Genomic DNA, 278,334 nt, shown 5'->3' on the forward strand with positions numbered 1-278,334 from the left:
ACTGGTCCACTGGTTCATAGATTTTTTAATATGTTGAAAACACAGTCTGGTACACTAATTAAATTATGACTAAAGGTGTATCAGATCATGTTTTTCGCACGCTGAAAAATTTTCCCACTGATTATCTGCTAAAGTTGAATGATTTTAAATGATCAATTTGAATTTCTACTAATGAGTTGATCAAAAGGAAGATACATGGTCGGGATCACAGGGCCATCCAATAACAAAGTGGTCGGGATTGTAGGGCCGTCCAATAAGAAAGTCGTCACGAGTGAAGCTGAATTAACCAATTTGTAAGAGAGAGGAGGGGCCACAGGAGGAAGCATGTTTCTGCGATACACGAGCTAATTCCACTTGTAGACAAATCGTTATTGGATATGTGTATGCATATCTCTTTTGGCGTTTTTAATAAGCTATGTATGTGTTAGACTGTGATTTGCTGATAAACCGTGTTCGAATTGAAATATGAACATGTACAACATAGAGGTCTGTGATCCTAAGATGACTAAAACAGCACGACATTTTATGTTGATATTTTTCATGTATGAATGCACTGCAATAGAGAAACCTACTCCAAGCTATGTATATATCTACAAGAAGGCAACAAAGAATCATGAGGATCAGAACTCAGAAGTAATCCATTGGGAGGTCCCAATCATCATTGGTCTTGCTTTTCCTGGAATCGAACTTCTGGTTACCAAAATTTCTTCTTCTTGTATGCTTATCCGATCTTACGGGTCTTTCAAAGTCGGAATATTCATCGAGATCATCTATGGAGGTTGCAACATTTCGGCCGTCCAAGAAACCCTATGGTCACATAATCCAAATGTCAGTTTCCGTTATTCTACATGTAAACAATCTGACTGGACTAGATCCATTCATGATTTGATAGAAGCCTCAATTACTGACATATTAGAGCCGTGGAATGGGCCGAACGGCACAGTTATGGAACAGAAGTAAAAGGGAACCAAAGTGCAGTAAGAAACCAATTTCTGTGGTTAAACATGTATGTGCCCAAGAAATGGATTAAAATGTCTAGCATGAACAATGGCCACAATTCCTTTTCGATTTACCATACTTGAAACGACAGCGAGTAATACTTAAAAGGTAAACTATGATGGCAGGTAAACTTTCATTTGCAGGCATAACACTAAGTTGCAAATAAAGCAAACTACAAATCAAGACTAGTGGTTTTATTGCACAGATAAGAAGCACCTTGGTCAGCCTGTGTATGCGGGAAGCTGCAGCTTCGTGCACAATGACGGCATCAGAGACAACTTCCAGCACGTCCTCAACAAACAACGCATAGGTACTCACCTAAAATTAGCTGGAATTAAGCTTTGCAAGTAGAATGTTTTCAAAAAAATCCCTAGACAAGCCAATTCTAGTAGCACTAATGCGTAAAATTTCCATTTCACGTACCAAACTTGATGGGATATAGGAAATTCCAAATGAATCAAATTCAAGGGATTCTACAGCCCCTGAATTGACGTTAAAACTGTACCCCCGCACCTAGAAATGGTGCATGAAACAAGTTAGATGATCGAGGAATAGGGAAATAAGTATGAAGACATTAGAGCAATATAGAGACACACCTTTCCAATCGTTCGTCGGCCTGGTGTTATAACTTGGTATCCTACCTAGCAAAATCACAACTTAAGAACTCAAATAGTAAACATTGATACTAAAAGATATTGAACAAGGCACATGGTACACCCAACACCTACATGCAGCAATCGAATTAGCATTTAACAAAATAAGCTATCCCTGAACACATTTACTTAAGCTTTACTGATGCAGAAATCTAAGCTAACCATGCAGAAAACAAACACAGAATACACTCCCATTTGGAAAGAAAGAGACACGAGTGGACGCTCTTATCAAGCATATACACATATGTCACAGGGAGACAGAACATACCAACGTTTCCAGTCCAGCAATCTTAAATTCGTCTTCAATCACACTCTCGTCCTTGACAAGCACGACATCACCAACCTGCAAAGAACAACAAATTGAACACCTTGTCCATAAGAGAATAATGTTCATAGAGTACAAGCATGAAATACATACATGTTCCAAGCAAAATCTACCTGGGTAATATCATCGAGAAGAAAACGTTCGAAATCCCCCGAAAGCAGGTTTCGCCTCACTTCTACAAACATTACCATCCACTGCAGAAAAAAGGAAAGATTTCTAAGTTTAACTTACTAAAGCAAGCAATTTTTTTTTTCTTTTCACAAACGGCAGCAAATTAATCAAGCTAGCAACTTTTACCACAGAATACAGAATTTGAAAGTTTGATACTTACAGAGTTGGTATTGACCCAAAGCTGCGAGACAAATCCCAAGCTGAGCGCACTTCGGATACTGATAACTTGCTTCGCAAGAATATTGGACCTCCTCATCACCTGCCTCCCTTTTCTCAGCCCAACTTTTTCATCAATATGCTTCAAATTCTCCTCCTTCTCCAACCCATCACCATCCGTACCCTCAATTCGAACCCGATTCTCCTCTTTTACGCTCTCGTTGCTCTTCCGATTTCGCTTATCCTCCCCCGAACCGCCCTCCGATTCCAATAAATTTTCTGAACCCAATGAAGCATTGGATTCTTCCCTGGGATCAATCCCATTTCGCGTTACTGACTCAATTGATTCTGTTGCGAGGTCGAAGAGGTTTTCACCTTTCTCCCTAAACCCTAATTCGGCCGGAATCCCAAAATCAGCTTTCGGATTATCGCTGGCCCTTCTGCTGAGGAACAAAGACCTCCCATTTCTGGAATTTGTGATTTCTGAATTCGCGAAATTCGATAGCTTCGAACAATTTGGGGTGTAAAAGTTGGGGTGCGGTTGGATTTGGGAGCTCCAATTGGTTCTGGTAAACCCTAATTTTGGAGATTTTGTGAGCGGAAAAGATAGGGGGCTGGAGGGAAGACGCTCGCACATGGTCAACTCAAACTGTCGACTGCAACGGAATCAGTTGGGATTAAGGTGTGACTGAAGACGAAGTCGTTTTGTAGGCGAAGGAAACGCCAAGTCGCATTTTTTAATTTTTTAATTTTTAGCATATCGATATTTTTATACTAAGGGAGGGGAGTTCGGTTAACACAAAATAGACAACTTAATTTGGTATCGAATTCCCTTGAGATTCAAACCTAACACTTCTTATTTTTAAATGAAAATGAATATTTTTATACTAAGGGAGTGACCAAGTCGTTTGTTACGTTCTTCACCTCCATTTTTTATCTTCATAGACTAAAACACTTCAATTTTGGGATTGTTTGATAAACAATTCATATTTTAGTTAAAAAAAGAAGATGAAAATCAAAATAGAATACTAAAAATTGTTGGTTTTCAAATTTTGACTTCGTTTTATTAAGTTTTTCAATCTTTCAAAAAACATGAAAACAAAATTTAAAATATTGAAAATGAAATGATTATCAAATGGTTTTAGTATCTCATCTTCGGTTAATGTGTTTTTGTTTCTCAAAAATTGCTTGATTCAAAATGAAAGAAGCAATATGAGATTATATGACGAAAAGCGATTCACATGTAACATATATATTGAACAATAAGACAAAAACGTTTTTACATGCGCTACATGAATATTTTCAACAAACATACAAAACAAAATTAGAAGAACAAATGTGTATGCATCTTCAAGTTGCTATCTCAAATCAGTCATATTTTTACAACATTCTCCAAGTAAGTACAAATGAAAGTACAAAAAACAACACTGATCAAACGCTAAATCAGATTTATACAAAACAACAATTGATTGTTTCAAAGGAAGATTAAATTTGTAACAAAGAAAACAAATTAACATAAGATAACCAAAAAGGGTAGCTATATGTGGTAGTATAGTAGTTTAGTAACTGGTGTTGGCCACAAAGGGATGGCAACTAGTTTTGAACTTTTCGTTAGTTTTCCTTAAAAAAAACCCTAAAAACTTCCAACAAGAAAAATTAAAAGTTCAAGTCTGTACAACTAAATAAACCTAATAATTTAAATTATTGATTAAAGTCATCCAAAACCGACCAAATTGGTTGAGTTGATCTCTTGTCCAACCTTATCTCACTTCGTATTTGTTTAGGTTTACAAAGAAGTTGGAGAAGGCACTTTTGGAATGGAATAATGCTAATGAGACTGAGGTATTCAATTAAGAATTTGAGGGATTTTAATTTTTTTCAATGAATCTAGGGTATTCAATTTAGATTTTTTAAGTGATTATCTAAGATTCAACATGTATTCAATCAAGATTTTAAGATAGTTTATTACAATCATTAGAAATATGGATGTATTCCTTAGAAATATGAATGTATTCAATTAGAATTTCAAAGAAGTTTATTGCATTTCAGGTGTATTCAACCAGGAATTTATTTTAAAGAATCTTAAAAAATTGAGAAATTTGAGAGTTGGAGAGATTTTGTAGTGCAGTTTAAGCATTCACAACTCTCACATTTCCCTCTTAGCTTTATAAGGAATTGAATCAAAATTTTTTATGGAGTATCTCCAAATCAATTAAACTCAATAAATTTATAAATTCATTAAAATATCTCAAATTCTCAATCGAAAATAAACACGATAATTGACATTTTAATTAATATTTAATCATCAATAATCACCCCATTTACAAAATTAATTTTCCCGAATGATTATGTCAATAATCTCCCTAAAAATATTAATTTTATCCGAAGCAACCAAAACCCAATCGTAGACGCCTTCGTACCCAGCAACCAATCAGAGAAAAGCATATTCCCACGAGGTTCAAAGCACCTTCATAAAACCCGAATCAGGTGCAACTTGGCAGCTCGTCCGCCAACCAATCCCCTCCCGCCACGTCGCCATCGTCAAAATTCGGAGAAGCAAAATAATTTCGTGGCTGGAAAATATAAGCGGCGACGCGTCCCCTACGCTCCAGGATTCGTGAAAACAGACGTTTACAGAAACCTCCATTCTTTCCCTCCTCTCTCTCACCTGCTCTGTCCCTCCCTCTCCTGCTCCGTCTGCATCCTTCCCAAGGTAAGCAAATCAATCTCTCTCTCTCTCTCTCTCTCTCTCTCTCTCTAATCCTTCTGGTTTGGGTTTCCGTTTTCTGTTTGGTTTCCGAGAAACGGTAGGAAAGTAACAGAAAGTTTGAGGCTTTTAACCTGAAACAACCACCTTTTTTTAGATCTAAAGTTTCGTTTTTTCGGTTATATTAAATAATTGTGCGGTTGTTTTGGGATCTGGTAATTGTTGGGGTGAATTGCTTTTGTTTTGTCGTTAGAATGGCGGATTACGCAATCTTAGCTTGAAATCTGAAAACTTGGATTCCTTCGTTCAATTTCGATTTCCCAGTCTGGAATTTCTGCGGTTTCGAATTCTGGGTTGCTTTTATCGTAATGCGTTTTGATTCACGCATTAATTTTGGTTCGTATTATGTATTCTTTTCGATTTAGTTTTGTATGTTTTTATGCACCGAATGGCATATGGGATGATTCGAATTCTCGCTAAACATTTTGGGAAACAAGTTAAGTGTTGGGGATTCCTCGATGTGTTTCTGAGTCGAAATTTGATATTGGAGGGAAATAAATTTTGGAGGCAACAAATAGTTAATGATGTTGTTAGGATAATGTGGGAAAATTTCAATAAGTTTTTGGAGAGATTAGACTTCACCATGAAGGCTATTAACTAAACTTTTGACATAAAAACTGGAGTAGGGGTTTTGTTTGATGTGATTTATGTTATAAAGCAGGTTAAAGTCTAAAGTCATATTTGACTTTCAGATTCTTCTATTTGAATTTTGCTATTTATTTTGTTGTGAAGATCAAGTTATCATGTTAGAGGCGCCTGTTTGTTTTCGAGTTGTTTTTGGTCTCACGGTACAAAGTTACTAACGAACTTTTTTTTTCCTTGTGTGTGGTGTTGAACTCAGATTTGACAGCCTGCTCTTCATGAATTCAAGAACTGCTGAAGCATCCGTGTTTTCCTGTAAATCGGGAAACAAGAATAACCTCTTCTTCGTCTGGATTTTGTTCTGTTTATTGCCAAAGTTCCTAGGAACCCCTTTTGCAATTGTGAACTTGGCAATTGACAGGTGTCCGTCTGGAGCACTGGCCGTTGAGACTTTTGGATAGGTAAATTGATAGCAGAGATCAATTCAGGGGTGTTTCACTGAAGTTTGCATCCCTGCTCTACTCTATACTTGAAAACATGGTTTCCTCTCAGCTACCTGGTTTAACCAAGGCCCACATGTGCAAACCAATTCAGCCCCAGTTGCTTTTTTCCATGGGAACAGTGGATGCTGCAGTTTCTGATCACCTCGAGCTTGATTTTGATGATGTATTTGGCCCTCTACCAGTTCAGGCTTCAGTAGAAGTGAACATGGCTAATTCTGCCTCGATTGAAGATGCAACTGATTTTATTTATGACGATCCAGTGGTTATTCACAACCGATCACATTCTTTGGTTGGCCCCTCATCGTTTGTAAACCAATCATTGAAGCTCAGCAAACTGACCATAAATGACACAGAAGATTCAGTGGAACTGGTAGAGTGTGTCAATGGAGACACCATCAAAGAATTTCAGGAACCTTTTATTGGTGTCATTGAAAAGCCTCTTGAAGTTATTGACGAAAACCCCATGAAGATAGAGAGTGTAGGCATTGAAGATTTTGAGGTTTTGAAAGTTGTTGGGCAGGGTGCATTTGCAAAAGTATATCAGGTGAGGAAGAAGGGGACATCAGAAATATATGCAATGAAGGTCATGCGAAAGGACAGGATCATGGAGAAGAATCATGCCGAATACATGAAAGCTGAGAGGGATATTTTAACAAAAATTGATCACCCATTCATTATCCAACTTAGATACTCATTTCAGGTATTTCCTGCCCAGCTCTGGAAGTATTTGTTCCTATTTACCTTTTTCTGATCTGCGTTTCTAAACTTTCTATATGAGACTTACAAGAACCCATGTTGGTAAAAAAAATGTATCTTTCAAAAGATACTATCAATTGATATATTTCAACTCAATGTGCTGATTTGGTGACTTTCTTAATGATGACTAGACTACTAACTTAGTTTAACTTGTTATGCAGACCAAATATAGACTATATCTTGTGCTGGATTTTGTTAATGGTGGTCACCTCTTCTTTCAGCTCTATCACCATGGCCTTTTTAGGTACCTTTTATTTCGACCTCCAATATTTTGTTTATTTATAAGCTCAAATATGCAGACACTTAATACTAGTTTTTCTTATTTTCAGAGAGGAGCTGGGACGAATATATGCTGCTGAGATTGTTTCTGCAGTTGCTCACCTCCATGCAAATGGAATAATGCATAGGGATCTTAAACCTGAAAATATCCTTTTGGATGCAGATGGCCATGTATGCATCTCTCTCCACCTCCCTCTCTCCATGTTATTGTTCTGATTAATTGCTCCCTATGAAGTCTAACTGACGTCATGATCGCTGGTTTATTAAACAGGCCATGTTGACTGATTTTGGTCTTGCAAAACAACTTGAAGAGAACACAAGATCTAATTCTATGTGTGGAACTGTAGAATACATGCCACCTGAAATAGTTCTTGGAAAGGGACATGATAAGGCTGCGGACTGGTGGAGTGTGGGAGTCCTATTGTTTGAGATGCTTACTGGAAAGGTTTGCATTTTATTCATTTTCTTCTTATAGATCATGATGATATAGAAAGAATTTCTTCATGGTCAGGTGGAAATTCTGTCTAAATTTCAATTCAACAATCATTATATACTTGTAGATATGACAAAAATTATTATAATGGAAGGCCATTGTTTGTTAAATTTGTTTTTATTAGGTGGGGATCCATGTTTGTTTCTTATGCTAATTGTCATATTGTCTGTATGTACTGTTTATGTTGGACATCTCATCCACGATGAATAAACTTCTGCGAAAAATGAAGATGAAGAAAAGTATTTTGTTCGTTAATTGGGTAACCCACGCACAGAAATGCACTTTAGGAATTATGTCCTTATTTTTTATGTCAATATGGATAGTTGGAACATTTGTTCTATGGCTAATAGCATCTAACATGAATTAATTTATCATTGCTCTTGGTTTTGCAGCCTCCTTTTACTGGGAACAGGGAGAAAATTCAGCAGAAGATAGTTAAGGATAAGATCAAGTTGCCTTCCTTTTTGTCAAGTGAAGCACATTCACTGTTGAAAGCGGTATATATTCATTTACCCTGATCAACCTTTTTTCTGGATAGTTTCAGCTTTTGTATGAGATTACTTACTGCAACAATATGACGGAGCATCCTTTGTATGGATTACTTACTGCTTCTATATGACGGGGTTTCCTTCTATGTTAATCTAAGTATTGAATCTAGAATATTATGAGCCATCACTTTAAGTAGACCCCAATGGTTTGAAAATGAAGGATGATGGCTACTTTGGATATGAAAAGATCAATGGCTTTTGTTTTTGTTTAGTCAGTGGTTGGGAATGTCAATGCTGATCCTCGAGTCTTTCTTTTGAGCCTTTCTCAATTGATGTTTAACTATGAGAGAACTGACTTTGCCTGGTTATTTTTTCAGCTGCTACAAAAGGATCCAAGCAAGCGCCTCGGTAGTGGGCCTTTGGGGAGTGAGGACATCAAGCGCCACAAATGGTTCAAGCCAATAAACTGGAAAAAACTGGAGGCTCGGCAAATCCAACCAAGCTTTTGCCCAGATGTTGCTGGGAAGCACTGCATCGCCAATTTTGATAAGTGCTGGACCGACATGTCAGTTGTGGATTCCCCAGCCGCTAGCCCGAATGCTGCTGGAAACCCCTTCACAGGCTTCAGTTATGTTAGGCCGGTCTCCTCTTTTCTCCAGAAGTAGACGTCATTCGCTAGCATGCGTTGTCCCAAGATGCAAGTTTTTCGACCTTTCTTATCCTTTCCCTTGTAGAATCTTCTTAACTATGAACTTATGTAAGTTGCTTGAAAGCAGCATCCGGGAGAGAGATTTCTTTAAGCAGTCCTCTCTTGAGATTAGACAAATATGAAATCTTTGCAGACACTTTTCATTTGCTGAATTCTGAATGTTAGCATTTTACTTTTTATTTTATTTTGTGAGATATTATGGTAATATAGTAAAATAACATATAAAGAGAATTATTATGAGCGTTCCAAAATAATCATCTAACTCTACAGACGACTACCAATCATCATCGAGAGCCAATTTTCTTGAAGCTATGTTCTTTTCTCATGTTTTCAAAATTTTTTGTGCATTTTGGGATCCAAATTTCACATGTGGATAAATCAGAGTACACATGTCAAAATGTCAGCCTTTGCTGACACTTCTACTAGTTCTCCAACAAAACAAAAAAGTTCACACTTCACAATCTTTGCTGACACTTCTGCAAGCATGGCCTATCTGCACTCTCCAAGTCTAACCACACTTAAACACAACCCTAAGCCTGCATGCTTCCCTCCTTCAAAACCCTCTTCACTTCACAATCTCTGCTGCTTCACAACCCAACTCAGAAGCTCCCCTCACAGATGCAATGCATTGTTTGGTGAAATCCCCGAAAATCTTCTGGAAACTACCCTCCATTTGGACCAATTTCCTCCTCTGCAACATGGTTTCATGCAGTTTGAGAGAATTACAGAGGAGTTGTCAGAAACACAGAAATGGGGTTTCCTTGTTTTTGCCGGGATTACTTGGATATACTTGACCGTGAGGCCGGGGATTCTCATTAGCGCCATTGATGCATACCTTCTTGCTCCTCTGAAGTTGGGGTTGGATAGTTTGACTGGGAGGAGGAGGTTGAAGAGGACGGGTTTTGTGATCAGGGAAAAATTGGGAGAAGGGTCTTTTGGTGTGGTTTATTCCGGGGCAGTTGCTCCGAAGAATGTGAATGTCGAGGAGAATCTGCAGAGGAGAGGAAGGGGGAGGGCTCCACAGTTGGATGAGAGGTTTAAGGAGAAGGTCATCCTCAAGAAGGTAAGTAGGTAATTCCGTGATTTATCATAGTATGATTATACTACTTACGGTTTTGGGAAATATGCACAAATAGAACCGCCTGCAGACTTTTAGTCAAAATCTAACCGGTTTTATTTGTGCATAGTTTCTAAGGTACTACAATTTTGTTAATCGTTTTCTTTTATTGGTGGCTTTGTAGACGTTGAATCCGTGACAGGGAAACCAAAACCTTGATGATTACATGAAAGATAGGAAATTCCCTTTTAACTTAGAGTCTGTCATGTTTGGACGTGTCCTGCAAGATGTAGACTCCGTCAAACGCAGTGCATTGATCATCAAGCAAATAATGCGTCAAATTATTACTTCGCTCAAGAAAATCCATGACACGGGCATTGTTCATCGGGATGTAAAGCCAGCAAACTTAGTAGTGACGAAGAAGGGACAGATCAAGCTCATAGATTTCGGGGCAGCCACTGACCTCCGGATTGGAAAGAATTATATACCAGACCGCACCCTGCTAGACCCTGACTTTTGTCCTCCTGAACTATATGTGCTCCCAGAGGAAACACCGAATCCTCCTCCTGAGCCTATTGCTGCATTACTTTCTCCGATTCTTTGGCAGGTACTACACTTTCAACCCTTTATTTGTGATGCCAAACATATCAAAAGCTATGCTGCTTTGCAGGAGGTATTTGGATCAGAAAAAAGCTTGAATTCTCGTTTTAAAGCGTAGCAATGAATCAGACGTTGTGATTATTGTTGCAGCTCAACAGTCCTGATCTCATTGATATATATTCTGCTGGAATTATACTATTGCAAATGGCAATACCTATAGAATTGATATGTTTTGTTGGTTTGCATTCTGATAAGCTAAGTTGTTTTATATACATCTTACACACACACACACACAATAAACTAATGTTGTAAAGGTGGCGTGCTTGCTGTCCATGCTGCAACACATCAGAGCACATGAGTTGTACCATGTGGTAATCTGCTGTCAGGGAATGTTGCAGTGCTTGCTGTCCAGGTTGTATTCCACTTGTGCAGTTGATGGAGCAGATTGTGTTGTTGATGAACTGATCTCCTTTGATGTAGGAGATTCCTTAACACGCCCCCGCAAGACGGTGGCACCATCGGAGACACCGATCTTGGAACGAAGGAGATGGAAACGTGGACGTGACAAGGATTTGGTCAGAGCGTCTGCAAGCTGATCAGTAGTGGAGACATGAGAGACTTGAAGAAGACCACGAGTGACGCGATCCCGTACAAACTGAAAATCAATATCGATATGCTTCATACGGGAATGGAGAACAAGATTAGCACAATAGAACATGGCTCCAATGTTATCACAAGAAACAGCCGGTGTTGTGGGGAGAGAAATGCCAAGTTCACGCAGTAAGGACTGAATCCCTATGAGTTCAGCAGTGGTGGCAGCAATGGCCCGATATTCGGCTTCGGTAGAGGAGCGAGAGACAGAGCGCTGCTTTCGGGAGCTCCAAGAGATGAGATTGCCACCGAGATAGACAACATAGCCAGTCGTAGATTTGCGATCATCACGATCACCAGCCCAATCTGTTGGAAATGTGCCCTAAAACCAATCATATGATGATACTTTATGGACATTTCACATGTTAAACTAATCTAGTTTAATATTAAGGGCAAACATTATTGTTTGAGCCGTCTCATATAAATGTTATATGCTTAAACGATAAAGTCCAAGGAATATGTGATTGGGAGAATGCGATCTAAAGAAGTTAGATTCATGAGACCATTCTTTTGTAGACACATCCTAAACGTTCCTGATCATAGGATTGCCAATTGGGCATTGACAGTCCGTTAAGATCAGTACGTGCTGTGTCTTCTCTCAGGGAGAGTGACTAGTCTCGAGTCATTGGTGTGAGTGACACCAAGACAAGCATGTAGGTGCTCAATAGAGAATGAGTTCACTGAACACGATCAACGAGGAGTTCTCATATTTATGTCACATGAGAACTCATGGTTGGGATAATGCAAAGTAGTCCTTTGACCTGAGGCATCACAGCTGTCTTGTGGTTAGGTACTTGATCTTTGATTATGTCAAAGTCACTCTATCAGGGTGTCCACGGCATCGTCGGGGTTAAGCCACTTAGCCATGGAGGCAAGTGAATGCGCAACAAGGGATCTCTAACCTTCAAACTGTTTGAGGGAGAATACTCTATGATATGATTTAGAATCTCTGGCCAGAGTATGAATGAGATGTTGGAATGCGTTCCAGATCACATTCAAGGTAATCATATAAGTACAAGATTCACATTGGATAGTAGACATGAATAAACTATCAAACCAAACAATGTGGTCAAGAGTATTGTATTAGAGAAAGACCGTATTGCATTTGTAATCCTAAAACTGAATAGGTTCTCCACCTCTTCTGATTAGCTTGAGTAACCATGACATGCTGCTAGGCGTCAACCATGGTTTGTGGAAGCCCTAAAAGTGTATTATCACTAACGGGAGAATTGAAAGTAAGTTTCAATTCACAATCAATTTGAAAGAGTTTGAATCGCCCACTGCCTCGCTAAAAAGAACCTAATGGATCGTACACCGTGTAAGGTAGAGATTGAAGATTCAACGGAGATGAGTAAGAATAATTAAATGGTTTAATTATTTATGGCAATGATTAATTAATATGATTATTAATCAAACGAATAAGTTCGTTAAAAGACCTCGGGATAGTTTTGGACCTTAAGGCCCAATGAGCTTCGAACGTCAAGTCCATTGACTTAAGTTGTGTGACAACTTAATGAATAATGATTCACAAAGACCCAAATAGCCCAATGAATACCCTAAGGCCGGCCATTTAGAGAAAGAGTGAGTTTTGGACTTATTTACAAGTTTGCCACTCAAATGAATTAAGGTATAAGTGTGACTTAATAGCCAAAATTCATTAAGGGTTGTTTTTGGGGAAATAGGAAAAACAAAAACTCTCCTTTCTCTCTAGAAATGGCCGGCCACCCTTGAGGAAAACATCTAGCAATCTTACTTCCTCAAGGTCACTCATTTCTTCTCCAATCTTACCTTGGTGTGGAGACTTAGAGGTTCTCAATTTTGGGAACTTGGAGAAACCTTTTCATCCATACAAATCCATGGATCTAAGATGCAAGGAATGAAGGCCCTCTCTTTGGGTGATTAGCCTTTGCTTATGCAAAGAGGAATCTACAAAGGTATTGATTTCTCAACTCACTTTGTTTTCAGTTGAGTCTTGGTTCACCTATCTACTAGGCTTTGAAGTTCATGGGTTAAGTTTTGTTTTTGAGTGCATATAAAAACATGATTCTGCCTTTTAATTGTTAATTGCATGTTGTTGATGTTGCTCAAATGAACTTGTTTTTCACAAATTTTCCTTCAAGTGGTATCAAGAGCCTAAGTCTAGTAGTTGGTGAATCCTTTTGGGTTTTATAGTTCATAGTTTGTGATTTGAATGTTGTAATTGTTACAAGCTTTATTCTTGCTTCTTTGAATGTAAATTTTGTTAGAAAATTTGCCATCTCAAATGTTGTAGATGTAGTTCATATGAGCATGAATTTTGGAGCTAAAATTTGGTGCCATGTTTTTGGGGAAATTCGGCCAAATCCAAAGGGTGGATTTTTGGGTTCTTGTTTGACTTGTTAAAAGTGTTTTAAAATGACTTTTGGAACCCCTATGTACCCTAGTATGGTTGTATGTTATTTCCCTTAAGTTTGAGTGGTTTTGGTATGTTTTTGGGTGAAGAATGTTCATGGAGCTCTTATGGGTTTTCATGAATGTTCTTCATTGTTCTTGATATGTTCTTGCCAAGAACAAAAGGTTTGGTGTTTTGATTCAAAGTTTTGATTTATTTCATAAAGTTTTTGTTTTGAAATATTTCTTATGTTTAAATATATTAGATATTTATTTTGAAAAATTAAAGAAATTTTAGTGGGTAGGTGTGTAATGATTTATTCCATTTCACACACCCCACTTACAAAAACTTTGAAATTTTTTTTAATACTTTGCTTCAATGGCCGGCCACCCTACTCAATTAGGGTCCTAGTGGGGCTTTTATGCAATTACATAAAGTTTTGATACTTTTGTGTATTTGTACTTTGACCCAAAAGTTTACGTTTTTACGTAAAGGTCCAAAATCACTAAAAGGACATTGTTTTGCTCATTTAATGAAGTTTTAGCTTTTGTGGAAATTTTTGGGTTCTAGTTGTAATTACATGAAGTAGTGGACTTTTGTGTTTTTACAAAGTGACCCCAAAAGTTTAAGTTTTACAAAATGGCCCAAAAAGTTGAGGTCATAGCATTTTGGCCCAAATTAATTAGGTAGAGAACAAAATTGTTTTGTCTCTTTAAATGAGAATTGGATTTTCATTTCATTTAGCTCCATTTAAATCAATTCTATGGATACAAAAACCAAATGAAAATGTTGCATTCAAGTTTAATTAGTTAAAGCGTTAATTAATTAAAGAAAGGGTGATTATGAACCTTAGCCTACGATAATTGAGATATGTGAATGGCCGTTTCAAATTTGTTTGAACCATGGGAATGAGTAGATTAAATTTTGGTTGTAATATGATATGATCAATTGTTGTAAAAGAGCATAAGCTCTTCTTTACTTTAAAGTAATTTGATTTGATCAATTGTTGTAAAAGAGCATAAGCTCTTATTTACTTTGAAGTACTCCTTTCTTGTTTTATTCGATATGCATAAAATTGGAGTAGTTGGGTCCAACGCCCAATAAGACAACACGCCTTAATGTGATTAAACGCGTAACTAAAATCAATCACCATCCCTAGACCGAGATTCAACACTAGGCTCGTGTTGAATCGAATCAAAGGTTCATAGTCATCCTAAGGCCCTAAGGCAACTATATAGTCCATCAATGAATGCAAACCTTATGTTAGTAGTATCATATACTCTTACTTTAAAAACCGTTTTAAAAGCTTAGTGGGAGTATTATATACAACTAAATCAATCAAATGGACCAATAGTTGTAATAGGACCAAAATGTTTTAATTGGATTAAAATGTATGTTTATATGTGATGAGACCTAAAACCCTCAACAAACCATTATTAAGTTGATAAGCGAGAGATGCTTTGAATATCTCTTCGTAGGCCTTCCACCGTGGTGGGCTCCAATCGTTTGTGACTCATGCACCGGCTTCACCCTATAATGGGGAAGTACAAAGTATGTGCTTACATCCAGGAGGAGTCCATAAACATATGATGAGGTGAGTGTAGACAACGAGTATGACCAACATGATATAATTCTGAGGTTGTGCTTGAACCTCTACATAAACTAAGCATGGTGGGAATAACTTAACTAAGTGCAATGGTGCCAACATGATATAATTCTGAGGCATTCATTCTCTAGAGGCCAAACAAGATGGGTAATTACAAGAGTTGTAAATGACTAAAGTGTTATTCTCTCATCATTATTTTTGCTAACCAAAATTATATAATTCTGAGGTGGGCTTGGTAATGGTGAGTCTCCCATACCCTGCTAAGAGTTCAACAAAACTCTCGAATTCCGATGAGGGATATGGAATTTGCCAAAAATAGTGGGTTGTGCTATTTGATTTAAAGACCCGAATCAAATGGCTTAAAATCAATCAATTTATATTCGTTATGTATTTGTTTACCAATATATTTGCAAACGCTATCCAAAACTTGACAAAGAAAAGCCGAATGCTTTAATTTCCGGACTTAGTTCTACAATCCCATAGATTGTCTTTAATGGTTTGTAGATGTAACTAAGTAGTCTCATCCTCACAATCTTCCTATTGATAATGTATCATTGGAAGAATATGTTAGATAAGTCTAACATGAGAAAGACAACACTTTTAATGTCAGAATTCTTCAAATACAAATTGTTGTATGAAGAAATAAGAGTTGCTTTGAACAACCCTTAATCAACACAAACTTTAGTGCTTGTCTCTTTGTTACACGAACAAGGAACTTGAGAAGTAAGCACAAGGGCATGGACACTTTATGTGCCATGATTCTTCACTTACAAAATGTTGTATGAAGAAATGAGAGTTGCCTTGAACAACTCTTGAAAGTTTGTTATTATGTTTAGAACATAATGGTTGGTTGACAAAAATAGTCCATTTATATGGACTTATGATGATTTTGAATCATTGAGTGTTGAAGTGTTAAACCACTTAACGAGACGGAAACTAGGCAAGGACTTCACCTTTGTGTCCCTATTCTAATGGTTCACTAAGTTTATTGTAAACTATATAGTGAACAATAACCGCACGCTCTCCAAATCGTTTGATGTGTATAACACATTTGAAATAAGTTTCAAGAGAGATAGTGGGAGTTTAGGGACCATGACTATTGTAGTCAAAAGGGAAGTCAAATGAAGAAGACAAAATAACTCCAAAGGAACAAACTTTCTTTATGAAAGGATGGACATTGGAAGGGGTATTTGCAAGAAATGTCTTGCAAGTGTCAAGAACACACCTTTTGAAGGTGTTGTAAAATGTTCTTGAAAAGTTCATAACAGTTGGTTCTTCTACTTGAATGCATGATTCTGTATTAGTAACTATGTTTTACAATTGTTGTAAAAGTGTGCTAATAAGAAGTAGAAGATTAATGAGAGAAGAGAAAGTACTTCACATTCCAAACGTGAATCGAATATAGATCTCTGCGAAAGCGGATTGTACTTACTTCCTCATATGAACTACCAAAGAAATTGGAAAAACCAAAGATTGTCTTTACGTCCCAATTTTAAAGGAACATAATTCCGTCACAGTTGTAGAGATGGATGAATGTTTTGTTTGACAAAACATTGTTCTTTATTAATGAATGATTAGATTATGGTAATCTAATTAATTGTCTCTATAGTAGAGATGATGTGGTAGTGTTAACTGTTTAAGAATATAACGATGCTTAAAACCCAAAAGGTTGCAAGGTAGTGACTAATCCCAACTGAGTTGTGATACCTCTAAAACATAAGTTACGAGTTGGTCATAGATGGATGCTTTGGATCGTTAGATCCGGATCCAATACCTTCTTGTTAAAATTGTATAGAGGCGAAATGTTTGAATCTTTATTCTTTTGGAAAGAAGAAAGAATCACAAAGTTGTTGAGGTTAATTCACTAAGATGTTAGTGGCACTTGTCCACAACATAATACTACTCATGTTGTATGACATTCACCGAAGATCACTCTCGGTTGGACTATAGTTTATTTTGAATAAACACAAGTCCGAATACTTTGCAAAAGGTTTCAAAGAATTCAAGAAATGTAAGTAGATGAGTAAGACGTCTAAAGTATTTACCTCCTTAGATTTGATCCAAGGTAAAAGTAACACTTTAGATTAATTTCCTTGAAAAATATCAAGGAAAGTAGCATTGTAAGATAATGAATTTCTCCCTTAGGAGAAGAATGAACATGAATAAGATTTAGTTCGTTGGACATTATCAATTACCCATATATATATGATATATACTTCTAAGACAACCTAGTTCCTATACCACAAGCTCCAAGGTAGTCCAGAAGGATTTATAAACCGTCTCAGTTGAATGGTTTGGACATAATATGGGTTTCCGAAACCATTATTAAGATAGTCTTGATAATATATGTCTAAAACTATAAATCACAAGACAGGTTAGTTGTAGAGATCCATCCATCATGGATCTTAGCAAGCTAGTGGGAGCTATAAGCGTCTTATGAGAAAAGATCAATTGTTTGATTTCTCATAAAGATGTAAATGAATCTTTTGTTTACTAGGTTTACAAAAGATTAGTAGGAGTTGATCATATTCCTAAATTTGAATATATATACATGATATATATTAATTTTGAAAATGAAAGAAATTCTTCATCGTTAAAGTTATGACTTTAAACATTCTATAATGATAGAATGTATATGGGAGACATAGTCTATATACATGGGATGGAAATCTATAATGATAGATTTCAAGATATAATCCAATTATATCAATCCCTAAAATAGACAAGAGATGATAGGAAGTTTCTCATATGATGATAAACTTCAATTAGAATGATTATTCTAGTGAGACTAGGAAGTTGTTCTTCTCAAAGGGAATGTACCCTTTGACTCCCAAAGAAATAATGCGTAAATAGAATCCTTTATGCATACGCAGAAAGGTGATTTATGTATTTCATATTATATGAAAACATTGATATAAGTTGTACCTAGAATGGTACAAGATGATATCAGTGCAAGCCCAGGATCAGAACCATGACAACTGTCAAGTGAATCCTTAGGTATTTAAGAAATACTAAGGATGGATTCCTCAAGAATGAGGAAGAATTAGAGTAACGTAATGGAAGCGTAAATGTATTAGATTATGAATCTAATCCATCATAGAATATCTCTTCATTATGAATGAAGTGATAATGAGATATCTCTTTATTATGACTAAAGAGATATTTGGGTGGAAACGTTAAAAGTAAATGACTTTAATGTGTTCCATCATGTATGCAAAATATATTGCCATATAGAAGCTTACAACATTGTTGTTTGGATGGGAAAGTTCATTCATGAACTCTCCATTCGGTTCCAACCAGAAAGTGTATGACACTAATGGGGCGATAGCTCAAGCCAGGGAATCAAGGTCTCATCAAGGTCCGAACTCAAATGAGAGACTGAACCACATGATTGAGAATCATGTATAATGGTGACGTCGTTATTCTCAAGGTTGCTTTTATGGATAACATATAGATATTCATTGTCTATGCCTACTACTCAGCCATTTATGAAATGACTACAGAAGAGGTATCATCACTGATGACTAAGCTGATTGGCTCTAGTGCAAGTGGGAGATTGTTGGAAATGTGCCCTAAAACCAATCATATGATGATACTTTATGGACATTTCACATGTTAAACTAATCTAGTTTAATATTAAGGGCAAACATTATTGTTTGAGCCGTCTCATATAAATGTTATATGCTTAAACGATAAAGTCCAAGGAATATGTGATTGGGAGAATGCGATCTAAAGAAGTTAGATTCATGAGACCATTCTTTCGTAGACACATCCTAAACGTTTCTGATCATAGGATTGCCAATTGGGCATTGACAGTCCGTTAAGATCAGTACGTGCTGTGTCTTCTCTCAGGGAGAGTGACTAGTCTCGAGTCATTGGTGTGAGTGACACCAAGACAAGCATGTAGGTGCTCAATAGAGAATGAGTTCACTGAACACGATCAACGAGGAGTTCTCATATTCATGTCACATGAGAACTCATGGTTGGGATAATGCAAAGTAGTCCTTTGACCTGAGGCATCACAGATGTCTTGTGGTTAGGTACTTGATCTTTGATTATGTCAAAGTCACTCTATCAGGGTGTCCACGGCATCGTCGGGGTTAAGCCACTTAGCCATGGAGGCAAGTGAATGCGCAACAAGGGATCTCTAACCTTCAAACTGTTTGAGGGAGAATACTCTATGATATGATTTAGAATCTCTGGCCAAAGTATGAATGAGATGTTGGAATGCGTTCCAGATCACATTCAAGGTAATCATATAAGTACAAGATTCACATTGGATAGTAGACATGAATAAACTATCAAACCAAACAATGTGGTCAAGAGTATTGTATTAGAGAAAGACCGTATTGCATTTGTAATCCTAAAACTGAATAGGTTCTCCACCTCTTCTGATTAGCTTGGGTAACCATGACATGCTGCTAGGCGTCAACCATGGTTTGTGGAAGCCCTAAAAGTGTATTATCACTAACGGGAGAATTGAAAGTAAGTTTCAATTCACAATCAATTTGAAAGAGTTTGAATCGCCCACTGCCTCGCTAAAAGGAACCTAATGGATCGTACACCGTGTAAGGTAGAGATTGAAGATTCAACGGAGATGAGTAAGAATAATTAAATGGTTTAATTATTTATGGCAAGGATTAATTAATATGATTATTAATCAAACGAATAAGTTCGTTAAAAGACCTCGGGATAGTTTTGGACCTTAAGGCCCAATGGGCTTCGAACGTCAAGTCCATTGACTTAAGTTGTGTGACAACTTAATGAATAATGATTCACAAAGACCCAAATAGCCCAATGAATACCCTAAGGCCGGCCATTTAGAGAAAGAGTGAGTTTTGGACTTATTTACAAGTTTGCCACTCAAATGAATTAAGGTATAAGTGTGACTTAATAGCCAAAATTCATTAAGGGTTGTTTTTGGGGAAATAGGAAAAACAAAAACTCTCCTTTCTCTCTAGAAATGGCCGGCCACCCTTGAGGAAAACATCTAGCAATCTTACTTCCTCAAGGTCACTCATTTCTTCTCCAATCTTACCTTGGTGTGGAGACTTAGAGGTTCTCAATTTTGGGAACTTGGAGAAACCTTTTCATCCATACAAATCCATGGATCTAAGATGCAAGGAATGAAGGCCCTCTCTTTGGGTGATTAGCCTTTGCTTATGCAAAGAGGAATCTACAAAGGTATTGATTTCTCAACTCACTTTGTTTTAAGTTGAGTCTTGGTTCACCTATCTACTAGGCTTTGAAGTTCATGGGTTAAGTTTTGTTTTTGAGTGCATATAAAAACATGATTCCGCCTTTTAATTGTTAATTGCATGTTGTTGATGTTGCTCAAATGAACTTGTTTTTCACAAATTTTCCTTCACAGTCAGCATCGGAAAAGGCATAGAGACGATGAGAGGGGCGACGACAAAGATGAAGGCCAAAGGAAAGGGTACCCTTCAAGTAGCGGAGAAGACGCTTGAGCGCCTGCCGGTGAGTCTCGGAAGGAGAATGCATGAATTGAGAGAGCTTATTGACTGTGAAGGAGATGTCAGGGCGTGTAAGGCTGTGGTATTGAAGTCCACCAACAAGATAACGGTAGGGAGTGGGATCCGTTGGGGAGGAGCCATCATGGAGCATGAGTGAGTGAGTGGTGGAGAGAGGCGTACTGACAGCCTTTGCACCATCCATCTTGGCATTGACAAGAAGATCATGAATGTACTTGTGCTGAGAGAGAAATAGGCCAGTGGCTGTGGGAAGGACTTCAACACCAAGAAAGTAATGTAGGGAGCCCAGGTCTTTGACGGAGAACCGAGTTACCAACAGGTGAATGAACTTTGCTACAAGTGAGGAATCGTGTCCTGTAATAAGAAGATCATCAACATAAACCAAAAAATAAATTACAGCAGTCCCATTTTTCAAGAGAAAGAGTGAGGCATCAGAGATGGCATTGACAAAGCCATAGGAGAGCAGAAATGAGTGTAATTCCTTGTACCATGCCCGGGGAGCCTGTTTGAGGCCATAGAGGGCTTTCCTCAATTTACACACATGAGATGGATGATTAGAGTCAACAAAACCAGGTGGTTGGACCATATAGACATTTTCACGGAGTGTGCCATGAAGGAAAGCATTGTTGACGTCCAACTGACGAATTGGCCACTCATTAGTCACGGCAAGATGCAAAACAATGCGTATGGTAGTAGGTTTGATCACCGAACTGAAAGTATCTGAAAAATCAACACCAGGACGTTGGTGAAAACCCTTGGCAACTAAGCGTGCCTTGTACCTGTCAATAGTGCCATCAGGATGCCGTTTGATGCGAAACACCCACTTACAACCAATAAGATTTTGAGAGGGAAGGGAAGGAACGAGCTCTCATGTACCATTGCGAATTAACGCATTGAACTCATTGAACATTGCTTGTCGCCAAAGGGGATCCTTGACAGCCTGAGAGACACATGTCGGTTCAACTGAGGAGAGAATGGGATGTTTAGTAGCAGTCATAGCATACCGAGGATTGGGTTTGTGGATACCGGCTTTGGCACGGGTGATCATGGAATGATCGGGGAGCACATGAGGTACGGGGGGGGGGGTTGGGGGAGGTTGGGTTAGAGGATGGAAAGGTGACAACAGTCCTATGAGGGTTTCTAGTGTATGTACGAATGGGGTTGTTGGGAGGAGGTTGCTGAACGTGATCAGTTTGGGTTGAAGAATGTGGTACGGTGAATATAGGTGCGGTAGAGGTAGGGACCAATGCTTGGCGATTGGGTGACGGTTCTGAGACAGGGACAGATTCTAATGATGATGATGTTGTGACGTGTGATGGCAGTGAAGAAGAAACAACCGACTCAACAGGCCTAGTGGGTAAGTGGACAGGAACATGAGTAACTGGAGAAAGAGAAGAGACCCAAGTGTGAGAGTTATCAACCGTGACATGGGGAGTGGAGGAAGGAAGGTTAGCAAGAGGAAAAGTGGACTCATCGAATTGAACATGCCGAGAGATAAAAAGTTTGTGGGAGGAAAGATCAAGACAATGAAACGCACTTTGATTGGATGAGTAACCAAGGAAGAGACATGGGCGGGAACGAGGGAGTAATTTATTGGAATTGTAAGGACGTAACCAAGGAAAACACAAGCACCCAAATGTACGAAGACGGGAGTAGTTAGGTTGTTCATCAAAGAGTTGAGTGAATGGGGAGAGATTATTAAGAATCGGAGTGGGCATACGGTTGATAAGATAGGTAGCTGTTTTAAAGGCATAAGACCAATAGGTGAGAGGTAAAGAAGCTTGATGAAGAAGTGTGAGACCAGTTTCAACAATATGACGATGTCGTCGTTCGGCGACTCCATTGTGTTGAGGAGTGTGAGGTGGTGTAAGGAGATGGGTGATGCCATTGGATGAGAGAAAATGTTGGAGTTTGATAAATTCGCCCCCACCATCAGTGTATAACCTAGTGATTTTTCTTTTGAAGTAATTTTCAACAAGTGCTTTGAAGGTGACAAAAGTGGAAAACACATCAGATTTCTTTTTGAGAGGGTAGAGCCATATATATTTTGTAAAATGATCAACAAAGATAACATAGTAAGAAAAACCATCAATTGAAGAGTATGGAGCAGGGCCCCAAACATCACTATAAATGAGGTCTAATGCACCATGACTGGTGAGAGACGAAGTACCAAACGGGAGACGATGGCTTTTATTACATAGACATGAATGACAAACAGACTTGAACAACTTGGAAGACACATTAATGGAAGACATACGAAGGACTTGTTGGAGAGTTTGATGGCTGGGGTGACCAAGAGGACGATGCCAGAGGTTGGGAGAGACCACCACACCCACCATGGCTTGTGGTTGATGAAATGATTTACGAGACCACTCGTACACATCATCCTTATTCGGGCCTCGAAGAAGAACCGCCCCCGTGCTCAGATCTTTGACATGGAAGAAATCAGGAAAAAGTTCAATAGAGGTATTATTTTGTTTATTAAATTTAGAGATAGAAATAATGTCTTTTTTTCATAGAAGGAACACATAGAACGTTTGATAAGCTGAAAGATTGGGAGGATGAGGAGGGTAAAGTGGTTGAACCGACATGTGTGATACCCAAACCTGAACCATTACCAATAATTATTTCATCAGGACCATCATATATGGCTGTACCAGAGAGAGTGTTAACATTGGAGGTAACATGGTGAGAGGCACCAGAATCAAGCAACCATGTTGGAGAAGAGGTGGACCGGCCATGGGTGGTAGGATTGGCCACGAGCGGACTGGAAGGTCCAGATTGGAGTTGAGGGCAGCGTTTGGCACTATGACCTTGAGTGCCACACCATTGACAGAAACCACGATAACCTGTGTTGTTCATGTTGGTAGAGCGGCGACCATTGTCGGTGAAGGATTGTTGGATGGGCTTGTAGGAACCACGAGAATTGGTAGCAATGGAAGATGTGTGGGGGTGCTCAAAGGAACTACGAGAAGGATTGCGAGAGAGAAAGGACCCACGGTTGGAGTTGGAGTGGTGAGAGCGGAAGCCACGATTTGAGGTGTGGAAGCGAGATGTCTAAGTGACATTGGCAGTGATCACTGGGGGTACAACAATGGTATCATCACGCTTGAGAGCAGCTTCATGTTCAACCAGTTTGTCATGCAGGTTTTCAAAAGAGATTGAGGTGTCGCGGGAACGAACTACCGCAGCAATTTCCTTGAAGTCCGAGCCAACACCATTAAGAATGTAGAGGAGGAGATCATCATCAGAGAGGGGGACATCAATGATGGCAAGCTCGTCTGCAATAATGCGGACTTCTTGTAGATACTCAGAGACAGGCTTGTTCTCACGACGCAGGAGAGTAAGGCGTTCTTTGAGACCAAGAACGCGGGCACGGGCTTTGCTAGCAAAGAGATGAAGAAGCTTGTCCCAAGCCTCCTTGGATGTCTTGGCAGAGGCAATAAGGGAGATGACCTGCGGGGAGACGGAAGCAAGAATCGCATGAAGGAAGAGTTGATCTTGCCGAATCCAAAAGGTGCGAAGCACGGTTTGAGTGGTTGATGGGCAGAGATGAGAACCATCCACATAACCCATGAGGTCGTAACCATAAAAAAGGGCGTTGAACTGAGCACGCCAGGATGGGTAATTGGTGGGTGTGAGTTTCACAGGTAATTGGGCTGTAGCATTTATGGTGATCAAGGTGGGAGTAGTGGAGTTGAGGTCTGGTAGAAGGTTGGTTGTAGTGGCGTCAGTGGCCATGGATGAAGACAGGAAAGAGAGGGATCAGAAAAAAAAATAAATTGCTCGTTGGAGTTTTTGGGCTCGTGATACCATATAGAATTGATATGTTTTGTTGGTTTGCATTCTGATAAGCTAAGTTGTTTTATATACATCTTACACACACACACACAATAAACTAATGTTGTAAAGGTGGCGTGCTTGCTGTCCATGCTGCAACACATCAGAGCACATGAGCTGTACCATATGGTAATCTGCTGTCAGGGAATGTTGCAGTGCTTGCTGTCCAGGTTGTATTCCACTTGTGCAGTTGATGGAGCAGATTGTGTTGTTGATGAACTGATCTCCTTTGATGTAGGAGATTCCTTAACAATACCATCCTTAAGGTCTTCAGCAGGCTTAAAGAATTTCAATTCAGAGATAAAAACGGTTAAATATGACTTGAATAAATGGAAGGACTACACTCGGTTGAGACCTGACCTGTCACTTCTTGATCTCGATTCGGGTAGAGGCTGGGATCTGGCCACAAAACTTGTTTCCGAGAGAGGTTCTCTTCGAATGAGGCGTTTATCAGCGGCCGCTGCTCTGAGGCATCCTTATTTCTTGTTAGCTGGTGACCAGGCAGCTGCAGTTCTTTCAAAACTAAGTTTGACCAAATAGTGAACTACTTCCAAGATCTAAGTACATGAATTTGCCTCAGTAATTGTAGTTAGTTTATTACTTCTCGAGACGTGGCAATATCTGATTTTCTTTCCCTCTCCTTTTGCTACAACAACTCAAGAATGGAGAGGGTCACAGATATGCAAGGGGTTGCCTGCTCAGTATATGAATGCTGTCATTTTTGCAACGAGTGAGCTAAGCTCTTCGCTTCCAGTTTACCATGCCATCGAATGCAAATTAGAGTTCTATAAATGTTTTCCGTCACCGATGATACTATAGCAGAGGAGGTTTACACACATATCCCCCAAACCCCACTTTGTTAATCCACTTGAAATTTATTACTACTCTCCCTATGAAAGAGCTCATTTAGTCCATGAACAAATAAATAACAATAAATTGTTCATGATCAACTCAAAAATTACAGCTTGTAAGTCCTTTCCATGTGATCATGAAGAGCTTAAAACATGTTATACTAACTTCTTGACACAACGAAAACATAAACGAATGCAGCTAGACAAACACATGAACATCTTCCAAGGAATCATAAGTGCAGCAAGTGACCCCAGAACGGCTAGTCCCTTGCACCAGTAGCGCATTGCTGATGGAGAAGATCCGAGCAGCCATTGTGGTTCCTGTGGTATAAGCACACCAGTTGCCGGGAAGACGTCACCTTGAATCCCAATTTTAAGGTGGAAGCTGAAAAACATTAGCCATACCTGCAAGCGGTACCAAAGGCAGGCTTGTGAAAAGTGAAACGTTATTGCACAACCTGCGATGAGAGCTATTTCGTAAAGCTTCCCTTTCAGAGACCTTGCCATGATCCACCAGGTCAAGAAAACTCAAGAATATACTCGTTATCTGATAAGAGATTTGGCCGCAGAGAATACCGACAAGAGAAGAACATCGGATGTCGGTACCAGGTGAACAAACCTAGTCCGGCACGATTGATTGATATGACTGATGGCATAAGTAAACAACAACAACAACAAAGCCTTATCCCACTAAGTGGGATCGGCTATATAAATTCTAGAATGCCACTGCATTCGGTTTTGTGTCATGTCGTCCGTTAGATCCAAATAATCCAAGTTTTTTCTTAGAGTCTATTTCCAAGTCTTTCTAGGTCTTCCTCTATCCATTTGGCCATCAGCCTCTGTCTGATAATCACATTTTCTAACTAGAGCGTCTGTAGGTGTTCGTTTCACATGTCCAAACCACCTTAACCGATTTTCTCTTATCTTATCTTTAATTTCGGCTACTCCTAATTTACCTCGGAAATCCTCGTCCCTAATCTTGTCCTTTCTCGTAACCCACATATCCAATAAAACATTCTCATCTCCGCTACACTCATTTTGTGTAAGTGTTGATGCTTCACCGTCCAACATTCCGTGCCAAAAAGCATTGTTGGCCTTATTGTCGTCTTATAAAATTTTACCTTGAGCTTTGGTGGTGTACGACGGTCGCACAACACACCCAATGCAGTCTTCCACTCCATCCATCGAGCTTGTACTCTATGATTGAGGTCTCCATCCAATTCTCCGTTCTTTTGCAAGATATATCAAGGCGTGTAAATAATGCTTTTGACTAGCCTTAACATGGGCCTTGTAGTAGCTTTTGAGCGTTGGATGGGTGAAGAACTCATGGCATTTAAGTAAACAACTACATTTAATACATCATATGGTTAATGGACGGCAGCAAATTATAAGTTGTCAAGTTAGTTAGCTACTAATTTAGTTTACTTCGTTAGTTTTCAATTGGTAGATTGCATCGAAAAGGTGCCAATTTCCGGTCAGTCATGTAGATTGCATAGAAATGTTGATTTTCTTCATCCATGAACAAGGTGTTAAGATTTGACGAACAAATCATATCGATAACATAATTTTCATTTATTTAATTCAGCGAGTCAATCTTCGTTGTTTTCGTACACAAAAGATCACAGAATACATGTCAACGAAGAAATGACAATTCAAAGCATATAGCATTTACAGTTCATCATAACGTAGTAAGAATCCCTCTATTGGATGCTTCTTCTTACAGCCCCACCGGCATTTCCAAGAACATCGAGAGTTGAATAGGGCAAGTCTTGTGGAGTGAAGGGTTATGATGTTTGCTGTTGAAGGAGATTTTGACAGAACAATCGCATAACCGTCGTCCATGTAGTCGGTTCCATCTGGGAAGAGCTGCCACAAAAGACTCCCACCTCCACTCCCTCCTTTCCTAGTAGAATTCAGGATGGTCTTGTACACTGTGCTGAGAAGGGTGTCTCTAAATGATGAATTGTAGCCGGGGTCGTTCGAAGATATGCCAAACTCTGAAAACATCACCGGCATTCCAAGATACTTTTCTGCATCCTCAATGTGGGCTTCCATCCATGACTTGGTAAATTGGAGATGCACGTCAGAGATTGATTGTGATATCCTTCGTCGATGAATTTATAAAACTTCAATCAGAAATTGAATACTCGAATTATTGTTAGGAACTTAGACAATTTAGTTTCGAAAGTTACCAAGAGTCTGCATAAATGTGAACAGAAGCAAAATCGACACCCAAAGCCTGGTGGTTCCTTATGAAATCAGTTCCAACTTGTTGAGCATATGTATTTGGATTGAACTGAACTCGAGCAGGTGCTGAGGGACCGTAAAATCCTTCCAGTCCAATCTCTACCAAGTGTTTTGGATCAACGCTCTTAACATAAACTGCCATTTCTTGTATCCAATCCTAGAAGACAAAACATTCCTTCAACTACAAGAAAATGATATATTCCGATAAAACAAAGATACACGGTCATATTTGTTGAAGAGCATAAACCTGCAGTTTATTGCCCGAAGGATCTGAGGTGCATCGAGGCTCGTTCATTAGTTCCCAAGCGAAAACTGTGGGATCGTCCTTGTAAGTTCTGTTTGTGAGTGTATTAACTCTATTAAGCACCGTCTACAACAACAAAGTATAACAACGAATACGCATCAAGGAAATATCCAAAATATATAATCACAACAAACTTAATTAACAGGTAAATTAAGCACAATACCGACGATTGTAAGATGATCAAGGCTTGTAAATAATGCTTTTCGACTTGCCTTAACATGGGCCTTGTAGTAGCTTTTGAGTGTTGGATGAGTGAAGAAGTCATCATCAGAAGTCAAATTCAGACCAGCTGCTTTTCCCCATTTAACGTATTGTGCTTTTCCACCATACGCATCCCAGTTGTTGGTTAAAGATAATATGAGTCTGATCTTGTATTTCCTTGCCTCACTTAGCACAAAATCCAAAGCCTGCAACTCATCGTACAAAATTCACTTAGAATTCGGAGAGTAACTCGAAGCATTGAACAAACAAGTGGTTAGGGACTTTGCCTTGAAAACTTCTTCATCATAAACTGATGGCGATTTCTGAAGAGCTCGCCACTGGCCATCGTTGAAAGCCCAAGTCCTGCAAACAGTTAGTCCTACCAAAGATGCCTGTTTGAACAAATCAGTGACTTTTCCCCTTGTGGATTGATCAGCAGAAAACACCATCAACCAGTAAGTGTTGAATCCATTCACATAGAAAGGTTGATCATTCACCACAAATTGGTTCCCTTTCTTCTGCACCAACTGCCACGCATCATCTTCCGTTCCATCATTTAGCTCTTCAACCCTACACAATTAGGAACATGTATACTTAAGCATTATGCACATAAAATAAAACTGAAAGTAAAAAATAAAAAAGATACTCAATCTTACGGGGACCAATCATTTGTGCTTGGATATGCTAAATGATCTTCGACGTTCTCCACCACTGTTTCCAATTGCTCAAATCCACTGGCATCAAAGAAAGTAGAGCTACAATGGCTGATGAAAATGATAAAAATGGTCACCAAAACAATGTTCTGTGTCGTCATTTTTCTTTTGGGGCCACCCATGACATGGATTTGAACTTGCAAGACAATGCATGTTCTTTCAGGCAACGTATTTATACATATGGATCAGATGATGTCTACACATGATCACATTTCAAACTTTGAAGGGAAGGCAAAACAAACTGCTTCTTGACTCCACAATGTATACTGTTTCAAGTGTAGGAGTAAAGTTGCAGCTAGGCAGTATCAATCCCGAAAGCACTTTCAGTTGGGTCCTACGACAAGGTGGGATGAGCAGTAACAAAATTAACATAGTTATAAAAACTGAAAATTTGAGATGACAAGATTAATGCGTCTGATGAGCGAAAAACAGACCTTTTAGAAGATAATGTTAAACCGATAATCCGATGTTTTTATGTGAAGTTAGATAGTGTGTTGCTTTCAGTTTCAGCTCAGATGTCTTGATCATCATTACATCTGATGGAGTAGAGTGCATCTGATCATCTAGAGAAACCCTAGAAAGCTAGAACTAGATTGGTTCTATATATGCATAAAAAACAAAGTTCAGAGAGAAAGAAAAAAGGAAAGATGGCTGATTTACCTTTTTTTCTGCAAAACCTGGTTATTTTCTTACCAGCTCATGAAGGAATGCATGTATTTGTGTCGGTTGCAGTGCATCGTGAAGGTAATTAGCTTTTCTTTTCCCTTTTCTTTTTTCCTTTAGAAACTCTGTGACTGCACGTATTAATATTCAGTACCACAAGGATTGCGGAGTGCTGTTGGAGTGTCTTGGCCACAAGACCGCTGTTTGGTCTAGCTCTAGGGTTAAGTTTTTCTTTTCGTGTTGTGGTTGCATGGGTTTTGTGCCCCATTTTCTAACCCAAAGAAAAATGCAGATAGTCCTACTTGTGTATTTTAACACTTTTATGCCCACGAAGTGGTTATTACCCAAACAACCAAAGGGTCATCGGAGACACTATCAATAACTTTTCCGGCCGCCACTGTTCAACTGACCACCTTGGCCCATGGTAGATCCGCCATTCCAGACCACGGGTCGAATCTACGTTTGTAACTTTGTTTTTTTGGTCTAATTGTATATTGTCTTAATTCTCTCTCCTACAATTACAAAAGTAGGTCGGTCTTGATCATGGTCAGTCCGACGTTAAAAGATCAAAAAGATCACCAAAACCAGCTTGCGTTGATTCATGAATATCAATGACCTTCCCCAGCTTGTGTTGGTTGAAATTCTTTGTCGACTTCCTTTTAAATCCGCTTTTCAATGCATGTGTGTGTCCAAACGTTGGTCTACTCTCATCTCCAGTCCGTATTATGTCCGTCGCCGACGCGACGTACTATAATCATTTCGAATGATACAGACTACAGATAGAAGGAGGGAGTTTTTTTTTCAATGGTCAAGCATTTTTAGTTGGGAGAGTTTGGGTCACCATGCCGGTGTTCATCACAATATGATGTTGTGTTTGTGACGGAAAACGTGCTTTACCACTGCTGATCCCTTCGTGGCCATCCCTTTTTGGTCTCGATTAATTTGTTTTCTTTGGTACAAACACTTTCATTATATCGTTCATTGAATCATTGGTCGTTTGTTCGATAAATTTTATATTTTTTTTTGTCAATCCCAACATCACTTCTACTCTTATCATATTTTTTATATCACATTTGTTTCATTTTTATAATAAAAGTGATGTCTACCAATATATAAAGGTCTCATCTCTATTATAAATGCAGTACAAATGTATGAAAAATATAATAGAAGTAGCATTTTTGTTATTATTTATCGTTTATGTGTGTGTATGTGTTTTTGAAAATTTCCTTGTCCTTTCACTTGTTAGTGCTTGCCATGCATGCGTCTCATGAGAGTGGGGAAGGTCTTCGTTGAAGGCATACGTGGTTCGCAGTGCACTCACAAGTGAGTGACATCTTTAGCATTTGGGTCTCATCCAAAATTTTAGAGAGATAAGACTATAGCGCGACACATGAGGGGAGAGATTGTCACCAAAAAAAAAAAATTAGTTGTAATTTTAATGTTATTATGATCGTATCTCAAATTAATTACACAGTCGTGTGAAAATTTTAAAACGCATTTCATTGCATAATTATCTAAAAATATCACCACAATCTATAAGTGTTTTTCTACATTGGGCAGAGAACGCGAAAACAAGACTTGAATGCAACACACGAAGAGACTGGAATAATTCATTGCATTTGGTATCAACCTATGTGAGTGTGTTCCCACATAAAGTAGTTTCGTTCAAACCAAGAGAGAAGCACATGATTTATCCACTCATTTTTATTTTTAATACACTTTTTAATTTTCGGCCGTTTGATTAGATGAATTGAAGAAGATTAAATGATAGAAATTAACAACGGGTGTGTGGATAACACATCCCTCTTTTTATACTTAAAATTTTGCAATCACATATTAATTAGGGAAATTTCTATTCATGAATTTCATATATCCATTTTTATTTCCTACATACTTTTGTTAATTTTTTTTTTCATTGATCGTTTTCAATTTTTTTGATCTGATGACCGAATTGAAAGACGTGTGTGAAAAACAAAGTGTGTCTGGATAGCACTACTCCTGATCATTTGTAGTAATCCCAACCAACGGTCCTGATACAGAAGCCACCCACTAAGCTATGGATGAATAATGAATCCAAATCCCAAAGCTATAAGCCTAAAGGGCCCCACTTAAAACGCGTATCCCTCCTGTAACCACTCCCTTACTGATCTGTCCTCCAGTAACCAATCAAAAGCACTTTCTACCGCCACTGACTCTGAGCTGGGGATGGCATCGCTTTGTAAATACCCAGCAACCTAATGGGCCATTGCAAACCAAAGCTCGGCACCCTGCAAGTCAAACAGCTAGTAGTAAATAGCAAGTGAGCCATTATTACCAGCTTCTGTGAGTTAGGTTTCTGCTCCTTTCCCAAATCGCCGATCCACGGAGCTCTCCCGAAACCCGAGGCTTTCTCCGGCGTTTTTTCTCCGGCAAGGTAAACCAAAACTCTCACCTTCTTCCAGCTGTTTTGTTTGCTGAAAAGCTTAAGATGTTCAGTCCAATTCCGTCACTTTGATAAATTTCAGCTCGATTTCTGAATTTTCAGTGGATTTCCCGATCTCGGTTATCGGAAAAGCATAGATCTTGATCTGTTTCAGTAGTTTTCTTCTGCTGGGTACACTTTTTTGTGCTGGGTATATTCAAATCCGAAGAGGGTATGATTATGAACACTGCTGGGTTTATAGCTGTGTTCATCTTTGTATTTCTTTCAATCCATCTTGTTTTTGCTGCTAATTATGTCCCATCTGATAAAATCTTCCTAAATTGCGGCGGTCCTGCCGAAACGACGGATTCCAATGGCGTGAAATGGACATCGGATGTGGGATCTAAGTTCGCATCCGGTGGAAATTCCTCCACCACTTCCCCCGCCGCCACTCAGGATCCTGCAGTCCCTGAAGTTCCCTTCATGACTGCGAGGGTCTTCCGCTCCCAATTCACCTACAAATTCCCAGTTGCATCCGGTCGAAAATTCATCCGTCTTTACTTTTACCCTGCTTCCTATGCCGGGCTTAATGCCTCCAATGCTGTTTTTACTGTCACTGCTCAGTCCTATACTATTCTGAAGAACTTCAGTGTTGCTCAGACAACTGAGGCTCTGGATTATGTTTTTATTACTAAGGAGTTTATTGTCAATGTCGAGGGTGAGACGTTGGCCGTTTCGTTTACACCCTCTTCCAGGGTTGCGAATGCATTTGCATTTGTGAATGGGATTGAGATTGTGTCAATGCCTGATATTTACAGTGCCACTGATGGTACTACCATGATTGTCGGTCAATCGACTCCTTTCTACATTGATAATAGCACTGCTCTTGAGAATGTTTATCGGATAAATGTGGGTGGGAATGATATCTCGCCGCCAGATGATACGGGTCTGTTTAGGTCCTGGTACGATGACACTCAGTATCTCTTAGGGGCAGCATATGGGGTTCCTGAAACTGCTGATCCAAACATGACGATTAGTTACCCTCCAGGCATGCCTACATATATTGCACCAGAGGATGTCTATTCCACTGCCAGATCAATGGGGCCAAATCAAAGAATCAACCTCAATTACAATTTGACTTGGATTTTCTCAATCGACTCTGGATTCTCGTACCTGGTTAGGCTACATTTCTGTGAGGTTGCCCAAAATATAACCAAGGTTAATCAACGAGTGTTTGATATCTTTCTCAACAATCAAACTGCTATGGCTGGAGCTGATGTTGTTGCCTGGGCCCAAGGCAATGGAATTCCAGTGTACAAGGATTATGTGGTGTTTGTTCCGAATGGGACTCCACAGGTGGATCTTTGGCTTCAACTGCATCCAGACACTTCTGATTTGCCAAATTACTATGATTCGATTCTCAATGGAATTGAGATATTCAAGATTAATGATACAACCGGTAACCTTGGAGGGCCTAATCCTCTTCCTCTTCCTAAGCAGGATACCATTGATCCAACCAAAGCTAGACCATCATTAGGTCATGGCAAGCGAAAGAGTGGTCAAACAGCAATTATTGCTGGGGGAGTTGGTGGTGGAATTGCCTTAGCCCTCGTCCTTGGTTTCTTGGCTATTTGTGTGTCACACCACCGCAGACAAGGGAAGGACGCAAGTTCAAGTGATGGTCCATCTGGCTGGCTTCCTCTTTCTTTATATGGAAATTCACACTCAGCAGGTTCTGCAAAGACAAACACAACAGGAAGTTACACTTCCTCCCTTCCTTCAAACCTTTGTCGACATTTCTCGTTTGCTGAGATCAAATCTGCCACCAACAACTTTGATGAGGCTCTACTCCTCGGGGTTGGAGGTTTTGGAAAGGTTTACAAGGGTGAAATTGATGGTGGAACAACCCAAGTAGCAATCAAGCGTGGAAGCGCACTCTCTGACCAAGGTGTGCATGAATTCCAAACTGAGATTGAAATGCTTTCGAAACTTCGCCATCGTCATCTTGTTTCTCTGATTGGCTACTGTGAAGAGAACTGTGAAATGATCCTTGTTTATGATTACATGGCTTATGGAACCCTGCGTGAGCATCTGTACAAGACTCAAAAGCCCCCTCTACCCTGGAAGCAAAGGCTTGAGATTTGTATTGGAGCTGCTCGCGGTTTGCACTATCTTCACACTGGTGCCAAGCACACAATCATTCACCGAGATGTGAAGACAACCAATATTCTTTTAGACGAGAAGTGGGTTGCAAAGGTTTCAGATTTTGGGCTGTCAAAAACAGGTCCTACATTGGACAACACGCATGTCAGCACTGTCGTGAAAGGTAGCTTTGGATATTTGGATCCAGAGTACTTCAGGCGGCAACAACTGACCGAAAAATCTGATGTCTACTCTTTTGGGGTTGTTCTCTTCGAAATCTTATGTGCTCGCCCAGCCTTGAACCCAACGCTTCCAAAGGAGCAAGTGAGCTTAGCAGAGTGGGCTGCACATTGCCACAAGAAAGGCATTCTTGAGCACATCCTTGACCCTCATCTCAAGGGCAAGATAACACCAGAATGCTTCAAGAAGTTTGCTGAGACAGCAATGAAATGCGTGTCGGACCAAAGCATCGACAGGCCATCAATGGGAGATGTGCTCTGGAACCTCGAGTTCGCCTTGCAGCTACAGGAGAGTGCAGAAGAGAGTGGCGAGGGTATCGGCGGAGGAATGGACATCGGAGAAGAGCCTTTCATGGACAATAAAGGGAAGAAGGAACGCGAAGCAATGCCCCGCTACGATGGTAATGTAACAGACTCAAGGAGCACTGGAATGAGCATGAGCATAGGCGGCCGGAGCCTGGCCAGCGACGACTCCGACGGATTGACGCCAAGTGCCGTGTTCTCACAAATCATGAACCCTAAAGGACGTTAGGGTCGAAAACACGGCTCATCTCTCAATCAAATCAGGCAATGAAGTTTGCTGTTTTACTTTGTTCCACTTTCCATTCATTAAGTTAATGTTCTTCTCTAATATTATTTTGAAGTCATCTGATATGATTTGATCGTGTTTAGTTGTAATTTTGTATCTATAATTACATGAAGAGTTTGAGAATATGTTTTATTACTTCATATTTCTTTTGTCCGTTTCGACCAACTAGCCTAATTCACATTTCCGCTGCCATGCACTTCGGATCGCGTTATAAAATCAGATCAATTCATGATTCATGTATGTCTGCCGTTGTCGAGGACCATAGCATGTGAGTGGGGGACCATGTTTGGATTTAATGCAAGACAGACGACATTTAATTTGTTTAGTTAGGCCCTGTACATAAAGGGATTCTTAGTTTTTGGGGAAAAAAGAAAATAAAGAATTGGTGTGGGGCTCACTTCACATCGAATTTCAATGATCTTAATTGTTTATTATTTTGTTAGTATCGATTCATAAATTATCGTTGCAAAAATTCAATTCAATTCGAAACAATTTGCTTATTTAATTATCGAGATCAAATTTCATTGTTTCTTATATAACAAAGTATTCGTTTATTTCTTTGAACCCAATTAGATGTCTTAAATACTTTTTGATTTGATTAATATTTTGCAAGAATAATCTATGAGGTACAACTTAAAAAATAAACGATTCGAATCATTAAAGTTTGATGCATGAACCTCAGAACTAATTCATATTTGTATAGCCTTTTCTTAAAGGCTTCCTTTAGTTAGGTATGAATAGGTAGACTTATAGGAGAAACTCGAATATTTTGAGCTGGCTAGCCTGCCTTATTAGGATTGTGACTTTTTCCACGCGCTCCTTTTGGGTTGTGACAGAAAATCATCAATAGATTTTAAAAGTCGTTGTCTTTCTTAACCTAACTTAATTATGTATAATCTAGTCACGACAGATTGTGCTGGGGTACGTTTCGGTATACAAGGGCGGACACATTATGCAACCAAGGCGGTTTCAAGATCATCCAGAGCCCCAAACAAGCATATAAAGGTCTTTGGAGACTTTTTGAATGTTGTGTATGAGGATCTTTTGTGACCACTATGTGTTTTGATGCAATGCATGTAGCATATCTCGTAGTACTCAGCAAGTTGTATCGACACACTTGACAAAGTTCTCGATAACGTTCATCAGATTACTTCGGTAAATGTCGAACGCCAAGTGAGACGGCGCCATCTTGTCCAACGCAACGATATGACCCTCTATTATCTTATGTGCAACATGGTTCAAGTTCGTTTGACAACAAGAAGCCCACCAAGTGATCGATGAAATGTAATAAACTGAAATTTGTTTGCGCGTTTCACATTATGTTTTTAATCATAAAACTTAGACTTTTAACATTGGGACCCCCAGAGTTTAAATCCTTAATCCGCCATTGTCGGTATACCAAGTGTAATAATATAATTGGTTGCAAAATTGAAAAACAAAAATGAAAAATTCAATCAATTGTATTATGACACTTGGTACTGAACCGTGTCCCCGGCACATTGAAATTTCTTCTTTCTACCTCTCGAGATATTCTTTGGTATGACCCATGCGATTTATACGCTAAGACTAAATTCATCCCATTTTATATCACATGAATTAGTGGCACTGTAAATTTTCATTTTTAGGTCTACGACATTATTATGTTGAGTGGAGAGAAAATGTTTGAGATACTAAAGAATTAAGATTCAGAAATGTTTGCCTACAGGAATTTGTTGATGATGTCTGTTGGTGTTCGATGTTTGTATTGAGAAATTCTTCAGTGTAATTGTAAAATCATCATAATGCAACAATGTTACATTACACTTACATAATCACTAGCCTTCATGCATGCGTTCATGTGCATGCAGAAGACATTTTTTGAATCACGGCATGCTACGCATGATTTACACGTTTTAAATGTATTTATATGCGTAAATTGACAAAAGGAAAGTCAAATATTTGAAGTAAATGAATAATCTTAGGGTATGTTTACATATCCGTAATCGAAATGAAAATGTGGAATTGAATTCTGATTACGGAGTACTCCGGTATTTACTAAACATAGAGGAATCAAAAAAGCAATAGGGCCCACACAAATTTTGGAATTCAATTCCTTGTATTGGTGGAATTGGATTCACTAGATATATGTGGTAATCCAATTCCTGCTTGTTTGGACAATCGGAATGATACTTTTGTTCCCTTTATGCCTTCACTTACTTTTTTTATTTCCAAGACTATTCTTTATAAACCCTTTAAAGAATATAAAATATTTGATTTGGGACAAGAGCATTTTAGTAATCATACTGGTTTATATTCCGATTATGTTGAATTAGTAAACAGCTTTTATGGAATTCTATTCTGATTCCAGAATATTTACGTAAACAGCTTCAACAGGAATCCGATTCTAACTTCTCATTATTCCAACTCCTCCTCAATTCAATTCCTTCTATTTTCATTACCGTTACGTAAACACGTCATTATATTATGCTAGAAGAAACCCCTCATAAACTAATTAAAGCAGCTGAATTCATATAATAAAATCAGTCTCTGTAGAATTTACATTAAAAATAGAGAAAATCATATTTAATCAACAATTAATTGAATCACATTATTAATAACTCATTGTGAGGGTAAGCCTAGCTTCTCCCCCTTAGTGTAGATAATATCGTTTGTTAAAAGAAAAAAAAAATCATTGGACAACTAATTTAATCATATAATTATATGTGCACAAACTATTTTTTTTATAACCAGCATTACACGTATTTTGAGATGTTTTGAACGTGATTAAAATAGAGAAAATAATATTTAATAAACATCTGATTGAATCATATTATTGTTAGTCTATTGCAAGGTTAAGCCTACCTCATCCCCTTAGCGTAGATAATATAGTTTGTTAAAAAAAACCATTTGATAATTAATTTAATCACATTATTATCCGTATGCGAAACATCTTTTTTATATCCTGCATTATACGTCTATTAAGATATACTGTTCGTGTATTTTGATGATATGACCGTTCATACTGAATTACTCCTAACTCTGTAAGATTGCCCACCTACTTGTTCAACGACAAAATTATTAAAAAGTAAATTTACAAAATTACCTTTGCATTATTTTATGCATTCTTCTTTGCTGCTTTTGATTTTTTTGGCTGAAGGGCATTCTGGTCCTAATCATTTTTGTCGAAGCCGTGACCCCAAATTGGGGCTCTGGCTTTATATATGAAGGATATTATGACACGTGTTTCATTATTAATGCTAACTTTATATCGGGCCATATTATAGCACATGCCTCTGTGACATGACAATGATTTCCGTCTAAGTTAACGATCGGCACACGGAGTTAAAGAGAAAACATATGGGTCCATACAAATTTGTGGAGAGGAGATTATACCACTTGGACTATTTTGAAACTTCATGGCTGTTGGACCTATTATTGCATTGCACTTTCAGCATAACACAATCACGAAAATTTTGCTCAAAAAGTAACAACAAAACATTTTCCTACCAGATAGAGTCAGCTATATGAATCTTAGAACGTCATTGTAATCGGTTCTATATCACGTTTTTCGTTTGATTCAAGTACCCTAAGTCTTTTCTTAGAGTCTCTTCCAAAGTCTTCTTAGGTCTTCCTCTATCCCTTCGTCCTTGAGCCTTTGAAAATTTTGCTCAAAAGAATAAACTGAAAAATTTTAAATCGAAAATTGTTCATACGATTGTTCGTATTTACAATCCAAAACCAGCTTACAAAAAAAAAAAAAAAAAACAATTTCACGCCAAACATATCCACCAACTCGCGAGATGTAAAAGGAGGTATTGAACAATCTTGCAAAACATAGAAACCACTATCGTAGTTATTTTTCACACACTGGAATTGAATCTACAACAGCAACTATCTTCTTCTGCAACTCTGGCTTGTTGGCGCCAACTAGCTTGTCGATTTGTTGCCCATCCCGAAGGAAGAAGAAAGTGGGAGTGGCTTTGATGTCCCATGAAGTGCTGAAGTCCTGCACCATACAAAACCCAAGTGTAAACGAGCATCAATCCACTGGAAACATCACTTATTGTTTTGCATAATTATAATGTTATGGCGGAACCCCGAGTACATTAATGAGTAATTTGATTAACAAGAAGAGGATAACTTGCATGCAATAGCACTAATACGATTACACTAACATAACTAGTTGCAACTTACAGTCAACTCATCAACGTCAACCAAAAGGAACATCAGAGAAGGGTATTGCTCGGATAACTCGCGGTAGAGTGGTGCAATCATTTTGCAAGGACCACACCATGTTGCACTGAAGTTTGCAATCACCTGTTGGACGTACCAATTTCAATTAGATAAAGAGCTAGAAAAGAAAGCTAACAAGTCATTCAACATAAAACTTGCCTACTAAGCACATAATATACTTCTAAACGAGGATCCAAGACAATGAATGTGGAAACAACATCCAACGCAACCTGAATTCCGAGCAATAGTAACCATATTGCATAACAATGTCAATGACCTATGATGAATGTCTATTTGGAGACAAGCTGCAGAGAGAACTTGTTTGCTGATGCATTTATATCGACACATTCTTAACAAATGATCTATTACTACTAGAGACAAGTACAACCTCACAAACTGGGAATACATAGTCTCATACACAACGCAATCTTCTAAAATTCTTTAAAGCCTGTTATAAAGGAGCCAGGATTAATGCAACAGATTGTGCTCCAGGTCAAATTATGATGAAACAAGTTCCTGTATACTAGCATCTTTTCATCAGGGGAAGACGTCATTGGGAGGTTTTCTGAATCAAAACTTCAAAGAAAATGATCTCTTACTATCAATTAGAAGAACTACTCTTTTGCTATTCCACCCATTGTGTTGGTTTAAATTCTTTGCTATTTTTCCTTGGTCGCCAAAGCTTAAATTTGACAGCCTGAATAGGACACTCAATGTTTCAGTAGATAAGAGAATCTATAGAGATTTGATAAGCATACTGTTCTTCCCAATTTTATATCTCAAAACGTGCAGCTTTGCGTAGGATCCCACCCAAGGTCATGGGACTTGTATCTTTTTTCATGAGTCCCGGTTTAGGTTTTATCACTAACCACAAAAGTCTTAATGATTACCAGATTTTAAATGTAGTAACTCGTTACCAATAGAAAACTACTGAATTAGGTTCAGCCGAAGTATATTAAATATTTGACAATGAAGTATCAGATATGATTCAACATAGTATATTTCTCTTGAAAAGAAAGAGTGATTAAACTTACAATTTTGCCGTCCCTTTTTGCTTCTTCCATCTTTTGATCCCAAATTTCCGTAGTGGTGATGAGGTGCACATTGGCACCAGCAAACTCAAGTTTATCTTCAGAATCGTCTTCTTTAGTTTTAGGCTACAAGTATCATGAAAGTTATAACTTGCAGATTACAGAAGAAAACACACAACAAATAAACACTAAAGTGGAATACAAGAAAGCTCAACATTATCAACGAAACACCCAATTAATGAGAACATCAATCATACAGTGATAATTTCTTCTTGGCAGGCTGCAGACATAAAACATTAAAGGCTAAACGCAGAAGGAAGAATATAGACTTCTACTGCATGAATCGAACCAGTTATCTATCAACTTCGTAAGCTTGAACAGGTGATACAGACTTGTCCTAATCCGGCTAGGAAGATATTCTATTACCACATTCAATACCAAGCCATTCTTAGGAAGATAAATAATTAAAGGGAACCTTAATGAAAAGCTTCTGATACTGTTCACTTTAACAAAAAAAAAAAAAAACTACATATTTTACACTAAAAAATCAATCCTAGTACTATTCACTTTACCCTTTATTTTGCTCTTATCGTTAAAACTCAAAGTTTTCAAGCTATTTTCAATAGTTTTCCTATAATTTAAAACGAAAGAAACTGCCAACCTTACTCCCGCAAGCTCCCATCTTGATGTCCAACACCAAACTAATTACAGAGCAGCTCGCTGAAAGCCTAAACATCCACCAATTTCATTAGGACAAATGCAAATGCTTGCCATAATATTCGTCGGCAAAGAAGAACATCGAAAGATAACACATGACAGATCGATTGATCGAAATAATCAATCTCATTAGCACAAAAGGTGTACTACTTCCGCTAATTCAATTAGTCCGAAAGCATCGAAAAAAAAAACATTTTAATCACTTTAACAAGCATTATCCAAGTGATTATGCTCAAGTCATCATTTGAACTAGCATTATCCAAGTGATTATGCCCAGTAAATACAGCTGAAATATCAAGAGATAAGGCAAGTATCAAAATTTAAACACCCAAAATATAAAAAACCAAAATTGGAACATTTTATCAGTATAAATTCATACCCAGAATCCAATATTTTGAAATTCGAAGGGAAAACATATATTAAAAACAAATTAAATTTGCAATCCATATAAAGAAAAAATAATCAATTTCATCGCTAATAAACATTGGCTTGCAAGAATTTACACATTTCTAAATTGAGAAATTCCAATAATAAATTGATATACATAAATACATATATACATAAATACATATATACACACATATGCGCGACAATATAATCAGAAATTACCTTCAGAAGATCGAATTGCTGAAATTGTAATACGAATCGAGTCGGCTGTAATTTGACAGAGAGATTGTGACAGAGATAAAGAGGGTAAGGATACAAACCAAAACGCGCGTTTTAGAATACAAACAATTTTTCAGGGAGAAATATGGTATGAACTTTTCTAGAAGAAGAAGGTAATCAATCAATCTAACAGCGTTAACAGTAAACTGAGGAGCATCGTGTTTTTTTTTTTAACTTTTCCGTCGGTGCAAGTTAATTTGTTAATTCCATTTTTATGGAATTTAGACCCCTTTAATTAAGGAGTTTTAACTTTATTTGTTTGTTTTCAAATTATTTATTATCCTACTTACCATCAATATATTTTTTAATTCAATTCTCATCATTTTTGGCAATTTATTTGTTTGTAGTTAGGACATAAGTTTTTTAATAACCTTTGATCTTTTTTTTAATGATAAGAAAATTATATGATGATATAAACAAAGCAGATACATATCACTTGCTAATACACTAATATGATGATATAAAATATAGTTTTCCTGCTTTTTGTCCTATTTATTTGTATTTATTCAATTTATTATTTATTTTTATCTTGAGCTCTTGTACTTTGTGAGAATTATAAAGTTATTATTGGTGCAAAATTTGAATATACCCGACTCTATGGCGTATTTTTAAAATAATTTTAATATTTTAATTTTAGTATAAGACTATATTATGGCATCATATGCCTTTATTAGTTCCATATTAGTTCTCATAATTACCCTCAATTCCCTCCCCCAACTTGGTTAATTCCATGATGACCAAAAAAAGAGTTAAAAGATGATTTGGCTACCACTTATGGTACAATGGTATTCTATTTTACTTGTAGTGAGAGGTTTTAGATTCAATTTTCGTTAAAAACTAATTTAAACCACATTATTATTAGCTCACTGCATTTCTTCGCTCCCTTAGTATAAATAATATCGTTTACTAAAAAAAATGATTTGACTAGGTCAACTTCATCAAATCTCCATCTTGCACGTTGATCATACGCCACCATATTTAGATTCATTTTCCTGTGACATGTTTCTAATGCTCAAATTCAAATGTGGACGAAATTTGGAAGGTAAAAGGTTGGAATGTACGTGGGGCTTTGCTTGGTTCCATCTCATTAATCAATGATTTTTTTTTTTTTTTTTTTTTTTGTGGTATGAAATGTCGAAGGTAAAAAGTTGGAATGTATGTGGGGCTTTGCTTGGTTCCATCTCATTGATCAATGATTTTTTTTTTATGGTATGAAATTTTACGTGTTATAATAATAGTTCACAATAATACTGCTATGTTGTACTTATGAAATAAATTAATAAAAAATAAATAGTTTTTTATATTAGCACCACACATAATGTTAAATGATTTCCACATCAAAATTTAATATTAAATGATTTATGTATGCTACTATACAAAGATATTTTTGACCTTATTAGGTTAAAAAAAAAAAATCCAAATACACCCCAAATCACTTTTATTTCTTCAACTATTAAAACATCTCTCACCCTCCATTGTTGAACAAAACTCTAACTGATGAAACTACAAATACGTTAATTGAGAAAAATTATTTTTGACAAAAGAAACAAGAAATTGATGTTCGAAAGCTTCATAGGATGTAAGACTTTATATTTTTTATTGTTCTAGTGATTTCAACGACATCGGCATTTATTTAAGCCTATTTTTGCTGTGCGTGAACTGATCCTTCCCTTTCTCTTTCTGGATCTCGCCTGTTCATTATCCAACACACCCCACCTTTGAAACCCTTCACTGAACCTTCGTATACGCCATCCCTCCTTTTCCAATCCCTTTGCCCTTTTCAATGTTATACTTCATAGAAGTATTATAATTATCAGTTTGATGGACATTAAATGATTTTGAGATGTATGATTTTGCCACGACTGCTACTAATCAACAACTTTAATTTTTTTTATATTTTGAGTTGTTATAAGATTTGAAAATTGTGGGGTGTATGTAGAAAATGTAAGGCGTATGTTGAGAATGTGAGGTGTGAGAGTATTATGGAGAAGTATGTGAGGTGTATTAAGACAATTTTTAATTGAAAAAGCAAATGTATGGTGTATTAAGTACGTGGAGTTTATTCAACAATATGTGGGGTGTTAATATTATAAGCAAATGAAAGTATTATGGGAAAGTATGTGAGATGTACTAAGAGTATGCAATTACTCATTTTATAATAAAAGAAAACGACATTGTTAAATAGTCTAATTTTTGTAATATATTAATTAAGAACAAGTCCATATGTTATAACTTGTCTTAAAAATAACGCAAAATCGTATCTTGAATACTCTAAAAATTTGTTGGTTAATTACCCTCAATTCCCTCCATCAGCTTGGTTAATTCCATCTTTGACTAAACAAACATTTATGCTTGGTCAACTGCATCAAATCTAAATCGTGCACGTTAATGATATTTAAATAAATTAGAATATAATGTTCGTATTTGACCGTTACCAAGTAAAAAGTAGCTTATGATAATGTTTAATGATGCGAATAAAAAAAAAAGAAGATAGAATGTTTAATGTATACTTTATTCTGAATGATTATAGGACTAATCATTGGGCCGGGCCGGACCGGACCTATCGGCTCAGCGGGTCCAAGTGGGCTTTTCAATTTTTGGGTCGGGCCTTGTAGTTTTATATTGAAATGTGTGTGTGTGTTTTTCTTTCCACATCCTACATTTGTAAGATAAACTATAGGTAAGGGGAGTACATCACTATACGATACATCCCGACTAGGTTGGGAAGTTATCAATCTAAACCCTTTTCGAATAATTGAGCTAAAGCAAGATGAGAGAGAGAGAGAGAGAGAGAGAGAGAGAGAGAGAGAGAGAGAGAGAGAGTGAAGAATGATCTAAAAGGTGGAGCAATCAGAAGCTTACCTACTTTCATGGTGTTTCAGATATTCTTCACCGCTTTAAATTTGGTTATTCAAGGCGGAGCAACCGAATGGATCTAAGAGTGTTGTTAGGTGTTGTTAGGATGTTGCTACATTTTTTGTGGTTTATGATCAATGAAGGGCATGGTGATCAATTAAAAAATCAATTAAGTTTAGTATAGACTTTTCACATGCAAAATTGATCAAAAGAGTAATTTTAAAAGGGTGGTGCTACTGCCACTCAATACTACGATCTGATTATATTTCTCTTCACTTGGAAGTGAGAGGTCTTAGATTCGTATCTTATAGATGACGAATTCGATATCAAATTAGACTGCCCATTATGTGGCTTAGCTGAACTCCCTCTCCCCTTAAGTGTAAAAATATCAATGTACTCAAAAAAAAAAAAAAAAAAAAGGTGTACCGCCCAATCAAATTCGTCGTAACATTCATAATGATCAACTTGAGAAGATCCCATTGTATTCCAGAAGCTCGCAACATTGGTCCCGATAAACCCCAATTTATTACTTCCTCAATATTGATGTACTCTAAAAAAAACAAAAAAAAAACAAAGGTGGTTCAAGATGAAGCAATCGGCAATTTAATTAATAAATCAAGGCTGCATTACAAGAACAATTTATTGGATGAGTAAACAGTAAACATAAGAGTTCATTGGATTTCTATATATCTCAATCTTTCAAGATACAACAAGAAATGGTAGATGAAAAATCAACACCGATTCCTTAGTCGATGGAATTAAAACGAACATTTTAAGTTTCTGTCTAGAAATCCGGAAGGAACAACATCAAACAAGAAATTAAAGTTGTGGTAAAACCAGAATTACATCGCATTCATACCCTTCTTTTATATGATTAAGGAAAGGAAGAACAACGATCTGTTCTTCCTCAATTGAAACGCCCCGAACCTGTCCCCCTCCCCCCAAATACAAACTCTACACCTGGATGAAAAAACATCTTCAACCCATTGCATATTTCTGAGTCCAGCTACGTGCAGTGGATTCGTACTTGGCTCGATCAGTTTTGTACATGTGGGCGATCTCCGGCACGAGAGGGTCATCAGGATTTGGGTCAGTCAGCAATGAGCAGATTGAGAGCAATACCTGGTTTTACATGCAAAATGGGCTTGGTAAATACAATCCTAACCATCTCAGGCAAATAATAAGAAGCATAAAGGAAAAATAGGAAGTCGTGGCTGATACCGAAAACTATGAATTGGAAAAACCAAAAATGAGATATTGTCCTCAATCATCGCATGCAACATTTTTAAGTACCTTCTCAACTCCTTACAAGGAGCATGATGAACTATTAATGACCTTTTAGCATAAGCAATGCAGAGAGTAATGGAGAACTCTTGCCTAGCTTAAAAACTAGGCGATAATTTTGGAAACACCTGATAACTCTGTGATGCATCAAGGCATCGTATGTATACCAATTCCAGATTAAACGAGAGTACAAAGACAAACCAATGTTATGCGGGATTCAAGGAAATATTACAAGAAAATGAAGTCAAACAAACATAAACTTAGTCCGAAATAAAAGACAAACCTTAGAGATAGTAAGTGCTGGGCTCCATTGCTCTTTTAGGATGTCAAGACAAATGCTTCCGTTGCTATTGATATTCGGGTGGAAGACCTTAGTCCTAAATGCAACCTGAGAAACAAACTACCATTATTCTTCTAGAACAAACAATCGCCACACAGACATCACGACAAAGCAGGACCGAATTTTGAACATAAGATTGTACAATTTACCTTAGGGGGCTTAAAAGGATAATCCGGAGGGAAATGAATGGTGACCAGGAAAACACCTCCTGCATATGGGCTATCAGGGGGTCCCATAATTGTTGCTTGCCAATGAAACATGTCCTCAGCCACAGGACCTTATACAAAATTAACAAAAATTTACTTATCCAATTGGGGAACCTATAATTCACAGTAATATCAAACCATTCACACACAAATCATTGAAATTGACACGCACCGACACCCACATCTCTATACAAAAACAACAATTTATCATGACAAACTAACAGAGATTTGAACTTTGAGTATAAAATCATAACAAAGTTTCGGTAATTAGAAAATTTTAAATATAAATTTCGCGCCGACGACCACATCTCTATACAAATCATCAATTTACCATAACAAACTAACAAATCTTTCAAGTTTTAAGTGTAAAATCATCAAATTACAACTCAAAACTCAATTAAAAGTACCTGCGCTGCAAGAAGTTGGAGGATCCTTCTGCAAATCCTTGAGCTCTTTCAAGATGCGCTTCGACGCCATGACAAAACCGAATCGCTCACAAATCACAACTCAAAACTCGCAACCCAGGACCGGAAAATCTGTAAAATCAAAGAAATTCAAATCCAACCCAATTATCTTTACACCCAAATCATCAAATCCCAAAAGCAATTTTGCTATTCGAAAACAAACCATCATCCAATCAAATCAAATCAAATCAAACAATTTCCAATGTTCCATCAATCAAATACCTGAGAGATCGGACGGAAATAGCGGCAGCAGAGGGAAACGGGTATGTAGCAGATCCGGAGCTCCGCCTCCCAAAGCTTCCGCTACCACCAATCGCTCGTTTCGATCGAGACCCCCCGATATTTTCCCGAACAAAAACTCAAGAGACTTTGTGGATTTCCCTTTCAATAGTTTATATACACCGTCCATGAATCTCTTCTCCTTCTTTCTTATCCGTTACTTTTTCCTTCTTTTTTTTTTTAAATTCTTTTATATTTGTAATCGTTATTTACGGCGGCTTTCTAATTTTAAAATTTTAATTTTGGTTTGAAAACTAGGGGGCGTCGGCGGGTGTGGACTCCGGCTTACCTAATTTGGATCGACTTATCCAATTGGGATATTTTTGGGCGAACTGGATCCTCTCCTCTGCTTAGGATGGGATCCGCCTGAGCTTCGGATGTGAATCTTCTGAGCAGTTTATTCGGGCAGTTGAATTTTAATTTAATGGCTCTAAATAGGGGTTCATTCTAAAAGCTATAATTACAGCCGTTGGATTAAATTTGAACAACTTTGATGGGCTGCTCATGAGGATCCTCATCCTGAGCTCAGGAGAGGATCCAATTCCTTTTTAGGTGACCCAATCATTAATGTGAGCTTTAATGAAAAGGGTTTGTCAAAACTTTTAATTAACAAAAAATCATATACTAACTTTATTTAATAAAAATGGCTTAAACTTTGATAACAATGGTTCAAATTTTAATGAAAATGACAAAAATTTTACATAATAACCAAAAAAAAAAAAACCAACAAATATTGACACGCGGGATCACGCATCACATCACACACATACACACTTTCTCCCTCACTTAACCGTTCAACATCTTTCTCTCTCTCCCTATTTCATATATTCCCATCCATTTTTCTCTTTTTCACGTCACTCATTCACATCAACTTTTATTTTTTTCACCTCTCCTCGCTCTTCTCTCTCCTTTCACCTCACTCCATAAACAATTTTTTTTTATTATTTGTTTATTTGACTACTCTTTCAATTTTTTTTAGAATAAATTAAGTAATAATATTACAATATCAAAAATAAAGAAAATTTTCATTATTCAGTTTTATGAACACTAATCTGTCATTATTTCTTAAACAGAATATTGACTACTACTTAAATTTGAACACTATTTCATAAACTGAATATTGACTACTTTTTACACCGAACACTATTTCTTAAATTAAACATTGACTACTTTTTAAACTAAACAATATTTCTTAAACTGAACACTGACTATTTTGTAAATTGAACACTAACTATTTCTTCAACTGAACGCTAGTACTATTACTATTTCATAAACTAAACACTGACTATTTCTTAAACCAGACACCTTGTAAACTAAACACCGATTATTTCTTAAATTTAACACTAGTACTATCACTATTTCGTAAACTAAATAGACTATTTATTAAACCAAGTAATAGTACTATCACTATTTCGTAAACTAAGCACTAATTATTTCTTAAACCAAACACTATTATTATCACTATTTTGTAAACTAGTACTATCACTATTTCGTAAACAAAACAATGACTATTTCTTAAACCAAAAACTAACTATTTCATAAATTAAACACTGACTATTTTTTAAAATCAAACACTAGCACTATCATTGTTTTTTAAACTGAACACCGACTATTTTATAAACTAAACACTAAAAGGTTCAAACTTTGAAGCTCTCTTCTCATTATCGTATGAATCACTGACAATAATATTTATATTCTTATAGAGTTAGAATAATGATTTTCACATTTCTATTTGTTCTTTGACATTTCTTCGAACAATTTATTTGACTTTCCTTTAATTTATTCAATACAAAATTAACAACAAAAGCATAAATGAAAGATCAGAAAAGCTAATGTTGTTACATCCCACATCGTCCAAGGGAGTGGATCATGTAAGTCTTATATGTATATTCTCATCTCTACCTAGCACAAGGCTTTTTGGGAGCTCACTGGCTTCGAGTTCCATTGGAACTCTGAAGTTAAGCGAGTAGAGCGCGCAAGCAATCCCATGATGGGTGACTCATTGAGAAATTCTCATGTGAGTTCCTAGAAACAAAATCGTGAGAGCGTGGCTGGGACCCAAAATAGGACAATATCGTGCTACGATGAAGTTGAGCCCGGAATGTGATGGGGACCTGGGGCGGGATGTGACAATTTAGTATCAGAGCCAATCCCTGGCCGGGAATGTGCCGACAAGGACGTTAGGCCCCTAAGGGGGGTGAATATCACCTAGTGGAGTGGATCTTGTAAGCCTTATATGTATATTCTCATCTCTACTTAGCACAAGGTATTTTGAGAGCTCACTAGTTTCGGATTCCATTGGAACTCCGAAGTTAAGCGAGTAGAGCGCGAAAGCAATCCCATGTTAGGTGACCCACTAGGAAGTTCTCTTGTGAGTTCTCAGAAATAAAACCGTGAGGGCATGGTCGGGGCCCAAAGCGGGCAATATCGTGCTACGGTGGAGTTGAGCCCGGGATGTGACAATTGTGCTTTCATTGAGGATCATAATCTAATATTTTTTATTTTAATGTTTTAGCTGGTTACGATTAAAATTAATAAAGAATTCCATAATTTGAACATGGGGTGATGATGAGATGCTACCCCACGTGTAGCTAAGCAAATTTCTCTCTCTCTCTCTAAATTTTTTTGGGGTTTATTAATGTCAGTTTGAATGGATTTGGTTGGCATTCTCTTCTCTCTACCCTCACAGTCTCTCTCTCTCTAAACCTTTTCCTTCCTGATGAAATATTTAAAAAGTAATTTGTGTGTTGCTTTTGCATTGTTGGTTTTCTGTTGAATTGGTAGATGCTTGCTTTCGCACTACTTGCGTGCACACACGCTTTGGGTTGAATAAGTTTTTGTTTTTGTCTTTGTTTTTTTTTTTTTTTTTTTTTTTTTTTATCTCGTCCTTATCATTAAATAAAAATTATTAGGTGACTTTTGGTTAAAACTCAAAGTTTTGAAGCCATTTTCATTAGTTTTCTTATAATTAATTGGGTTAAATTTGGGTTGTTCCAACCATCTAGACAGACGGAAATTGTCATTTAGTATTATATTTTAGTGGTATTTTTCTCAGTTGTAAATGAGAGGTAGATTTTCGCCAAATGCAAATTGGAACCAAATTATTGTTAGGAGGCTTAGTATACTCCCCTACCCTCTAATATAGATAATATCTTTTACTATTAAAAAAAAGGGAAAAAAAAAAAGTTAGTCACTTCATCACTATAGACCAACTTTTCGAGACTTGAAAAAACTCACAAAGACATTTTAACCTCATTTTGACCACTATCGTTTGATTTACATGCATCAAAAATTAAACTCAAAATATACTATATATAATGCGGGTCTAAAATTCGTTCGCAACTAGTTTAGCTTTGCGTTTGATGGATTGCTTTTTCGACGGAGCGGGGTCGATAATCACGTGGCTCCCATATGCTTTGTATCGTGCCTCTTTGGTGGTCCCAAGTTAACGTAAAAGTTGCTGTTGCTTTATTTTGCCGGAATTGGTAACGCCGTAAGTTCGCAACGAACTGACCTCCTTCCGTTATTTCATTTAACGCAAAAGTTAGAATGCTAACGTATGATGATTCACACTACAGATCCCTTAACCGCCCAATCATAGGCTACCAAGTCAGCACGTTGTAAAGGAAATACTCTAGTGCTCCCGGGTCCATCAAAGTCTTGATAAACGGGTATGATCCCAAAGTTATACCGTAGTCCTCCTATTTTTACTTGATTTTCAATTGGATCTCTATAACGTTTTGTTATATTTTGTTTTCATTTTAATTACAGTTGGTTGTATTCTTGCCTACTTATAAATCCGAACCTTTAAATTCAACTTTTTTTTTTTTTTAAATAAAAAACGAATTTTCTCAGTACAATTGATATACACTAATCACATTAAAAAGAGAGAAATAGTTTAAACCAAATACAGTAAATTAAGAAGGAAAACTCTAATAAATATGATGATACGTCGCTTGCAATGACGAGCTTGATACAATATAAATATCTTTATTATGTAATTGAGCCCAAATTCTTCCAATTTTATTGTCACATAAAAAATAAAAATTTGTCAACTGAGAAAATTGTTTATTATTTCGTACACATCTCTCATTTTTTTATTGAATAAGATTCTTGATTAGACATCATAGAATAATACATAAGATAGAAAAATTGGAATTTCTTTCCCGTACTTCCAAATATTTCTTAAAGTGCAAAATTTGTTATTGGGTGTTCTTTTAGTAATTTCAGTACCTGTGAGATTATTAACAATAATTTTTTTGGAGAATGTTGATAAATTCCAAAATCCATTCCATCGTCCTGTAGTGACAACCGTCTTTTTTATTGGTACTGTAGTAGGCCTTGGTTGGGTATTGGAGCAACACTGCCTATTGATAAGTCCTTAACTTTAGGTCTTTTTTAAATTGACTCAACTATGAAATAGAAAACTATATACTATGATGTGTGTTCAAGGAATAGTCGCTTCAAAGTGAATTTTCTCTAGATATCCAAACATAAATATTAGAAACCAAAAATGCGTCTTAATTAAAAAACATGCTTAATATCATAGAATTTAAACAAAATATTTTATTAATACCAGCAAACTAATTACAAAATACAAATCTTCCCAAAAAAAAAAAAAAAGAATCAAACTAGAAGAAGTACGCTAGGATGATACACATCTCTCATTTAAAAATTCAAATTAAAAATAGTTTTGGCCTAATTAATCGGACTTATGGCCACTAAGTACTACAGTCTAATGATATTCTCTTCACTAGTAAGTGAAAGGTTTTAAATTTGATTCTCGTCAAAAAGATGAATTTGAACCACATCGCTAGCCTATTGTAAGGTTTGAGTCAATCCCCTCCTCTTAGTTTAAATAATATCAATCATTGAAAAAAAAAAAAAAAAAAATACACTAATTGGACTGGCGATACTAACGAAAACGAGTTTAGGAACCAAAGTGAAAATCTCAAAAAACTAAACGGACCATGATTCAATTTCGTCAAAATAATAAGAAAACGCGAAAAAACAAATTAGAAAAATAACGCAAGAAAGCACTTCCTGGCATCCTCCCTACAGACGAAACAAAATCCGATCGAGACAAATCTCAGTGAAGTAAAAATCCAACGGCAGCAAGTCGGATCCGGGTTCGGGTCTGTCGGTACGATTCGATTTCATTTTCGGGTGGGGCAGGGAAAGAGGCGGAGCATTTTGTGAGCCTAACAATGGAGGACGATAAGAAGAAGAAGAAGAGGAACAAGAAGAAGAAGAACAAGCAGGGCGAGGCCACCGACGATGTTCCTGTTGCCGGAAACGGACAAGCTTCCCAGGCCGCAGGAGATGTTCATACCGATGATGCCCCCGCCGTCGGCGGTGACCAAGTTTCAGAGGCCGGTGGCGGTGCTCGTTCCGATGCTGAGCGAGATGGAGACGGAGATGTGAATGGGAAGAGGCATGAGAGCAATGGCACGGAATCTGTAAGCTTCAGTTTCATTAATTTACTAATCAGGATTAGCGATTGATAGTTATCTATTACGCATTCGAATTTGAATTGGATCAATCACCAGCTACATTGTGGTTTGTGAATTTATGTTATTTGAATTAGTTTTTATTTTGTGCAGAGATTATTAGCTGAATCTAAGAAAAATTGGCTCAAAAAGAGGTTAGTGTGAGCATTGATTACCTCACAACAGAATTTATATTCAATTGTGATGCGAAAGTTTTTGTCTTGAACAGAAACTAACCCTAGTTTTTACAGGCTGCATTAGAAGAAACAATCAAACAATTGCAAATCGAAAAGGACGTATACATACAGAAAGAGGTAATATAATGTGAATTTCAACTTTGAGAATAATATTGGACCAAATATTAGGGAACATTTATTGTAATTTACAGGATTTAAAGTTTAAACTTTTGATGTTATTTCATACTTTAGGCTACATTAGAGGATACTATTAAACGATTACGGAATGAGAAGGATTTGCGTATACAGAAAGAGGTACTAGATTATCTTTTGATTTTAGATGTTGTACTTGAGAGAGCAGGTTGAAACCTTTTCTTGTCCGGTATGGATCTTTTTGACCATTCCTTTTGGCTTTGTGTATGGTTTATTCAGCAAACGTTAGAAGATACAATAAAGCAATTGCGGGATGAAAAGGATTCACATATACAGAAAGAGGTAATGTCACCTAAATTTACTTGAGGTAAGTAGCTGACAAAGAGTTAATCCGTATATGTTTTCACACTTCGTAGTGCAATTGTTTACTTATTCTGCATGTATTTTCAAGACTGTGTGCTTAATCGGATGATATACAGGCTGGTCTACAGATGGAAAATGATCAATTACAGAGCGAAAAAGTTTTGTGGCTTCAGAAAGAGGTGATTTGAGTTGCATGATAGGGCTCTTTTAAACTTTGTTCATCATTCAATGCAAGTGCACCTCTACGTTTTTACTTCCCCAGAATGCACATAATCATGATTTTTTAGTGTTTGGTACAACATTATTATAAACAAGATTGCAAACTAGAGGAATTGGTTGGTAATGCTGTGTTTGTTGCAGGTTGGATTAGAGGAGAGAATTGGTCGGTTAGTAGATGAAAACGGCACTTTGCATTCGGAAAAGGTTAGAGCTGCTCTTGTGTATTGTAACCCCATAGCTAATAATCAGTTGTCCTCCCTTGATTGCCTTCACTCCTGTTTTGCAAGTGTAAAACTTACCCTACATTGTTCCGCAGGCAAGCTTACAGGAAAAGATTAAACATTTAGACGGAGATAGAGACACTTGGATTCTAAAGGAGGTACTCAAATACTCTAATAACTCTTAAGTGTAAATTGTAGATGAGGAATATTGGGCAATTCTTAGAATTTTGTGCTGAATTCATTGTTATTTGCACCTGAAAAATACATCATTGTAGTTTCATCTTCTGAAACTCTTTTGTTACTTAATCATTATTTTATCATTTTATGTCAGAGACTTAGTTTGGTCCTTATCATGTGGCTCTTACAGGATTCGTTTAAAGAAACAATAGCAACTCTGAATGATGATATTGCTAGATTACGAGCACAGGTATGTAGCTTAATTGACCCATGCCAATCTGCTTGATGGATTCAATTAACTTGTTTTTTGATCTACAAGTTGTCCACATGCATAACTACTTGATTGAGTATGGAGGAGTTTGACTATTGCTTTGCTTTCTTAGATCCTGTATGATAGGTTTGAATCAAGTCAGACTGTCTTCCTTGTTGCATTGCTCATCCTAATTCATGTTCACAAGTAGTTTACATAACATCTTTATATTTTCTTCTGATATGGAAATTAAAACCAAAGCTGGGCAGGTATCAGAATTGGAGCAATCCAGGAATAATCTTGTACAAGAAAATCAACAGCTGATGGAAAACGTTTCTAGTTTGCAGTTGCAAATTAAGAATCTTGAGAGTGTCTCCTCTACTCCATCATCAGACGACCTTGCAAAGGTTTGCTTCCATTTGCTTACCTGATGACGGAATTTTATGGGTAGCTTTATGTACAATTAGGGTACTAAGTTTGTAGGAGTGTTTTATGTTTCCCGGAGAATGAATTCTTACAATGGTGTTTGGAACTTTTATTAACTACTACAAGTGATAAATCTATCAGTTTTACTGAGAATTTTTTTTTTAAAAATAAAAAATCTGACAAACGTCTCTTTTTCTATTATTGATATCTTGACATACTATTTGTCAAAGGATGAAAATATATCTGACTCTGTGTTAATGTAGCATGCTTCGAAACGTGAGGAGTTGAACTCTCAGGTTGAAGCAGCATGTTCACTGGTTGAGAAATTAGTTGCAGAAAATGCAGAGCTTGTTGAGAAGGTGAAAGGCTGCTCCCCTCCCGTGGTTTTCTATAGGAACAACGTGTACAGTCGTGTTATACATCGAGACACCTGTGATTAAGTTTTAGCTATTACTATAAGATTTAGCTGGGCTGACTATTTGTCTGATATATCTATTACTCTATCCTAGGTGAATGAGTTGTATGGTGAACTTGACCGACGGAGCCCAACAGTTGAACTCACTTCAACAGCTTCAACAGAAGAATCTAATACAACAGTTGTTCCTCCTGAAACTGTCAGTGTCATCGATCCCAGATCCAATGAGGATATGTCAACATCAGACCAGAAGCTTGATTCTCCAAAAGATGTTCCAATCAAACAGGAGATGCATAGTAATGGTAATGTGGATTCTGAACATGCTGCTTTAGTTCCAGAGTTGCCAGTATCTGATGAAATTAGTGAAATTGTGCAAATTCCGTTGGATGAGAATGAAGTCGGGAACCCAGAGGTGTCTCTCGAGGATGACAAAAATGCTGCTGTGCCACTTATAGAAGCTCCCCTGATCGGTGCTCCTTTCCGGTTAATGTCATATGTTGCTAGATATGTTAGCGGTGCTGACTTGGTTAACAAGGGTTCTACTTGACTCTAGTTATTAGCTTTCTACCTGTTCATGAGCAGCGGCATAACTTCCTGATATGTTTGTCGACGTTACTATTCTTTTAGAGGTCGGGCCTTTGTTTTGGCCATTTACATTGTTAAAGTATCAAAAAATGTAACTTCTGTTGAAGAAATACTTGTAAGCTGTGGGATTTCAGGGCTTCGCTCCTCTTTTTATGGATCTTTACCCTGTTTGTCGCAGCAGGTCTGCACGTTTTTGGCAATAGAATTCTCATTGCAGTTGCAGGAATTTCGTTGTTTAATCGCTTGCCATGATGATCCACGCCGTAGATGATTTATGAACAAACGGCAAATTTCAGAAACAAACCATTATGGGTCGTCTTCCTGAACGAACAATTTTCAGAACAAGCAAATCATGTTTACAATTAATAAGTACATCCCTTAATCGTTTGGAACAATGTTAAAAAAGGCTAAGCTTTTACAAAGGAACACTACAAAGAATCACACAATTGCTGATATATGACATTTAGAGAAGGATTAATGTATTTGCTCATTCGGGCGGGTGCTGATTTTCTGATGATTACGGCAAGGCTGGCCCTTCTGGGGTGATTGGGGTCTGGACGTTTGAGTCCTTGGACTTGTTGTCATCTGATGATGGCCGGTTCTCAGAATCTGGTGGCCGGATTTCCTCAATCATCCTAACAACTTCCTCCATAGTAGGTCTCATGTCCGGCACCCTTGCCACGCAAGTCATTGCTATTTGAAGCATTTGTACCAACTCTTCTTCGATATTTTGGTACTTCATTAGCTCCACGTCAAACACCTCAGCTGTCCATTCCTCTCGAACAACAGACTGGACCCACCTTGGAAGATCAACGACATCATCATGCCCTGGTGTTTGTACTGGTGCTTTGCCTGTCAGCATCTCAAGGAGCATAACACCAAAACTATACACGTCCGATTTTTGAAAGGACTTCTTAGTTTCGATCACCTCAGGAGCTCGGTAGCCCACACTTCTGGAAGGGATAGTTGTGAGGTTCATGAGAGGAGCTAGGCCGAAATCTGACATGCTGCCATTGAGGTCCTGGGTGAGGAGGACATTGGAGGATTTGATGTTGCCATGGATGAATTTCCCTCCACTTGCAGAATGGATGTGGGCAAGGCCCTTGGCACATCCGAGGGAGATCTTTAATCTGGTTTCCCAGTCTGGTAGATGCTGTCCACTTTCCCTGTTTCCTGCAATATTGGATAAGCGAGAGAATTCATTTCTGAGGGAAAATTCATACATTTATCTGCAAGGCGTATTATTATTACAGTTCCGAGAACAATTACAGCAATACTTCATGGTATGAGAAGTAAGTTGCTAGTCTAAATGCAAAAGCTTTACAATAAACGTTGCATGTCCTCCATCAAAGTTTATTGTAAAGCTTCATTTGAGGATATTATACAAGTTTGCTTCGGAGATTAGTATCATACGAGAGACGTAAAAAGAGAAAGAGAAAGTGAATGGGGGCATACCATGTAATAATGCTGAGAAGCTACCAGCTGGAATGTAGTCATAAACCAGAAGTTTCTCATCTTTGGAGTAATAATAAGCTCGAAGAGGAACAACGTTTGGGTGCTGACTAATCCTCCCTGCATTCTCCATTTGCTGTTCGAACTCTTTTTTCCCGACCACCACTTCTTTAATCCTTTTCACCACCACTGTCGTTCCCTCCTCCAAGATGGCCTTATAAGTAGTCCCATAACTCCCCTTTCCGAGAACCTCAGCTGAAGCTCTTAGTAAATCCTCAAGATCGAAATTGTAAGAACAGCCTTCGAAGAAAACCAGCTTGTTCTTCTCTGCCTCTTGTACCCCACTTCCAAAGTCCTCCTTTGGCTGCTCATTCCTTCCACCTTTTGTTTTCACTACAGCACTGCCTTCGCTGTCTTTTTTCTTCAAACAGCATAGCACGATCACCAGAACTGAGAGAAACAACACAGCAAAACCACCACTTGCAATGGCAATGATAGCTCCGATACTAAGTTTCTTCTTTGATCCAGTTTTTGGTTTGAAGGGGACTGTTGGAGGAAGATTGGGGGATGGAGACGGCGAGGGAGTGATCGAAGTACAACGGTTTAGTGGGGGCCCGCATAACTTCAAGTTTCCTTCAAAGGAAGATGTCGGGAATTTTTGGAGGGTGGGAGGAATCGAACCATTTAGTTGGTTGTGGCTCAAATTCAAATGCATAAGCATTGTTGTGTTGATATCAGGTATAGATCCCGTGAAGGAATTGCTTTGGAGGTACAGTCCATTAAGACGTGTTAAATTTTGGACTGTGGCTGGAATGTTGCCGGTGAAGGAGTTGGACGACAAATCAAGAAATGTGAGATTGGGAGGCAGGGAAGAGGGAATATTACCTGTAAGATTATTGTTTTGAAGGTATATGTAGTGTAAGGAAGGAAGGGAGAAAATATCAGATGGCACATTCCCACTGAGGCGGTTAGACCGAAGGCTAAGGATCATGAGGGCATCGAGCTTGCCAAGAGTGTTTGCTGGAATTGGACCATACAGTCCGGCACCTGGGAGTCGGACGGTGAGCACGCGGGTGCCATCCAAGGTACAAGTGATGCCTGCCCAAGACTTGCAGACCGGGTTAGCAGGATCCCAGTTAACTTTTCGGCCATGAGGAACAGCAGAAATAAAGTCGAGAAGGGCTTGTTTGTCTGAATTGATGTCAGCTATAGTTCGGCAAAGGAAAAGGAAGAGAATTACTGCACCACAAAATAAATGTGGCTTCATCTAGTATTGTTTGCTCAGAAATCCGTTAGCGAGTCAGACTATGAGAGCACACTCAGCAATCTTTCTTCTTCCCCTGAAAAATACACAAAGGTTTCAGAATGGTGCTCGTAATGATTTCTACAGCTTGCAACTAGTGAATGATTGTGGCTGAATGTATAGAGAGAGTATTCTCTTAAAAAAAAATCCAAGAAATCAACTTCCAAATCTTTCGATCAGTGCGAGCATATAGGAAATGGAAAAGACATATAATTTGTTTATACAGAGTTGTCATCGGGAGGGTCACATTTTCGGCCTACCACTCCTCCGAATATTTGTGTAAAACGTGTAAGTTCAAGACATGCAGTGCATCAAGAAAGCATTCAACTCAACATCATTTCAAAGACAAACTTATCAGTAAGAAATTTAACAAAAGAATAGAAAACAAAAAGCGAAAGCATAAATCTTTTCTCGCTAAAGAGAAAGCAAAAGGCTTAAAGCATGCCTCTCAGAATCCTGAAAGAATACCTTTTCAGCTTTTATAATTTTTGCTTAATGGATATAGGATTTCAAGTTCAACAGCGAAGTTCTTGATGAGAAATACGTACAAAAAGAAACTGTGCAAAGGTCTAATTAAACTAGTGTCATAACAATGAAACGAAAAGTTTCACATGCCGAAACTGAAACACACACAACACTGCTACAACTTAGAAATTAAAATGCCAATTATCTAAAGCTTGTCAATTCTACTTCACATGGCATTGGACAATAACACAGATTTTTCCGACTAATGACAAGTCCGCTTGTTAATCCTTTGTTTTTTCAGCCTGGTACAAATTCGACAAAATATTTACAAAGCCAGTTTATTTCTTGAGAAGTATGGTATCGGATTCCTGAAGCCAGTGCTTAATTTCATGGTGAAGTTTAACATAAGTGCATCAATGTCACTACTTAGGCATAGATTAGCAGAGTAAAATACATGAGCTTAACGCTTAATTGAGCAGAACGAGTAGTACTTAAATCAAATTTCTTCCAACATTAATTCATTCTCGAAATCAAATTTAGCCTCCTAAATTTTCTCACCAACCAAACAGAAAGAGCTGGAAAAAGTAAATCTGTGAAATTCTCGCCAATGGAGCTCAAATTGTCCTAATTTTCCACAATACTAACTTCCCGATCCTAAATTTGATTCTAGACGAACCCCTCGATTCCAAAACCCCAGCTTGACCAGAAAGACACCAAATTTACCACTAAATTCTCCAAAAAAAGGATAAAAATCAGCAACGGCAGCAGAAAGAGCTAAACAAATTAAAAAGAAAACCCCAGAAAAATTAAAGACTGGGAAAACAAGACTCACCATTGGAGCCGCAGCTGGAAATGTGGAGGCTTGGAGAAGTGAGAGAGAGAGAGAGAGAGAGAGTGTTCAATGTTCTTGGTGGGTGAGCTTTAACGGCATTCCTTCAAGAAGACGCAGGGAAAAAAGATTAAAAGATCGAAGGAGTGAAAAACAAAGAAGGTGCGTTCTGACTTCTGAGATTCGCCAGCAATGTGTTTGTGTGTAGAGTGAAGAGCGTTCCTCCTCAGCTGGAACTGGCAAGTATGAAGGCCTTAACTGTCAAGCCTCAAGCGGTCACCCAATAAATGCACATTTCTCATTTCTTTGAATTAGTTGCGTTTCACCCCTTATATTTACTAGAAAATTAATTAAAAAAACCACTCACAAAACTTTTTTTTATTCAAAAACTTTTAAACAATTTTCTTTATCATTAAGGTCACTTTATTTTATTATTAAACATATTTTTTTAGTTCAAAACCATCATGAAATTGATCCGTGTTTAAAATTTCTTCGATGCAGTCAATATTTTCAGTAGAAATACCCAAAAAGTTATAAAAAACATATGGAAATGGAGGTTAAGTCTAAACTTCACCTCGTACCGGAGAAAATCTTAAGTTTAGACTATAATCGATAAATATAGTCGATATTTCTGACATATCTGTTAAATATCGGATAAACTCTTATATTTCATCTAAATTCATGTTTGACAATCTTTAAAGTTTTGTTTTAAATTTTCATCCAAAGCAACTAATATCGATATCGATATTTCTACAAATTTACATATCAATATTTAAAAAATTGAATTTGACTTTGATTTTTGTCCTTATAATATAAAAAAGTCCTTCATAATAATAAAGTTGTCTAAGTTTTTTTTAATTAAAAAAATTATTTTGAGAGGGACTTTTTATTAGTTCTTTCTTTAACTGAAAGTGATATACGTACTACGAGTGTATTGAAATCTTTAGAACTCGTTTGCAAGGGGTTTAAAGCATTTTCCTAACAATTGAAAGTGTTTTTAAATATATTTGATAGAAAAAAATTAAAGGTGTTTAAGGATTGTAGAAGTGGTTTATAGAGAAGAAAGGATTTTCAAGTGCATTTCTAGAAAGAACTTGGAATCTTAATAAAAAGTTTGATGTATTTTTAACAAGAGCGTTTGTAACCCGAAATATTTGCTGCGTAAATTGTACAAAAAGGATACCAATAATTTTGAAGTGCTTCTTGAAGAATCTCTAACACTTTTTAAGCGCTTTTAACAACTTATAAACACTCCTAATTGTTTTAATATACTTCCAAACATGACCCAAGTTAAGGCTTTTTTTTTTTTTAATTTTCTACAATTTTACTGTTCAATTCCAAAATGGGATTGAGAATGGAACAGTGAATAGTGAAATTTACTTTTGACTATTGTTGACAAAAATCCGAAAATTACGTTACCCCTGTCATGCAAAAGCAAAAGATATGTCAACTATATTATTTTTTACTGGAATTCACGTGATGCAGCTCCTTCCAAATTCTAAAATGGATCCAAGGATTGATGGTCCGCGGCGAGTTTAAATCTTCTGTATTTATTTTGTGTGTGATATTTTTATAGCTTTTATCATTGATTGATACGTGTTATAAATTTAATCCTTATTAAAATTAAACGTGTCAATTAATAATAAACGACACACATAAAATAGATGCAGAAGATTTGAAGTCAGGTACAATAAGCCATACCTTATTGATTTTCTTTGTTGGCGATTTGCATGCACAACAGCAAACTCTACCCATAAATTTATGAAATTCAGAAGGAAAAAATAGAATTATAAAGAGTGAATTTCACCCTGATGAAGAAGAAGAAGAAGAAGAAAGGTGAATGGTCATTGGCTAAAAGCAATAATTTGGTCAGCGACTTTACTGAAAGCGATATACTTACTACGAGTGTATTGAAATCTTTAAAACTCATTTGCAAAGGGTTTAAAGCGTTTTTTAACAATTAAAATGTTTTTAATCACGTTTGACAGAAAAAATTAAAAGTATTTAAGAATTGTAGAAGTGGTTTTTGGAGAAGCAAGGACTTTCAAGTGCTCTTGTAGAAAGAACTTCAAATCTTAATGAAAGTTGTGATGTATTTCTAATAAAAATATTTTTAACAAGAGCGTTTATAATAAAAAATATTTGCTACAAACCATTCACAAATATTTTGAAGTGCTTCTTAAAGAATTTCTACTACTTTTTAAGTGCTTTTAACCACTCCAAATTGTTTTAATACATTTATTTACAATTTTACTGTTCAACTCTAAAATATAGGATTGAGAGTGGGGGACAGTGGATAGTGAAATTTACAATTGACTATTTATCACAAAGTCCAAAATTTACGTTACCCCTGTCATGAAAAAGCTAAAGAAATGTCAACTATTTTATTTTTATACAGGAATTCACGTGGTGCAGCTCCATCCAAATTCTAAAAAAGAAAAAAAGATCCGAGGACGGACGGGTCTGGTAGCGAGTTCAAATTTTCTGTATTTATTTTGTGTTTATGATTTTTATATAGTCTTTATTATTGATTGAACCCTTTTAATTCTGTTGGTCATAAACTTAACACGTCTCAATCAATAATAAACGACACAAAAATTTGAAGTACGTACAATAAGCCATACCTTATTAATTTTCTTTGTTGACCATTTGCATGCACAACATCAAAATCTACCCACAAATTCATTAAATTCAGAAGGAAAGAAAAAAAGTGGAAATATAAAGAGTGAATTGCACAGTAACTGGATCACTAGTTTTATTGCTAAAAAATAGTTGGGGAAGTTCTCCATACTGAGCTTTGGGCTTTGTTTTATGGGTTCAAAATAGTTAAAGCTGCTAATTTCTCTCATCTTAATGTGGAGGCTGATTCTGCTTTGGTGGTCTTTTTGATTCATGGTTTGCCTAGCCTTAATAATCATCCTCTATATGGTTTTGTCTTGAAGTGCGAAAGTTTGATCATAGAGAACTGGAGTTGTAATGTGCAACACGTTCATAGAGAGCGTAATTTTGTAGCTAACGGGTTAGCCAAATTGGGTTTAAACAGCGAGATGAAGTTTCCAGAGCTTGCAGAGCCTTCTTCTTGTTTAGTTCAAACTTTTTCGGATGACTGTTCTAGAGTCGCTGCAGCTAAATTTGTGGTTCCTTAATGTTTCCTTTTCTTCTGCCATGTTATCGAGAAAAAAAAAATGAAGAAGAAGAAAGGTGAATGGTCATTGGCTGAAAGCAACAATTTGGACAGCGACTTTTGCCAAAGCCCATGTTGTAGCATGTGTTCTTTACGTTTGTTTATGATCACCGGAAGAGCTGCTGTAATTGGATAGTTGTTCGCGCGTGAGCGAACGTATCTCAAACGTCAATGCATATTCACGATGTATTAACGGTTGATAATCGCTTTCTCGTCACCAACATTTAAATCCCATATATGAAAACATCCACCATAGCGTTGACTAATGGATATAAGTAGAAAATTAGAAAATATAATATTTTGGCGTCGGTAAAGGTGGTTGTATGCGATATTATTATACACCAAACATATACAAATCATAGGTCCATATGTATTAAAAGACACCAAACATGTTATTAAATTCTGGGTCATAAGCCACCAACCCAAAATACACTATAGCTTGAAAAGAGTTCAAATCTTCTACGCTTATTTTATTTGTTACATTTCTATGGCAATTATCATTAATTGATGCGTGTTCGTAAACTTAATTCTCCTTAACTTATTGTCTATAAATTTAATACGTATCAATTAAATATAAAATCAAAATGCCACACACAAAATGAATGTAGAAGATTTGAACTCGCTTAAGAACGAATGAGAAAATGCAATGATTCATCCACAAATATAACTTACGGGAACATGCACGTTATTATGAATCCAAAAATATCAAATAAAATCGAGTAATGCTATTCTTACCATATTTTTATACCACCTTAGGTGGCATCTGATGTGTACAGCCATATCATTTAAATTAATCAGCATTTAATTTCAATTAAAAATTATTTTAAAAAATTAATAATTATTTTAAAAAATTGGTTAATTAAATGATGATTGTAGTATACGAGGAGCCTCCTTCTTCCTTTCCTTTCAATTCTGCTTCTTCCTTCCCTTTTTTTCTTGACGCCTGTTTTTTCATTGATTTCTATTGATTTCCATGATTATGATCAAGCTTGATCTCCAAACTCTTGTTGATCCCCGTAGCCCCAATCTCCCCCCTCATTCTCCAATCTTCACTGCTCCTCCATGGCTTCTTTGCTCGTGATTTTTTTTTTTTTCTTTTCAAATTTTATTTTGTGGTTTAGTAGAAGGATTTCATCTGATTATTTCATTAAATAATGTCTTAGCTTTCATGAGACTTAGGAGTCAAAATCAACTTTGTCTGGCGGATTAGGGTTCATACCCAGTTAAGTTATTAGTGCAAGAGAGAGACTTGAAGTCTGCAATTTTCTTATTGAAGTGTTTTAATTAATAAAAAAATTGAAATTGAAATCAAACGATGTGGTTTGTCCAACTCATCTACTACCTAAAATGGTAAAGAAACGTGGTATAAAATTATGATAAGAATAACATTACTTAATAAAATTATATGCATGCTATTAATTACAAATTGACAAATGCGGGTTGAATGCCAAGGACATGTGATATTCACAAAATTGGACCGACCCTGGTTCATGATTATTCTAAAATCTATTTAATACTGTTACAGTGACACTTTTCGATTTCAAAAGAAAATAAATACAAACAACTCAGAGGCATATACCGATACATAGTTATCGTGAGTTGGACTAGTCACTCAGTGTGCATGCTTTCTCGGATTCAAGTTTGAATCGTCCTACTTATAAATTAGGGAGAAAATATTAATTCAACGGCATATTCGATGCATTTTTTTGAATCTTGAAGTTTCTTTCAAGAAATAAATGACACGAAGAAAAGTCCTTTGCTTTGCTCTTGATTTCAGATCTGGTGGTGTATGAATATATGTTGGTAAATTCAAAAACAAATAGTTGCTTTCATATTATTTAGAAAAATCTGGAAAAAGAAAGGAGGTCCCCTCCTTTCCTTGGTACCGTGGCCTGTTTCAGTGGTCCTCATCAGCTGCTGCATCATACCTTCCCCCTTCCCTCTCTGGTTCTCGTTTGAGAGACGTACATCGAAGCGAAATACATTAAATTCTAATAAACAAGAAATTCTTACGTATAATCAGGTTAACGCATGTTCTGGACGGTTTCAATTGCGCTTTCTAGAGACCTGTTCAGTGCTAACTCCAAGTATTTTTTTTTTTGAAGCACTACTTTTAATAAAAATTTCAACATGCTTCTAATTGAAATTTGAAACATGTATACTAAACCGCTTACGAACAAAAGTACTTCTATAAAGGCAGTCGCTAAGCATCCCTTGACTTATTTTTTAATTGTTTTGGCCCATAGACCCAAATGGGCCTCTAAACAAACCCACAATTCTGAATCTTCTTGGGCTTTTAATTCAACCCAAAATTCGAGTCTCCATTTCTTGGCCCACTTAAGTTACTAGCAATGGCTACAGACGTGGATTAAGCGAATTGGCTTAGGACAGTGTGCCGTCTCCCTTCACCAAGTTCGAATCCCCTCACCGTAACTAGGGTAGGATAAAAATAAAAAAATAAAAAATAAAAAAGTTACAACAATGGCATCGTCGATTAACAATGGTGCCGGAAAGACTTTCAATTCTCAAAGCTCTTTCGACAGACAGGTAAATGATGCATCACAATTCAAAGAATTCGAGAAATTAAATTTTTTGGTTTAGGAGGCTAATTGCAAATACAGAACACCAACACTAATAAAATGCATTGATTTCACTGCAAAAATACAAGTACTTGGCTCTTCATTCTTCTGTTTTAAAGCGGATTCATCCCATATTAAGAAACCAGATAACTTAAAACAAGAAGAAAAAAACAATAACATCACTTGCTCACCAGGTGTTATAAGAGCCCGAAAGGTTCAGGCAGATGCTCGAATCCGTTATCGAAGATGGGTCCTTGATCAAGTTTATCATCCAAACTGTGCAGCCAGTTCGTGTTCTTCATGTCTTCTTTCAGCAATATCGCATCATAACGCGAGCTCTCGTAGATGTCCACTTCACTCAGTTTTGCAGAGTATCGTCTGCTGTCTGCCTCATTTCCGTTTTCTACATGCCTATTCATAATGTGTCCATTCTCTGAGAAAAATCCGTTACTGTTGGTTTGGTGGCTTCCGTTAATGTGGGCGGATGCTGGCGTGCTCAATGCGCGTACAGACTGGGCCTTGGGAGCGGAAGTGGATGATCGAATGCTCTGAGGAAAGAGGGTGCTGCCTGAAAGTTGGCGAGCATTTGCTGATCCATTTCTTATATCCTGCATCAGATAGTAGATCAAGCATTAGAATCTATTAACTTGTTCCAAAATTTGTCTTACGAATTTGAAAAAAATTATTAAATCTTTGGCTACAATTAGTACAAACAGACTGGACAAATTACTGTTCTTTTTCTCACATGGTGTACGGCAGACTAAAGTTGTCATCTACGTTCATACCGGGATAGCAACCATTATACGAATTTAATACAATGATATGCATCACAAGACAATACGAAGAGTAAATTCACAATCTGAAACTTCATTTATATGATGCCAAGGAAAGAGATTTATACCATATGTCGGATAGCCATGTCAAGGGATTTCTTCGAGATAGACCTCCCAAATCCGGTGCTGTCTGCGGGTGGTGTTGAAGACTTCACAGGTTTCCGCATACCCATATCAGGGATATTGGTAGACTTCCGAGGAGGCTCGTGAACATCAGGAACGTGACCATTGGAATGTACACGTCCCCTGGAAGGGGTCTCTGTGAGTCTTCCCCTTGAGACAATGGGTGATGACTGTCTTCTTGGCACAATTGTGGGAGCTGGGGGTTCTGGCTTCCCCTTCATTGTGGAAGCAGTGCCAGGACGGGATCTACCAGCAGAAATTGGCCTGTCTGGTAATGTTGTTCTAAGGTTTGGCGGTGTGTCAAGAGGAAAATCAGGAGGTACAATTGGTTGTGGTGGGGGACGGACACGTGGACTAGGGGAGCTTGGTCGCGATGAGGGTGCTGAACTGCGTCCATTTGACAGAACACCGCGACCAACTGATGGTGAAGGACTCGATGCTGGAGACAAAGAAGGCAATGAACTCCGACGAGTGGGAGTAGATGGACGAGAGTTTGGTCGAGAACCATGTGAAGAATTCAAGTTTGCAGGAATTTGTGGCCTGGAACTACTAGGAGTTGAGGGCCTTGATGAGCCTTGCACTGGCCGAGGTTTCTCGATGGAAGAGGTGGTTGAAACTGTACGGGCTCTAGAAGGAGTTGTGGACCGTGACAGCGTTGGGCGAGAGGTTGGAGTGGAAGGCCTTGCCGTAGATGGAGAGCGGGTAATGGGGGATGAAGGTCTAGGGTAAGAAGAAACCGAAGCTGAACTGGTGTTAAGGATGTTCGAGGATCTGTTGGAGGAATAGTTGTTGTATAGTGAGGCAGAGGTCGAAGAGCGAGTCACTGAACTGCTTCTAGCAGGTCTTGATGAATGGTTACTCTCGGATTGCGAAACTGAAAGCTGCAAGAGAAATAAAAATTAAGAAAATAATGAAAGTATAACACTTCCTAACGGAAATTCACGATTGACACGGATGAATTCAACTGGCAAAGACATACCCTTGAAGGCTTAGCTGCAGAACTCGGTCTGCTTAAACTTCTTCTTGGAGGAGCTAAGGACGGTTGAGATTCACTTCCATCCGATGAAGGAAAAAGCGGAGTTTCAGGAGGAGTGAGAAGCCTGATGACACAAAAATGTAATAAAATAGATACGTAATTTAATTACCATCAAATTTCATGAGGTAACAATTTAACAATTTAAACCAACAATATTTGACATCATACAGGTAACATTATACAAAACATTCAATCCAACTATTTCGCATCGATACGTATCCCCAGTTCCCCACTACTATATCTATCGTTTCCCCGGCGTGTCATCAAGGAATTATTCTGAGTGTTGATTCTGAAACCGACATCTCGCCGCGAAAAAATGATCGAATGTGAATTAAAATTAAATCTAACAGACATATAAATCAGAAAAGGTTTGGTTCAACGCGAAAAGATGATCGAATGTGTACATCTCTTCCACTGCATCACGATCGAATGTGAAAAAATGATCGTGATGCAGTGGAAGAGATGTACACAAACATATAAATCAGAAAAGGTTTGGTTCAACGCGAAAACAAGTAAAGATATCTTCTTTTATTCAAGCGATATTCTAATCTAATCTAGCGGTTTTAGACTTACCAGTCGTAATCGTGCTTTCCGCCATCTGTAGACGACAACAGATCATCAATGCCAGTTCTTCCCACCTTGGCCGATCCGACTGACAGCCTCCCCAATTTCACAGAAACTGTTTGAGCAAAAAATCAAATCAATTAAAAGAAATTCAAAATTCAACTAAATTATCAAAATTAAATCTTCCAATCAAAACGCTGCCGTTTAATTGATTAACTACCAACGGCGCCGTTGAGCGGTTAGTCGTGAACAAAATCGAGAATCTATATCCTCATGGACAGGATGCCGCCAAATCCTATTGGTTCGTTGTCGGTTCAGGCAGTTATGATTCGCTTAAATGACCGAACTGCCCTCCCCATCAACGACCAATTGTACACCCAAACTGATGAAACACGGAAGGACATTTCTGTCCAAGATGAAAACGGAAATAACCAGCACGATGAAACGTACCGTCGGAAGACTCGTCGGAGGAAGTTACAGAGAGAGTCCGGCGGCTCTTCGAGAAGAGATCCAAGCCACCATCGTCGGAGTCCTTTGGTGCCAAGTTCAAGCTCTGACCTCGCCGGTGCTGCGACCCCATCGGAAAGTTCCTCCCTCCGGCCAGAGATTCCCTCACATTCCTGTTCATCATCGCTCCCCAATTCCTCTATGCCCCTCACACCATATCTCTCTGTTTCTTCAGCAAATTGTATGCAGTGGAGGAGCGAGAGAGAGTAAGAGAGAGAGAGTGAGATCTGATGGTGCAAAGAGAGAGTGTCGTAGATGCAAAGAGAGACAGCATATCGAGCTTCTCTTTCGTTATCACGTTTACGTCATGTGAGAGAGAGAGAGAGAGAGAGGGAGAGAGAGAGAGAGCGGATGCTGGAGCGTTCAGATCTGTCGAATTGCAACTGGAATTGCAACAGTGCAGTTAAATATCCGAGCTTTACTCTGAATTTTTTATTTTGGGGGTCATTGGAGCATTGGGTAATGGGAAGATGCTTCTTCTTCTACTACTTTATGGTGTTGTTACGAGTGAATTAACGGTTAGTTGTAAGATTCTACTAAACGTTGCAGTTACATTGTTATAGCACTTGATATACTAAATCATATTGCTAGCACACTGAGAAATTTTTTCATTCCAATTATTTTTTTTATAACACTTGATATACTGAATCGTATTGCTAACACACTGAGGAATTTCTCAATTTTATTTATATTTTTATAATACTTCATATACTGAATCGTATTTCTAGCATGCTAATAAATTTTTCTCGAGAACATCAGTGGAATAATAATACACAAAGTGTGGCCAATAGGTGTTCATTCCCATTCATGGTGGTGTGTCAGGGACTGACAAACAAATTGCAAGAAGAAGGTCAGTCACTTCCATTCCCTTCTCACTCCTCCTATTACCATCTCATTATCTCATATATATATATATATTTTTTTTTATTTTATTTTCAATACATAAAATTCAAAATAAGATGTAGATGTGGCGTAATTGTAATCGTTTAAATATGAGAGGATGGAAGGGAGGATGAATTAGGAGAGAAGAAAATGTGATGTAATTGTAACCATTTAAATATGAGAGGATGGAAGGAAGAATGAATTAGGAAGGAAGAGAATCTTACTCTTTTCACAATTGGTATGGGTCCCAATCTAACGTTCAGGGCATGTGAGTGGACCAAAGGCAAAAGCCATCAAACAACCATAAACCTCATATGTCATTCACACAACAGGAACACACCAAACAACAACAAAACTAGCCACATGATTTTACTCCATTGGTCATCAATCATCATCATGTTCACTGGAGTTGGAGCAAATTTATATCCGTATTCTACACGATTCTTTTGGAATTTAATTTATAGCACCGATAGATCATCCGATGTAATAAAAAAAAAAAACCTAAAATATCTTTGTAAATCTTCTAAACTCCTAAAAAATGTATTAAACGTGCCTTCGCCATCAGCTGGTCTCTTAAACAAAAAAAAAAAAAAAAAAAAACCTTTGTCATGATTTTTGTGGGAAAAAAGGCCTTTTTGCTAATTATTTTGTTAATTACTTAATTATATTTTGCTTTACCCTATAATATAATAATCTTGTTTATGGAAATCTTTTGAAAGGACTTTGAGAATTGATTTATCTAATTGGAAGCTATATTATGATTATGATTAAATATCTATTTGATTGATATGATCCCTACTCATATCATCAAATCATTGGACCCACCTCAATAGACTTTCTTGGTAATTGTATATCTTTCAAGAAAGATTAAGGGCCAACCCCCCAACCTAACAATTGATGACTTGGATTATTTAGGCTATATTTATTTGAGTAGGTAGTTGCTAACTTTCTATTTTTCCATTTTAGCATTTTGCAACCTATTATTAAACAAAGAAGTGACATATGCTAACTTGCAACGTAGGGTTTCCATTTTGGTATTTTGCAAGAGTTGTTTACCTATATGTGTGCAACTTAATCATCGTTACACACAGACTTCATTTGTAGATCTCACATACATTGACAACTGACAATCATATGTAGGTGTTATCTTATTTGCTTCGTGTAAAATGAGATTAAGTTCATCCTCTTCATTCTAACGTAGATAATATCATTTATTAAAAAAAATATGTATTATTTGACTCATCTTATATTCCATAAAACGAATGACTATGTTTCTTGTCACTTATTTATGAAGCTTTCGATGGGAATATAATAACGTATTATCCTCTTTGCATGGAAAAATCCTAGCTACCTTTATGCTCACGTGTTTCGCATGCATCTTAATTTTTACACACACTTTGTGGTGGTTGATTAACTTTAGCTCATAAAAGGGACTCCCACGTTTAATCCATGCATGATCAAAATATATGTTCACCTTTTAATCAAACGCCTCTCAAATATTGAATTAATTTTTTTATGATCGAAATATTTCATGTTTTTTCATTCAACTACCATACAACTTAAGCTTTTTCGTCAAAATGGTCATTAAGATTTGTATAATTTCTCACTTTGGTCCCTAAGATTTGAAATCAATAGAATTGGTTCCTGAGTTTGTTCACCATCAATCAATTTGGTCATTTTGTGAAAAATCTCCATTAAATAAGAATAAAATGACCAAAATACCTTTACTTTTTGTCAAATCATTTGGCCCATTATTTATTAAATTGAGAGTATATTTATCATTTTGGTTATTATTTAACAGAAATTTGCACGGAATGACTAAAATGATTGATGATGGACAATTTCAAGGACCACTTCTATTGATTTCAAATTTCAGGAACCAAAGTGATGTGTTTATGCAAATCCAGTGATCATTTTAGCTAAAAAAAACCTAATAGTGAAATCGTTAAAGCTTTTTATATTTAGAGATCAAGATTTAATGACCGCAAATCTTGGCGTATAGAATAGACATGAGCGTACTAAAGTTTTCGGTCTGTTTAAATAGAAATGTAACGTGACACCTTATTTAATTACTTTATTTATTTAGAAAAGGGACGTGACACAATATTTTCTAGGAGGTACCAACCATGGTACTATATCATAATCATAGTTATATATTTTTGTCAAATATATCGTAATCATTAAATACAATGCAATCCGAAATCGCGAATGGGCAGCAGTGGCCCATGGCATCCAAGCTTCTCCAATGAAATAGTCCCGGGACTGACTTACCCATCAGGTAATCAGAAGCTCCCAATAGTGCTGGACCATGTGAGAAAACGAAGGGTGCGGCGTTTACGGGCCAACATACGAAGCCCAGCATGACTTAGCCACGTGATGCTTCCTCATGCAGAAGCACTGGAGACGAATAATCCGACAAAAAACAACCACTACAGAACGTGATAAGCCGACATATTTGACTCTACTGGGGTTTGCAACTTGAAGATTTCTCCATTTAATTTTTTTTAGGAGCAACGTTTGAATACCGAAAGATGAGTAGAAGTTCTATTCAAAATTTCGTGTCTGATGCATTAAAATTAAGGTCATTCAGTTGATCAACTGTAGAAAATAGATAGAAAATTCATTATGCTTTTACCATCCGTTTAGTGTTTTTATACAATTTGATGACCTTGCTTTTACTATCCATCCAATGTTTTTACACAATTCAATGATCTTAGTTTTAATTGATTTTTCTCAAACATGACATTTATAGATTGATTTATAACATAAACACTTTGGATCATAAACTCGACAGTCTGAATTCCAATCACACTAAAAAATCTCTCGAAATGAAGGACTTGACATGCAGTTGGTTAATGACAAGCGTTGGCTAACTATCTTCTTATGTACATGTGCACAACCAAGATGGGTCACACGGCTTGATGGCAAATCACCATCTTAATCCCAAGAAGACTTAGAGCTAGTTTTGTATTGTTGTGTTTTGAAAAAAAACTGCTCCTACTGTGCTGTGGGAACAAGCTCATTTTTGCTGTTCACTGTTTTTAGCTTTTTTTCACACAAAACTGTGAAAATAAGCTAGTCTTTAAGTGTTTACCAAACATCTTTTTTAGATCAACTTTTTTTGATACCCACTTTTTATAAAAGCACATCTAAGTACCAAACCAGTACTTAAACAATAATGGAAGAACACTTAATTAACAATACTAGCTAAATTTTTGTAATTATAGTTAGCCAATTGACTCAAATTAATTTGGCTGGTTACTGGACATTATTAGCTATTTTAGCTTAAGTTAAAATATAGTGAGATTATTTTTTCATAATCTTAACAACCCATTTCTTCTCATGAAGCCCATAAACAATGCAATAATGTTTGGTAAAAATTTAACTCTCTTTCTTCTTACCTAAATTTAATCACTGTTTGCAAAGTTAAAATAGCTAGTCATTTAATTAGCTAACATGTTGGAGCTTGTTTTTTCTATTTTTTTTGGTTTTTTGTTTTGAACAAACGATATTATCTACGTTAAAGGGAAGGGGGTGTGCTTAGCCTCACAATGAACTAACAATAATGTGCCTTTGGCGAGAATCGAACCTAAGTCCTCTCACTTACAAGTGAAGAAAAACACCACTAGACCGTAGTACTAAGTCAAAAAGCCTCATTTAGGTAAAAAGCCAAAAAGCCTCATTTTAGCTAGGTTATTGGAAATGCTCTAAAATCACACATCACCACTTAAAAGATCCTTTCAGTATGTGTTATCAATTCATGTAGAGTGAAATATCGATTTAGTCCTTGAAATATTATAAATTTTAAAAATATTATTTTCGAAAAATCTGTCAACTACATCCATAATACTAGACTAAATTACTAGACCAATGAAAATTTGTGTATAAGTAAGGAGTTCGATTTCCTCCAATGTAATAAGAAAAATAAAACTATTGTGAACTTTCAGTTTCTTTAAATTTAAATTGTTAACGCTAAATTGCTACATGAACTTTATGGTATCCGTCTCAAATTCCCAAACCAAGCTTAATTATGAACTCATATAAATAATTTAAAATACACATTAATTTTGGGGCAAATACGTAAAATTCATCACAAAAGTCATTATGAATATATGCACTGACATGATTTGGACTGTAGGACTTAGGAAGTTACAATTGATTTACTTTTTAATCCATGATGCTTCTTAGTGTTATACATTAAATATAGTTAGCACTACCAAGGTTTTTCTGGTGGATTAAATTTGGTGAGATCGGAGTTTTGCTTTGAAGCAAAGCTATATCATCATAATATAAAGTAAAATCTGTCGGTGGTATTCGAGTTGAAGCATGTGAGGTTGGGTAGGAATCGTGCCCCAAAAGTAAAGGATACATGACTATAAATTGGCAAACAACACGTAATACTATTTCATCTTCAAAGAACTTGTCAACGTACCTTCTTCACATGCATGAATCTCTCTGACGCTTCTTTCTCTAAGGCTGTAACAATATGATAAAATCAATAAGAAAGCAACGTTAGTTTGGACAAACACCAGAGCCACGTGTCATGCTAATATAATGGTTCATTGTTTGGGGGGGCCTAACCCTAAACTAGCTAGGATATGCCTTAATGCAGATCCAGTTTGCTCCAATCATAGTGGGCTTGCTACAAGGGATGGGACATTACTAGGGAAAACGTCCCTTCGGACAACATGCCATTGTCGCAAATGCTAACAAGGTTGCGACAACGAGATTACCCGATGCCGTTGTTGTAACGACTCAATGCTTTTGACACGGCATAAGTTCTGTTTCGAAAGGTCATTCTTTTGAGACGGCCAAAATTATCCGTCACAAAGTTTATGCCATAAAAAATGTTTTCCTTAACTTCATTATCTTGTGAGTGTGATGTTGTATATAGTGGCCGTACCCAAGAGTTTCTCGCGTAGGATATCCTTCACTGAAGAACTTCCACAATCTCCCACCAATCTCTCATTTAGATCCCCTTTTGACCTTCATTTCCAATGGCCTTTGATTTTTTTGATCCATAACCTCGAATTGGTGTGTGCTCCACGAGTATAGCTATGACCTTTTCTAACCTGTCCCACTGGCCCATTGATGCCTTGTACACGAGGTAAGTTGAAGATTCTTAATTATGCTCCATAAGTAGTGCTTTGAAAATGTGCTTAATTGCAGCATGCGTTACGTTAGTTTCCACAACCACAATTCATTTTCATGTATTTTTAATGCTTTTTCTTGTATTATGAGGAGTTATGTTTATATCCTCCCTCACTAAGTGTACCCTTTTTTTTTTTCTATCAATAAAACTCCCCTCGTACTGTCGAGATTTCCTAAAAAAAAAAAAAAGAGTTTTTACAACCACAAAGTATACACCAAAAATATATCTGTCTGCCTCATATTAGATTGCAATGGAACACCAATTTGCTCAATTCTAATGTAATACATCAAGATAATATCGTTCATTAAAAAAATGCAATACATCAAATATATATAATTATAGTTTGTCTAGAAGAAATAATTGATTCATTTCAAGAACGAAGAAGTGAAGTATTTTCTGTTGCAAATGGACCTAAAAAAAAATATAAATCGTTTTCTAACTTGCACTGTGCATGTGCATTCTTCTACATGTTGGCCACACCGACTTTTGGTTGGTCGGTGCATTGTGGAAGTGGCAAAAACATACCAATTGAAACTGTCTGATATAATTTGTCCCAACACAGAGAAATGCAATAGGTGTGTACTATGGTGCAGTATATTTGTGTTTGTGCATAGTAGTCTGACGGCAGATCCACTACTTCTGTAAGGACATGTGGGCTGTGACTATATTCCCACTTTTGCTCTTAACCCTTCCCCACAAACCTCCAGGGTTGATCTCAGTATATTAGACCATACATGCCATTCTTACACGTATCTCTCCACCATCGCAATTGTTCATGGTTTATGACGCCGTCCCACCCAACATTTTTGCTACTTAAGGATCTACAAGGGTTCAGTTCTTTCATTCCTTGTCTAAATCTATCATGATTCTTGATGTCATTTATCACCTTCAAATTCTTACCTGCTTAGCAGTAGTTTACTAGTTTGTGGGCAGCTGAAGATCAGCTATATATTGGCTATTGCAGTAGTAGTTAAAGAGTAGGAAGCTAGCAGCTTCTGAAGGAGAAGCTCCAAATTGCAATTTTTACAACATTGATTGTGTTTTATTAAAACCATGGTAATCTTTTGTTACAATTACATGACATACATTTGAGTCTTATGTATATATTTTCCATTTTTTTATTCTCAATGCATGTAGGTTACATTCTTTCTCATTAATTATCACATGTTATGAGCTTTAATTTTTAATTGTCTATCGTTGCCTTTTGTGAGATTGATCACAACCTTTTCATCTATTATCTATATATTAGTTGTCCTTAACAATTAATACATGTTTACTTACAGGGAATATGAATTAGAACCATTTTGATTCTTGAGTTTTATGTGTTTACTAAAGTATGGGAATTATTTCACTTCTCAACTGTTTCTATGTATTTATTAACACAGATAAACATATAAAAAGTTTGAATTTCTCCTTAAATTTGTAATCAAAATTTAAAAATCAGGAATCAAATCAATTAGGAGGATCTGGTTGCTCCAGATTCCATTTCCTTCATCTTCCCTATTTCTATGTTTTTCGGTTACTTCCACGTATTTGTCCTTAAAATTTGTAATCAAAATTTAAATAACCTTGTTTTTTTATAAGTGATATAGAATAATCTACACTTAACCATTTAAACTCCGGAAAGGGAGATTCAAACACGAAATCTCGAATGAATAAACGAATGTTCTTAACCAATTGAATTACAAATCACTTACAAATAAACTTGTATTAAAAGTAATTAAATGTGGATTAATAGATTGCGTACACTTTGAGCCGCTCTAATTAGTGGAAACGTATTGTACTTCTACAAATCAACCGTAATCAAATTTTGAACCAATGACAATTGTTGGTCATTACGTAGTCTTTCATACGTATACACAAATGATGCCATATCTGCAACACGAGTCCTTTTTTTTTCTTTTCTTTTTTAAAATTTATTACTGTACTTTGGCAAGAAAATATTTCAATTCCTATATAAAATGATTTACGTATAGTTCAAGTTCCTTCCTTTGAAATCACAACAGCAGAGACCTAATTAAAGTCAGATTTTTTGTGCTGATGAAGTTTCCACGATGTCTCTCTTACTCCAATATTTTTTAATAGTTTTTTAAGTATAACTTCTCTTCAACCCTCAAATCCTATTTTTGGTGATTCGATCAAAACATTTGTTCCCTCCTTGCTTAACAATGTGGGGATGAATATATTCCTTCAAAAATTTATAATTTGGATAATTTACCTGGAAATTTCCAGGTTGTTCAGCCATACAACTTATATAAGTCTTCGGTCTTTGTCGATTTTTAGTTCATGAGTTGACTTGGCTCATTTCACCAGTTGAGCTGCTGTATTTTACAAGTTGAAACAAAATATTTAAATTGCCCAAAACACACTTTCCTTGTTAAAGCCACGAAAATGACATGCAAAAGTCCCAAAAGATTTCGTCAACCCTAACCTCTTTCTTAAGCTCTTTTGATTGTAATTTCTCCAAAACCATTTGGGTTGATTTGGGAAACTTACTTTGTTATTTCCTCCGGCCGGCAACCACACACTTTCTTGTCGCCGTCTTCGGGAGAAGGTTTTCCTGTATATGTGTTTCCCATTTAAAACCAGAAATTTTCATATTTATTTATTAATTTGTTATATGTTTCCCATTTTATTTGCTTCTCTTTGTAGATAAAACTAAGCACACATGAATATTAGAGCAATGATGAAGCGGACCCATGAGGCGTTTGTTCTTCTGTTTCTGGCCTTACTCTCCAAGGCAACTAGTGTGAAGCCTTGCCATAGGCCAAGCCTGCCGCAGTCCGACAGCAGCTTCTGTTTGAGTTGGAGACTGGCGGTGGAGACCAACACTATGCGTGGGTGGCGCACGGTGCCAATTCAGTGCTTTCGCTATGTCGAAAGTTACATGATCGGAGGTCAGTATGAACGGGACATTGATTTTATCGTTGGCCAAGTTCTTAGCTATGCGATTGGAATAGCTTTATCTGATGATGGCATGGATGCTTGGATTTTGGACGTGGATGACACTTGCATATCTAATCTTTTCTACTACAAGAGCAAGCGATACGGGTACGTAATATATATGTTAAAATATTACAAAACTTATAGGGTAATGTTTAGTTATGTTTTCAGATAAATATATTGTCAGACTGTCAAATAAAGTAAAAATACATCAACCATGTATGGTTCAGATTCACAGTATAACAATATAAGCTTCTTGTGTTCCTACGCTCTAACAAGAGATTCATTTATGCATATTGTTTAGAACTTTCTTGTTAAAATGCGGGGTTAAGATTCTCAGAAGTCTATTAGTATCATATATTTGCACATTGTTAGTCAAGAGAACGTTCTGCTTACATTTAAGCCTATGAATTTACTAGTTCATTTTGCCATGACTACTTTGTAATATACAGGTGCGATCCTTTTGATTCATCTGGGTTCAAGGCATGGGCAATGACTGGAGGGTGCCCAGCAGTTCCTGGTATGCTGGGACTTTTTAGCAAGCTGGTGAATAGTGGCTTTAAGGTGTTCATGGTCACAGGAAGAGATGAAGCGACCCTAGGCCAAATTACTACCGCAAACTTGCATGATCAGGGATTTGTTGGTTACGAACGGCTAATTTTGAGGTAAGAATGTTATGGTGTGTGATACTATATGTGCATGCATCCCTCTTTCATTGATCACGATGGATGATTTTTGTCAAACCGCATAGGAGTTCATTAATTGGCTCAATAGAAAAAGGAGTGAGAAAAGGAAAATCTCATGATGATAAATCTTCCGTCATGTTTGAATGGATAAGTGGGTTTGAAAGACCAAAAAGATTCATTGCACTAGAAGCAATCCAAGTCAAAAGCATGTCTACGACTATTTTAGGGTTACTCTGATTTTTCTTCGCTTTTATTGTGTTGTGAAAAACAAACATGTGAGTATTTGGTAAACCATAATGCTAAAAGTGCTTTTAGCAAAAAAATAGATGAGAATAAGTTTTATTAATTGGTACTGTTTACCTATCTCCAATGAAGAACGTGTATTTTTTTAAAAGTTATGTATAGAGCAACTTCTGCTTTCTGATGTTTTAGACCCATGATTTTGGGAAAAAAAAAAAAAAAAAGCTCTATTTTTTTCATTTACCAAACACAATTAAAGCCCCAACTTTAAAAGAAACTACTTTTAAAAAATTTAACCAACCCCAAATGAGCCGTATCAAATTTAGCCTAATGATTGGATTCATTGGAATTATCCGAGTCAATAACAAAGAAGTGTCAACTTTTGAGAATACATCCAGTAAGTGTTATACACGTTATGTTGTCAATCCACACATGCGGTTATATGTATGTCCATAAAGTATCAGATAAATCATTTACTTACATTATTGCATAAATTGTTAGCTGTTTGACAATTTAACCGTCACAATAAAATTCCACTTCTACAGTAATCCTATTGCTTAATTACAAAATCAATACATGTCACTACCTACCAAATGTTGACTAGGTTTCAATAACTTGATATATTCTTCTAATGGGTTGGGGATTAAGTAATTAAAGAAAGTAATTGGACATTGGCAAGTATTATTGTAGTGTCTCAACCTAAAGTTAGTTTGTTATTGTTGTGTCACTACCTAATTTAGTTCGCTGTGCCTAATTGCAGGACTCCAGTTTACAAAGGGCAGAGCGCAGTTGTGTACAAATCAAACGTTCGGAGGCAATTGGTAGAACAAGGTTACAGAATTTGGGGAAATATAGGAGACCAGTGGACTGATCTTCAAGGAGATTGTGTTGGCAACCGCACTTTTAAGCTTCCAAATCCCATGTACTTTGTCCCTTAATGAACTGAATTACCAAACCCTAAACCCTTATATTATCAGAGTTACTAGTGGAGGTCTTGTTACTTTTACTATGTATATTATCGGAAAAGTATAATTATATAAAATCTATTTTACGTTGTGCCTTAAATCATGATATAATAAGATTCGCATAAGAAGAAAAATACTTTCGAGTATCTCAAACTTTTGCATTTTGCATCTTCAGCTTACTTTTCCATAACTTTCAAATTAGATGCATGTCACCGTATTTATTGTCGTTCATTACTTACTCGTATTTTAAATTTTGATATTTACATTTTGGAGGGCAATTTCGTAATTTTAAATTTCAATTGCTCTTTATTTAATTTTTTATTAGAAGAAACATAAAATTAAACAGAAAAGTCTTTAGGGCATCCAGTATAAGAGTTATCAAAGTGCAAGGCATTCCTTGCACAACTACAAAGAAGAGATAATTAAAAATAAAGCTCATGTGAGTGACACTAATATGACGCATATGTGAATAAAGTCAATTGATCTCATTTATAAAACATTTCACAATCCTTTGCATATAATATAATCCTCACTCACAAATCACAATTGAATCCACACAAGAATTCAACGTGCTTTTCTTTCACATATGTATATAATAAAATAATAGGGTTAGGGCGACGTCATAAACTTTGCGTTCCATAACCTCATGGGACTGGATAGCAAGGATACACAAAGTAGGGCCTGTCATGGAACCATATAGAAGTTATGCATAGGATTCCTAAACCTCTCAAAGAAATAGAGCAAGATTCCAGAACCTCTCATGAAATTTAACATGAAGTAGGCAACTAGAACCTCTCATGGAACCGAACAAAACTAGTGTTCCAAAACCACATGGAACCTACTAAAAGTAAAGTAGGGTTCCAAAAACACTCATGAAATCAAGACAAAAAAAGTACTCTAGGTGGGATATCATATCCACACATGAAATTAGAAAGGAAGTATACAAGGTAACGGTCCATACTAGCCCTCTCAGTTCACAATCATTTTAAATGTACATATATAGATATATAGATCGATGAGTAGCAGTAAACACATTTACAAATCCATGTTCACAAAATACATAAATCCATGAATTTCGGCCCAACAATGTGAATCTTTGGTACATGTTATATAACTCTCAAACAATGGAAAAGATATTCGGGAAACAAGGAGGAAATGTGGAAGTATTCAAACTCCAAAAAGTTCGGACGAATCTTCTCACATAGGCATTATTCAACACAGATTAATTGGAATGCTTGTCGCACAAACTACAACTCCACCTTTTTCCTCCCATTTCTTAACTTGCATTCAAGATTATTCCCTCTGAGAGGGCTTTTCTCAAGAGTCTTCTAAACACACTATACATACCTCGTATCTGTATTCGTATCCGTATTCATTTACGTTCAATCTTAATCTTGACAGGATGAACGATGCAGATGTGTCGAAGCAGATTCAGCAGATGGTCAGATTCATTCGCCAAGAGGCTGAAGAGAAAGCCAATGAGATTTCTGTCTCTGCTGAGGAGGTACTTTATAATACATTTCTTTTTTCTACACTCAACTGCAATTTGCATAGCATGCCAACTGCAATTTTCATGACTGTGATCATAATAATGTTGTTAATTTTGAGTACTTAGGTATTCTAAGTGGTGTAGTGTGGTCTTGCTGTCACAATCTACTGGTGGAATAAAAAATCTGCAATATGTACCGACAAATTTACTGAAGTATTTGATTAGGGGGAAATATCGATATACTAATAATGTCAAATCAAACCGTCAAGGTAATAGCTATGAATATGAATAGACTCCCGGAAGAGGGCATACAATATACATTAGAGACGTATGATCATTACGCATCAATCGGGTTATTCTATTCCATCTCCTTGAAAGACAATAACTTATAATTCAAAGTCGTTGATAGCATGGTGATACATCTATACAAAACTGCTACCCAAGCACATGTAATGGACCAGTAGGCAGTCATGCATCGCTTCGATTCGTTCCTAGAAAATTAAATTAGCAATCGGAACATTGTTTTTTTTTTTTTTTTTACATTTGATTGCATAAATAGTTGATATTTATGGGGATTTTAATTTGTTTTCAGTAATTTGTTGACAGGAGTTTAACATTGAGAAACTGCAAATAGTTGAAGCTGAAAAGAAAAAGATCAGACAAGAATATGACCGCAAGGCAAAGCAGGTGGACGTCAAAAAGAAAATGTGAGTTTATTTATTTCATTCATCCTCACTAAGCTAATCCATCACTTAATCTTTACCATTTATCTTGAAAAGATTATTAGTGATTACTTAAGGGTTTGATTTTGGTGTACGTAGCGAATACTCGATGCAATTGAACGCGTCGCGTATAAAAGTTCTTCAAGCGCAAGATGACATTGTAAATTCCATGAAAGAATCTGCTGGCAAGGATCTTCTCAAAGTTGCTGATGGCAAGAAGGCATACAAGAAGCTCCTCAAAGACTTGATTGTTCAGGTACTCAACCATCGTAAGAAGAATAACTTTAAATCGTCGCTTATAAACCACGATTTAGTACCTCTTTAATGTTTGTAACCGGTTGTGTTTGTACGTATTAATCTAAAGTGCCGGAAATGTTCTTGAACTTGTATGTTTATAGAGTTTACTGCGGCTAAAGGAGCCAGCAGTGTTGCTGAGGTGCAGAGAGGTTGACAAAAAGGTTGTTGAGTCTGTGTTGGAGGAAGTAAAGAAAGCTTATGCTGATAAAGCCAATGTTCCTGCCCCCAAAATCACTGTCGACGATCGTGTGTTTCTCCCACCTCCTCCGAAGGGCGGCGATTCCCATGAACCCTATTGGTATTCTTTTCTGCTCATTACCTCAGTTTTCTTCTTGCATTGATTTGTGCACATATATGCAATAGGCTGCTGTATGCACATTATCATTTTGTTTGGTTTGATTGTTTGGAAGTTCTGGTGGAGTGGTGGTGGCCTCCCAAGACGGGAAGATTGTGTGCGAAAACACCCTTGATGCGCGGTTGGATGTCGTGTACAGACAGAAACTGCCTGAGGTAAGATTAAGCAAAAGTATGAAGTTTCATCTGGACATTCATTCAGCACAACAGAATCGAAAAGAAAGCGAAACTAGGAAGAAAAACAAAACTCAACTTTACCTTGCATGATAAGTTCACTTACTTTCTTTCTTTCTCTGCAGATTCGGAAGCGCCTTTTAGGTTAAACCAGATGAGTACTTTCTTACAAGTAAGAAGAAGACTTGTTCTTTGTTGGTTTAGCAGTTTACTTCTGAGATGATGAACTGTTGCTTCCAGAAAATAACGGTTCTTAGCTTACTCTTAAATTAGGGTAAGCTAATTCATAATATGTTACATTGTTTACTAAAAACTCCGAATTCATGTGTTAGGAAAATAAAACAGACTTAAGAGATTCTAATTGATATTTCAAAGATCAATAGAACTACTTGTATAACATTTAGACCACATTATTGATCACATGAGGTGGGATTCGAGTAGAATCCATCTCTGTAAACAATGCGGTCACTAAATGTGATACATGTAGCATTACTCTTTGCATACGTGATACAAACTACAGGATCCCTTCAAAACCTTCTAAGCTACCTGCAAACTACTTCTGAAGACAATATTTGTTTTAGCAAAGCAGCTACCTAGGAAACAGAATATCTTTTACTCCTGCCAGTTTTCCCCTCAGATCCTCGGGACTTCCGACCTGATTTCTTCGGTTTGCCTCCCGCTTGGCCGTTAAAAATCCCAATCCTTCCGATCCCTTTAGAGAGTGAGGTCAAGAAGGTCTTCCCGTTTCCTGTTTTATCCATCATTCCTTGTTTCATAAACAACTGCTCTTTCTCCAATTCACTCAGCCTCACTCTCATTCTCGAAATCTCCAGCTTCAGTTCTCGGTTTTCTCTCCTTAACGAAGCGTAGTTGTCTCGAGGGGACATGGCTGCGCTTGGCACACCACCTGCTTATTCTCTGCGAGGGGAACCCGTCTCCTGAGCTTCCAGACAATGCATTCTTCAAGCGGAGCTGCTCGAAGTACAGGACTTGCACTGTCATCTTCACTGGGAGTCTATCATTTTGTGCAGCGTGATTGCAGGCTTCTTGAGAGAGCTTTTGGCAGTTTATGAACTTGCACAGCTTCTTGCATTCTTGTTCAGTCATCATTGAATGAACCTAATAAATAAGCATCGAAACAAAATCAATTCAAATATAAAGGGAACTCAATCCAAAATCGTGCAACACAAAATCGAATAAAATCTACCTTCAAATATATATCCACAGCCCTGTAAATCCCGTCATCAATCACACGTGCATAATCGGGCAGTATTTCAATCATGGCAATGAATTTTGGTAAGCTCAGGTAAGGATCAGGAGCAATTTCAGCTAGATATGAGTCAATAAGCTTTCCAACTTTCAACAATGAACCATGACTCGGAGAACCAAGGCCTTCGGACTCATATCCAAAATCTTCGCTTTCTTCTTCTTCCTCAATCCGCTGCAGAAAATTCACCAGTATTCGATGAATGGTGTCAACATCATACAAAGAACCCCCTGCTTGGATCAAGGGTATAAGGAGATCATCGAGTGAAACCATTTCCAACCGTAAAGCAATCCTCCTTTCGAGCTCAAGCCTGCAGGCTATTGTTGCATCCACCATTATTGCCATTCTCAGCATTCCAAACATAAAACTCAGTGGCACCGAACAACTGTTCTCCGTTGGCATTAAGCTAACGAGGGTTTCCACAACGGTTTTCTGGTCATGTTCTGCCATGCCAGCAATTGGATTCACTTTTCCTGGATTCCAAATTTGACATTTTCCGACTCCCTTCAAGGATGCTTGAGCAAAATGCATCAAAGATGCAAAAATGCTATCCGGTCGAACACCTAGTCTTGTCATAGCACATATAACCCTTTGATAATAATCGATCCTCAGAATCGAGAGATCTTCAACCCACCACTCAAGACGATCACTCTTAAGCTCTGTAGACTCACCGCCACAAGTTAACATCGACAACCCTGATGCTAATTGTTCCTTGCAAGCATTCATGGCAATAGCCTCCACACATCTACTTGGAATTTCAACCTCCTCCGCTATAGAAGGTAGCGTCTCACACGTGGCAAGGACTTCTACTGACTTTTCGAGACTCTCAACTACAACTTCACTCAGATAAGTCTCCGTTCGTGCAATAAGGTTTTCATCCCTGTAGTCTTCAGTCATTTCCAAGTACTCTGCAGCGCAACGCAGATGGGCTACATTTACAGTTGTGATCTCAAAGTTTATGCCATAACAGAATTTCATTGCGAGTTCAAATGCCTGCGCCCCTCCTGGTATGTCGAGGAGCTCCAATTTTGCCGATGAATCCTTGGTATCTGCAACCATTTTCCGAATCTTTCCACTTCGAGACACCAGTGGAAACTTCAACAGGATAGAACCATGTGGGATTAGCAAAACAGAAAAATGCAATGCTACAGCTTGTATTATAATTAATTTAAGACCTAGTGTGTAGCAATAACAGGTAACAAAAAAACTTCGCATTGGCAAAACAGAAGAGTGTACCTTATGCAGCAAGAAAGACTCTCCATCGACGACGATTGTAATGTCCCCGGCAACATCTGAAAAGATACTACATGAAACATTGAAATTCTAAAGTTAGCTGTATGAATCCTAGAACTCCATTGAACTCAGTTTTGCGCCAAAGCTTCTGTTATCTCAAAGTACTTTTCCAAATGTTTATATGTTTTTGTCTATTATGTTAATTAATTAATTTTAAAATGCTATGTCCTGTCTAATATGCTAAATAATTAACGAACTCTGTGAGCCCCCACATCCAGGAATTGTACTTAAGAATTTTAAACAGAATCATCACCAAATTAAACTTACAAAACAAGCCAAATATAGAACAAAAAAACAGTTGAAAAATTAAAATAACAACATAACAGGGTTGAGAAAATCAAAAGAAAACAAAAACATATCGTGCATCATATTATGCAAGTGACGAACACTAACAAAACTTAATAAAACATCGCGTAATTAGCATGCAGTTGATAGCTTAAGAGCTAAACAGAAGAAAGCATGCAGACGTAAGTTAGGCCGGTTTAACTCTGGCCTTACACCCGAATTTAAATCCTGTATTTCTCTAGATTCGAGTAGTTTAGAACATCGCATTGTTAAACGAAGAAAATAAACAGAAAATATTAGAAGAGTTGTAGAGTTACAGAGATAGATTACCGAGTGGTGAAGGAACTGCAGAGCTTAGGAGTTGGAGAGCGGTTTGAAAAAGAAAAATGGTTTTCAGAAACCATCCCCATTAATTCTCTTCACCACCACCAACTGCTGAATCTCAAACAGTGTTTTCGGATCATATTCATCATTCCTTCTCTCTTTTTTCTTCTTATTTTTACGTAAATAACCCGGTGGCGTTGAGAAATTTACGGTTGGACCGCTGCTCCTTCTTTTTATGGGGACATGCGCGCTGGTGCTGCAGCAGCCACCTTTTGCTTTCGCTTCTTATCATTCTTTTGTCTGGTATTGCGTTCTTCCTTCTTTGTTTTTTGGGTTTTATTTTTTATTTTTTTATATTTTCAAGATAAACAGAAAAGAAATGCTTTGTTTGGTTGAATTTCGAAAACAGTGCGTCAGTTTCATGATATTTAATTTTCAAATAAATAGATTTCATGAAAGTTAATTTGTACATAAATTTAAAATTACATTAATTTTTGGTTCAAATAAATTACATTAAATTTTATTAAAGTATTTGAAAGTAAATTAGCCAAGAAAAGCATTTGCAGTTTTTTTCCATTAAGTTGTTTGGTTTTAATTCGGGAGAGTTTCAAGTCGGATTAAATTGCAACTTATTTTGAATTTGTAGTGAGTATGTAGTTTCTTGGGTAGAAATTATAGTTTTAAAATTGAATTACAGTAATTTTTTTATCTAGACATATTAGACTTTTTCAACAAATTTTTTTAAACGATCAGAGAAAGATCTTGTTTTTTAAAATTTAAAATTTTCTTAAAAGACTTTAAGTTCGATTATGGATAAACGTAAATTCATACTAAATAATATTGGACTAACTCATTGTAAGCTTAACTCATTTTCTCACCTTGTAGATAATATCGTAGCTGTATAAAAAGAAGAGTGGGGACCTGTATTATAATATTCTTTTTTTAATTAATTTTTTCATAAATGTATATTTGTAGTGTTGGGACAGAATTGGCACGGAAATCAATAAAGATGGCATTATTACAAGTACTACATTCTTCTCCTTTTCGTTCTCCCAAATCAATTATTTGTTTATCATATTCGAACACTAATATGGATCAGTGCTGAAGATAAAAAGCCCAAATGAAACCAACCGGCCTTATAAAACTTAAGGGCCTGGTGAAACAATTTGGGCCACGGATACATACGCATTAAAAGCCCTCACCCTAATTTTAACATTTGTAATTTCTCTCCCGCATAATTTTTTCATGAGTAAACGGTTAAAATTTAACTAAATGAGATTGGGTGTGTGAACTGCACACCAATCTTTTGTAAAGCGCTGAGAACAACCCTCATTTTAACATATGACTTGACCTTATTCTTTCGGTGGTGATTTTTAAACGCATAAGAGTGTGTAAAAGGCGAAAAAAAAGTATTTTTATTATTTTTCTAAACTTCAAATAGAAGAATAAAAATATTTTAAAATTTTGATAAAAGGAGATTAAAGGGTGAAGGAGAAAAAGCAAATATATTTGACAATTTTGTGTTTTTAGAGCTTACGGTCACTCACACAGCTCCACAGCAGCAACAAGAAGAAGAAGAAGAAGCAAGAAGACGATGCATACGCTGAGTGCTGCCTGCGCTTCCTATCCTCTGTAAGTTCTTCCCTTCCCACCCATCAGTCAGTCTTTTTGTAATTTCGCTTCAACCCATGTCTGTTTATCGAACTGTCTCTTGGAAAATTTGAAAAATTTGGTAGCTTTGCACTTAATAACTTATTGGTAGGCATATGTATCAAGAAAACAAGATTCTAACGAGCGTTCTTAGTTCGAAAACTGTTTAATTGCACAAAAGAATGTGTTGAAAGTAACCATTTGGGTGTAAAGTTAATTACTTGATGATGGTGGATTGAAGAAAATGATGTACCTTTTCGGCTATGTTCGTGGCAGATGCCGGATTGTTTCGTTTGAATCGTGTCGTCAAGCATCGGATATGTTATTGTTTCCTTGCAATGTGAGAGAGCAGCTTGCCAAAGGTATGTAGTGATTGATGTACACTTGCTCATGTCTGCATAGTGAACCATGATCCAAGTTTCTTTGATTTTTTCTGTATCTTTTGCAGCAAGAAGGATGCATAAGGGATATCGACTCAAGGCTGGCTTTTGGGAATCCATTAAATCCGGGTAATTAAAAATAAAATGAAGTTTAGTCAGGTGAATTGTTTTAGAATCTTGGATTTGCCGTGCCACTTATTGCTCGATTGTTGAAAGACGGGTAAATATGAAGCCATTGATTGGTTTGAGCCCTCAATTAGCAAACTTGTTTAGAAAGTATGTTACTTTATGGATTATGATACTTTTTCGTAGAGTGAGAGTTTATGTTTTGTTGGGCTTCAAAGCTTAAAATGGTGCATCTAAAGGTTGCCTATTGGAAGTATGCTCGTACCACTTCTGCAGTTTTGAAATTGGTACTAATTGAAGTCTAAAACATAAAAAATGAGATATCATCACACGCAGACAGAAAAGTTATGATGGTCGTTAACTCGCTTCTTGTTGCAGTATTTTAAACAACAACACACAAGTAGTTGAACAGCCCTCCATGCTCCCGGAAGAGGAAGAAGAAGAACCTCTGCCTCAAGAATTAGTTCTCATTCAGAAGACTGAACCATATGGAACAGTTGAAGAAATAATATTTTCTTCTGGTGGAGATATTGATGTGTACGATCTTCAAGCCCTTTGTGATAAGGTAATTACGCTGTTGTTGGTGCTTCTTTTGCACATTCTTTTGATAGTGAATACCTTTTGGATTCCCAGTTGTGTATAACTCACTCTTCATAGGTCGGGAGACCACTTATTGTTGGATGCATTTTGCCTGATTGACCTTTTAGTGAAGTTTGGTCTGTGATTCTTTCGTCGTATATGAAATATAATGCTATCTATTTCTCTCTTTATCTATCCAATGGCAACATGTGGAGATAGTATGCTATCTTACATCTACTGGCGAAAGTCAAGCAACTTTAATGTAATTTTTATAGGTAAGTTGGCCTCGGAGGCCGCTGACAAAACTAGCTGCAGCTTTGAAAAATAGCTACTTGGTTGCTTCATTGCATTCAGTTCGGAAATCACCTGGATCAGGTACATAGTGGATAGAGCATTGTTGCCTCCTTTTTCACACAATTGGTGTTGCAGTCTATATTATTTGACAGAAAGGAATGACCAGAAGAAGTTAATTGGCATGGCTCAAGTTACATCAGATCATGCCTTCAATGCCAGAAGAAGTTAATTGATCCCAGCTATCAGGTATGCTTGTACATTGTGTGTTGGACTTAAAGCACTAATCACGTAACATGTTTTCATGATTGTTACCCATGACATCTTTATCGTTCAGGACCAAGGCCTCAGAAAGGCTCTTGTTGAAAAGATGATACAGGCTCTTCTGCGAGGGACATCGGAAACATTTCACTCTTTGCAGATAGTCAGGGTAAAACAACAATTATTTGTAGCGTTTAGTCAATTATAATATCATGCCAGTGTGCTATTTAAGTTCAAGATTGATGAGCTTGTCTGCCATTGCCATACAAGTACCCTTATGTGCACCTTCACGGTGACATCATAAATCGTTTTCCGCCAATGCTACTCTACACCGATGTTCCTTCTCATGACTAGTCGAGTTTTTCACTTCCACCTCAGCTGTTGCCTGCTTTACCATTTTCAAAGGCATCAAAGTTTGGGTTTTTCACTTCTCATTGTCGTTGCAGTTGTAGAGTTCTATCAAAATTTGGGTTTTGAACCGGACCCGGAGGGCATCAAGGGCATGTTTTGCTACCCAAAGTATTAGTTCACACTTCAAAAAGGTCAAGCTCGTAACATGATTGTGCTATGATAAATTGGTTTAGAGAGCAGGTGGTTAATCCGATGTGAAAGTTTGTAATTTCCAAATTTGTGGCTCTATCCCTTTATTTTTACTTTCTGAACTCTCAAGTTGAAAATAAGCAGCTTATGATTGGAACACTCTTTCAAACCTTGACTAGGTGGCTGAATGCCTGGATGGTGAGTTTCCACAATGTCAAGATTCCAGTGTGTTTCTAAGGTAACATTCAATATCTATGTTTAAATTTCCACCTAAATTTTAGAAAATATTTTAAAAAATAATCAGAAGGGAAAAAAAAATATAGTTTTAATGAAACACTCCCGTTACTGTTTATTTTAACAAAAAAAGATATTTTTACTCTAAAAGGTCACTCCTGATACTATTCATTTATAACACCTTTTTGTCATTTTGATTAAAACTCAAAGTCTTCAAGTCGTTTTCATTAGTTTTTTTTTTTAAATACAATAAATTTATAAATTGGTGGAGAGAAAAAAGAGAGATAAACTTTAAACTTGGAAATTGGTGTATAGGGTTCGTTTGGTGCCTGAGATTGGATGACTAACTATATTCAAGGGTGTCGAGAGAATAAATGAAAGAAATTTTGTACGTGTCAAAGATAGAAGATGGATTAGTTGTTAAGGGAATTTATCCCTCCAATACCAGCAAAAAGGGTAGGATTAGACGGAATAAGTTTTGTACTTATCTAATCGCTTTTAATCTCCTCAAAATAAAAAGTCATTCATCTCTCCGTTTAACATACATTGAATTTTATGAGGTATTCACTCCAATTTGATTTTGTAAGGATTTGAAAGGGCATGTTTCCTCAAAAGTAGTAGATTGTGAAGGGTAAAGGTTTTTGTTTTTCACGGCTAATCCCTTCTAATCTCCTCAAAACCCGATAAATTTTTCATTATGATCGGAACACGGGTGTTACATCACGTATTTTTATATAAGTTGTAAGAAATTTTATTTTTTAAGTTATTAACTTTTTAACACACATATTCCATCATTTGTATAATAACACTTGGAGTACTACCCCGTGTTCTTGTCACACTAAAAAATCTCTCATCAAAACAAAAAGCATCGACCTTTTGCATGCAACATACCTTCAACTTTATGAGGTAACCAATCCAATTCACTTTTGTACGGGTTGAGAGTGAGAATTTTCCTTCATGTTCGAACCCTTCCGATCTCCTCAAAACAAAAATTCGATCACCTCCACCATCAACATACCTTAAATTTTACAAGTTCTTCAATCTAATCTAATCTAATCCAATCCAATCCCAGATACCAAACGAATGTATAGGTCACCCAAACAAGTTGGCATCTCTCATTGTACAATCCGAGCCGTGTACAGCTACAAGTTCCATGGGAGGTTGTGCATAAATGCAGGATTCGGATGGGTCATCATGTCACTATGTATTAATGCACAATTTGGAGCTCTTCAAGTTTGTTATCCTTGTAAGAAAGGACAGCAGAAAATTTCAAGATACTTTTGGGGAGGTCGGCTGCCTTTGCAATTAGTGCACCTGGAACCGTCCCATCCACATCTTTTGTTTTTTGGGAGAAATTTTTTATTGTGACAGAAACACGGATGATATACTATGTGTTTTTGTGTAAGTGGTGAGAAATTTTATTTTTTTTAAGTTCTTAACTTTTTATAACACATATGCTATCATTTGTATAGTGACACATGATGTATTATCTTATATGCCGATCACACTGAAAAATTTCTTATTTCTTTTGGGTTTTTATTTCATGTATTTTATTTTGTCAATAAACCCTACAAAATGTCAGCATTGGATTTAGAAACGCTACTGACTGAAAAACATGTGTGTGGACTGTAAGCAAAGCAATTTGAATCTCTCTAAATGCAATTGGATGAAATTATTAAAGAAGTATTTGCTCTCAAACTTATAAAGAGTCATCAATTTTTGACATAAAATTTGACTTTAGACAATTATTCTCTAAACTTTTTTAATTGGTCAATTCATCGCATAATTACTCTCTAAGCTTTTATAATTGACCAATCTCTTCCGAACTTTAATTTTATAATTGTAGAAATGTAATTTTATCCCTAATCTGTTTTTTCTTCTTATTCTCTTCGCTAGTTCACTTTGTATATTTTTGCTTGGATTTTAGGGTTTATGGGGAAAATTAAGGTTAAGAGAGGAAATTGACCAATTATATAAGTTCAGGGGTAATCGACTAAAATTAAAATTCTTGGGGAAATTAGCCAATTTTAAAAGTTCAGTGAAGTAATCAATTAAAATTAAAATTTTAGGATAAAATTGTCAGCTTCTTACAAGTTCCGGCCCCGAGGAGAATCCGCCAATACCTCATTATTAAATGGCAAATGGGGACTTGTCTGTGACTGGAAAGAAAGAATTATAAACTTCTTCTAAAGGCAAATGAATTGGTTGTAATTTTCAACTGCATATAATGAAATTTTAAGGATTGAGAAGAGAAATTTCACTATACTCAGAACAACACGATAATTGTATTTCACGCTAATAACGCATGATTGGATTGAAATAACCACCATCGGTATGAGATACATGGAAGTAGTTCCTCCCAATTGAGGCATGCACCTTGCCAATGTATTCTAATCTTCTGTTTATATTTTTGTGCATTAAAATCTTTTGAGTTATAAACTTATAGCTAGAGTTGTTAGTACAAATGGGTATTTAAAACAATTTTGAGGCCACCAAAATTTTATTAAAAATTCCAGTAATTCTGAAAAAAAAAATATATTTGAAAGTGCTTTCTGAAGAATCACCTATTAGTGTTACGAGTATTTTAAGTTTTTATGTTCAATATAACCATAAGTATTTTTGGTTGTCGTAGGCCATCTTTAGCTGTTTTAAAAAGCAGTCTTAAATAGCCCTTAACATTGAGACTATGCAACCCCAAAGCAGATACAACTTTCAATGTTCATGAGCACTGACATCAAGAACTTATAATTCAAATAGTTTAGAGCATTTACATCCGCCTCCGAATTCACACATTCGATTCTCTCTGCACTTAGCATATAAGCATAAAACAAATAAAACAAATGATTTGAATCTGGTTAGTTGGATATGTGGTGACCACCAACAGCACACAAAAATTAGGTTCGTGGAAATCTTAGGTAATGTTGGTACACAAAAGTCAGCGTCTCCCTTAACGTGGCCTAAATGTGGAAATTGTCTTTGCCTTTACACCCACCAGCCCTAAAGACAAAGCAGACGCCGTCTCATATCTTTATTTGATCCCTTTCACAACTTTGGACTAAAAAAACATTAAACCAAAGAAAACACGAAAACTTACTCCAACTAACTGTGACGATCCACAACGCCAAAATTCAGTGTTGGAATTCATGATCAAGGTTATCATGAAGACAAAGTTATATCAGGACTTCATGTACTTCGTCCTTAGAATCCTCCCCGTTGACTCGGCTTCGATTTCGGAACTGTGTTCCTGTCCCTAAGTACCTGTCTCATAACTCATAGGTCTCAAACGAGTCTCAAAGTCCACCACTCACACTTAATAGGTATGATTTTGTTTTTTAAATCGACATGAAAGCTTTTACTGTTTCTGTTTACCCGAAATTGTGAGCTTGAAACTGTTTCCTTATCTCTTTTTATCTTGTTCTGTTGCATGTTTTTCTAGTTTACTTCTTATGAAAGAAAGTCGAGATTTTTAGGTAATTTGTAGGTTGCAGTTACTTATTTGGAGATTGCTCATTTGGGTTGATTCCATAGGGTATTAGAATGTCGAAGCTGAGAGCTTCTGGATGTGTCATTGCTCTTCTGTGTTCTTGCTTCTTCCTCGTTGTGGTTGCAAAAGTTACAAATCCTTCAGAAGGTGAATTTTCAGTTCTATTGGTGCTACTTTATATTATGCAATTGAAGAGTGTAACTTATGCTTTGTGCCCTTTTGCAGTGAATGTGTTGAGAGCAGTCAAGAGCAGATTAATTGATCCTAGAAATCATCTAAGGAATTGGGACGATGGGGATCCTTGCGAATCTCATTGGACCGGAGTTTTGTGTTTTAATGCTGTTGGGAGTGATGGATACTTGCACCTCCAGGAACTGTATGTATCTGTTTTCATATGCTCAATTGCTTTTAAATAACATAAATGCCGTCTCGCTGAATTTTGGTAATCTTAATTTGGTGCAGCCAACTGCTGAATATGAATCTCTCAGGAACTTTAGCACCTGAGCTTGGCCAACTATCCCAACTTCTGATATTGTGAGTTGTGTCATCTCATAAACCGATCCCTCCCATTCCAATTTTTCGAAGGGTTCCTCTGATTACCTTTAGTTATTTTCTAATTAGATGCCATTTATTTTTCGCTCTGCTGGCAGAGATTTCATGTGGAATGACTTAAGTGGCACTATACCTAAGGAGATTGGAAACATGACATCCTTGACACTCTTGTAAGTTGAGTTCGTGTTGTTTTCTCGACATATTTTTGTACATCCGCCCTTTTTCATATGCATTCATGTAAAGAAATATCACCATATTTCACTGTTTAACCTGTACACAATTTATTATCTTTTTATTGTGATGCATTTGTGTGCAGGCTCTTGAGTGGAAACAAATTATCCGGTTCCTTACCTCCTGAGCTCGGTTATCTTGCAAATTTAAATAGACTACAAGTCGATCAGAACAATATGTCTGGTCCAATTCCAAAATCATTTGCTAACATGAGCAGTGTAAAACATCTGTAAGCACATGTTCAAGCTAAATGATAAATAATGTCAGGTTACGTTTTATGTTTCTCATGTTTGACAGGTTTGTGTATCTTGCTTCGCAGCCACATGAACAACAACTCCTTCAGCGGTCAAATTCCGCCTGAGCTTTCTGAAGCACCCACTCTTCTTCACCTGTGAGTTTTTATATCGTCTTACTTTTGTATAATTTCATTGTGTTGTTTTTGGAAATTGTTCTGTATTTATACTTGTTGACTGAGTCCTAATTGTGTCTATTTGACACGAAATTTTACAGGCTCCTTGATAATAATAACTTGTCAGGATATCTTCCACCAGAATTCTCCAACTTACCAAACCTGCGCATTCTGTACGTCCTAATCCAACTACCGTCTGGATTTTTAATTTGGAGTACACTTGTTTCCTTTTATACAATCTTCATTGGTAATGTTTTTTTCCCTTGACCAGATTTTATTCATCATTGACGGAAATCATTTCTTTCTTTGTATGTCGTTCCTTCCATTTTTCAGTCAATTCGATAACAACAACTTCAAGGGGACTGAGATTCCATCTTCTTATGGAAACCTTTCCAGATTAGCAAAAATGTAAGTTTATGTTATTAGTATCTTGCCTTTCTTTGAATCAGTATTCTGGTTCTCGAGATGCTTTTGGTGCTTTAATTTCGTGTTAGTTATGCATAAATTTGCTCAGAAGGATTGCTGATACCTTCTCTTTTTTCCTATTTCTGGTTTGGCAGAAGTCTTAGGAATTGCAGTTTGCAGGGAGAAATTCCCGATTTTAGCAGGATACCTCACCTTAGTTATCTGTAAGTACAGATATGGTTCAAAGACCTTGAATCGACGCTATAATGCGTTTGTTTACCCTTCAATTTATGCTTCTATTTTCTGACCTTGACTGAGTTCTTGCCACAGAGATCTAAGCCACAATCAACTAAGTGGACGCATACCATCGCCTAGACTTTCTGAAAATGTGACAACAATGTACGTATCTGGCCCGACTAAACTTGTAACTTGTTATAGTCATACTTCCCATTGCTTCATCAGTATGCTAACTTCAAATCAATGCTACATATGAAAATTATAAAATCTTACTAATTGTAATTATCTGTTTGATTTAAAAACTTATCCTGTTAAAATACTTTGTATTTATCACAGCGATCTGTCAGACAACCATCTTAACGGCTCCATACCTGAGAGTTTCTCAGAACTTCCTGCTCTTCAGAAAGTGTAAGACTTTGTTTACTTGCCCAAATCTTTGTTCCATATTTTAAAATGCCGGGTGCATATGGTATTATATCAGATGCTTCGGATATGTCTCTTCAACATTCAAGTGTGATATTCTTATGATTCTACTGGAAGAATATTACCGTGCGGTTATATGAACTCTGGATCTGATTCTTATAATTATTTCTATTACAGATCGCTCGACAACAATTTTTTGACCGGTTCTATCCCTACTATCTGGCAGAACATATCTTTCGGCAGAAAAGCTAGACTTGCACTGTAAGTTCCTTTAGCAAAAGACTAACATAACCATTTGAATTAATTTTATTTGATTTCTTGGAGTGCCTTCCCATTTATATTTTTAGTGTATTTATTTATATGTTAGCTAAATATTGCAGTGATCTTCGGAACAATTCACTCTCTAGCTTATTGGGAGAGCTAAATCTTCCCGCAAATGTCACCTTGAGGTATGAAAATTATTAGCCAAGTTACACCTTGTTTTACTTCTGTAATTTTTTACTTATAGCAGCTTTTCTCAGGCTTGGAGGAAATCCTATCTGCAATAATGTAACAATACCAAACATTGGGCAGTTCTGTCGACCTGAAGCTGGAGACGGGATTTCTGATAACTTGATAAACTCCACTCAACCAATGACCTGCCCTAGTCAAGCATGTCCAACAGACTATTTTTACGAATATGTCCCATCTTGCCCAGTTCCATGCTTTTGTGCATCACCTTTAAGAGTTGAATATCGTCTGAAAAGTCCTAGTTTTTCATATTTTCCTCCTCATATACAGAATTTTGAAATCTACTTAACTCGTTCTCTCAACCTGCGCCCTTATCAATTATCAATTGATTCATTTGTGTGGCAAGAAGGGCCTCGTTTACTGATGCATTTGAAGCTTTTTCCTATGTTCATCAATTCACACTCGAATATATTTAACGTAAGCGAGGTTCAGCGAGTGAGAGGCCTTCTTACATCATGGGAAGTTCCTCTAGTTGATTTCTTTGGACCCTATGAGCTTCTCAACTTCACTCTGCTGGGACCTTATTCGAACAGTACGTATTTTATCCCAAACATCTTCTTTTTTTTCCAAAGTCATCTGGATATTTTGGTTTATTTTGCTATTCGCTTCGCATTGGACTCCCTTATTTGTACGCGTTACTAACTTTGAGAAATTGATTCCTTGGTAGCATGTCATAAGGACGAGAACATGTTTCTTATTCTTGGTTGAGTAACTTATTTATTTCGTTGTTATAGTGATTGTTGACCCGCAAAAGACGAGCATTAGCAAGAGAGCTTTAGCAGGCGTTATAATAGGATGCATCGCTGCTGTTTTCATTATATCTGCAATAGTCATGCTTCTGACCACAAGATGTTTCAAACGCCGTTACCCACCTTCACGGAGACATTCATGTAAGTTCTTAATTGCAATTGATTAAGACCAAATTTTGAAGATGTTATTCCGGTCTGACTATCATCCTAGAAAGTAGAATGAAGTCCTTACCGCTATTTGCAGCCTCAAAGATCTCTATGAGAATTGAAGGTGTAAAGGCGTTCACTTTCGAAGAAATGACAGTAGCTACTGGGAATTTCGATACTTCAACGCAACTTGGACAAGGAGGCTATGGGAAAGTTTACAAAGGTATTTTGTCTGATGGCACAGCCGTAGCCATAAAGCGTGCAGAAGAAGGATCCTTACAGGGTGAAAAGGAGTTCTTGACTGAGATAGGACTGCTATCAAGGCTACACCACCGAAACTTAGTCTCTTTGGTGGGATATTGTGATGAAGAAGAGGAGCAGGTACGAAGCTTGCAGTCATGATCAATTACTCATTGCTATTGCTTGCACTGTTAGTTGCAGCTCCTTTTTTATATGATTTGTTTGTTCTTGTTGCTTGTGCAGATCCTGGTTTACGAGTTCATGCCTAATGGTAACTTACGCAATTGGCTTTGTGGTACGAAAATTTCCAGCATTCCCAGTTTCTTAAATGCCTACTCCTATTTATGTGTGTGTTTTTGGATACTGTATTCCAACATCTCTTCTTAAGTTCTGTATTCGCTATGATATGACAGCTAAAGCCAAGGGAAGTCTGGACTTCACTATGAGGTTACGCATTGCATTAGGTTCTGCTAAAGGCATCCTTTATCTTCATACTGAGGCAAATCCTCCAATATTCCACCGGGATATCAAAGCCAGCAACATACTCTTGGACTCCAACCTTGTGGCTAAAGTGGCGGATTTTGGACTCTCGCGACTTGCGCCTCTGCAGGATGATGCAGGGATCGGGCCTGCTTATGTATCTACGGTTGTGAGAGGAACGCCGGTATGTTAAAATCATGCAAAGCTAATGAGCTCACTGTAGAATTACGAATAACTCTTTTTTTTAATCATACATTGCAGGGTTACCTTGATCCAGAGTATTTCCTGACCAATAAGTTGACAGACAAAAGCGATGTCTATAGCCTAGGAATCGTGTTTCTGGAGCTCCTTACGGGCAATCAGCCAATTTCACACGGCAAAAACATAGTTCGAGAGGTACCTTTGAAACATCACTTCTTTGGGATTTCTGTTGCTAAGATTTTGTCTGATGTAACAAAATGCCTCTGCTTGTATAAATTTCAAACACAAACACTAGTGTTTGGCGTGCTGATACAGATTATGTCTTAGCACACCGAGCACTAATATCTTAGCTGATGCTAATAATCATGAAATTATATTCATTTTTTTTTTTCAGGTGAGTCTGGCTCATCAGGCAGGGCTGGTGTTCTCGATCATAGACAGCAGAATGGGTTCCTATCCATCCGAATGTGTTGAAAGGCTTCTAGATTTGGCCCTCAGATGTTGTAATGAAAAGCAAGACAAGCGGCCTCATATGCCGGAAGTGGTGAGGGAGCTCGAAAACATACTCAAAATCACGCCGGCAACTGACACCATATTTTCACCATCTACTTCCTCGTACAGTGACCAATCACCAACCTCATCGTCCTTATTGGCTGGAGACCGATCCTACACGTCCTCCAGCCTGGCAGGAAGTGATCTAACCAGTGGTGCTGTCCCAACCATAGTGCCTCGATGAATAAAAACTCCCCTCGCACGCTGGTCAAGTGACGCTGCACATATTGGTGGTACGCAAAGAAGTAGAGCCTCAAGAGTCTCGTATATGTTTGAACGTACGGTGCTTCCTTCGTTTTGAATAAAGCTCCTTCTCCGACGATGACGACGACGACTACGACAACAAAAACACGAGTTTCGGGTGTTTCTTTTAACCCTTGTCTCTGTTTATCGGGACGTAGAAACAAAAGCAACATGGTCTTGTGCTAGTGTAGTAACAGAAGAACGGTCATTTCTCTGCTTGTTTTGCACGCCAGCCAGTGTTCACCAAGACAAATATAGCTATAGGCAAAAAGTGCACTCTCTTGCCCTTGTTTTTGTACCACTAACACTCTGAAAATAGGTGTATTTAATTGAGAATTTGAGATATTTTAATGATTTTATAAATGCATGAATTTTTATGGAATTTAATTGATTTGTAGAAATTTCATATAAAATTTTAATTCAATTCCCTCAAAATCTTATGGGAAGATGTGAGATTTATAGATGCTTAAAATACATTACAAAATCTCTCAAATTCCTTCTAATTTCTCAACTTTCCAGATTCTTTAAAATCAATTACTATTTGAATATACAAATATTATAAATTTTTTTAAAATCATAATTGAATATATCCGAGTTCAAACCTTCGAACCAACAAATTCAATTTCGCAATCTCTCGCGCCTGATCTAAACCCTCAGAACAAAAACTCGATTTCAAATACCAAGCGGCTACGTTTTGGGTACTGGAATTCGCGCGAGTTGTTTCCGGCCGGACGCAAGTGCACCGTCTCACCTCTCAAAGGCCGATCTTTCTCAAAACCGCCGTTAGAGCTTCAAACCCGAGCGCTGCCGCCAAGTCTTCTTCTCCGGGACTCTACTCCGCCAGGCAGTACGAACTCACGATTCCCAACGTCGACTTGGTTCTAGAGGACGTCCGCCCCTATCTCATGGCCGATGACGGTAACGTCGATGTTGTCTCCATTGAAGACGGTGTCGTTTCACTCAAGCTGGAAGGTGGGTTTGATTTAAGTCTGTTTTTGTTCCTATGAATTTTTTTGAGAAATTATAACAATTGGGGAAAATATAGGTAATTGTGTGAATTGCAGTCCAAACCTGAACTAATTTAGTCCTACATCTACAAATCTATTTGTAATTAGTGACTGCTAATCAGATGAATTAGGTAAATTATGAATCCTTTAAAATAAAATTAACATGCTCAGTCTCTATTTTGTGTTTGGTCATAATAATTTGTCGTTACGGTAAGATTAATGATTCAATGAGGTTGTGTTTAATCTTTTTTTTTTTTTGAGTTTATATTAAAGGGTTGAGCTTGATGGCTTAACTCTTTTCTTTTTTGTCTTTCCTTGGCTGCATTCTGTGTAAAGTTCAAATGGGTTCTTCAATTTTTTTATTTTTTATTTTTTTAGAGTTTTCTTGGGTAAAGTTTGGTATTTTATGATGATTTCTCATCTGGGTTTCCGAATATGAGTTTTTAGATGCTTTTCTTTGTCTTTTTCTAATTTTTAAATTTATTTTTTTGCTATTTAGTGTGAGAAAATGACTTCAAAATTGGATTTTTCAATGTCTGGGCAAAGAAAAACAGGAAAAGAACACCAATGGTGGTGATGATGGAGAAACCCTTCTTTGCAGTGGAAATCAACGGTCCATGCGTCAGCATTCAGCCCAGTTTATAAGAGTAGGGGTCAAAGTGAAAACCAGTGACATGGGGATTTGTTTAATTTTGTCAAGTTTTGTATTGAGGTAAAACTCCTCTCATATAACATAGTTTTAAATACTGATTAGTATATCTGTAAAGAGGATTGTGAGTATGGTTGTATATATGAAGTAGTAGAATTGGAAACATTGTTGTAAACCCGCATCATCGCGCGGCTTTTTTGCTTGTGTTTTCTAGAGAGTAATTAATTTGACGATGGTTAAATTTTTTTAACAAACGATATTATCTATATTAAAGGAAAGGGGATGATGTACACTAAGGAAAAGGGATGAGCTAAGCCTTACAATGAGCTAACAATAATGTGGTTCAAATTCACCTTTAGCGAGAATCGAACCTAAGACCTCTCATTTATAAATGAAAAAGAATACCATTAGATCATGGTACTAAGTGGCCAAAAAAAAAAAAAAACAAAAAAAGGGTTCAATTACATGTTTTATTTGTGTGTACTTGTTATTTTCCTCCAAATCCACTAACCGTACCACATAGAAGTTTGGAGATGGATCTCGCATTGCTACTTTAGCAGATAACAAATTGATTAGACGATGAAGTTAACGGAGTTTGTAAGTTTGTTGAATGTCAAAACTTTAAATGCAACGTAAGAAAATTAAAACCTACACCCATAACATAACTAAATCTAAATCTACTACTTAGCCCAAAAGGGACTACTCTAAATACATGTTTTGGCAAAAAGAATTTGAGAAAGCTAAGGGAATTATTTTAAAAATGAGATTCTCTATAGACTTTCGGTCCTCGGTCATCATATTTTTTGTATAATATTTATATTATTAGTAGAAGAATTGACATTAAATTATAACGTGACAGATAATTTATACATAATCCTGAATCTCACTTAAAGAGTCACTCTAGCATTCGTCAAGAAATTTTACTATTTTTGTGTCTATGTTCTGAGTCCCTGGTTTTGGGCAAAACCAACGTGCTGAGTCCTCTGACGTGACCCACAAAATTGAATAAAATTCCAATAAAGTCCCGCTATTTTTTCTTTGTGCTATTAAATCCAAATCCCACCCAATGAGTGGACCACCAATTTACTCCCACAACTCCAAGACGTTGAATTTGAATTTGTTTCATTATCCCCGAATTCGACGTTGCCTTACTTATTTAATCAAATAATTTAATTTAATTTCGAAGCCAAACTCGACGGAAGGGGTTCATTCCCAGGAAACCTTTTCTGTCGCCGTCTGAATTGCGGTTGACTGACGTCTCAGTCAAGCCCCCGCGCTCTGCTCCTTTTCTTCCTTCCTTCCTTCCTTCCTGGGCCTCTTTTGCTCTATCGGTAAGCTTTTTGATTTCTCCATTTCCTTAATCTGATTCCCAATTTTGAATCTAGGGTTCTTATATTTTGTTTGATTGCTGTGATTTCGTCAGAAGGAGAGGAATTTGGTGAAATTTCGGAAGAGGGTACTTTGATGAATTCCTTAATTTCAAAACTAAGGCCCTTAATTGTTGTTTGTTTATTGTTTTGGGCATTGACACTAAGGATGCTTGAATAGTTTGAACTTCCTTTAGTAATTTCTGTAGTTTTAAAGTTCGATCATCGATTGGATTCTGTATTATCACATTGTTTGTGAAGGTGGTGTGGGCTATATATCTCTGACCTTGTGATGATCTCCAAAGCCAACGTCCTCTACTGAGGCCTTAAATTTTCGGGTTTCATTAGGAATTTTGTAATGTTTGTCAGTGAAGGTTCATCTTTTGTGTGTTATTTAGTGCTAAACTAATCAGTAATTTACGTATTTTAGGAGATTTTTTTTTGGTTTAATTGTGAGCTATAGTTTCACAACAAAATTCGGATCAAAGTGTGTTTTTAGTGTGTGACTGAGGAATGTGGAAGTGTTATTGCATTACTAGTGTAGTGATGCCTTTGGCAATCTGCAGGGTTGACCACAAGGCACACATCAAGCTAGGAATGGTGTCTTTGTAATTGCTACGCTATCACGGAGAAGTGGCATCGGATGGTTCAATAGAGCCCAGTATTTCTGATTGCATTCAAGAGAAGAATACAGGCGGAATCTCTTAATATCCTGAAGGCTGAAGTTATGACCTTCACATTTAGAAAAGTTCTATTATTTTCGCTGTTCTCCCTAGTTCTCTTTGGGTACACTACATCAGAGATTGAAAATGAAGTGACGCAAAAGCTGAGATCTGCTCCACACAAAAATGTGAGAAGTAATGTTATTGATGGCACTGGTCAGGAGAATGCCATAAATTTTGAGGTTTCAAATAATGGACTGGGTGAGGTGAAGAGCGCAAACAGCAAAGTCTCAGTCTCTACTGTTGCGTTATTTACGTTGGCAATGGCTGCTGCCACAGGTTTAGGTGCAGTTCCATTCTTCTTTGTTGAGCTTGATCCACAATGGGCGGGATTATGCAATGGGATGGCTGCTGGTGTAATGTTGGCTGCAAGCTTTGATCTTGTACAGGAAGGACAAGGCCATGGTGCACAAAGCCATGGTGCTGGGAACTGGGTTGTTGTTGGGCTTTTAGCTGGGGGCCTTTTTATTTGGCTATGCAAGCAGGTATTGAATTGGATCCTTTATTTCCTCCGTCGTTTATGTCTTTTCCATTTTGGTAGATGTAGTTGCTTCTTCCCTTTATACCAAATTTGGTTCCTGTTTCATAGAATTCACATTTCAATTGCATTTTGCCAAGATGTTTATTCTCAGTGTTAACATGTGTGATTACTTTCTGAACCAGTAGTATTATCTATTTAAAAGTAAAAAACAAAAAATTATAGATTTTTTGGTGCCAAATGCAACATCTCAAGAAATTTGAATAAATATGCCTAAGCTGTCACAGTCCGTAAACATTCCTTTCACTTATTTATCATTTTACGGGGGAGGACAAGCATGTTGAAAAATGGTAAGATGTTTTCTAGGCTTTCAATTTTCAGATTTTATCAATTAAAGGGCTTATCTTTTACATAATGCTAGAATGCAACAAGCTCTCATTATGTTTTACATCGTTATATTATATCTGGTTTCAGTTTCTTGAGCAATACGGAGAAGTTAGTATGTTAGACATCAAAGGTGCAGATGCAACTAAAGTTGTTCTTGTGATTGGAATAATGACTCTTCATTCATTTGGGGAGGGCTCTGGTGTTGGGGTTTCCTTTGCTGGCTCAAAGGGTTTCACTCAGGGCCTTTTGGTTACTTTGGCTATTGCTGTGCACAATATACCAGAAGGCTTAGCTGTGAGTATGGTGCTTGCATCCAGGGGTGTTTCTCCGCAGAATGCCATGTTATGGAGCATAATTACATCATTACCACAGGTAGCTTGTTAGTTTTTAAAATTCGGGGCAATTGAGAATATCTAACCAACTTTGGGTGAATCGCATGTTGTGCCTCTTAACTTAATGGTCTCCTACACATATATTGTTGTTGCAGCCCCTTGTAGCAGTTCCTTCATTCATATGCGCTGATGCATTTAGCAAGTTCCTTCCTTTCTGTACGGGCTTTGCTGCTGGATGTATGATCTGGATGGTTGTTGCGGAGGTGCTTCCTGATGCATTTAAGGTAAAATTCCTCACGAGACTTCTTTATGCTGGTTGTTTCTTCACTTGCTTATATCATTTGCTGTAGACTTTTGAAACCTTTTCTATTTACATTATCAAAGCTCCGCAAGGTTATATTTTCCATTTTTAACAAAGTAGCTTCTTTTGTGTTGTGCTTGTAGGAAGCCTGTCCATCACAGGTTGCGTCAGCAGCTACTCTCTCTGTTGCATTCATGGAAGCTCTTAGCACTCTTTTTCAGAATTTCACCCATGATTACAAGTGAGTACATTTAATGTTGAGGGAAATCGTGTCACTTTTGTTTTGTAGTTTAGACTTTGTGTCCTCTTTTTCGTACATGCTTTTTTCACATACAGAATGTACTTTTCACCTGACCTTCGGAAGTGCTCTTATCTTTGACATGTTCTGTGTTGCAGCTCAGAGGATGCTTCTGGCTTTTTTGTGTCATTACTTTTTGGTCTTGGACCATTGCTCGGTGGCACTGTTCTTGTCGCCTTTGCATTAGCTTTCCATCTTCAGCATGCTCTTCTGATGGGTGCAGCATCTGGCATTGCCTTTGTCCTTGGTGCCTGGAGACCATTGCAGCTACTTTTTTCGTTAAAGATGGGATTTCTATCTGCTATATTTCTGCTTGCAATGGGAGCTGGATCCGTCCATATTTTGAGCTCTAGTATTCTGAAGCTCACAGGTCGCAAAAAAACTTCGGTTCATAACTTACCCACAGCAAATGGTTTTCCAGTGAGCATTCACACCCTCCAGGCATTCTTGTCATGTGGAGCAGTTGCCTTTCATGCTTTGGCTGAAGGGCTTGCACTAGGGGTTGCTGCACCAAAAGCTTATGGACTTGGGCGACACATGGTCCTTCCTGTCTCCCTACATGGACTCCCTCGGGGTGCAGCTGTGGCTAGCTGCATATTTGGGGCTACTGATAACTGGCATGCAGCCCTTGTGGCGGCTGCTTTAATTGGATTCGTGGGTCCAATATCTGCAATAGGAGCAATACTCGCAGGAATTGATTATAGCGGATTAGACCATGTGATGGTTTTTGCTTGTGGGGGGCTGCTCCCGAGTTTTGCAAAAGTAGTGAAGAGAGCGGTGAAGTTGGATACACGTAAAAGTAGCTGTGGGATTCTGATTGGTGTGGGGTTTGCAACTCTGTGTCTGACTTGCACGAAGTTGGTGTGCTTGCACACACCTTATTGCAATTCTGCACCAGAGGCCGTCAGATGAGATCGTGCTGCAGTTCATGCAATGTAACTTCTTAGGTTAAAGAACATCATCCATGCTCCATAGCATACGAGTTCGGCACCTCTGCTTCGGAGAAGTATACTGTTGAAAAATTGGAGAGATGCTGAGAGGCCGGAATAGTGGCTGACATCAAAGGAAGGATTAGAGAAGGTTTTGCGTGATAGCGGAGCTCGTCTCGTCTTGTACAAACATTAGAAAATAAATTTATGTTACAGAAAAGAAATGAGAAGGTTGAAGCTGAATTTTTATCTTTAAGCAGTTATTGTTCAGACAGCTGATTTGAAACAACGGAAGCAACGGCCGTTGTGTCCATCGCTCTAATCATTTTTTTTAACAAAGCGATATTCCGAATTACTATAATCTATGTCGGTGGAAAGAGATTGGCACACTGCTTCGGTGGCTCCAAACTTAAATCTTTGTTACTGTGGAAAAGACAAAAGTGCTAAGACTCACTCCAATGATGGGCTATGGGCTAAATTTCCTCCCAAACTCAGTCCAACCTAAGGGGAAACTTTGGGCTAAAAGCTAAATGGGGAAACGAGGCCCCATTGTGGGTGTGGGCCCCATTGAAATTTAGCTCAAAAGTGGGTGTGGGCCCCATTGAAATGTTTGCTTTTTAGCGTTTGGGCACCAAACGCAGCCCAACCCAACCCCCAACACACCTAATGTGCGAGCCTTCCGACCGCGAGGGACCCACCCACGTGGGCCTGTCGGCCACGTTCTGCCTTGCATCCAACAATTGTGATCATCAGGCCGTTGGTTAATCCAACGGCCTAGATTCAAATTTTTGTTTTTGTTTTTATATTTATATATTATTGAATCCAACGGCTGAGATCGAATATTATCAAATCTAACGGTAAAAAAAAAAGATTGGTGAAAATTTGGTGTTGAACGGTTGGTGAATTGAAAGTAGCCTAGGGTTGAAAGATTGGTGAAAGTTGAAGGTTTGCTTTGTGGAAAATTTAGTGATTTTTCAATATTTATCGGAATTAAAATTTTTTAAGATTAAAATGTTAATAAAATTAATTTACAATAGTCTACATACTTATTTATTTTTTTTAAAATTTAATTTAAGAAAAAAATAGCCTAAGTTTATTCTTTAATAATCTCAGGCTAAAATTTTATACTATAATGGTTGGAGCAGAAAAACTGTTTCTTGACTAAAAGTTAAATTTTTCTAGCTAAAAAATTTGGTTTTTAACCCAACTATTAAAGATGGTCTAAGAAAAGAAATCTGAAGGGGGGCCAAATGCGGGTCGATATGTCGTTTAGTATTTTACCAATAATTAGGTGAAGTGGACACACACACACCTACCACATTCAGAACGACACCACAAATCCTGTTTTCTTTGGCCGGCAAGATAGTCAACAAATCTATCCTGATTTAGAAGATCCATTTCGCGCTGCCTAACCCAGGAAAAAAAACAAACAAAACAAAAACAAAAACTTCACCATCCATCAAGAGCACTGTTTCATTTCATGCGAAATTGTCTAAATGTAACTAAGAAAATACAAAATGCATCCATTTTTCTTGGAACTCAAACTCAACAACTCAAATGCGTGTGATTTAACGCTCTTAGAACAAAATATACGTGAGCTTGGTCAATTGACCAGAACAGTATACTCGTTTCCTTGTAGTCAAGTATTAAATCTCTTGAGGGTTTAAGGTTTAGGACGAACAAAAATTGCAAACCTTAATTTTAAAATGTGATAAAAAATAAAATTTCTTTTTTAAAAATCGAATTACGTGAGTTAACTTGAATTTTTAAATGTGATAAAAAATGAAAGAAAAAAAACATTCTCTTTTTAAGAAAACGAATTACGGGAGTTAGGTTAATCAACTAAGGCAGTGTCTGTGCCACTAAGTTCATATCCACTCTCAAGCCCAAGTTCACATCCCCCTGGTCGCTGGTAGATTAAAGTAGTTTAGAACAGATTAGAGTAGTTTAGAACATAGATCGAGGAAAAAGAATTGCAAACAGGAAAATCTCAAATGGGATTGCAAACATAAAAGGCTATTGTAATTCGTAAACAGATTCAAGTTGTGAGCCAGCACTTGCATAAACTTTTACAAACACCTAAAGTTCCATTAACTCTAAGATTTTATTTTTGCTACAAAAAAAAAAAACACTAAGCGCCCAAGTTTTAGTTCAAAATTATGAACAAAAATGACAGAAAGCCACACAAAAAACAACACCAAATCCTCATTTGAAAGTCGACTGATTGCTCTGCCCATCCTCACTCTCGGCCACCACCAATTTCTCCTTCTCCTCCGCCGATCCCACCTCCACTTCAACCGGTTTCTCCGCTACGCTCTGTGACCCCGTCAACCTTGCCAGCACAACAAACGACATCCCGCCGAGCACATTGTTCAAGCACCTCAGAACCACCACGGACGACTTGAACGCCAGTGGCGGAAGCCCCTTCTCCAGCAAAAACTCCGCCCCGTTCAGCGTCTGGTACCTCAAATTGCTGCTCAAACCCATGTGAGCCGCCCAAGTGAGCGCATTCAGCAGCGTAGGCGGCGCCTTATTCGGGGTCTCGAAATTCGGATCCATCTTCTTCCTCAATTTGATCAGCCCATTCGACAATGCGGTTCCAGCAAGCCCCGCCACGAATCCAACGGCAGCAAAGACCTGTGCCCTTGTACACGAAAGTCCCCAATCGATTCATCAAGCCATAGGAACCCGGTTCGAACATGTGGCTGGCCGGGCAGCTGGCGAAGATCGACGGAAGAGTGGCGGCGGAGGCGGACAGAGTGGGGGCCAACAAATACATGAGCGTAAAATTGAGGATGCAGCCGACGACGAGCGTCGAGAAGACGAAGTCAAGCTCGTTGAGGCCGAAATTGGGGCGGGAAGCCATGTCGCCGAGGACGCAGGAGCTGACGCCGACCACCTCCTCCATCAGAACCTTGAAGGGGAACTGCGGATCGGCGGCGACACGGGATCTCCACCCGTTGAGAAACATACCCAGAACTCCGAATCCCGAAACCGACGACGAGGAAGACGACGAGTCGTCGGAATTCCCATCTCCGCCTCGGCTCCATCCGCCGCTACTTCCTCCCGCTCCCGCGCCGCCACCGCCATTTCCGCCGGAAAACGAATGCTCTGGCGTTTGGACCCAGATGGGTTTTGGGACGAAAGAGAGAGGGCGATTCTGGGTCTTGGAGTAGGGGAAGGAGATCGAAGAATTAGGGTTGTCCGAGAATCTGCGGTTGTCGGAAGGGTTGTAGTGGTGTCTGCCGACTGTAGAGCAGCGAAGCTGAGCGGCGGCGGCCATGTTGATCTGAATCTAAATCTCAACCTCCCGAGTGATCAGTGATGCAATGAGAAACTTAAACCTAACAGTGAAAAATTTGGAAAAAAACCCCAAGACCAAGAGGAAAATTACAAAAAGGAATACCGAGGCCGGCCCCTTCCCTGTCCTCCGAAATCTCAAAACCCTAATAAATGACACAGAGACGCAGGAGAGAGAGAAAGACAGAGAGACAGAGGGAGTATTTAGTGTTTTACTACGACGCGCGCGTGTGAATTTCCATTTCCCGACGTACTTGGGACGGTGACACGTGTTATGGTTGAACTTGGACGCAATTGCGGAATCTGGTAATTGGTATTTGGGGCCAGGAATCGGTTAGCGGATCTTTTGGCTCGGCTGGTGAAGGGGCTTTTTGGTAATTAGAGGGGTGCCTGGTCCTGGTTCGTGCCCACTGTCCGGCCGGTCGGGCTGTGAATACGATCAGTCCCACTTTCTCGCATTGCCTTTATAACGTGGTATGCATTTTTAGCTCAAGTGGATTGTCTTGCAAGTTGATATATAGTACATGGGAAAATAATTTTTTACTGAGATGGAAAGTTGTAAACAATATACATTGAACGGGACTAACGTCGGATGAATCAAATGAGACTAAAATAAAGATGATCTCGTATTTCTATGAGAGTTGCTAGACTATAATGACAATGTTAGGTTACTATACTGAAGATTTAATCTCGCTATAAAGTATCGCAGTTTAGTGACTAGGATTAAATTGGGATATGACCACGAAATTTTTCTCCGTGGGACTTAGAGAATAAATTTTTTCTTTGGTTTGAAGCCATATAATGAAAGAACTATGGATAAGGTCCATAGCATTTTCTATTCAATTTTTTTTTTTTTTTTTGGAGTACAACAATATACTTACAATAAAAGAAAAAGAGTTCAGCTAAGCCAACCAATGATAGCCTAATTTGGTATCGAATTCACTCACCTACGAAATTCGAACCTAAAACCTCTCACTTACAAAAAGAAGAAATACCACAAGAATCATAGTACTAAATAACTCTTGTCAATTTAGTTATGATGAAATTTTGGATTGTTAGGTCTACAGGCCAGCTCGAGGGTATTGGGACTCCAACGAAACCACGACCGTGGAGTACAAGAAGTGAGCAACCGACCAAAAACTAAAATTAATTAGCAAACAAGTTTTCAATTTTTAATCCTAAAATAAAAACAGACAAGAACTGGGCATTGAGAAAGCATGGATCGTTGGACCAGTAACTGTTCCAATTAAGGGAGTGGGCTTTCTCAAATTTTTTCCCATTCACTCTAAATCTAACCTACATAAAACTAGCTTTAGTCAAAACAATTCTTCAGGTCTTCATTAGCTAATTAAAAAAAAAAGGTTTTTTCTAGCAAGAATGATCTTGAGGCCCGCTTAATTCTCATATTGATCCACGACGATGAAAATCGATAAAAATGATCTCTACGTCTATCCACCGTAAATCATTTTGATCATTCCGTAAAAAATCTATCAATACCCTTGTTAAGTGAAAGGATCAATTTTACAAAAATACCCTTGAAAAGTCAGCATAAGGTAGTTCACTCGACAATTTAATGAGAATATTAACAAATTTTCCACAAAATGACTAAAATGATTTACTATAAACAAACTCGAGAACTTTCTATTGATTTTCATTGTCAAAAACCAAAGTGAGAAGTTTGATCAATCTCATAAACCATTTTGGATAAAGTAAATTGTAGCAACAGTCTCTTAACTTTAACTCAATTTGAACAATGATCCCTCAACTAAAAATTTATTACCGTTGATTTCTTTTGATGTGCAGCTATGGTCCTTCAACTAAAAATCCATTATCATTGGTCCCTCAACTTTAATCCAACTGAAGAATTGGTCCCTCCACTTTAACCCAATTAGAGCAATGATCCTTCAAATTTAACCCAATTGGAATAATAGTTCTTCTAACGTAACTCATCTTGATAAAATTCTGACGAAGTTGAAAAAAAATAACCATATCTATCATTTTTATGTTTTTTTTTTTTTTTTTTTTTGTCAAAACAGTTTTGATGAGTTGAAGGACCCTAATTGTGACAATGGTCCTTCCAACATGACTTATTTTGACAAAATTCTAACTAAGTTGACAAAAATGACATAGCTACACATTTTAATGAGTTAAGGAACCAATGGTAATGAATTTTTAATTGAAAGACTATTGCTCCAATTTGATTAAGGTTAATGAACCATTGCTCCAATTTACTCTTTTGGATAAAAGAACCTCAAAAAATAGTAATATGAACAGTCTCTAAGACATGCTCTAAGAACCATATTAGGCGGACCATAATTGATTACAAGACGTATTAATTTGCATCAATCAATAGGGAAATGTTGTACTTTTACAACGTTAAGCATACGACGAACTGTAAACTCTTACGCCCTAGCTTCATACCGAATACGGTCGGATTTATCTAACTAGACAACAAAATAACAAATAGTATACAGAAAAATTGAACCAATAATCCTCCCACTTGGTCTACCATGTGGGTGGTTCTTTTGGAATCATTAAGCAAATAGCATAGTTAGAATCCAGCAATGGCCCTACCAGAAATATACTAATCATACTAATCAAGTCATGAAGCGCTTAATTAATCGCTTTCGCTTGCTTTACGACTAAGCCAACCGTGGTCTTGTATCAATTCAACAACATGTGCATTGTCTTCAAATGACACAATTTAAATAATAAAGATCCACATTGTAAAGAATCCAGACACTCCTGTTTATATGCTTATGAAAACGGCATTCGACATACGCTACGAAAGCTAAACACGACGGACCCATCGTCTTAATTAAGCTCTAATGATTGAACAATTAATTAACATATATTTTCACACTTACCTCAGAAGTAACTAACACAAGAATAAATCCAATGAATGCATTAGGTTTACACAGAAAACTGACCTCACCAAACCTACTCAAGAGCCAACCATATAAATTCCATCCCTTTTCGGTTTTTTTCTGAGATTTTTCTGTTTCGGGTCTCTGTCTGTCTGTTGTTCCAAAAAGAAAGATAAACAAAGCAAACAAAAACCAACAGAAAAGCTCACCAGCAAGAACTGTTAGACAATTTTCTTGTAGCTGTGCCGATGGAAATCTGTATTGCAAGGCTTTCTCGGCCATGGAGTTACTAAGGTGGAGGAGCACACATTAGAACAGGAGTAATATGAGCAATCATCGACCGGTTTTTGCACGCTTCATTCCGCTTGAATTGAAAGGAGATACACTACCACTTGGTCCGGGACTTTCTTCTCTGAAATTTGAGTTTAGCAAAGCCAACTCACGCAACTGCTGCCTCTTAATGAAATCTTGTGACTCATCCTGCAAGTGAAAGGTTTATATCCAGAAAGAAAGAAATAAAGAGCTAATGTCAAAATTAGGAAAAAGGTGTTTTGTAGTTAAAATAAATATAGAATTATCAGTGTTAGCATCTATGAACAAGTTCCGGTGAAGTGAATGAGAGATTCCAGCTTCGTTCAGCTACTTTTGTAGTCTTCCGATCAAGCAGGAATATGACTCCCATGCATTAAATGTAGGTGTTCTAATATTATCATATTTCCTCTCTAGATACAAGTACATTTGCATCGAAGAAAAAGTTACAGGGCAGAAATGTAAGGAGGATTAGCCATTCTTGATGTTTTACATAAATATCCAGCAAGATAACCAAAAGATTGGAGATAATTACCACAGGTTTTAGCAATTCTTCTATAATTTCTTGCGCCTGTCTCAGCCTTAAGTCAACCACACTGGCAGGTAAATCGGCTTCAATTAAGATGTGGAGTGGTTCATTCAGGTGCTCATAGCCTGGTCTTCCCCGGAGCTTCTCCTCCTTGATACCGAAAATTGAAATGATTAAGCTTGTAAACCAGAACCAATAACTTAAACATACAAAAGATGGAAAATGTTCTACATTCCAAAGTCAGATCTGGTTGATGGCAATTCAATAGTATTTAGACTAGAAAAGAATGAACAAATATGTTATACCTTGTCAGGATCCTTAATAGATCCTTTGCCCCTAATGTAAACACGACAACCTGTCGTAGCTTCAACTCGTTTCAGAGAATTACCTCTCGGTCCAAGAAGTCGCCCAACAAAATTGAACTGACATCCATTATGCACCAAAACGTTCAGTTATTTATTACATGGCAACCAATCAAACCGACAATAATGCTAACAGTATGCAAAAGACTTACATTGGGGTAAGTATCTACAGGGATTTCCAAACGTAAAATCCTTTTCACAGTGAAGGAACTAGGGCTCGCAGGCGCACCTTGCCAGTCCATCGTCATCCCATGCGGTCCACCTAATCTCTGTTATACAATGAAGGATCTTGCCATCTTAGATATTTAACATGTGTAATACAAACCACAGGTAAAAGATAGGGATGGATGACTGAAAGTAAAATGAGAAAAAGTATGAAACTCTGGCAGAATCAGAAATAGGAGTACATATATGTTTAATAAGAAAAAAGATACAAAGGATTATCGTTCACACTTTAGGTAATAACTAACTGCAACTTCTAGCTTCAAAACCAAAAGCATACTACAGGATATAAGCATGGTTTATCTTGCCCATATTGCTGGTCATAAAGTCACATCCCAAGACAATCATGGTGATTTCTTTATCTTTCTCACCTTACATGCATACTTCTTAGAAGCTTCAAACTCAATTGTTAGGTATGCATACTTCTTACGATCCGTTATTTTTATGAATTAATTTTAGGTGAAAGGGACGTTCTACGAGTCCAAATGTTTATCAAAATAAGAAAAATCTGTAATTCCAACGCTTTCAGTTCGCGCTCATGCTTAAGAACAGCTCTCTGAAATTTCACATATAGAATTTTTATGGACTAGAACCCAATTTCACATTGAAGTTGGGGGCCAACTCAGCTCGTGATGAAAAACGGAGTCAGTACAAGATAACACAAAGCAGATGGGTCCCCAAGGAAATGTTTTAAAATGTGGTGTTCTAACTATTCCCAGATCCGTACAAAGACAGCTTATCAGTTGAGGACCAATCTCTAAGGGGACCAATCTCTAAGGGATTCTTGCACAATAGATTGGCAGCATCATTTAATTGCTGTGGTCCCAACAATTTTTTGTATAACCTTTCAGTAATAAGCCCTCAGTGTAAGCAAAGTTCCCAAAGACACAAGTAAAGGAAGACACGAGGCATCATCACATGAGAGTTGGGTCGTTATGTACTGAATGAAGCATGAGGAAAGAGTATAAAATCACAGCAACCCGAGGGGTATAAAAGGTAGGATGTCCAAATAAAAATAAAAATAAACAATCACCTCTTGAGGAAGTCCATTCCAGCCACCCATTCCTGTCCCAGTAACATTTGATATAAGGTTGGAAGAAGCCATTGGACTAGGGCTTCTATGTCGCATTCTGTCAAAGTCGCCAAAACCTTGGTTGGACATCATTCCAGAAACCCGTAAGATCTCTGCACACAAAGGAGAATGTCACATGAGAAACTGCCCACACTATTAGAAGGACATACTGGAGAGGATGTTGTTCCAAGGTCGAGAAATAAGAAACTAAAGTGAACCGAGCAAAAAGGCCATTTTATCCATCTTAAAGAGAAAACAGGAAGAAACCGTGACAGCATAACCTAGACCTAGTCTTTGTAATGTAACACACACCACACCTTGATTGTGGATACCTCATAAGACTAAGATGTGCAATCATGAATAATTCATCGGGATGACTACTTTCTTGCACTTGCAACTTCAGATACTCCAATCGTCAACAAATTACCCAAGCAAAGAGTACGTTATCACTGTAAATTGTAAATCTACTCATGAAACAAAGCCAATCCACCCCTAGCCAACTCTTCTTCTAAAATAGCCATCAAAATTAACATTCCTAACGCTTTTATAATCTGTATATCTCAACATATATTACTTTTAAATTCCCCTTCCATTTTTTTTTTTAAACTAGTCACCAACATACACTGGTATTGGCAGTTCAAACGAATTGAAGTACACACTCCACACTTCAATGCACTCAAATACACAATTGGGCAATGCCTAAAGACCTTTAGATGGGTCCTCACATTCTTATCATATGCTTGCTTGATGCAAGCACACTGATGAGTCCAGAAAATGGATGCACAATTTTACAGTGGTTAGTAGTACTCTATCCAACTGTCATCAAATCATATGAATCATCGAAAATGACTCAATTATACGCAACCTTTCGAGCCTAATTTCAACACAAATTCTAACTTCCCCATTGGAGAACCACTAATAACACATGAGCCCACAATTAAGAGTTAGAATGTGAAGACAACAAGGACTGCAGACACAATTCCACAACGAAATGCAGAAACCAATGCAGGATCAGTTAAAAAACAGCTCTTTTCGACTGAGGAAACTAGCAGCCAAAAGTGTCATCCAGTAAAAAACAATCAGACCGATCTGTCCGGTAAAGCAAGCACATTTCACAGGGGCAAAAACAAACTAAAAGGGCACAAACCCAATACGCCCCACAAAAATCTAGATCCAAAACACTAAGATTTGTAGGCAAAACCTTGATTCAAGAGGCGGCTGCATATCGGAAGAACTTGCATGAACGGTCCAAGCTTTTGATGCTCTGCCAACAACTCCGACAAGTACTGACTGCAAAAACAGACAGATCAAACTTTCAAAAATTAAATTACAAAAAACTTCATTGGCAAGACTAAATTTTTCTTCTGGGAGTTGAATTTTTAAAGATTTAGAGAGGTGGGTTTTTCTAGAAGAAGGGAAGAACAAACCTGTCAACATCCGGGGTGCTTCTAATCTGAGGAGAAGCAGCTCTGGCAGGTGAGAAGTTGGGATTATACAAGCCTGACATGGCTTTTTCTCAAAGAAATTGAAAGAAATGGAAAAAGGGTTTTAGTTGGTGGTGCTGGTGTTGCAGAAGAAAAAGGAGAGACAAAGAGCCATCAAGCTAAAGGAGGGTTTGTTAATAGGAGAATAAAACGAAAAGGAAATTATATAAATAAATAAAAGGATGGAAAATAAAAAGAAAAGGGTCAGAGACAGCTCTCTCTCTGTGAATTTTGAAGAAAGGAAAGGAGAAAATCTTTAATTATTTTGTCTATGCAGAAAAAGGAAATTCAATTAAATAAAATGGAAAGAAAAAAAATAGATGAAGAGTTTTGGGGCAATGAGAAACTGATGAGTTTAAAAAAAAAAAAAAAGGGATCTATATTTTGGTTTTTAAGGTGGTAAAGATTCACAGGAGACTTTTCATCTCACGGTGGCCCATGAACTCAGAAAGACGGTTTAGAGAGAGAAAGACAGAGACTTGTGTGTGAGAGAGAGGGAGAGAGGGGAGAGAGAGAGAGGCATTTTTTACTGCTAGTTGAAGTTTCTGTGGAAAATCCATGTTTATATGTAACGAGGAGAAAGACCAATGGAAACGAGGGACACGTGTCGGCCATGCAGATAATCAAGCTGTGTAGAACTTCAACGGTGAGGTCCCAGGGAAGCAATTAGCCCCGATGGACAATGACAACAATGATGCTGCCAACGCAAGCATAGCTGGTTCAACTACGTCGTTTTGGTTTGTCCTTTCGGTTTTTCTACGCTTTACCATGTTTTGTGGGAGTGTTTGACTGCTTTTATGACTGATCTTACTGCTTCCTACTTTGTTTGAAACGTCTCGTTAACGTGTACTTGGAATATTTGTCACGTGATTAACAATAGTAATTTTCTAAGCATGCTGTAAAATCTCTTCAAGTTTCAACTCTCTTAAGAAAAATAATTTCAATCAAAACGAATGACATTTCAAACAGATATGACAAGAAAGGAAATAAAGGATTTTCAACCTATAGAGATAACACTGATTTACTCGGAGACTTTCCTACCCTTCTTGCCTTTCAAGTAATTTAAAACGTGTTTGCTTTTGAAAAAATGGAGGCAATCATTATCCAATACAAAGCCGATGTTTCTTGTCACTTTTGCCCCTTCATTTTTCCTGTTTAGGTTTCTTACCAAGTGAAATATTGATTCGTTATCCTTCCTCATATGATACATATTTAGCTTCTATAACTAAATTGTTATCTCAATTTTACGTTGTGAAATCAGTCTCTTAATATCATGAATCTCATTAAAGAGTCATAAAAAATGAGTTTTAATGTATTTCCCTTTCGATGAGATTTTAACTGTAAACGGTCACACACACGTTAACAACTCCCAAAGCATTTCTTATAGAAAGAAATTTTATTAACATGCACGTGAATAATTGTCAAAAGAAAATCTCTCTTCATATGTGATTTCATCGACTCTTTTCAATTATCGATTACAAATTGTTGTAGATTAAAATAACAGCTCTTTACTAAACAACCACAATTTTTTTCCCCACTCACGCATTTGTCTAGCCTTCACCCCAATGCTCAAATTTGTCGGAAAATGATTTACATACACTATTTTTTTTTTCTCCTTTTACACACTCATATGTTCATTTCTACCATCTTATTTTCCTGTTATTCAATCAATATAAAGGCTAAAATTAAACATAATGTACTTAAAGAATAAAAAGTGTATAAAAATCATTTTCCTATTTTCTGTTTAAACTTGTTTTTTCTATTTCTTTATTTTTCATTCATCATTCTCTACCCACATCATGATACTTCTCGCTCCACCAAACATAGTCATTTTTAATTAACAATTAAAAAAAATAGCATCGCCCTGTAGGCATGTTGATAGGATTAAAGTGGTAATTTATACTCTTAATTTTTAATTAGCGACCTAGAAAACAAAAATTATACAATTTTTTTCAGATGAAAAGAGTGTGAAAAGCAGTTTTAATATGTCCAACGGCCAAATTTATGCACAGTAATATTGCTACAACCGTATTTAACACTTTTGATGATTGGTGGGGAAGCAAAAAGGATATATAAAATGGAGGTGGAGGTGAGGGTTAAAAGTGATGGTGGTGGAGTGGTGGTACCTACAGCTACAGCCTGCAGAGGTTACTGCTAATATTGTTGTGGTGGTGGTTGGTGGACTTGTTGCAGGAAAGAAGAAACATGCAGCTGTATTCAACAGCTTATTAGTGATATAATGGCGATTAGTATAAGGCTTCAACCCACCTCCCACTCACACATGCACGCTGGTTTGGTTTGACAGGACTTCTACAGCTTTCATATATATGTATATATACACACACGTATAGGAAGCCTTGAAGGAAAGAGATTTTCATTTTTTTTTTTTGAACGAGACTTGGCTGCTGAAGATTCAGCAGCATCTCCGGCTGCCAATCAATCACGGCTGGACACGTGTTCAATTTGTGAATTTGTGTCCATCCGTGATTAGTTGGCAGCAGGAGGTGCTGCTGAATCTTTCAGCAGCCAAGTCTTTTCTTTTTTTTTCTTTTTATTTTAAATGAGGATTAGTTGTAGGATCCATATCATATTAAATTTTAACAATCTGAACCGTCTATTTTTCAAACTGTACCTCATAAATTATCCTTGCAAAATATTAGCCAAATCGGAAATGTTTAAGACATCTAATTGGGTTCAAAGAAATAAACGAATACTTTGTTATATAAGAAATAATAAAATTTGATCTTGATAATCAAATAGGCAAATGATTTCAGATTGAATTAAATTTTTGCAAAGATGATCATGAATCGAGACTTACAAAATAAACGATTTTGACTGTTAAAATTTGATATGGAATGAGCTACACACCCAATCCCCATTTTATGAAAAAAAATAAAGATTCTTTTGCGTAAACGACCTGCATATGTATATTTGTGTGTATCCGAATTGACTTTCGAAGTATCCAAATATTAAATAATCAATCTGGTTTTTATGATGATTTGATTAGTGTGTGTTGTTGTCACTTCTTCGTTTGACGTTTACCTTTCAATTGTGTCACATAAAATTTTATTAGTTTTTGAAAAATAAAAATTGTTGGTAACCTGGTTCTTGATTTGACTCAATTTGTTGTTTTTGAGCAGCAGTACTCTGTTTGTGGAAGTTGATTCAGATTCTCTTCTGTGTCATTAGGGTTGGCTCGTAGCTAGTTAGATTGAAGGAATTTGTATTTGATGCTCACTGTTTTTCGTACAAGTGATTTCAACAACATTCTTAGATCTTCTCGACACTTATTCTTATATGTTAAACAATATTAGAATTTTAGGTAATGTATTCTTGAAAGATTAATTCTACAAAAATCAACCAAATTCAAAACTATGTACTCACCGTGCGCAACAATGAAAAATATAAAAAACCGAAAATGTCTAACTGAAAAAGTCAGTAACACCTCCTCTTCAAGTATTAGGGTTTATATCTTCTTTCATATCCATGTTATAGTAAACCCAAATTTTCTCAAAGAAGAAAAGAAAAATGCAAGAGAATTTGTATAAATGTGAAGATTTTAAGCTACTGCCTTGCTTTCCAGCTTGACAAGGTGTTGAATTTTTAGCAGGCACTGAACATTACAACCTGAGCTCGTTTTTGTGTTTGATTATTTTAAGCTTTGTGTTTATAGGATCATGAACCCTAGATCGATATTGATCACTGTTTCTGTCACTAAGCCTAACATATGAAATTAAAAGGGAAGAAAATCGCAAATACGAATAAATATCTGTAAATATTGTCAAACTCACAGTGGGGCTCGAAAGCTCCATGAAAAATGATTGTGATGCTGATGCAGGCCAAGATTTTGACCAGTCTTTGCATCCAACTCAACTCAACGAAGTCTGAACTCAACTCAAAAGGAAGAAGAAATGTATACCACCTATTTTATATGAATGCAAAGACAACAGAATCTCCTAATATATATCATCGACGTATATTAATTATTACACATTAGGATTTGTCGGTATTAGATCATTAGTTTTAAGATTATTGACTGCACATCGAACTTTTCATTCACTCTGTGCATGTTGCAAACCAAATATGGTAAAAAGAATTTACAAAGAAAGAAGATAAAAGGTTGAAAAAGGATTGCGTCTTTCAGCATATGGTTTAGGGTTTATCATTCCACACAATCAAGTATTTTCAAGCATTATCATAAAAGGAAAAAATACAAGTTATGTACAAGAACTTATCGTTGTTACGTCATTACGTTAGTAACGGATATGATTTCAGTGATTGCTGTCGTAACTCGTCAGTTTTTTATTCACACTAAACTCACATATGAGTTGTGTGCGTCATCAGTTGTCTTATATTCAAGTTGTGCGCATCATACAACACACTATAAAACACAAGCACACCTCAAACTATTAGACACGTGCACGCTCTGACATAAACAACCAATTATGTCAAAAGACTTTTCCGAGTTTTGCATTACTCGTAATTAATATAGTTAACGTTTAATTATTACTTAGATGTAACTCTCTTAACATAAACTATAATTGGTCAATTTTATACTTACCATACACTAACCAAATTTAGCTCGAAACTTGTAGAACCAAACTTGCTTGTCACTTGAAGAACTCACTTAAAATTGGGAAGATGAGAAGAAAACAGGATCCGACATCCGGAAAGTACAATCTGGCCCACTGGACCAATAAACGTTTTCAAACTGGGCTCACTAGTAATTTTACCCAACCACCCACCCACCGTCAAATGTGTTGAATTTAGCACCTATACAAAGTTTGGTTTTTTAGCCGAAATAGTCTTTGAGATTGGCATACCTCCTTACTTTACTTTTTGAAATTTGAAATAAATAGAATTGGTCCCTAAATTCGTCTACTATCAATCATTTTGGTTCTTTCGTAAAAAAATCTCCATTTAATATGTATAAAAGGACAAAAATACAATCAATTTTTGTCAAATCATTTCAACCTATTTTACTAAATGAGAGTACTTTTATTATTTTGGTCCTTATTTAACAGAATTTTTCTTGAAAATATCAAAATGATTGATTGTGGGCAAACTCAAGGACCAGTTATGTCGATTTCAAATCTCACATATTAAAGTAAAGAATTATATCAATATCAAACACCACTTTAACTAAAAAGTCAAAAAGTTTTGATGGTTAATTGTAAAAAAATACTTTATTCAGGTGGTAAATTGCACAAAACTAAAACTTTCCGTGCTATTTGTGCTATTTTGACAAATAAAAGTAAAAGGAGTCTCCGTCTCCGTCTCTCACATATCGACTATCGTTTCTGTTACACAGACTGTGGAGGTAAAGCCGAGGAGAGAGAGAGAGAGAAGACGAGGAAGCTGAAGGCGGAGGAAAGATGTCGCTGGTATGGATGGAAGCACTACTTCCTCTCGGAATCATAGCGGGAATGCTCTGCATCATGGGGAATGCTCAGTATTACATGCACAAAGCCGCCCACGGCCGGGTTCGTTCCTCTCTCAGATCCATTTCCACCTCCGTCTCTCTCTCTCTAGAAATTGTTTGAATTTGTGTGATTCTGATTTCGAAAGTTCAAATTTTTTATGCGATTGTGATTTGGGAAAGTTGAAATTTGTGATGTTTTGGGCAGCCGAAGCACGTTGGGAACGACATGTGGGACGTGGCCATGGAGAGAAGGGACAAGAAGCTCGTGGAGCAGGCGTTTGCTCATATCCAGAAGTAGATTGCCTTTTCCGGTACTCATCTTTTTCAATTTTGGGTTTCGAGTTGGGATCGTTTCTTTTGATTTAGGTTTTTTCATACTTAATTTCTGTCTTTGCTATAGTGATTACTGAGGTTAAAACTTAAATCCAGCTGCTACTTTGTGAGGGTAAATTATGTTTCTTTCGAACTGAATGTTAATCTACAAATTATGGTGACGTATCTGCATAGATGCAATTGTTTAAGACTGCATAGGCGTAATGGTTTTAGGAAATCATGGGAAATTTTGGTATAAGGATGAGTCAAACTGGAAGTTATAGATGCAATGGTGCATATATTTTTGTTTTGACTAAAGAGGCTTCGAAGAACCTATGATGGGTAGGATTGTGTCATTTGGGATTGAGATGTTGAGCTACTATATACATGAAGCATCCTATCAAGTTGGGTAGATTCGTAGGAATTTGAAATTAGATGATGGGACTTATGCTTGCTGTTTTGAATTGCAATGGATTGTAAAAAGGTCAATTTGTGTGTGAATCTTGACCCCATCAACAGAGTTGCACAATACATATGTTAGATATACATGCATTGTACGTGATACAGATGGTGCATTTTCTTTGTAGTATTTTCTTTGGTTGGATTTGGGGCCTTGTTAGAACTTAGGACCTCCTTTTTGTTTCACCGTGTAAAAGAGGGTATGGCTTGACTATGAAAAATATCCAGTGTTTTGGTGCACCGGCCTTGTGTCGTCCAAGCCAAGTCATTCCACTCCAAGACAGTCCCTCGTAACAAACAAAGCCAGAATGTTAGTATGGGAAACTCGATAAGTGATTCTAACTTTTTATCGTATTTGTCTACTACTTCTTGCAAAGATTAGCCTTGTTTTTTTTTTTCTTTCTTTCCTGCATAGGAACACTAGTCTTTGGTTTAGCTATCTGTTGCATCATAACCTTTGATGATAGTTTGGGATTTTAAACTTTGCTTATAGGATTTGAAACTATGATCATAGGAGTTGATTGATATATGCTTTCAATACAGTGAATTTGAAAAAGTAATGCAATTAGGAAGCTTCAACGAGGGTTGCTTTTCAGGTTTTTGTATGCATCCCTGTTGATGTGAGGGCTGCAAGAACCATGACATAATTTTATTTTCGGAAGTTTGACAAAGTTTTACCTCCCACTAAACACAAGTCTAACAGTAGCAGGTCTTGTGGGAATAGTTTTTAGTAATCCACTAATTTATAATTATTAGCTTGTGGATGGTCTTTAGAGGAACAAGCATTGTGATTTCACGATACAAGAGCCCAGCTTTAAAGAAACTAAGAGACGTTTAAAGTGATACATGTAATGCATGTACTAATGTCCTCTCTTGAGGGATATTTTCAACCTTTCAGGAACCCTTTTATTTAGAGGCCTTGGCAGCTTTCATGTGCTAGGACTTGAAACTTGAACCGAACGGGATCCTTTCGTGTTAACTCCAGTTCTTATGATACTGTGTGGTTCAAACTGCAGGAACCTTTGTGAATGGAATTTCGAGAAGCAATAAAGTCATGACCCCATTCAGAAAGAGCCTAAGAGCAACTCCAATCACAAGTCTTTTCGTTGTATAAGAACTTGCATAAGCTGTCAGACTGGTAATGGGAAAACTTATGTGCTCGACTGATTTTATTTGTAATGTTAACCTTCGGATGTGATTCGGGTATGTCTTTCCCGTCGCACAGTTAGTGCCAGCGATTTTTGTCGTCCACACGAATTATTTGCAGTAGGCGAGACCGTATCTACTCCGTAGATATCCATACAATTATACAGTAGAAATATAATGATGCCGCCGAAGGTAGATTGTTCATCGCTAATTACTCATGGAGAGCAAGAGCTGCTCATGCATTCAGAGAACATACCATCTAGTATCTTCCGTATTCTAATTTTCTCGGAACAATGACTATCACAATTCACAATTCCAAGTCAATAAAACACGTCATGAATCCCTCTTCGCATGGTGTTTGTTTGGGATTTGCTTCCGTAAGAAGCATTTCTGCGCATGATCACTTTTATCAAAAGTGCTTTCACTAGAAGCATGTCAAAAAGCTCTTTTATAATATATAAGTACTCGTAACTTTTTATGCCAGACGCAATTAAAATTTGTCAGAAAGCTTCTAGTACGTTCTAAAAATAATGTTAAATAGAAATATGGCCATTAACGAGGGTGCATTTTTTCACTACTCTACTCATTACTATTGAATTAGTTTAAATTATATAGATTTCGACATTTAAATGCATCTAACTATAACAAATAGGGTGGTGAGCAAAAATATTACCATCAACGAGAGTGAGCAATTGATCATATGGTCATCCCTTACATGATATGAAACGAGGTGGAAGAAAATGATTGGTGCTACCTTGTCATGGTGTTTGGAGCTTGATTCCTTGGCACTCACTCTTGCATTTGAGGTGTTGGGTGCCATTATTTTTTGTTTATTCCTCTCTTATTATTTATTTATTTCTTTTCAACTTTTTCAATTGTTATTTTATTTTTAGGGAATTGTTATTAGCACTCTAAAAATCTTATTCTATACTCTCATAAGTGTATTTTTCTTTCTAATTATAAAAAGTGTGGAGTGCCAAATGAGATTTTTGGAATGCTAATAACAATTCTTTATTTTTATTGCTCTCTTATTATTTAAAAGAGCTGATGAGATGGAGATAGCAGTCTTTCAAATTTAATATTTTTGTTGTGGGCTCGTTGTTTTTGACCTTTTTTGTTGTATTTGGACTGCGGTTGAGCTTTATATTTCATGTAATCGTTTTTTTAATTAATAAAAGTTTCTAGTTGAAAAAAATAATAATTTCATCCATCATAGGATCTGAATTATGAAATGAGGAGGTGGAAGGAAAGGATTGGTGCTACTTGTTTTGGAGTTTGGAGCTTGATTCCTTGAAACCCACTCTTGCAACTTGAGCTGTTGGTGTTGGGTGCCATTATTCTTTGTTTATTGCTCTCTTATTATTTATTGTTTTTTGAAACCTTTATTTAGTAACACTTTTGTTAATTATTATTTTATTTTTATTAAAACCAGCATTTAAAACAAAAAGAGGAGCCAAAGAATATAGAATTCCAATTACTACATAAAACTTTGGACCTGAAATTCATATAAAAAATAAAAGTAAACTGTATACAACATTATTTAATATTTCTCAGGGAAAATAAAATAAATACAATAGTCTTTTATTTTTATGTTTTTTTAAAAAAAAAAATGGCAGGTGGAGGAGAGCAAAGACAAAGCTATAGCTGACAGCACTCTGAACAAAGAAAATGACAAAACTACAAAAGTATTGGACGGTGCGTTTAGCCATTAGTCATGGCAGAAAATAATGGATTCCTCAGCCATCTGCAATCTCATAGGATAATCAAAAGTTATAATCTCACAGTAAAAAGGAGCAGAAAACGATTAATTGCAGTTTACCGACATCCCAAACCGATAATGCAATGTTATTTTAAAGCGCAGAAACACATAATATGACGTTATTCATTTGATATGCAACGTGGTTTGCCAAGAGTGTGTAGGTAAGACGTACCATCGGAGGGGATCGCAGAACCGGTCACATCTAATGGTTAAAATATTACATCCATATCAAATCCCCAATTGACTGCAAAGTGGAAGCATCATCCAAAAGAATTTGCTCAGATATCAGAAAAGCTACTCTAACTTTTGCTCCAAGTCAAATCCAATTCACACAGCTCATAAAACTAGTTACCCAAAACATGCAAGACAGAATCAAGTTCTTACAAATTGCCAACATGTTAAAAAGGAAGGAATGCTAGAAAGATGAGACAGTAGAGGAAACAAGAGGATGTGCAAATGAAACTTATGATTTCTTCTCAATGGAACAACTAAATTCATGACATATAGGAATCACTTATCGGCTAAATTTCACGGTTTCACACCAACAATGAATCGTAGTAAACTATCAGTGAGTGACAACAGATTTACACAAAAAAAAAATCCTGGATTACCCACAGTGACACAAAGAATCTACCAAAGACCGTAGATGGAGGCACCACCATAAAAAGGTGTGACTGGACGAATTTGTGAATGCACGAATTGAACTTTGAATGTTGAATGGTGGTCGGAAAGAACTGGAAGCTTGTACAAAATGGTGGGAGGAATCAAGGAACGTATTCAGTCTCGATGGTCGGTTGCGTTCGCGTAAATGTTGCCGCAGGTGCCTTTGCATCTCCGACTGAGGTCATTTGCAAGGCTTCTCCTACATCTGCTGCCTTCTCCATCCGTTGTAAATTCTTCCTTTCCCTGTACTTTTTCGCCCATAGTACTAAGAACGACAACAATGCCAACAATGCTAATCCACCCACCACAGACCCAACAATTATCCACACTTTTGTATTACTCTTCTTCTTTTGTTTACCACTAGGGATTGAAGGGGTAGGACTTGGAGAGACTGGTGCTGGAGAAGGAGCAGTGGACTCGACCGCTATAGAGAAGTGCCCCTGTTGGACTGTTGAGCATATATTGCCTGATTCCACATTGCTGAAATTGACTGAACCGTCCAAATCAAACGAAACACACTTTGCCATTGTCCCTGCAGGGGCCGGTTTCACATCCTGGAATTCGATCGTTATGGGATCACCAGATGCCCTGATATCCAATTCGGGCAGATTTTTCGCTGATAGGTTGCCAGCATCATAAGCAAGAAGACCGAGTACTGGAGCTAAGTAAGAGTAACCAGGTAACGGGTAATACACCATTGACCAATTGCCCAAGTTTTGGTACACCAAAACAAGCCTCTCCACATATGGACTCTCAGTGACACCCTCGGGGATCTCAAACTCTTTGTACATGTCAAAACCTTTTCTGTACAAGCTACCACTCCTGAGCCTCATTGCTGCAATCTGAATTCCAGTCAAATTCGAGGGAACACTACCATCAAATATAACACCAGTCTTGGGATGAACAAAAGCCCTGTAGGCATAATCTTGCAGAAGCACATCAAGACCGCGTGCTGAGCCTCTTGAGGATTGTGCAGACACATCAGGCAGCCGGGAGAAACATATCACAAAATACAGCATCGCGAGACTTCGGAAAAGAAGCCCCATCGATGCTTTGGAACTTCGAAAATCAGCACAATGCCAGTCAAATCCAATTTGGTAGAAACCCAATTCCCAGATGACAATATGCACCCAGAAGACTTCCTATTTATAACACTTCGGATCCAAAGAATGATAACTGAAAATGTGCAAAAAATTCTGCAAATTCAAGCTTCAAAACCTCTGGTTTCCGACTTGTAAATCCATTATATCTCCAACTAATAGAAACACCGGATGCTTGATAAAGGAAGAATGATTTGTCAGGCTCAGAGAAGAGAAAGTGTATTTTATAAAGCGACTTTGAAGGTTTCAACCGTTGCAATTCTTCAGATTTTGCTTTTCCCTTTGGAATCCTTGTAAAAGAAGATCTCTCAGAGACTCAAAGGGCTTGGCTTTCGAATCTTTTCAGCTCGAAGAAATTAAAACCCCGATTATTCGCAATAAACCCATTTAATACGAACGAAATAAATCGAAATTGAAAGCGACCCGAGAATCTCTCCCCTCTTTCTTCTTCAGACGGTCAAATTTGAGCAGTGAGATCATACTATCATAATTCAGACCAATAAATGGAGAAAGAAAACAGCAGATTCAGTACAAAGATCAAGAACCCAGGTGGAGATTTTAACAGGGCAGCTAAATACCTGATCTTTGCGGCGGAGCTTTTCTGGGTTTGAGCGCAAAGCCCTAAATCTTGACGTATTTGCGTCGGTTTGCGGCGGAGTTTTCAGGGTTTCTCGACAGCTGAGTGTAAAAAGAGCATGCACCTCAAAAACCCACGAGGAAATACAAATCCCTCACAAGAATTCGCAACCAGAAGGCACGTGAGAACCCGACGCTCTTCAAGAATAGCGCCATTGAATTCTCTCGCCAAAAAAGATCACAGCAGTAAATGGCTTCCCAACAACCCCGAGACACAATTAGGTGGCGAAAGAATCAGAGCTTTAATGGGGTTCTGAAAACGCCTGCATTTTGAAAAAATCCGACAGGAAAGCACAGAGAAAGATTCAGCTGCGGTTTCACGGCTGCAGAATCCGATTCGGGGATCGGAGTGAAGAAGGGAGGAAACCGATTCCCGGGTAATCAGTACATTTTGTTTCTTGAGCGGAAAATTTGGGATTAATGGTTGTGGAAGATAAGCTACGGCACCATTAATTTGGAGATTAAAATCACGAAAATATAGAAGAAAATCTAATGGGGAAGAAATATACGAGATAAGCTGCTTGAGATTGGAGATGGCCAGCGAGGAGATGTACTGGTTGGCAGTGAAGCGAAACAGAAAGACAGAGAACTAGTGTGGGAAATTGGAATAAAAAAAAAAAACATAAAAGCAAGAAATTGATAGTTTTTTACTTATTTTTTTAATTAATTAATTTGTAATATGTATTATATATGCTAATTATTTTTTATTGTCATTTACAGGTGTGTTTTAACTTTTAACATTAAACCCTACCTAATTCTTCTCTCTTTTGTTTCTTTCTTTTTTGGGTTGATACTATTACCCTTTTTGTTTCACTATTCACAAAATGACTCTTACAAATTCACTTGTGTTACACTATAAAAAGAATTTTCTTACCATCGGGGCACCGCTGTGGCAGTTCTTTCATCTAATAAGTACTGTCATGCGTGTTTAACTCTTTTGCATACGTATTGTTTGTTCGATTAGACGTTTAGTATATAGGGTTTAGGGATACAATGAATAGATATCAGATAATCTGTTTGAGTTTATTTCTTTATAATATATCAACAATATCGGCACCTACTCTCCTTCGCGTGGATGTTATATGCGCTTGACAGAAAAAAATAAATAAATAAATCGTGGCTGACATCAGTCTGTCGCTGGCACAAAGCCAGACCTAAGATGCTCGAACTTTTGGGCGGGCATTGGTTGGTCCACCACTTACCCTTGCTTTGTTAGACTTGTAGAAATGATTTTAGGGTGAAGGGCATTATTGTTGCCTTTGCTCTTACTTTTCACCACCTAATAAACTTGTTCTTATAACATGTAAATATATAATAAGACTTGACGGTGCGATTGTTACGCTCAAAATCTCGCCTTATTGACCGACATGGTCTTACATTTGCCAGTGTGTCAATCTGTCAATTTGTTGCTTTGTTTGTGATTGCCTAGTGGTGAGGCACGTAGTGCATTAGAAAACAACAATATGAACCCACATTTTAAGTCAAAGAAGGAAAAAGATATAAAAAGCGGCTTAATTATAAGAAGAGAAAGGAGCCAAACTAAACTGATTGAACCGCAGTGTCACACAGAGCATGTTTGCTATTAAAATCCACAAATTTGCACAGAGAGGCTCGTGACCTATTTTGCAGAAATTGCAAAATAGTGCTCCAAAACTTGGCAATTTTAGGTTGTGTTTTGAAAAGTTCAAACGTTCTCTTTAAGTTAGGTGATGTTGTCTCTTTTTTTTTTTTTAAAAGGTCGGGAAAATTGACATAAGCATTTTAGTTTCATTTGGTCACATTGTGTAATTTACTAACTTCAAAAATCGGTCCTAGGACTAGCTGTGTGTCCATCGTGTGATGTTGTTACTTGTTGATTTTTAGGCTTGTGAAATGTTTAGGTCTTTTTATCTTGTATTTTTTTGGATTGTGATCTTATTTAGCAAACATTAATCTCCTAATTTGGAGTGAAAGCCACCAATTTGGCGTTGACCCATATTTCCATTTGTCAACAAAAAGCATTTAAGTGTTTTTTTTTTTGGAATGAAAGCCACCAATTTGGTGTTGACCCCATATTTCCATTTGTCAATAAAATGCATTTAAGTGTGTTTTACAAAACTAAAACAAAACAAAATAGGGAAAAAAATGTAACCCAATTTGGATATTTTACTAAATTACAATGATCAAGTTCATGCATTTGAGATGCTTTAATGAGCATCGCCCATAGTTGAATTCAATTGAAATATTGTTTTCTTAACTTAAAATAAACAATTATAAGACGCTTGCATTCAATTGATTATGAGAATTCACTATTGCACTGGAAGTCTCGAGCCGTCATTCTCTATGGTTTGTAAAAAAAAATTGTGATCATCAAACGCAAAAGCAATAGGATTATTAATTTGTGAGCCTTATTGAGGTTGACTGAGGGATTCAAAATCAATTACTAGTTGCTCGGTTTGTAGCAACAAATAAATAGTTTGTTTGGAAATGTTTTTATAATGACGGAAAATTTTTTTGGTCAAAATGTTCTTAGAAAACACTTCGAGTGTTTTTTTTTAAGATTCACTTACAATTCTATTAAAGATTAGTTTTAAAAACACTTTAATTAAATATGATTTCAATCATTTTAAAAGTAATTCAAATACACAAAAACAAAGTTAGACATGACATTGATCAGAAAAAATATGCTCATTTATGCATTCAAGTTTGAATTCGTTCTAAAATTTAAACACAACAAAAAAAAAAGTAATTTTACTTTCAAAAAGTACAAAATAAAAAGTTCCATATATGGTTTGTGGAACCCAGATCCTCTCCGGATCATTTGTGGGATCCTTCTGATACAGCGGAGCCAGCTCATATGATCTGACTCCTATCCGTAATGATAAAAGTGGGTCCACACGCGCACAGTCCACCAAATGCTAAAGTACGCAGCGCGCGCACATGATGACACACACATGACGCAACCACGCAATATCCTAATGGGGACCCGACCCGACAGGACCCGACGAAGAAAGGACAAAGGGTGGTCGGAAAATGGAATGGTGGGATGTAAGGAACATTGAATTGACTAAACAGCCCCTATGCGATTTTGCACCAAGAGTCATAGTTAGAAGGTTCTAACGGACAAATCACGTAGGGACCACCACATGGCACATGCTATTGGTTGCTTGGAGCCAGGCGTAGGTTAGCTCCACGTGATGCGCCGACGTCGTCTTGCTGCTATTTGTGTGTGTGTGTGTGTGTGTGAGATAATGAAAGAAGGAAAGAAAAGCCACTTTGTTGTATGTTGTTCTATTGGGGCCACGTTCCTCAGGTGTCCATTCATTTATTTGGACATCCACTGCGGAGATTCTGGCATACAATCGATGAAATATTTGTAGCTCGTATAGAAGTATTTTTGAAATAGTTGAAAGTATTTTTAATGAAAATATTTTCATTAAGACTGATGTATATTGCACCAAGGTTAGCACAATCTTCTTACAAGTGTTGAGCACATGGTGAGATTGAACATAGACTAACTTTATCAGTTCATCAATTGAGTGCCTAATTAGTAAGACCAACCTAATATCATACCGGTACGAAGCGAAAGCCCCCTCAATTCACATGATACTCGCTGTCGGGTTAGCCTGGTTGGGTTCCACATTGCTGAGAAGGACCCACTCTTACGTGGTGTTGAACTTGCCCTCCAAAGAGGGTGGCTCGACTGAAGATTGCGCAATCGTACGTGGAATATGGTTTGTTCACAAAGATGTGTTGTCGCTGCAACCATGGCCACTGGGCAGGGCTGTGCTCACTGCAGGAAATTGTTCCTTGCAAGGCCACCTTTTGGATACAGGCCCATGGCACCCCTCTTGGCCGAATTACAGCGCACAATGCTCGTATAATTGCAGGACGACTGTCGACTGGGAGGTTAGGCAAAGTAGATGCGTTTGGAGGTGGTCTTTGTTTATGGCCACCCGTACGTACCTTTGGCGTCAAGAAAAGTCGAGATTTTGACAACATGACTTGTCCTTGGATATGTCTGGTTGATTTCGATGAGGTGAGTGGTATTATGAGAAGGATGGGGCTCCCCATGGAGCCCAAACAGAAGAAGATTTTTAAGAGATTTTGTTGATGCTAATAATCTCTTTGACGTGGAGTTCACTGGCCCAAAGCACACCTGGTTTGGGGAAGAAAATGATGTCATTGTATTGGCAGAAAAGGTTAGACAAGTGCCTACGCTCAAAATTAAGAGATCAACAAAGACCAGTATGGTTAACTTTTGATGGGCTTGGGACTATAAAGCTAGATAATTGACAACAAGATTTAACTTTTAAGAGGTTCACCTTAGACCATCTCCAACTTTTGGGCTAAAACCTAAAATTTTTAGCCTCAGAAAATTTAGGTTTTAGCTCATAAATAGTTTTCTGAATAAACATTTTTGGCATAAATTTTTTAGCATGAGATTATTAAAGAATAAATTTAGGCTAATTTTTCCTTTTAAAGTAATTTTTTTATAAAAAAAAAATTATGTACACTATCATAATTTAATTTTATGAACATTTTAACCTAAATATATTTAAATTCCGATAAATATTGAAAAATCATTAAATTTGGGTGAATTTTGAGTTAAATAATTTTTTTAATTATTTTAGCTGTTGGATTTAAATTTGGGTCGTTTGATCTTTATTTTTACCGTTAGATTTGATTATATTCGATATCAACTGTTGTATTCAATAAATCCTGGGAGACATGCCCATGTGGGTGGGGTCTCACTGGTGGTGCCCACACCATTTTTTGGGCTAAATCTTGGGGAGAATTTGGTTTTTGTTTGGCTTTTAGCTTTTAGCCCATACATTTGAACCAAACCCAACCTTGGGCTAAATGCTATTTTTAGAGCAGCTTCAACGTGTGCTGGAGCCCGAGGGACAGGTGAGTGAACAGGGCCAGAGAGCCCGAGCAATCAAGTCCAGCGTGTGCTAGTAAGGGAGCCCGAGCAGGCTCGAGCGAGAGGCCAATAGAGAGTTGCCAGCCCGAGAGCCCGAAGTGGGTTTGATGCAAGGCTGATGTCGCCCTGACGTCAGCCACGTTTTTTCTTCTGTTTTGCCTCGGCGTTCATGGAGAAACCAGAGAAACCGAAGGTCTCGTTGCGAGCATTGTGTTTCAGAGGCGAGTAAAGAACTGGAGAGATCTGAGGTCGCTTCTGGCGAGGGAGCACTGACCGGAGCTTCTTCCTTGCCTCTAGGTACGGCGCCGCTTGGAGGTTTTGCATTGCTCGGATTGATTTGCATTTCATTTTTTCGAAGTAGTTTTGAAATTAGAATTTGTGAATTTGCAGAGATTGTGTGTGTGTGTGTGTGTGTGTGTGTGTGAGGGCTGTTTGGTTGGTTTCAGTGTGAAAGTGAGAAACGGAGATGGAAGAGAGAAAAGGAAGTGAGTCAGTTTTAAGAATGGAGAAAAGTGAGAGTGTAGAGAGAGAGAGAGAGGAACTTCAGAGAAAAATGGAAAGAAGTGAGAAAGATGAGTGGAAAGAGAGGAGTGACGTGAGGAGTGAAGAGGTGCACGGGAAATTCCAAACAATTGCAAAAAATATTATTATTTTATTTAACTGTTGCCAAGGTTATTCAAGTGTAAGGGTGGAGATGCAAAAGACAATTACTGTTCATTAAGGGCAATTATTGTTCACAAGGTGGATTAAATAGTGGATAGCCCGAGGGGGCATTTCCCACGGTGGAACTGCTCTAAGGTTTTATTCCCCCCCCCCCCCCCCCCAAAACCCAATCCAACCCATGCTAAATAAAAGCCAAACAAAAGCTAATTTTCCCCCAAGATTTAGCCCAGAAAATGATGTGGGCATCACTAGTAGGAACCCACCCATATGGACATGTCTCCTAGGATTTATTGAATCAAATGGCTGAGATCGAATATAATCAAATCTAATGATAAAACAAAGATCTAGCTGCCCAAATTTAAATCCAACGGCTAAAATAATTAAAAAAAATTATTTAACTCAAAATTCACCCAAATTTAGTGATTTTTCAATATTTATCAGAATTGAAATATTTTTAAGTTAAAATGTTTATAAAATTAAATTATGATAGTGTACATAATTTTTTTCTATAATTTTTTTTTTAAAGTTACTTTAAAAGAAAAAATTAGCCTAAATTTATTCTTTAATAATCTCAAGCTAAAAAATTTTGGCTAGAAGGGTTGGAGCAAAAAAGTTGTTTTTGGGCTCAAACCTAAATTTTAATGGCTAAAATTTTTATGGGCTAAAATTTTTATGTTTTAGCCTAAGGGTTGGAGATGGTCTTAGACCCACTCCAACCATGGGCTAAAACCTATAATTCCCTTCCCCCCCCCCCCCCAAAAAAAATCCACTCCAACCCATGGCCTAAAATTAACCTAAAACCTAAAACTAATTTGGGGGTCAAATACTGGCCCAAGTTTAGGCCACAAATTGAAGTGGACCCCAACTTCTGTGATTGAAACCTGGGCTGTGAAGCCCAAACGCCCTAACAGTACTTGCTCTACGCGTAGACACGTAAGTCATTCAGCCGAGGTGGACCCCACCCATGTGGGTGTGTCCCCCGGCTTGTCAAAATTTGTCTGTAGCCAACGACTACTTTTCTCCATAGCACTGGGTAATTGGACCGTTGGTTAATCCAACAGTCCACATTCAAATGTTTTTTTTTTTAGTTTTATATTTATATATTTATTGAATCCAACGGTTTAGATTGAATATAATTAAATCTAACGGTAAAAAAAAAAAATCTAACGGTCCAAATTTAAATCCAACGGCTAAAATAATTTTAAAAAATTATTTAACTCAAAATTCAACCAAAAACTCTTTAAATACCTATGTATTTGTTCAAACATCCACACAAAACTCACTTTTCTCCTACAATCTTCCAATTTTTCTTTCTACCATTTCTTCTCATTTCCAAATTTTTCGAGATGGCAAAATAGCATGTTAGAGGTCGTAATTGGACATTTGACGAAGATATTGCTTTATGTTTGACATGAATTTCTGTTAGCAAAGATAGTGCCGTCGGCACAAATCAAAATAGAAAGGTTTTGTGGGGTAAAATCGTTGATAAGTTCCATGAAAACTCTAACGTCGGTCAAAGGGAAGCTGGTGGTGTTTATGATCAGTGGAAGATTATCAACAAAGCGTGCACTTTGTGGAAGGGAAGCTTGGAGAGAGCCACGGTTGACATGCCTAGTGGAATGAGCGCCTCAGAAATTGTGAGTTTCTTTGTTGATATTTTATTTGTCATGTACATAATAGTATTTTGCAACTAATTGTTTTTATGTGTCATAGGATCACAAAGTAATGACAATTTACAAGACAAGAACTACACCAAAAAATCAAGCTTTTAAGTTGCATCATGCTTGGAACATCCTCAAGGATCGTCCGAGATGGGGAACCAATGCGGACCAACAATGGGGAAGATTATTTCATAGTGAAGCCCCACCCCCAAATGATGTCAATGAAGATGTGAATTTTGCCGACAATGAAGGTGTCTAACAAATGACCCCAACTTCTTTTGCAAGGCCCCCGGGTAGAAATAAGCAAAAAGAAGCAAATATAAAAGGGAAGTCCCAAGATCTGATAAGTGCACAACTTGCTAGCGGATTGGCAAGAATAAATGAAGACCATATCTCTCGGCAAGAAGAATTGGTCCAAATGCGTTTGGCTATGAAGGAAGAAGGGGATAGGGAGCAAGAAAGGTTCGAAATTAATTTGATGATGGAGGATCTCAACAAATACACTCCAGAGATGAAGAAATATTTACGTGGTAAGCAAAAAAACATTTTACGAAAGAATGCAACAAGGAGTATATTTCAAGATGATGATTCATCTCAAGACTATCACCCAAGTCCATCACCAAGTCAAGATGGTGGATATCATTATTAAGTTTATGTAGTTTATGAGTTTTCGATTGTATTAAGTTTATATGGTTTATTATTTGTCATTTGTATTAAGTTTATGTGGTTTATTAAATGTCGTTTGTATTAAGTTTATGTGGTTTATCATGATTTTCATGTATTGATTTAGTGATTTTTCAAAGTTTAAATATTTTTAGGTTAAAATGTTCATAAAATTAATTTAGGATAGTATACATAATTTTTTTTAAATTTAATTTATAAAAAAATAGCCTAAATTCATTATTTAATAATCTCGAGCTAAAATTTTAGGCCAGAAGGGTTGGAGCAGAAAAGCTGTTTCTGGACTAAAACCTAAATTTTCTGGGCTAAATATTTTTAGGTTTTAGGTTAGGGTTGGAGATGGTCTTAGCATGAGTTGAGTTGGGTTGGGTTTTTTGGGGGGGGGGGGGGGGTGGGGGTGGCGGGGGAAGGGGCATAACAAAAAAGGTCTAACGACTTACAAGGGGTACTCGCCCCTATTACCCCCCTATTATATAGTCTTGAGTGAGCTCTAAAAGTCTTGGGTTCTTAATTTTACCACCGCCCCATCATTAACTGGCCGGACACGTAAGTGTGACATGTAAGCTATGTCTCCATTACCCATTTGGTAAGTGGAGAAGAAGTGGCATTTACATAAGGGTATTTGCATTATTTTCTGGGTCGACAAGCAGCTCTTATCTAAGAGTGGTTAAAAAACACTTTAGTCGAGCGTTAGGCTTTGACAACATTTATGTCCCTTCAGAGACTTTTGTTCTCATTGATGGCTAACACGTGGCCCTGAGTTAATGTCTGGGCAAACCTGCCCTTGGTGCTTTGTTAGAGCGGAAAATTTGTTTAGATTACCAACTGTCTTGAGTGGTCGGACAGTACTTTAAGTTATGCACCCCTTCTTGCTGGCAAACAATCTAAGGCTCAGAGCGGTCTTCAGATGATGGTCGTCTTCGTTACTGAGGTAATGCCTTATATGCTGAGTTCTTTGGGCTGACTTGTATGGCCAATGTCTTGATCTTTCTCATTCTCAAGTAGCCTAGTGTTCTCTCTTTGGACATATATCATTAGACCCAATAACAACTATATATTATTTTTAATAAGTCTAAAAGGACTTTGTAACAAGTCCCCCTAACTTACTGTTCAAGGGCTTAGAGAACTAAAGGATGTACACGGTTCTGAGTGGCTACCATTGGCTCCACGCAACAACAATCCCAACTGCTCATACAATGTTCATACGTCACGTGCCTTGATGCATCGATCTAGAAAGCTTTATCAAAGATGTAGGCAGTGCCCATGGTGATTTATTTTCTATGGCGTGCATTGCCAATGGCGCTACCAACTAAGACTAACCTCGTCCGCCGTCAACTGCCCAACAGTCCCATATTGTGCCTTTGGACTGCCCCCACTACCACTGTGGTTTAGCTCTCCTGTTTGCTACCAGTTGAAATCCACAAAGCATCTCCACTTTTGATTCATGGTTCATGGTTCTTGCAGGGAATGGTTAGTTCTGTGAAAGGTGCTCGAAGGGATAAGTTTCTTATTTTGATTGGTGTGACATGTTGGGAGATACAGAAGGAACGTTGTTTCGCATTGCGCAACAATATTGTCAACCCTAACAACTCCGTTGGAGACAAGGGAGCCTCATTCTAGCTTAACTTGTTTTATGAAGGTTAATGTTATTGGGTCTTCAAAGCCTTCCATGACAGCAAGTGGATTGAATCATCAGCCACAAAAAGCGCACAAAATTCAGACCATATAAATAGAGGAAAACTAATGAAAAGGGCTTGAAAACTTTGAGTAACATAATGACAAAATAAAGGGTAAAGTGAATAGTACCAGGATTGACTTTTTAGTGTAAAAATGTGATTTTTCGTTAAAGTGAACAGTACCGGAAGCTTTTCGTTTAAGTTCCCTATAAATAAAAGACATGAAAATGAAGAACATCTTCTGCTTCCGCATGATTCAACTCATGTGTAACAAATCAATGATGGACATGTCATAATTAGAACTGTTCATAATTTGAATTACATTTTATCCCTAAAAAATTTATAAACGGAAATCATCTCGTGATGCACACGTACCAAAACAAAATGGACAGGTTTGGTAACAATTAAGATTTTTATGATGAACCTTCAATTTATTTGATATAATAAAAAACCAATGATATGCAGTTTAATTGATTTTTTAGCAGACATGATCTTTAATGGTGATTTTTGTTGTTTTAAAATGGTGTTCTACTTTTTTGTTTTTGTTGGAAGGACATTTTCCTCTGGATGAGGAATTTGGGCCCGAAATAAGTTATATTAGATATCAAACTTGTCTTTCATGTGAGTTGAACTTGAAACCTTCTATTGTACAATATTACTAGAGTCTAGATCATACTGTAGAATTTTTCAGGTCGATGGACCGAGGGCACACTCTAACAACACTGATACTGTCCCCATTTTACCACCTGCCAAATCTATCAGGTGTGGAGTTTTATTTTAAAAGACCTTGGTGTTAGTTAGAGTGGGGTAATCCTATTTAAATTGCTTTTTCTCCTTCCCTCTGGCCGATGTGGGATAAAAGAATTCCAACATGCCCCCGCACGTGAGACCTTATTTTGTGGGTCACACATGAAGATCCACACATCAGTAACTACGTGGAGCCAAGTCGAGGCTCCCCAACATGCAGGGCCAAACGGGGACCCACCTAATCATATGGCATCTTTGGCCTACGTGGACCCATGTTGGGACTCACCCATCGCACGGGGCCAAAGGGGATCCACCCAATCACGTGGCAGTACGAGTCCGTCCCTTGGTTCTAATACTATGATGAAATTGAGGTTCCACCATAAAACTAATTGACAATATGAGGAGTAGCTCAATACCATATAAGCACATATCAAATCTTGTCCCTCACCGTTGTGAGACAACTGTTCCTCACATTTCAACTCTCAACACGCCCCCGCGTATGTGGCCGGTTTTGAAGCCTACAAGTGGATAACAAATGGGTGAACATGTGAGCATGTGTGGCCCTTGGGCTTTCACACAAAGGACAACCTACTCTGATACCATGATGAATTTTTCAGGTCGACGGGCTGAGGGCCCACTCCAACAACATCGATATTGTCCCCACTTTACCATCTGCCTAATCCGTCAGGTGTGGAGTTTTATCACAAAAGACATCAATGTTAGTTAGAGTGAGGTAATCCCATTTAAATTGCTTTTTCTCATTCCCACTGGCCGATGTGGATATAATTTACCTACTCAACTAAAGTTAAAAAAAACATAATTTTTCTCTTCAACTAACATCACCATCACTTGCTAGAATTGAAAATATTTTATAATCTCATATGAATTACTTCTTGAGAAATTTAACGAAAAGCTCCTAGACTCCCAGTATTGTTCGCTTTAATGAAAAATCATATTTTTACACTAAAAAGTCAATCTTGGTACTATTCATTTTACCCTTTATTTTGTCATTTTAGTTAAAACTCAAAGTTTTCAAGCCTTTTTTTATTAGTTTTCCCTTGCATTATGTTTGGATGAAGAAATTTAAGATTACTAAGGAATTTTAAAATGACGGAAATTGGAATGACAGGATTTTATTTCTTAGTATTTGTGAATTTTCTTGTTTGGTTAACTTAAAAGAACAATGGAATTGAATACGGAATATGTTATTTTTAAACTCTTAATCATAGAAATTAGGAAATGACACCTATTTACATGGAATTTTAACTTGGGAATTAGAGGTCCCAAATTCCAAATTTTTTTCCACACGGAAATTCTAAATTTCCATGTTTATGAATCCAAATAAGGGAATTGGTACATATCAATTTATAAATTCCAAGTTTAATCCAAATTCCAAGTTTATTTCCCTTATCCAAATATAGTGTTAACTTCTTTTTGTGAATAATTAGATGCATTTATCTGTTAACAAATCATTGATTCACACATCGTCAGTTGATTATAAGTGCAGATCATCTGGTACTCCACACATATCGAACAAATTGACAATCTTGATAACAATTAATTTGTTTTAGCAAAATTAATCTTTAATGGTGAATTTTCTTATGCAATGATAGTCTACTGGTTTTTTAAACAATATTTTACTATGAGGATTTAGGCTCACAATCAATCATCTATAATAATTACAAAGTGAACATTTTATTTTCAATGTTACTAGAGGGAGTGATTCATTACAAAGTGAACATTTTATTTACAATGTTACTAGAGGGAGTGATTCAGTGGTTGAGACGAATTTCAAACTTATATTTCACACAATATGTTTTAAGTTCGATTTTTAGCACTAGTGAATCGCACGATGATGATCGACTAAAATGTCTATACGAGTTTTTTTGAACTTCGAAAAAGTGAATTGACTCTTTCGTTTTTGGCGTTGGGGATTAGCAGTTGGTTGACAGTGGTCAATCAAAGGAATGACCAAATTAAAAAAAAAAAAAAAAACAAAAAAAAAAAAGGGAGAGAGTTGAAGTCATTGTTTAGAGAGGGTGCATTGTTAGTTGTTGGGGGTGATTGGCCACTTCTCTCTTCTCGCGCTCTTCCTCATCGAGCGAGAAAGAGAACACAAAACACACAAACAAATCCACCAAAATTCTCCATTTCCAAATTCCACCACACACACAAATTCCCTCTACCCATTTCCTCGATCCCCTCTACTCATCAATCATCTCCGCCCCATCCCCCAAATTCCGCCTTTGGCACCGCCGCCCATGAAATTCCCTCCGCCGTTGTTTCGATTTAGGGTTTGGCCTTGTTCGATGCTATCTCTCCCCTGACAACTCCCTCGCCGGTTCGCTTTCGCAGGTTAGCTCGCTTTCTATCCAATTTCTTCGTTTCGCGTTCGTCAAGTTTTCTCTGGAATTAATGCTTATAAGCAAGACACGTCTTGTTTTCTTTTGGGATTTCTTGTTTTACACGGAAGAAATGATTCGTGTTGTATTTTTGAATCTTTATATGAATTGTGGCTTTGTTGCTTTGTTTAATATTTATTATCGTGTGATGGCCGTGGTTAGGGTTAGGGCAATTAGGCAAATGGAAGGGTCGGGTGGCAATCTGGACTCGTTTAGAGCTTCTCCGGGAAGCAGTAGTAATAGGCGTTATGGGGTGTTATCGGCTTCCAATATCATTCAGGCGCCAATTTCTACCTTGTTGGAGTACTCGGGTATTCTCCGCGGCCGCGCTAATCACCAAGAAGGCGAGTCTTTGATTAACGGGCGTAGCGCTGCTGCATTTAGGGATCACCATCATAGTCAGCTAGATCAGGCACCGACAACGACAAGCAATGACGGGGAGGTTTCTATTAGGATAATTGGTGCAGGGGAACAGGAGCATGATAGGGAAGGACCTGGGATAGTAGCTGGACAGTTGAGGGAAGTTACTGCACCGCCAAATGATGTTTCTGTACCACCAATGGCTGGGGTGGCCTCTGTAGCATTGGGAACGGAGGAGGTGGGTCAGACAGATGGCAGAACAGATCGTAGTTTGGGAGAGGGAATTCCCCAATCGTTAAATGGAAGTGCTGCTGGAGAAGGAGGTGATGGAGCTGGGGCTAATGGCAGGGATTCTTCTTACCAGAGATATGACATTCAGCAGGTTGCTAGGGGGATTGAACAAGTCCTGCCCTTCTCCTTGCTTCTATTGGTGGTCTTCATCCGCCAGCATTTGCAAGGTCAGTGTCCTGCCAACGTATTCTGCAAGTGTCGATTATGCTTTTCTATGCAAAGGATTAGTGATAATGGGGTTGATGACACTCTTGGGAATTTTCTATTTCATGCTGTCCTAGTTTGCATTCGGATTCATAAGTGATAGCCTTTTCAGGATTGGTGTATATCTGAGAACCTAAAAGGAGTTCATTTCGTTTTTATGAATTAATTGTGCATGCCTGCATTTGTACACTAATGGTTATTAGTTGCAACGACATATGGCATATTAAAGCTCACCTTTTTAGGCCATTTCTCCCTTCCTTCCAAATTAGTGACTACTTTTCATTTTGCAATCGTTACAGGTTTCTTTGTTACAATTTGGATTGCTGCCATTATGTTCAAGTCAAATGATATATTAAAGAAACAGACAGCTTTGAAGGTATTAGTAATATAAATTTATTTGTTTTCCAATTTCAGCAGAGGCTCTTGTGTTTTGTATTGTCATTTTTCGTTTGTTAAGAATAGATGCTGTTGGTGGCTGCAGGGAGAGAGGAAAATCGCAGTTCTAATAGGCATTTCTCTTGCATTCGTGTTGCATGTGGTTGCTGTTTACTGGTGGTACCAGAATGAAGATCTTTTGTATCCATTAATTATGCTTCCTCCTAAAGTTATACCACCCTTCTGGCATGCTGTTTTCATCATCATGGTGAATGGTAAGAACCTCTTTCCTCCTAACTTGTTATCGTGGCTGTTCTCTTTTAAAAAACTTCCATTCTGCAGCAGCGCTCTCATGATAGCAATGATGAGTTAACATTTAGTTTTTGTTTCATATGAATATTCAAATCTCTTCGACAAAGGATGATTCACTATTCAGAAGTAATTGTTTTTATGTAGTGTGTGAAACTTTTTTGGTGTGCAATTACAAATATTTGTTTAGCTTTCTGTTGTTGCGATACTTTTTATTCACTATGAAAGGCGGAACACGCCCATTTACTTTTACCTTGAATTTTGTTTGCCTTATGTCATATTTGAACGCTCTGTGCATGTCAGGCAAAATAGAAAAAAACGCTCCACACATGTTTCTTCATCAAGGTTTCAGATAGAAAACTGTTATTGTTATCAGATGCTTCTTCTTTCCTATTTCTGTGTAAATTTTTTGTGGGAAACTTATGTTAGTTAATTTTAGAGCCTTGCGATGCTTACTTCACATTGGTTATTTTCAGACACATTGGTCCGGCAGGCAGCAATGGTGCTGAAGTGTTTTCTATTAATGTACTACAAAAACAGTAGAGGCCGAAACTATCGTAAGCAGGTGAGGTAATAAGTAGTTAAGCAAAACTAGGTTTGGGCAAATTATTTTGTTGGAAAAGAATAAGCCAGGAGCTGGCTCAAGAGAGCTTATTTAATCACCTCTCATCTTCATTTGATTTTTAGAACAAAAATGAGGGGATATGTTCATATAATTGACAGTTTTATCCCTTTTTGTTTTCTCCAAAACTCTCTTGACTGAAGAAGTGCCGCTTTTGTAGGGTCAAATGCTTACTCTGGTTGAGTATCTACTGCTCTTGTACCGTGCCTTGTTGCCAACACCAGTGTGGTATCGGTTCTTCTTGAACAAAGAATATGGGAGTCTCTTTTCATCACTAATGACAGGGTTATATTTGACTTTCAAGCTCACATCTGTTGTTGAGAAGGTAATAGTTTATGTTGATATAGTTTATGCGTTTGATATCTGTCAAGTTTTCTGACTTGTTCATTAAGAACATCTTTGAGAATGAGTTGTTTCTCACTTGTTATTACTGTTTATGCCTCTCCCCTTGTTTGCTATGGTTAGGTACAATCCTTCTTTGCTGCATTGAAGGCATTGTCACGTAAGGAGGTGCACTATGGGGCATATGCAACATCAGAACAGGTAAACCGGATTTCTTCCCAAATATGTACAAAATAATGTGCTAATGTACTCAATTGTTTGATGCTTAGTGTGGAGCTTCATGTAGCACATCCAGAATATAACCAACATCTGATTGATGAGCTCAATCCTTTGCAAGCTCTATTTGTTGCAATTTGAGTATTGAGGGTTTCCTTTTTATTGTTGTCGTCAGTTGGTAGATTACGAGCACAATCTAAACGTCTTTAAACCTCTGAATGGAATACTTGAAGTTGAAGCTAATGATTCCTGTATTTTGGAACTAAAAGTTGGCTTCATCCTTTATTTGTCTTGGGTTCAATCCCAATGCCAATGATGGCATTCAAACTAATCATGCACTGAATTTAGTTTCTCTCTACTTTTTGTCAGCTAAGAATTAGTTAGATTGGTCTTAAGAACAAAATCTGACATAAATTTTCTTTTTTCCTTGGGATTTTAAGGTTTTATGTGTTTCATTTCGGTAATTATGATACTTTCATGGAAGAGCTTGTGGTTCGTGCATTCTCAGTTGTCGGTTGTTTGATGCAGGTCAATGCAGCTGGCGATTTATGTGCTATTTGCCAGGAGAAGATGCATGCTCCTATCCTACTGCGATGTAAACACATCTTTTGTGAGGACTGTGTATCAGAGTGGTTTGTTTACTTCTCCCGTGCTACCAATGTATCATCTTTGGGAAACAAATTAGATTGATGATTTCTTGATAAAATTCGTTTCCTTTTCCATGGAATGGGATCATATCCATGTAATTCTCCGAAAGAATGAATGAACATGTATTAAACTGCTTTGCTTGCGTTACCGTTCTGGCTGCTGACACACTTAATTATTTTTCTTGCAGGTTTGAGAGGGAGCGGACGTGCCCGTTATGCAGAGCTTTGGTTAAACCCGCAGATATCAGATCATTCGGCGATGGATCAACGAGTTTGTTTTTCCAGCTGTTCTGAAGCAACCATCCACTGTAAAAAAAAGAAACCCGAAGAGTTTTTCTGTTTTGGAGCTCCAGCTCATATTGGAAGCAGCCGTCTCCCAAATCCATATCCTCATAACTATACACTGGTATATTCGATTGTAATTTTTGGTCTGCCTTGTTCACGTCTTGCCCTCGCAAAAAAATTAGAACGGTCGGGTATAACTGAACTTGGTACTGTTCATACGTCGTATTGAGAAAATGTCAAATGTATGTAATGCGCCAATTTAAGCAACAGAAGTTGTTTTGATTACATACCCTTACTATATATATATATATATATATATATATATATCCGTTTATTTTGCCATTTTATTGTTAAGTTTGCCTCATGTCGTCCGTCAATTGTGAGGCAAAGCTAACTTCCTGCCACTTATTTTTGCTCCTCTTTCTTTGGAACCTTACCTCTTTTAAATGTATATATAGGATGGTTCGCCAACGCCTCTCGCCAACCTTAATCGATCTGAATGTAACATCTTCGACCGGAATCTCTCTCGATTGCATTCTTTCGCTTGATTTGAGAAGTTTCGACGGCATTTTGATCCGGATATGGTGGTGGCAAAGGGAGGGAGCTACGTGCACGGCTGGGTGGAAGTTGCACCACCACCCCAGGTGATATCCCACGAAAAATGTTCGAATTTTCCAAAACTGGAGACGATTGCCGAAGAAGGGTCGGAGAGCTTGGAGATTCTGCCGAAGAGGGTGGTGTTTCTTCTTCCGGTGTTCTTTTCTTTGGTTTCTTACCTCATACTGTATAGTCAGATCGTTTGATGTAGAGAAGGGGAAAAGTAGATTGGCAGATTAGGAATGTGAGGCCCTTTGATCGCTTCTGAAATTGTTAATCTTGCAATTTGCAAAAACAGAAAAATGAAAAAAACTCCGAATTCATTGGAAGAAATTTCCTCTCCCTCCATTTTTCTAAATGCAGGCATGAATGTGATGATATTTAATTTTGAGAGGAAAAAGAATTAAATACGAAGTTTGTTTCACTCAGTGTTTAAAATATCACAAAATTGTCGATATTTTTGTCGAAAGATCAGAAAAATCAAGAATCCATATGGAAAGAGGGGTGAAATGACACACTCTGATCCGGGATGTCCACCTAATTTTCCGGGTGTCAACCAACACAGCTCGATTCAGAGTCCAGGTGGACATTCCGGGTCGAGATATGTCAAGAAATGCAAACTTCACCCTACTTCGGTGATATATAGGAAAATTAATGAATACCAACAATATTTACCGATTCACTACATAAATTTTGCTGGAACTCGTTGTAGATTTCAAAATTTTGAATTTTTTTTGAGAATTTTTTCCTTAATTTTGACTAAACTTGAATGAGTTGATACCCACACCGTTGCAAATTTTCATAATTTCCATCGAAAGTAACCAATATCGATATATCCATAAATTTACATATCAATATTTGAAACACTTGTTTCATTGTATTTATTTCTAGGCTTTTTATTTAATTTTTAAAGGAAAAATCACAATGTTATAATAAAAGAAACAAGAGTAATTATAAACCCTTTCATTTTGAAGAGAAATTTCGATAAGATTGTATGAGACTAGTATAATATTGGGTGGGACTAAAATTTAAAGGATTACTATTGTATAAAAATGTTTTACAAATAATATGGTCGGACACTCTTACTCATGATTCTTTTTATTTTATTAAATGTTACCATTCATTTCATTGTGGTGTTTCATGTCGTGAAGGATTTCCCCATCCTCTTTCCAACCTTTGTCTGGGTGAAATGATTGGACTTCCAACATATGAGAAGTTAGACAAATTGCACAAATTTGATACAATTAAAATCTTGTTTAATAATTATTTTGTTTGAGCAAGCGATATTAAGGAGAAAAGATCTCACAACAAAACCTCGGGTGCATTGGCGAACGCTCTACACAATTTGAGCTACAAACCCCATAAAACTAACAATATTATTTAGAACAAGAAATACAAACTGACCAAATAAGAATTCTGAAAACTCAAGAACCAATATCGTGCACAGTGGTTGTACAAGGAAGACATGGTTTTATCTTGTGCTAAGAGGTCAAAAGGGTACTAGAAATAAACCCAAACCTCAAACAAAACATAACAAAATATTACATCCACAGATTGATAAAGTTTAGGGCAGAAGAAGAATGCCCCCTTCCCCCTTCCTCCTTCCTCCTTCCTCCTTCCTCCTTCCTCTTCCCCTCTCCAAGAGGAAAAGGAAGGAAACAAAATAAAAAATGCTATACTAATCTTTGATCTTTGACGAAAACGAACATCGAATTCTTAAGCAGAAGCAGGAGGAGGTCTTTTAGTATCTTCTGCTGCTACAGAGAGTGTTTTAGTAGCGGCTTCTGCTGCTGTCAGCGATTTAGTGATGCCATCTGCTGTAGGAGGTGTTTTTGCAGTAGCTTCTGTTGAAGAAGGTGTTTTAGCATCTTCTTTCTTGTAAGCTAAGGTATCGTTGCCTGGCATGGCCTGATTTGCAAAAACGTCTTTATTTTCTTGTGGCTTGGTAAGGACAGGTATTTCTTTAGTAGCTGGTGAGGTTGCTGATGAAGAGTCCTCTGGAGGCGGGGATGGGGGTGCTGATGAGGGCGGGGAAATGGAGAGCATCCTGGAGACGCCGGTGGGGCTGGTTAAGGGGTTAACTTCTGTGACTTCTTCATCATCTTCTAAATACACAACATCCTGCATTGTCAGCTGGTGGTATTCAACAATTTCCCTCAGGAATCGATTCTCGCGTGCATAAACTGAATTCTCGTTCGCTAATCGAGCCTTCTCCGCCAGAAGTGTCTCCAGTTGAAGGCGGATCTGATATGATCACATGTATATATATGTCAGAAACATTTCTAAATTGCATTTAGTCGCACTATTCGAGCGATATTCTAATTTAAACTATACTAAGGGAAGAAGAATTCAAACTTGGATGCGGATGGGGGCACAATGTCCTAGCCAAATTGCAGTTAGTCGTACTATTCTACTTGTGGATCGTCGGTAAGTACAATGACAACGGAAAGGAAAAACAGAAACATACCAAGTCGTCATCAGCTCTGTGGTTCCCCTTGTCACGATTCTCGCGAAGGCGTTTATTTTCTTCTTCAAGTTGAGAACATCGTTCCTTCGCAAAAGCCAGATCTGCCTTAACGGTTTTCAGCTCCCGAAGAAGTAATTTTGCTTTGGCAGCTGTTGCCATTGCAACCTGTGACAAAAAACAGACACCATTTATGCATGCATCCGGCTCAAGGCAAGTCTAAATGAATCGCAAACAAAAAGCCAAAATCACATCCAAAACACATCAACATATAATTCAGCTCAAGTCAGATCATTTCGTCTTGTGATTACACAAACCAGTCACGCAATTACATAATTGCCACCTTACGTCGCGTGATGCCTTGAGTTGAGTATCTTGGTTCTTAGGCTGCAACGGTGAACTGTTCTGGTTCCCATAATATGAAGCTTGATTTTGTGCATCTGGATTGTCTCCTCTTCGTTTAATTTGCTTTTGGATGTCGGCGGTCTTATTCTCCACTATCGTTCGACCTTCCTGAAAACCGAACACAAAAACACAAGGCACATTATAAACACTTGTTTCCCAAAGTACTAAACTCGACATACATCCATTATCTACAATTAGCAAGCAAGGAATTTTAATTACCTCGAAAGCCTTCTCAAACGTGTCCCCGAGCTGATTAAGGGAAGTTGTGATTCTATCCAAGCCCTTTCGGATTGTAGGATTTTCCATTCTTCTAGGGTTGTCATATGACTGATAATATGGTTGTTGTTGGAACTGTCTCCAAAAGGGAAAGATACAACAAAACTCAGCAATCAAAATAACAAAAACTGAAACGAAATGGTTATCAAACGGGCTAAACTAACGGTGTCTGAGATGTGTGTATTTGTAGAGAAAGTAGGAAACTTGAAGGAAGCCCATTTCATACAAGGATCAAGTTGGAGATTCACCTGAGCGCCACCGGAGGCAACGGAGGGCTGTGATCTGAGCCCTCCAGCAATATCATCTTGTGGAAATTCACCATCCTCTTCAAGAATGGCCTTAGCTTTCCGAGCCAGAACACCCCAAAACCCCGATTTTGCAGATGCATCGTCATAGGCAGAGAAGTCCTGCATTATTTATAGCTATGATCACAATCTCCTCACTTTTGTCAATAAGACGATATTCTAGACAACTTTAATCTACATCAAATTTCGAACTCGGAGGCAGCATACTATCCTAATCAACTGATCTAACTCACGTACGCAGTCACAATTCAATACAAATAAAACCAACCCAGATAAGCAGATCAGATCAGAAAACATAGAATTATTACGGAATTTAAACATTCCAGAAGAATGAATGAAAGATCCACGGCAGTTGGAACAAAAGGAAACCTTGGATCGGTTGTTGCGTTCGACGGAAAGCGCAGAAGCACGAATGGCCTGAGCGGCAAGGGACGAAGATGAAGAACCGGAGAAGGAAGACGAAGACTGCAGAGGGGAAGATGAATTCGGTGCAGAATTGTCGTCTGGGGGGCGATGAATGATCTCTTCTTTGAAGGTTGACGACCTTGTTATCCCCTGCCTTCTCCTGTACGCCATTTCCGCTGCGGGAGCTTTACGTATTAGTTGTTAACGGGTTGACTGGATATTATTCCCTTTCGACGATCGTCACCGTCGCGATGACAACGACGGAGGAGGTGGAGAAGAAGGAGGAAGAAGGCGGTTGGTTATTTTTGGGTGGCGTAAGTAACCAACTCTTCCGCCTTTTCTTCTCAGAGCAAATAAAAAACCGAAATACGAAATGAACGAGTGTTATACCGCAAAACACACACACACAAAACAGAAACAGAAAAAAAAAAAAAAAAAAAAAAAAGAACTCAGCCATTTTTAACTAATAAAGGTCACACACTTGGAAATGCGACGATCCAAAATCACGTTTATAACATGTTTACTTATTTGAAACGAGAGAAACTAATGATTCAAGAAAGTTAGAATTACTTATGAGATCGACCAGCCTTGATTAATCAAAATGCTAATGTAAGGGAAGTCATGGACTCAAATACGTGCATGATTACTTGTAATGGATTTATAACCAAAAATATCCTAATGGGCTAATATCAATGCCACGTACGCGTATGCATATAAATAGTTAGGGTTCGTATGTAAGTATTTTTAAAATGGTTGAAATCGTTTTTAGTTAAAATATTTTTGAAACAAATCTTTAATAAAAATGCAAGTGAATTTTGAAAAAACACTTGAAGTGCTTTCAGTAAAAAACATATAACTAACAAATATTTTTCTAAAAACGCTTTCAGTCATTTTACGAGCTCTTAAAATTCAAAATGAACTCCAATAAGAAAATACTCAGTATTAGCGAATCAGATTAAGAGGTTTACCTTTCTGATATAGATTAATCATTGTGTTCCCACTAAATCGACCTAATTTCGAGTAAAAAAAGGGGAACAAAATTAAGGAAAGAAGATGCAACCTAATAATTTAGAGGGGGAGTGTCGCATAAACATGTTGTAATGTGTTGTCGTGGGACAACTCAGGAGTACGTTGGAGAGGAAGTTTGAACGTTTGGAAGTGGACCCTTGCCAGCTGTTTGACGTGAGAGCCATGCTTGTAAAATATAATCTATGGATTATATTGGATTATCTAATTAATTGCTTCATCAACAAGTAACCCAATTTGTATGCCACCCCACTCTCTGTATGTATGATGTGCTCGGTAATTGCTAGGGCTAGGGGTGGAAAGAAACCGAGAACCCGAAATCCGAAACCAACCCGATTCGTATTGAAACTCAACCGAAAAAAATATCGGACCGATAATACAGAAAATCTCTACCTATATGCATAATTCTTTTTATAAGCATCAAATCTTATTTATCCTATCACTCTCTATCGTAAACGACTCAATGTAATTAAATCCGGAACCATAAACCCTAAACCAAAATATAACATTAAAAAAATACCCTACTTATCCTAGAGCTTAGTTTCGTTCTGAAGAAGTAGAAGCACTTTCAAGTTCTTTTCCGACAACACTTTGAATTATTGAAAGGAAAAAATTGAAACGGATGAGGAGGGAAATTCAAACTTGGTGTAGAGAAAAAACACACGGTTCTAACCAACTTGGCAAAGCTCAAGTCTATATACCCGTCATGCTATTAAATCGTAACTTTAGGACTTTCTATTAATAAAAGTGCCAGAAGGGGGACCTTTTCACTTTTAGAATTTAACTAGCTTTCGTACAAGTTACAGCTGAAGAGCTAAATCAGTATACTGACTACTGAGTACCCACAGATAATTGGTTTTGATTATCACCATAAAGCTACTGATTTCTCATCTCTCTCTGATTGTTTTATCTCGGCTGGGAAGACCATCAGCTCTGTACCTGAACCTTTCTGCAAGCTTAATCTATCTTGTCCTGAAGAATTTATCCTACCAAGTTGGGCTCTCAAATATGGCAGATCAAATGTGAACTGTTGAGCCAGCATTGGCCTGCCTTGGTCGGGTTTCGACGCTTGGGTTGCCTCAGACTTTGTCTGATCATCATCTCCTCTCAAATGCAATGAACTCAGTTTGTTCTTAGTTTTGCTAAAACTAGCAAATCCCATGTTACTCAACCTTGGGTCCAAGAAATTTGACTGAAAACTATAATCTGAAGGCTGCTTCAAGGGTTGTGCTTGATTAACCGACTTCCATTGGTTCAGTATCATTGGTGTCGAGTTGTTGCCTGTGTTTTCGAAGCCGGAAACTGAGCAACTGTTGTCTGCAAGTTCAGCATGATGAGATTTCAAGGAAGGAGAGTTCGGATGAATTTCATTGCATTGGACTTTCCCTCCAACTGTAGGACTTTGGATGCCCATTTCATCACCCAAAGATCCCTTTTTTCCAGTGATTTTCATAGTTGATGGATGCTCATTAAGTTTGTCCTGGAAATTATGACTTGGTGGTGAAGTAAACACATTGCTCAGACGACTAGGTGCCAATTGGGAAGAGGTGGAAGCCAAAGGAGCTTTACTTTCATGCATTTCGGAACATCCAAGTAACTTCTTTCTAGCAATCTTCTGAGCTGTTGGTCCTAAATCTTTAACAAATAACATCAAGCTTTCAGTGTAACCAATGTCCTGCTGAGGAACCTACACCAAAAAATGACTTGTTCTCATGGCGGATTTCATGACATCAATCATCGGAAAACACAAATGAAAATCTGATTCAATTTTCTTAGCCTTGCAGGAAATATGTGCTGTCTATAACACTTGTGCATAACACAAACACAAGAAAAGAATACTTACATGCTCAAGTTGTTTTAATTGACTAATTACTGTCAGACTTGTTGACTCATCCTCATCAAGGAAGGATGTCCAAGGTCTATATGTGCTGCGGGGATCTCCTTCGAACGATCTAGATCTTCTACCATCGTGAGTACCTGTTATTAACAAACACAAGATTTAAGGTTCTCAAGTTTTAACTTTGGACTTTGTAATTACAAAGTTAGTATTAAAGCATTACATCTTGTTTGCATCTTATCAGAAGGAACTCTGTGCTCTCTTGCATCAATATAACTGGAACACCCAATCTTTACTTGACTTCTCCTGAAATTTCATGAACTTCTAAGTGAGCACAGCATAGATTTCAACGTTTCTCCAAGTTTCATGGCAAGGGATTTCATATTTTTTAACAACTTTAAGATATGAGCTAGAAGCTGACCTGCCAGCTTCACCTTGAGCTTTCCTACCACTTCTTTGTCTTGTTTCTGAGAATTCTAGCTCAAAGTTGTCGGGAGAGGTTTTCAAAACATGAAATACCTTCTTCGCTAGTTCGTGAATGGCACGAGCCTGTAAAAACCAAGTGGTTTTATTCTGTTGGTGGACTATTGTAAGATTTTCTAGTTGGAGAATTCAGAGTAAACTTTCCAAAAGTTTTCAAGAGGTCCAATTAGCATACCTGTCTAAAATAAATGGTAGCTGTAGAATTAAAATGCATTGCATTTTCTGTTATTAAGAATGCATCATGCTGCAAACAGTTCATTAATTATCAGTTAGATGATAAATCAGATGTCACATTAGATAATATTTATATACCAAACAGTCTAAATAGCCAAATGTATAGCTTTTGATAATTTCTGAACCAATTTAGGGTAAGTTGTCCCCGAAATCATTATGAACTTGTCTAAATTAGCTTCTTATTTGAACTTTTCTGCCTTATGGTGAAAAAGTAAACTACATTTAAAGCAGAAATAGTTTTTGAGAAAGGTTACCTCAAATTGTTCAAGATTCTTATACATTCCTTCATGAAGTTTAGCCCTCATGGTCCCAAAATCCATAGGCTCTTCGATGATTTCATAGTAACCCTCAACCTTGTAAAAAAGTAGAAAACAATAGAAAACAATACAAATCATAACTGAAAAGAGAAGGAAACGTTCACCTTATGAAATGACAATGTAAAAACAAGATATGCACCTCATTCGGGTCAACTGGTTCAGCAAATATCTCATAGGTATCTTTCCTGCAATTTTCAAAAACATGTATCAACGATTCAACATAACGAAGAAAATTTATAGCAAGGTATTTGAAATGTATACATGACAAAATTAAACCTTTGTAATTTGTCAAGGATAAGCTCAAGTATTCGTTTTTCCGGCAACCATTTTGCAGATTCAGTCGATGGTTGATCTAATACAATCACAAAGTCAGAACGAAGTTCATTTTTGTTGCAAAATCATACAGTACAGAAAATGTACAGTGAGACTTGTCAAGGAAGAAATTAATGAGGTTAACCAGTAGAGGCAGCATGAACTCCAGTCTTAAGGCTATCTTTATCCTGCACAACCTGTTGATCTGATAGAGAAAAACAAATAGACTGCAAATTCAACAGCAGCATTTCATTGAAATACAAGAGCAGGTAATTTAATCGGCAAAAAAGACTCACCAGTACTCGTTTGATGACCATCATCGCCATTTTCCACTCGACCCTGCACAACACATTTTAAAATGGGAATTTGGAACCTTAGTGCAAACAACAGGAAGGGAATTGGGGGACTTGATATAGTATCCCGGGATTAATAAGTTAACCAAACAACGGCAAGTAAACCAGACTAACTAGTCCAATTTAATTGAACTAGTTACGAGTCACCAAACGAGAATATTGTCACATCCTATCCCACAACAGTACTAAAATTTGAAACCGAGTGCAAACAACATAATGTGAATTGGGATATGATATACGAAAACCCCAACATTTATAAGTTCACCGAACAGCAACGAGTACACTATAGTCCAATCTAACTGAAATAACCGGGTCCAGGACGAGCCATCAAACGAGATGGGACGATACAATAGTGTCACAAAGGGAAACAGAAAACAAGAAGCAACTTTCCTGGTCCAGTGGGGAAGAAGGTGCAGTGGCAGCAACTTCATGAACAGGTCTGAGTTTTCTCTTCTTTCCGTCCCTTGTCCAGAAAGCGGGTCCCTGATCCTTCCCCACCTGGCTCTTCAACCGCTGTTGTGTACAAAAACGACTACCAGCATTAGCAGTCGCAGTAGGACCAGCCGCAGCCGCAAGCCTCGGCAGCTGATCAGCCTTACATGCTTCCAAAGCAGATAATCTGGGGCTCCTCCTGTGGCCCTCCACCTTCCATTTTAACTTGTCTAATTTTCTACTGCGCAAACAGTTCATGAACAATTACCAAAACCCACAGAAAAAAGAAACCCACATTGTTAAAGTTGAAAACTTTCGGACCAAAAAAAGACAAAGATGAGAACTTTCGGACATCCTCGTACATTTTTGCACGCAGGAACAAAAACCCACCTAGACATTTTCACAAACAACAAATGTATCAGCTTTGCCGGGGTTTCGGGGGGTTTAGCTTTTACCAGGTAGTTTCTGTGTTTCGTGTTGGTTTATAAAACAGAGGAAGGAAGAGGTGGTGAAAAATGCAGGTGAAAAATGTGAGATCAGAAGGAGGATCATGAGAGATTACAGTTTTGCAGAGGGTTGATGTTTCTTTGTATGAGAGATATGTGAATATTCTGGTTAAGGTAAAATTGTTAAACCCCAAATGTGTGTTTCTATTTGGTGCCTATTTTGTTCCATTCCAGGCTCCCCCAGCATTATCCTAAAACGATGGATACAATTATTATTTTCCTGATTTTCTTTGTAATGTAATAATAACTGAAAGTTAGTGATTTTCACTCTCTTATTGGTTGGAGATGCGACGACCTCATGTCGGAAAATTAACAAAATTAAATTTGATTTATATTGAAGAGTTCAACTTTTAATTATACTAAAGCTTTTTGTAATAATAGTAATACTCCAGCAATTTTTACGTTAACACACTAAACTCTTTTTATTTTTGTTTAAAAATTGTGAAGTCTTTCGTTTGGAGTGCAGATAACTAAATCAAAAATGTCAAAATCTATACCTAATTGATGGAGCGAGAAGGGCATTTTTCAATTTTATCTTAATTCAATAGTCAATACAGTATGAAGAATAATTACTTAGCACTACAGCTTAGAGATATTCAACTTCATGCGTAAGTGAAAGATCTTAAGTTTGATTATTAAATTGCGAGTTCACTAAGAAGTTATTATGACGAGCTTTTTATGATGATTTTTTGGGGTACGTCCGGAGTACTCCCCAAGAATTTTTGCTTATTAGCTGAGTCCAATTTCACACTCTTTATTGTAAATATACTATTGTAGTGAAAACAAAAATAACAGTTGAAAAATATGGTCAATAATACTTGCTGGACTCTACAGTTCAGAGACTTTCTTGAGTGCTTCGAAGTATTCATTTTAAATGTTTTAACAATTAAATCTTTATTTAAAAAAAAAACATCAAAATCTAAAAGTTAAAATACGCAAGAGACCGTGTAAAGTGTAAACACAGCAACCCAAACCCAATGAGGTTCCGTTAAAATATTAGCAAAGCTAATGAAAAAAATTTGAAATATTTGAGTTTTAACGAAAATAACAAAAATGTGTTGTAAATGAATAGTATTAGGATTAACTTTTTAGAATAAAAATGTGATTTTTCGTTAAGGTGAATAGTACCGGAAACTTTTCGTTAAAGTTCTCTCAAATATTTTGCATCACACATTGAGGGAGGGGAGAGGTGATTTCATATTTTACCACTGTCAGGCTCTTTTCTTTGAGACATCACTCACAAGAAGCAAACGATTCCACTGCATTTCAGGTAACACATGTTGAGGAATACTACGCTCGTTCGCCGCTACATGATCGAGTCTAAGCCCGCATGAGGTGTTTGAACCTCAAAACCTCATTCCGTGACACTATGATGCATCGACAACTTAAGATTGCCCAAACATTCGTCAATAGCAATGAAAAATTGATGCATTGTAGTATTCATAATGCATTATGAGTACTACTATAATGCATCAAAAACTCAAAATCACTCACACGCTTATGGGTTTTTAAGCCGGTGAAATTCAACTGATATAAAAGCGATCAAAATATGTATCAGTAGCTTGAAGGCAATAATGTCTTGGAATTTGGATACCCTTAACAAAAAAGGAAAGAAAGTACATTTTTATCTTTGGAAAATTAAAGTGCCTATGGATTAGGTTGGTGACATGCTGTTATGGTTGGTAGTGGTAAAACCTACAGCTATATTATCCCAATTTCACAAAAAAGCCAGTCTTAGGGGCCCACACCAAAAGTGAAGGTAGAAATTGGATCCAACAGGATCCTCTCCGGATCTCTTTGGTGAGAATCTTGAAGATTCATGAATTATGTCTATTCGTCGTATATCGTGCGATTATTTTTTATCAAGTATTGTTTATGTTTATTTTTAAATAAAAATATTTAAAATAATTTCTGATATACGATAAATAAACACGATTTACGAATTTTCGAATTCTTTCCCAATCGACAATCTTAGTGCCACGACAAAATCTAGGGCCATAAAGCTAAACCGTAGGCCCTACTGATCGAACAGTGGTGAGTCACAGTGACTCAATCATTCGACGCGCCTTGTATCGCTGATCGCGTTAGGCAGAAAAGATGAAACAAGATGGACGGCCGTGATTTCATGAGACCTGCACCGTGATTTCACACGCCCTGGATTCGACTTGCGAGTTCACAAAGTTCCTTTCCTTCCCTCATCTCCTTCATCCAACGACCGAGTGAGTGAGACCTTCGTCTACCTCAAAACTCACGTTTTCAGAAATTTCACTGCATTTCTCAGATTGGAGCTTTATGTAACGATCGGAGTTGTTGCGGTTTTCGAAAGATCGGAGTAGTTTTGCTTTTGGGTTTCGTCTCTTTGGTAATTGCTCTGAACCCCCAAAAGATTTGAAATTTCTGATAACCCAAATTGTAATTTGTGTTTTTGTTGTGGAATTTTCCTTTTTCTCATTGTTTTTGAGGACTTGTTGTTAGAATTTGTATAAATGGCCGCCATTGCGTTGTGTATTAGTAGAAAAATGGGGTTTCAGATGCAAATGACGAGATGGGTATGTATGTTTTTGCAAGAAAAAGTGGAACTTTTTGTTGAGGAAGAAGATTGATACTGATTGAGAGATGGGTCTACATTTTTAGAGTCAAATTTTTGTTAGAGACTGCTGGCTGAGATTACTGTCAGCTCAACATCTGTTTTTCTTATGATTTCTAGGCTTTTAGATTAAAAATTGTTAGCTTCAATTTCGGGGGTTTTCCATTTAAAACTAACTCTTTCGAGTTTGGGGAATTTCTCAAATAATTAGTGTCCGTTGTGTAATTGGTTTTTCTTTTGGCCGATGGATTAATGCTACTATCACTTAGCTGCCCGTCTGCGTGTTTTCCTTCTTGTAATCATCCTATGTTTTCGGATGGAACTTTGCTTTTCTTTGTTCATGATCTTGTGGTCTTCTATCAGTTTCAGATGGATGCAGCCTCACAAAGTTTCTTGGAAGAGTTGCTTCGGTCCGCTGTCGACAATCATGAGGATAGTGGTGTGGTAAATGAACATTCTGGGCAGCCTGCAACGTGTACGCTATGCCAAAGGGCTATTTCACCCGAGAATGAGGCGACTGGAGATGTTGAAATTATGTGTGGGGACTGTAAATTTCTGTACCTTGAAGATCTTGGTTCCCCCTCACATGATTCTTATCAGAGGACGCCGCCTACAAGAAGAAGAGCTAGGACTGGGAGTTCCGAGTCACTTGAGAATACTTTTTCACAACAATTCTCGCATATGATTAATCTGGTGCGGCAGAACCAATCCCCTGGCTCTGGGATTGAGGAATTACCTGTGGGTGGTGATTCTGCTGCTAGGATACCGCTGCGCACAAGTAACCGTACTACACCAAGTGGGTCTAGAAGATGGCGGCGGGTGCTCTCTGATACCGAAAGTGAGGGTTACGAAAATGTGGATTCTTTCTATGGAGAAACTGAATCAAATCTCAGTTTTGGTCGGTACAGGGTATTTCATGGTGAGAGCGATGCAATTTCTTTAAGTGCATATGGAGGGGATTCTGATGCTTCTGTGGACCTACATGGTTTCCTGGATACTGAAACGATTATTCCACCAGATGATGGAAGTGCTTATGATAGTGATACTGACATTGATCCAATGCATGCTGGTCTTAGCCAGTGGAACTCAGATGACACTGAGGACGATGATGATGAGGGGGATGAAGAAGATGATGAGTGGGAAGAAGCCGACGTTGAAGTAAACATGGTTGAATCTAGAGAAACCCCAGGTGGCCGGCTTCGTAATCTTTTAGTTTCGCGTCCAGGCAGAAGTAATGGACCATCCATTGGGCGCCACCATACTTATTTTCCTGATTCTGAGGGTACGTTTCATTGGAGAATGAGGAGGAGGAGTCAAATATATACCCGTACCCTCTTTTCTAACGTGGACGAATCAGAGTTGCTGCCTTATGATGGAAATTCTGGTGATTATCTTGATGCTGGAGGCTTTGAAGAATTGCTCGAGCATCTTGCTGAGGTTGATAGCTTAAGACGAGGAGCTCCTCCAGCTTCTGCGTCCTTTGTGAATAATCTGCCTTGTGTTGTCATTAGCAAGGAACATGACAAGCATGATGACTTAGCCTGTGCAATTTGCAAAGATGTATTAACAATTGGTACTGAAGTGAATAAGCTTCCCTGCTCTCACCTCTATCACTCTTTGTGTATTTTGCCATGGTTGAGTACACGGAATACTTGTCCACTCTGTCGATATGAGCTACCGACTGATGACAGAGACTACGAAGAGGGGAAACGGAACGTTAGTGCTAGAGCAGAGATCCACAATGTCGGGCAGCAGAATGCAAGTGTGGACAGTTCCTCCGGTGCTTTCAACAGAGCTTATGAAGATGAGGAGCATGAGCAGAGTGCAGCAAATAGGGAACCAACCGCTAATGGCTCAAGAGGAGAAAATAGTCGGGGGAGATGGTTTCTTCTCGCTGCTGCTCCAATTGTCAGTCTTGTGGGTATTGTTCTTGTGCTGTGGTTAGGAAGTCCGCTCTTGGAAAGAAGAGGTCTGGCAGGAAACCAGAACTTCGCCAATCAGGCCCGCCACCAGAGTCCTATCACCGGCGCCTCACCCAACCACAGGGAGAACAGAAGCCGGAGATGGTGGTCACTTTTCTGAGGAGGGTTCGTGAAATGTTAGTAAATATCTATGCTAAGTTTGGTATTTCTGCTTTCCCGAGTCCCGACTATTGTCTATTTGCCTGTAGCTGTCGTTCTGTTGCAGATCTTCAGTGAGTTTTTCGAATTGTTGTAGAATCGTGTCAAAATTCGGTCCCTTGTAAGTGTGGCTCATCACCTTTTATGACCAAATGTGAGTTTAGTTTTCTTTGTAATAGAGGTTGAAGTTCAAAATGCGAACAGCAAGTTTCTTCGTTTCGATTCAACATTGAAAGGAGAAATATCATTAGACGAAGTTCTAGTTTGTTTTTTGACACCTGATTTACATTTAACATAGCTAAAGGTCGCACATTGACCAAAGTCTAACTTTTTAAGATCACCGCCAAAACTCGTAGCTTTTAAGAAAACTTTGTAGCTCAAGTAGTTAAGAGATTTTTGAATAAATTTTAGTGGTATTCGATCTCCCCTCTCCACGTTGCTTGCTTGAAATATAAATAAGTAAAATTACTTTGCAAGGCATCAAAGCATTCACCCACCGCAAGTTTGAATTCTCTACCCGATAGTTTAGATTATAATATCGCTTGTACCAAAAGGTCACGTTGGTTATTTATCCGTACTCTTTTTGCTAAGTTGCTTAATTTGTAAAATTTTATAAAAAAATAATTGCTTCCACTTTACAACCAGTTCGGGGACTAAATTGCCCCCGTTAATCCTTGGAAAAGTAAAAACACACAGTCCCCTGCTGAATGTAGACGACAGCAGCCCTTGACGGACTTGAAATATTAACGGACACAAGGGCAGCTGTCATGACAAAATTCACGGCCGGGCGGGATGCTCCTTCCTCCGGCTCAGTTCACCGTGAAACAGGTCGACACCTTGCATTGTACACGAACGAACAATTTCCAAGTTTAACTATTAACATCGACTGTCGGAAAATCAATAGCAGAAGGTAGATAGGGGTGAGTGGCACAGCAACAACTTTTGCAAGTTCTTTTCAGAAGAGTATGTTGAGGTACAAGACGATCCAACCGGCCATGGAGAAGATGGCGAATATATGCACCCAGAACAGGACGGCAGCTGCCTCTCTTCCGCAGCCTCTTAAATTTGCAACAGCACCTGCGGACAAGGTTTGATGTGTTAATATGAAACTTTGAAGTACAGTCGAGCTATCTATATAATTTAAGATTGTTACCAGAGAGGACAGATGTAGGCATTGTGTGCTGAAGCAGCAGGACAAACCGGAACATCTGGTCATTGGCAGGGAGGAAGCCGAGCTTATCAGCTAACATTACAACGCCAAGTCCTACAGGGGGCACCAAGACTAATCGTGCGAATATAATTGCAGCAGTTGTTCGTAGACCAAGTTTGGAACTTCCTGGACCTGCAAATAACAAAGAGATGTCATGACATATTCATCTAAATCCAAACAAATTAGGTGGATGCTTATGACGAAGGGATGTCAACTCACCATCAACAAGGTTGCCACCTAACGCCAACAGAATGCATGGAATCATGGCTTCCCTGATAATCACCAATATTGTGAGATTCTTATCACAAATAAAACATGAAATTCAACAGAATCCACAAAAGTAACTTTTATTTCCGTAGGCATCTATCACAAACATATTTGACAAGAAAAAGGTTATAGGAATTGTAAGTCCAACGTTTCCGCTATATTACTACTAAAGTTCATCAATATTCCAAGTTGCAATTTCTCGATATAGATTATACTAACTTTGATTCATCTATCAATATCAAAAAACACTGGTTTATCTATCAGCGTCAGCATTCTTAAACAGGAGAAATACAAACGAAATTTAATGGGAAAATATAGCAAATTAATAACCAACAGCATGTGGATTGAAGACAACCACCAAATATTATCAGCTAACACGGAGTATAAGATTCAACTGAGCATACCCAAGGATAATGCAGCTGTCGGTGAAGAAGAAAAGTGGACCATCAGATGTAAAGATCAATTTCTTTAAAAATGGTATGGTTCCAAGTGCCATGGCCAGGATCTGCAGCAAAATTGTGCATACTAATTAGAATCTGCTCGTCTTAACGCTCCAAATGATAAAATTCAATAATAAATAGTTATAAAATTAGTTTGGAGGATAAATCAAACTTACAGAAGCTATTATAGGTGGTTGAAGAACTTGTTTGAGCTTCAACTTCTCATAGATGAATACGAAGAACTTTGTAATCTGCGACGAGTCAGGACATGTAATTAGGAACATAGTATATAATAGAGACAACAACACAATAAAGCAGTGAAGTGAAGTAAAAATCTCAACTTTCAAGTTCGAAGCTGTTAAAATTCATGGATCTATATATCTAAGCGATAGAAAGTTGAATAACTTTAAGCTGCCTATCTTTGCTATCAATTTTTTTCCCCAACAACATACCTCCCATCTTGCCAAAATAAAATGTATCCCTTTTCTCTTTTTAGAAGGATGAAATATTTTGCATCAGGACAGGAAGATGTTTAGGACTAGATGTGGATGACTAAATTCATTCTTACCTTAGGCTTATTTGAAGCATTCGACTCAGTTTCTGCAACCTCTTCTTTGCGTGCTGTCTCTTCTTCATTTTCGTCAGGTGTAAGCAATGGAACTTGATCAGGTGTCGTGCCATTTCGAGGGCTTTTGATTGGGAGTTCTTTTTCCTCAATGTCAAAGGTACCTTCTGGAGGGGGGGACAGCATTTGAAATACATACGTGTATAGAATGATTGCACCAACCTATAGCGGCATCAGCAATAAGCTACAATGTTAATACCTTATCATTTATAATTTAACTAATGCACCCGAAAATCTTATGTATTGCATCACTGCATAATTGCAACTTGGATTCAAGTATACAAGCTGTGGGGATCAAAAGTGAAACGAAAATTACCCACTGGCCAAATGAAATATAGGCAGTCCCATCTGTTTTACATGTGGTTGAATCACCGAAAGGGTTCGATTGGTCTCTACATAAAGCTGAAATTAGAACCAGTGGCACATTCCCGATGTTTCCTGTAATCAATGGTATTAGCCAACACATTATGCACAAAGACCAAGCAGCAAAAATGCAGCTTATATAGAAACTCAATGCTAAAATGTATTGAAGGGGTTTTTCTAATTTGTTAAAACTATTGATACAAGGGTTGTCAAAAAGCATACCTATACCAATTTGTACAATTGTAAACTTGAAGAAAGGGTACGGTGGGTGGACAAGGGATGCAACAATATAACCTATTATGGAGCCTGTAGTGCTACCAAGCACGACATTCACGGGAATAAACCACCTGTAAAAGGAGAAATTTCTAGTTCAGAAATAATGCATTGGGATTTTGGCTACGTGGAACAAGATCCAATTTTGCATCATTCCTTGGTTCGGGCCGAAGAAGCAATGTCACAGTAGAACTAATCTTACCACTCAAGCATTTTCTGTAGGGTGATGGCTTGTCCAAGCTGAGAGAATATCAAACATGGAAGCAAGAGCGAGAAGACCAACTGCAGAAAATAGTTGGAAAATCAGTTATACAATGCAACAAAAATGTGGCTTATAGTGCAAAATTGCTACGGGCTCGTTTGGGACTGCTTCTGCTTATAAGTTCTTCTACTAGAAGTGCTTTTATTATAAACATGTAGAGCTTTTATTAAAACTCCAAGTGCTACGACCAAGAAGCACTTCAAACTTTTTCTCCCAAACATAATCAAAAGCGCTTTTGGTTGTTAAAAAAATAAACTTAGTCATTCCAGACGCAATCCCAAAAAGTCGCTAAAGCTTGGGAGGTGACAAGAGGGTTTTTCTTACCCCGTTCAACAATTTCCTTCCACTGGCTGGGAAGATGTTCACATACTTGGAAGCCATTAGAAGCCCCAAGGAGCAGACAGTAAAAACCTTTGCTATGGGAAGCACGGCGATCTTGATTGTCCCAAGTAGCGATTCCCCTCCCGCTTGATTCACCACTTGCACTGCCGCCAAAATCCTCTCCATGGTTTCCCCTCAAGTTTCTTTTACTGCAGTGTCTTCAATAATCCCAATTCACACAAATTCCTTCTCATGCAAAACCCGAACCGGGTTTTGGCACAATTCAATTCTCGATTCAGAATAACACCCCCTGAAATTACAATTCCGGATTGTAAAAAGGGGGATTTTAAAAAATCCCTCCTTTTTCCGGTGAATCCTCTCTTGCACTGCAAATTCCTTCCATCAACAAAAACAGACACAAATAAGAAAACACCCACCATCTTAAATATCAAATCCCAGATAAAATCCTAGTGTCATTGTCGAAATATAACTCCTTGGACGCAACAAAACAAACATTATCCAAATCGACATAGAATTAACGTAAACCTAATCAAATTAGAAGATATAAAACCATGTGCAACAAGGATCCCCAAAAATCCCAACCTACATTGTAGTGTTCATCAGGCGGTCTAGCTGCCACGGATCCCCCGGCGAATTCGCAGCAGCCAAACCCTCTAGCAATCGGGAAAAAGAACCAAAAAAAAAAAAAAAAACAGAAAAGCTCAACCCAAAAATAAATATAAATAAATAAACAGAAGACAAGATGTCAAGAACAACGTAGGAAATGGAGAAATGAGGAATCCGAGATCGAAAAAAAACCTACAAATCAAATTAAAACAAGAACAAAACAAAGAAACTGAGAATTTGGGTCGTCTGAGTTTACCTACTCTTTTGCTTGCTGTGCCTCTCTCTCTCTCCCGCTCTGGTTTGGTGGCAGTTAAGCTAGCGGTTTTGCCACCGCCCACTCAAAAGCTTCTGCTTCTCTAATTTCCGATTTATATATTAAATTCTGATTGATTTTTAGTTGTTCTCTTAATATCGGGTTTCTGAAACTCGGAAACGTCGACGGCTCACTCAGCAATTTGTATGGTACGGCTTGGCTGACGAAACTGCCCCTCGGTGTTTCCATGTATTACCGATCTCGCCCTTCCATACTTACCCTTCCCGCTTGACCGTGAGGAACTCTAGGATTCCCTACCAAGTTACCAACGAAACTTCCACGCACCTGCATGTGGTCCTCTTTTTTGGAGTCGTTCAATTTTCGTTTTTTTTTATTTGTTTTTGTTTTTGTGGTAAAGAGCAAATTTGAGTTGGATTTTCTATTTTATCATGAAAATAAAAGTTGGAGATTTTTATTTTTATTTTTAAAGAAAGTAAATTTCTTGACATGGATCATGAAGTTTTTTTATTTTTTATTTTTTTTAAGTGTAAGTTTAGGAGAGCGTGGGTCATCCCATCTCAGAATCAAAGCATATTACAGGTCTTTTTGATGGCTTACAGTGAAGATTTTAGATTTTTTATTTTTATTTTTATAAATCGTTCATCAAAAAAGATTGTCAGCATCGAACTCGCACATTAATTTTGATTTAGGAAAGAAAACTGATTATTACTAATTCACATGCCCTGGTTGGCTAAATGAATCATGAAGTTATCACATCATTTAATTTGTCATATGTAAATCATTCGGCTTGTCACATCGTGAAAGGTTAGGAGAGTTGCCTTGCCTTGCGGGTCTAGTCTTGCCTTCATTAATTACAATAACAGAAAGATAGACCCGGTTTCTCTGCCCTTCCAATTTTCATACATTTTCATCTCCTTCTATTTTGTACGGTCACGGTTAAGCCACGTCAATATTTTATATTGATTGTTTTTATAGAAATAATAAGACAAAAAATAATAATGATATAAAATGTTAACGTAATTTAACTGTGACTGCACAAATAAGAAGGAATGCGAGCATATGAAAACTTGAGGGCAGAGAAGCCAGGTCCTCGAAAGATTTGCGTGATATATGATGATATGACACAACTTACTAGCATTTTGTAGTGTTCTCATTGATGTGAACGAGAAACTCATCTGTCTAAGCAAGCTTATCTTCTTTTCTTTTTAAAGTGCCAAATACCCCCTTCCCTTAACTATCACAAAATTGTCAATTATTTTCTGAACTCTTTTTTTCGTCGATCCCTCTAAATTAGTAGAAAGCTGCCAATTATCTCTTGCCGTTTGATTTTAGAGAATTTTATCTAAATTGCCATTTAGTGGTGCTATGTGAGAGACATGTAATATAGTTTCAAGGACAAACATGAAATTCAACTCGGAAAAACAGTAAGATTTATGAGAATTTCATCCAAATAATTCGAGAGAAAGGAGTAATTGACATTCCTGTGATAGTTCGAGGTAGCACTAGCTAGATGTTATGTCACCAGAAGACATTTCACGTTGGTATTGTTTGGATACAACAATTAATAAACAACATTTCTTCCCAATAATGTGAGTAACATCATCTAGAAGAAGTAATTTAAAGCATATCTAATGGGAGCTTTATAACCTAAATAAATTGATAATCTTGAGTTAAAATTGAAAGAAAAAAAAAAAAAAAAAACTTCGAGCCCAACAAAATTTGCTTTGTCAAATTAAAGGTTAGGCACCTTGGGTTGCCAAACTAACCTCCGATGCCCAACATGGATATGCTCTTAGATTTTGAAAATCCTTATGCCTAGCTTTGTCTCGTTTAACTTTTAACCAAAAAAATCTTAATTATTGGTTTTAGGATTCCTCTTGATTAGTGGTTAATTAAAAAACCTTAACAAATGATGAAAGGATAAACGTTTCACCTAGAAGTCTAGACTAGTAGAAATGTCGGTCCCTGGCTGTATTTATAGGGACGTAAAAGGTGATCGTTTGAAGGGTAGTTGGTTGAGGAGGAGAGATTTTTCAGTGCGACAAGAATACGAGATGGTACATCATGTGTTATTGTGCAACTGGTGGGATATGTGTGTTAAAAAGTTAATAACTTAAAAAATAAAATGTTCCACCACTTATATAAAAACACGTGATGTACCACTCGTGTTCCGGTTACAATAAAAAATTTCTCGTTGAGGAGGGTGGGGAGAGAGAGGTTTAGAAGTTGTGGAGTAGGTGCTGATATCTTATAAATTTTGATCATTTCATGTCATCTTAAATATAAGGAAAATAAAATTAGAACGATACAGAGATGATTAGTATGGCCCCTGCGTAAAAATAACACGTATAAAGTGAGAAATGGTCAAAATTTTCTTGTTTAAAAAAAAAATATAAAGAAAAAGGAGCTTTGGAATGGTTGTTGAGGAATGGGGACGATGACCCCTCCCTTCAACCAATTATTCATATGTTAGGCCGTTGGATATATATATATATATATATATATATTGTTGTATTGTGTCAGCTGGAAATATTAATAATAAGAGGAAAAAAGCCTTACAAAAAATTAAAATTCAACAAAAATATCAGATTCAGATCAAATCGAAAAAGAAATGGCAATAAGTATATACATATATCTATAGAAGATGAAGTCACGTACATGGGTTGAGGACAAACAATGAAACAAAATGAACTACTCTTTTTTGGTACCTAGGGTTTTTACTCGACTAGTTTCCATGCAATAAGCTTTTGGAATCTCCTCCACATGATAATCGTGTTCCGATCGAGTACCCTTGCACACTCAGTTGACTCGACTTAAACGAACTAGGGTTTCGTGTATATGATGAATGCTAGCAACTTTTGTATTTACTTTGTATTTCAACATTTTCAGCTCTCGTGACTAACATAAATTAATGTTATTAGGAGAAGGAAAGAATTGGAGAACTTAAAATTTTGGAAATGAGAAAGCAGGGAAAGAGAATCGTATCAATTTCTCATCTTAGTTATCTAATTCCTATTTTTATATATATTTTATTATTTTTTAGAAAAAACTCGACGGTAGAAGGAAAATTTTATTAATAACGAAAAAAAGAGGTACAATTAGTTAGGCTCATAATACAAGAAAGAAGGATAAAAAAATAAATGAAAAATAAGGGGAGACATAAACCTTATCCTTATAGAAACAAAAGTAACAAAGATACGAAGGAAAGAGGGAGGACATGAAACCTAACCCCTCTAAAGGCTAACCTAAAGGTCTAATCTATTTTTTAGACATACTGATCTAACACCTTTTCAATTCTATGTGTTAACTTAGTGTTCATGATTTTGATTTTAGGGCTTAACTTCTCACTAGACCATGCTGAGTGACACTATCAATCACTTAAAACTTCTCATCTGGTAAGCCTTGATTATAATTTTTAACATATATTCATTTTTAAAACTCTCATAATTACTATTCTTCTTAATTAATCTACAACATTGATTCATCTAATGACTCATGGTTTTTTCCTCTTTTTATCCCACTCTTTTTTTCTTTCATCTCAAGTTTTTTCCCTTCCCCGGTTTATTGTTTGTGTCCAGAATATTTTTGCAAATCTTGCACATCTAGGGTCATTTGGCGTCCTAGTTCCAGGGTATTGATATGGCAACTCCACACAACATTTCAACATTTGACTCGCAATCTTTTTCAGGGAAAACACAGACATATGTAATCTTTACTGGAAATAAATAAAGACCCTTAACTGAGTAACATATTGGGCACTAGTGAAATACCAATTTCTCAATGATGTTAGTTTTCTTTTGAATGACTAATGAAATCATCTATCTATATATTTTTCAGTCTTCCATTTGGCTTTGGACTTTTTTCATTGGAAATTATGAACAAAATTTCGTTTTAAAATGCTTCATATCAGAGAACTTGCAATTGTTTGCTTCCAATGATATAAAAAGTTGGGGGTTTTCCTTTTTGCAGAATTTTTTGAAAAAAAACTAGAAACAAAGTGAGGGAAGAAAAGGGAAGAATGACTGTTACCACCGGAAGTGGGAGAGGGAGGGAGGAACCTTATCATATCATCTGTAAAAGAAGACATGAATCTTATTTAAGCAAGCTCACGGTCATTTGGATTCATGACATGCAATTTTGTCATCAGTAAATCTGATTTGTAAATTCTCTTCCACATAAAGTGGATGACAATCAAATCCGAAAACAACATGAGAACTCTTCCTTTCCAGCACTGCATGCTTCCCATCCCCACAATACTATTGCTCCACGTGGACCCAACTGTCAACTATGGAGGAATTGAAGAAACTTAGGGAAGAAGAAAGTAGTGTGAACAAGAGAATTAGAGAGAGTGTGCAATATGATATTGTAATAGACAATGACTTGATGAAATTATTACATGTTGTATAGTAATAACCCTCATTTTCCTATTACAAAATTACCCTTAGCACTCTTTGCTTATTACAATAATACCCTTAACAGATTTAACCAACTCGCAACCAACTAACTAATTCAACTAATACACTATTGACATTTGCCATATGAATATTACTCCCATTACTCCCCTCCCCCCTTCTCAATCATAGCTGAGGAAACATTGTGAAGTTGTGGTTGAACAAACAAATCGACAATAGAAAAAAATCAGAATGGAGTAACAGAAGCTGCAGCACCATGTTTGACAGATCTCAAACCAAGATTGTGACAGTGTTTATTGAACACAGGACTATGTAAGCGCTTAGTAAAGACATCTGCAACTTGCTCTTCAGTAGGAATGTACCGGACTAAAATATCACCATTTTGAACCTTCTCTCATACAAAATGGTAATCGGTATCAAGATGTTTAATCTTGGATCGAAACACAAGATTAGAGCAGATTGCAAGTGCAGATAAATTGTCACATTGCAAGCAAGGAGGAGAAGGCAAACACTAATTGAGATCTTTTAGTAAAGACCGAACCCTAGACACATTTGTAGCATAGTGAGCTAAAGCTTTATACTCTGCCTCAGTTGAACTTCTAGAGACAATTGATTGTTTCTTAGATTGCCATGATATATGATTAGAACCTAGGAAAATCACATAGCCTGTAATTGATTTCCTTGTGTTTATATCGGCTGCCTAATCAGAATCAGAATAAGCATTGATGGATAATGCTGTAGACTTGGTATACCTCAACCCATAAGTAATTGTCCCTTGTAAATATCGAAGTATCCTATTTACTAAGTGAAAATGAAGATTAGTAGGTTTGGTCATGAATTGGCACACCATGTTAACAGAATGTGCAATATCTGGTCTTGTAAAAGTCAGGTATTGCAAGGCCCTGAATATGCTTCTATATTGTGTAGGATCGCTAAAAGGAGTACCTTCCACATCAAGTAACTGAGCATGTGGTTTATAAGGTATGGACTTAGGTTTACACTAATCCATACCTACTTTAAGTAATAACTCATTTGCATACTTTGACTGACTAACAAATAGAGAGCCATCATCTTGATACTGAATGTGAAGACCCATAAAGTAAGTAAGAGGTCCTAAATCTTTGAGATCAAACACCTCAGCCAAAGTTGTAATCACATATTGAACTTTTGAATGGAGGAACCAGTCAAAATGATGACATCAACATAGAGTAAAAGGATAATAATATTTCTATCATCTTCTTTGACAAACAAACTAGTATCAGACAAAGATGTTTTGAAACCCAGAGAGGGTAAGTAGCTAGTAAACTTTGAATTCCATGCTCGATGAGCTTGCTTCAAGCCATAAAGAGATTTTACTAAACTGCAAACATGATGGGGATAAGTAGGATCTATAAATCCCTGAGGTTGTGCCATATAAACTCCCTCTTCAAGATCTTCATGCAAAAATACATTCTTAACATCTATTTGTCTTAATTTCCAACCAAAATGAGTAGCTAGAGCAAGAATTAATCGAACTGTTGTGTGTCAAATTATTGGACTAAATGTCTTAAAATAGTCAAAACCAGGCTGTTGACTATAGCCCTGAGCCACGAGTCTAGCCTTATATCTCGAAACAAATCCATCTGGAACCTTGAACACCCACTTACTTCCAATAATAGTCCTATCGGAAGGAACATGAACCAAATACCAAGTACCCTGTGCTTGTAGAGCATTAAATTCCTCCTGCATAGTTGCCCATCATTGTGGCTTAGAACTAGCAACCTTGAAAGTTTTAGGTTCATCAACATCACCCATATCAGCTAAGAAAGAAAATCCTTTAGTGAAGTCATCCAAGGATTGAAAAGAAGTCAATTTAGGTTAGGAACTAAGATAAGCAACATAATTTTGTCTTTGAATGACACCAGTTTTCAATCTAGTTTGAATACCTGAAGATCTAGTGTTTGGCACATTGTAAATATCTACTTGTGATATAGAAGACTGAGCAATTGGTAAGATGACCTAAAGTTGAGCAAGATCGAGGACATGAAGCAAATGAGGAGTATCAGTGGATGAAGAAAGAGTAAGACTTGAGAACCTTATGTTTCAAACTCATGACCAAAAGAGTTAGACATCTGTTGACCTTGTAGATGCCTTGTATTGACTAGAGTAGAAGAAGTAGAAACATGAGGCACACTTGTAGCTGAGTTTGAAGTGCTAGTTGTATGAAGTGAGATGTCAGGTTGAAATTCCCTTGTAGATTGAGAAACTGGAATAGGTATGAACACTGATAAAGTATTTGAGGAATTAGTATAATCACTGTTTATATGTGCTGACCTTGGCAAATGAACTTTGTAAGGAAAAACAGAACCATCATATATCACATGCCTGGAAACAATGCATTTTCTATAATGTTTGTCAAAATACACCACACCTTTGTAACCTGGAGAATAGCCCAAGAAAACACACGTCTAAGACCTAGATTGCAGTTTGTTGGCATTGTAAGGTTTCAACCAAGGGTACACTGCAGTGCCAAAGATCTTTAGTGAAGTCAAATCAGGTTGCTTCCCATATAATAAACCATATGGAGAAGATATGGATAAAAACTTACAAGACATACGATTGATAAAAAAAACTGAATGACCACAACCAAAGTACCAAAATTCTAAAGGAAAACTAGCTGCAGTGAGTAGGGTAATAACTGTCTCCACAATATGCTTATGCTTTCTCTCAGCAATTCCATTTTGCTGAGGAGTATAAGGGCAAGATAACATATGTGTAAGTCCTTTGACAACAAGAAATTCTTTAAAAGCTTTACTGGTATACTCTCCCCCTCCATCAGTTTGTAAACACTTCAAAGACTTGCCAAATTGATTCAAAACAAAGTAGTAAAACTTTGTAAAAATACTATACACATCAGACTTGTGCACATTGGATATACCCAACTGTATCTTGTATATTCATAAACAAAGATTACATAATATCGATATCCATCTAAAGAATTTACAAGTGATGGTCCCCACACATCAGTGTGAACCTTATCAAAAGGAAACAAACAATGTTCAGTCCTAGATGGAAAAGACATTCTTGACATGTTACCCTAAAGACAAGAAGTACACACACTGTGCTTATCATCTATATTATTCTGAATGCTAAACTGCTTAATCATACAAGATTATATTTCATTAGAATGATGCTCCAACTTCTGGTGCCACCTAGTTGACTTCACCATTTGTCCTACCAAAGCAGCTGATCCCATAACTGTAGACTATACTTCTTTAGTTTGATTAAGAACTAGAATTTGAAACAATTCTTTGATACATGACCTCCCTTGTCTTCTTGTCTTGCACAAAGAAATTAGACTCATCACAAATGAACCAACTCTTGTTATCTGCACAAAGTTGTTTAACAGACAATAAACTTCTTGCAATATGTGGTACATATAGAACATTGTTCAAAATAACTGAATGATCTTTGGTCTTGAAAGTAGTGGAGCCAATGCTCTTGATGGACATATTTGCACCATTACCAATTATGATCTTCTCATTGCCTTCAAAATGAGCAACTTGTGACAAGCTACTGACATTTGCAGTCATATGGTGGAAGAAACCTGAATCGACAATCCAAGCATCACTAGGATAGACTTGAGAGGTTTGTTGAGTTGCTATTGCTGTCATGGATGATGGAGGTGATTGACTCTGATAGGCATGGTTTCCCCTATGATAACACTCAAGTGCAGAATGACCTCTTTTGCCACAGATTTGACACTCAATCAAATAGCCAGAAGAAGGACTAGAAGTGTTCCTGTGAAAACAATTAGATGTTGTGTGTCCCTTTTTATTGCATATATGACATTTAATAACAGTGTGCATCCTTGCTTCAGTATTACCAGACCAACTTGTATTCATATTCTGCTTAAAACCCCTATAATTGTAGTTTCAACCTTTGTACCCAGTATTGTTCTTATTTGTATGAGAACCCCTGAAATTTGGCCCATTGAAAGATTTAGAACCTGAACCAAACCCGGAATTAGATGGTGGAGGCTTAAGTCCAGAGTTACCCACAAAACCATAACCAAAATGAGGTAATGGAATATATGGAGATTGAGAAGAATAACCAGGGAAGAACTGCTAAGGATACATAACATAGTCAGGTTGAAAGGTAGAAGCATTAGGATTTTGTGGAGTAAGTTGTGAAGACCCATATGGAATCTGAGTAAGAACACCCCCAATACTTGTAGGTATATGGCTGTGATTCTATGAATTAGACGATGAGCCATTGGACAAAGAAGACCCTACACCAGACCCTTGTACATATAAAACAGATAAGCTATGAGATAAAGAATTAATCTCCCATTCAATCTCATTTTTAGCCCCAAGTAATTGAGCTCTAAATTCCTTCAAGGTAAGAGTAGAGTCCTTAGCTAAAATGACAGTTCTAATAATTGCATATTCCTTAGGTAAACCAGCCAAACCAGCAATGATTACATCATTATCCGACACAGGTTCTCCAGTAGCAATTAACTGATCCCTAATGTTTTTAATCTTGAGAAGATACTTGTCAATGGAATCAGCACATTTCTATATGGTATGCAATTCTGTTTTAAGATGATTTACCCTGGACTTAGACACAGACGTATACCGATCAACAAGATTAAGCCAAGCTTCATTAGCAGTTCTACACCTAATAACATATTCCATGGCTTCATCAAACAGAGGTCATATCTATAGACTCCCATTCAAGATATGCATATGTAACTTCCTTAGTAACACCAAGATCAGTAGTAATGACAAATTTTAATGGACAAACTATAGTCCCATTTTGCACAAATTGAAACTGAAAAGCCCATTTTGCAAAATTATCATGTCTCAATTTGATAGTAAGCATACCCAAAAGACCATCGATTTTAATAGTTGAAGAATTCATGTTTACTCCACACTCACCAAAATGCACAATTTGCAAGAAAATAGGAGATTAAAACTCCATAACAACTCAGATACAATTCGCATATAACAACATCGGTGTAGAAAGAATGAAACTTTCGTACCCCACAAGAAAGATTGATACTTTCTTGAATCAAACAAATAGTGCAACCCAACAATTATATCAACATTTAACTGCTTTACAATCAAACAATTCCCCCAAAATTATGAAAGAACCCTAAATCTTGAACAAGATTCACAACATCAAGAATGAACAAAAATGATCGACCAACACGAATTGAACATAAACGAATAACAACGAGTGAATTGATATCACCTGATATGATCCCCAGTATAGAAATCGCAAAACCCCTTCACAATTGATCACCAACTTTAACCGATCGCAGAACCACGACGCTTAGAATCCCACTTCAATTACGTAGCACATCCAAGGAAGAAAACAGAGTAACAAAAAATACCTCAAGACCGAGAACGGCGACTAGCCATACCGACGATGATACCATGTTAACTATGGAGGAATTGAGGAAACTTAGGGATGAAGAAAGTAGTGTGAACAGGAGAATTAGAGAGAGTATGCAATATGATATTGTATTAGACAATGACTTGATGAAATTATGACATCAAGAGGTTATATAGTAATAACCCTCCTTTGCCTATTACAAAATTACCCTTAGCACTCTTTGCTTATTACAATAATACCCTCAATAGATTTAACCAACTCTCAACCAACTAATTCAACTAATACACTATTGACATCTGCCATATGGACATTACTCCCATTACCAACGTCACCTAATTTAAAGATGTCTTCAATTTTGAGCAAAGCCAGTGAGAATGGGGTTTCTCAGTCTCAATTTACTTGAGAACTGAGCCAATTAATGTCTCATGCCTTGTGACACGTATGGTAGGGTTTTCTGGAGCTCACCAAGTTACCGATCAAGGCATGGAATATGACTAATTTAATTGAGATCATGTGAGTTTCACTTTGATTCGTTGTTTATTTTCCATCCTCCAATATAAATACGTTTGTTGTCTTAGTAGAGTCAAATTTTTATTTATTTTGAACATCTCTCATTTCTTAATTACGGTATTTTCATGTTTTGACCATAAAAGAAAATTACAATATTATCATGTTTATATTATTTGTGCCTAAACCGCTTATATGATAAATTGATAATGCCTGACTATGTGAGATACTAATATGATTAGGGCTTTTTTTTTTTTTTTTTTTTTTTTTTTTGTGGCAGTGGTATAAAAGCTTATTCCAACAAAAAAAAAAAAAATAGTGTAACAGCCTTCCGATCACGAAATATTACTAATCATGTTGATGAATTAGGTAACGAAACATTGTTAATCTCTTATATATAAAGCCAGAGTTCAATTTGAGGTCACGGCTTCGACAAAAAACAATAGGACAAAATTGCCCCTCAACCAAAAGAATCCATAAGCATCCCAATATAATATATCAAATAATGCATGGGTAATTTGGTAATTTGGTCATCATAAATATATAATATAAATATAAGTGGGAAGAGAGAAAAGAATAAAAAAATGGAAGGATGAGTGAAAGTTGATGATGCTCACGTGAAAGGGAAAGAAAAATATAATAAAAAATAAGGAAAATCATGAATGTTGTGTTCAAAACATCTTAAGAGACGTGTGTAATGCCGGTTATAAAAAAGATTTTTCGGACGCAGATAATAATGTGATTAAATAAGTTGTCAAATGATTTTTTTTTTTTTAACAAACAATATTATCTACACTAAGGGAAAGGGGGTGAGTTTAGCCTCACAATGGACTAGCAATAATGTGATTCAATCAGCTGTTTATTAAATATTATTTTCTTTATAAAAAAAGTCTTTCGCATGTGGATATTAATGTAATTAAATTAATTGTCAAATGATTCTATTTTTTTTTAACAAACGATATTATCTACACTAAGGGGGATGAGGTGGGTTTAGCTTCACAATGAGCTAACAATAATGTGATTCAATCAATTGTTTATTAAATATTATTTTCTCTATTCTTGATTTAAATTACATAGAAACCGATTTTATTATGTGAATTCAACTGCTTTAATTGGTTTATGAGGAGTTTCTTCTAGCATGATCTAAAATTATTCATTTACTTCAAATATTTGACCTTTTTTTTTTGTTAATTTATGCATATAAATACATTTAAAACGTGTAAGTCGTGCGTAGCACACCGTGATTAAAAAAAAATCATGAAGGCTAGTCATATGAATGGAGGATATATAGGTGATATATATTTCATGAACTAATACATGATAATTGGTAAATAAAACCAGCGGCCAGCATCAATTGCCTAGATAGTGTTGGCGAAAAATATAAATTTTAATGTTGTAGAGTTCTATGTGCAGTGCGAGTGAGTTTAATAATATTCTTCTCTAGATAAATTTTTTTTTTTTTGGGTGGGATAAGTTCTAAGATATTACTGTTTCTTGGCATATGAATGTGATCATGGCATTCTACACAAATACGGCCCCCTATAATAAGCTTACAGCGAAAGTGCGTGATGGATTTGGCTTTTTGTTTACACTTCCATGGGGCCAGAATAAGTGCTATATATTTGTCATCAAAAGACCCAAAAATATCTTGGTCTCCTTCCGAGTTATATCATAAGAAGTGGCAGCACCAACATAAGAGTTTGTGGCTGCTGGCTTAATAAGAGTAGTGTTATTCACACATCTATTTTTATTTCTTACATATTTCGTTTAATTTTTGGCCATCCAAACAATAAATTAAGGAATATCAATGACTTCATGATAAAATATGAGTAAAAATGAATATATAATTAACACTATCCTAATCTAAAGCTTAGAGTGAACAAGATACATTATTCTTGCCCAAAAAGAAACAGGAATAATTAACATCTGTCGCTCCTGGACAATGCTACCGGCCGAGGTCGGACGTCAAACAAAACAAATCTGCGCCTGAGAGTTCTGCCACACTGCTTTTCTGCAACAGGAAGCTTCCTTTTTCGGCTTTTAGCTTTTGCAAGTGGCGAAGCACAAAAGCTATTCCAGTTTTGGCTAAAAAAGTGGCTTTAGGTTTTACTTTTTTACTACTTAAAAATGTGGTTTTAGGTCCAATTCATCAATAACAATAACAAAAAACAACATTATAATTTTTCAATCGAAATGTCAAATCTTATATGGCATAACATGGAAATACATCAGGAGGGGTTGCTGTGAAATTTGACAGCAGCTTCAAATAATTTTTAATTAATTACTAAATCTTCTATTAAATTTTTTGCCCTCTCTTGCTCTACCCATCTTCCTGTTGAACCAAAGCCAAGCTCACAAACTGCAATCACAAAGAAAATCTTTGATTTTCCATCTATCACACACTACGTAGGCCAATTTCGACTAAAAAAATCATTGCTTTCGAAAACCCCCAAATTGAAAAACCCTAGTCTCCACCAAATGTGAATCCAGCACCTCCACAATGCGCCAATGCCCAATCCAACTCACAGAAGATGACTTGTGCCATAGACGAAGCGGGTGGAAGCAACATCGGCGATGGTGGAGGCTGATTTCATAGAGTGCAAGCAGAGCGTGACCTAGAATCCAATTGGAAACTCAATCTTGTACAAAAACTCGAAGAGCATCCGGGTGGAAGCAACCAGAGCGTGACCTTGAATCCAATTGGGAAGTCGATCTCGCACAAAAACTTGAAGAGTTTTTGCTCAAGATTTGCTCCGGTGAAATGCCCACTGAAGCAGAAGGCCATGTTGCTGTTATTTTTGCAGAAGGTGTTCCTTTTACTTCAAACTACTATTTTTCTATTAATTTAATGTTTCTTTATAATATAAAACAGATCTTCACCAATATATATATATATATATATATATATAACAAAAATAAAGAAAATAAAATAATGTAATAAAATAATAATGTAATTTTACATATCGGTGGAGAAAAAAAAATTTAAAATGTCAAAGTGCCACATAAGCTGTCAAATTAAAATTTTTTGTTGAAAATTTTATTGCTAATTACTTGATTAGGAGAAAGATTAAGAGTTAAGAAATGTTCTATACTTAGCCTTGTTTATAACCCAAGAAAGTTTTGCTTTGCTTGTACATGGAATATTGATATGATTTTAATTAACTACATAATATGCATTACCCCAGCTGAAGTCGCTCAAGGTCAGATATGGAAGTACATACTTTTGCCAATACTTATATTATTCTCGGGAGGTCAAATCTGCTCTTATAACATTTTCTTTTGCTATTTGAAAATCTCTGTAACTAATTGATTGATTTAACTTTTAATTATAGGATACAATAGTCATTGCCCACCTTTTTTTTTTTTTATCGGTGGTGATTTACACACTCGTTCTATCCATTTACATTCTTTGTCACTTATTTGTTTCTATGCTTTGGTATTCAATAAATCAGAGAAGAATTAAAACATAAAAATAGAAGTGGGCTGCAGATTTACAACACGAGAGTGTGAAAATCGATACATTTTCCTTTTTTTGGGTTAGTCTAGCTTCTATGTCCAAACCCACCCAAAAGAGTACTAATTGTGCTGAACAAGTTGGTATTAACGAAGCCCAACCCAGTAGACGTTAATAATTGGGCTGGTCTTAGCCCAAGCCTTGCTAAACATTTTCAGGGGAGGAAATTATATGCAAGAAGAGGCTAATGCTTATAAGTATACGCATATGCATTGCCTCTTCGGATCGATAAAAATTTATGTGGGGCTTGACTTAACATTGAATTTTGTTACATAATCTAATAAAAACTTGTCACATGGTAAAGTCTCAAGTATAATATTTTATCATCTTTTATTATTTAAAACTCTTATAATCAATTTTCATACTAATTAATATACACCATGAAATTAATTTAATGTTTCATTCTCCTCTCTCTCCATTTTCTTGACCGTCTTTTTTCCCATTCTATGTCTTTCCTTTGTTCATAAGAATATGGAGAAAAATATTTCATTGCCTAGCACTGTGACTTGCATACATTCTCAAATAATAAATAAATAAATAAATTTGTTGATACAGAATGTGACTTGCATAAATTTGTTGAGCGATATTTCATTGCCCAGCACTGTGACTTGCATAAATTTAATTACATGATGCATTGAGATTTTGTGCACTTGAGATCTAGCTGGGTTGTCTCCATCGTCATTTGGTGGGGACTTGGGATGCTCACGTCTAGAAATTATTGTGAGGAAGATAAACGTGAGGGAGGGAGGCTCAATATGTGGACCGGTTCCAGTCCCTTTTGAAGGGACATGTAAAACATGGTTTGATATCCCTTAATTCTGAAATTTAGGAGACACGAGAGAAAATTTGGAAAGAAAGAGAGAGGGGAAGAGGAAAAAATTGAAACATTAAATTAATTTTAATTAGTAGGAAAATAGTTATGAGAGTTTTAAATAATAAAAGATGATAAAATATTATACTTAAGACTTACCATGTCGCAAGTTTTTATTGGATTGTAGTGCCATTCAGCCAAATTCAATGGCAAGTTAAGCTCCACACAAGTTTTTCTCCTTGGGATTCTTGATTTTTGCAGAAAAGAAAAAACAGTTTCCTAATGTGAGAGAGCAAGGCCCCATTTTGTATTACTTTTTTCAACAAAAACTGCTTCACCTTAAAGTTAAGCAATAAAAAAATATATGGAAAAAAAATTTCTGCTTATTTTTAAAGCAATGATCTCCTGACAACAACTTTTAAAAACAACATGTATGTTGCTTTTATAAAAAAACAAAGTTGAGACTTTAATGAATACTTTTAATTCATATAATACACTCATTAATTTAAAAAAATGACATTATTTATCCTTGTATATACATTTTACTTTTAGAAAACAAAGTGCCGACCTACCACTACAACCACTAACTTTACATCACCACCACCATTACCACCACAATTGTGGCCCCCACCATTGCCACCACAATCGTCACGACCACAACCACCGACGATGCCACCACTACAACCACAACCGCCACCACTAGTGCCACAACCACAACTACCATTACTACCACCATCGTTGTCTTTCCCGTCGTCATAATTGCCACCAATGCCGCCACCGCCACCGCCACCACAACCACAACTGCCACCACTGCAGCACCGTTGTCTCTACACTCTAACCACCACACCTTATTATTGGCATCACCACCACACCCCACCATTAATGCTACCATCACCGCCACTACCCTTGACACCACTATCGTTGCCACCACTCTCACTACAATGTCTATTTTTTTCATTATATACAATTATATCACTTTTACATTGAAACTTAACAAATGTTTTTACACTGTTTTTCCTACTCACAACATTTTTAAAAGGGACACATTGAATGCAGTCCCTAACTATTAATATTCTTTGACTAAAACCCTGTTGGTTTTTAATTTTTGATCGAAGTCCCTGAAATTAATGTGATAATGTATTTCTATGTAGGTTACTATATTTTTTAAATCAAAATTTGAGATTTATAGTTGTTTGTATTAATGAGATTTTAAATAAAAAAACCCATAATTTGTGGACTAAAATGATTAAAATATAAATTATACTCTCCAATATATATTGTGTGTGTGTGTGTGTGTAAACATGGGTACATTCATCAAAATTAACAAAAAAATTATTGTACCAAAATATGGGTACATTTTTCAAAACCACAAAAAAAAGAAAAAAAAGAAAGACATTAGGCTTAATAATATTAGCAAATTTCTTTAATTAAACTTGACATGGACACATTCTCAAATCAAGAAAAAGAATGTACCCGTATAAGTTTAAAAATAGATTAGAAAAAAATTGAATAAATTTTTTTTTTTTTAATTTTAAAAAGAGTACATTTTACATACAACAAATTGGTATATTTAAGTGTGACATCCCACATCGCCCAGGGGTGATCCTTAAATGTATTTCCCATCTCTACCTAGCACGAGGCCTTTTGGGAGCTCACTGGCTTCGGGTTCCATGGGAACTCCGAAGTTAAGCGAGTAGCGCGCGAGAGCATTCCCAGGATGGGTGACCCATCGGGAAGTTCACGTGTGAGTTCCCAGAAATAAAACCGTGAGGGAATGGTAAGCCCAAAGCGGACAATATCGTGCTACGGTGGTGGAGCGGGCCGGGGAAGTGATCCGCCCCGGGCCGGGATGTGACATTTAGAGTTGGTACATTTTAAGATTAAAAAAATTAAAAAAATTACATGAATGGGTACATATAAGATTAATAAATTGGAAACCTTTTTATAAAAAATTAAGGGATACAAACTTATTCTAATATATATATATATTTTTTTTGGAAATGTTTTGAATTAAAAATTAGTTAGGAGTTCAATAAAGGTGTGAGATTAAAATCCTAAATCAATTATTAATTTTTATTTTAAAAATTATGTAACTGACATCTAAATTCATTATTACATTAATGCTAGGAACTTTGATCAAAATCTGAAAACTAATAAGGTTTCAGTTAATGAACATTAATAACTAGGGACTGGATAATAATTTTTCATTTTAAAAATATAGTTTATCAAACTGTCAACTACTTTAGTTTACAACTGAGTATTATTAAAGCACAACAGAAGCAGGTTTTTTTTTTTTTTTAAAAAAAAAACACAACAATCTCAAACTCCAATAATGAACATTTGTAATTGATCAATCCAAATATGCATGAGATGGATAACGATATGAGTAATGTATGTTTATAACATACAGTGATAACATATCGTAGTGAATATGAGTCTCCCTTAATAAAAATGTGATTATTTTATGTTCTCACGCGTCGAACAAGGAGTTTGATTCCATGTTCAGGCAGCAATAACATTTTATAAACCGGGGAGTGCTGATAATTTGGAGAAAGGGAAAAAGAGAACTTGGATAGAATCAGGGAGAGAACTATCTTCAACTGTAGCGTGGCAAAAGTCTGGCCTATGCACAACCGACTCCCATAACCAAATGGCATGTATGCTTGGGGATATTTGCATGCTTCTGAGACCCCATTTGCAAACCTCTCCGGCTTAAACTCATTAACGTCCGAACCCCAATTTTCAGGGTCGCGGTGCAATGTTGGAATGAATGTCCATATGTGAAGGCCTTTCGGCACATCTAAGTCCCCCAACTTCATTTCTGCAAGAGCTTCTCTTGCCATTATGACTCCAGGTCCATAAAGGCGCAGGCTCTCTTGAATCACCATTGTGAGCTGCAATACATAGATAAATGTAACATAAAAAAATATGAAAATATTTATCAAACACTTGATTGTACGTACGTAAATTCGAGTACCGTTTTCATCTTGCGCAATTTATCCACGTCTTGCAAGCAATGATGCAGCTGATCAACATCCCCACAGACCTCAACAATCTCAGCACGAACGCGTTCTTGCCATTCGGGTTGTAATGCCAGTAGCATTAGCGTCCAGGATGCTGATAGAGCAGTGGTCTCAGATCCTGCAAAGTAGATAGTTTTGCAATTGTCCAGAATAAATTGGTCTGTTTTATGGCTAGGCATTTCAGTGCTAGTAGCAGCACTTTCAAGTATCATTTGTAATAGGTCCTTTTCAGATGCACCACCCAATTGGATTTTCTTTTGGCGGTCCCTCACTAATTTGAGCAACAAAGAATCCACCTCTTTTCTTAAAGTCCTTACTTTTTTGTCATTCTCTGTGGGAAGGAATCTGCATGGATGATTCAAATGCATGGTAAAAAAAATATAGCATGAGTAAATTTTACGAGAAACATAAAATCATGTCTAAGTTACTAACATAAAATGAATGAGAGACACTTCCATGAAACATGTTGCATACTTCTCTATGAAGGATACAAACTTAAATGCAACATGGTGTACTATTTGTTACACCTAAAATTTTGCCTTTTGAAAAGTATGCAACATGTGATAGGTAAGTTTTCCCCGACCTGAAATTGAGAAACCCAAAGAGCAAACTTGGATGAGACAAGGCGTCCTGAAGGATAGCAATCTTTGAAAAAATCTCGTTGCCTTGGGAATAAGAGCTACCAAAACAAGCTCTTGATATGATATCAGCAGATTGGCTTTTCAAATCCTCATCTACTGTTATTTCAGCAATGCCATGCTCACTTTCTTGTGTATGGCTCTCCCATTTGTTAATCGTTGACATTGTAGATTCCTCCATCAGACTCACCATGCCCTACAACTCTTCACCATTTCTATTACCGCACATGCTTAAATTTTAGGGAAAAGTTTAGTGATGCACTTATGGGTTATGGTTATGGACTTCATCTAAAGTACTTTTATCGACTTTCAATTCGGTTTTGAGCACCATTGATATTTTGAAGCATACTTCAGATCAAGTCTTATCGAGAGTGGATTTCTTCTAACAATCAGATTTATGAAACTTTCTATGAACGTGCCAACTTGCAAGTTTGAGGGGGCCTCCTTGAACTTAAAAATTTACATATTTGATGGTAGCTAGGGAAAAAATGGACAGATTTCAAAAGATTAGCTCTAAACCTATAAGCCCAACTCCAATGGTTGGGTCAAACTCAAAATTTAAGTTTTAAACTCGTCCAAAATTTCTTCAGCATTGGGCTAAAAAAAGGTTTTGGGTTAAAAGTTATTTTTTGACATATTTAACCCAAAAAAATGAGCCAAGATCAGTCGTTAAAAAGTTATTGACGCTGCTGGCCACTTGTGGAAAGACCCACGTTAAAAAAATTATTTAAATCAAAATTGACACAAAAAATTTGTTCAAATATCCACACAAAACCACTTTCGTCGAACTATTCTTCCATTTTTTTTTCTTTCTAACCACTATGCATTTGTGTTTAAGAATGGGGTAGGTTGTTTGGTTTCATGTGGTGGTGTAAGAATGAGATAAGTTCACTGAAATTTTCATTAATTTATCAGAATTTAAATATTTTTTCGTTAGAATGTTCATAAAAATAAATTAGGATAACCTACATAAATTTTATTTTAAAAAAAGTTATTGAAAAAATTAAGCTAAAATAAATATTTAATAATTTCGGTCTAAAATCTTAAGTCAAAACCATTGGAGAAGAAAAATTGTTTCTCAGTTAGAACCTAAATCTTTTGGGCTAAAAATTTAGATTTAAACCTTAACCATTAGAGTTGGTCTAAGAAAAAAAAAATAGCGGGGCTCAAAACTAAATTGAAAGTCCAAGGACAAATGAATTATGTAAGGTTCAAAGTTGATGAGGCATTACTAAACTTCCTTAAATTTTAGAGGACAATAATTTAGACGTAAATCATAGAGTGAAAAGGGTACATTCTCTATACCTTAACCTTGTCAAGGAAGAACTCAGGAGCAATGAGTTTCTTCTGGTAAGCCCATTCGTGCCCGTTCGCCCGGATAACGCCGTTACCTAGCAAGGGCTGCATTGACTTACTCAGATATGTGGGTCTACCCAAATCCAAGGAGTTGTGCAGTTTCAGCTCCCTTATCAACTTGGGATCGCTCACATACATGTGCTGCTTGCTCCCAGTTGAGTACATATATACTGAACCTGCATAATTGAATTCATCAAAATATATATTAGTAACTTTGTCCACGAGTCTCAGGCTCTTCGTATGTCGCAGTTGGCATGTCTATATATATACGGTTAGATCTATAGTTGATGTAAAAAGTGAAGAAAGTCGCATGGATGCTGCACGATTAGCAAACATAAGAGGTCCGATTTCCGAAATCCTTTCTTCAATCGATAAGGTTGTCAATTATGAAAGAAATTGAGGTTCCATGAGCCATTAAGGACTAGGATATATAGTCCTAGGCCGCTTGAGCAATTTCAAAATATACTAATGTATGTATGTGTGTGTGTGTGTATATATATATTTATATTTATGTATACATACATATAATTCTCCTTATACGAATCTATATGAGGGTATGATGTATAATTCATCTCAATAAATAAGTTGCTTATACTTGGGTTTGTAATATTTGGAAGTATAATATGCTTTGGTGTATATTAGAAGTTAAAAGCTCAAGCTTCATATTTGGTAACATGCATCTTGTAATGTGAAATCATGGCTCTGCAGTTTGGGTTCTACCATGAAATCAATTAAGTATGCAGCTAACTATGAAATTTGATTAATGGCATACCATACTCCTGCTCCCATCGTTGAAGATAAGGAAAGCATGAGGGAATCCTGTTGTGGTGCACACGTTTAGCATCAGATGGTTTCGGGTTGATTGTTATGGTGGACTGAATCTTCTTCATCTCTGGAATGTTCCCAACAATGAAGGAAGTTGGTGGCCCTCTGATGCCTTGGTTCCAAAGCACTGATCGAATCCTTGCAGGCTTCAGCCACATCTCCTTAAGCCATCGCATCACCACACTCAAAACACCGATCAACACAAGTGACCAACATATCACTACTACCTGATCAAAACCCTCTGCCATCTAGCTTTCTCCAGATTTTTATTACAGCTTAATACTTCCTCAACTTCTGGGATTTATAGAGTGGAGGAGAATTTCAAATTGCACCGAGACCTACTGACCAATGAGAGCGAGGGAGAAAGAGCACAATATTCTAGGCTTTGATTCGGCAGGTGGCCGGCTTTAAGGTGCCATTTTGGAACAAGTGGCCATATTCTTGTTATCCTTCAAAGGTTTCTAACCTTCAACTCCTTGGCCATAATATTCCGCTACGATTCTAATTTTAAGTTTTTGTCTTTCTACAATAACTATATTATAGTTTTCAAAAAAAAAAAAAACTATATTATAAACACGTGTACCGCATGGAAAACTTTAAACTAAACTGTGTATTCAATTGGGATTTTAAGAGATTTTAATTCTTTTAATGAATCTAGGGGTATTCAATCATAAATTTAAGTGATTCTCTGAAATTCAATGTGTATTCAATCAGAATTTTAAGATAATTTATTAAAATCCTTAGAAATCCGGATGTATTCAATTAGGATTTCAAAGATTTTTATAATATTCCAGGTGTACTCAATTAGAATTTGATTTTAAAAAATTTGAAAAAGTTGAGAAATTAGAGGGAATTGGATAGATTTCGTAGTGTATTTTAAGCATCCACAAATCTCACCTCTCTCCAAGAGATTTCGAGGGAATTGAATCAAAATTTTACATGGAATCTCTACAAATCAATTAAACTTCATAACAATCCATGAATTTATAAATTCATTAAAATCTCTCAAATTCCCAATTGAATACATGTCGTTGATTTCTTATCTTGCATTTATTAAATGAAAAAGTATGTGTGTCTTACATTACAATACGTAATATAATATATTATTGAAAAACTATGAATTAGATTGACGTCCTAATCATTTTCTTAATGATTCTTGACTTCCTACAAAAGTAGGATTTTTATTACTGCAAAAAGTGATAAACACTTAAAAATACTTGCAAGAGAATAAATGTTACATCTACATCGTCCAGGAAGTGGATCTTGTAAGCCTTATATGTACATTCTCATCTCTACTTAGCACGAGACCTCTTGGGAGCTCATTGGCTTTGGATTCCTTAGGAACTCCGAAGTTAAGTGAGTTCGTGCGAGAGCAATCCCATGATGGGTGACCCATTGGGAAATTCTCGTGTGAGTTCCCAGAAACAAAACAGTGAGGGATTGGTCGGGGCCCAAAGTGGACAATATCGTGCTACGGTGGAGTCGAACTCGGGATGTGGTGGAGACCCCGGCCGGGATGTGACAATTTGGTATCAAAGCCAATCCCTGGTTGGAAGTGTGCTGACAAGGACGTCGGACCCTTAAGGGGGGTGGATTGTTACATCCCACATCGCCTAGGGGAGTAGATCCTGTAAGCCTTATATGTATATTCCCATCTCTACCTAGCACGAGGCCTTTTGGGAGCTCACTGGCTTCGGGTTCCATAGGAACTTTGAAGTTAAGCGAGTTCGCGTAAGAGCAATCTCAGGATGGATGACCCACTAGGAAGTTCTTGTGTGAGTTCCCATAAACAAAACCGTGAGGGCGTGGTCAGGGCCCAAAACGAACAATATCGTGCTACGGTGGAGTCGAGCCAGGTATGTGCTGAGGGCTCAGGCTGGGATGTGACAATAAAATAATTGTAGTATAAATACTTATGCAAGGTCGTTCTCCACATAAATTGATATAAACAATTTGTATTTAGAACCAATTCTTAACTAATTATTTAAAACAAAATTTGGAATTGTGAATTTAAAATAATGAAAATAGAAAACAAAATAATTGAAATTGGTTTTTGTAGAAACTCGTCAGAAGAAAGAAAAACAAATAAAATTGAGAAAAATTGAATGTAAAAATAGGGTTAGCCATCATCATTAACAATCCTATGTAATTTTACCAATTACTTATGAATTACATATGAAACTTTAAAGGTTAGGTTTTCCTAATGCATACTAGCATTTGCCTACACACTTTGTGTATATGAACACATTTTTTTAGTAAATGAGAAGGAGGGAGGGAGAGAGAGAAAGAGAGAATGTGGGGGGGGGGGGAGTGAGAGGTTTTTGTTTTGGTTTTATTTTGTTTTTATTTTTTTATTTTAAATATTAGAGATATTTTAATATCACATATAGGTGAGGCTTCAATAAAAAACAATAAAATTTGGACCTGTGAAATTACATTATTGCCCATCGTTTTTTTTTTGTGTGATAGAAGACGAAGTTGTCTTTTCACCTTCTTTTAGTTGATAAAGAGGGTTTCATTAATTAATAGAGATTCTACTTGTGACCCGTCTAAACATGCAAGACTCATTACGCTGTGTGAAAAATCTTTGTAAAACTATGCAACACTTAAGATGAGACATTTGCCTTAAATGAAATCACGACTATCAATCACAACAAGCCCTACTAGGATGGCATTTCAACATAAATTGCATTCGGTTACTTACCTAAACATCTTAATGATCACAAAGCATTAAAATATAAAGACATTTTAAACACAATGACGCATATTCATAATTGAAAACCAAATATCATTAAGAAGAAAAGAATTGAAAACACCTTGTAAAATAAAGTTGAATCATCAAAAACTCTTGAAGTTGAGTTCTCCACAATAGTAGTGCGTAGAGAACTCTAATACATGGCTACACTAAATTATTTATGAGAAATTTTATTTGGACCCAATTATCTTATCTTTACACCCAATTAACAAGTTTTATCTACCAAACTTCCAAGTTTACCCTTAAATAAATGAGAATAAGAAAAGAAGAGAAAATAAACATTGCTGTTTTTATCTCTACACCCTATAACTCTAAAACTGGCACACCAGTACACTTCTCCATTATTTCCGACAAAACCTACCCAAATAACAGCAAAACATTCTCTCGAGTTCATCAACGAGTCAGCTTGCTAGAAACCCTTATCAGCCCTCATTTATAATTTCAGCATAGGTTTTCGGCTGATATGGTTTGAACCATTATCTGGGAATTGGCTATTTGCATAAATTATTAAAACTAACAAGTCAACTTGCATAAATTATTAAAGCTTCCATGTCAATCAATGTCTATTTAGAAGAGATAGCAACAAGGGTTTCGTAAGCTTTTTTCTCATATTGTAGGAATTTGTTTCATGTCCAACGAATTGGTAAGAAGTTTTCTTCATTGAAATTATAAATGAGAGCCGCTAAGGGTTTCATGGAACAAGGGTTTCTAGCAAGCTTACTTGTTGATGAACTTAGGAGAATATTTTGTTGTCATTTGGGTGTGTTTCACGGGAAATAATGGAGGAGTGCAGATGTGTGCCATTTTTTTAAGTTATTGGGTGTAGAGATAAAAACACCAATATTTGTTTTCTCTTATTTTCTTATTCTTATTTATTTAAGGGCAAACTTGAAAGTTTAGTAGAGAAATTTTTTTTAGCTGGGTGTAGAGATAGGATAGCTGGGTCCAAATAAAATTTCTCATCATTTATTCTTTATCCTACCTAAACAGGGCTTTCTGGTAAATCAGGAAATTCAATTAAAATAATAAAATAATAAATAAAGTTTTCTATTTAAAGTCAAGTTTGGACTGCAGAGAAAATCACACTTTTGACTGACCAAATCAGCTCCGATTTGGTCTCAAAATGTGTCTTTTTAAAGTTTTACATGCTTGCTTCAAATCCTCAAAAGGAACCTTCCTCAGAATATGCCATTTTGGCCTTCAAAATAACCAAAATGTCCAAAAACATCAATTTGGGAAAACTACGCTGTTAACACTTATTTCTTTGCCATGATCAAACGACTTGGAATTAAATTCTAGAATTTTGACAGAATTATTTTGGAAGACTCATGAACCTGTTCCAATTTGAATTACTAAAAAATTCCTCTGTTGCATCACTTTATGACCAAAGTAGAATCGCACGTCCTGTAATAAAAATATAACACTAATTATCTAAATTCAACCAAAATAATAAATAAATTATTACTAAAATAAGATAAAATATTATCTTTTATACACCAACTCTGCAAATTCTAACCTATAATTCTGCTGATATTTTAATTTGAGTAATGTTAGGGAGACTAAATTGCAAACCAAATGATGTGTCACCAATAAGAAACAAACACGTTAACCGACATTTAATTAATAATCCAATCATCTCCAACTATATCATTTAGTTTGCAAATTTGGTTTAAAAAATTTAGTTTCTTTTGCTTTGCTGTTTTAATTTTATGTTTTTGTCTTTCTGCAACAACAAAAGTACAAACACGTGTACCTCGCATGGAAAACTTTCAATCAAACCTTTATAATATCATTGCTAGGGGAAATTAGATCGGGATATTTGATTGGGTACTGAAATTGTTCTGGTTCATTTCTTATCTTGCATGACATTACAATACGTAATATAGTATATCACTGAAAAACCATGAATTAGATTGATGCCCTATTCATTTTTTTTTAAACAATTGATGCCCTATTCATGTCCTTATCGTTTCATGACTATTTTGGTTTATAATTTTTCTCGGTCGAAATAAGTAAACAAGTTACATGTCAAAAGGAAAGAGAATCGAACTCCAAGAAGAATCATTAAATTTTTTTCTCCTTAAGGTTTTGTCAAGGACCAAACCATGCGCTGGGTTGTTCATTCGTCGGTACCCTAAGTGGGAATATTATACGTTTCTCCAAGAGATACCCAGTGGGCAGCAGCTGGTATCTAAAAAAGAAATTGAGAATTTAAGAACATACGAGGTGGTAGTCACGGGGTGATTGGTTAATTTGTGGGCTGCTGTTGCAATGTTGCCTTCAATACATTAACATGATTGGCCGGCGTGAGCGCAGCTGCCGGTCAGGTTCTTTCTGTCCCGGGCCAAACCTAAGATATAACAATATAAGGACAAGGATTCTCTCCGAATTCTTTTTGTGGAGATTCAGAGGATCAATCAATCATGTTCGTTCATTATACATCGTGTGGTCAGTTTTCGTTAGGTACTATTTATATTCAATTTTAAATTTAAATTTTAAAATAAATTTTAACCACACGATGTACGATAAACGGACACGATTAATTGATCATCCAGATTCTCACAAAGAGAAACCAAAGAGGATCCAATTCCAAAATATAATACTGTTACTACTTTCCAAGAAATCTTTGTGATACCTTATTAGTTTTTGGCATTTTCTTGTTTCTTGTTTCGACACATTAGAATTGGTATCTGAATTTTGAAAACACGTAATTGCTTACGTGAATAGGTAATGGTGTTCACGTGAGTGCCAAGCGGAATAAGAGGAAGGCGGAATAAGAGGAAAGTAGGCTTTTTTTTATTTTTTTTTATTTTTACAAAGGAAAATGTTAATATGTTAAATAGTTAGTTGTTAGATGGGAGAGAGTATCGCACTGTACCAATTTCTTATAAGCCCTTGTGAAGTTTCTTCTTCTGTCGATGTGAAACTCTTTTGGATGCATTATTTTGCTCACCACTATAACTATGATGTATGTTCACCATACACCTAATCATTTGTCATGTATTTCTTTACCTAACTCTAGTTAATTTTCACATTAAATATTACTTTTTTAAGTTGAAAAAAAGATAACCGAGGTTAAGTGAAAAAACATGAGGCAGATGTTTAGGCGTATGGTGAATATATACCAAAGTTTAGGGTGGTGAGTAAAAATGCTCCTAACTCTTTTACCTTTATATCTTCACACGCCCTTCATGTGATGTATTTTTAAGCTAAACGCATGGACAACACGAATTGGGTGAGGTGGAGCACGTGTGACTATTGAGTTTCACACGTGGGCCAACCTACTCTAATACCATGAAGAAAATTGAGATTCCATCATAAAACCAATTGACAATATGAGAAGTAGTTTAACCTCTTATAAACCCTTATAAGGTTTCTTCTTGCACTGATATGAAATTTTTTTACCTTAACATTCTCACAATGCCACTGCAATAAAGATCATCTGCATTAGGCTTTTGATTAAGGTAGTTTGACTTTGAGGCCACATCAATATTTTATAAACCGTGAAGTGTTGATATTTTGGAGAGAGGGAAAATAACCTTGATAGAATAAGGCTGAGTACTATCTTCAGCTTCAACATGGCAAATTTCTGGCCCAAGCAAAACCGACTCCCAAAACCAAATGGCATGTATGATTGGGGATACTTGCATGCTTCTGAGACCCCATTTGCAAACCTCTCCGGATTAAACTCATTGGCATCCGAACCTCACTTTCGGGGTCCCGGTGCAATGCTGGAACGAATGTCCATATCGGATGCCTTCTGGCACATCTAAGTCCACCCAAATTTATTTCCGCAAGAGCTTCCCTTGCTATTATGACTCCGGTTCCATAGAGACACAAGCTCTCATTAATCACCATTGTCAGCTGTTAAGTGTAGGACTTAGATTTGACTTTTCTTGACCAAAAATGTAACTTTTATTCTTGCATTATCATACCAAGCTCTAGTTAGGTCTTAAGATAGTGATAGGACATTGGTGAAAATTAAAAGGTGATGAAGATCTCAGCTCAATCTTCATTGAACAAGGTTTGCTTCATGTATATGCCTCACAAGTTAGCATTTTTGCGGTTTTTTACTTGTGTTTTCTGCTTAGTCAAGTTTGGACACGTGCATTTCTTAAAAGGTCATGTGACTCGTCTTATCTTTTACTCAATCAGCATTTATCCTTTTATTCCTGTCCTATCTCTGTGAGATGGTGTTTTTTGAGACAAATGTATGCATGCAATGTGTGATAGGGTAATTATAAGTTTTCTCCGAGGGGTGTGATTATCCATGCTTCATTTTTTACTTTTCACATAACCTTTTAATTTTCGACCGTCAGATCGGATAAATTGAAAAAAAATCAAATGACAGAAATTAATAAAGAATGTGAGAACTAAAAAAGAGTGTGTGGATATCACGCTCCTTTCTCCAAACCAACCTAAAATTGAGAAACCCAAACAGCAAACTAGGTGTCCTCGAAGAGAAGAATCTTTGGAAAAATCTCGTTGCCTTGGGAATTAGAGCTACCAAAACAAGCCCTTGATATGATATCAGAAGAAAAGCATTTCAAATCCTCAATAATTATCATGTCCACAACTCCTCCCTCAAGTATAAAGCTCTCCCGCTTGTTAATTATCGCCATGGTCGATTCCTCCATCAGACCCATCACTGCCTACAATTCTTTACCGTTTCAATCGCCACACATGCCTAAACTTCTGGAGGAAAGCCAATTTATCCTATGTACTTTCAGTTTGGTTATGAGCCAAGCCCCTTTAATCTTTTAAAACATCTCTATTTGTTCTAAATGTCAAATTAGGAAAATGATAACATCATTCTTTTACCCTACAAACTCATGTTTAATATGGTCTGCTGCTTCAGTCCGCTATGTTCGAACTCAATATTCAAAATCAAAAAAGATGTATAAGAGGAGAAAAATAGTGTTTGGTTGTCATTTTCCTAAAGTTACCACATTTTCTAGCATCCCTACTTGAATGGACAAACACAACCTTTATCTTATGAAAAAATTAACCGTAAAGGGCAAATTGACACGTTATAGAAGATAAGTAGGGCTAGCTTAGATCCAATTTGAAAGTCCATCTCTAGAGGTTCCTCTAAATGTTATAGAACAAGAATCTACACAACATACAGTGAAAAGGGTATTCTCTATATGCCTTAACCTTGTGAAGGAAGAACTCAGGAGCAATGAGTTTCTTTCTGGTAAGCCCCTTCGTGCCCGTTCGCTCGGAGAACATTGTCACCTAACAAGTGATGACCAGCATATCACTACAACCTGATCAAAACCCTCTGCCATCTCTGAGACAAAACTATGGTTTTGCTAATATTTTTTTTTTCCACACTTTTTGGGCTTTTGATTCTGGCTTTTGTGCCTTTTTCTTATTTCTGCCGTTTTGAGCTTTTTTCTTACTCCCACCCACATTCAATGCTTCCTAAAACGTCAGGGGAGCAAAGGTTTTTCTTTTTATTTTATAACCACAATGTCGTAGTTTCGAAAAGTATAGGGCATAAGGTGTTCAAATTGAATACATGCATGTTTGGACGAGGAATTTTCCAAGTCCTAAGAGATTGAAGTCGAGTTATTTAGGAGTGGATTACAAAATGTGAGATAAATAGAATTATAAAGATTTTTCATAAGCATCACATGTGAAAGAGATTTGTAATGAGTTCGATCATTTATCGCATTTATCGATCATGCTGCAGGCAAATAAGCTTATAATTAACATTACATTTATAAAATTTATTGACCACATTGCATATTGTAGAACTGGGAATAGGTTTCACTTTTGTTTACAAGTAGTTTAATATTGTAATCATTGTTGATGCCAAAAAATGGTTCAACTGAGGTCGATCGGGTGATTGGTCAGTTGGGAATGCTAGCTGCTTTCAAAGGTATTTTAACATTTCCGATCGATCAAGCACTTGACATAAATGGAACCTTTTTTTTTCTGGCATCAACAACCTTTCTTGAACCAGCTTCCTTCATTGCACACGCCTAACAAGAAGTTTGATTCCATGTTTAGGCAACAACAACATTTTGTAAACAGGAGAGTGCTGATAGTTTGGGGAAAGGGCAAAGGAGAACTTGGATAGAATAAGAGAGAGTACTATCTTGAGCTGCACCATGCTAAAAGTCTGGCCTATACACAATCGGCTCCCATAACCAAATGGCATATATGCTTGGGGATATTTGCATGCTTCAGAGACCCCATTTGCAAACCTCTCGGGCTTGAACTCATCAGCATCCGGACCCCAATTTTCGGGGTCACGGTGCAGTGTCGGAATAAAGGTCCATATGTGGACGCCTTTCGGCACATCCAAGTCCCCCAACCTCACCTTTTCTAGAGCTTCCCTTGCCACTAAAACTGAAGGTGCATAAAACCGCAGGCTCTCTTGAATCACCATTGTCAGCTGCACATACACAAACATTGTAGCAACAATTTTGAATCACTACTACACAAATGGCCTTTTCACATAGACATAGGATTTATGTGTATTGCTTTAACACACCAAACCGTGTGAAGGAAAAAGTATAATATTTATCAAATACTTCAGAGAATTGTAATTAGCACTATAAAAGAGTGTGTGATGGCAGTATTGTCAATCGAGTTGTATACATGGTAATAACACAACAAATGGGTAATGTTAGCTTGTCAGACAAGACAATGAATATTGTTCATCCAAATTCACAGTTCAGCAACAAAACATCTTATGTCATCATATAGTATGACAAGAAAACAATTTCCCACAGTAAATAAAACAAGATGAGAAATCAACTTACGTACCGTTTTCAAGTTGTTCAATTTATCCGTGTCTTTCAAGCAATGATGCAGTTGATAATCATCTCCACAGACTTCAGAAATCTCGGCACGAATACGTTCTTGCCACTTTGGGTGTAATGCCAATAGCATCAATGTCCAGGAAGCTGTAAGAGCAGTGGTCTCAGAGCCTGCAAAGTAGATACTTCTACAATTGTCTAGAATAATTTGGTCTGTTTTGTGAGTGTTTTGATGCATGTCACTGCTAGTACTTGCAGCACTTTCCAGTAGCATTTGTAATAGGTCCTTTTTACATATGCCACCCACTCGGCTTTGTTTTTGGCGATCCCTCACTAATTTGAGCAACAAAGCGTCCACCTCTTTCCTCAAAGTCCAAATCTTCTTGTCATTCTCTGTGGGAAAGAAGCTGCATGGAGGGCAGCAGATGTCAAATCTAACATTTACTTTGATAAAAACAGAATAGAATAAAAAAATGAAGAAAAAAAAACAAAGGATATATACTTCCTTCCTTCCTTGCCAGTAAGGAAAGTCCTCCCCGATTTGACATTATTTCACAGTACAAATGGGTCATAATCAGAATCATTTTTTTATCATCACTTAAACGTCGTCTCCAAAAAAAATTCAATTTGGGGACTGTTGAATCTTTCACATGAATCATCAATTTCTTCAGTTCGTATGGATGATTAAACCATCTCCAAGTTAAATGAATTTTTCCAAAAATGATCTTTAGATGATAACAAAAATAATGAAAGATTTTGATTATGACTTTTCCTACTTTATTAGAAATGAGGGAAGTATAATCCAAAGCCAAATATTTGTCCACGGCACTCAAAGACTACACAACAAGAAGACAACAAACAAAAGATGAGAAGAAAATTACAAAAACATGCATGTCGAAAGAAAAAGAAAAAAAAAAAACGAACCCAAAATTGATAACCCTAAAGAGCAAAATTGGATTTGACAAGGCCTCCTGGAGGAGAGCAATCTTTGAAAAAATCTGGTTGCCTTGGGAGTAAGTGCTACCAAAACAAGCTCTTGATATGATATCAGCAGAGAGGGTCTTCAATTCTTTATCGACTATTATCTCCAGAACACCTCCCTCACTTTTTAGTAAACGTCTTTCCCATGTCTTAAGAAGTGCCACTGCAGATTCCTCCATCATATCCATCATGCCCTACAGTACTCTCCAATATTTGAATTACCAAAACATGCCTTTATAGTTTTTAAAGAACAAGAATTTAGACTGCTTAGTCTACTTCTTTCATCACGTGATACTCACATGATTGGAGAGGTAAGCACATGGATGTATACAATATGTGCTACCTAGGGAAGCTCGTTGAGTATGTGTTACCTTGACCTTGTTAAGGAAGAATTCGGGAGCGATGAGTTTCTTCTGGTAGGCAAAATCTTGTCCGTTGGCCCGAATTATGCTGTTGCCTATCAAGGGCAGGAGTGGCTTACTCAAATATTTCGGTACACCCAAATCCATGTAGTTTTGCAGTTTCAGCTCCTTTAACAACTTGGGATCACCCACATACATGTGTTGTTTGCTCCCCGTTGAGTACATGTATACTGGACCTGCATATATATAATTGCATTCATCAAATTATATTAATAACTTTTGTTCTCAATCAATTTGGTCCAAATCAAGTTGCTCTGAGTGGTAGGAGGGTACGCTGCTGTAGCAATCAGATGATTTCCTAATGTGCAGTTATGCTTGCCTAATTCTCATACCCTTTGCTGTATATATACATATATAAGTTATCAGAAAATATGTTTCCTGTAATTTACTTATTGTACTGTACAGTACCTACTGGGTTATGCAAGTATAATTAGTTTCATACCGTACTTCTGCTCCCACCGCTGAAGATACGGAAAGATGGAGGGAACCCAATTGTGCTGGAAATCTTTAGGATCAGAAGGTTCATGGATGATGTTGGTGGTGGATTGAATCTTTTGCATCTCTGTCATATTCCCAACAAGGAATGAACGTGGTGGCCCTCCGATGCCTTGCTTCCGAAGCACTGACCGGATCCTCGCAGGTTTTAGCCACATCTCCTTGAACAATCGCATCACTACACTCAAAACACCGATCAACACAAGTGACCAACATATCATTGCTACCTGAAGACCCTCTGCCATGATCTCTCACTGCTTATGAGTTATGAGTGCATGGTTTTATATAGGGCCATTTACATTTAGGCCTCACAACTCTTAAATTCTGGACATAAACTCACGTATATTAAAATTTTATTAAAACTCTTACAACAATGCCATGTAAGGTAAAAGATGTCCATAAATTTTATTTTACAAAACAATGTGATGTCTGTTACGTGTTTTTTCTAGACATTAAATTTTGTTTTTGATGGTCAACAACATTTAATTTGTTTTTAAGTTCTTGTTTGTTTTTTTGTAAAATAAACTATTAGATGCATTGTTTCTAGTAAAAATTAAACAATAGCGACACTGTTTTCATAAAAAATTAAACAGTAAGTAAAATATATTCGTTTCAAACAATAGGTAGATTAAACAGTGATAAAATATAGGAAAATTAATTTTGAATCAAGGGACTAGCTACAATATTATGTATTTATTACAATTATTGTCTAACTATTGAGATAATGATTGTGTTAGATACATGTCGAGATCGTGCTCATTAAAAAATGAGTTCAACCATTAATCATCACATCATTTATAATTTACAAAAAATGATTTAAAAATTTAATATTCCTAACATTTTTAACATTTATTAAATCAATGACGCTAATAAAACTGTACATTAATATTATACACTTTTTTTTTCTTTGCTCTTTTAGGTTTTTCCCAAGCACCAAACACATTATATATTAGCTTGAGTAATTATATATTACGTGAACATGGAGGAATCCATTGACTTAAGAGTTTTTTATTTGCTCAAATGCTAGTGCTATACTGAGCAGCCTTGATTTCATTATTTGGCCGACGTGAGTTAAGCTGAAATTAAGGAATTTTTTATTCATCTTACCTCCTCTTTCACTCGTTCTCAGACAACGTTGGGCTAACGATACACTTAAAAAAGCTCATTCTAAATTTTCATGTATCCGTTGCTTATATTTTGAAAAATGTTAGGAAGACTATGTTTTTAGACTATATTTGTAAACAACATGATGTGGTTGTTGAAGGTTAGATATCTTTTTTAATGATTTAAAAGGGAATTCAATTCTCAATTGCCTGATCATATGATCTACAAAATATTATCTAAGTACATGAGATCTCTAGCATCACTTCTATATTTGAGTCACTTCAGATTTAATATGTCGTCATCGTAGGGTTGTTGTTGGTTACTTTAATTATTTTAGGCTAAATAGCCAAAATGGTCCATGAGATTTGCATAATCAATGGTAATGGTCCCTGAGATTATCTACCGTCCATGATTTTGGTCATTCCATTAAAAACTCTTCGGGCAATTTTCAAAGCTTCGTAACTCAATCGATTCTTAACTAAATTCACCCCATAATATATCAAAATGAAGATAGGAAAGTGTAGAACAAGATTATACCATTTGGAAGCCCAATGTTTGCCGGAGATAGCCGGAAAATAGCCTGAAAGGTGACTGGTTTGTGGAAAACTGGAAAACTCGCCGGAAACTGGGTAAACTTTAATCGTTCATAACTTCTTCAATACTCAACGAAATCGTGTGATTCACAAACTCGATGAGACCAAGAGAATGGTATCTTTGTCAATGGCTAACTCGTAGTGTTTTGGCCGGAAAACGGCTCGAAAGTGGCAAATCATTTTCGAGTTAGCCACTTTCGAGCCGTTTTCTGGCCAAAACATGGCTATTTAGCCATCAATAAAGGTACCATTATCTTCGTCTTGTTGAGAAGTATGATTTTCGTTTTTGAATCACTCAATTTCGTTGAGTATTGAAGACGTTATGAACGTTTAAAGTTTACACAATTTCCGGCGAATTTTCCAGATTTTCCACGAATCAGTCATCTTTCAAGCTATGTTTTGGCTATCTCCAGCAACCATTGGGCTTCCAAATAGGTATAATCTTGTTCTGTACTTTTCTATCTTCATTTTGATATATTATGGGTCGAATTTGGTTAAGAAACGATTGAGTTACGAAGCCTTGAAAATTGCCCAAAGAGTTTTTAACGAAATGACCAAAATCATGGGTGATAGACAATCTCAGGGACTATTTCTATTGAGATCTCAGAGACTATTTCTATTGATTTTCAATCTCAGAGACCATTTCTACTGATTATACAAATCTCAGGGACCATTTTGGCTATTTAGCCATTATTTTATTTTATCATAAAGATTCAAAACTCATTATTTTATTATTTTACTTAAAACATTGTATTTCATTTGAAGAGACATAATTCTTTTTTAAGGGGGTATGAGGAGTTCTTTGAATAAGGAATCTCAGATAGAAAACAACATACGTTAAAAATACTCTGTTTCCTTCACCCCTCATATTTCTATCATCATCAAATTTTCAAACCTACAATTCATGTGTTTTATCTTTGGGTAATTGATCACTATTTGGCAATTCCGTTTGTCATTGGCGTACATAGATAGCAAATCAGACATCTTGTGAGGCTTTATGTTGTATCTTGGAGTTGTAGGAACCGCCATAACCTACACGTGGGGAGACATCTACGACTTTAGGACAGTAACGTAGCGCCTCTCTTTGGTTCACAGGCTAGATTTTCTAATTCTCTTTTTCTCATTTAATTTGTCATAAAGCTAATCGTAATTATACATTTAATTTGTTATATTTGATTATATAAATTGTTAGCATAATTTTGCAATATATTTCACAGTTGCAAGGGGGAAGAGGCCTAAGAAAGAAAACGTAGCCCAAAATCCAATGAAAGAATAAGTTGTCCATATCATCCCCAACCATATTCATCTTTCTATAAATATGCTTGATCTCGCAATGACAAAGTTTGAGATAAGATCTCAACTAGCCAAAATCGAAGTGTACAAAAGCGTATGAAACTTAAGTAGCTGCTATAGTAGAATCTGACTCAATAAAATATTTAAGGACCCCAAAACTCCATGCTAATTGAAGATAAAAAAGATGGCCACATCTCAACCACCAAAATTTCACTATCAGAGTTGAATCTTTTCCGTTTATATCCATAATAAAAGTCTATCAATAAGTGTCTACATATTATTTTAAAGAAATTTGGTGACTAGAGTTTTACAAAAGAAAATTTTGAGAATATATATTTGGCAATCTGATGTTGTATTATACTTTTACTAAAGGTTGCTCGTAAGAGAAAGAGCTGGAGATAAAAATCTGATCGCAAATGGAAATAGAAGGTTAATGCGTTCACGGTTAATAGAATCATAGAGGGGTTTGAGTCGATTTATAGACTAAAGGTGTATTTGTTGAATATGAATGACACATCAAGTAGACTGCAGCAGGTTGTCTTCTCCTCTCCGTCTCTTCTTCTCTCTTTTTTTTTTATAAGATCTACCATCTGTTTATTTCCCTTCTTCCTAAAGCTTTTTTATCTTTTCAAACTCCAATTAGCTTCGTTGTCAGCAAAGATAACGATTGACAACTACAAGAGAGACACCTTGAGTGTTGTGAGCGGGGAGAGCGAGAAATTGAGACCTAGGGTTAGAACAAAAGGGGTTTACTTGTAATTGTAGAGTTGATTTGCCCTTGCTAGGTGTATTGATATTTTTCTTGTGGTTGATTTGGTTTGTTTGCATCATCATAGAGGCCGATAGAGGGCTGTTGTTGTTGCAAAAAATTAGGGTCTAATTGTTATAATAAATCACATAGAAAATCAAGAAATAATTTATGCAATTATATATCACAATAATGCATGCACATGAGTAACTAATGATAAATGAACATGATATAATGCATTAGAAAAACCTATAAAATACGGTCGAGGCAAGTGTTGGACACTTAGTCCTTAAGACAAGTTTACGTCCCACTACGGTGCTCATGGTTGATTAGCGCATGTCTCCCAATATACATCTACCACGTCCTTGTAATAGTAGCACTCCAAATCACAAGGCTCCATGAACCATGGTTGTGTTGAAAACTCTCTCATATGGACTCAATGAGACTCTCTAATATTTAATGCACTATATGCATGTATGATGAAAAGTTATCTTGTGATTATAGGGGGGCTTCCCTATTTATAGAATGTGAGATACCTCTTTGGAAAGCATATGACTATTTATGAAGAGTCAAAAGTTGCAACACTTCATTTAAGTAGACATATCTTTCTACCAAAAGGCTCTACTTCTAATTTCCATTCAATTAATAAATTTAATATAATAATAATATTATTAAATTTTCTAACAGTTGTAAGCATTCATACTATTGAGGTATAAGAAATGATAAAACCACTTCCAATTGGCACTATAAATCGTTTTTTTTTTTTTTTTTAAGGTGTGTTTGCTTTTGTTCGGTATTTTGATAACAAGATCTATGGAGAGATTTTGTACGACAAGTTCATTCCCTTATTTTACATAGGTTTTACAATATGTATGGCCTCACATTATGCCAATTAGGCCAGAAAATGACTTCTAAAGTATTTTTTGTTCCTAGATAAGTCCCTTCTATATTATTTTATGGTTATCATCGTACATACCAAAAGTGCAGGGACGATCGGTCGTTGGTTTTGGACGAACCGTTGTAACCTAAGCCTATAAATATAAATATAATTTTATGATGATTTTATTCTTTGTACGTGAAACACAAGGAAAATACTTTGAGAGATCGTGAAGGGCCCTGTGAGATATCAAGTAGGTTTTAGAGGAGCAAAGAGGTTCTTGTAACCAAAAAGACTTTTCATAATATAGTGAGGTATCTCAAGTAACACCAAAGTGGACGTAGGCAGAATCGTCGAAACATTATAAATTCTTGAATTCTTGGTGTGCATTTGTGCCCTTTTATGTATGGCGTTTTGTTTGTTTTGTATTATTCTTCTTACTTGTTCGTGTGAGTAATGGGACATTTTGGTTGTTTATTAATATTCTTCTTACTTGGTTGTTCATGTAAGTGATCAAAGTCCATCGAAAACAAGATCTTGTTAGAAGAGTTTGTGCATAAAAAAATATTCATGTGAACCAAAACTAAAACCACACTACAACAAACATGTGTATACGTCAAAAGCCAAAATTAATCAGGACATGGATGTTTGTTCAAATGAAGTTTTACAGTGAGCAATTGCAGCCTGAATTGAGGTTTCTCTTGTATGAAAGCACACTTTATTACTATGGTCATCACCTGTGAATCCTTGGTGAATTGGGGAGGACTTAATAGAACTTGGGCAGCTCCTTGTTCTTCTTTGTTTCCGACCAGTACCACCTGTGCTCATGCTATTTCCTATAGCTTCTAAAATCCCTCTAACTGCGCTCAAGTTTATCTCCAATAATACTCTGGACTTTTCACCTCCTCCTACTGCTTCTGAAGAGTTCTTGGTCCTGCTGCTTTTCCCTTGCTTCTTTTGAACCGACCATGGAAGAGCATTGCTGCCACTCTCTTTCGAGTTGTTATTCTTGCGTCGACAATTAATGTTTTGGGATTGGTGAGGATCGTCATCGTCGCAAGCAGCTTGGCGGGGTTTTGCAAATGAAGCTACCAGGGCTCCAAGATTCATGGCTCGGAACTTGAAGAGCAACTTCATGATGCCACCTTTTCTTGAGGTTCTTTTGTTTGATGTTTTCCTTTATTAGTTTCATGCAAACACATGCCATCTGGTAATTAGTAAAGGGTATTAAATCTATTTGTAAGCGGACATTGTTTAGCCTTTTTCTAGAATTGACTTATTTTTTATTAATGCAAATTACATGTTGACAACATATATATCTATATGCAGACAAAAAAAATTATACACGTGTAAAAGTGTGATTGAGCTAAATATGTAAAAATACCTACTTAAATTTAAGAATAGAGCCAGATATCGGCCTCGTTACACAAGTTGTTAATGATATGACTGTTGCACAATAACAAGTACATATTTTATAGTTTTGGTGCATTCACACTAATTTTCAACGAAATGAACAACTATTATAATAAAGACATGGGTTAATTAAGTTGTTTATTAGTATCGCATACCTGCTCCGTTCCAGGTCAGCGTCGTCCGCAGGGGTAGGTGATTCCGATGATGACCGGAGACCAAACAGCAGCGTGTTGACTAGCCGGTTGACTCTGGGCAATCTTACTTTTGTACTAGTACTTCTGTTGAGCCTTGAAGGCTCATCCGATCCTAGCGGACCCCTACAACTGCCTTCCATGGAAGAAGAATCGAGAGGGCAAGAATATGATACTGTCGGTGACGACGGAATATGGTTTATTGGGTGATCAGAAGCAGGCTTAGAGACGTGATTGGGAGAAAGGGTGGTGGCGGAGAGCTCCGGGAGAAGACTAGACGAAAACGATATGCGCAAGTAATCCGCATGGTCTAATCCTCCACGATCACGATCTTCATCCTCATCATCATCTTGGTTTGATGGTTTAGGATGATCATGGTGATGATGGTCAAGCGCTATTTCGATGTACGATTCACCGTCGTCATCATCGTCGTCGGTGAAATGTGAGAGGGAAGAAAAGTTCATGTCGGACTCGGAGCAGCTGAAGGAGAAACTTCCTTCATGGTTCATGATTTCCATCGCACGTAGCTGCTAGTTAAGGCCAAATGTTACGTACACAATATACATCTGTAATTATTTATATATATTGGGATCACGGATCAGATATATATATATATATAAAAGAATAATATCAGCATAGAGATCCATAGATATAGATAGAGATATGATATATTGCATGTGCATGGCCAAACCAAAGAGTGGGGGAGGAGGTTGGAAAGTCTCACTCCGAAATCCATGAATTAAGCTAGGAAATAAAATTTACAAGTAAGAAGTTAGGGTTGGTCCAAATAAGTACACTAGTACTAGCCGGTCACATAACGTGAACCATCCAGATTCTTGTTTAATGTTTGAAAACTCAAACCACGCATATACTAGAAAACCATTGGCAAGTGGTCCAAAAGTTGGTTGCTTGCATCAATCGACCAGAACTTGAGGATCGAATCCACAAATTCATGCAATTTTTTTTTTTTAAAAAAAAGTTAAATGTTAAGAGGACTCTCTCAAATTAAAATGAGATTTTTCATGAATTTTCTAATATATTTGACGCCAATTTTTATGTTAACATTATAAAATATTATGTCAAAAATATAAAATGATAGATAATACGTAAAGAGTTTCACTTTTGAGATACTCCCCGTAGCATTTGTCAACAAAAAAAACAAAAAAAAAAAAAAATGTTAGTCGTCCTTGGATTGCTCTTGAAACTCTAACTTCTTGCTCACGAGAGATTATGAAAACTATGATGACCCCACTTTTTGGTTGGTCAAATAAATGACATAAGATGAAACCTATTGGATGGAAGCTTCTAATCTTGGTTATATAAAATCGTAAGCAATTTCCGAAATTTGGGCTAAGTTGCCCCTTATACAAAAGGAAAATATATAATTTATCAACCTGCGGGACACCATCTTGTTCATTAATTGCGATTAGCATATTTTCTTTGATTGCTTCTTCAAAAAAAATTATCAAATTAGAAATTGTTTAGTCATTTATATATATCAAGCAATGATAAATTCAACATGACTACGTTACTTGATACTAAAATCGTCAATTTAATTAATATACACGAATGAAAAAACAATGTGCAATTTTTTTTAATTTTTTAAAAATAATCTTTAAATGATGATTAAAAGAATGAATTGTCCTAGTTTTATATAAAACTTAAAAAACAAACATATGCTAATCATAATAGATGAATCGGGCTCGATTACCAGCTAGTGCATTTGTTCGTTTCTTCGTACTGTCGAGATTTTCTAAAAAAATAAAAAATAAAAAATGAATAGGACACAAAAGAAGTTAAAGGATAAAGAGATCACGAATAGTAATCCTTCAATAGATTTCTGGAGCTCCAAAGAATAGAGATAAGCTCTCAAAATTTGATTAATAATATGAATGATTACAAACCTAATTAACATCAAGATGACCTATTTATAATATAATTTAACCCTAAAAATTCTAGGAATCTAAATGAGAAAGGAATTAACAAATGAAGAAAAATATTAAAAATGAATTGTTCATAAGCATCCAGCAATGACGATTGAATGCATTATCAAGTGTATTTTGTAATGAATATTAACGATGAAAATGGCATTTAAACTACAAATTTGTCCCCACATTATTGTATAGTCTGAAGATTTACATAATCTAATTAAAATGAAATTAACCAACCCCTGGATTCGAGGATTTTATCAGAATATTTATTTGTATGTACGTGTGTGTGAAATAATTTTGGAACAAATTCCAGATCCTACCAATTGGCATACAACCCTAAGAGAATATTGGAGAGGTTTTTTAGTGTGTTGGGAACACGGTCCGGTACAATGAGTGTCATAAGATAAGTGGCTGAAATTGTTTTCTAAATATTCAACCATTTATATTATAACACTTGTTTTACTGGATTGTATTCCCGACACACTGAAAAATTTATCAAGAATATGGACTTGTAATTATACCAGGATATTATTCCTCAACTTAAGGGATTGCGAACTTGCGATTGGTTTTTAACAGAGGCGACATTCTATTGTCATAGTGAGCAAAAATTCTGGAATAACAAGGAGAGCGTATAAAATAGAAGACAGTTAACAGCCAAGGGAAATTTATCAATGGAATTAGCTGTCGAAGACTGGTGGAGACAGCAAGAGTAAAACTGGTTCACCACCGACGTGTATCTCAGGCTACTAATATAAAGCTATGAGACTATTCTCAGTGGCGGATGCATTGAGGGTTAGGGGGGTCCTCTTTCTAGAAAGACAGAAAGAAATAAGGATGGTTGATCGCCATGGACTGAAAGGAAGTGAGTCATACACGCGGAGATGAGCTTGCGAATCAGCTGATCCATCGAACTTCGGTGAACGTTCATGGATGCCTTAGGTGCTGACCCTTCGAATTTTGGTGAATGTCCATGGATACCTTTGGTTCTGCCCTTTTGAAGATTAGAGTTGGCTTCATACATGCCCTTTTGATAAAATGTTTGAAAGAAGAGTGAATGAAATGGTGATCTCAGTGAATAACAAAGCATCATCATTCTTGGACAAATATATTAATGGGATGCAATGATATCAAACATTGTTAGTGTGGTTAAGATAAGTGTGTTTCTTTGTTAAGCATTCGTATAGGAGCAGCCTTGGAATATGTTAGTTACCCTCGCAAATGAGGCATTAACAGGTGTGCATTATGCTTTTCCAAATGACTTCAGGCCTACCAAGACTCTATGAAATGGCGATATGCGTGCTATTTCTGGTAAAAAAAATTTGCGCTCTGTGCGCACTATTCTTACTGACCCCCCTAATATTATTTTCTAGATCCGCCACTGCTTCTCAGGTGGCCTTGTATAGGAACACCATGACAGTGGTGAACTTGTTCCAAGACTCTTCCTATGATCTTGTGTTAGTGATTTTAGACACCACAATAACATTAATCTTGTTCATGTAAGTTTTTCTCTTCAAACTAACTAGTGGGGCGTTGCGTCTGTTTCAATCCTTCACAACAAGAGACAAGAGCCAAGCCAGCGAACTATTCAATTTTTAGTGATCAGACGACCTTTCACTTTGCTTGAAAGTTTACTTGCATTCATATAAAAGGAAAATGAATTGTTAAAGCCACTGTTAAAGCCACTGCTAACGTTTATTGACTTGTTTTTTAATTGATCTACTAGAGACCACATGGAATATATGTGATCACTTTTCGAAAACACAATAATTTATCTATTTCCAAACGATAATAGGCATTCGTGTCAATAGCATACATGAAGGTGGACGTCCCAATTATATTTGATCAATTAATATACAGACTATTTCTCAATCATTCTTAATTTAAGATTAATTACTTTTGAAGATAACCGGTGAAATATTATTGAATTAATCAACAATACCTCCAATACTATGTATTTAATTTATTTAAAAATTAATAACTTTCTTTCGTCGACATTAGCCAATCTAACTCACGTTGCATTATGTAAACATAAACAGGTTTTAAAAGAAAAATCGCATTATATAATCATAACAAGGTTTAAAAGAAAACGACAAAACATAGAAGGAAGCGAACATTTCATCATGTATGCATAAATGTACACAAGAAAAGTTTAATGAAAGGCATAAGAGGTTGAGTACAATAGCCAATGGCCCAATACCAATAGGGATATACACTCTAATCACTAACTAAAAAAAAAAAAAAAATTAAAGAGGAGTACTTATTAATCAATGCCATGAAAATGGAATTAAACTTGAGAAGCTAGCTAAATTACATGATCGAACCACGCATGTACGTAGGATCCATAAGCAAATGCATGTTGCATGTCAATGCATCGAGTCTAGTAGATTAAGAATATATAATTAAGTAAAAAAACATTCAGTGTACGAGAAATACATCCGGATATACTAAATATTATAATATAATTAGTGTACGAAACCGTGTTTCAAACACACTAAAAAATTTCTCTAATTAAGAGGAGGGAACAAGAACGGAAGTGCGCATCATGTGCTTAAACTCGAACAAGTCGACGAGGCCGTCATGATTATGGTCAACGGAGGTGATCATCTTCTGAACTCTATCAATCTCATTGCCTTCCTGGAATCCAAGCTTGGCAAGCACCGTCTGCAACTCTTTAGCCGATATGTACCCGTCGCCGTCCTCATCAAACACCTTGAACGCCTCCGAAAGATCCGACTCCTCTTGCGACAACATATTCTCCTTTGAGTTTCCGTCGCGTGCCGCTGTTGATGCTCCCTCAGCAGCGGAAGCAACAACCTCTTCGTCGTTGTTGTTATTGTCGAAATAGGTGTCATAGAGGGATTGGTGGAGGGAGAGGAAGTCGTCGAAGTTGAGGCCGTCGTTTGAGGGTTGGATGAAGGATTTTATCGTGGAATGGAGGTCGGAGATTTCAGTGTCTAACCCGAGAAGTGCTAGGGCTTGGCTGATCTCGTGGACAGTGATGAAGCCGTCTTTGTTCTTGTCGAACATATCAAAGATGCGGCGGAGGCGGAGGGAGTTGAGACTCGTGCAGCGGAGGCGAAACGACGCCGAAGGCCGTTTTAACGAAGGAGCACCAGTCCCTGAAACGGTAGAGGCCATATATAATTGAGTAATTAACTAATTATGTAGTAATCAGTAGGATAACGACGAAGACAGCAACGCCGACGACGGTAACGAAGAGGATGCAGATAACAAAATGTACAAGAGAAGTCTGGTATGGTGGGATGATCAACAAGTGGTGGTATTATTATAGAGGGCTGGTGCGCGTGTGGCCGGCGTTTTGGTATTATTTTAGTTTGTGTGTTTGTTTAGACTTTGTAAATTGTACTACTACATGATGCATTTTCCGTTGCCAGTGACTATTGCTCGGTACAACTTCCAGATGTTTGCCATTGCTTTTACATGGTTGAACAAGCAACTGCGTGACAAATTCTCCAGCCACAAGTCGGTCGTTGTTGACCCAAGGCGAGAATAAAAGTCCGTGGTCGACAACCAATAAAATTTAAAAGTAAAAAGAAAAAAGAGAGATAGAAAATGACCTGAGATTGGACTTTTTCGGTGTGGCTATACTAGAGATATTTAAATTTTAAATTAAATTTTATAAATTAAATAATGTGATTATTGATAATATGATTATTATTTAAATATTGATTAATGTGTTTATTTTCTATTGATGACATATATTTTGTTTTGCACATTTGGTTGGTCTCTCTGGCATTATCCAATTTGTCTAATTAGAGGTAGACCAACATGGGTTTGTGAATCCTATCTCTATTAGGCATGTGGTATAACGTGATATAAAAATAGAGAATTTTAACAAAAAGCTTACAGTACTGTTCACTTTAACGAAAAACTACATTTTTACACTAAAAAATCAATCCTTGTACTATTCACTTTACCCTTTATTTTGTCCTTATCGTTAAAACTCAAAGTTTTCAAACTCTTTTCATTAGTTTTCCTATAAAAATATGGTAAGTGTAATATTACTCTTCCTTATGTTGCACAATGATCTAAATTGTTTACTTTTTAATTTATTCTTTAAAAAATAAGCAAATCAAAAAACGTTTAACTGTTCAACTAAAATTGTTAACGTGATTTGTCTATTTTATTTTACTGAATAACCATAAACGACTAAACAATTTTAAATTTATTTTTGAATGGTAAAAAATTGATCTTAGAGAACAACTCAACAAATAAATTATTCAGATCAGGTGTGTAACATTGTAAAATAAAAAGAACACTCTGCAAATAAAACTAGAATGTTTAAATAAAAATGTCGGTCAATATAGTCGACAACGAATCTAGTTGAATAGTTGGGCCACGTGGCGCACATTGATGCAAGATATGGTCTAAGATACATGTCTGGCCCAATTGGGACAACTCGATTCGACCCGTACCCCTGCCTATACCGCACATGCTCAGGGTATTTATTTTAGGCGCGTTTCAAAGTTGACTAGTCTTTTTAGAGTGATATTCACATTTTTTTTTTTTTTTTTTTTTACTTCTCACATATTCGGTAACGACACGCCTTAACCTCGATATCCTCAAATATCAGGATAGACATGTGCTGGCCGACATCAGAGAATGACGAAACCATTAAAAACATGCATACCGATAAAATATTTAATTAGAAAGATATAAACCGATGCAGAATCGTGTTCAAAGCATACAACTACTAAGAATAATATGGAAGGAATTATTATGAAAATGTACGAACAAAGAAATGATACTTATACTGAGAAGACTCGAGAATATCTATATTGTAGAGTCCTGACGCCAGAATCATGTGCCTCAAATCTAAATCCTGAAGGGGGCGCAAAACTAGAAAAGGTGAATGGACCAAAATTTATAATATTAGTCCTAATAATAGGAAAACATTTTTATTTTTGAACACAATAACCCCCTGTTTTGAAAACATATATAATAATACATAGTAGGTTTTATAAAAACCCTAGCATGCAACGAAAAATGTTCGTAAAATCGATACATGTAAAACCATGCTCAAAAATGTTGAAAACGTAGCCCAAAGGCAAATCCGTAAATGTCATTAGTGAAGTACTCAACTAGGGGTGTCATAGTTGCCCGAAGGCAATAGCTGTCCATCACCCGAAGGTGAAGCTGAATAACATGTCCATCACCCGAAGGTGAAGCTGAATAACCTGTCCCATCACCCAAAGGTGAAGCTGAACAACCTGTCCATCATCTGTAGGTGAAGCTGTATAAAATAGCATACATCTACACTGATAGTAACCGTGGCTAGTGAAGCTATCTGACACCGCTTTCAGCGATGAAGCTAGGGGTATATAATATATCATATCTCACTCCCCCATCATCTGTGTCCTATGGCCATAGACAATACCCGTAGTGTGCGGATGTGCCATATGATAATCCACTAGATAAGCACTAAAAATATATTTCAAAATCTTGTATCAAACATCAAATCTCAAAAGCTCAAACCTCGTCTCATAAATCCATGGAAAATCTCATTCATAAATCCTAATAAACATATACGTGAATCCATAGAATTTCATAACCGAAAATCCAGTGATTCATAACATTTAGTAATATATAAATCCGCTAAATCATAATTACTACGTAAAAACAATTTAAATAAATCAAAAGTAGGAAAATCTGTAAAACATATTATAAATCATGCTCTGTTCATAAAATATGTAATGCATGCTAGGCTACTATTTTATAAAAATATATAAGTTATGAAGGGATCCACTCACAGGTTTTCCATTGCCCGAAAGTCGCTCGAACTATCGAAAATGTGATCACTTCTCGCCAACACACCTAAACATAATTAGGGACCTTTTAGTAAAACTCCACTAAAACGTTATAATTTCGAAAAACATATGGCGGATTCGGATTCAACACGTCGAGGAAACTCGGGTTTTTCCTCCACGCGCCGCTGCGCATGGCGGTTGGCCGCCCCTATTCATCGGAAAATCCGATATCTCCAAAAATTTCCAAATTTAACAGGAATAAAGATCTTGATAAGTGGAACAACTTTCATACCTGCGACCAAGGCCAATTTTCCCGGGAAAAGCCCCAATTTCATGAAAACCCGCCATAACCCTAGATTTGGGTGTGCTTTGATTCGAACTCCGGCGCCCCCAAACTTGTTTGGGCTTTGTTCCTGGGTTCAAGGTGAGTGGTTTGACGGTGGTAATGACTATTTTATCCCTATTCTTACTCGCCCATAACTTTTTCATTATAGTTCCAAATCACGTTCTGTTTGCGCTACTACCTGAATACGCCAAGAAAACAGATTTTATGTGACACGACAAGATGGTCAACAAAAGTCAACGTATTTGCTTCAAAAGGCATTTTTGTAAATTCACATTTTAAAATTATAAAAACTATAATTTTTTTGGGATGGGTCGTTACAAGTAGCCTGTTCTTTTAGGGCCTGGGAAGACTCATAGAAAAATTTCAACCTTATGTCATCATCGTATGATTTACCAATGTTAAGAATCGAGTCAAAGATGTACCGTGTGAAGTACGAGTTTGTAATTCTATTGACCCCAAAAACTACCAAGCTTACGTAGAGCGCAGGCTAAGTAATTAATAAGTTAACTACATCCTTCGGTTGTGTGCGGGGTGTGCCAACTTGTCGGCCGAGTTTGACCGGGGAGTAAAATATATTGATGTGGCATTAGGCGCTATTAACTTCTTGATCTTGTGACTGTAGCCGAGGAAGGAACATGTCTCGGCCTTCGGGTTCTAGAGTCTAAAGATAAGGTTGCTAATTCTGCGAAGTTCAATATCAAATTTGGCTTTCAATGTGCCGAATGTAGTAACCCGTAACACCTTACTTTGCCGAGAAGGCTGACGAGATGATCTCTACCAATAAGGATTTAAAAATCCTTGTCGACCAAGACTTGGATAAATAACTAGTCGGTCTCGAAGCAGTGCTGTTTATCCAAACTGAAGATGCCCCTTAATCGGCTGATTCTACGGCTTCAGTGTTGTTTATCCAAACTGAAGATGTCGCCGGTTGCCTTCACAGTACTGTTTATCCAAACTGAAGATGTGTTGGTGAGAAGAAAGAGGGAGAGGATAAAATGTCAAAAGTTGTTGAGAAGTTTTACATAGGGCAATTTGTGTGTTGAATTAGAGAGCGGGTTCTCCGTCGTAAAGCATATTGTATTTATAGCATTCTTATCTTCTGCTTGGCACAGCCAGATAATAATTTTGTAGAGTCCAATTGCATCTCTAACTGATGGAATGAAAAACTGACATAAGCTAAAGCCTATCTTCCGGATGGCTATCCGTGACTTTTCAAACAAAATAAAAAACCTATCCAAGATTATCACATCATGACCAAAAGCCAAGCCTACCTAGGCTTCTTATCTCATCACCTTTAGTGGAATTATCACATCATGACCAAAGGCCTAGCCTACCTAGGCCTCTTATCTCATCACCTTTAAACCCATCCATGCATGCATCCTGATCCCCTTTCTTGAATATAAATTTGCTGCATATCCAATCCACACGTCCACACACCAGACATCCCAACTCAATTTGAACTGCACCGCTTGCTTAGGGATATAATTCACATCCTATTTATCCCGCTTAAGAATATGTTAAAGTAATTCATATTAAAAGATAATTATTATGATAAAAACCATAATATTATCCTTTAACAATAACAAAATTATCTTCACTTTTCTATCTGACGGTTGGGAGCTATGCTTATTTAACAACTTTGATTGCACGGACCAATGATGTAATTTTATTCGTAATCAATCAGTGAGCTACTTGTGGTAGGTGCTTTTTTTTTTTTTTTTTTTTTTTTTTTTTTTCGGTCATACCTATGGTAGTTATTAATCTCCCATCTTTTGCATGTGTACATTGTCTGGTAAAATACATCTATATTGAATTGGTGAGGTAACAAGTGAGCAACAACTAATTAACATTTCCTTACTTATTTCACAAGATAAGTTTGAGGGAAAATCAAATAAAGGAAAGAGCGCTCCTATATGGTCAAGTTTATCTTTTTTCCTAATTAACTTTCTAAAAACTTTTATATTACTGTGGCACCATAGTTTTTATTCATAGAATAATTTTAGAGTGGTGTTATTCTCACCCTAGTGTTTTATTCCCTCACCCACTTTTCAATGAAAATTTTAATTGCAAATTTGTTCATTTGTAAAATGGCCGATAAATACCTTAAATGACACACCCCGGCCGAGGCCAGGGCGTGCTGGCCGTCACGCGGAAGTGACGTAGCCATGTGCACAGTGCGGAAGCTAATAAAGTAGTAACGTAAAAGTACGAATAAATAAAAACTAGCATACATAAGTAACAGAACAAGTGCTAGCGTAAGTGAGACACAAGTTCAGAGCAGAAAGCCTAAAGCAGTCCAAACTAAAATGACGCTACAACAGTACACCCGAAGGTGGCCCTACTTTGGTGATCGCCTGTCAGAAATGCCGGAAAAGCCCTTTGGGAAACCACCGAACCTGCTAGGTAGCTAGAACCTGGAGGGGCGCAAAACAAAAGCGTGAGTGGGCAAAAACAAAGCTTTTCGAAAACCATTTCAAAAACAAGATTCTAACCCCTCGCCGTAAAAATTGTATACTTCCCAGAAAATAAACATATGTACGTATATATAGATATGCCAATCATGCTCAAGAATATGCCATGTCGGAACCTCAAAATGAAATGCAAGTGCTTAGGTATAAATCACATCAATAACATGTAATCTGGCAGCCGGAGTCACCTAACGTGACCTGTACGGCTGCATCTAGAGCTCAGATCTCAATCACAATAACTAAACCTGCCCACGAGTCGGAACCACCTAAAGTGGTATGTACGACAGGCCTGGGTGTAATACATATAAACGCTCTAGTGCTACGATCACGTGAAGGCTGTGCGAATAATCGCGGGTCACCTACAAGTCGGAACCACCTAAAGTGGTCTGTACGACAGGACTATGCACCTAACTTGGATCCAAGCTGAACGTGTGGTGTGGGAGGTGAACAACACGTGAAGGATTGTGCCCTACTCTGGGCGGGAGCACTAACATCGGGGGTGCAGGTGATGAGCTCTCTAAGTATCTCGAATCACCATTTAAAAGTAAACACGAATAACACTTACCTGGCACTTACCTGTGCGTCCACAGCACCAAATATGCATATGTATATAAATATATATGCCCAATAATGCAACTAATAATGCATAAATGACGATAATATAATGCATGGCATATAACTAATAAACCTTTAATTCAATTTCTGGGAAAATATAAGTATATAGGTATATACGGAAAACCAAAAGCCCACTCACTGATAAGTGGAAGGGTCGTAGCCCCCCTGCCTCGAGTGACCACGCTCGTCCTCGGGATATGTCTCACCTATATGCGAAATAACTAAAAAAACGTTAATTTTAAAGCACATAACCAAACTTTCGAAATAACTTCTCATACATTGCTCAAATGGGGTGTATGAATACACCAACGTGATCTACTCAACCTCACGAACATCCACAAATTTTTAGAAAAAATTTTCACCGCCGCACGCGCCCCTACGCGCCGGCCAAGGCACGACCACACGCGCCAGCCACGCGCAGGCACGTGCCTAACACGCTGACGGCATCAACTGACGCCGTTAGGAATATTCCATTATCCCTAACGGATTCCGTCAACGGCGTCAAGAATATTCCGTCAGACTTGACGAAATATTCCGTCTTCTTCCCCGACGAGCCTCCGGCGACGTCGCCAGCGCCGGAAAACTGGAAAATTTTTAAAACGTCCTAACTCCTTCGTTTTTCAACCAAATTCCACGATTTTGGTACCAAAATGAAGCCTAGAACTATTGGAACACAACCATACAACTTTTAAGGGCTAAAAACCACGAAATCTCACCTGAAAAATCGAACCAACTCCGGCCAACTTTGAAACTAACGATCCCGACGTCCAATTCCTTCAAAGAACTACTCCGAGCCTCTTTGGGACCTCACCAAGCTATCTACAAGCTTCATTTTTCCTAAAACGTGAGAAATCACGTGTGCATGAATAGTACCCAAATCGGACATCGTCGAATCGACATGAAAACGTTGGAGTTCTTACCTGGAAATGGTATGGTTGGACTCGTACGAGCCTCACGAGCTCGAATATGTGCTTGGTTCCTTCGATTTGTGGAGGTTTAGTGTGCTTGTGTGTGTGTCCGTACGTTTTCGAAGAAAAAGGGAAGGAATGGGGCTCGAGACAGGTGCAGAGAAACAGGGAGAAAGGTGCAGAGAAACAGGGAGAAAGGTGGTTGAAGACAGAAGACGAACCCAAAAACCAGGCAACCAGAGTTTGCTTCTTCTTTGATTTCTCCGGCCACTCTCTAGTTCAAATTTAATGTTTTTGTTTTGGTTGGATGTTTCAACAATGGATATCAGCATGGGTTGATATGTAATTTGAACTTGTTGCTTATGTGTATAGATGCTGGTATTTACCATAGGGGGTGTTAAGGGGGTGCGAAAGGTGTAGTCGCACAGGGCCTTCACATTTTTTGTCACCTAATATTTATATGTAATAATATTCTATATTTAAAATTGCTTTTGTTATGAAATAATGTTCTATATTCAAAAATTGATTTTGTTGGCACGTTAAAATCTTATCTTACACTCCTTATAAGAGTAATTTTTTTTTCTTTCTAAATACAAAAATTTAGAGTACAATAAGATATTTTGAGTGTCAATAATACATCATAAAATACGGTATTTTTTCAATATTATTATATAATAATGTTACATATTCAAGTGAAACTTTAAAGTTAGAGTTTTTGAAGTTCGTTTTCTTCTTTGGTTGTTTAAGATTGAACTGCTTTTGATTATTTAGTGAATGTTATGTTTGCAACTCCTTTTACTTATTATTAATGATATTTTTAAACTTACATTGACCTACATTTTTTAAGACTTATCTTAAGAAGGGGCACATTTATAAATTTCGCACAGGGCCCCCAAAATCTCAGAGACGACCCTGATATTTACACAAGTGTGGAAGAAGAATTGATGAAGGGTATTCTATAAAGGGTATCGAGTTTGAACAGTAGAAAAAAAAAAGGCCCAAGGTCTATCATTGAGCTATCTAAAATTATTCTTTACTGGTGCAATAATTTTAGAGACAAGCTCGAAGCGGAACGAGAGTGCTAATGAGGAAATTTTAGGAATAAAAGTGGTTGAGGAAAGAGCATTTTAATTTTTTAACTTTTTATGGTGGATAAGATTATGATGTGGGTGGAGAAATATGACAATAAAGTGGGTCTAGTAGCTCTCTAATTTTATTACCATGTATTCATTCGTGCCAATTTTTATTAGCATGTAAAATTTTGCGCCATATTTTTCCCTCCAAAACTAATTTCCCACCATATTTTCCCCTCCAAAACATATTTTCCTTATATGCGTCTGTTTGGACCCGATTTTACACTATCGGCCTGAGTAATCGAGGTCATTGGATGAGTAGAATTTTAAACCGTTGAATGACAAAGTGGTTGAAATGATTTTCAATTATTATTGATAAATAATGTCGTGATTTTAATCATGATATTATCTCGTAGTAATATGTTAAATTATTTAAACCTAATTTTTGTCTAAATCCCAACTAATTTGACAACATGGAATATTGGGATATGCACAACATCAATTGGATGGATGAGTGTAGGTATGGTTAGATCATGCAGAAGCCTAGATAGGCTTGGCTTTTGGTGGTGATATGACAAGCCTAGGATTTGATGGTGATAGAGGTATGATGAGGTAAGAAGCCTAGATAGGCTAGACTTTTGATGATGACGTTTGAAAAGTCATGATGCATGGATGGGATGAAATTATGAGATGGTGATAATTATAAATGAATTTAATATTCATTTAGATAAAGCCTAGGAACATAGGTTTTCTGGAAGGCTAGGTTTTTAATGCATGTTTCTCGGGTTGGTGCTGTGAAGATGGATGAAGGAAAACAAGTGGTGAAGCCACGTCACCAAAGATCAAATGCAATCCTTTAAAGATCAAGTCACGTCAGATACATGGAATTTGAAATAGGACTCTACCGAGGATCAAGCCGTGCCAAGCAAGTACATTAGTCCTATAAATACATATGCAATGGCAACGGAAGAAGGACCTCCAATTCAACACACAACTGCCCTGCGCAAACCTCTCAAACACTTTGAGATTTTTTATTTTCTTTTTCCGCCAACACACATTCAGTTTGGATAAACAGCATTGTGAAGGCAATCGGCGAACATCTTCAGTTTGGATAAACAACACTGTTGCCGTAGAATCAGCCGTTCCCAAAGCACCTTCAGTTTGGATAAACAGCGTTGCGTCGAGGCCGACTGGTTATCTATCCAAGTCTCGGTCGAGAAGGATTTTCGAATCCTTATTAACAGAGGTCATCTCATTAGCCATCTCGGCGAAATGAGATGTTACAGGTTATTACATTCGGCACATTGAAAGCCGAATTTGATATTGAACTTCGCAGAACTAGCAACCTTGTCTTCAGACTCTGGAACCCGAAGGCCGAGATGTGTTCCTTCCTCGGCCCTAGTCGCAAGATAAAGAAGTCAGCAACGCGCTCAACGCAACATCAACAAATTTTACTCCTCGGCCGAGCTCGGCCGACGAGTTGGCACGCCCCGCATTCAACCGAAGGATGTAGTTAGCTTATTAGTTACTCGGCCTACTCGCCACGTAGGCTTTGTGATTTTTAAGATCAACAGCTTCCCACCAAAATATATTGCCCAAGACATTAGTTTCTTTCCAAAATGGGTTTTAATATTCAAACTTATTGTCTAATTCATAAGAGATTCATGATAAATGGCGTGAATTATAGTATCATAAATTAGTATTATCCGCTACTTAATAAAGTTTTACGTTTTTACATGACGATCGTATCATAAAATTGTCTCAAATAAACAAAATTTTAATAAAAAAATAATTACATAAAAACATCTCTTAACATGAAAATTCAAAATCCTATGTAAATTAAACTCTGACAAAGAAAAAATAGTGACAAAAGAACATGGATAAAATTGTAACCAAGGGAGGTTGGGCATGTATTGAGTTGTTTTAAATTTTATTTATTTTTTTAGGAGGATTTAATGTCGATTTTATTAGAAGAAATTGTAGCAATGATCCTTCAATTTTAATCCAATTACAGTAATAGTGTAACATCCCACATCCCCCAGGGAGTGAATCCTGTAAACCTTATATGTATATTCCCATCTCTACCTAGCACGTGGCCTTTTGGAAGCTCAGTGGCTTCAGAGTTCATCGGAACTCTGAAGTTAAGCGAGTTCGCGCGAGAGCGATCCCATGATGGATGACCCACTGGGAAGTTTTCGTGTGAGTTCCTAGAAACAAAACCGTGAGGGCGTGGTAGGGCCCAAAGTGGACAATATCGTGCTATGGTGGAGTCAAGCCGGGGATGTGGTGGGGGCCCGGGGCGGGATGTGACAAATAGTCTCTCAACTAAAAATTCATGACCATTGATCCCTTAATTCCTTAAAAAGTGCAGTTATGATCTTTTTCATCAACTCCGTTTGAACTTTCGTCAAAAGAAAAAATAATAACAAAAGAACATGAATAAAATGGGATCCAAGGGAGGTTTGGCATGTATTGAGTTTTTTAAATTTTTATTTTTTAGGATGATTTAATGTCACTTTTATTTGAGGAAATTGTAGCAATGGTGCTTCAACTTTAATATAATTAGAGTAATGGTCTTTCATTAAAAATTCATGACCATTAGTTCCTTAACTTCTTAAAACATGCAATTATGGTCATTTTTATCAACTCCGTTAGAACTTCTGCCAAAATGAGTCACATGTCACGCACATGAGACTGAATCGAGGGGTAAATATGAAAAATCAATGAGAAAAATTGTAGTAAGGGTCCCTCAACTTTAACCCAACTAGAGAAATGATCCTTCAATTTTAACTCAACTGGAGCAATGGTCCTTCAACTTTAACCCAACTTTAGTAATAGTCCTTCTAACATAACTGCTTTAGCTGCACGTTTTGATGAGTTAAAAGACCAATGATCATGAATTTTTAATTAAAAATTATTTCTCTAATTAGATTCAAATTTAAAAACCATTGTTACAATTTTCTCATTTTATTATTAGGCAAAAAAGGAATGCTCAAGGAGTGAGTCTTGCAAACCGCCAAAAATAAGGTGGGGGGAGTGAGTTGCGAGGAAAGTGGGTACGGGCTCCTATGTAAGTCTTAAGAAGAACGAGTCGAGCCACTCAGATCTAACTGGAAGAACCAAAGCACCCAACTGGTAACAAAAACGACACACTGACTCAGTTCACATTTCACAAACCACTCTCTCTTCTGCTTGCGGCTGCTCCAACTGCTTCTTCTGTTCTCCAACTCTCTGCTCTCTCTCTCTCCTCTTTCTCAGGTTACTCCAACTTTCTCTGTCTACTTGTTTTTGTTCTGAACTGGAAACTCGATGAGTCTTACTTGGCTGCTGTTCTGGGTTTTTATTTATTTGTTTATTAGTTTCTTGAAATTAGGGTTGCCCGGTTACTTTTTGGCTGGGAAGATTGAAATCTTGAGTTTTCATTAGGAGTTTAATTCAAAGTTCTAATCTTTAATTTTCATGTTAGATAATCGTTAATTGTGTATCATGTTCAGAGCATATGGTTTATCTTTTTAGATTTAATTTCTTTAATAACTTCTCTGGAACCCATTAATTTATCGATTTCTGTTATTTTTTTTCACCAGTTTTTAATATAAATTTCGATTCTTTGACATGGGTTTTATCTGAATTTTGCTGCCAAATTCTAATTTTAATAATTAATTTACCATTTCAGCTGCTACCCTTTGTTTGGATTAATGGGTTCTGGAGGTTGTACCAATGGACTGGAAGAATGCAAACTGCAACCTCCGAAAACTGTGGAAAAATCGGATAAAGCTAGTGTTTTGGGGCTTCATAAGGACGCTGCAGAGCCACCGGTTGAATTGGTTGCTAATGGGGTGGCTTCTCTAGAGCCTGTTACTCCTAATGCAGTCCGAGAGAACGGTGACTTACCTGTTGGTTTGAAATCTCCGCCCTCTGTTTGCAAGAAATCATCCAATGTAACTTGCTTGAATCCGAATGCTATCCGAAATGGGGACGACCCATTTGGTTGTTCTGATGATAGCAGCCCCAGGACACCGGTGGGTGATGTCTTCGATCCTTTTGCCCCTGCTCGGGAAGACCTGCTTAAGGCGCCACAGTGCAAAAAATATGTCAGCAAGTGCAGGGGCATGGTTGCTCGTCAGCTTAACTTTGATTCTCCCGTCCAAATTTCAGAAGACGAGGTTTTGACTGATGTGGAATCCATTTCGTATGAAGAAATGTTTGAAGCTGTGTATAAAAACCTATTGGAAGCTATCGTGTCAGAGCAAACTGAGGGAGCTATTGCTGACCACTCGAGGAAAGATTGCGTTTCTGATGACTGCGTAACACCTCGTCCAGAACCGTGTCAAACTGGAGCAGCTGAAACTTGTCCTGGGGCACCCCTGAGGCCATCAGGGAAGTCAAGGAACATCGATATGCGGTTAATCAGAAAGCTCGAGTTCTAACTCCAATTGACTCATGCGGGTTACGTGGTGGTGAATTTGCAAGAATTCTGGTACTTCTTTCCAAATTCCAACAGCTTACCTAGATTATACACAGTAGTGCTAGCATTGTATAGTAGTTGTTGACATTATTTATGCGTTTAGACACAGGGAAAGACATCGTTTTGATATTAACTTAGTATCGACTCGTACTCTTTTGGTTTAAGTCAGAATTTTAGACACAGGGAAGAAATGAAACAGAAAATTCTTCCAACCTCATTGATCATGTACTGAACTTATTCATGTTCAATGGTTTTCTTATCAATTTCCATGTGCTCGAAATCTCTGCGCTTTAGGATTTGGAGTTATATTTTGATGATTGGGAATGTTTGTCTGCGTATTTTACACTTTAAATGTTGTTGGATGATAACTTTAAGAAATCATGTTTAATGTCCTGTGACTAAAATTATGGTTTTTGTTTGTTGCTTTTGGCTTCTATTTGAATAGAAACAAACCTCTATGAGGCATTGTTTTCACATGAATATTTGGGTGGTGTTGTTCCTAAGAAGAACGCTTGTTCTTTCAAATGAAATAGATCCGAGTTTATATTTTCTTTTCTGTTTACATACTGAGGAAATCTTATTTTGGTAAATCATATATTCTCTTCAAAATCCAATGTGGATGGAGGAGCATTGAAAGTAGGAGAAATAACTTACAACAGAAACGTAAGGTTGACGATATGCCAAACCAATCATATAGACTGTAGTACCATGCGGCCACATGAAAGCACATGGCAGTGTGTGACACGCTTGGAATACCATCACTACTTTGGCATCCAGATTCCCTTTCTGTTTTATAAACTTTTGAGATCATGGACAGAAAGTTCGCACGAGTGTTGTATGTTCAGGCTGGTGGGTAAGCTTTAGAAACTAGAAAGGCTTGTGCCTGCTTATGAATCTTATGTCGTATTATGCTTTCCAGCACAGCAGATTGTGTATGCAGCAAACCAAGTTGTGCCCGTGAAGTCACTAATCAGAACGTTGGCACATCAAATATAATATAACCAAAATCTAAACGAATTTCCATGTATTTTTATTCTGTTTTCGTACATCAAATTCTATGATTAAGATAAAAAAAATTGTAAAACTTGTATCCTAAAATTCATCCTAATTAACTCCCTCTGATTAAAACCCTACAAATTTACATGCTATTCTCTCCGTGTTTTTGCTACAATCTGCACCTTCTTCTCAGGAATCATTGAGAAGCAAAAGCAAAGTAATAAAAACTCACACAACTCACAACTTGGCCTTGCTCTTGCAATCTTGCCTCTTCACCTTCATGTCCGGAAACCCAATCGTCAGTTGGCATTCTGAAATCGCTACAGCGTGCTTCTTGATGAACCCCAAGAACGTAACCCTACCTGGAATCCTTGTTTTCGTTTCGACCATAATCTCACCCCCCATCACATCACTGATCAATTTGCTCATGTCGTTCGCCAGCTTGTCCGCCTGTAAAGTAAGCCGGCAGGGCAGCATGGCGTTGCCCCTCGCTGGGATGTTACCCGGGTACAAGTTTGCATCCCCAACCTGTGTGCCTTGGTAAAGAAGCAAAGTCTTTCCCTCGCCGTGCCTGAAGCTTGCGTGGTTTTGATTCTCGACATTGATCGTGAGGTAGAGGGTAATGTTGAGTTCGATCCGGACAGCTGGGAAGGTGATGCGAGGAGCCACACCGTCCACGGAGGCGGAGAGGATTTCGGTTTTTGGCTGTTTGGGCTTAAAAACGGTTAGGGCAAGAATCAGGGCGATGATGAAGAGTAGGAAGATCAAGAATATGATAGCACCAATGGCAATAAGACATGAGCGTTTACGCTTGTTGGGTTTGTTGTGGTTGCTATTTTCTGGCATGGTGTGATATTCTTTTATGAGAGAGAGCGCACAAGAGAGAGATCAGGAGAAGGTGAGAGAGGGAGAGTGACTTATAGAGAGAAGAATATTTAGGGTTCCAAGGTGGTTGGGGATTGGGACTTTTGATTTAATGCTCAAATCCAACGGTCAGTTAACACAACTTTGAACTGTATCGAACAACTAACTTCAGCTTTTTTCGGGTCACCATCTTTAAATTGCTCCCCACACCACCTATGTTTTACTTTATAACTTTAATTTACAAAGAAATGGTTCGAACGTATATTTTGATCAACAAATTTAATAGCTTATTTTTTTAAAAGTACAGAGAGATTTTAAAATCAGGTAAAAATAATAACATAATGTTTTGTCTTGACCAACATGCCTACCCGGCTAACCGATATCAGATCAACAGACCAAATTTTTTGTTCTGCAGTTTTATCAAAACCCCTTTTGATGGAATTTTAGTATTTTGCTTAATTTCTCTCATTTCCGTCGCATGTTTTCCTTAATTTGTGCATGCAATCCTCTTAATTTTTTATCAAATTACTGAAATCTAACCGTCATTTGTTGTAACAGCAGCATATCTTAAAGACTTTTAAGGCGAGATTAAAGACAAGGGTAAAGATTGTGGTCAAAGCAAAGAGAGGGAAAACTTCAGACACGATCTTATTTGACATGAAAAACGACAAGCGCATGTCATGCATTGATTCACATTGCATAATCTGTGCAGAGTTCACGTAAGCAAGGAGGACTTTTGGGGTAGAGAGTGCATTTTTGCAAAAAAATCCACCTAAGCAATTTAATGCTAGTTTGGTATTGTTATGTTTTTTAAAAAAAATTGTTTGTACTGTGATGTAAAAATAATCAGTTGTAAAATAAAGTAGTTAAGTGTTTGGTAAACTTTTATTGTAAAAGTACTTTTAACAAAACAAACAATGTTCAAGTGTTTGGTAAACTTTATGGTAAACTTTATGTAAAACTGCTGTAACTATGTTAAATGGTTAAAAGGGTATAATGTTAAATGTGATATAATAATTTATTTTATTTATTATTTATAATTTTATCTTCAATCTTCATCATTTTCGGGTCACAGCTCAAGATCCAAATCCCTCCCCTCCAACCCTTTATTCTCTCCCCTTCCCAATCACCAAAATCGAACGAGATCCAATTGTTAAAACCTAAAATACCTGACGGGTGACAGTGATTTCAAAATGGGCCTCGTATCCGAGAGGACTACAGGCGCAGTTAGAATTGTCGAAGACTATGGAGACGGTGGCCTTGGTGATTCCGCCCTGGCCCTGCTCGTAAACAAGCTCCTGGAGGTTGGCGGCGCGAACTTGCTGCTAATTGGTAATTCCCAAGACAAAGCAGATGGAGTCGAGGATGTTGGACTTGCCCGATCCGTTCAGACCCGTTATGGCGTTGAAAAATGCGTCGAACCCGAGCACCACCGTCCTCCTTGATGTACATATTTGGGACGGATTTCAGCACAAAGACGGAGAATTCCCATCTGGGTTCTTTTTCCTCCGTCTTGTCTGACTCGCCGGAGAAGAAATTGATGTTCGAATCCGCGTGCTTCGGCCTCGAGATGATGAATTCGACCTGGGTTTTCACGAGCTGTCTCTCTGTGTCAGTGAATGGAGTTCTCTAAATTCGACCGTGTCAATGAAATGGAACTCTCTGAATTCGACCTTGGTGCTCTCTGAATTCGACCCTGGTAATCAACAGTCATTCCTTCATCCCGGATATCTTCAGCTTGCATCAAGTGCCGAACTTGACTCGCTAAAGGACCTTGTCCTCTCAAACAATCGGATTCGATGATTTGATACGATGAGGGAAGCGAGATGGAGAAAGAGGGTATAATTGGGTTTAAGAAAGTTTCATTAAACTTTACTATTCATCTGCCTACTTTGAAAAAAAGTTGGTTTTGAGAAGCAGCAAAATGCTGCTTCCATTTTTCTGCTTATTTTGGTTGGAACTTTGAAAAGAAGCACTTATTTTTACATTTACCAAAACATTTTACACCCAACTTTTTTTCATAGCTGCTTTTTTTATAATTTCAGCTGTACCAAACTGGTACTTAGACTTCTATGTATCATGCTCGAAAATAGCACGTCGTATGGTTTTAAAGTTTGTATGCACTATTCTTCTAAAAGGTAGTTTTGTAGGACAAATTGTGTTGTTCGAATCTTAACAATTGATATCAGATCGTTTATTGTACCACACAGATACACATTGTGGTCATACTTTTAGAATGGACGAATTTAACTAACCTTGGCAAAGAGAAGAAAATAAAACATCTTTAAAGCCTACAAAATTAGAAACCACTGAAAAGTTTTGGGTATATTTTAAAACTGATTATAAAACGATAAAAGCGATATTCTCAAAGTTATTCATTTATTTTGTTTAGAAGAAAAGCTCCTCAAAGCTTAAAATTAAAATGTTGTTTGGGCTAGTAAACAATATAATTCGGCCGAAAGTATCCATATGTTAGGAAAAAGCACCGAATCTTATCCGTTTTCTTCAAAGCGGCAATTCATTGAAATAAATTAGACTACGAAGTTTAAACCTGCAAAACTTAAAACTTTGCCAATTGTGCTATCTGCATACATTAGACCTGCCACAATTCACAGCAAAATAAAATTGATCATTTGGTTTCAAGGATAATTAAGAAGAAGAAAAAAAACCAAAATCGAACCAATCTAATGAATTTTGTTGGAGTGTGAAAAATGGCGTATGACACAAGTTTGCTGTTACTTGCGGTGTTGGTTAGAATGCGATACTTCCACCTTGAAAAATGGCGCATGACACAAGTTTGTTGTTACTTGCGGTGTTGGTTAGAATGCGATACTTCCACCTTTTGTTTTGTCTTATGTGATGGAATTATGTTTTTCCTTGTAACTTGTATAATGCAGCAAGAAGCAATACTAATGTCACAAAATATATTCAAAATCTTAAGAAACTCGAAGATTATAGATTTAGGTAACTGGCACGAGTAAACAAATCATATAAAACTAGAATTTTGTTTTCTTTGTGCAGTGCTTCTTTCGAACAGTTTTGATACAGACGTTGACGTTAAAATTGCAGGAGTTGGTAGAGACCACGTCCACATGAATATTTGAACAATTTGAGCAGAGTTTAACCTGCCAGAGATTTTGATGTACATGTTGAACTGCAAGGTACCAGCCAACACATATCTGAACGAACTATTCGCTTGGATTTTCCGTGCAAAACGATCAGCCAAATTAATAGTGAAGTTAAATTAATGAATTTGTTCGCACCCCTTTATACCACTCCTGCCTCTATACGAGCCTTTCCCACCACAACGCTCCTGTACGGCAACTATGCCGTGCTGTTGGCATACTTGAAGGCCACATTGTTATGGTTCAGGACGGATAGATTCACTTCGAGACTAACCTAGATGTCTTAAGGCCACGGAATCTACCATGGTTAGGGGGGTTGTTTCCATGTACACCGTCATGAATAAGATCAGTATTATAGCAGATATTACAACAAGAATGGAGGCCACTGCCAGGGCTATGTTTATGAGTCGGACAATTTTGTTTTACAATCACTTCTTGCATACTATGAACATCTTTTTTTGGGGCCTCTTCATGAAAAGACATACTAACTTAAATGCATAATTTCTCTCTTCTTCGTTGCATGTCTTCCTAAACTTCTGCATGCCCTTCATCCCTAATTTGTTAATAAATCATTCAACTCTAACTGTAGCTTGAACTGAGCAGCATGCTTAAATCTCATTGATGTAGCATATACGTACGTGTTTGGGCCCAAAATATTACTTTAGGCCGAGCTTAGAGCCACTCTCAGCCCAATAATCTTCTAAAATTATCATGAGCCGTTCAATCATCATGGGCCATCCAGTGAGGATCGGCCAAATCCTATCATGAGGGGGATTGGTTTACATAAAAGTGGGATAGTCAAAACCTAGTGTACCAAGGAGTCTTTAAGGCTAAGACCTAGGAGATGAATCTGGTTTGTTAAAGAGCTTGGTTCAAAGTCCTATTGGAGTTAGAATTGGCTGAGACCTAATTATATTAGGATGAGGAGTTCTAATCCGAGTACACTTTTTGCTCGGCTAGTGAGGGGGTTTGCTACTATAAATAGAGAAGGGAGTGCATCATTCAAAAGCCTCTCCAATTCAACACACAAATTGCCTTGCGCAAAGCTTCTCAACAACTATGAGATTTTATCCTTCTCCCTTTTCTTCCCGCCAACACATCTTCAGTTTGAATAAACAGCATTGTGAAGGCAACAAGCAACGTCTTCAGTTTGGATAGACATCACTGGAGCCGTAGAATCAGTCGACCGAAGAGCACCTTCAGTTTGGATAGATAGCACTGCTTCGAGGCCGACTGGTTATTTATCCAAATCTCGGTCGAGAAGGATTTTCGAATCCTTGTTGGCAAATGTCATATCATTAGCCTTCTCGGCGAAGTGAGGTGTGACAAATTACTAGGCTTGGCACATTGAACGCTGAGTTGTTTTATGATTGGATACTTGCAAGTAAGTTTCAGAGTTTGGCATTCCGATGGCCAAACCACATTTACCATTAAGACATACATCTCTTTTGAGTATTTGTGTCTATATAGTCTGGTGTCAGTTCGACGTGCTTATACTCTCACGAATATAATCATCGTGACCGAACCTGGTGCTGACGATTTGTGAACTTGGCAGAACTAGCATCCTTGCCTTCAGGCTCTAGAACCCAAAGGCCCGAGACGTGTTCCTTTCTCAGCTGCAATCGTGAGACGCAGAAGTCAACAGTGCATCCAACGCATCAACACATTTTACTCCCTGGCCAAGCTCGGCCTACGAGTTGGCACACCCCGCACATAACTGAAGGACGTAGTTAGCTTATTAGTTACTCGGCCTGCGTGCCACGTAGGCTTGGTAGTTTTTAGGGTCAACAGTACACTAGGCCAGTTGATCATAAAAGTGGTGCTCGTCACCTTCACATTCTGTTTAAACTGCTACTTCCCCAAAATATAGTATGGTTGCGTATGCTTAAAAAGTTTAAGGTGCTATCAAAGGGAAACGTAAAAGTTGTGTTCGATGTAACAATGCAGAGACTACTATAAGAGAAAATGATCTTATAATCTTATTTGATGTGAAGTACGACAACTCAATACTACAATTATTTGTAGATCAAATTTGAAGAACAAGAATAAATTGGAACACTAATAAAAACATGTCTTGACACGAGAACTACAAAAGGGATTGTAACTTTTGTGAGTCTATTTGCACCTATAGTCCCCAACAGTCTTGCTACGGATATCGATGTCAAAACCGCACAAGTTGGTGGAGGTCACAGCAACCTTATCCATTCCAAAGATCTTCACTTTGCCGGGAACTTTGGTGAAAGTGTTGAAAGGCATGCTACCCGCCAACATATCATAACTAACCGCGGGGTTGCCCATCAAACGATCAGCCAAAGCGGTGAGCGTAACATTCGTGCTTGTGGTGGCTCCCGGCGCTATATTTCCTACCTCTATAGCAGCCTCACCGACGTTCACGCCCTTGTAGAATAAGATTGCAGTGCCCTTGGCGGGCTTGAAGGCCACCTTGTTGCCGTTCTTGATAGAGAGAGACATTACCATAGTGATGAGTTTAGGCGCATGGTGAGAAATTTCTAGGTTTCTTAAGACCAGTGCATCCACCAGGGTTATGGGGTCCTTCGGCTTGTAATTCGTAAGCTCTATGATCAGCATTATAAAAAAAATTATGGCCACAAGAACTACGATCGCTGCCAGGGAGGCGAGTACCGGCTTTTGTTTCAGCATCGTTTTTAGCTTGGATAGCTCCATACTTTGTTCTTGTTCTTGCTATATTTTCAGGGCGACCTTGGTTTACCTGCATCCTATGGTTTGAACCCTTTACTTTTATATACTTCTCTCAATTCGCTTGCATGTCTTTCTTAAATCGGCATGCTCTACCTCTCCCCCTGTCATTAAATTCTCAAATCCCACCATATCTTGGATTCAGCATGCTTATATCGACGATCAATCTGGGCGTGCTTAAACAATTTCAAGCCAATCGAGCTAGAAGACACTATTGAAGAGACGGGTAAATATCGTGCCCGATGTGTCAATGTAGCAGGGTGAAAAAGTTGTGAACTTATTAGCTATAAGAAACAACTGCATGTCATGCAGGAAGGAATGAGCTCATATAATTATCTCATTTTATGAAGATCTCAAAGTTTTTCTTGTTTGGTCCCTTTAAGATTTTATTTGGTCAACCAAAAGAAGAGTTTGGGATTTGAGTTGAGAAATGCAATTTATGTTCAAAATATGAAATCCCACATCGGAAAATTAAGTTTACAACTTGAAACAGAGAAGTGATGTTGCACATCTGGTCACAACTCTTATGAGTTATGAGCAATTTTGAAGCAGATTGTTTCATTCTTTCACAGACTTGGTTTAACATGAAGAAATTAAAGGAATGATAATTATTGATAGGGTGAGTCGTACGTCGTATAAGGCTGATTCTGACAGTTTATACTTATTTTTATAAATTCAACAAGCGTGAATAGTCACACTCGTACTTTATAGTTTCACAAATACGAATGCCTAAGATTAGTCCCTGCACCAGCACGACTCATCTTAACAATTCTCTCGAAGAAATGAAATGAAATATATTTAATCGCAACACCATTAGAATCAGCAGAAATCCAAGACTCATACAATAAAATGTTTTGGGAAATGTCATGTAGCAAATAATTCAAAATACACTACAAGAGTGGCAAATCAGTAAATTCAGCTCGCACAAGCAGACAGACCATAAAAATCCAGAAAATAAGAAAATCCGAGGGCAAGCCAAAAACAAAAATCATAGTTTTATCTTGTATGTGCAGTGTTGCTGTCCGACAGTGATGTTACCGACATCGACACTGAAGTCGCAGGAGGAGGTCGAAACGACATGAATCTTAAAAATCCCCAAAACGCTGGCTTCTCCGGAGACTTTGGTCAAAGTGTTCAACGGCAGCGTTCCGGCCACCACGTCCGAAAAGAGCTCCGACTTCCCCAGCAGCCGATCCGCCATTATTGTCAGTGTCACGTTCATGGATTTGGTCCGGTCCGCGAATATCTTGCCCGACCCGATTTGGGCCTCGCCCACGTTGGTCCCTCTGTAGTTCAAAAACGCAGTGCTGTTTTTGTACTTGAACCCGACTTTATTCGGGTTATTCACGGATAGGTCCACGCCCAGAGTCAGGTTCACGTCCACGCTGAGACGTGGAATGTTGAGTGCCAAGTCGAGGTCTTTCAAGACGACGGAGTTGACCGTCGTGGTGGGATCCTTGGCTTTGAACACCGTCAGGCAGAGGATCACGAGTACGATGGTTGCGACCAACACAACAGCTGTCGCCGCCAGGCAGACGTTTCTGCAGGTTCGGGAGCGGCTGGGGGGGAAAGCATCTCCACCGTACACGGCTTTCATTGATCTCTCTGAAAATGCTTGATTGCCAAAAGATAATCTTTTTGTAACTGCCTTCTGTATAAAGGTGGAAGCTTTTGGTGGTGGGTTGATATTATAGTGGATGGAGTGTTGGGAGTATGCTAACGTAGGGGTTTGAGCCCAGAGAAGCTCCAAGACGTGTTAATGGGTTTGTGAGAAAAGTAATGCTATTCATGTTTAACACCATATTTCTATACCACATCATTTGAAAAATTTGCAAAATTCAAGGAAATGAAGAAGAAAGACTTCTCGTATACTACAATCATTATTTAATTAATTAGTTTTTCTTAATTATTAGTTTATTAAATAATAAACTATCAAATGCCAACTAATGTGGTGTGAAAATATAATACAAAAACATGGTATAAATAGTATTAGCCGGTTTTGAGACTTTTTCGGAGCCGACTAACCTAAATGGTTAGATTAGGGCTTTATTGGTGAAGTTGATTTTTGTGTACTTTAGCATAAATCTCTCATTCTCAATTCGTTGTATAAAAAAATTTATTAGCATAGATAAATTGAAAAATGTATCTAATTTGTGCATCTCAACACACTAACAAAAAAAAAAAAAAAAGCGGAAAGACCAAATTTATGTACAAAAGATTCATTTTCAAAGACTAAATTGATTACTATTTTTTGTGATTCACATGTTCTTTTTTCGTTGTCTTCAAATTTTTGTAAATCCGACTAAAGTTTTTAAAACACATCAATTCATGTTACTAACAAAAAATTTCATGGTTTTTAATGGTTGTATAGACTCATTGGTTGTTCACCCATTCGTCGGGGCTCGAAGAAAAGGAGAGTTAAGAAAGTCTATTTTTGCCATAAAAGTCCTGTTGGCAATGAGCCTTGAAGAAAAGGAAAGGTGAGAACAGCGGAAAAGGTGGCTTTTGCTTTTGGCAACGACTTATTTCCAAAATTTCCCTTAACCTTAGCATTGCCACTTTGCGAATGTGTTTGCATTATATGATACAAATTCCTATGTTATACATGCAAATAGTTATTAGAACATTTATCTGATGTTTTCTACCTCATTCAACAACTTAATTACACTCCCACTATTTTGGTTGGAAGTTGATTAGAAGAGTCTTCATTCCATCTACATCATTTCCCTTACAATTTATGCTGAAAATTACTTCCAAAATGTAATATGAAAAGTTTTGTTGGCATGTTAACTTTCAGAAGCATGAGATGAACGAATATGTCCTATTTGTACATGATATTTTATTTTTTCATCCTACAGCCTCCTGTGTTATCTTCAACTTCGACCTCAAAAGCCTTCCTTAACTTCTCTTTATCTATCTCAAATTCATAGCATAGTAATAAAAACATACTGCAAACAGTTTCACCATGCATTAAAATTTAGCAACACAATTCCTTGAGCTCTCAACATTATAAATAAATAAAAAAAGGTGTTAATGCAAAAGTCAAAAGATATAAATCACTTTCAATTGATAGAACTAAAAGATCACCAAAAAAAACAAGGACATAGTGTTGATACCTAATAAGAATGTCCAAAGTCTATTCCTGTTAACTTAGCATGGTCTTCTCTTGGCCGATTCTCCATCAACTCCTCCTGCTTAACCTCCATTATTTCAGTTGGCACCTCATTCCTCCCCTTCTTTTTACTTACTTTAATGTCACTTGCACCAGTAGTGGGATGGCTAGCACAACAGTTCCCGACCCACCAAACCAATCATTCCAAAATTTCCCCTAACCTTAGCGTTGGCACTTTCCGAATGTGTTTGCATTTTATGAATGGCCACCTATGTTATACATGCAAATAGTTATTAGAACATTTATCTGATGCTTTTTTACCTCATTCAACAACTTAATTACACTTCCATTGTTTTGGTTGGAAGTTAATTAGAAGAGTCTTCATTCCATCGACATCATTTCCTTTACAATTTATGCTAAAATGACTTGCAAAATGTAATATGAAAGGTTTAGTTGGCATGTTAACTTTCAGAAGCATGAGATGAACGACAATGAATGTGCATGATATATTTTTTTTTTATCCTACTGTGTTATCTTCATCTTCTGTCTCAAAAGCCTTCCTTAACTGCTTTTCATCTATCTCAAAAACCCTCCTTGCATGTTTCAGCTTTTCAGTACAACTTTTAACTTTTGGATATTTTTTTGCAATTTACCACATATTTGGCTGAGTGGAAAATAAGTTAGTAATCATGTATGAGTTCAGATTCCTTGAATGCTCAATATTTTAGTTGGATTCGAGTGGTGTGCTTTGTGCTGTGTGATGTGATTCAGAGATAGTTGGAATAGATTCTTTGAATATTTCTCACTTTTCTTTTTCCAATTTTGTAATGGAGTGGTGTGTTGTGTGCCTTCGTAATTCAATAATTAAGCTAAGTACTATTTGGAATTGAGCAAAATAATTGATAGAAACATAAACTAAATCCTTTGGAATGTATTGTGAAGATTTATGCATCAATTTTTGTTGCAGACCTATTTGTTGGGTCTCCGACAAAAGGGAAGGTAGGGAAAGTGTATTCCTGGTAATGAAAAGAAAAGGGTGAGTCAGTGACAGAAATTTGTGAGGATCCGATCTTTCAAAACAAATTCTTCCCTAAAAATCAAAAATTCCATTGGATTACTAATTCATGTTTACATTTTCATTCTCTTCCCCTTTTAAACAATCTTTTTCAGTTGTGTATGAATTGTTGCCTTCACTTTGTTTCTTTGATGACTCAAAATTGTAATATGAACCTGTGCTCTTTTATACATGCATTAAGTTCCAGTTCCAAGTTCACATGCATCTCTAGGTTCATTTCTTTCATTTTTAGAATCCTCAACTCCAATGGTTACCGATTTTCTTTCATTTCTGTTTTTCTTTTGGTAATTTATGTTTTAATTTTTCGTTCTCTTTCAATTTTCATAAATCCGAGTTTTTGAAATCACATACAATTCATGTTACTCTCAAAACTTTTGATGCTTTTACACACTCATTAGTTGCAGACCCATTTGCCAAGGCTCGAAGAAAAAGGAAGGGGGGAAGTTGTATTCTTGCCATAGATTTTCTGTTAGCAGTGAGGCTTAAAGAAAATGGAAGCTTATAACAGTGGAAGAGGTGGCTTTTTGCTTTTGGCCTTTTGTTTTCTTCATTTGCTAAATGTTGAGACTTGAGAAAAGAACTTCTAATGTTGAACACCCCAATTCAATGTGAAAACGTAACCTAATCATGTTAGCATACAAACTTGACTTTTAAATATTTGACAATTATATAATGTTCATATATAAATTAGAGGCATTCACATTAAGCTAACTCGATAGGAAACATATCTCACTGGTGCAATAGGAAATGTTAACATTAAACAATGATGATCTTTTTCCCCATCCGTTGCTTGACAGAGCTCATAGAAAAAATTTTCACCCTGTATAATGGAGAACAAACTAATCAACACATAGCCATAATCACTGCAAAATGACACATATTACTGTGTAGAAAAAGAGAACAAAAATTAGTTGAAGGCTTCATATATTTCTGTCTATTTAAATCATTACTTTACGTAAAGTGGAAACAAAAAACATAACTTTTTAGGACATGCATGGTAAAGAAAAAGTTTCTCTTTGCACAATACATTTAAAATATATCTTGACAATTACAATGAAAATGTAATACCCTGAAATTTTAAATATATGAATATACAGAGGAAAATCGAAGATAAATCGATTTAGGGTTATGGAAATAGAATTGGGAAATTTTAAAATTTTGTTCCGGAAATTATTATAATTTACGTATTTGGATTATTGAGATTTTATGTTTTTTTTTTCGAGGCATTATATTAATTTACTTGCATTTAGTTTTAAATTAAACTAGTTATGAAGTTTGACGTTCGGAAATTAATTAATTAAAATCTATAGACCTTTTGAGGTCACAATTTATATTTTTGAATATAGCTCGATATCACAAACGCGTAGGCGTAAACCGTTCGTGAAACGGAGTTATAACGAAGAAGTTATTAACGTTTAAAGTCAGTGATATTGGTAATTTTAATTCCATTTAGAAGACTCTAGAAATCTGGAGCAATAAGTTGTGCCACGTGTGTGGCTGTGATGAAAGGAAAGTAAATGATGGATGGCTGAGATTGAAAGAAAAATAATAGAAATGAGGGAAAGGAAGAGGAAAGAAAGGAGAGAAAATGACTTGCGAAAGGGGCGACCCGACCTAGGTTGGTGTTCTTGCCATTTCCGACAGATTTTAACCCTTTTTCCGGCGAATCCCATCAAACCACCACTTGGGAAACTCTCCATAAACTTCCCTCTTCCTATTACACCCCAAAAATCATGAGATTTGACCTTAAAAATTGGGAAAAACACATCAGTGGGTGCGCACGGTGATTGTTCGAAATCCACCAAATTGTGAAATGATGTCATCAAATTACCACTACTAGTAGACTCCCCTTGAGGCCTGGAACAAAGCCCACGCATTGGTTGGGGCGTCAGAGTTGTTTTGGAGTCGAATCAAGGACACCAAAAAACAAGGGTTTCCAGCGGTTCGTGGCCAATTTGAGGTGTTTCCCGGCCAAATTGGACTTGACCGCAGGTATAAAACTTGCTCCACTCATTGAGATCTACAAACCTGTAAAATTTGGTAGTTTTTAGAAATAGTTGAATTTTCCAGCGAGTCGGGTCGATCGACCTCCGCCCGCGGCGGCGCACAGCCAGGTAGCTGATATTGTGCTTTTATGCGAATTTCGTTATTCTAATTATGCTTTTGAGGTCTATCTGATGTGGTTTGAATATTAACACAATTGTGGTATATATATTGGATTAATTGAACATATTCGGTTTTGGTTTGAATTTTGGAAATGTGAACTACGAAAGGCTTGATCCTACTCAAGAGTACGTAAGTAGTCTAGCAGAGGTTAGATGCAGCCTTAAATAATCAAGAATTAATATTTAGATGGAATTTTGATCTAAGAGAAGGAAATGGTTCTAAATTGGAAGTGAAATTGTATGTGTTGGTAGGTGATTAATTATTATGGATTACGTGGGATGAAGGAAATTATTTGGAGAATGATGACTAATGATAGTGAATTCAAATGTTAATTTAAAGATATGTTTTGACATTTAAGAAAATATGGATAGCTTGTAAGAATTTGAATTATTGACTTAGAGAAATGTGATTAATGGAAATAAATTAACTATGATTGTAAGTTGGGCCTACTAATACTCCCGAAAACATATATTTCGGGGGTGGGGCGTGACAGAAAAAAAAAACTAACACAATACACCTTTAGGGGTACATAGCACCTGTGATACAAAAATACCTCTCGCACGCACATTAATGCGTGTGGAGAGGCTAGTAGGTATGAAATTGTGATGGCATTTCTTAGTTACGTTTGACATGGTATGTATGTTCATCGTTTCTTCATCTCTAAAAAAAGTTATATTAAATAAAATTGATAAAAATCACAATCTATGTGTGTGTTTAAATTTATGACAATTTAAAAAAAAAAGAACTAAAATTTAGAATTTAAAAAGGGAAAAGTAGGAAGTGGGAGAGAGAAAGGAGATGAGTAAACTATAGTTACGTGTAGGTGAGAAAAGGAAAGCAAAAACAAAAGCTTGTTTATGCGAAATTATTTTAATGTCCATATTTATCTTGTTAATTTTCTTTCAATTAAATATAAAAAGGTATAGTGATAATTTTATTGATTTTTGGTTCACAAACAAAGCTCCATAAATATGCAGTTTAGAAGTTTAGGTTTGCAATACGTTAGGTTGCGCTCAAACGATGAAATAAAATTTGTAAAGGATCAAATGTTTGAAAGCTATATATTTAACGACTGAAGCTCGGATTGCGACATGTGTAAGATTATTATTCAAGATATTTCTATGCTTTACCAAACTTAAACTTTATCAAGATATTAACTTGTAAGTAGGGGGATGATATCATGATGGTGGTCTTAATATTTATGTTTAGTGTATGTAGTTAGGCCATCATGGGAGAATTTTTTTTTTTGAACAAACAATATTATCTACACTAAAGGGGAGGAGATGTGCTTAGCCTCACAACGGGCTATTAATAATGTAATTACCTAAGACCTCTCACTTACAAGTGAAGAATAATACTATTAGACCGTAGTACTAAGTAACAGACCATTACGCGAGAATTAGATTTGTTAGTAGTCACTTTCATGTTGATATAGAGGCATTCATCGTTAAGAGTTGCTTTTGCCTACCGTGTCGATATAAAGGTCTTTATCGTCGAAATTTGGTTAAGTTTAGTGGCTCTTTTGTGTCATAACTAGTGACATAAACGTTCTATTCGCTTACAATAAAATCATATCAACACAACATACATTAAAACACCTAAAAATGGTCCTGCCAACTAGCAATGCCACCAAGCAATGGAAAGACAATAAATTTAGTAATGGCTAATTGCTTTGGTGGAACCAAAATAGGCAGTGCAGTTGTCTTCTCTAGCACTAGGGCTTAGCTTAGATGTTCATATTTCAAATGAAAGCTTAAATAACGTAAACCACACGTTTGAAGGGATTTATTCATCGTTGAAAAATGACCAAGCAAAAAAAAAAAAAATGATGAGAGAAAAATAGCATCCTCAATGAGTAAGACAAATAAAAAAGAATAATGTGAAGAAAAACAAATTGCTTTACAAGAAAGATAAATGATTTAACAACTACAAGATGATCTAGCGGTTGGGGACAAGCTCGAAGAAGCATTTAGAATAGGTTATGGGTCTATTTCGTTGGCAAAATCAATCATATCCATTCAAGACTTTAGGGATCCCAAAAACGTGATGACAAATTTCACAATTACGAGAAATATAAATTAATCGTTCGATGTCGCCTTCTTGCTGTAGACGAATTTCAGGTTCAAACTTAACATGAAACGTCTTGGGTTTGATTCGTGGCGTGTGTGAATCATACAATGATATCCAATAGAAAGCTGAAATGCCTTTGTATATTGGGTAAGTGGACTAATTTGATGAAGTTATCAACTGGTTGCCTTAAAAAAAAATAAAAGTAAAATGAAAGACTTCCACTTGACATTACGTGTCTAATTGTGTTTCTTCTTGTTTTTTTTTTCCATTCATTAATCGTCAATTCTGCACACGCAATGGAATATTTTGGAAGCTTCTAAAATACCAATTTCATGGAATCATGGCATATTTGTATCTGCGGTTTGACTAATCATGTGTCCTTTGGCACTGTTTTAAAAAGTGCTAAAAACCCTAATCAACATTTCTTAAATTGAGCGTATCATAAAAATACTAAAACTCCTCTCTAATATAGAGATCACTTATAAATGTAAGTGCTTTCATTCGACATATATAAAAAAAAGTTATTAAAAATCTAAAGGCTTTTTGAAAAAATAATTTGAAACACTGTTGCAACTAAGCACTCACAACTTCTTATGACAGATGGGTAAAAACGTTTTTGGTTTTTTGAAAATATTTTTAGCTGTTTTAGCAACATGTAACTTGCCATTATTCAAGAAGTACTTTAAAATGCTTTTAGGTTTTTAATAAGAATTTGGTTTTGCTTCATTGTAACCAAAACACTTTCCTGCACAAAACAAAAAAAAAAAAAATTGTTGACAAATATGCATCCGACATTAATGATTAACAAATGCGTCGTTTGCTTGTGATCCAATATCCTAGTAAATAAGTTATTAGGTTTTCACACATACGTTCTGGATTTGAAACTCTCACTCCTCTAAATTATTATAATAGTTTCGAATTCTCTCCCTCTTTATTAATAACTTATTATTAAAAAAAAAACACTAAAGAGCCAATGTCTTTTACTGTGGACACGTACCCAACCCCTACATGCACATAAAGACATCGACAGTGACACATAGCAACATACACATGCATGGCATGCAGAGGTGGCATTTTGGGGGGAGGGGGGGAGGGGAGCGAAAGTTGCAGTTGCAAAGGGCCCAAATTTGAAGGGGATCCCAAAATTTTGCGATCTAATATTATTATGTAATAATGTTCTATATTTAGAAAATGGATCTTGTTAGCATTTTAAAATCTCATTGCATTCCTTATAAGAATAATTTTTTTTCTTTTTAAATATAAAAGGGTAATGTTAGAAAAACTAAACTAAATGATGTGTCACCAATAGAAAATGAGCACGCATATCAACGCTTAAATAATAATCCAATCATCAATTCATACGTCTAATTTACAAAATTTTATCTACAAATTTAGTCTCTCTAGCATTACTCAATATAAAAATTTGGAGTACAATGAGATATTCTAATTGTCAATAATAACACCCCAAAAAATGATGGTTTTTCAATTTTATTATAGAATAATGTCATATATTCAAGTGAAATTATAAAGTTAGGGTTTTGAAGTTTTTATCCATGTTTTGTTGCTTAAGATTGAACTGTTTTTGATTATTTAGTGAAGGGTATGTTTGCAGCTTTTTTATTTATGATTAATCACATCTGTAAACTTGTAATCAGTGAGTGCTAAAGTTTGTTTTGATTTAAGTGATTGTTTTCAAACATCAATACATTGTTCTACTTTTTTTTTTTAAACTATCTTAAGGAGGGGTCTTTTTATAAATTTCGCACAGAGCCCCTGAAATCTCAGAGACGGCCCTGATAACATGCAACGCGAATTGCAGTTGTTATTTCATATAACCAAGGACACCAACCTCTCTAACTCCCTTTGCCTTTGCCTCTGCACTTTGCTCATTTTTTTATTAAATGGTCGTGCAGTTTGGTAAGAGTAGCTCCAGTGTATGCTGGAGCCCGATGGACCGGCGATCAACACAGGGCCAAATCGCCCCAGCAAGCAAGTCCAACCCATGCTGGCGATTAAGCCCGTGGGAGAGGCCCGACATGAATAGCTGGCCCGAGAGCCCGATGGCCAGGTGACGCAAGGTTAACGTTAAGGAGACATCAGCCATGTTTCTGTATTTTTTGCGTCAGGTGCGTGCACTTCAAGCGCACATGGTGGCAGGTCTCCGACACGTTTTCAGACGTGGGGCCCGGCGGCGCAATTTCTGAAAGTTACCATTGGGGAGGTCACGTGGCTTCTTCACGTTCGTTGGATTTCAATGGTTACATTTTATGGACCATTGGATTTCCAATGGTAGAAAAAAAAATTCAAACCTTCATTAGTATGTGGAGAGACGCCTTGGCACAAGCTAGTAGTAATCTTCGAAGTGGGGAAAATTTAGTGGATCAGGTAACAATATATTATTTATTTGTTTGTACTATACCCAAAGTTACATTAGCTACTTTGATTATAATTATTTCTTCTCCCGCATTGTGTAGACACTTTAAGCACAAACTTGGTATAATGCCAAAACCAAAAGCAAAAACAAATCATTCAACCGGTGGGAATGTTGGAATATTGTCAAAGATTGTCTTATTCAAAGGACATAAACACACCAAATAAGATTAGATAAAATTACAAACACACCAAAAAAAAAAAAAAAACTCACTAAATGAACTTAAAAAACACACCAAATAACAACAAATACAATAAATGAACTTAAGTTTCTTGAGATTGTGTCAATTCTCACTGGTGCTCTATCAAGTCAATTTGCCGGGCATTGTGCATATATGGGTCTTGAATCGCAGTATATCGTCGAATGAGCGTTTCATTGTAACGTCCATCCTTTTGTAATGGCTCGTGTTGCACGGGTTCTTCGGTGGCTTCATGAGCACAATATATTTGTGTTCTGGAATTGTTCATCGTGTCTGGATTATATTCATCAACGACATCATAATCGTACTCATCTTCCACAATCATGTTGTGAAGAATGATGCACATCATCATGATAGATCGAATCAACTCTGAATTAAACATTCTGGCAACACCTCTGACAATCACCCAACGAGCTTAGAGGATACCAAAACAACGCTCCACATTCTTCATACACCCATCTTGACAGCTTGCAAAGTGTTTTTCCTTTGCACTTCACAGATGTGGCATTATTTTGACAAACGATGACCACCTTGGGTAAATGTCGTCTGCTAGGTAGTATGGCCCGTGGTACTTATGTCTATTGACCGAGTACGTGACTTTTGGTGTTTTTCCTTGCAGGACATCGTTGAACATTAGGGATTGGGCAAGGACATTGAAGTCATTTTGAGCCCCTGGAACATCGAAAAAAGCTTGTCAAATCCATGTATCAAATGATGCCACTGCCTCCAAAATGATACTTTTTGCTCATTTTTTGTCCGCATAAGCTCCTTGCCATGCACTTGGACAAATTTTCCATGTCTAGTGCATACAGTCGATGTTTCCAATCATCCCAGAAAAACCTCGCATCTTGGCCTTCTTCAGAAGCCTTTGCAAATCCATCTCAGTAGGTTTACGGAGGTACCCTGCGGTGTAGATATATTCGATTGTGGAGCAAAACCTCATTAGGGACTCAAAAATGGTTGATTTCCCTATCCTCGCTATCTCATCCACTTGGTCTGCAGATGCTCTATATGCAAGCATCCACAAGACAGCAGTAATTTTTTGCTCAGGAAGGAGAACCATAACACCAAAAACATCATTCTTTTGCACAAAGTAAGAATCATGGTTGCAAACAGCAATCGTGATTTTATTGAACAAATGTCGTTCTATTACAAAACGATGTCTAAAGTACGTATCAGGAAATACACTGTTACGGACAAAATAATCGTCCAAGAGATATGTACCTCATCGTTGCCTACTTCAATCAAGGTTTGTGGAACGACTGGACCTGCAGATCTGAGCCATAACTTGGATGACTTAATGAGAATGTGAGGCGCTTTGGCTTCTTGCTTCGTCATCTCTCCTTCTACGCTCCTCATCCTTTTCGTCTTCCATCTTATTTTGGGCCACCTAGAGATTGAATATTTCTTTCCCTTGCTTAAACAATTCTTTCTCTTGTTCCTCAATTTCCCACAACATCCTAAAGAAGAAAACATTGTAAGAAGGAAGCAGAAACTATGAATAACGACAGAAATTTTGATTTTGGTGAAGAATGAAGCAGAAACTATGAATAATGATATAGATTTGATTTTGGTGTGTGATTTTTGGTTTGGGATGATGGGTTATATGAAGGAAAAAGAAAGGATTAGGTTGTAGATAATGTCACGTGACATGCCATCATTCGTTAAAAATTTGATCGAAATCCATCCTTAAAGGTTGTTTTCAGATTGTGACATGTGAAGCGACGTGATTGGTTAAAAATCTTATCGGAAACTTATCCTTAATGATTCTGAAAAGCTAACGACACGTGGCACGAGGGCATTGGATAAATATCTTATCAAAATCTATCATAAAAAATTATCTTATTGGATAATGACAGGTGACGCAACGAGAACGATTGAAAATCTTATCCGAAATTACAAATAAAATTATTTTGTATTATTTTATATAAAAAAAATATTAATATTTTATTGCTTATTGTCATGGCTATTCAGTGTAGAGGTGTAGATGCAAAAGGTAGTTATTGTTCATTAGAGGCTATTCAATAGTGACTTACCTTAAGGGGCATTTGCAACGCTGGAGTTGCTCTAAAGGCAAAATCTTTATTGAGGGAAGGTCGAAGCTTTGGAGGCGGTAGGTTGTACCGCCTGGTGGGTTCATTTTATTCGACAAGCAAAAGAGAGAATTGGTAAGAATCTTTTTTATTGAATTGGCAATTGGGCTTGAAATTTGATAAGGTGACAACTTTTATAGTACAAGTATAATATAAATGTACGTCTTAATTGTAAAATTATCAGAGAGATGGGCCAAATGTCCACTTTTAACAACATCGATATTGTTCTCAACTTGGTAATTACCACCTGCATAATCCATCAGGTGTGAGGTTTTATCACAAAGGTGTTAGTTGGAATGAGGTTAAGATATTTAAACTCTTCTTTTCTCATTGATACGGTCGATGTGGGACATCTCATTGATACGGTTAATATGAAACATTTCAACACCCCTTCATGTGAGACCCAATTAGTGGGTCACACATGAGAGATTTACATATAGACAACCACGTAGAGTCAAGGGGACTCACCCTACATGCGGGGTCAAGGGACCCACCATCATGGCGCGATGCCAAGGGGACTCACCATACGTTATTTCCTTAACTTTTTAGTTGTGATAGAAGACTAATTAATTTTTCACCCTCTTTTGGTTGACAAAGAGGGTTCTATTAATATATAGTTTAGATTTTTCTTTACAAACGATAGTTAATAAGTTAAATTGTTAGTTGTTAGGGAGAAGGGGTTTTAGTAGAGCTCAAACACACACCACGGTGTATGTGCATAATTGTTTTCTACCACATGTAGGTGAAGAATCGAAAAAAAAAAACAACAACAAAATTTAATATATGCGAAATTACATTACTACTCATGATTTATTGTGTAATAAAAGATCAAATTATCTCTTTGCCCTTTTTTAATTGACAAAGAAAGTTATAAGTAGTTTAAATAAAATAGGATTTTTATCGCAAATGGTCCATGAAATTGACCCACCCATCAAGATGGTCCATAAAATTGAAAATCAATCAATATTATTCTTGAAAATGGACGTTGCAAATCAATATAATCCTTCCGTTACAATTCCGTTAAAAATTATGTTATGTGATGACATGACATATAACTAGATTCCATAACTTTAATTAAATATTGTCACGTGGATTAAAAATATTTAAATAATTAAAAAGAATTTTTATCTTTTGTATAATTAAATACTTAAAAAAGGAAAGAAAAAAAAAGAACACATCTCCTGGTCCTCCTTCCACCTGAACACAATCACATCTGCACTAATTCCTGCTCACAATTTTAATTGCCAATGCATCAACAACTTTGAAAAGTTTGGTGATGGAATTGATATAATAAGCCAAAAAAATTAGCTACTGCTTCTCCACTCCCGTCATTACCTCCTGCAGCATCGCCACCACCTTCTACACCAGCTGCCTCTCCTCCGGCTACGTCAGAACCCCCACCAGATGCTTCCCCACCACATCCATCAAAAGATTTTGCCCCTCCCTAATCTTCCCCAACACCTCCAGCAGAAGCCTCACCGCCACCTCAATCCACGGAGTCCCCATCTCCTCCAGCTGATGTCCTCTCCCCTTCGTCCGATTCTCCACTAGCACCATAAGGAGAAGCACCAGAATAATCTCCTCTATCCCCCATAGTCACACCTCCTCCATCTGGTTCCAAATATGGTCCTCCACCAGCTGATAACTCACCCCCTGCACCCACGGTGCAATCACCACCTCCTTCGGTCCCTTTACCTGCTGTTACTTCTCTCCTTTCTTTCCCCATTAATTGAGAAATTAATTCAATGAGAAGGGATTTGGGCGTGGTTGTGTTCGGTTGGGAGAGAAGAAAATGAACACATCTCCTTTTTTTTTTTTTTTTTTTTTTTTTTTTTTTCTCCTTTCTTTTTTTAAAAGTTTTTAATAATACAAAAAATAAAATTTTAATTATTTAAATATTTTTAATCCACATGGTAATATTTAATTAGACTTGTGAGACTTATTTATATGCTATGTCATGATTGTCATCATATAACAGAATTTTTAATAGAACATTATTGTAACGGAATGACTAAATTGATTTGCGACATCCATTTTTAAGGACAACTTTGATTAATTTTTAATTTCAAAAATCATCGTGATAGAGTGAGACAATTTCGAAGATCATTTGTAATAAAAATCAAATAAAATATAACCGTTGTGCTGCATTTGTACTGTAAAAGTCTTTCTGGAAGTAGATTTGTAAGAAATGATTTGATTCATTGGCATTTGGGCTTGAAATTTGAATCAAATGATGCGTTGTATAGCAAATTTAATGGTATACAACTTAGTCTGACGTCTATGTCGATGATACAACGACATATGACGTTAAATAATAGAAGTAAAACTGAAAATACTATTAAAACTGACTTTTGCTTCTTTCCTATCGACCCTTTCTATTTGTTCTGCTCGCGTCTGTGTGCCCGTTGCACTGCACCACCTATTCAGTAATTGAATTTTAGCCCTAGAGACGAATAATTGACGAAAAAAGAGGATTACGAAAGCAGATGTAGAGCAGAGGTGATAAGATTTGACGGAGAAGATAAGGGAGAGCTGAGATGAGATTGGGCAGAGAACAAATGGCAAGGAGAAAAAGTAAAAGAATTGTTTTTAATAGAGATGACAAATCAACATATTGTGTTGTTAATAAACACATATTAAGATTGATTTAGTTTGATTTCACCTTACACAATCATCATCATTATCAATCTCACATTTATGTTATATTATAGTAATATCATATTAAACCGTCTTAATTGATATCCATTAACAACATAATAGATCGATTTACCATCTGTACTTTCAGAGAGAGACAAGTGAGAGTCTTGAAGGATTGGGTGGAGAAAACAATGGAGTGGAGAGAGTAAAAAATTGCTTCTAGAGAAAGATGGGGGAGAAAAAAATGGAGTGGAGAGAGAGCAAAAGACTTGCTTTTAGAGAAACTGGGTGGAGACAAAATGGAGAAGATAAGAGTATAAGAATTGCTTCTAGAGAAAAAAGATGGAGAGAGTAAAAGAATTGCTTCAGCGATGACAAAGAGATGAAAGAGTCCAGAAGGAAAATAAAAAGGAATTTTAACGAAAAGCTCTCGATACTGTTTATTTTAACGAAAAATTATATTTTTATACTAAAAAAAGTTAATTATAATACTATTCATTTTCACTTTTTTTTTTTTTATCTTTATCGTTAAAACTCAAAGTCAGATTATTTTCATTAATTTTCTTAAAATAAAATGATGGATAAATTATAATCAAATCTAAAAGAAAATAAATTTGTAAATAACAAAGACACTAATGTATGTTAAAATAGAGAGTTTTTGTTGAAGATATTAGCATATAGACCCAACTAATCGATGAACGCTCTCAAATATTTTATGACGTTGGAACGAGAATTGTCTGCTCCGGATTGCTGTGTCATTTTGACCCTTACTCTCTAAACGTTTCAACAGTCAAGCTAACGTGCTTTTAACGAAGAGTTGGGAGGAGGACTCTATGAATTCAAAGGGGCAGCGGCAGCGCCTGGTCGTTGAAGAGATTGGTCAATAGCACCAAATCTTCCGCTGGCTTGGGGTAAGTGAGGTATTTGCTCACGACTCAGCGGTGCCGAAAGTTGTAGAAGCTTTTCTCATACGTGGAGAGAGTTTTAGTTTGATTAGGGCGTGGACGAGGTAGGTGCTCCTACATCTTTGCACACAAAATTGTAAATACCAATATTTTATTATTATTTGTGTTGCGTGAGCGGCTGGGAATTTTTAACTATAAATTTGAGAAAATCCAAAACAATATGAATTGGATAGAAAAGGGAGGAACTTTGCTGGTGGGGTCTACTGGAATTTGGAATGGGGAGTGAATTGCAGCGTCGGGTGGCGGAGCTGGTGACGGCGGGGAAGCGGAGGGAGACGGAGAGCCCGGTGGAGTGGGCGGTGGAAGTGGGGAAATGGGTTGAGGCAGCTCCGAGCATTGAGTTGGGGGAAGTGTTGGTTTCCCAACTCTGCTTCCAACACAACCGACCATCCCTTTGGAAGTTTCTTGACATTGCTCTCTCCTCCGGCCTCCTCTCCCCTCTCCATATCCTCTCCATGCTGTCTTCCAGGTACTCACAAAATGTACTTCAAAGTAATTGCTCCATAGATCCTATATCTATCGATATGAAGAAGAAATCATGTAAAGAAGGGGATTCTTATTTGCACAAAATGGTAATTCGAACTTGGAACGAGCATGAAGAAATTAAGGATACTTCTTTATCTGTTGAGTTGTTTTGCCGGATCGGTCACGCTCATCACTTCCCCCACTCGCTCCTTTTTTTATTAGTTTCGTCTAGCGATTTTGACACTCATCTTTTAGCCGCATTCGAGTGCAGAAAAGATTATAAAATATTCAATTTGGAGCGCATATGGCTAAATGGGGTGAAATTCGCTACCCGATTAGCACATTGACGTTGTTATCATGGTTTTGTTTGATTGCTTGTTTTTGTGTGCTTTTATGTTGCAGGGTGATTCCTCATAGATGGTCGCAACCAGAAGCTTATAGACTTTATCTTGAACTCCTAAGGAGATATGCATTTTCATGTGGTCCACTTTCTGGTGATGTTTCCAAAGAAAAGTGAGTGTGCCAAGCTTATATTATGCTCTATTTTGATTAATTTTCTGTTTGCATAATGCCATTGTGGTTTAGATGGTTTAATTTTGGTGGAAAGTTTGCATCTTGGTTGGTTAGATGGTTTAATCTCTATGCATTTTCGAAACTAAGTGAAAATTTTCTGTCTTGGTTTAGATGGTTTAATTTGGTTTAGATGGTTTAGTTTGGTTTCGTTAGCACAAGTGAAAATGTTTGGGAAAAGGAATACCGACATTGTTAGCATGGTTTTTGCACTCAATCAATTAAATGAACTGCTGAAATTTTCATTCTTCTGTCCTTCAGGATAACGGAATCCATTGATGTTGCCCTTGAGCTTTCTCAGACTTATAAGGTTCATGTTGTGGAGCTTGGACATGCCTTGGTCTTGTTCTTTTTCAGTGTAATCAGTAGCTTGATTGACAGCACGTTGGATGATTGGGGATTCAAAATGACTTCCCGAAAGAGGCCGAGATCAGATTTCGGAGGTGCAGACTACAGAAATATGGAAATTGATTCCAGAGAAAGTCAGAATCTCAAAGTTGAAGAAAATCGTGAACGGATAAGGAAAATGAATTCTTTTTTGGCCATAGAGGTGCTGGCGAAACTAACTGAAAGCAGAAAAGCTTTGGTTCTGCTTCGACTTGTTCACTTGAATATGTAAGCCTCTCATTCATAATATTTCTCACCTTCAGTTTGCGGATGCTGTCAGAATCCAACCATGCAATATTGACAACTCACACTGTTTAATAATTTTCTTACATTGCCGTGTCAGTGAACCAAAAACATACATATGAAAAAGGATACATGTTGATAGTCGAGAGACTAATATTAACTTTTTTTTGTCTAATCCACATCTATTCATAGGCCTGAAATATTCAATGGCCTCCTGCAGAGGCTAGGATTTCTCGAAGGACATCATCGTGCATCGTCAGATTTCAGGTCTGCAGTGGAACCGTTGGCAAGATTGTCTGCCAACATCCAAAGAGTCTCGGGTTTTAAATACCAGTTAAATAAGCACCAGCTCATTGGGGTGCTTCTTGATAATGGATCTCAGAAGCCGGTATTCCACTGCAACTCAGGATTTGGTCATTCCACTTGTTGGGTCCGTTTCGATATATACATGGAAAATGCAATGGATGGGAAGCAACTTTCTATTAAATCAGTTATTGATATACTTGCAGGTAAAGTCCTTTTGAAGAGTCTCAAATGAATTTATATGTATGCATGCCTGCATGTCTGACTTTAGTTCCGAGTGAATAAAGAAAAGAAAACTGCAAGAAATTCAATTAATTCCTAATTTCACTGACCCAGCGCAGAAGGAATCACGACGCTGCAAGTATTTAACCAGGCAAGCTGGCAAGAAACCTTCCTAGCACTCTGGCTCTCAGCCCTTCGACTTGTGCAACGAGTTGAGACTACTCCATGTCAGCATATATTTAGAAAGGAAAAAAACTAGCATAGATACTTAATTTCTCCTTCATTCTTCTTTTGCAGGAACGTGACCCTGTTGAAGGCCCTGTACCACATCTTGAGTCCCGTCTTTGTATTCTTCTGTCTATTGTCCCCTTGGCCATTGCTAACATTTTGAAGGATGAGACCAAAATGAATTCCTCTTCTATTCAGGGAGATACTGTATCTGGGAATACGGAGAATGGATATGGACACAAAATGGGTGGTAAAGCTAATACGTCAAAGAAACAGGGCCTGATTTCTTCTCTCCAGGCCCTTGGAAACTTCTCTGGCCTCTTGTGCCCTCCTTCATCAGTGGTTGATTCAGCGAATATTGCAGCAACAAAATCAGCTCATTTTGTACGTAACTCCAAGAATGAAAAGGATACAACAGGAGGCAGTGGTGGTGACGTCTGTATCAAAGCAGGTTTATTTTAGAAATCTGTCTCACCACTCATTTTGATTTGATCATGATTAATGGATGTTTGTTTTAGGCGTGGATCTCATATTACAGAAAAAGTGTAAACATGCATCCCTCTACTGTCTCTGAATTTGGTTCCGGTAATAATTTTGCCATTGCCTCCCATGTTTTTCAGGTGGTGACATGAGGCATCTTATTGTGGAAGCTTGCATTGCAAGAAATTTAATTGACACATCAGCATATTTTTGGCCCGGTTATGTGTCTGCGTCCACGATGTCACCATCAAACACAACACCAATTCAAAAATTCCCTTGGTCAACATTCATGGAAGGAGAACCACTGAGGGATTCCCTAATAAACTCCCTTATCACGACACCAGCTTCAAGGTAAAATGAAAAACATCTGAAATTAGTATAATACGAGCTGATCTTTAGCTGATTATTTTCTTCTCTTTCTCCTGTTCAAGTTTAGAAGAGATAGAGAAGTTATATCATATTGCACTAAATGGGTCTGATGAGGAGAAGTCAGCCGCTGCAAAAATTCTGTGTGGTGCATCTCTCAGAAGTGGATGGAACATTCAGGTTGAAAATTCATGCAGTAATGCTGGAGATTTTACATTTGACTATTTTTCAAGTCCTATTTTTCTCAAAGAGCCTAATGGTGCCTTTTAACTCATGTCGTTCTTCAAATTTGACAATGGTTTGGCTTTTAAGAAAATTATTATTAAGAGAATTACGTTTGGATCCTTGAACTTTGCCGCTTTCAGGAACATGTTGTGCGCTTCGTGGTGAAGCTTCTTTCTCCTCCTGTACCTCCGAATCATACTGGACCAAGAAGTCACTTAATTGATTATATGTCAATGCTGAGTGCCCTCCTTTTCGGAGCTTCCTATATTGATACAGTTCACATCCTTTCTTTGCATGGTAAGGTGAGTGAAATAGTTTCATGGTTTGTATATTGATATCATAGAATTACTTAAACTTGGCATGTGTTTCTTCTCGTAAAGCCGTTATTTGTATTTGATTTCAAGTAAGTCATATGAAGTTGAAGTTCTGACGTTTTTATGGCTCCAAAAAATCTCTATTCATACAGGTCCCTGAAGTTGCAGCTTCTTTAATTCCGCTTTGTGAGGTCTTTGGATCACGTAAATCAAGCATGGGTGACGAGTCCTCCATTTACATGGTCTTTTCTTTGGCATTTCTTTTTCTATTTCGTCTCTGGAAATTTTATAGACCACCTCTTGAGCAATACATTACGGACAGAGGAGGACCAGTTGGAGGTGTGCTGACGTTGGAGTATCTTTTGTTATTGCGTAATGGCCACATTGCACCTGCCCGGAATGAGACAAACGGCAGTGGGGATCAGCTTGAATCGTCATCTGTGGAAGCTATGTACATTGATTCTTATCCAAAATTACAAGCCTGGTACCGTCAACACAAATCTTGTACAGCTTCAACACTTTCCAGTCTCTCTAGTGGAAATCCTGTCCATGAAGTTGCTAATAAGATATTAAGTATGATTTACTGGAAAATAACTAGAAGTGGGGCACCATCAAGTAACTCTTCTGGACCATCAAGCGCCAGTATTAGTGGCTCCCCTGCAGATACTAGAAAGGATGCGTGTCAGAGACCAGTGCTTACTGCTTGGGAGGTATTGGAAGCCATTCCTTTTGTCCTTGAGGCCATGTTAACTGCTTGCACCCATGGCAGGCTTTCATCTCGGGACCTGATAACAGGTTAGTCGGATGCTACTGCACTTGTCAGTTGAAGCTCATTAAATGCTTTTAGCTTTTGTTTCTAAATTCGGCTTCTTTCATACAGCTGATGGATATGTAACTTTATGGAAATTAGGATGTTTAGTTTACTTCTTAAATTTTAGATGAAATTCCTTCTAATGATCCCTTAAATGCTTTTGCAGGCCTGAGAGACCTCGTTGAGTTTCTGCCTGCTTCTCTTGCTGCCATAATTAGCTACTTCTCTGCAGAAGTTACTCATGGTATATGGAAACCAGTGCCTATGAATGGAATAGATTGGCCTAGTCCAGCAGCGGTTCTTCAATCAGTTGAGTCTGAAATAAAAGAAATACTCGAGGCTGTTGGTGTCAATGTTCCGAGCTGTGCCTCTGGTAATTAAACTTCGTTTGTCTTCATATTCTTAGTAGGATTCATTCTGATAATCCTATTATGGTGCTATAGCTCACACACAGATGCTCATAGAGATTGATAATGATTGGTTCAACTTATGTAAGGTCATACTCACCGAAGGATATCCCTTGCATTTCCAATACTAAAACCCTTTTATTGCCATGCAGAGATTTCAACTGCAACACTCCCACTTCCACTGGCTGCTCTTGTGAGTTTAACCATTACTTTCAAACTTGAGAAGAGCGTTGAATACATCTATGCTGTTGCTGGGTTGGCCTTGGACAGCTGTCCATCGGGTTGTGATTGGCCTACCATGCCTATTGTAGGCTGTTTGTGGGCTCAAAAGGTCCGCCGCTGGCATAATTTCATTGTTATAGCAACTTCTCGCGCCATATTTAGACAAAACAAAGATGCTCTTGCGCAGCTTCTGAGAAGTTGCTTCTCCTCATTTCTTGGCACGCTCCATGTTTCAACCTCTTCTTTGTCCAGTCAAAGCGGTGTGAATGGTCTATTGGGTTTTACCGTCACAGATATTAATGCTCATCCTTTCATGGCACCTGGGTTTCTATACCTGTGCTCTTGTCGGACAATACATGTTGTCCAACATGTGAGTGATGTGATTGTAGGAATAGTAGCAGAGTATGCTGTGAAATTAGCCACCAAATGTGCAAGCACGGATTCCCCTCGCTTGAATTCTAGTCAGGTATCACAGAGCCTAGCCATTGTAAAGATAAAGGAAGTGGCCTCACTTGGTGCAAGTCTCTTGTGCGTGGCAGGCGGAGTCCAGCTAGTTCAAGAACTGTACCGGGAAACCATCCCAAACTGGTTACTCTCATCAAAGGAAGAGAGACTCGGGGAGGTGAATGCTGTGTCTTGTGTAATGGAGGGGTATGCAATGGCATATCTGGTGATTCTGTCCGGCTCAATTGAATGGGGCTTCGGAGACAACTTGCCGTCATGGGCACACTCTAGAAGAGCCAGGGTGGTCGGGATCCACATGGACTTTCTGGCAGCATCATTGGAGGGGAACATATCACTTGGTTGCCATCCAGCTACTTGGAAAGCTTATGTTTCTTGTTTGGTGGGTTTGATGGTGAAATTTGCTCCGATGTGGATACGAGAAGTGAAGGTGGAGACGTTGAGGAAATTGGCCAGCGGATTGAGAGGGTGGCATGAATCTGAACTGGCCATTTCGCTTCTCGAAAGAGGTGGGGCGTCGGCCATAGGATCTGCCGCGGAATTAGTAGTAAATGTACTGGATTGAGTCTGAAATAAAACTTTTTTCAAGATGTAGACATTTTTATTCACTCAGTAACATTTTTATAGGGATTTAGCCCGGAGTACCACCACAACATCGCCAACATAATGTTGTATTGGTTGGACCGGTTCATGATCGAGAACACTGATAGTGCTAGCTTCTCTACTACAAGCAGTAGAGCTCGTTAGAAATGTTGTTTCAGTAAACGTGATGAGTCGATAGAGTACCCAGTCGGGAATGGGTGTCCGTGGCTGTGTGCGCACAACACGTCCAACCGCACACTCTCTGTCTGGGAGTTGGACGACGAACAAGAAGATGTTCAAACGGTCATGATCCAAGGAGGAGCTGCCAATTTGTTATTGGAACTAAAGTGATTGGTCCAGAGATGGTACTGTTGTTACGCCAGTTTTTGACCCGAGCAATGAGGATATTTTATTTGTGCTTATGACAAAAGACCTTATCGAGAGACACGTTGTCAGGTACAACATTCGTACCTGACAACGTGTGGCCAACGCCAATCCCTCGACCACCACATCATGTTCAGCGGCCGAGCCCAAAACTCCCCCGCCTAATGGTCATTTTGTTCTTGCACGATGAATATCCATGGTGCAACAGTTATTTTGTCCCATCATTGACCTCGCAGTCCTCTGCCTTTTTTTCTTTTATTTTTAGTATTGTTTATTCAAGCGATAGTGGGAGATAAAATCGAATAGAGAACATCGATTGCAACAATAAACACTCTTAAATCTTAATCGCTTTGAGCTATAAGTTCATTGCATCTTAGTTTGCCTAAAACCTTTGAAGTTGGGGGGGCACCAGACCCCCATATGGAACCAATGCTCAGGGCCAACTAAATTTTGCTCCAACTTTACAAGGTGATTTTCGAAATGAGTTGTTCTCCGTTGAATTTATGACATGGTAGATACGCAACTCGTTTGTTTTTTTTACTGCCTAGAAGCTATCCTTACAACATTGAGATAAAATTGTGCAACTAGTTTACGTTTTGGGTAGGAAGCATCGATTGAGGAGAAGCTGAAATTCTGTGAAGATTATTTTTGGGGGATCCAGAAGGGAAAGCCTTTAAGGGAAGGGATTCCTATTTTTCAATAAAAACGGGAACATCCTCTTAATCGTTAGATTTGACTTTATTGAAATTATGTGATTGAGATTCTGTGGCGTGTGATTTAATCTTAACCACATAATTTCATTAAAGTCAAATCTAATGATCAAGAAAGTGTCTTTATTTTTTATTGAAAAATGAGAATCTCTTCCTTTAAAATGTATGATCTAGAAAAACTGTGATTTTCATGTCAATTTATAAAGTATTATGTACGGCATGTCGTCAAGTTAACCAGTGACCAAAAAGTCAAACGTCCAAAATGCAAAAATTCATAGTGGAATCTGAGAAAAGTAAACCTTGTAATAATTTCGACTAAAAATGTGGTCGTCCCAAATGCACGCACTTAGGTTTCGTTTGGTAGTTTAGACTGTACTGATTATTTTAATAAAATAAGATAATATGTCATTCGATAGTACTGACTATTTAGTCGGGCGTACTGACTATTTAATCAGGCATTTGGCGTAGTACCAGATTAAAAACAGGATTTAAAAAAAAAAAGTCTATATACTTTTTAAGAGAATAAACAAATTAAAGAGCATTGATAAGATCTATTCTCAGTTAAAAAAAAAAAAAAAAAAAAAAAAAAACTCAATTCATCTTGGACTTGTTTTTGTCAAGGTTCTAAAAAACGTTAGGCGCTAGTCGGGCGGCAGGCTTGTGCCTAGCGCTCAACGGCTAGGTGCATATTGACACTTATAAAAAATTATACTTATATGAAATCCATGGATAAGATAATAAAAGAATGATAAAATGCAAAAAGAGTATCCAATAAGTCTAAAATTTAAAAACACATTAAGCATAAATGCCATATAACTATAGCGAGCAGTATTGTACGATGACACATATACAATAAGTTCACAATTTAAAACCACATAAAATGCAAAATAGGAGGAAAATAAGGAAATATAGTAATGTAGATAGGATTTTTTTTTTCTAATTTCAAAAAAAAAAAAAAAAACCACCTAGCCTGCTTAAAGCCCAGCCGATTTTTCTAACCGATTTGCAAGAAAACGCCTCGGGTCATCACCGCCCAGCGCCTAAGCCGTTTTTTAGAACATTGGTTTTTGTCCATTATTCTTCCTCCTATTAATAAAAGTTGCTGATGCACAAAGAATCAAAGATTATCATGTTCATTTATTTCCTCAAAAGAAGATTGAAGAACATTTATGGCACTGAGTTTTACAATTTAAAACCAAATTTGGTATTAGAGCCCGTTGATTTGATGGGAAAAAACTAAAAACTACCACCTCTGATCCAAACAAAAACGTTGCCACCATGGATGTTCACCATGAGCATCTGCAAATACAGGTCGATGGCCTGTTCATCAATTAGCCCCAATTCCAACTTATTCCACCACCCAATCCCCATCCCTATCAACCATATACAGTCGCACACTCCAAACCCTGGTTCCTTCTTTGTCGAGAGAGAGAAGGAATATTGGTTGAGAAGATGGATTGGGAAGGCGTTGGAGTAATTAGCAAGGGAGAGACAGAAAAACAGTCAGCTTGATGTTGTTTCCAACGACCCGACTAATAATATCGACGATTTGGAGCGTATAAATTGTCGGGCACGCATCATATAAAATAGGCGGGACCCCATAAATAATTCAGTACTAATTTAATACGAAATAAAACCAAACACCAAATATTATTAAATAGTACTATTTGATGTCGAATAGGAATGCGCAAACAAGACCTTAGTAATTTTAATTCTACTACGTCCTTTGACATTAAAGATAAAAAAAATCTATTTACTTTCCGTATTTAAACTCTTCCCGCAACATAGAATCATTTAGAGTAAATTATCGATTGTTTGTAAAAAAAAAAAATAAATAAATAAAGAAAAAAAAAACCCAAAAGAATGATGGTAGGGCTTAGCATTTGGCGTGTCGCATTGGCGGGCCACATTCAAAATTTTGAGAGATTTTTCAGTATGATTGTCACACAAGATGGTATAGCATGTTTTTTTATAGAAATAATGAGTTATGTATGTTAAAAGGTTAATAACTTAAAAATTAAAACTTTCCACCATTTACATAAAAACACATGATGTACTATTCGTATTCCTGTCATACCTAAAAATTTCTCTAAAATTTCAGAAAATCTGGAAATAGAAATTAATAATTTATTTAATTGTAATTACATATCTGGAACGTGCCCATCTTTTTCCATTTTTATTTATTTATTGATAATTATCGTCTGCTATTTTATTCTGATTATATTAATATATAATTCTCTCCCTCTATCTCTAATTACTGGTTCTCGTACGCTTTATCAAAGCTCTCCCTATTTTCAACCCGTCTCACAAGCGCTCTCCAGATGATGGACAAAATTAGGGTTCTTGGGGAATTGTTGTGATCCAAAAGGCTTCGATTTCATCTATATTGAAGGGAGGATATTGGGTGTGTGTATATGTATAATATATATAAAATATTTGAATTTGAATTTGAATTCGAATATATGTTGGGTGGTGTATGAACCAGAATCTGAGGGTTGAGAATGGAAGTGGGAAGGAGGATATCGGCGAGTCCTCGGCCGTGCTCGGGGCGGCGAGTGGTGGCGAAGAAGAGGAGGGGTGGTTCCGATGGGTTCGTTAACAGCGTGAAGAAGCTTCAGAGGCGTGAGATTTCTTCGAAGCGTGATCGGGCTTTTGGGATGAGCAATTCCCAGGAGAGGTTCCGCAACATGCACCTCGTGGTTCGTTTTCTTCTCATTTATTTAATTTCCTCTTGCTATTATTAATCCAATGCAATTGAAAATTTTCAATTTTTTCACCTGAAATTTGTTTATATTGTTGGGTTATTTATTTCTGTTTGATTTTTTGCTGGGGATTCAACGTAGAACAATTCTTTTAAGCAAAGTAAGATACTTGAAACTTGAAATTGAATTGGGGTTCAGTGGCCATTTTTGACATTATAGAGATGTTTTGAATTGGGGTTCAGTGACCATGTTTGATATTTCGCTGTCGTCTTGGTTTCTGTACTTTTTTATTGTCTAGGGTTTGTTTCTGTAGATTCTGCTGAAGTTGGCCTTAGAGTAAATCTTGTGGTCTTATTAATTAAATTACCTACTAAATTTGTCCCTCTGAGAACTTTGCAATGGGAAATGAATTCATTAATTGTCTACTCCGCGTATTACGGAGCATTAGAAGCTCAAGTTATGGAATAATTTTTTGTGTGGCAGTCACGTGATGTTGCTAATCCATGTGTTATGATATGGGTGGGTGAAGGGGTTCATATATTAGGGACCTAGGGCATAGTGTTGGTAAATAAATAGTGTGGTATAACATAAGTGAATTGGTAACAGCACGTGGGGGGTATGACGGTCACTCTAACAAATGTCTCCAACTTATGACCCAACATTTTTTTCTTTTACTGTCAAAACAGTAAAGTTGATATTCACGGTAATCCTTACTTGATATGTCAAGCATATCATGGTGGTTATCAATGACATGCTGTGTTTCTTTTTTTTGGGTATCTAATTAGTTAATTTCTGCTTCAGGAGCAATATGATACTCATGATCCCAAGGGGCATTCTTCGGCCATATTGCCTTTTCTGATGAAAAGGACAAAGGTCATTGAGATAGTTTCTGCACGTGACATCGTCTTTGCTCTCGCACACTCTGGTGTTTGTGCAGCTTTTAGTAGAGGTGATAACATGCCAAACTGTATTGAATATGCAGAACAGTATTTATTATGGGTACCCATTTGTTATACATTTATTTCCGTATATTTTTCCCAATGTAGCAGATGTCAGTCGTTGAAAGATAAATCCCAATAATTGTAGGAGGAGATACGCAATTTAAATAGTATAATTGAATTTAAAATGACTAGAATAGTAGAAACAAGACTGGATTGAACCAAGCATTAAGACCCAACCGTGGGTGAGTGGAATTTTATACGTAAGTCAGTTGATAAAACAATTGAAAAACTTCTATCATGCCTGTATTGTTACCTATTCTCAGTTGGCTATTCATATTGCAGAGAAAAACGAGAGGATTTGTTTCATGAATGTTAGTCCTGATGAAGTTATTCGAAGCTTGTTCTATAATAAGAACAACGATTCACTCATCACAGTTTCGGTGTATGCTTCAGACAACTTCAGCTCTTTGAAATGCAGATCCACAAGGATTGAGTGGGTAGATCGAACTCAGTATTTATGTGTTACTTTTTCAGCGCCATCATAGGTTATCTGTTTCTTATGTTCTGTTATTGTTTATTCATTGGCTAGATATATAAGGAGGGGACAGCCAGAAGCTGGTTTTTCTCTTTTCGAGTCTGAGTCTTTGAAGTGGCCTGGGTTTGTAGAGTTTGATGATGTTAATGGCAAGGTGCTGACATACTCAGCACAAGATAGGTAGGTTTTCATTGTGTAACGTTTCTAATATATGTTTACCAAATTCAATAGGATACTAACGGACATCCCCTTTTTGTGGTACTGGGCCAGTATATACAAGGTGTTTGATCTGAAAAACTATACCATGCTGTACTCTATATCAGACAAACATGTCCAAGAAATCAAAATCAGGTATGTCTTCATCATGTTCCCTACCCTCAATCTCTAGTTGAAAAACGGCTGTGCTTACTTCGCATAGTTTGTTGTTAATGTCTCACACAAACCAATGGGTGATGCTTAAGTTCTTGATATAATTCTTCTGCATTCGCTGCACTCCATGATTTCGGTTGTTTGTAACAGTCCAGGCATCATGCTGTTGATTTATAACAGAGCTAGTAGCCATGTTCCTCTGAAAATTCTGTCAATAGAAGATGGCACAGTTCTCAAAGACTTCAATCATCTACTTCATAGAAATAAGAAGGTGGACTTCATAGAACAGTTCAATGAAAAGCTTCTTGTCAAGCAAGAAAATGAGAATCTTCAGATTCTGGATGTAAGTAAATTATAGCAATTAATGGCAGTTGGTTTTTTGCTGCCTTGATTATCCATGCCTGAGCAACTTTTAATTATCTTGCAGGTTCGAAATGCTGAGCTGATGGAAGTTAGCAGAACAGACTTCATAACTCCATCAGCATTTATCTTTCTGTATGAGAACCAGCTATTCCTGACATTCAGAAATCGATTGGTGTCTGTCTGGAACTTTCGTGGAGAACTTGTCACTGCGTTTGAGGATCACTTGTTATGGCATCCTGACTGCAATACCAATAACATTTATATAACAAGCGATCAGGATCTTATCATATCCTACTGCAAGGCCGATTCTGATGATCATTGGTCAGAAGGAAATGGTATTTCTTTCCACTCCCTGTTCAGTTTTTAATACAACCAGTGGTTTTATAGTTCTTGGCTGCTCTCAGAACAATTATCTTGCCTTATGATCATGTGTGTCCACTGTCTGGTTAGTAATAAATCTGTGGGAGATATACACGGTCAACTGGAACATCCTTTTCATGTCTAGTTTTTTGAAGTTGGGTACAGAGTTAACCTTGTTCTCTTCCTGCTCATGCTGGCTGTAACATATAGTATGGGGTTTAAACCTCAAAACCGAAACTTAATTTGGTTTATTTTTAAATGGCCATAAAAGAAATGTAACTTGATATATCTTGTGACTGTTTAATGAACTTCATTACCTTATCTTTCTGCTCAAGCAATAGTTCCTGGCATCTTTCTAGTAAATACACACATGCGAACAGCTGATAGATCAAAAGATGGTCAATGTCATTTTCTAAAAACCTAACACTGAAACAAGTTTGTTCCTTTAAATTGCCGAGCTGGTTGTTTTTATGGATGCAAACAGTGACTAAGCTTTGATGTTATGAAGAAAGTTTGGAGGATATTTTGTCATCTCATATTTGGTTTTTGTTGCAGCTGGATCTATTCATGTCAGCAATATCTTAACCGGAAAATGCCTGGCCAAAATAAATCTGAGCAATGGTGGTCCCAAGGTCGATGACACAGAAGGCAACACTGGCTCCTCAAGGAAGCTAAGCAACTCATCTCTGGTGAGAAGCACAGTCGCTGAGGCTTTGGAAGACGTAACTGCTCTCTTCTATGATGAAGATCGCAACGAGATATATACCGGAAATAGGCATGGTCTTGTTCATGTGTGGTCAAACTGAAGTTCAGATTATCTTTTTGCTTTTAAGGGCCAGGAAGCTGCTCTTAGAGAAATAGTTTAGTTGGGCAGCCTAGTGAGTGGATGTGCGATATCATCAGTGGCTTTGTATCATTAGGTTTCTTGGAAGTGCTCTTGCTTTGTATCATAAAATGATTTCAAATTACTAATGTTGCTTTCCATAAAGCTTGATTTTTGGGTTTGTATCTCATCTTCTCATTGTTGTGGTGGAAGTATTATTTGAGATGGTGACATGAAAATTTCACGGTCTCGTTTGGAAGTGCTTTAAAATGACTAACAGAGCTTGTGATGAAATGTTTTTTAAACCAATCCTTAGTAAATCTCAGTGGATCCTAGAAAAACACTTTTAAGTAATTTTTGCAAGAGTCATATATCTGGTTTTTCTTTCAAAAACCAACTACTTTTGGAATCTTAAATTAATTTCACTAGAAGTGGTTTCAGTTATTTTAAAAGCACTTCTAAATGAGCGCTTATATTTTTTGAACTCAAAGGTGCACAAACTTAAACGATCAACATTGTCATCAGTACTACGGTTTAGTACTAGTTCCCCACTAAAGTGAGGAGGTTTGAAGTTTGTCATCTCTTGGTGGCGAGTGCGATATCACATCATTATTGTGACTCCATATTTGAGTTATTGGATGAGATGTCCGGTGACAAAAAAGCATAAAACCGGCCTTTAAAAACAAATCTCTAGAGATTTTTTTATAACAATAAGTAACTTCACTGCCAGTAAAAAGCAAATCAACTTCACTCGATCTTCTAAAGTTCATTGAAAAACAATAGATATCTTTCTTGTTTTTAATTCCCTTTTTTTTTCTATTTGTTAAGTTCATGGATTTTTTTTTTTAAATTTCTCATGTAAGGTATGTTTTCTTTTTGGTTTACAAGCGTGTAACGTATGTTACTGACACTTGAAAAGGAAATTGTTATTACGCTCCAAAAAATTCATGGAAATTGTTACCAACACTTTGAAAATTTCATAATGCACTCCTTTTCTCTCTTATTTTTAATTATAGAGGAGTGTATGATGATTTTTTTTTGACGCGTCATTAGCAACTTTCCTTATCTGTTTGTGAAATCATATTTTATGGATTTTTAACTAATGCACGTCTCAAAATGTCAGCTTTATCCTTTTACGTTAAATAGGTTAGACATGCGGTAGTTAAGGCGATCTAGGCTGGTGGCAATATAGGCTACCTAGGTTAGCAATGATATAGGTGAAGCTCTCGGCAATTTAGCCAATCTAGTCTCTCGGCGATTTAGGCGATCTAGGCTCTCAAGTTTGGATCTAACATAAGACGGGCAAATCTAAGCGACATTAGTAAGTTCTTGTTGAGAAATAAGGTACAATGCCTCTTCATAATTTTTTGTGCAAGTTGTTTTTTCTTTGATTTTAGTTTTTTTGTTATGCCCCATAATAAGTTGCATCAATTCATTCTGATTTTTTTTGAGAATTTGTTATCTCTTCTTTTAGAGTCGTAGTTCTAATTTTATTTCATGCTGTAAATTCTTTACTTATCTAAGCCTAATTATAGGTTGCAAATGTGTCGATCTTTTATTTGGAGGAATATTTTATATTTAGATGATATAGATCTACCCCTCATGTAATTACCCTTTGTAACTATTGGTTTTTGACTGAAACATATGAATTCTCACTTGATACGGAAATATCATAATATAAACCATTAACTTTTATGCTTCTTGTTTATGATTTTTAAATTCTCAATAAATCTTTAGATTCTTGTACTTACAAAGCTAATGTTTTATTTTGTTCTTTTGCTTGATTAAGGAGGACTAATGGAGACGAGGAGGATGAGGAGGACGAGGCAAGGACAAGGCAGGTGCAGCAATAGGAACTCAAACTTGATGGACCTCGACAACGATATCCTCGTCAACATTTTCTCTAGGCTGCCGGTGAAGTCAGTTTGTTGTATCGGATGCGTGTCGAAAACCTTATCGAACATCGTCGACTGCCCCTTATTTGCTAAGCAACAAATGCATTTTCTGATTTCAACCAAACGCCGCTTCTAATGTGCCTCAACTCATGGTTGTTGCACAATTCAGAAATAAGTACACAGAAAAACTCATGGCCTTGCAATCACTGCAATACGATGGCAATTCACTGGAAAAGAGCAGACATAACATTGTATCACAGGTTATGTTTCGCCGGCACAAATATTCTTTTCATCTAGCTTTTGTTTTCTTCAACTTGATTTGCTTGAAAGATGGAACTGATGGAAGCCGCTGCTTGTTGCTGAATCCGCTGAAGGGAGAAGCTATGATGCTCCCAACTATGCTCCCAAGCGTCCAAGTTCCGGAAAATCTGAATCCCAAATCATTTGAATATTGGTACGGTAGGGATTTGATAATACGACCAATACATACAAGATTGTTCGTGTTTATGGATGCAAGATTGCTGGTATTTTTGGAAGACTTGTTTCCGAGTATTTGGTTTCTCATGTTTATGTTTTGGGAACAAGCTCATGGAAGGAGATAGACTCAGTTCCTTCTCGTGAAATAATAATTGATAAGAAGGTATCTGCTTACGGAAACATGCATTGATTAACTCTTTGCTCAAGAAGAGTTCAAGCTGTTACTGGCCACTCTATAAGCATACTGTGTTTTGACTTAAAAAAAGAGAAGTTCCGTTTGAACATTCTGAATCCCCATTTCGAAAAAAGCCGGGTAGCTTCCACCTATCGAGCGCTTTCAGTTGATCAATCTGAGTGGATCTTTGTCCCTTGTTGATGCTTCATCAGATAAGTATCTTGGCATCTGGATGTTGAAAAATTATGATGAGAAAGGGTGTGGATTTTTGGGTAGGGCAGTACACTGAGAGCAGAAAGTCCCTATTAAAGTTTTAGGCTGTGGACATGCTGTGAATGGGAGCACGACATATTGTTCAAAAAATCCGATTGCAGCAAAACCCGCTATATTCTTTTTGGATCTAAGAAGTGCTTCCATGAACTGTGTAGAATGTCCAGTATCGAAAGGGGGATTGGATACGAGCGTGCTCCGCTATACCAGCGGCTTGATTTCCCTAAGAAGTTATAGAAATCTGGTGGAACCGAAAACAAGTACGAGGGATCTTAATGCCTTTACAAACATATGGAAGTTTGACTAGAGGAAGTTCCTTATTATCTCATTTATATGCATATTTAGTGGATTCAATTTTATATTTTGAATGTTCTCTTGCTATAAACGTAGTTGTTTTGTTTCCCTTAAATTTTTCTGATCAAACTGAATGTACCGAAACAATCTGTTCATCCATATTTCCTTGAATTATACTGCAAAGAATGAAAAGGAAGACCTTGGTTTATCTAGGTTCACTTCAATTTTCTTTTGAAGAGGAAACGAACGACGATTCGTTTTCATTTCTTTTGGTTTCGAGCCGAAAGAAAATCAACCCCATCCAGAAAAAAAAGAAGAAGCAAGACAACAGAAAGTTCTCAAACATTTTTCTTGCCAAAGTTATACGGAGAAAACAGTGGCATAAAGGCCTGAATTTATACAAAACAAATTTGCATTCCCTTCGCCATGGTCAATATTTATTTATATGTTTTAGTGAACCTCGACGGTAAAAGGGGAGCATAATTTATTCATTAATTAATTGATAATCAAGGGGAGGGCTTAATAACTGGCCCCAAGTACATTTGTCTTCCAAAGCACAATCTGAATAACGTCAGGTGGCTCTTCGAACCACTGAAAATAACTCGCACAATCCAGAGAAAATCTAGCCAAACGATGCACTACACCGTTGGCCTCCCGAGGAACGTATCCGCAGTAAAATTACCAGGAACTCTCCTCAACAAACATTTCACATCGTCAACAACTCGTCCCAATAGAGAATTATCCTCTCTCAGAGCTTGAATAGCATTAACCACACCCAAAGAATCTCGATCGCAACATAGCTGCGTAGATCCCAAACGAACAGCAAAAGCCACTCCTTCACCTTGCCTTTGCAGCAACAAACTTGCCATAGTCATCACGTAACACTATTCCCACCCCACCAAAAATCAGCTGCCGTCGCACCATCTACATTAACCTTTATCTCCCCGTTTGGAGGAAAACAGCATGCCACTCTCTCTCGTCATGGCTTGCTGCTTTATTTGATTGCTACTCTTTTTCTTTTTTTTTTTTTTTTTTTTTTTTTTTTTTTGTTCTGCTTTCCAATATTTGCATCGCATCAACCAATCCTTCAAAGAACAATCGACAGCTTCTCGAGATCGTATTCTAAAGGGCTTATGAACCAAACTGCCGCGGCTAGAGGACATGTCACGGAAACAAGTAAAACTGACTGTTCCACTCCTACGTAAACACAACACGCAGTTTGCACAGGGGAGACCGGCTGAGAAAAAAAAATAAAAATAAAACTCACACTTTCAAGCCATTTCTTTCCTGAACTTGTAGGGTTCAAGACAAAAAAAAAAAAAGAGAGAAAACGTTTGGGTTATAGGGGTCACGTGAACTCAATGACTTCAGTGTGGCTCCGCTGCTGGTTTAAAGGGATTAAAATGGGATGAACGTTCAGGAATCAACGCACACGAACTTTCAATTCAGAAAGTAAAGCTCCAATTAGACTGAAGTTCAGGCACCATTATTCTAATTGTTTCTACAAATTTATTTTCCCTTCCTTTCACCATGATCATTTTTTTTTAACAAACGATATAACTTACACGAGTAATGTTAGGGAGACTAAATTTGTAGACAAATTTTGTAGACTAAATGACAAAGAAGTTGATGATTGTGTTATTACTTAAGTATTGATAAACGTACTCATTTCCTATTGTTGACACATCATGTAGTTTATAAATTTTGTTTACACATTTAGTTTTCCTAGTATTACTCTTATATACAGTAAAGGATGAGAGAGTGGGCAAAGTCTCACAATGAGTTAGCAATAATGTGGTTCAAATTCGCTTTTGGCGAAAATCAAATCTAAAATCTCTCACTTACCAGTAAAGAGTTATACCACTAGGCCGTAATACGAAAGAGCTATATATTTTTATTTTTAATGAAAATAAAAATATTAAGTATATTTTTGTTGGCGATTCTCAAATTTCAGTCACCGTTTTAAGACAGTGTGACAAATGAAAATGACTAAACTAGACATTATGAACTCCAAAGGCCCCTCCATTGGCTTTTTGCATAATACAAAAAGAAAGTCATGGACAAATCTCTACATTAAATAATTAAATACTACCTTCACTACTCACAAGTAGTGACTAGTGGCAAGCAAATCAACTTCTCTAGATATTTTTAGAGGGAACTATTATTAGCACTTCAAAAATCTTATTATACACTTCTCATAAATGTATTTTTCTTTCTAATTATAGAAAGTTTGGAGTGCCAAATGAGATTTTTGGAGTGCTAATAACAATTCCCTTTTTAAATATGAGCATAATAAGGTATTATGTTCCACAGTGTCTAATTTTTGTTTCTTTCTATATTTATCTTTGAGAAATTTTAGGGCTATCTGAATATTGTTATTGTTTTATTTATTGGTATAAAAAATTGTTATTTGCACTTTATGCAGCTATTTTTTTTTTCTTATTTTTCTACCAAGTAGTGAATTATAACTTGTTTGGAATGTCAATAACACCTCACATTATTGTGGTAGCAAAAATCTGTTGTCTTCGGTATTGACGAATTTGTATCTGCAAAACAAATAAACACATTTGATCAAAGACCAAAGTCATGCTCCCAAAGAGTTGGGTTGGTGGGGTTGGGGAGGGGGGTGGACAATGGATCTACGATGTCTATGTTAGTTTCTCTGAAAATAGGGAGAATTTAAAGCTTAATTGCGTAACAAAAGCTTAGCCAAATTTGGTGGAGAATGAGGAGAGAGATTCTCGCGTTATGTGTCATCATCCAGTTGGCCAAGATATGTCATTTGTAGTATGGAGGAGGAAAGAAGTATCTCAAAGATATTATTATTTAAATAATATCTTGGCATTATCTTGTAATATACTTGATTGGATGTGATTGTGATTTTTTACTTAATTGAGTTGATCTTCAATTAGGAAAGCATAAATATAAGATTTAGTAATTAATCATATTTTTAATACTTATGAATTTTCTCCTTGTTATGAGCAAGAGACTTTGATGAGGTCAGTCATCTGCTCAAGTCTTTAAGAGAGTTGAAATGGCCATGGAACAAATGTGGGCCTTACTAATTTAATGAGGGCATTCTCATCACTCTCAGATAAAAGTCTAACGTTAAAAAAAAAAAAAATTGGATTTTTTTGCTCCCCAATTATCAACTGTGAAATTACACTTTAATGGATTGGTGATTAACAAAGGTTTCAAATTGTCAATTCTACCCTTTTATGTTTTATTAAATAGGTTATGTTTATTTATCTTATTACTCTTCACTAGGCGCCGATCTAGGCTTGCGATGTTTTAGGCTCTCAAGTTTTGATTGATTTGAGACGGAGCAATTTGATTTGAGACATGCAGATCTATTTGTGACAGACAGAGTAGAGCGACATTAGTGAGTGCATCTTGATTTTTCTAATGCATGATGATTTTCTTGGGTGTCAATATCAACTCTCATTACCAATTGTGAAATTATGAATTGTTGATACTTCTCAAATCATCAAGTATATCTTTCTCTATTAAATTGCGTTTATTTATCTTATTGGACTCTTCACTAGGCAATTTAGGCTCGGGACGATCTAGGCTTGTGGTGTTCTGGGCTATCAAATTTTGATTTGATCTTAGATGAGCCAATCTTATCTGAGACGGACATATCGTATGTGTGATAGGCGGATCTGAGCAACATCAACATTAGTAGTGCTTGTTGAGAAATAAGGTATAATGGCTTCCTCTTGTTGTTCCTTTCAACATATCTTGAGTCTGAATTGGTTGTGACAATTCATTCTGAATTTATCGTGCGAATTAGCCATATCTCATTTTAAAGTTATAGTTTTAATTATGCTTCAATGGCGTTGGTGTTTTGTTTATCCAAGCATGACTTTTATGTTCCATATGTGCCTTGGCCCTTTGTGAGTTGTAACACGTTATTGTCCAGATGATGTAGAGTACCTTGCTTTCTTGTATTTTTATTGGCCTGATTAAAATTAATGAACAATTCCCATTTGATAAAACATAAAACTCTCTTAAGTTTAATTCTCAAATTCTAGACCCTCCTCTACTGGTGTTTGTAAGTTGAAATTCTACACCTCTCCTTCTCTTTGTTAATTGAATTTGTTTATCCGGTTGAGTCAGATTATTACATTTTCGATTTTGTTTGACTGAGTAGGACTAATGGAGACACCGAGGACTAAAATGATAAGGCACTGCAGCAAGAGCAACAGAAACTTGATGGACCTGGACAACGATAACCTGGTCGACATTTTCTCTAGACTGCCGGCGGAATCAGTTTGTTCCGTGGGATGTGTCTCGAAAGCCTTGCACAACATAGTCAGCCGCCCCTCGTTTATTAACCAACACATGAGTTCTCTTGTTACTACCAACGCTGCTGCTGAAGTACCTCAACTTGTGATTGTTTCTCAGTCCAAAAAAAAGTACATGGCGGAGCTAATTGCCATGCAATCATTTGAATACGATGGCAATACTTTAGAAATGAGAAGAGATAAGACGAGGATTGTCTCAAAGATCATGTCTTGGTGGTACGAATATTTTTTCAATGTACATTTTGTTTTCTGCAACTTGATTTGCTTGAAAGACAGACACAATGGAAGCCGGTGCGTGTTGTTAAATCCGTTGAAGGGCGAAGCTGTGATGCTCCCGACTTGTATCGTCCAAGTTCCGGAACATCTAAAAACTACAGTATTCTCTTATTATTGGTTTGGTATGGGATTTGACAACACGACTAGTACACACAAAGTTGTTCGGGTTTGTGCAGATTCGGAGTACAACTATTATGTTGCTCATGTTTATGTGTTGGGCACAAGATCATGGAGAGAGATCTGCTCGGTTCCTCCCTGTGATTTAACTGTCAAGAATTTATCAGCATATGGCGATATGCACTGGTTAATTCGTCGCGCAACAACTGGAAGAGCTCAAGCAAATATTCGCCACTGTATGAGCATAGTGTCTTTCGATTTCAAGAAAGAGGAGTTCGGTTGGAATATTCCTGATCCCCCCTTAAGAAACATGCCGCGTAAGTTCCACTCTGTCCAGCGCTTTCACTTGATTAATCTGAGAGGATCTTTGTCCGTCGTTGATGCTTCATCAGATAAACACCTTGACATATGGATGTTGAAAAACTATGATGAAAAAGAGTGGGTTTTAGGTCACAGAATAGAAGCCAGAATGATTAATGCAGAATGTCGGTATAGAAGTTATAGGCTTTGGACTTGTTGCGAATGGGAGCATGGGATTTTTTTCAAACGTTCGAGAAAGAGCAACAGCACTGTAGTCCTCTTGGATCTAAGAACTGTTTGCATACATCGAGTAAAATGTCCGATATACCGAAAGGGGTTGTATACGAGCATCTTTAGTTATACCAGTAGCTTGATTTCCCTGAAAAGTTATGGGAATTTGATTCCGCTAAAACGTTATGGGAAGCCGACTGAAGCAGAAGAAAGTCGTCGCAGTGGTTCCTTTATGAACATTTGGCATTTATGTAACTGAAGCACAAGGCAAGACTCTAGTTTTCCACCAGTTTGATAGAGGAAGTTGCTTTGCTTATTATTTCAATGTTTAGTTAATTGTATTGCCATTTTTGAATGTTAATTTCTTGCTAGACTCTTCGTTACCTTCGAATTTACCTGATCAAACTGAATATATCAAACAACCTTGTAAGCTGTTCATCCATCTTTTCTTAAATTTCAAACGAAGATCTTGGCTTAGCTCTCGTTGATCACTCCATTTCTTTCGAAGAGGAAGCAAATGAAGACTCGTTATATTTTTTCAATTCCAAGAAAGATGAACCGAGCTTAAGAAAATCAGCGAAATCTGGGAAAATTATGTAAGCAAGATACCAGAAAAGTTATATGTATATGACGGTTTTATATACACAGACAGCTTTTTAATGCTTTTGCTTGCAGGAAAATATGCAAGATTTCTTTTGGCATGCAAATTTGCCTTCTGTAAATAGTATTCAAATTCCAGAGCTCCCCAATTGCTTTAGAATCATTCTACCTGAGGAGCTTTCCCTCTCCAGGGTTTCACTATTTGAAATGAGCAAAGCAAACTTGCATCCACACTCATCAATGCACCTGCATTGTTGAACTCTCCGCAATAGTTTGGCGCTGAGAATATGGTCACCAACTGCCGTTCTGCAAAGAACTCATATCCATCTTCGACAACCTGTCAACAAAGGATTAAATCGAAGGAGATTCAAATGATGGAGAAAAAGGTTTGCAGAAGGATAAAAAGGGAACCGCGGAAATCATTTCCATAAAATAATTCTTGAAAACTTGATATTCTTCTTTCCTATCACCAGTTGCATACAATCAAGCGGCGTACCTCTCTCATTATGTGACCTAAAACATATTGGGACATAATTGTATACAACCGGTGAACTTTATAAAATATAAAAAAGGGAAAAACAGAGACCTGGTGAGCCCGGCATATGAGATCCATATCATGTTTCATCAAGAACTCTGCAACCTTATCTGCCCCAAAGGTATAAGAAACACCCCTATCATTCTCACCCCACCCTTTAATGTCCCTGTCCGGATCCGACCAAAGTAGGTCACACAAAAGCCCTTGATCCGGCACGTCAACCGGCCTTTCGATGGCTCTGAGTTGTTCCAAGCTGTTCAACTCAGGAGACAGGCCACCATGCATGCAGAAGATCTTGTCATCTATGACTGCAGCCACAGGTAAACAATTAAAGCAGTCTGTGAAGAGCTTCCATAGCCGGACGCTGAAGCGGCGTTTACACTCATCGTAGAATCCATAGATTCGGTTGATGGAAGCACATTCGTGGTTCCCTCGGAGGAGGAAAAAGTTGTCCGGGAATTTGACTTTGTATGCAAGGAGAAGGCATATTGTCTCTATGCTTTGTTTTCCTCTGTCTACATAGTCTCCAAGGAACACATAGTTGGCGTCCGGTGGGAAGCCTCCATACTCGAATAATCGCAAGAGGTCCGGATATTGCCCGTGTATATCACCTGCAAAATCCCGCAACGTGATCAATAAATGTTGTACAAATATCAGCGTTCTGTAACTCGTTGCTTGCATTACAAGTTTACATATTACCAAATCAACAACAAACAAATAATGCAAGCCGGAATCATAAACATTTTACGTACCGCAAACGTTGATGGGGGCTTCCAATTCGAGAAGATTAGGCTGCCGGAGGAAGACTTCTTTGGCAGTGATGCAAAGTTGCCGGATTTCGGATTCGGTTAGCTGAATCTTTTTACCTCTGTTAACCCTGCCTTCCAACAGTCTCTGTATCAGCGCATCCAATCCTTCCATCCCCCACTTCCCTATCTTTTTCCCTATTTTGTTTTATGATTTGATCCTACAGTTTCTAAACAATAATTATGTATTAATTTTAAATAGAAAGGGAAAAAATAAGGGAAAAACAGAGAAGGTGATCAAACAAATGAAGAAAAATGATGAGAAACAAAGTAGGGGAGAGAGAGGGGGAGCGAGAGAGAGAGAGAGAGAGAGAGAGAGAATCGGTGGAGTGAGTTTATATTTGGTGGGAAATTTTGATGTGGTTTTTCGGTCAGAGGATTTGAGAGACTTGTTCTGTTTTGAGGTTTGTGAGTTGTGACATAAACCTTAATTTTATGGAGAGGTTAAAATGTTGCCAACCAATTAGGACCAGAAAATAAGCACCCCACAACCTTTCCCCGACTTAGATGGGCTGTTTTTTCCATGGAAAATGGGATAATTTGGCTGTAAATGATCTTGATAATGACATAGATCATAACCAAATTGACTACCTTCTTGTTTAGTTTGGTCGGTGCGATACGCAGAAAATTCTAGCATGATGATCACACTGTCACCCAACAATATCTATTTATTATAATACACCTTAGGTTTATGAAATATCAAAATTGTCGTCCTTTAAAACATCAGACATGGATTAGTTAGCCTGGTGTGATCGTCACTTAAAATTTCTCCTATAAACGATGTTTTCCGTAGTATTAGCTTTCTTAGGTCAAAAACCAAATCACATGGTTAAAACTATTAATAGGATATCCAAATTACCTAATCACATGGTTAACATTATTAATAGGGTATCCGAAGTACCTAATCATCTATGATTTTTCCAGTTTGTCGGCCCCCAGTTGTAAGTTCTTGTTGATCTCGGCCTGCAGGAACTAGGCTATCTCCCGCTTTTAACCCTATATTCACATATTTACATTCAATAATCCTAGGGGCTTTCACTTCGACACATCTTCACTCGTGATCACTTTTAGAGCCCCTCTTTTCAATGTTTTAGCAATACAGGAACGATTCTTAAATGGGTTATTATACAAAATGGTCCCTGAGATTTGCATGATCAATAGAAATGGTCCTTGAGATTGTCCACCATCCATGATTTTGGTCATTCCGTTAAAAACTCTTTGGGCAATTTTCAAAGCTTCGTAACTCAATCGATTCTTAACCAAATTCGACCCATAATATATCAAAATGAAGATAAGAAAGTGTAGAACAAGATTATATCTATTTGGAAGTCCAATGATTGCTGGAGATGACCGGAAACTAGCCCGAAATGTGACTGGTCTGCAGGAAAACTGGAAAACTCGTCTGAAACTGGGTAAACTTTAAACGTTCATAACGTCTTCAATACTCAACGAAATCAAGTGATTCAAAAACGAAAATTATACTTCTCGATGAGATGAAGAGAATGGTATCTTTCTTTACTGCTAACTCGCCGTGGTTTGACCGGAAAACTGCTCGAAAATGGTTAGCCACTTTCGAGCCGTTGTTCAACCAAATCACGGCGAGTTAGCCTTCGAAAAAGGTATAATTCTCTTCGTGTCGTCAAGAAGTATTATTTTCGTTTTTGAATCACTCAATTTTGTTGAGTATTGAAGAAGTTATGAACGTTTAAAGTTTACCAAGTTTCCGGCGAGTTTTCCAGTTTTCTTGTGGACCAGTCACCTTTCAGGCTATTTTCCAGCCATCCCCGGCAACCATTAGGCTTCCAAATAGGTATAATAATCTTATTCTACACTTTTCCATATTCATTTTGATATATTATGGGTCGAATTTGGTTAAGAAACAATTAAGTTACAAAGCTTTGTAAATTGCCCAAAATCATGGATGGTGAACAATCTCAATGACCATTTCTATTGATTTTCAGTCTCATGGACCATTTCTATTGATCATGCAAATCTCAGAGATCATTTTGTATAATAGCCCTTCTTAAATCGATAAAGGAGATTCATAAACAGGAAACTTCCATTTTTATATCTTCTTCGCTATGGCCGCGGTTGCGAATTTGCTTGATTAGCATTAGTCAAATAACAATACTTAAAAACGATGAGTTGTCTAACAAGGATAACCACACCGTGATTTACAGGGATGCAAACATCATACAATAATTTGGAATCACCAAGATGATGACGGCTGACTTCCCCCGACAACAGTTGAAAAAAGGCAAGGCAGCACTGAATTCATCTCTTCCAAGGTATGAGAAAGCACTTCATAGCATCTTTGTGTTCATAAGTGAAACTTCAGAACTGAGACTTGTCCAGGGTGTCGAAATAAGGGTGGTCAAGGGCAGCTTTCGCGGAGATTCGCTCAGCTGGATCATATTTAAGCATTTTCTGCATAGTCCAAAAGCAAGACGGTATTAGACTGATCCAATGACGACACATTTTGTTAAACAACTTAACCGTTACAAGTTTACGGTACTCATTCATCACAAGACTTGAAAACAATCTGTCGCATATGGACCAGACAACCAATTACACAACAAATCTACACGTTGATTCAAGCTCCATGATTTCTAATTGACGTTGAAAAATGAAAATAACCTTGGAGAACACCATGTTCTTGAAAAGAAATCAGAGTTAAGAAATGAGATTAAGCATTCCAAGAAACTAGTACGATGCATAGATGGATGCTGGCTATGTTCTTGAAGAATGCTGTTGAGAAGACTAAACACATCGTTGGTTTCTAAGCGACAAGTTAATCGAAGCATTGAATGATCGAAGAAAACTTACGGCTAGGAGGTCAACTCCTTCAGGCTCCAAAGCAGGAACAGCACGAGCCAAGTTCTGAGGCTCCCACTGCGGATACACGTGCCAATCTCGCAGAGAAGAAACTCCTGGCCACTGCTTGTCAGATGGTGTTCCTAGCAGCCTACACATATAGTAAAACAGTAGCAAGTAAAGATTTGATCTTTTCCTTCTTCACATTCCCAAAAATTGGATTCGAGAAACGCGAAAAACGAGGGGAAACATAACACAAACACCTGAAAATGTGAAGCAACTGCTGGAACTCAGAATCTCCCGGAAAAAGAGCCTGCCTCCTTGCCATCTCCGCTGCAATTTAGCATAATCGATCAAATTAGTTAACTAATTAATCAATTAAAGCATTGAATCGAAATGAAATTGAAGAATTCGCGAGAGGGAGTAAGAAAGGAGTACCGAAGATGCATCCTACGGACCACATATCAACGCCAGTGGAGTAGTGAGCCGAACCCAGCAGAACCTCGGGCGCTCTATACCAGAGAGTAACAATCTCGTGCGTGTAGCTCTTGAGAGGCACAGTGAATGCGCGGCCGAGTCCGAGATCAGCGATCTTCAGAATCCCCCTTTCCTTGTCAAGAAGCAGATTCTGCGGCTTCAGATCGCGGTGGAGGACGCCGTGGGAGTGGCAGTGCGCCACCCCCTTGCACAGTTGGTACATAAAGCTCTGCACCAGCGACGGCGGCATCGGCCCAGGATTCGGCCCCTTCCTGTGTGAATCGATGAACTTCTTGAGATCGGTGTCCAAATACTCGAACACCAAGTACAGGACGGGCTTCCCCTCTTTGCTGTCGACGTGTTCGACGCAGAGCAATCGAACGATGTAGAGCGACTGAGAGAGCATCTGTAGGAGCGAGACCTCGCGGAGGGCAGTGGGCGGCACGCCCTCCTCGTCCATCTCAAGGCGCGTCTTCTTCAGCGCCACCAACTGCCCTGTGGCTTTGTCTTTCGCCTTGTAGACCTTGCCGTACGTGCCTTCGCCGACCTTCTCGAGCTTCTCGTACTTCTCCATTTCTGAGAGATCGGGAATCAGAAACCCTAAAAATTTGAATTTTCTGATGTCTCGTTTTTCTGGATCCAAATCGGACCGTCCGTTTTCTGTTGGGGGTTTAAATTTTTAAATTTAAAGGAGAGGCGGAAAGGAGCGTGGGGGGACGATGCCAACGGAACGGAAAGGAAAGAGGGCCACGCGTCCCGCCGTTGCGATGTTGTTAGAAATTTGAATTCGCTTGCCTCCTCTTTTTCAGTGTTTTACTATATTGACTTTTTTTTTTTTTTTTTTTTTTTTTTTTTTTGGAAAAACAGAGATCGGTCTTAGGCCTCACTACATCAGTGATCCAAGACTCGCAATGACCCTAGCCACCATCGTGGCAATCACCAGCATCAAAATCGAACAAAATACGTATGATGTAGAATACAGACCTAAAATTCTTCTTCAACTCTGGATCATCCCGTGGTGGTTGAAAATATGTTGACATTTTGATTATCAAAAAAATAACTTTAAAACATTTAATAATTGCATCAACTATAATTCAAATTGACTAGTGAAACAAACACCGAATTATAAAGTTTGATTACCGCATAATTTGATACAACAAAGATTTAAGAGTCCATGAAATATCCCATTTTTTAGAGTCCCCTTCTTAAAAATAAATTTCTCCGCCGCGCAGCGACGAGCCAGAAAATATTCGAGTGCGTTGACTGTTGAAACGCGCCAAACTCAATGTGTTATTTTTATGGCCTGCTACTATTGACACGCTCCTAAAGCATCAATTTATTTATTTTCTGTTTTTTTTTTTTTAAATTTTCATTTTTTCCTTACCATAACACCAAAATATCATATTCATGTTCTATTAATGATTTTCGATGAAAATTTTCTTATAAGTCATGTCAAAACACTCAAAAACAAGGATACAAGTATAAATCTAAAGATATTTGAATGTAAATAAAGTAAGGTAGGAAGAAAAAAAATCAATGAAAAAATATAAAAAAACAGAATATAAAAATATAGAAAATCATATGATTGGTACTTTTATACCGATTGTCTGCAAGAATAGTCGCTAACAAGGTAGTGACTTTATCTGATATAAGTTGCTAGCTTCATACCGATCATCCTTTTCAATTTTTTTTTTCTTTTTTTAGTTTTATTTTCATATGTTTGTCAATTTTTCTTTTATTTCTCTTGTCATGGCAACAAACTATCATGTTCATGTTCTTCAAAATATTTTTTTTCCTTGAAAAATCTATTATATATTGCAGTCCTATTGTAATAGGAATGTGATTATGTAAATCCTAATAGATATGGGAATATATCTTATATTCCTATTAGGAGTAGATTACCTATTAAATGTTGTAATCCTAAAAGGTAAGGAATTAACCTTCCCTACTACTATAAATAAAGGCACAATGGGGTGGAATAGAACATACCGCACAATTACAAATCTCTCTTTCTCTCTACCATTGCCGCACCCTCTCTCTTTATATGGCCTTCATAACGTGTTGTAGGCATAATTTACTAAACAATTATGGAGGCCAGAGAGAGAGGGGTGCGGCATAGATAAAGAGAAAAGAGAGATGTGTAATTGTGGGTGTGGTCTATTCCACCCATTGTGCCTTTATTTATAGTAGTAGGATAGGTAAAATCCTTTCCCTTTAGGATTACAACTCTTAATAGGTAATCTACCCCTAATAGGAATATAAGATACATTCACATATCTACTAGGATTTACACAATCACATTCCTATTCTAAATATGACTACAAGTCTGCAACACTCCCCCTTGAGTGTGTAAATACTCAACAAACCATCGCATCAGATTCTTCAGCAGATAAGGTAGAATAGTTGATGAAGTCATTGGCACAACGGGTGATCGCATGTCTCAAATTTACTTTGAAGTATGCATTTGTAAAAAACTCACAAAAACCTTGCTATGGTAAAACCCAAGGAATAGGGAAAATCCATAGACTAAGGAGAAAAGTAAGAAAAATATGCATAATGTCTAAAACGCTCGTCAAACTGGACGAAGGTCGTGAACTCAACGAAGTATGATCATCCCGGGATGGGTGCCTCATTAAAACCTAGTTAGGTAGCAAAAACCCAGTGGGAAAAATGCTCCTAATTGTAGAGAAAAATAGTATATTAAGATCATCTGAGTATGCTTCAAGATACTGAATGTAAATAAAGTAAGGTAGGAAGAAAAAAAAAATCAATGAAAAAATATTAAAAAACAGAATATAAAAATATAGAAAATCATATGATTGGTACTTCACTACCGATTGTCTGCAAAACTAGTCGCTAGTAAGGTAGTGACTGTTTCCCAAATACGTTGCTAGCTTCATACCGATCACCCTTTTCAATTTTTTTTTCTTTTTTAGTTTTATTTTCATATATGGTTGTCAATTTTCATTTATTTCTCTTGCCACAGCAACAAACTATCATGTTCATGTTCTTCAAAATATTTTTTTTTCGTGAAAACTCTATTATAATATATATTTAAACACTTGTAATCAACGATTTAAAGATCTTCAAATTTAATAGTGGTTATTCAAATAAAATAAATAATTAGAATAGGTAAAGATCGGTACCATGCTACCGAGCCTCACCGTGAAGTTTTGAAAATTAAGGCAAGAATTTTCGTTGATATTCTTGAGGATAGAACCACATTTGACAATATTTTGAGATTCCCTACTATACTTTTCACTTATTTTTCTAGTTTTGGGCTTAAATATTCTAGTAAACATACATTTGTTGCTCAATAAATCATAAATTCGCTTCCAAATGCTTTAAAAATTTATCCTTAATGCTCATGGAAAAAATTTCATGAAAATAAAAATTTGCATTTTCAACCAAAGAACGTGGTTAACACACTCGATTTCAGTCGGTTTTGTAAATTCATACCTAAATCATCGTTCAAACTATTTATTTCACTTTTGCCTCACCATGAAATTTTGAAAATTAATGTCAGACTTTTCATTGATATTCATGAGGTGAAACCCCTTTTTGACAATGTTTTGGGCCTCACCACTATATTTTTCCCTACTTTTTTAGTTTTTGAATTAAATATTCTACTAAATATACATTTGTTGCTCAATAAATCCTAAAAACCGATTCCAAGTGCCTTATAAAGTCAGACACACAAGACAAGGTGGGCTCTGAGCATGCAGAACGAGACGAACTCTTGGGTGCTCAGAAAATGAGTCGGGCTCCACGTACGAAAAAATATATTTTGAAGAACATGAATATGATGGCTATTTGTAGTGGAAAGAGAAATAAATGAAAAAATATACATTTTAAAAAGTAAAATAAAAAAATATACATTTTAATATCTCTATATATTTCACTTATTTTATTACTTTTGGGCGTGTATATTCTACTAAATGTACACTTGTTGCTCAATAAATCATAAATATACTTCCTTTGTTAATGCTCATGGAAAATATTTTGAGATAATAAAAATTTTGCATTTTTTACAATAAACGTGGATTAACACTCACGGGTTTTAGTCAATTTTAAAAATTCATACTTAAATCATCGTTCAATTTATTATTTTCACCTTCGCCTTGCTATGACGTTTGAAAATTAATGTAAGAGTTTTTGTTGTTATTCTTGAGCGTAGAACCCCATCTTGACATTGTTTTGGGTCTCAATACTGTATTTTTCACTTTCTTTAAGTTTTCAGCTTAAATATTTTGTTAAATATATGTTTATTGCTCAATAAACCGTAAAACCGCTTCTAAATGCCTTACAATGTTTTCCTTAATGCTCATAAAAAATATTAAGAGAAAAAAAATTGCATTTTTTTACAAAAAAAACGTGGGTGTTACTCACAGATAGGCGGTGCCCACACTATCTTTTTTACCTTTCACACTTCTCAAAAAGGGATATTTTGATATAGGCGCCTCAGTTTTGAATTTTCTAGATCAAATATCCATGCCTTTTAGTGATTTGATTAAACTTTTTTGGTCATAATTTTGGTGCTATACGCACATTATATCATAACAAATTTCCTATAATATAGCCTTTTAATTACACTCTCCTCCGTTAGAGATAATTGTTAAAAAAAACAAAAAAGGTTAGTTTCAATTTATTTTCACAATAATGCTACTATAACATCCTACATCGCTCAGTGGAGTGGATTCTGTAAGCCTTATATGTATATTCCCATCTCTACCTAACACGAGGCCTTTTGGGAGCTCACTGGCTTCGGTTTTCATGGGAAATCCGAAGTTAAGCAAGTAGCGCGCGAGAACACTCTCATGATGGGTGACCCACTAGGAAGTTCTCGTGTGAGTTCCGAGAAACAAAACTGTGAGGGTGTGGTCGGGGCCCAAAACGGACAATATCATGCTACGGTGGTGGAGTGGGCCCAGGATGTGATAACTACAATTTAGCAATAATTATCTACGATTTAAGATATTTTCTTTCCAAAATAGTTTAAAATATTTTTAAATCTCACAAAATCAAATGTACCGAAATAAGTTTTTCTTTTAGTACGTGAAGAGAAAATAGGATTGAGAATAATATAAATGTACCAATACATAATGTGTACAAAATAAAACGTACCAAAATAAAAATAATTTACCAATATTAACAAAATGTATCAATTAATGATTTTTGTAAATTCAAACATACCCGCAGATAATATACACGTAATGTATTGTACCTAATATACATAAAAATCAGCAAAAAAAAAAAAAATTCATAAAAAAATGGAAAAATTACGCGGAACTTTTATGTTGATTACCAACTATTGGAAAGAAAAAAATCATTTGGAAAAAGAAATAATATTAAATGTTTGTATAACTAAAAAAAAAATGTAATCGAAAAAACATATTTGGAAGAAGAAAACTTATAGTTTAATTACTAATATCTCCACTAAATAAGAGAAAGTGCATCATGCAGATAAAATGATAAATTCAAAAAATATATTAATTTAAAAAAATATAATAATGACATGTAATTTAACTTGAGATGGCTATTGATTAAAGCACCTTAATTAAATTTCTTATGCAATTTCTGAGTGGACGGTGCCCACACTCTCTTTTTTACCTTCCACACGCTCCCTTAATTGTTGTCATTGCTCAAAAATTAAGAATGGTGTATTTAATTAAAAATGGTGTGTGGATAACACACTCCCTTAATTGTTGTCATTGCTCTGTTCAATTTATTTAATTCGTCAATCAAAAATTAAGAATGGTGTATTTAATTAAAAATGGTGTGGATAACACGCTTTTTGCGAATCTGTAGGAAGACAAAAAAATTATAAACTGAGATTTAAAACCTTCAATCCGAAAAACATTGTCCTTCATACACTGATATTTCAAGACAACACAACCTCAATGGTAATTGATAGAGCATAAAATAATAGCAAAAAAATTCCATTTTTTGTATCTTTCTTGTTCTGTCATTCTCCTTAGACAATGATCCAATTAGCGTACTCGCCCACGGAAGCTACTGTGAGCAGACATTGTTCGAACTTACTTAATAAACAAACCGTAACCGACAACCCTCTTTCCATGGCGTTCGTAAACCTAAGTCAAAATTTAGGAAAAACTAGAGTGAGTTCTTTTCTCTGGCCTTCCTAGTTATCAGCAACTTCGATGAGGGATGGCTCGTAGTCGCTAGGAGCCTGGAATCCATGCAGGTTCATCACAGTTGCAGCAACATTGGCCAGCCCGCCGCTAGGAAGATCCTTGCGGAAACGGACTCCGGGTGCAAGTCCAGGACCTCCAATTGCAATTGGGACCTTCAAGAAAAACCAAAACAATCAATGACTGAAAACCTGTGGAATTCGACAATGTTCTATACTATGAATCTATGGTAAATCGACAGTGGCCGCTCTTGTCGTTTGTTATAAAAATGACAGAAAAAATTTGGGAGAACTTACTGGCTGTAGAGTATGGGAAGTAAGAATTTGAATGTTGCCACTCTTGTCGAGAAGAGGTTGCCCGGTCTTATTTCTCTTCACCATATCCTCAGCGTTACCATGATCAGCAGTGACGACGTAAATTCCACCAACCCTCTCGATTGCATCAAGAATTATCTGCAAGTACACAATAGCAACTCAGTAAGAAGTCGTGGAACTTTTTCACTACAGTGAGGGGTAAGGGGAATACAAGGCAACAAGCACCGGCTTTTTGATCAAATTTGACTTCATACTCCTATACCAAGCATTCAAGGTATAGCAACAGTACCTTGACGGCTTCATCAGCAGCCTTGCAAGCAACAATTGTGGCCTCAATGTCGCCTGTGTGCCCCACCATGTCGCCATTTGGAAGGTTAACACGAACCTAAGCAAAAGCAAAAGCAAAATATCAAATCTGAAATATTTTCTTTGGATACTAGAAATTCTTAGATCGCATGACTGGCCTATCCATTACCTGCTCAAACTTTCCACTAAGAATAGCATCCCTGGCCTTTTCAGCAATCTCGACTGCCTTCATTTTTGGTTGGACGTTGAATGTGATTCCACTATCGCTTGGAATTTCCACATACTCCTCCATTTTATCGTTAAAATAACCAGAACGATTGCCGTTCCAGAAGAAAGTGACATGGCCAAACTTAACAGTCTCACTGTGAAAGCAAAGAATTTATGGGTCGGAAGCCAAAAATTCAACTATGAAAAGAAAATTCTGGGCAAATTGGTCAAAATCAATAATCCCAATCCACCCCACCCACCACCGCCACCCCCCATCACCCCCCCCCCCCCCCCCACCCACCACCAAAACGCCCCAGATATGGCATCAAGCAAAAACAATTTTGAACGAAGAACAAAGAAACACAATGGTTGCTACTATTTCCAACCCATATCTGGATTTCCCTAATACAAAGTCAAAATCACATTACCCACTAAAACTGACAAAAACGGATACCTTTAACATGGAATGGGGAGAAATCCTAAAGAAATTCATTATGATTTGGAGAAAACACAATCCTAACGCTTGACAGCAACACCGATAGTTTTACTTGGTGAGAAAAACAAACCTGCAGGCAAAAGTGCGGACACCATTGTACGTAAGATATTCACCAGATGTTCTATCAATCTCTGGGGGTTCTACAAGGTAACGACTTGGAAGCTTCAGCTCACCATCATACTGAAGCATACCGACATAACGGATTTTTGGGACTCGAACTCGATCAAACTTGTCAAAATCGGCATACTCAAGCGCCTTGGCAATCATAACCATACGGTCAGCACGGAAGTTGAATGTAACAACAGCATCACCATCCACGATCGGGCCAACAGGCTTTCCACTGTCGTCAACAATAACAAAAGGAGGTAGATACTGGTCATTGGCGTTTGGTTCCGCCCTCAACGTCTTGATAGCTTCAACTGCATGCTTAAATTTATAGGGAGCTTCACCAAGAACTTGGGCATCCCATCCTCGTTTTACGACGCTCCAATCATTCTGCAAAATACCATTCATATGAACTTAACATTTTTGACAAATAGACAATAATATTGAACAGGCAAAATCTAAAATTTATTCATTCTGTACCAGAGCAACAATTCAGATAAGTATTAACCATAAAGACAAATCAATCCTATGATTCTTGGCATGGAAACTTTACCAAAATTTGGGAAGGCTTGTAGTATGTTTGAATAAAAAAGCACGATAATTCTGGAACATAAATAAAACAAGCTAATGGAAACCCTAATAAACCCTTCTTAAGACATAAGAGGGGCAGCACCATGCAGAGCATCAGATTCAGAACACTTCGTAAAAAGGAACGTACTTTAAACAAACTGTTATATACAATATACACACAACGGTAAAAAATACAGAAGGAAGAATTAGACCCAATCATGCCTGCAGAATGAGCTTAAGAGTTGGCTTCATTCAATACCTCATAACGATCCATGGTGACATACATACGACCACCACCAGACGCAACCTGTGCATCCACACCTTTCTCACGCAATTTCGCAAGGTCATTTTCAAGGATTTCTGCAAATCCCACACTTGAACCGTCCAGAACATCACGTCCATCAGTGAGAACATGAACACGGATCTTTTTAGCACCATGTTCACTAGCTCCTTTAAGCAACAACTACACCAGGAGAAAAGAAAACATATGATAAAGGCAAAATTTGAAGGAGGAAAACCAAATCCAAAGTAAAAAAAAAGACTGGTGCTAAAAAAACTCACTAGCAATTGATCAAGCCGAGAATGAACTCCACCGTCACTCATTAAACCAATGAGATGCAAAGTGTTAGTCGCAAAGGATTCCTTAACATACTTAAAACCTTCTCCCTCGAAAATTTTCCCGGAAGCAAGTGCAGCATCAACAAGCTTAGCACTATATCCATAAAAAAAAACAACCATGATTACTCATCACAACTCACTACGAATCCAATTCTCTTAACAGATATTCATCAAACATATCGAAAACCATACAGCGTACAATACACACATCAAATTTAACATACAGGAAGTAAAACAAACGGAAGGGAAAGCCTAGAACTCACCCCTGGGCAAAAATACGCCCGGCGCCGAGGGCATTGTGACCCACTTCACTG

The 278,334-nt window shown here is 37.1% G+C and overlaps 39 protein-coding genes, 2 long non-coding RNA genes and 1 other non-coding gene across 55 annotated transcripts in view; 18 read left to right on the forward strand and 24 right to left on the reverse strand.

Moving 5' to 3' along the window:
• Positions 1-435: 435 nt before the first annotated feature.
• Positions 436-2,988, reverse strand: LOC103930220. Its single transcript, XM_009339508.3, has 7 exons — positions 2,309-2,988; positions 2,091-2,171; positions 1,921-1,995; positions 1,596-1,640; positions 1,423-1,512; positions 1,216-1,317; positions 436-807 (listed from the first exon to the last, which is right to left on the reverse strand). The coding sequence occupies exons 1-7, from the start codon at positions 2,939-2,941 to the stop codon at positions 628-630; spliced, it is 1,206 nt and encodes a 401-aa protein (XP_009337783.2). The 5' UTR covers positions 2,942-2,988; the 3' UTR covers positions 436-627.
• Positions 2,989-4,838: 1,850 nt separating this feature from the next.
• Positions 4,839-9,065, forward strand: LOC125473185 (serine/threonine-protein kinase AtPK2/AtPK19-like). The gene is made up of 7 exons (XM_048575651.1): positions 4,839-5,017; positions 5,913-6,856; positions 7,074-7,156; positions 7,242-7,362; positions 7,463-7,636; positions 8,077-8,181; positions 8,550-9,065. Exons 2-7 carry the CDS (start codon positions 6,191-6,193, stop codon positions 8,835-8,837), a joined length of 1,437 nt encoding a protein of 478 aa, XP_048431608.1. The 5' UTR covers positions 4,839-5,017; positions 5,913-6,190; the 3' UTR covers positions 8,838-9,065.
• A 255-nt stretch (positions 9,066-9,320) lies between these two features.
• Positions 9,321-10,355, forward strand: LOC125473187 (serine/threonine-protein kinase STN8, chloroplastic-like). Its single transcript, XM_048575656.1, has 2 exons — positions 9,321-9,944; positions 10,123-10,355. Exons 1-2 carry the CDS (start codon positions 9,366-9,368, stop codon positions 10,135-10,137), a joined length of 594 nt encoding a protein of 197 aa, XP_048431613.1. The 5' UTR covers positions 9,321-9,365; the 3' UTR covers positions 10,138-10,355.
• Positions 10,141-11,597, forward strand: LOC125473891 (serine/threonine-protein kinase STN8, chloroplastic-like; the record flags this gene model as incomplete). The annotated part of the gene is made up of 2 exons (XM_048577306.1): positions 10,141-10,545; positions 10,689-11,597. Coding segments are annotated over 2 exons (567 nt in total), but the record flags the coding sequence as incomplete, so codon positions are not given.
• A 15,303-nt stretch (positions 11,598-26,900) lies between these two features.
• Positions 26,901-29,039, reverse strand: LOC103960198 (mannan endo-1,4-beta-mannosidase 6-like). The gene is made up of 6 exons (XM_009372625.3): positions 28,758-29,039; positions 28,389-28,671; positions 28,113-28,307; positions 27,844-27,966; positions 27,542-27,753; positions 26,901-27,453 (listed from the first exon to the last, which is right to left on the reverse strand). The coding sequence occupies exons 1-6, from the start codon at positions 28,934-28,936 to the stop codon at positions 27,018-27,020; spliced, it is 1,428 nt and encodes a 475-aa protein (XP_009370900.1). The 5' UTR covers positions 28,937-29,039; the 3' UTR covers positions 26,901-27,017.
• Positions 29,040-31,661: 2,622 nt separating this feature from the next.
• LOC103960197 (receptor-like protein kinase FERONIA) lies at positions 31,662-34,988 on the forward strand. Its single transcript, XM_009372624.3, has 2 exons — positions 31,662-31,890; positions 32,002-34,988. The coding sequence occupies exon 2, from the start codon at positions 32,113-32,115 to the stop codon at positions 34,789-34,791; it is 2,679 nt and encodes an 892-aa protein (XP_009370899.2). The 5' UTR covers positions 31,662-31,890; positions 32,002-32,112; the 3' UTR covers positions 34,792-34,988.
• A 3,516-nt stretch (positions 34,989-38,504) lies between these two features.
• Positions 38,505-41,572, reverse strand: LOC103960196 (thioredoxin H-type-like). Its single transcript, XM_009372623.2, has 5 exons — positions 41,418-41,572; positions 40,753-40,819; positions 40,095-40,217; positions 39,022-39,144; positions 38,505-38,833 (listed from the first exon to the last, which is right to left on the reverse strand). The coding sequence occupies exons 2-5, from the start codon at positions 40,771-40,773 to the stop codon at positions 38,681-38,683; spliced, it is 420 nt and encodes a 139-aa protein (XP_009370898.1). The 5' UTR covers positions 40,774-40,819; positions 41,418-41,572; the 3' UTR covers positions 38,505-38,680.
• A 3,380-nt stretch (positions 41,573-44,952) lies between these two features.
• Positions 44,953-47,008, reverse strand: LOC103960195 (ubiquitin-conjugating enzyme E2 28). Its single transcript, XM_009372622.3, has 5 exons — positions 46,847-47,008; positions 46,568-46,696; positions 46,104-46,231; positions 45,898-46,002; positions 44,953-45,452 (listed from the first exon to the last, which is right to left on the reverse strand). Exons 2-5 carry the CDS (start codon positions 46,635-46,637, stop codon positions 45,309-45,311), a joined length of 447 nt encoding a protein of 148 aa, XP_009370897.1. The 5' UTR covers positions 46,638-46,696; positions 46,847-47,008; the 3' UTR covers positions 44,953-45,308.
• A 5,102-nt stretch (positions 47,009-52,110) lies between these two features.
• On the forward strand, positions 52,111-55,603 carry LOC103960194 (interactor of constitutive active ROPs 2, chloroplastic-like). The gene is made up of 9 exons (XM_048577307.1): positions 52,111-52,362; positions 52,644-52,706; positions 53,201-53,263; positions 53,445-53,507; positions 53,620-53,682; positions 53,892-53,951; positions 54,221-54,358; positions 54,641-54,736; positions 54,887-55,603. The coding sequence occupies exons 1-9, from the start codon at positions 52,111-52,113 to the stop codon at positions 55,337-55,339; spliced, it is 1,251 nt and encodes a 416-aa protein (XP_048433264.1). The 3' UTR covers positions 55,340-55,603.
• Positions 55,604-55,693: 90 nt separating this feature from the next.
• LOC103960205 (probable inactive receptor kinase At5g58300) lies at positions 55,694-59,713 on the reverse strand. The gene is made up of 3 exons (XM_009372637.3): positions 59,430-59,713; positions 56,833-58,169; positions 55,694-56,550 (listed from the first exon to the last, which is right to left on the reverse strand). Exons 2-3 carry the CDS (start codon positions 58,094-58,096, stop codon positions 55,895-55,897), a joined length of 1,920 nt encoding a protein of 639 aa, XP_009370912.1. The 5' UTR covers positions 58,097-58,169; positions 59,430-59,713; the 3' UTR covers positions 55,694-55,894.
• A 5,513-nt stretch (positions 59,714-65,226) lies between these two features.
• LOC103960206 (mucin-5AC) lies at positions 65,227-68,757 on the reverse strand. Its single transcript, XM_009372638.3, has 5 exons — positions 68,196-68,757; positions 67,755-67,860; positions 67,125-67,245; positions 66,091-67,026; positions 65,227-65,797 (listed from the first exon to the last, which is right to left on the reverse strand). The coding sequence occupies exons 1-5, from the start codon at positions 68,374-68,376 to the stop codon at positions 65,387-65,389; spliced, it is 1,755 nt and encodes a 584-aa protein (XP_009370913.1). The 5' UTR covers positions 68,377-68,757; the 3' UTR covers positions 65,227-65,386.
• A 5,294-nt stretch (positions 68,758-74,051) lies between these two features.
• LOC103960190 (acid phosphatase 1) lies at positions 74,052-79,266 on the forward strand. Of its 4 annotated transcripts, none has more exons than XM_048575712.1 (4): positions 74,052-74,241; positions 76,939-77,337; positions 77,682-77,894; positions 78,916-79,266. In XM_048575712.1, the coding sequence occupies exons 2-4, from the start codon at positions 76,955-76,957 to the stop codon at positions 79,091-79,093; spliced, it is 774 nt and encodes a 257-aa protein (XP_048431669.1). In that variant the 5' UTR covers positions 74,052-74,241; positions 76,939-76,954; the 3' UTR covers positions 79,094-79,266. The 4 variants fall into 4 exon arrangements, with proteins under 4 accessions (XP_048431669.1, XP_009370889.1, XP_048431665.1 ...); XM_009372614.3 differs by lacking the exon at positions 74,052-74,241 and adding an exon at positions 74,681-75,342; XM_048575708.1 differs by lacking the exon at positions 74,052-74,241 and adding an exon at positions 75,438-76,848.
• A 1,037-nt stretch (positions 79,267-80,303) lies between these two features.
• LOC103960188 (V-type proton ATPase subunit E2-like) lies at positions 80,304-82,416 on the forward strand. Its single transcript, XM_009372611.3, has 6 exons — positions 80,304-80,624; positions 81,216-81,316; positions 81,431-81,587; positions 81,730-81,926; positions 82,039-82,138; positions 82,282-82,416. The coding sequence occupies exons 1-6, from the start codon at positions 80,523-80,525 to the stop codon at positions 82,303-82,305; spliced, it is 681 nt and encodes a 226-aa protein (XP_009370886.1). The 5' UTR covers positions 80,304-80,522; the 3' UTR covers positions 82,306-82,416.
• A 68-nt stretch (positions 82,417-82,484) lies between these two features.
• Positions 82,485-85,546, reverse strand: LOC103960189 (BTB/POZ domain-containing protein At3g08570). Its single transcript, XM_009372612.3, is given in 5 exon segments — positions 82,485-83,064; positions 83,066-83,275; positions 83,364-84,518; positions 84,660-84,726; positions 85,332-85,546. Coding segments are annotated over 5 exon segments (1,827 nt in total). The 5' UTR covers positions 85,412-85,546; the 3' UTR covers positions 82,485-82,749.
• A 1,260-nt stretch (positions 85,547-86,806) lies between these two features.
• On the forward strand, positions 86,807-88,849 carry LOC103960187 (probable acetyltransferase TAP2). Its single transcript, XM_048572728.1, has 6 exons — positions 86,807-86,957; positions 87,252-87,337; positions 87,424-87,484; positions 87,860-88,046; positions 88,336-88,435; positions 88,507-88,849. Exons 1-6 carry the CDS (start codon positions 86,920-86,922, stop codon positions 88,581-88,583), a joined length of 549 nt encoding a protein of 182 aa, XP_048428685.1. The 5' UTR covers positions 86,807-86,919; the 3' UTR covers positions 88,584-88,849.
• Positions 88,850-92,433: 3,584 nt separating this feature from the next.
• On the forward strand, positions 92,434-98,531 carry LOC103960185 (probable LRR receptor-like serine/threonine-protein kinase At1g06840). Of its 2 annotated transcripts, XM_009372608.3 has the most exons (21): positions 92,434-92,703; positions 92,915-93,017; positions 93,096-93,246; positions 93,333-93,404; positions 93,521-93,592; positions 93,739-93,882; positions 93,973-94,044; positions 94,164-94,235; positions 94,396-94,470; positions 94,623-94,691; positions 94,798-94,866; positions 95,041-95,112; positions 95,305-95,388; positions 95,508-95,576; positions 95,649-96,169; positions 96,372-96,527; positions 96,631-96,914; positions 97,017-97,068; positions 97,187-97,437; positions 97,515-97,649; positions 97,849-98,531. In XM_009372608.3, the coding sequence occupies exons 2-21, from the start codon at positions 92,924-92,926 to the stop codon at positions 98,188-98,190; spliced, it is 2,856 nt and encodes a 951-aa protein (XP_009370883.2). In that variant the 5' UTR covers positions 92,434-92,703; positions 92,915-92,923; the 3' UTR covers positions 98,191-98,531. The 2 variants fall into 2 exon arrangements, with proteins under 2 accessions (XP_009370883.2, XP_009370884.2); XM_009372609.3 differs by lacking the exon at positions 92,434-92,703 and having other exon boundaries at positions 92,770-93,017.
• A 319-nt stretch (positions 98,532-98,850) lies between these two features.
• On the forward strand, positions 98,851-100,139 carry LOC108868151. Its single transcript, XR_001954256.2, has 2 exons — positions 98,851-99,221; positions 99,756-100,139. It is a non-coding gene; the product is annotated as an uncharacterized LOC108868151 (long non-coding RNA).
• An 821-nt stretch (positions 100,140-100,960) lies between these two features.
• LOC103960184 (putative zinc transporter At3g08650) lies at positions 100,961-104,975 on the forward strand. Its single transcript, XM_009372606.3, has 6 exons — positions 100,961-101,236; positions 101,839-102,479; positions 102,947-103,231; positions 103,347-103,475; positions 103,636-103,733; positions 103,889-104,975. The coding sequence occupies exons 2-6, from the start codon at positions 102,000-102,002 to the stop codon at positions 104,700-104,702; spliced, it is 1,806 nt and encodes a 601-aa protein (XP_009370881.1). The 5' UTR covers positions 100,961-101,236; positions 101,839-101,999; the 3' UTR covers positions 104,703-104,975.
• A 1,744-nt stretch (positions 104,976-106,719) lies between these two features.
• LOC103960182 (protein RETICULATA-RELATED 3, chloroplastic-like) lies at positions 106,720-108,102 on the reverse strand. Its single transcript, XM_048575739.1, is given in 2 exon segments — positions 106,720-107,356; positions 107,358-108,102. Coding segments are annotated over 2 exon segments (1,077 nt in total). The 5' UTR covers positions 108,003-108,102; the 3' UTR covers positions 106,720-106,924.
• Positions 108,103-110,851: 2,749 nt separating this feature from the next.
• Positions 110,852-115,374, reverse strand: LOC103960181 (KH domain-containing protein At3g08620-like). The gene is made up of 7 exons (XM_009372604.3): positions 114,808-115,374; positions 114,582-114,670; positions 113,342-113,493; positions 112,239-112,355; positions 112,030-112,146; positions 111,731-111,874; positions 110,852-111,366 (listed from the first exon to the last, which is right to left on the reverse strand). Exons 1-7 carry the CDS (start codon positions 114,885-114,887, stop codon positions 111,220-111,222), a joined length of 846 nt encoding a protein of 281 aa, XP_009370879.1. The 5' UTR covers positions 114,888-115,374; the 3' UTR covers positions 110,852-111,219.
• Positions 115,375-124,411: 9,037 nt separating this feature from the next.
• LOC103960180 lies at positions 124,412-126,959 on the reverse strand. The gene is made up of 2 exons (XM_009372603.2): positions 126,304-126,959; positions 124,412-126,206 (listed from the first exon to the last, which is right to left on the reverse strand). The coding sequence occupies exon 2, from the start codon at positions 125,669-125,671 to the stop codon at positions 124,727-124,729; it is 945 nt and encodes a 314-aa protein (XP_009370878.1). The 5' UTR covers positions 125,672-126,206; positions 126,304-126,959; the 3' UTR covers positions 124,412-124,726.
• An 11,778-nt stretch (positions 126,960-138,737) lies between these two features.
• Positions 138,738-143,033, forward strand: LOC103960179 (RING finger and transmembrane domain-containing protein 2-like). The gene is made up of 9 exons (XM_009372602.3): positions 138,738-139,050; positions 139,260-139,915; positions 140,252-140,328; positions 140,434-140,602; positions 141,113-141,201; positions 141,419-141,583; positions 141,724-141,801; positions 142,345-142,448; positions 142,652-143,033. The coding sequence occupies exons 2-9, from the start codon at positions 139,279-139,281 to the stop codon at positions 142,755-142,757; spliced, it is 1,425 nt and encodes a 474-aa protein (XP_009370877.1). The 5' UTR covers positions 138,738-139,050; positions 139,260-139,278; the 3' UTR covers positions 142,758-143,033.
• Positions 143,034-144,707: 1,674 nt separating this feature from the next.
• Positions 144,708-147,642, reverse strand: LOC103960178. 2 transcript variants are annotated; one of them, XM_009372601.3, is made up of 6 exons: positions 147,165-147,642; positions 146,739-146,897; positions 146,434-146,565; positions 146,158-146,322; positions 145,813-145,977; positions 144,708-145,589 (listed from the first exon to the last, which is right to left on the reverse strand). In XM_009372601.3, the coding sequence occupies exons 1-6, from the start codon at positions 147,369-147,371 to the stop codon at positions 145,062-145,064; spliced, it is 1,356 nt and encodes a 451-aa protein (XP_009370876.2). In that variant the 5' UTR covers positions 147,372-147,642; the 3' UTR covers positions 144,708-145,061. The 2 variants fall into 2 exon arrangements, with proteins under 2 accessions (XP_009370876.2, XP_018506129.2); XM_018650613.2 differs by having other exon boundaries at positions 146,434-146,569; positions 147,165-147,300.
• Positions 147,643-148,933: 1,291 nt separating this feature from the next.
• LOC103960177 lies at positions 148,934-152,882 on the reverse strand. Of its 4 annotated transcripts, none has more exons than XM_048575781.1 (12): positions 152,585-152,882; positions 152,153-152,432; positions 151,706-151,748; positions 151,555-151,614; positions 151,374-151,449; positions 151,237-151,282; positions 151,035-151,133; positions 150,722-150,790; positions 150,485-150,636; positions 150,287-150,369; positions 150,070-150,203; positions 148,934-149,913 (listed from the first exon to the last, which is right to left on the reverse strand). In XM_048575781.1, the coding sequence occupies exons 1-12, from the start codon at positions 152,590-152,592 to the stop codon at positions 149,092-149,094; spliced, it is 1,872 nt and encodes a 623-aa protein (XP_048431738.1). In that variant the 5' UTR covers positions 152,593-152,882; the 3' UTR covers positions 148,934-149,091. The 4 variants fall into 4 exon arrangements, with proteins under 4 accessions (XP_048431738.1, XP_048431727.1, XP_048431722.1 ...); XM_048575770.1 differs by having other exon boundaries at positions 152,153-152,435; XM_048575765.1 differs by having other exon boundaries at positions 152,153-152,882.
• A 2,027-nt stretch (positions 152,883-154,909) lies between these two features.
• On the forward strand, positions 154,910-157,663 carry LOC103960176. Of its 2 annotated transcripts, none has more exons than XM_009372595.3 (2): positions 154,910-155,062; positions 155,651-157,663. In XM_009372595.3, exon 2 carries the CDS (start codon positions 155,657-155,659, stop codon positions 157,367-157,369), a length of 1,713 nt encoding a protein of 570 aa, XP_009370870.2. In that variant the 5' UTR covers positions 154,910-155,062; positions 155,651-155,656; the 3' UTR covers positions 157,370-157,663. The 2 variants fall into 2 exon arrangements, with proteins under 2 accessions (XP_009370870.2, XP_009370871.2); XM_009372596.3 differs by having other exon boundaries at positions 155,657-157,663.
• Positions 157,664-157,998: 335 nt separating this feature from the next.
• LOC103960175 (protein PIN-LIKES 6) lies at positions 157,999-162,218 on the reverse strand. Of its 2 annotated transcripts, none has more exons than XM_009372594.3 (11): positions 162,056-162,218; positions 161,172-161,564; positions 160,788-160,867; positions 160,535-160,659; positions 160,266-160,387; positions 159,893-160,111; positions 159,501-159,575; positions 159,289-159,389; positions 158,837-158,889; positions 158,561-158,749; positions 157,999-158,484 (listed from the first exon to the last, which is right to left on the reverse strand). In XM_009372594.3, exons 2-11 carry the CDS (start codon positions 161,352-161,354, stop codon positions 158,363-158,365), a joined length of 1,269 nt encoding a protein of 422 aa, XP_009370869.2. In that variant the 5' UTR covers positions 161,355-161,564; positions 162,056-162,218; the 3' UTR covers positions 157,999-158,362. The 2 variants fall into 2 exon arrangements, with proteins under 2 accessions (XP_009370869.2, XP_009370868.2); XM_009372593.3 differs by having other exon boundaries at positions 162,052-162,218.
• A 2,122-nt stretch (positions 162,219-164,340) lies between these two features.
• LOC125473938 lies at positions 164,341-164,444 on the forward strand. Its single transcript, XR_007255677.1, has one exon. It is a non-coding gene; the product is annotated as a U6 spliceosomal RNA (small nuclear RNA).
• A 4,951-nt stretch (positions 164,445-169,395) lies between these two features.
• LOC125473234 lies at positions 169,396-171,984 on the reverse strand. Its single transcript, XR_007255092.1, has 2 exons — positions 169,987-171,984; positions 169,396-169,848 (listed from the first exon to the last, which is right to left on the reverse strand). It is a non-coding gene; the product is annotated as an uncharacterized LOC125473234 (long non-coding RNA).
• A 6,912-nt stretch (positions 171,985-178,896) lies between these two features.
• On the reverse strand, positions 178,897-182,923 carry LOC103960219 (cytochrome P450 714A1-like). The gene is made up of 5 exons (XM_009372653.3): positions 182,482-182,923; positions 181,659-181,885; positions 180,299-180,549; positions 179,670-180,060; positions 178,897-179,586 (listed from the first exon to the last, which is right to left on the reverse strand). Exons 1-5 carry the CDS (start codon positions 182,780-182,782, stop codon positions 179,155-179,157), a joined length of 1,602 nt encoding a protein of 533 aa, XP_009370928.2. The 5' UTR covers positions 182,783-182,923; the 3' UTR covers positions 178,897-179,154.
• Positions 182,924-191,266: 8,343 nt separating this feature from the next.
• Positions 191,267-194,205, reverse strand: LOC103960174 (cytochrome P450 714A1). The gene is made up of 5 exons (XM_009372592.3): positions 193,908-194,205; positions 193,415-193,641; positions 192,987-193,237; positions 192,070-192,469; positions 191,267-191,695 (listed from the first exon to the last, which is right to left on the reverse strand). The coding sequence occupies exons 1-5, from the start codon at positions 194,203-194,205 to the stop codon at positions 191,267-191,269; spliced, it is 1,605 nt and encodes a 534-aa protein (XP_009370867.3).
• A 4,954-nt stretch (positions 194,206-199,159) lies between these two features.
• LOC103960218 lies at positions 199,160-201,452 on the reverse strand. The gene is made up of 2 exons (XM_009372651.3): positions 200,144-201,452; positions 199,160-199,752 (listed from the first exon to the last, which is right to left on the reverse strand). The coding sequence occupies exons 1-2, from the start codon at positions 200,695-200,697 to the stop codon at positions 199,209-199,211; spliced, it is 1,098 nt and encodes a 365-aa protein (XP_009370926.1). The 5' UTR covers positions 200,698-201,452; the 3' UTR covers positions 199,160-199,208.
• A 3,036-nt stretch (positions 201,453-204,488) lies between these two features.
• On the reverse strand, positions 204,489-205,335 carry LOC103960173 (calcium-binding protein CML42). Its single transcript, XM_009372591.3, has one exon. The coding sequence runs from the start codon at positions 205,246-205,248 to the stop codon at positions 204,619-204,621; it is 630 nt and encodes a 209-aa protein (XP_009370866.1). The 5' UTR covers positions 205,249-205,335; the 3' UTR covers positions 204,489-204,618.
• Positions 205,336-216,315: 10,980 nt separating this feature from the next.
• Positions 216,316-221,628, forward strand: LOC103960172 (cyclin-dependent protein kinase inhibitor SMR11). Of its 2 annotated transcripts, none has more exons than XM_009372590.3 (3): positions 216,316-216,546; positions 216,962-217,765; positions 220,172-221,628. In XM_009372590.3, the coding sequence occupies exon 2, from the start codon at positions 216,984-216,986 to the stop codon at positions 217,713-217,715; it is 732 nt and encodes a 243-aa protein (XP_009370865.1). In that variant the 5' UTR covers positions 216,316-216,546; positions 216,962-216,983; the 3' UTR covers positions 217,716-217,765; positions 220,172-221,628. The 2 variants fall into 2 exon arrangements, with proteins under 2 accessions (XP_009370865.1, XP_048431784.1); XM_048575827.1 differs by having other exon boundaries at positions 220,175-221,628.
• Positions 218,943-220,147, reverse strand: LOC103960217. The gene has a single exon (XM_009372650.2). It carries the CDS (start codon positions 219,593-219,595, stop codon positions 218,987-218,989), a length of 609 nt encoding a protein of 202 aa, XP_009370925.1. The 5' UTR covers positions 219,596-220,147; the 3' UTR covers positions 218,943-218,986.
• Positions 221,629-224,853: 3,225 nt separating the features above from the next.
• Positions 224,854-225,399, reverse strand: LOC103960216. Its single transcript, XM_009372649.1, has one exon. The coding sequence runs from the start codon at positions 225,397-225,399 to the stop codon at positions 224,854-224,856; it is 546 nt and encodes a 181-aa protein (XP_009370924.1).
• A 1,045-nt stretch (positions 225,400-226,444) lies between these two features.
• On the reverse strand, positions 226,445-227,053 carry LOC103960171. Its single transcript, XM_009372588.3, has one exon. It carries the CDS (start codon positions 227,051-227,053, stop codon positions 226,445-226,447), a length of 609 nt encoding a protein of 202 aa, XP_009370863.2.
• A 14,850-nt stretch (positions 227,054-241,903) lies between these two features.
• Positions 241,904-248,556, forward strand: LOC103960170 (mediator of RNA polymerase II transcription subunit 33A). 3 transcript variants are annotated; one of them, XM_048575834.1, is made up of 13 exons: positions 241,904-242,248; positions 242,378-242,673; positions 243,072-243,182; positions 243,501-243,854; positions 244,062-244,378; positions 244,514-244,605; positions 244,692-245,073; positions 245,243-245,453; positions 245,534-245,648; positions 245,834-245,995; positions 246,160-246,802; positions 246,985-247,191; positions 247,378-248,556. In XM_048575834.1, exons 2-13 carry the CDS (start codon positions 242,420-242,422, stop codon positions 248,472-248,474), a joined length of 3,945 nt encoding a protein of 1,314 aa, XP_048431791.1. In that variant the 5' UTR covers positions 241,904-242,248; positions 242,378-242,419; the 3' UTR covers positions 248,475-248,556. The 3 variants fall into 3 exon arrangements, with proteins under 3 accessions (XP_048431791.1, XP_018506125.2, XP_048431792.1); XM_018650609.2 differs by having other exon boundaries at positions 241,904-242,673; XM_048575835.1 differs by lacking the exon at positions 242,378-242,673 and having other exon boundaries at positions 241,905-242,248.
• Positions 248,557-251,840: 3,284 nt separating this feature from the next.
• Positions 251,841-255,863, forward strand: LOC103960169. Its single transcript, XM_009372586.3, has 8 exons — positions 251,841-252,284; positions 253,089-253,236; positions 253,571-253,721; positions 253,818-253,943; positions 254,034-254,114; positions 254,283-254,475; positions 254,560-254,830; positions 255,411-255,863. Exons 1-8 carry the CDS (start codon positions 252,087-252,089, stop codon positions 255,659-255,661), a joined length of 1,419 nt encoding a protein of 472 aa, XP_009370861.1. The 5' UTR covers positions 251,841-252,086; the 3' UTR covers positions 255,662-255,863.
• A 7,084-nt stretch (positions 255,864-262,947) lies between these two features.
• Positions 262,948-264,279, forward strand: LOC103960215 (F-box protein At3g07870-like). The gene has a single exon (XM_009372648.1). The coding sequence runs from the start codon at positions 262,948-262,950 to the stop codon at positions 264,277-264,279; it is 1,332 nt and encodes a 443-aa protein (XP_009370923.1).
• A 307-nt stretch (positions 264,280-264,586) lies between these two features.
• Positions 264,587-266,095, reverse strand: LOC103960168 (serine/threonine-protein phosphatase PP1). The gene is made up of 3 exons (XM_009372585.3): positions 265,908-266,095; positions 265,207-265,766; positions 264,587-264,957 (listed from the first exon to the last, which is right to left on the reverse strand). Exons 1-3 carry the CDS (start codon positions 266,074-266,076, stop codon positions 264,781-264,783), a joined length of 906 nt encoding a protein of 301 aa, XP_009370860.1. The 5' UTR covers positions 266,077-266,095; the 3' UTR covers positions 264,587-264,780.
• Positions 266,096-268,008: 1,913 nt separating this feature from the next.
• On the reverse strand, positions 268,009-269,936 carry LOC103960167 (cell division control protein 2 homolog C). Its single transcript, XM_009372584.3, has 4 exons — positions 269,214-269,936; positions 269,039-269,108; positions 268,788-268,926; positions 268,009-268,388 (listed from the first exon to the last, which is right to left on the reverse strand). The coding sequence occupies exons 1-4, from the start codon at positions 269,824-269,826 to the stop codon at positions 268,296-268,298; spliced, it is 915 nt and encodes a 304-aa protein (XP_009370859.1). The 5' UTR covers positions 269,827-269,936; the 3' UTR covers positions 268,009-268,295.
• A 5,127-nt stretch (positions 269,937-275,063) lies between these two features.
• The window catches only part of LOC103960166 (2,3-bisphosphoglycerate-independent phosphoglycerate mutase-like), a 4,004-nt gene continuing 733 nt past the window's right edge, over positions 275,064-278,334 (reverse strand). The window contains exons 3-10 of the mRNA XM_009372583.3: positions 278,284-278,334; positions 277,964-278,114; positions 277,662-277,865; positions 276,798-277,222; positions 276,194-276,386; positions 276,008-276,103; positions 275,701-275,856; positions 275,064-275,559 (exon numbers count right to left, since the gene is read on the reverse strand). The exon at positions 278,284-278,334 is cut by the window's right edge and continues 77 nt beyond it. Of these exons, the coding sequence (XP_009370858.1) occupies positions 275,395-275,559; positions 275,701-275,856; positions 276,008-276,103; positions 276,194-276,386; positions 276,798-277,222; positions 277,662-277,865; positions 277,964-278,114; positions 278,284-278,334 (1,441 nt within the window). The 3' untranslated portion in view covers positions 275,064-275,394. The remainder of the gene's footprint in view (positions 275,560-275,700; positions 275,857-276,007; positions 276,104-276,193; positions 276,387-276,797; positions 277,223-277,661; positions 277,866-277,963; positions 278,115-278,283) is intronic.

The sequence above is a fragment of a genome, unplaced genomic scaffold (genome assembly GCF_019419815.1).
Source record: "Pyrus x bretschneideri cultivar Hongxiangsu unplaced genomic scaffold, Pyrus_bretschneideri_v1 Contig11, whole genome shotgun sequence".
Classification (NCBI taxonomy): domain Eukaryota; kingdom Viridiplantae; phylum Streptophyta; class Magnoliopsida; order Rosales; family Rosaceae; genus Pyrus; species Pyrus x bretschneideri.

Excerpts from the sequence above, each read along its gene's own strand:
- LOC103960171 (XM_009372588.3), bottom strand. The coding sequence starts at position 227,053 with ATGAAAGCCGTGTACGGTGGAGATGCTTTCCCCCCCAGCCGCTCCCGA.
- LOC103960198 (XM_009372625.3), bottom strand. The coding sequence starts at position 28,936 with ATGGGTGGCCCCAAAAGAAAAATGACGACACAGAACATTGTTTTGGTG. Across the intron at positions 28,672-28,757 it reads AGCACAAATGATTGGTCCCC|GGTTGAAGAGCTAAATGATG; the intron begins GTAAGATTGAGT and ends CTAATTGTGTAG. Across the intron at positions 27,754-27,843 it reads CTTCGGGCAATAAACTGCAG|GATTGGATACAAGAAATGGC; the intron begins GTTTATGCTCTT and ends TTTGTCTTCTAG.
- LOC103960175 (XM_009372594.3), bottom strand. The coding sequence starts at position 161,354 with ATGGAGAGGATTTTGGCGGCAGTGCAAGTGGTGAATCAAGCGGGAGGG. Across the intron at positions 160,112-160,265 it reads ATATTTCATTTGGCCAGTGG|GTTGGTGCAATCATTCTATA; the intron begins GTAATTTTCGTT and ends ATGCCGCTATAG. Across the intron at positions 158,485-158,560 it reads GCCTACATCTGTCCTCTCTG|GTGCTGTTGCAAATTTAAGA; the intron begins GTAACAATCTTA and ends CCTTGTCCGCAG.
- LOC103960219 (XM_009372653.3), bottom strand. The coding sequence starts at position 182,782 with ATGGCAGAGGGTTTTGATCAGGTAGTAGTGATATGTTGGTCACTTGTG. Across the intron at positions 180,550-181,658 it reads TCTTCCTTGACAAGGTTAAG|GGCATGGTGAGTCTGATGGA; the intron begins GTATAGAGAATG and ends GAAGAGTTGTAG. Across the intron at positions 179,587-179,669 it reads AATTGCGCAAGATGAAAACG|CTCACAATGGTGATTCAAGA; the intron begins GTACTCGAATTT and ends TATGTATTGCAG.
- LOC103930220 (XM_009339508.3), bottom strand. The coding sequence starts at position 2,941 with ATGTGCGAGCGTCTTCCCTCCAGCCCCCTATCTTTTCCGCTCACAAAA. Across the intron at positions 1,513-1,595 it reads GCCGACGAACGATTGGAAAG|GTGCGGGGGTACAGTTTTAA; the intron begins GTGTGTCTCTAT and ends CACCATTTCTAG. Across the intron at positions 1,318-1,422 it reads CCTATATCCCATCAAGTTTG|GTGAGTACCTATGCGTTGTT; the intron begins GTACGTGAAATG and ends AGCTAATTTTAG.
- LOC103960205 (XM_009372637.3), bottom strand. The coding sequence starts at position 58,096 with ATGAAGCCACATTTATTTTGTGGTGCAGTAATTCTCTTCCTTTTCCTT. Across the intron at positions 56,551-56,832 it reads CTTCTCAGCATTATTACATG|GAAACAGGGAAAGTGGACAG; the intron begins GTATGCCCCCAT and ends CCAATATTGCAG.
- LOC103960188 (XM_009372611.3), top strand. The coding sequence starts at position 80,523 with ATGAACGATGCAGATGTGTCGAAGCAGATTCAGCAGATGGTCAGATTC. Across the intron at positions 81,317-81,430 it reads GTGGACGTCAAAAAGAAAAT|CGAATACTCGATGCAATTGA; the intron begins GTGAGTTTATTT and ends TGGTGTACGTAG. Across the intron at positions 81,927-82,038 it reads GATTCCCATGAACCCTATTG|TTCTGGTGGAGTGGTGGTGG; the intron begins GTATTCTTTTCT and ends ATTGTTTGGAAG.
- LOC103960196 (XM_009372623.2), bottom strand. The coding sequence starts at position 40,773 with ATGGGAGCTTGCGGGAGTAAG. Across the intron at positions 39,145-40,094 it reads CAAAAAGGGACGGCAAAATT|GTGATTGCAAACTTCAGTGC; the intron begins GTAAGTTTAATC and ends TACGTCCAACAG. Across the intron at positions 38,834-39,021 it reads TTGACGTTGATGAGTTGACT|GACTTCAGCACTTCATGGGA; the intron begins GTAAGTTGCAAC and ends TGTATGGTGCAG.
- LOC125473185 (XM_048575651.1), top strand. The coding sequence starts at position 6,191 with ATGGTTTCCTCTCAGCTACCTGGTTTAACCAAGGCCCACATGTGCAAA. Across the intron at positions 6,857-7,073 it reads AACTTAGATACTCATTTCAG|ACCAAATATAGACTATATCT; the intron begins GTATTTCCTGCC and ends CTTGTTATGCAG. Across the intron at positions 7,637-8,076 it reads TTGAGATGCTTACTGGAAAG|CCTCCTTTTACTGGGAACAG; the intron begins GTTTGCATTTTA and ends TTGGTTTTGCAG.
- LOC103960176 (XM_009372595.3), top strand. The coding sequence starts at position 155,657 with ATGGATGCAGCCTCACAAAGTTTCTTGGAAGAGTTGCTTCGGTCCGCT.
- LOC103960187 (XM_048572728.1), top strand. The coding sequence starts at position 86,920 with ATGCATACGCTGAGTGCTGCCTGCGCTTCCTATCCTCT. Across the intron at positions 87,338-87,423 it reads GAGAGAGCAGCTTGCCAAAG|CAAGAAGGATGCATAAGGGA; the intron begins GTATGTAGTGAT and ends TATCTTTTGCAG. Across the intron at positions 88,047-88,335 it reads TTCAAGCCCTTTGTGATAAG|GTAAGTTGGCCTCGGAGGCC; the intron begins GTAATTACGCTG and ends TAATTTTTATAG.
- LOC103960190 (XM_048575712.1), top strand. The coding sequence starts at position 76,955 with ATGAATATTAGAGCAATGATGAAGCGGACCCATGAGGCGTTTGTTCTT. Across the intron at positions 77,338-77,681 it reads TACAAGAGCAAGCGATACGG|GTGCGATCCTTTTGATTCAT; the intron begins GTACGTAATATA and ends TGTAATATACAG. Across the intron at positions 77,895-78,915 it reads TACGAACGGCTAATTTTGAG|GACTCCAGTTTACAAAGGGC; the intron begins GTAAGAATGTTA and ends GCCTAATTGCAG.
- LOC103960177 (XM_048575765.1), bottom strand. The coding sequence starts at position 152,452 with ATGAACTGTTTGCGCAGTAGAAAATTAGACAAGTTAAAATGGAAGGTG. Across the intron at positions 151,749-152,152 it reads CTTCTTCCCCACTGGACCAG|GGTCGAGTGGAAAATGGCGA; the intron begins GAAAGTTGCTTC and ends TGTGTTGTGCAG. Across the intron at positions 151,134-151,236 it reads AACCAGTTGACCCGAATGAG|GTTGAGGGTTACTATGAAAT; the intron begins GTGCATATCTTG and ends CTTTTTTACAAG.
- LOC103960174 (XM_009372592.3), bottom strand. The coding sequence starts at position 194,205 with ATGGCAGAGGGTCTTCAGGTAGCAATGATATGTTGGTCACTTGTGTTG. Across the intron at positions 193,642-193,907 it reads GCGGTGGGAGCAGAAGTACG|GTCCAGTATACATGTACTCA; the intron begins GTATGAAACTAA and ends ATATATATGCAG. Across the intron at positions 192,470-192,986 it reads TTTAGGGTTATCAATTTTGG|CTTCTTTCCCACAGAGAATG; the intron begins GTTCGTTTTTTT and ends CCCTCCATGCAG.
- LOC103960215 (XM_009372648.1), top strand. The coding sequence starts at position 262,948 with ATGGAGACACCGAGGACTAAAATGATAAGGCACTGCAGCAAGAGCAAC.
- LOC103960178 (XM_009372601.3), bottom strand. The coding sequence starts at position 147,371 with ATGGCGTACAGGAGAAGGCAGGGGATAACAAGGTCGTCAACCTTCAAA. Across the intron at positions 146,323-146,433 it reads CGTTTGAGAAGGCTTTCGAG|GAAGGTCGAACGATAGTGGA; the intron begins GTAATTAAAATT and ends TTCGGTTTTCAG. Across the intron at positions 145,978-146,157 it reads AACTCAAGGCATCACGCGAC|GTTGCAATGGCAACAGCTGC; the intron begins GTAAGGTGGCAA and ends TTTTTGTCACAG.
- LOC103960217 (XM_009372650.2), bottom strand. The coding sequence starts at position 219,595 with ATGCCAGAAAATAGCAACCACAACAAACCCAACAAGCGTAAACGCTCA.
- LOC103960180 (XM_009372603.2), bottom strand. The coding sequence starts at position 125,671 with ATGGGGCTTCTTTTCCGAAGTCTCGCGATGCTGTATTTTGTGATATGT.
- LOC103960179 (XM_009372602.3), top strand. The coding sequence starts at position 139,279 with ATGGAAGGGTCGGGTGGCAATCTGGACTCGTTTAGAGCTTCTCCGGGA. Across the intron at positions 141,584-141,723 it reads TCACATCTGTTGTTGAGAAG|GTACAATCCTTCTTTGCTGC; the intron begins GTAATAGTTTAT and ends TGCTATGGTTAG. Across the intron at positions 141,802-142,344 it reads CATATGCAACATCAGAACAG|GTCAATGCAGCTGGCGATTT; the intron begins GTAAACCGGATT and ends TGTTTGATGCAG.
- LOC103960206 (XM_009372638.3), bottom strand. The coding sequence starts at position 68,376 with ATGATGAACAGGAATGTGAGGGAATCTCTGGCCGGAGGGAGGAACTTT. Across the intron at positions 67,246-67,754 it reads GGAAAGCACGATTACGACTG|GCTTCTCACTCCTCCTGAAA; the intron begins GTAAGTCTAAAA and ends TTGTGTCATCAG. Across the intron at positions 67,027-67,124 it reads CTGCAGCTAAGCCTTCAAGG|CTTTCAGTTTCGCAATCCGA; the intron begins GTATGTCTTTGC and ends TTTCTCTTGCAG.
- LOC103960173 (XM_009372591.3), bottom strand. The coding sequence starts at position 205,248 with ATGGCCTCTACCGTTTCAGGGACTGGTGCTCCTTCGTTAAAACGGCCT.
- LOC103960168 (XM_009372585.3), bottom strand. The coding sequence starts at position 266,076 with ATGGAAGGATTGGATGCGCTGATACAGAGACTGTTGGAAGGCAGGGTT. Across the intron at positions 265,767-265,907 it reads AGCCCCCATCAACGTTTGCG|GTGATATACACGGGCAATAT; the intron begins GTACGTAAAATG and ends GGGATTTTGCAG. Across the intron at positions 264,958-265,206 it reads TCATATGCCGGGCTCACCAG|GTTGTCGAAGATGGATATGA; the intron begins GTCTCTGTTTTT and ends CTTTGTTGACAG.
- LOC103960172 (XM_009372590.3), top strand. The coding sequence starts at position 216,984 with ATGGGTTCTGGAGGTTGTACCAATGGACTGGAAGAATGCAAACTGCAA.
- LOC103960181 (XM_009372604.3), bottom strand. The coding sequence starts at position 114,887 with ATGTCAGGCTTGTATAATCCCAACTTCTCACCTGCCAGAGCTGCTTCT. Across the intron at positions 112,147-112,238 it reads CTGTAGATACTTACCCCAAT|TTCAATTTTGTTGGGCGACT; the intron begins GTAAGTCTTTTG and ends AATGGATGTCAG. Across the intron at positions 111,875-112,029 it reads CTATTAAGGATCCTGACAAG|GAGGAGAAGCTCCGGGGAAG; the intron begins GTATAACATATT and ends TTCGGTATCAAG.
- LOC103960218 (XM_009372651.3), bottom strand. The coding sequence starts at position 200,697 with ATGGAAATCATGAACCATGAAGGAAGTTTCTCCTTCAGCTGCTCCGAG. Across the intron at positions 199,753-200,143 it reads GCTGACCTGGAACGGAGCAG|GAAAACATCAAACAAAAGAA; the intron begins GTATGCGATACT and ends AAACTAATAAAG.
- LOC103960194 (XM_048577307.1), top strand. The coding sequence starts at position 52,111 with ATGGAGGACGATAAGAAGAAGAAGAAGAGGAACAAGAAGAAGAAGAAC. Across the intron at positions 52,363-52,643 it reads AGAGCAATGGCACGGAATCT|GCTGCATTAGAAGAAACAAT; the intron begins GTAAGCTTCAGT and ends TAGTTTTTACAG. Across the intron at positions 54,359-54,640 it reads CATCAGACGACCTTGCAAAG|CATGCTTCGAAACGTGAGGA; the intron begins GTTTGCTTCCAT and ends GTGTTAATGTAG.
- LOC103960184 (XM_009372606.3), top strand. The coding sequence starts at position 102,000 with ATGACCTTCACATTTAGAAAAGTTCTATTATTTTCGCTGTTCTCCCTA. Across the intron at positions 103,232-103,346 it reads TAATTACATCATTACCACAG|CCCCTTGTAGCAGTTCCTTC; the intron begins GTAGCTTGTTAG and ends TTGTTGTTGCAG. Across the intron at positions 103,734-103,888 it reads AATTTCACCCATGATTACAA|CTCAGAGGATGCTTCTGGCT; the intron begins GTGAGTACATTT and ends TCTGTGTTGCAG.
- LOC103960167 (XM_009372584.3), bottom strand. The coding sequence starts at position 269,826 with ATGGAGAAGTACGAGAAGCTCGAGAAGGTCGGCGAAGGCACGTACGGC. Across the intron at positions 269,109-269,213 it reads GTCCGTAGGATGCATCTTCG|CGGAGATGGCAAGGAGGCAG; the intron begins GTACTCCTTTCT and ends GCTAAATTGCAG. Across the intron at positions 268,389-268,787 it reads AAGGAGTTGACCTCCTAGCC|AAAATGCTTAAATATGATCC; the intron begins GTAAGTTTTCTT and ends TGGACTATGCAG.
- LOC103960216 (XM_009372649.1), bottom strand. The coding sequence starts at position 225,399 with ATGCTGAAACAAAAGCCGGTACTCGCCTCCCTGGCAGCGATCGTAGTT.
- LOC103960197 (XM_009372624.3), top strand. The coding sequence starts at position 32,113 with ATGATTATGAACACTGCTGGGTTTATAGCTGTGTTCATCTTTGTATTT.
- LOC103960170 (XM_018650609.2), top strand. The coding sequence starts at position 242,420 with ATGGGGAGTGAATTGCAGCGTCGGGTGGCGGAGCTGGTGACGGCGGGG. Across the intron at positions 244,606-244,691 it reads CCCTTCGACTTGTGCAACGA|GAACGTGACCCTGTTGAAGG; the intron begins GTTGAGACTACT and ends CTTCTTTTGCAG. Across the intron at positions 247,192-247,377 it reads TGTTCCGAGCTGTGCCTCTG|AGATTTCAACTGCAACACTC; the intron begins GTAATTAAACTT and ends ATTGCCATGCAG.
- LOC103960195 (XM_009372622.3), bottom strand. The coding sequence starts at position 46,637 with ATGGCGTCGAAGCGCATCTTGAAAGAGCTCAAGGATTTGCAGAAGGAT. Across the intron at positions 46,003-46,103 it reads ATCCTTTTAAGCCCCCTAAG|GTTGCATTTAGGACTAAGGT; the intron begins GTAAATTGTACA and ends TTTGTTTCTCAG. Across the intron at positions 45,453-45,897 it reads CAGCACTTACTATCTCTAAG|GTATTGCTCTCAATCTGCTC; the intron begins GTTTGTCTTTTA and ends ATGTAAAACCAG.
- LOC103960169 (XM_009372586.3), top strand. The coding sequence starts at position 252,087 with ATGGAAGTGGGAAGGAGGATATCGGCGAGTCCTCGGCCGTGCTCGGGG. Across the intron at positions 253,237-253,570 it reads TTGTGCAGCTTTTAGTAGAG|AGAAAAACGAGAGGATTTGT; the intron begins GTGATAACATGC and ends TTCATATTGCAG. Across the intron at positions 254,115-254,282 it reads GTCCAAGAAATCAAAATCAG|TCCAGGCATCATGCTGTTGA; the intron begins GTATGTCTTCAT and ends TGTTTGTAACAG.
- LOC103960185 (XM_009372608.3), top strand. The coding sequence starts at position 92,924 with ATGTCGAAGCTGAGAGCTTCTGGATGTGTCATTGCTCTTCTGTGTTCT. Across the intron at positions 95,389-95,507 it reads AGAAAAGCTAGACTTGCACT|TGATCTTCGGAACAATTCAC; the intron begins GTAAGTTCCTTT and ends TAAATATTGCAG. Across the intron at positions 96,915-97,016 it reads GTGATGAAGAAGAGGAGCAG|ATCCTGGTTTACGAGTTCAT; the intron begins GTACGAAGCTTG and ends TTGCTTGTGCAG.
- LOC125473187 (XM_048575656.1), top strand. The coding sequence starts at position 9,366 with ATGGCCTATCTGCACTCTCCAAGTCTAACCACACTTAAACACAACCCT.